The following is a 286,032-nucleotide window of genomic DNA, read 5'->3' as shown; positions in this document are numbered from 1 at the left end:
CTGTTGGGCAGGACCTCTCATTGGCGGTATTTCCCTTGTTACTTCCAGCAGGAGTTTGAGCACTTTATGGAGAGTCCCACGACTAGGATTTGGCCATGGCGCTAGTGGTGAAGACCCCGCCTGCCAGTGCAGGAGACATGAGAGACGTGGGTTAGATCCCTGGGTCGGGAAGACCCCCTGGAGGAGGGCGTGGCAACCCACTCAGTCTTCTCGCCTGGAGAATCCCGGGGACAGAGGAGCCTGGCGGGCCACAGTCCATGGGGTCGCAGAGAGTCAGACCCGACTGGAGCAGTTTAGCACTGCTGCTGCTGCTGCTGCTAAGTCACTTCAGTCATGTCCGACTCTGTGCAGTCCCTTAGATGGCAGCCCACCAGGCTCCTCTGTCCCCGGGATTCTCCAGGCGAGAATACACAGCAACTTATCACAGCACAGCACAATTAGTGGGGGGTGATGAGGACCTCAGTGACATTCCGCAGCAGGAGGCTCACCAATTAGCGATCTCTGCTCAGCTAGTCTGTGTGGTCTGTGAGGTAAGACAGGTGTCTTCCTGCCATGCAAGCTTGCAGGGAGGAAAATTTCACAGGATATAAATATATGCAGGCTGGATACAGCCTGATAAGGGCTGGTCATGAATAACATTAGCCAATAATTCAGCTGGAGACTGATCCTCCACCCCCGTCACCTCGGAGATGATTACACAGATAGAGGGAATTTTTCACAATCTTTGAATAGTTCTACGTTAGTCTAAGCTTCCAACGGATGTGCCTCTCTTTTCCCATTGTGATTATTTACATTTGACTTTTTCTCCTTAAATCCAATACACCTTTTTCCTAAAATTACTTATTTTTTAGCAGGATGCCGTTTGAGCCTGAGATATCTTTGGCAAAGGCCTGGAATTTGAGGAAGACCGAAGTGAAGTTCCCCCATGCCCAGGTTTCAGGTGGCTCACCTCCAAGCCTTCAGAGCAGTGTAATTGCAGATTCTGGCTCTGAGCCTGGAAAAAGTGTAGGACACAAATAATTCCTGGTAGGAAGCAGGTTGCATTTGTTTTTTTGTGGTTAAAGTTTAAGGCCAGAGACTGTTCACTGTGGAAAGTTTATATAAAGGATCTAAACAAAGCCTGGGAGAGGTGGTAATTCTTGTGGATTTAAACATCTGCATCCCCACCTGCACACACACCCACACACACCCACACACCCACACACCGCGCTGCGTCACTTCCACTGACGGCCACATCAGTTGAAATGTGACCACCCCACCGGAGGCTGGGGGCAGAACAGGAGATCAGTAGCCAACAGCTTTGGACATGAGCCAGGCTTCCCTGGTGGCTCAGACAGTAAAGAATCCGTCTGCAATGCAGGAGACATGGGTTCAGCCCCTGGGTGGAGAAGAGCCCCTGGGGCTGGCAAAGGCTCCCCACTCCAGTATTCTTGCCTGAAGAATCCTATGGACAGCAGAGCCTGGCAGTCCACAGGGTCGCAGTCAGACATGACTGACTGCCTAACACTTAACACTGGGTGTGGGGTTTAAGTGTGAGCTTTGGGGCCAGAAAGGCCTGGGGCTGAGCCCAAGCTTTGCTGGGTTCCAGAGATGTGACCCCAAGCTTCAGGTTCCCCACTCCTGGGTTATCAGGGTGCTCCTAGGAGATGGGTGAGTAGTTGCGTTTGGCAAATCCATGCTCTCATGTTGCAGGGATTCAGAGCATCCTGTTAGGCTTCCTGGCAGCCTGGCTGTCTGCTGTGTGGAGGCACCTCATGTCTGAAGGCCTAGGTGAGCAATTGTACTGGTGTGCCACCAACCATCCCAGGAACCCCTCAAACAAACCAGGGTGATCAGTCATCCTGTCTCCCTGACCACCCTCCCAGCAAACCCAAACACACAATTCTCCTCACCCCTGGAATTTTACTGTAAGACTGTTAAAAACAGGGCTGGGAACAGAGGCTTTGGGAATTGTCTGGTCCATTTTGTTGATTAGCTTAAGACCAGGGATTATAATGGGTTATTCCCTATTAAACGTTTATGGCTGTTTAAAGCCTTTTAGATGCTAAGTAATCAAAGAGCTAATATACTGACATCAAAGATCTCAAGAAATGACGTCATCGCATCTCATACGGGATTTTTATTTATCTTTTTTTTCACGTATAGTAAAAAAAATCTTTAAAAATGACTGCACAAATATTTCCATTTATTTTCTTTCATTTAAAAAGGTTGCAAAAGAAATACTAAGCATTCTATCATCATATGCAAAAGGGTCGGGCCAGACTGAGCGGCTAAGCACACATACCATCGTATGTACGTGTCATTCTGTTGCTGCTTTCCAGCATCTACTGGCTGTGATAAGCAGACTACCCTCCCCCCGACAAACAGCGCCCAAAGATGCTCACATCCAAGCCCCCAAACCTGGGGGTATGTTAGCTTACCTGGCAGAGGGGGGATTAAAGCTACTAGTGAGCAGATCTTACAATACACGTGACGCTGGACCGTCCACATGTAATCAAAACGGTCCTTAAACGTGGGACATGGAGGCAGCAACGCAGAGCAGAGAGGAGGTGTGGCAGCCGGAGCGGGGTGAGGCTGCCCAGTGACATGGTTGGCCTTGAAGATGCAGGGAGGGGCCACGGCCAGAGGGTGCAGGTGCCTCTGGGAGGCGGAGAAGGTTAGGGGACAGAGTCTCCCCTGGACCGCGGATTTCAGCCCAGCCAGGCTGCACTGGACAGCTGACCAGCAGACGGTGAGACCGCAGCTCTGTGTTGTTTATGCTTCCATGTTTAAGGGCCTCTGTTGCAGCAGTGATAGAACATGGATACAGCGGTAGAAGGGATTTAACTTGGACTTTTTTTTTTTTTAAACCAGCAGTCATTCACTTTGGAGAGCAAGAAAAGGAGTTGGCCCCTGTGCTTTATCTGCTTCCAGGAAGTCCACAGAGAAAATGGACCGACACTGGATTATTGGGTTCTTGAGAGACGGTTCTTGCAGGCAGTGCTGGCTGAACGGCTGGCTTCTCCATGGTGATGCGGGGGCCCAGCTGTGTGTGTGGGGAGGTGTCTAGCTGGTCACCGAGCCAGCTGCTCCTGGAGGGTCCCTGGTGACCCTGCCTGTCACACGTGGCGCCCAGATCACGGGGAGAAAGTCCTTGTGGGGCCAGTTTACAGTGTAAGGAGGGGTAAGTGAGGGTGTGGAGTGGGCACTGGGGGTCTGTGGACTGCTGCCAAGGGTCCACTCAGGGCAGGGATGGGCCTTGGGACAAGTCAGAGGTGCAGCAGGTGGGTGAGTGATGGGGTGTGTGGACGGGGAGGCTGGTGTGGGAGTCTGAGGACCTAGATGGGGATTGGGGTGGACCTATGACCCCTCCTCAGATGGACACCCTGCTGGGACCACCAGGATCACCCCCACTTCCTCCCGGATGCAGCGCCCAGCAGCTGCCCAGCTGAACCAACTGGGAGTCACGTGTCATTTCCCTAAGCCACGTTTCCGTTGTGTCCGCTGTGCAGAGGGCACGCTCAGGTAGAGGCCACATGGACAGGGAAGGGCAGAGCCCAGCTCAGGTTCAAGTGCCTGGGTCCCAGAGCCTGCTCCTTCCCACCCAGACCAGCCCCGAGCAGTGAACCGAGGGCTGTCTGCACAGTGCCCAGCTCTGCAGGCATGTCCGCTCCTCCCGCGTCCCTCATCTGACCACCAGCCTCCCGGGGTCCCAGCTGCAGGGCCCCTGCCTTCCTGACACCCTTCTCTCTCCAGCATGGCGTGCTCCCTACCTCTGTAGACCACCCACAGGTGAAGCCCTCAGGTCTGCAGAGGGGAATGGCCCCCTGCTCAGGACCGCCTGCTCTCCGATGCCCAGAGCAGCTGCCACCGAGGCCCACCTCCGCGGGGCCCACGGCGACCGGCCTGGCGGCTGGTTGGTTAGCTGGGAAAAAGGTGAGAAGGAAAATGATGCTAAGTGTCACGCAGGGTAAATGTTTTAAGTGAGACAGAAGCATAGGACCACGGCGTGTCATTTGATAAACATCTTCCCTTCTCTATGAGGAAATGCCCACGCAGTCTCTGCATCAGCTCTGGCCACTCACTTAGGCCGCTGTCCTTTTCCTCACGAGGCATCTCTCATCAAGGTCAGAGTCTCTGTCACGGTCAACAGGTTGCCCTCTATGGAAATGAAAGTGCTAGTCACTCAGTCATGTCTGACTGTTTGTGACCCCATGGACTGTAGCCCACCAGGCTCTCCTGTCTATGGGATTCTCCAGGTAAGAATCCTGGAGTGAGTAGCCATTCCCTTCTCCAGGGGATCTTCCTGATCTAGGGATTGAACCCAGGTCTCCTGTAGTGCAGGCAGATTCTTTACCATCTGAGCCGCCAGGGAAGCCCCTGATGTCCTCTGCGAGGTGCGGTCAAGCGGTTCCTGTTCTACCTGCAGGGGGTGCTTGAAGCTGGGGGCTTCGTGAGGCTCTGAGGCCAGCTATGGACACCAGGTCCGATTTCACACACACACACACACACACACACACAGGGAAATAGTCGAGGTGTTCACAAACACTGTCAGTTCATTTGAGACCCTGTGGGTGCCATCTGCCCCAACTTGAGGGTCAAAGTCATAAACCATCCTCCTCCACCCAGCAGCTCCTCTGAGCTCACTGGACAGAACTGACGTTTCTCATGGACAATCACAAACATTCCAGTCCGACTTTTCAGTGTGTGAAGGAGGAGCAGTGCCTGTTTCTGCTCAGGAGAAGAGTAATCTCCCAGCCGTACTCGGGTGCTCGCGCAGGGGCCCCGTCCGGGAGAGGAAACAGAAAGGGGTGATTTGCTGGGCAGGACCCTCTGTGGGTGTCTGGACGTCTTCCACCAACGTTTCATCTGAGCCCACATGTCGGGATGTACAGTCTGCAACGGTCTTGGCGTTAAAATTGCAGAATAAAATTTAAGACTGCACACCGCATGGAATTCCGGTGCGGGGACTCACCAGGTGAGCAAGAACGGGAGATGCGCTTGAGCCTTCCCGGTGACAAGACGTGGCCTCCGGGCTGGAGGTCCCAGGACCCTGGGGTCCTGCCCCGGAGATCCAGGGTCGACCCCAAGGAAGCATAGCCCGGCTTCTGGCCTGAGAATGAGGAGAGCTTGTTCCCTGGAGCCCAGAGTGGGGAGTTCAGCAGCGTCTGCTGGGTAGGGAGGAGCCCTGGGCCAGTGGGGACGATGCGGTTGCCTTTGCCGTCTCCAGATTCATGAAAACACCAAGGAATTAAAATGAGGGTCAGAAGAGGAATGATCTCCTCCCCAGAGAGAGGAGGTGGAGCCATAGGCACAGTCCTGCTGATGCCCAGACCCTCTGGTCAGAAGCTGAGGCCATTGAGATCCGCCCGCTCCTGGAGCTCAAAAACTCCCCCAGGCCACAGGGGCCAGCGAGGGTAGAGTGCTCCCTGCAGACTGAGACGGGTCTCCTGGCTGCAGGTGTCTCCACTGCCGGATACTCTCTTCATCCCCCTCTGCGTGCCAAGCTCTCTGGAAGCAAGTCCAGCCCACGCTCTGGTTCAGACATAAGCCAACAGTGTGGGGAAGAGACATGCCCCCTCCTTGGGGAGGGTCCACATAGATTACTTAGAATTCTTGCTGCATGCTTCCATTTTTTTCTCTTCTCTCCTGTTTATTCATCCAGTGTTTTTATATTATCACAGACTCATGCGTGTTCATTTCATTCTTCGGATTTTGATCCAACACGACTGCGCGCAATTCCTCCTTTCTTCCCAGGCCTGGCTCCCAGGGGCTGTCTGGGTTGTCTGCTGTGCCCCTTGACTTAACCTCTTCAGTGTGAGTGTGTGTGTGTGTGTGTGCATGCGTGCATAGGTGTGCGTGCATGTGCCTGTGCATGCGTGCATGTGTGTGTGCACGCACGTGTGTGCTCTCCTGTGTGCATGCGTGTGTGCGTGTGCATGCATGCATGCGTGCACGTGTGTGCCTGTGTGTATGTGTGTATGTGCTTGCATGTGTGTGCACGCATGTGTGCCTGTATGTGCATGGGTGTGCATGCACATGCCTGTGTGTGTGTGCCTGTGTGTGCGTGCGTGTGTGTGTGTGCGCAGTGGAGGCAGTCACCATATCCTTACTTTCCGGCCCTGCAGGCAACCCAGCACATCTTGTATGCTTCCCTCAGTGCTAGGAGCAGCGGCTTCTCTGAAGAGTCTGGTCTTTTATTAGAAAATTGTGTTAGAAACCAAGATCTGAGAGTTGCGTGATCCTGCCGAAGGCATGGAGCATCTTTCCAGTGGGTTAGAGTAAGGGAAGTCCCATCACCAAAACTGTGTTTCAAATTAAAATACCCCGTAACTGTTTTCAGAGCCTGAAGTACAAGGATACCTGCCTGGGCAACGGCAGTGGCAGAAATGCAGGCTACAGCGGAAGGTTTCAAGGTCCCAAAGGTGCCTTTAGCTGCAGGGTCATCATTCCAGACCCTGAGTTCTGGATCGCCTCTGGGGGTGTGAGGAGAGCACGCTGCTGCCTGGGGTGCATGGAGTCCAACTAGGGGCAGCCTCTCCTGCTTCCAGCCCGAGATCCTCAACCCCCAAACCCCAGCCATTTACCTGGGAGCACGTCCACCACCGGCTCTGGGCCAGGCGGGCACAGCATGGGTTCAGCCTGGTGAAGGGACACAGCCCTGGCCTCTGGAGGTACAGCCCAGCAGGCAGACACACACAGGCTCCGTCCCCAGGCGCGCTGAGGCTTCAGTGTGTAAATGCTCACAGTGGAGGAGGCTGCGGGGTGGGGCGGGGGCGGGGGCTCAGCTGGGCGCCGAGGGCTGGGAGGGCCTCTCTGCGGGAGGAGGGCTTCGTGATGAGAGAGGACCGTAGACAGAAGGGTTCCCGGAGCAGAAACGCAGACAGAGCAGGTTGTGCAGAGGTGACGGGGAGGCTGGTGGGTTGGAGCCCAGGAGCCAGCCGGAGCTGGTGTGAGAGGACGCGGGGGCTGGGTGAGGGTTGCCCGTGTACGCTGAGCTAAGCCACTCAGTCGTGTCCGACTCTGTGCCACCCCATGGACTGTGGCCCGCCGGGCTCCTCTGTCCATGGGATTCTCTAGGCAAGAAGACTGCAGTGGGTTGCCATGCCCTCCTCCAGGGGACCTTCCCCAACCAGGGATCGAACCCACACCTCTTACGTCTCCTGCATTGTCAGGCGGGCTGTTTACCACTGAGCCACCAGGAAGTATAGAACCATGGCCATATCCCTCCATCTAGATTTCTAAACAAACAAATTGCACTTAAGGTCAGGTCACCAACAGAAAATTTGAAGTCAACCGTAGTTTTAAAAGGACTTTTGTTTTGCCTTCATACGCAGTGCTCTTGGTTGAGTTTAATCAAAATACAGAGGAATTCAATTATTTAAAAACCTCTGCATTTTGGGCTGCTCAAGGGATAGAAAATCTCATTTAAAATATCTAGCCTTAATAATATAAAATAAGACCATGCCAGTAATTACAAAAATCATATTTAGCAACTGGTTTAGTATATTTAAATTTTTTGTGATGAAACATTTTCTCCACTTATTGTACTTTGGGGAAGTGCTTGTCAGAGGCTAACAAAAAGACATTTCACTTCAAGACTGTAGCTGCCCTGATTTTGAAGGTTGCATTTCACTCAAAGAAAATAGCCTATGAATCAGAGGGTCCCCTTTTTTGAATCTGGGGACTGCTTGCTACCTGAGTGTTGGGAGACAGTTTTCAAGACAGGGCAATGAGGAAAGCCTGCTGAGAGAGCATCACACACACACACACACACACACACACTTACACACAGATACATATATAGCAGGCACATACACATACATAAACACACACATACATACATGGCAGGCATACACACACGCACAAGCACATGCCTCATGCATACACACGTATACAAACAATCATACATAAACACACAGGTGATCTCTAACTCTTTAGCAATATGCAAGTAATATTTAAAATGGTAAAGAAAAAATAAATTTATACACTCTCATTTCTTCCAAACTTACAAGGTTTAAGAGATTTGGATTCTGAACTTCGTATAGTGGAGGCAACCCCAGCCCAAGACCCAGAATACCAACCGAAGCCCTGCTGTTCTTCCAGCCCACCTGTGCGTGTCCCCCGCCCCCACGCCGGTTGCAGCCTCGTGCACGTCCTGGGCTGGGCGGGGAGCGGCTGACCCGGTGAGAGCCCGTCTTTAAGGCTGATTGATCAAGGCCATCCCAGAGGCATGCACAGGACGGCAGGGCCCCAGCCCTTCACTGAGGACAGAGGGCGCAGCGAGGGAGATTTCCGGGGGGAGAGTGGTTCTCGGCCTTGAAAGCCCAACAGCACCGCCTGGGAAGACGGGAGAACCTGGCGCCCGGTCACATGTGGGCCCGTCGGCTCAGAATCTCTGGGAAGGGACTCGGGCAGCAGCGTTTTATGGCTCCCGGCTGACTGCAAGTGCAGCCCACACGAGCCTGCTAATGGAGCAGAGGCTGGAGGGAACCTGATAGAGGCGGGGTGGGGTGGAAAGCGCTGGGTGGGGGCACGCTGGGGACGGGGAGGGAGGCGCAGGGAGCATGGAAGGTCGGCGAGGCGGCAGCCAGGGCTCTGGGAGGCCGCGGCGCCCCTCCCAGGAGTGCGGGGTCAGGAGCCCCCAGCCTCCCTGCGGGGAGGGGCTGCAGGAGTTCCGGGGGGCAGAGGGCCTTCCCGAGCCCGGGGGCCCACGTCCACTGCTCCTGGGCTCAGGCAGCCACCCGCCCGCAGGAGAGCCCGTCTCCCTGGAGCCCTTGCACGTGGTGGCATCAGTCGCAGCCACTGTCCTGAGTCCTGCCCCCCCCCGACTTCGGGGCCCCTCACTGGCCCACACAGCTCAGCCCCCTGGCGTCCAGCTCGGGCCGAACAAGCTCAGCTCCCAGACGGCCGTGGCAGGCCCTGCTGCACACGCACGCTTCCAGCTCTGAGGTTTCTTGGAATCTTACTGTGCTGAGGAGCGAAATACGAGCCTGAGACGCGGGGCCCGCGGCGCTTGGTGAAAACTCGGGTGGGTCAGCCACCTGGGCCAGCTGACGTGAAGCTGGAGGATGAAAGTCCTGGAGCAGAGAGAGTGTGATGAGAACAGTGGGAACCCAGTGTCTTCTCCGTGGGGGCAAGGCCCTTGCAGAGGGAGCGTGAGAGGGGGGGCCGCAACCATAGAGGCTGCGTGGAAATGGCAACCCACTCCAGTGTTCTTGCCTGGAGAATCCCAGGGACGCGGGAGCCTGGTGGGCTGCCGTCTATGGGGTCGCACAGAGTCGGACATGACTTAAGTGACTTAGCAGCAGCTGCTGAAGTTTTGGAAACACTGTGTGAAAAAATAAATCTATAGTTTTCTTTGTGGCAAAACTTTCTACAGCTAATAGGCATTTTAGATCCCTAAGAGAGAAATCCTATAAAGAACCTCCTAGATTTAGATGTCCACCACCCACAAACCTCTTTTTTCCCCCTTCAAGTCATCTCTTGTGGCCAGCTTGTAGAAAACAACACATTTTGGAAAATACAGTTGCATATCAATTTTAGCTCCAATGTAAAAAAAAAAAAAAAGAAAAATAGTAGACGATATTTTTTCCAAAGAACTGGAATTTATAAAGATGAATTAAATAGAGCTTTTAGGACTGAGAAAATATTAACTGAAATGAAGAATTTGTTGAGTGGGCATAACTGCAGATTTCAAAGTGCAGGAGTCAACAGGGCGTACTTAAACTGAAGCACAGCAACGAAGCTTCAGAGAAAATGCAGCAAAAATCAGCACGCTGGAAAGCTCTCGGATATCTACAACTGGAGCCCTGGGATGAGAAGATAGTGGACATGGGAAGAGACAAAATTCAGTGAGTGATGGTAAGAATTTTCCAAAACAGGAAAAGGGATCCTGGAGACTGAGGTGGCTGGAGTTCACAGGGCAGAGCCCTCCGGGGTGGGCATTTCTTTCTGGACAAAGAGCTCCAGAATGTGCTCTGGGGTTCTCCTGAGGACCTGACCATTAAGCTCAGAGCGTGCCAAGTCCGGTCTCTGAGGGTCCCTGTGGAACAGACCCTAAGCTCACAAGGCATCTCCCCCCCAACTACAGGACCCGGAAGCCCACACCGAACACTCACGGGTCTTACTGGAGACCGAGAAGAGCCGCCCGGCAGCAGCAGCGAAGAAAATAGAGGAGAAAGCCTCGGATTAGGCAAAGATTTCTTATTCATACTTAAGCGTAAGTGAAAGGAATTGATCAGTTGGTCTTGAAAAAAAAAGTTTCTACCCTTTGTCAATACAATGAAAACAAGAAAAAGGAAGCCACAGATTAAGAGAGAATGCTTACAATACATGTACTTGGGGGAAAACCTTGCTTTCAGCACATAGCAAGGGGCATCAGAAGATGAGGGCGGTGACCAATGCCCCAGTGGGCTCAGGCTTATGTAACAGTGGCACAGATGGGGCGGCTTAGACAACACACATCCATTCCCCACGGGCCTGGAGTCTGGAAGACAGAGGTCAGCTGCCAGCAGGCCTGGTTCTGGGAGAAGGACGTCTTCCTGGTTTACAGGTGGCATGGCCTCCTCCAGCCTCGCCTCACAGGTGCAGAGAGAGCTCTTGTCCTCCCCCCCCTTATAAAGGCACCAACCCTGCGTGAAGCCCCCACTCAAGACCCCTTCCTGTCCCTGAAGCTCCCCTCCAGACACTGTCACACTGGGATTTAGACTTCAGCACGCGAATTTGGGGGATGGGGGACAAATCCTCAGTCTATAGCAACCTAATTAAAAACCGGCAGATGCAGGTATTCCTCAGCAGAAGGTGCTTGGAGGAACAGTCACTACAGAGAAGACACATAACGTCAGAAATGAGAGTCGTCAGAAATGAGAATTTAAAGCACAACAAGCGCTTTCCATTCAATTTTTGCTGCGAATCTGAAACTGCTCTTTATACGTCCACCCAAAACAAAACCCACGATGAACTACCATCATCCACTACTAAAAAAGCTAATGCATGTTATTAATGATGACACCCAGTAAAGTGAAAACTTGGAAGAACAGGAAATCCATCCTTGGGAGGCTGGGCGTGTAAGAGCCGACAGCCTGCTAGGAAAACACTTCAGCAATTTCTGATGAAGTCAAACACACAGTCACCATATTACCCAGCAATCCCACTCCTGTGCATTTACTAAAGAGAAAAGAAAATCTGAGCTCAGGTAAGGTGTGTTCACTAATGTCCACGTCAGCTTCACTCAAAATAGTGTAAAACCAGAAATGGTCTCAACGTTCCCAACAGAACAAAACAGTTAAGCATTTTTTGTAGTGTTCATAATACAATGGAGTGATCCTCAGCAATAGAAGTGAATAAAGTATCAGTTCTCATGACAACATGAATGAACAGCAAAAACATGCTTCTCAGCAGAAAGAAGCCGGAGACAAACAGCACATGCTGCGTAACTGCCCTCGTTTGACTATGAAATCCAGGACAGTAAGACCACGCGGTAGAGAGAGGTGAGTCAGCCAGCGGCTGCCGCAACACAGGGGTGCGAGGCTTGACCACAGGGAGCGTCAGGGCCTTTTAAAGGTGACGAAAGTGTGTATTTGTCAAAACTCATCCAACTATTCACTTAGAAAAAGTATATTTTATAACACGTAAATTGTACTTCGATAAACTGAAGCCACGGTATTGTACCACTACACATGCTATAAAATTGTTGAGATTGAACCAGTAGATAACGCTGAGCGGGGAAACCTCTAGCTGCTCTAGCAACTGGGACCCTTCTGTGCTGCTAGGAGGACGGGAACCCGTAGCCACTCTTAGAATATTTGTGTGGTGTTTCTGCAACACTGGAAACCCCATATAACTGAGTGATTGCCTCCCCAGAAAAGGATCCGACAGAAATTTGTACACAGGTTCAGCAAAGGGCATGGGTGGTCATATTCATGGCGGTATTACTGGTTTCAGCACCAAACGGGAAGCAGTCTAGACGCCCATCCATGGTGACGAGCATCACAACAGGACGAACTGGGCTACATGGGTGGCATGAGCAAGTATCAGAAACCCTAATTACGGCTGCAAGGGAAACACAAGCGCACTGTGATTCCAGTCGTGCAGAGCCTCACGGAAGCAGGTGGACTCTGCTGTCGCAGGTCAGTTTTAGGTTCTCCTGCGGGAGGCAAATGTGGGGACAGGAAGTAGACTCTGGGATGCAGGGCAGCGAGGGGGCTTCTGTAAATGTGGTGATGACTGCTCCTTGATCTGGCTGAGGTTAAACAAACCATCCGTTTTGCGAAAGTTCCTCACTCCATACTTTTATGATGTGTGAATTATTCTGAATGCTTAATATATCCAATAAAATTTATGTAGAATGTCACCAAAAACCCTACAAAAATATATAAATGTACCGATAGAATAATGGTCAAACTATTTTACTGGAATTCAAGAAATACAAATGGGACTGAAAATGGATCAGCTTAGGTGGAGAGAGCGCTGTGGGTTGCAGGATCCCAGGGCTGTGACTGGAACTGCAGAAATGCCTGCGATCCTGATGGACCCTTGATAGATCTAATCAATGGTGCTTTTTTTTTTTTTTTTGGATAGAACAATCTGGCATTCTTGTTGCATGTGTGTGCTTGTATATGACGGAGAAGGCAATGGCACCCCACTCCAGTACTCTTGCCTGGAAAATCCCATGGATGGAGGAGCCTGGTGGGCTGCAGTCCATGGGGTCGCTAAGAGTCGGACACGACTGAGCGACTTCACTGTCACTTTTCACTTTCATGCATTGGAGAAGGAAATGGCAACCCACTCCAGTGTTCTTGCCTGGAGAATCCCAGGGATGGGGGAGCCTGGTGGGCTGCCGTCTATGGGGTCACACAGAGTTGGACATGACTGAAGTGACTTAACAGCAGCCGCAGCAGCTCGTATATGAAAAAAAAAGTCATGATTGATAATGAAAGCTTTGTAAGTACTCCAAAGACCCTGTGTGGGGAGAGATACCTTTTATTGTCTTTTCCGGTGCACATTAGGTATTATTAGCAGCAGTTTTATCTATTCATTTATAGTAAGCTAAATGAGTTTAGCAAAGGGAACGGACATGTCACCCCCCAAAATCAGAAGCTGTCCTTTCCATCGCTTAGAGAAGGCGGTAGAAACTCCTGGCCAGAACATAGTAAAGATGAGTCTCCGCAGACCTGAGCTGGGGGCGCAGCAGGCAGGTGAGTGGAGGGCCAGGGGAGGGGTTGCCTCACCTGCTTGCTGTCCCGTGGCGCGATGTTGCCGCCTGCTACATTATTTGATAGAATGTGCCCTGAAAGCTTACTCTATGCCTCACAAAGTGATGGGCTTTTAATTTTTCTTATCAGAAAGTTTATTTGAAAATAGCCCATGAAGAAAATGGATGATCTGGCGTGTCACTTGTCACTTTTTGCCACAGAATACCATTTATTCCAAATTAGTGATGTTGAATACTGTTGAAGAGAAAGAAGCACATCCCTGTCAACAGCGAGATAGAAGTAGGCTTGGAAACCCAAATGCCTGATAAGATTGTGCTGTGAAGGGAGGGACCGGGGTGGGGAGCGGGGGGCGGGTGGCACGCTCTCACCCCAGCAGGCTGCACAGCAGAGAAAGGTGCAGCCGGCCAGCACCCTGGACAGAGCTCTCCTCCTCAGCCTCACACATCCTTCCGTAGAGTTGATTTACAGCCTGTTTTAACCTCTGCTGTACAACAAAGGGATTTAAGTATATACATGTTTGTATACATGCGTGTATGCATGCATGCATATGCTTTTAAAACAGTCCTTTTCATTAGTTTATCCAAGGATATTGAATACAATTCCCTGTGCTATAAAGCAGGACCTTGTTCTTTGTCTGTGCAGAGGAGTTTGTATCTGCTGACCCCAAGCTCTCGACCCTTCCCTCCCCCAGCCCCCTCCCCGCTGGAGAACGCAAGGTTGGTCTCTGTCTCTGCGTCCGTTTCTGTTTTGAAGAAAGGTGCATTTGTGCCATGCTTCAGATTCCACATATAAGTGATATCACGTGGTATTTGTCCTCTTCTTATTATTTCACTTAGTGAGATAATGTCCAGGTCCATCCATGTGGGTGCAAATGGCATTGTTTTGATCTTTTTCATGGCTGAGTACTATTCCATTGTATATATGCACCCCATCTTCTTTTATCCACTCATCTGTCCATGGACATGGTGGCTGCTTCCATTTCTTAGCTATTGTGAGCAGAGTTGCTGTGAATACAGGGGTACTTGTGTCTTTCTGAATTATAGTTTCTGTATGGCGGTTTTTTAAACTAAGAGACTGGAGCTCACTCAAGTCACTCAGTTAAGTGAAGCAGCTTGGTGCAGACATCACTAACTCTGATTTCAAATGCTGAAACTCCGTGTTTCTGCCTCTGCTAAATTGCTAAGTTGCTTCAGTCGTGTCCAACTCTCTGTGACCCCTTAGAGAGTAGCTTGCCAAGTTCCTCTGTCCATGGGGTTTTCCAGGCAAAAATACTTGAATGGATCGCCATTTCCTTCTCCAGGGAGTCTTCCCAATCCAGGGATTGAACCCACGTCTCTTAAACCTCCTGCATCGGCTGCTGGGTTCCTAACCACTGCTGCCACCTGGGAAGCTCCTGGGGAGTGTCTGCCTCCAGTTCATGGTGTTTATTTTTAAAGACTTTTCATTTCTAGTTTTCAAATGTTACAATTACCTGGCGAAGCAGAAGACCTGATCTGCCTACTTAATTAAATGTTTTGCTTTTGTTAAGGTTTCTAAGTGTTTGATGGTGGTCTAATTACACTGCAACTTCCCTAGTTCACACTAAAGAGAAGGCTCTAGAACCCTCTCGTCGCAGATGTCAGGAGGGGTGCTCTTCACTCAGCCTCCCCCAAACACACACACACACACACACACACACACACACACACAGAGGCATCCCAGACAAGTGTCAGAAGCCCTCGATGTCCTGTTCTAAGTTACAAACGCAGCGCGGCACACGGCCGATTGCCCAGGAAGGGGAGAGATCCCGCAGTAAACGAGGCAGCGTACTTTGGAAAAATGATCGTTCCAATCATGAAGGAGTAAAATGTGAAAGACGTTTAAAATTCTTGTGTAGAACTAACTTTCACACAGCACTCGCTTTGCGAACCACACACAGAAAATTATCCGGAGCAGAAGCGATAATTTGATTTACATGTCAGAAACGCAGCCAAGAAAACATAGAACAGCTTGAGAATGCAGTTCTGCCAAGTAGCATGACTCAAAGATTCATTTCAACTCTGTAAAGAAAATATTTCCCCTTCCAATCCTGCAGAGCCCAGGAGGAAAAGCCTCGGGATGCCCGTGGGCTGGGGGGAAGGTGACAGTCAGCACGAGGTCCCTGACTTGCCCTCGGAAGGTGCAGGGGGTGGCGGTGCTGGGCTGTGAGCTGCCCCGGTGGCTGTGGTCCAGAGAGGGAGGGACACCAGGAGGGGCCACAAGCCATGCCCAGAGGGTAAGTGTCATCTGCCGCCTGAGCTCTGAAACTGCAGGAGCACTCTGCTTCCTCCACCAACAGACCAAGCGAGGCAGCTCCGCAGCTCAGAAAGCAGAGTCTGGCTCACAGACTCCACACCTACAAAAGCCAGTCTGCAGTCAGTTCTCAGGAGCAGGGCCATGTCTGGCTCACCTTCAGGTCCCTGGCACCTAATAGGTGCTGCCTGATGTCTCTGAGCTAAATACAGCTAACGATGCTGCCCACAGCAACAGGGCAAGGGCGTCCACCATGCATGCCCGTTAGAGGGATGCTCGGTCATTCTGAGAAGCATCAGGGGTGTTGGCTGCCCCTGTCTGGAGTGTTCAGACAGACACCACTAGAAAGGTGCGTCTGACCTGGATCTTGAAGGAGGCATGGGACTGCAGATGACAGAGAAAGGGTGCAGGCTGGCGGCAGAGAGGAGCTCCCGGGGGGACTCAGTACAGAGCAGGGGGCGGGGGAGGACCAGAAGGACCCCAGAGGGGCGTCGGGATAGGGAGTGGGCACACAGGCAACATCGAAGGTGCTGGGAAGGCATCCGACCCTGCCGAGCTGTGGCGTGGCCCCACACGTGAGGTGCTGTTTGGATCGAAATGACTCTAGTTTAGAGGTCATGCAGAAGGCGACGTGCAGGAAGAGGTCCACAGCACACACCTGGGAGAGTCCGGCTGTCGTCTCTAGCTTGGACTTACAGGCAGCCAGATGGAGGTGGTGGGTAAGACACTGACGGATGGTTCAGGATCCAGGGGTGAATTAGATGGGCGAGAGGTGGGTGACTTGGGCCACGTGTGTAAACCTGATGGTGTTGAAATGTCTGGAGGAGGCATTTGGGAAGTTGTGGGGTCTTGATCAAAGTAGGAATTTAGAAGGAAACATGTTTAGGGGTCTGGGAAGAAGACAATGGCTCTGGGCATGGTCTGAGGCGTCGGCTATGCAGCTGGGGCCCAGAAGAGCCTGGGGATCTGAGGGGGTCAAGAGGTTAGGACCAGAGCTGTTTGGGGGATAATGTGGGCAAGGTCACTAGGGAGAAGATATACCTCAAGGTGCATGGATTTGAGAACCACCCACTGGGAAAGGTCAGGCTGGGAGAGACCATGCAGGCTGTCCGGAGGTGTGGTTTGAGAAGAGTCTGGAAACCTGGGGCCCCAGGAGAGGAGAGGATCCAGGGAGAGGGGACTCAGTGAGGCTGATGGAGAGGTGAACAGGCAGAGAAAAGCCGTCAGCTGTCCTCACGCTGGGGACAACGTTTGCTAGGACCCCTCCAGACAAGGCAGATGCCAGAGGTGCAAAGTGTGGAATGGTCCTCCGTGTCTTCCCGTCTGGAATCAGAGCCCAGGGGCTCAAACTACCTTGAAAGAGTGAATATAGGAATGAACCTCACATCCCTGTAACACTGAGAAGCCACAGAATCTGTCAAAGGGCTTAAAATGATGCCCGGTGCAAATCTGCACCAATTTGAATGATATTCTGTTTCATTTGTCAGAAGAGTAATCCAGAACAAATATAACCATTAAAACTCTCGAGACCCCACCCCAGAGCTTTAACCATTTGGGAATCAGCAAAGACAAGGCCTCCCTACAAGGTGGCGCCCCAGCTGGTGAGCATCACGGGTTCAGCTGATCTTGAGTCTAGGGCCCTGGAGCCCCATCGTTCCTTGGGTCCTGAATGTAGTGATTACGTTTCTTGATGGGTGGCACCCCCTCTTCACCTACAACTGTTTGGGGCTCCACAGACAGGATAGCCGCCCTCCCCTGGAAAGAAGGAACCCAACAGTAACCATAGCTTTGAGTCCAAAGCTGGTTTACCTGATGGACTGCTTGGCTGCGAAGTGTCTCTGTTCAGAGCAGAGGCAGCTCAGGAGCTGAGCTGGTCTTCCTTCACCTGTGGGGGCTTGGAGGGGGCACTGCGAGGGGCGGTGATCCCGAAGTCTCTCTCTTCACAGGTAATTGTCTTTGGGCAACAGAGCCTCCTCCAAGCACCCCCTTCCTCACCCACAGGATTGTCTTTGAATCTGAACCGGATTTCCGTAAACCACTTCTTGTCTGACTATTACTGAACAGATAAAAATTGAGGTGGAAGAAGCCAGAATACTTCCTACATAAAATTGGCATGTTTTTTCCTTTCAAATGTTGATGAGCCTCAATTTCAGCAAAAGATACCTCCCATCGACCTCCAGAGCTGAGCACTGGTCAAGCCTCCCTGGGCACAGTGGGACTGTTCAGGCTGGTCCTGTTCCAATAATAGACTAGGGGTCCTTGACATGGCAAGCCAGAGCCCCTAGGAAGTGCTGAGTCCGCAGCCTCACACACAGCCGTGTGTCCCCAGCACAGCCCATCGCCCCTCGCAGGTCCTGGGCTCTGTCTGGCAGTTTCATGCCTCTGTGTTTCCTGCTATTATAGACATTCCTGCCCTTCACCAATGGCCAGTCCTATTCTCCTCCATAACAAGTGCTGAGTACCCTTCCAGTCCAGTTCAGTCATTCAGTTGCATCCAACTCTTTGTGACCCCGTGGACTATAACATTCCAGGCCTCCCTGTCCATCACCATCTCCTGGAGTTTGCTCACACTCGTGTCCATTGAGTCAGTGATGCCATCCAACCATCTCATCCTCTGTCGTCCCCTTCTCCTCCTGCCTTCAACCTTTCCCAGCATCAGGGTCTTTTCCAGTGAATCAGTTCTTCAAATCAGGTGGCCAAAGCACTGGAGTTTCAGCTTCAGCATCAGTCCTTCCAATGAACATTCAGGACTGATCTCCTTCCTGGAGAGCTCAAATTAGGTGGGGGCAGAATTGTTATGCGTCACCACCAGCCCAAGCTGGTCACCTTCACCATGAGGCATACTAACAGAGCGTTCAAGTGGTGCCGCTTCTAGGTCGGGCCTTTATCTCTCATTGCTGAGTCTCCAGCTTGAAGGAAAGCTGCCCTGGACAGTTCCCAGAACTACATCAGACTTTGCATGGGCAAGAAATCCAACTTTGCTTGCAAATGCCTGAGATGTGGCAGACATTTGTTGCTGCAGCGTAACCTCACCTATGCTGACAAATAACACCTGCCTTGAACACCTAGGGCTTCCTCTTCTGGGCACCACCCAGCATCTGTGCCTCTGTGAAGTGCTCTTTTGCTCCACACCCACCTTGCTGATCTTCCCCCGGGCCTCCGGCCTCCCGCTGTTACTGTGGGTCCAAAGCCACACTCACTGCTGAGCTCTCACAGGCCTCTCCGCCGCACTCTGTCACAGCTGCCTGTCCGCAGGTCTGCCTCCCACCCTCTGGCACAGGCTCCTTCAGGACAGGCGTTGTGTCTGTCTTATTTACTGTTATAGCCCCAGTGGGTGTTCAGGAATATTTGCTAAACGAATGAATGAATGAAGGCTTCACGACGACAAGAAAAATTGTGTGACGCAGACGCCTGCTCTGTAATTTGTTGTTTATGTGAATCAGGAGTATTTTCATGTTGGGTTTGTTTTAAATGGGACACACATATTTTACTGGTGCTGGAGCTTAGCTTTAATTCAGCAGACACTTCTGCCAAAGTTGCTTTTGGTTTAATCCTTTTGTATCTCACATTGTTCATGCACAATTCTGCCTGTTCCCTTCTTTCCAGCGGCGTGGGAGACTGGAAGGTGGCTTGACCTTCATGAACAGATCTCGGATTTTGATTCAAAATGTAGTTAGCTCAGAGGTGAGTGGGCACCTTCCTAGGTGGTGCACTCCTAAGGGTGCTGGTGGTGGTTCTCTTTCCAGGGTGTCGGACAGGCTGGGGGCTGGAGCTGCGGTGGAGAGGGGCGTCTCTCTCCAGATGAGAGGATGAGGCTGCGGTGCGGGGTCTTGTCTGGTTCTAGTAACTGCTGTCTCTCGTCCACACTCTCACCTATTTACTCACTTTGGACCTCACTGGGGGCAGTGCTCGGGGTCCACAGTGAGCAAGGCCCAGCTCTTGTCGTCAAGGTGCCTGGGAGCCCTCTCTCTGCCCCTCCGGGTGCTCAGATCATCGACATGCAGCCCTTCCCCACGGAACACGTGCACACACATATGCATGCACGCACACACACATACACACGTGTGCACAGAGACACACCGTGCAGGCACACATGTATACACAGGCACACGTGTGTGCATACATACAAGGGCACACTTGCACACACCTACCCACAGGCATGAACACACACACACAGATGCACACACAAGCACAGACATGTGCACGCGCACACACACACACATACCTGTAAGGGCACACTTGCACACACCTACCCACAGGCGTGAACACACATGCACACAGATGCACACACAAGCACACACACACGTGCACACCCCCCCTGCAGACTCGGCCGGGTGAGAACGTGGGGGTCCCTGTGGCCGCTCTGCTCAGGGAAGCTCATCCTGCGAGCTCCCCACCACCGCCTCCCGAGCAGCTCGTGCGCCATGGAGGGGTCTTCGGCCAGGCAGCGGCCCTGCCGTCACCGTGGCGTTGTCACTCCCCCTGAGCACCGATACTGCAATCAGGACTTAGCGGAAGGGACATTATCTGCTTGTGGAAATTTCACCAAGTGCTTTTTCTTCTCAACCTCAAAAGAAAATCCAGCTGGGCTGCAGACCATGTGAGGTGACAGTCAACTGCCTTCAAGAGGGAAAGCTGCTGAGACGTGGCGACTCGTGAGGAGAGCAGGTGAGGACAGGCCACCCTGGCCAGGCTCCTCGGCGGGCCGCCCTCTGCTCCCAGGAGTCTCTCTGGTTCAGAGAGGGTTAAAAACTGAGGGGCTGCCTGGTCATACGATCCAAACAGTCACACGTCTGCAGTTAAGGAGGGTGCTTCTCATTTCATTCGCTTGAAATTTTCCAGTGGGAACTGACTCAAACGACTCTATTAGGAGACTTCAAATCACAATTTTTGGAAAGGAAAATGCGAAAGGATGCAGAGAACCCTCAAATGTGGAGCCCCCTTGTGGTACCTGTGAAGGTTTGCCGCGTGTTTTGCTCTCTTCCTGCAGGGGACTGCGTCTTCACTGGTCAAACCCTCACTTTGGGCAGGAAGGTGTGACGCTGGTGCTGGGGGGATGCCGGGCTGGGTGGCAGAGAGGCACTGCTCATTCCTGCAGCCACAAGCAACTGATGACCAGGCAAGGGATCCACACTAACTGGAGCATGGACAGGGCCGCCGCGATCACCTCTGGGCCTCCCTTGTTCTGACCCTCCGCCAACATCCACAGCGTTTGAATGTTTTATGCTGGTGAAACAAAGTGATTGCCTGGGAGACAAAGCCTGTGATCCAGAGAACAGAATCTGAGCTCCAAGTGGAAGGGGCAGAAACAGCCTACCAACATTTCCCTCTAGGGGCAAACGAGACATTCCTCAGACCCGAGCATGCCTGACGGTGATCTTCAGGGCCAGAAATCAGCAGGGTATTCCTTGTTAATGTGGAAGATGAACATGATTGTGCTGAGTAGATGCATTTCCCCCTGAAAAGATGCAGTGACTGGTTTTTAAAGCTTCTGTAGAGAAGGCAGCTTTCCCGTTCTTTTCTCTGTTGTTGAACCATGGTTTCCTGTGAGCACATTCCTGATCCCACCCCGTCTCTCTCTGCAATAACTAATCATTTTGTCTGATTCTTTAGAATATGCCTTCACATTTCTTCACCTAACTTTCATTTGTAACTACAGGGCCTGCCTGAGCAGATCTGGAAATTAAAGATCAGAGACTATCTTTGCAAAATGATGGAGACATGATGTGAATGCTTGACTGATTCTCAAGTGCCTGACAAACAATTAGTAAAGAGGAGAGGTTCTGCTTACTCAATATTTCTTGGCAAAGTAAAATACGTTCCATCTCCTGAACCTGTGACAGTCATTTGGAAACCCAAATGCGGAACGACTTGACTGGCCTCAAGAGGTGTCAGGATGCCGCGTTAAACCATGATTATAATGAGCTGCACGCACGACTCAGGGTAACTCCGGGGCATTCCCTGATCAAGCCGTGAGCATCGCAGTTTGCCTAAAATCGTGTGTGTGGCAGCATCTTGCGCGCTGTCGTCCGTGCTAATCGCCATTTGCTCGGGGTCTGGCACCAAGCCGATGGTGAGGGCAGGGCCAGGATGACTGAGGTCCACGCGGAGCTTGGTGAGGGCTTGGATCCATCACTCAGAGCTTCAAGCCGGAAGAGAACTGATAACAAGCAGAGTCTATGAACACAGAGATGCAGGCGCATGAGAGCTGCGATTCTGCCAGTGGGAAAAGCGCCAGACGCCAGCCACGCACCTGGCTGGGCTCTCATGGTTTAGAAAGTGTCCTCGCTGAAGGAACGAAAAACCTGTCACGGTAATCCACTCTCGGTTTAAACTTTTTAATGGTGCCCAGTACATTCAGCCCTGCAGGATTTACAAGGTTAGTTTCCAGCCTTTAAGATCTGGTTGACCAGTGTCCCGGGAACCTGTGTGCCCTGAGATTGCCCTTCTGGGCTGACCTTTGTCAAATTCCCACTTGTCAAAATCTCGGTGTTAGGAAAATAGTTCAACAACAGTTCAGAGAGGGACTGTCTAAAGCTGCGGCTCAGTGACATAGCACATTTTCCACTTTTAAAAATATAAACCCACTTTTATTACATTTTTGCTTTTTTTATTGAAGTAGAGTTGATTTACTATGTGGTGTTAATTTCTGTTGTACAGAAAAGTGATTCAGTTTTACATATGTGTGTGTATATAAATATATATATATACACATTCTTTTAAATATTCTTTTTCATTATGGTTTATCATGGGATATTAATCACAGCTCCTCATGCCTCACAGTAGGACCTTGTTATTTATCCATTCCATATATAGCACTTTGCATCTGCCAACCCCAAGCTCCCAGTTTTGAGCTAGTAATTTTGAGGTTGAGAATACTGAACATTAGAAGGAAGAAATGGCTCGTCTGTGGCCCCAGAGCAAACCTGAACAGTCTGGATGGGAATGGAGAGGGGATTTCTGGTGATGCACCTTGTGTGGGAGCTTGAGTTCGGGGTGGAGCCCATCGATGCATCGAAGTGTCTCTTTCTGGCCTGTGGCCCCACATTTCACTACTACAGAGAGGTCGGGCGGGGGGAGAGGTGCATTTAGGGCCTTTTCTGGCTGTCATCCTCAATTCTATGCTGAAACACTTCCAAGGGAAGAGTTCTCACCCTGACACTTAGCTATAAGCTGCCGCGGACTGAGATAAGCCCATTTGGAAGGAGGACAGTTTTCCCCCTACATGGCAAAGGGGAGAAGAGAAAGTGTTGGCTCAGGCTGGGAAAAAAGCCTCAATAAATGGGAAGCTTGCCGTGTTTGGCATTGCTTCAAAGCACTTTCAGATTCTATTTTAATTAGGTGACTTTGAAAATAACCACAAATTTCTTTTTAAACTCAGAAAGTGAAAAATCTCTTCAGATATTCTCTGCCATAAAAATGTGTCCAAATGTTAGGTGAAGAGGTTCTAAACGATAATCTAGCTGGCTCCTGAGTTGCCCTATGACTTTCGGCCTCAAGTCGGAGCAGTGTCCGTGCTTATTATCTTCGGCTAAGCTCAGAAGAGCAGACGAGTGAGGCTCTAGTGCCGCAGATCCCTTTGACTTCTGTGTCAGTGAGTGACAGGTGGCAGAGGAAGCTGCTGCCCAAAGTTTAGAGAGGGTGCAAGAGTGGGCTGCAGCGGAAAGAAAACCCACGCGGCCGGTGGGTCTGAGCCAGGCTTCCTTCATTAACAAGTGGACTCCCCAAGCAGCTGCTGGCGCCCGGTGCTGTCCAAGGTGCTGGCGGTACATCCTGGAAGGAAAGACAATATAAACCCCTGTCTTCCAAGAGGGTCCTGAATGAACACAGCCAGAAGACTGGGCCAGGCCACAGGACCACTCGCCAACCTATGCAACTCTTGCAAAATAATACATACATAACGTGTTGAGACAAGAGTAATCCAGCGACAACTATGTCTGTTTCCTCCTAGAATGTACAGCTGACATCTCCATGCATAGAAACAGACAAGAAACAGAAAATACCCAAGGGCCGTGATACAGTCAATGGTAAGTGCTACGGGGAAAACCAGGCAGATGTGCAGGGGGAGAGTGACAAGGGCAAGGCGGTGGCTCCAGGTGAGTGGGCGCCTGGCAACACGGAGGGCCAGCGAGAGGCCATGCGGAAGCGGGCGTGGAGGGGGGGAGGAGGGACGGGGGAAGCATGAGAGGACTCTGACCAAGTAGTGCTGTGACCTGGCTGTGCCCGATGGGAAGACCCTCTCCTGGGAGCGCGGACGGGAGAGCGGAGGACCGAGGCGAAGGAAGCTGGGCTGGTGCAGGATGAGGCGAGAGCTGCAGGGGGCGCCAATGAGCTGGACCCGGCCGTCCCCGCAGGGGATGCAGCGCGCGCTGAGGAAGCGCCGGGGCTGGAGCGGAGCCCGGCGCCCCTGGGGCTGCAGCCCGAGCTTTGAAGGACGGGGAGCACGAGCGGGTGTAGGGTGGCTCCTGGTCGGCGGTCAGGCCACATGACGGCTGGGTCCTGGATCCGAAGCGAGAGCACTCCGCCTGGTGTGGCGTCTCGTCAGCCGCACTCAGGAAGAGGGGCAGCGAGCAGAGCACCTGGGTTGGGGCGAGTCCAGTGGGCAATTTGGCCCCAGAGAGGGCAGATGCAGGAGGGCACGTGCAGAGGAGCGGCTAGCGGCGATGCGGGGGAAGGCAGCTCGGCGGGGCTGCGGTGAGGACGCGGATGCAGGACCCGTGGGGGCCGGGGCAGGGGTGTCAGCAGCGTGGGCTGCAAGCAGCCGATGGTGGCTCTCGGCGATGACGAGGCCAAACGTGTGAGTGTGGAAGGGGCGGCCACAGTGGGGCAGGAGAGGAGGTTCTGGGGACGGGAAGCCCAGGAACCCGCGTGCTGGGTGGCTCACTTAGGTGGAAGCTGAAGTGACCACAGCCTCAGGCGGGATGGTGGGAGAGAGCAGCAGAGACCTTTGTCAGGTGTGAAGGTGGGTGTGGGGCTACCAGACTAGACCCTGGCAGCGGCTGCTCCGGAGGGGGCACACGGACTGCCAGTCCTCGGAGGCCAGGCTGCTTTGGGCTCCCGTGGGTAAGGGAAGGGCCGGTGCTCCCCAGCCAGGGGTGAACCCGGAGGCCTTGGCTGCTGGGCCATGGACGCTGCATGGACCAACTCCAGGGGCTGCATCAGAAGCGGTCGCTGTGCAGAGACCACCTTCCACACGCCCACTACCTGCAGCCTCGCTGACCCGCAGCAGAGGTGGGAGTGTGGCGGGTGGAAGCCCCAGCTGTGGGGCGCTGTGGCAGGGGGCAGAGAGTGTCCTACCACCAGGTACCATCACACCGCTGGGGGCAGAACCCACAGGGGTCAATGCACCTGTGTGCCCTCACCTGCCGGCAGGTCGGCTGGCTGTGCTGATCATGCGTTTAAGTGCAGGGAGCGATGCTGAGGGACTTTGCGCTGCAGCCAGGGCGCCAGCTCAGCGGGGCTGGGACAGTCCTGGCCTTCTCTGCTGCCTCTCGGGTTCTTCCGTGACGCCAGCGGGAGAGCATCTTGAGAAGTGGCTGCGGGTCCAGGACGGGGCCTGGCCGACCTGGGTGAAGGCAGGCGGGTCGGGAGGAGACAGCGCCCCCACCCCAGTCCCGGGACCGGCTCTGGCTGCACTCTGGGGGGGAAGCCCTCTGCGGTCAGTCGCTCCTGCCGCCCGGCTCCGCCCTCCTCCCAGCGTGAGGACCGCGCTCTGTGGGTCCCAGGGTCCCTCTCTCCAGCTCGTCCCCTTCCTCCTCCAGCATCTCCTCCGTGGCTGCAGGGCTGCTTCCTGCCGTCTGCTTAACAGGGGTCTGGCGGACACCCCTTGTCTGGCTCTGAGAACAGCTGGCAGTCTCTGGGCTGAGCCTGGGGCTCTGGATGCACGGCCCTGGGCAGCCCTTCCTGCTCCTCATGCCTCTGGATGGGTCCAGTCACGGCAGGGACGCCTTTAGCCTGTTTCTAACTCTGGAAAGGAGAGAAGAGGCGTGGCTCTGTCCTCATATTGGACCCTGAGCGTTCAAGGAGGGTGAGCGGCAGTGGGTGTGCCCTTGGGCAGGCACTCTGTGGACCCTGGGTAGCAGCTTCCCTTGTTGACTCTTCCTGGTGTTGAGCCTCCCTGGTGGTTCAGATGGTAAAGCGTCTGCCTGCCGTGCAGGAGACCAAGGTTCGATCCCTGGGTCGGGAAGATGCCCTGGAGGAGGAAATGGCAACCCACTCCAGTATTCTTGCCTGGAGAATCCCACGGACAGAGGAGCCTGGCGGGCTACAGTCCATAGGGTTGCAAGCAGTCGGACACGACTGGGCAACTTCCCTTGTTAACCCTAAGTGAGCAGATCATCTTCCGGAGCGTGTGTGGGCCTCGTCCAGTCAGGTGCAGGCCTTAGAGCAAAGGCTGAGGTTTTGCTGAGAAGGAATTCTGCATCAAGCCTGCAGCATCAGCTCCTCCTGCCTGAGTCTCCAGAGCGTAAGAGATTGAGGACTTTGCTGGTCCCACGACACCTTAACTCCCTAACAATCCATCCCTAGCACCTCTTTCTATAACATATCACCCTTAACTACGTCACCTATGTCTATATTTCTCTCTGCTTCTACACACACACACACGCACACGCACACACACACGCACACGCACACACACGCACACGCACACTCAGTTCTGGTGGTTTCTCAGAACATCTGACAGATACAATTAGTTATAACAAGACGTATAAATGCACATGGACTTTCTATTACTTTCTCCTGGCAAATATCAGAAGAACCTTAACCTTTCCCCTCAGACATCTGCCCAGATGTCAGACAAAATGGATCTAATTGGGGCCGTGGGCAAAGGGAGCTTGAGACATCTGTCACCTGCTTCGGAAAGGACCACGTCACCCAGAGTTGCTTCCCCATGTGGGAGAATTTTATGTGAAATTAACAACTCTGAAAGAGAAATTATAAATAGATTTTTTGAATGTTCTCGAGTCCAAGTCACTCACCACTTAATTTATTCCCTAGAAGCTGGCATGTTGTGTCAGAAATTGAAGCCTCAGTATCTGATGCGCTGATACACCCCACGTCTGACAAATGAGCCAAGAAAGAAAGAAACGATGAAACAACAGCAGCAATCATGCAATTCTTCAGTTGTTTGTCACAGGAGCTTATTTGGTTTGCTTTCTCAGGTTCAGGAGGAGATCAACACCAAGGAGAGTGATAGAGTTTAAAACTAAGGTGATGGTCAGAAGTGAAGATGAGCCAGGGACAGCTGTCTTGAGCCCCAGATCAGCCACGGTGCTTATTTCAGGGCCCGCAGGTGAGGTCAGGGATGGAGCCCTAGGAGAGGCAGGACTGAGCATCTTCAGGGTCAGGCTGGCACCGGGGACAAGGCGGCCACGACTGAGCGGGCCTTGTCTGTGTCCCTGGGCTGGAGGACGCAGCCCTGGTGATGCCGGCTCCTGACAGTCGTCTGCCTGTGAAGTGTGCTCTCTCCCCTTCCGGGCCCTGCTGACTCGCCCCCAGGGGGGCTCCTCTGACCCACCCTGCTCCGAGGCACCCTCTAACCTCCCCTTCACAGTGTCCTCCTGAGCCTTGCACTGCGCTCCCCGTGGATTCCGGCTCCTCACGGCCAGCAGCCTGCAGGGTCCAATGCCAGCCAAACTGCAAGGCCCAAGGACCAGCCTTGTCCCCAGGGAGGTCTGCTCTGATGGGATAGGAACCTGGCCTCGAACTAGACCATCCCCATCTGATGCTGAGCTTCCTGTCTGTTCAGCAAGGTTCTTATTTCTTCAGAAAGCTGGTTTCCACGAAGCTGGATTAACCCTGCTGCTGTGGGTGCAGCGTGACATTTAGGAATGGTTTTTGAGGTCCTTGGTGAACTAAACTCAGAGGGCACCAAGGTGAGCCACATGCAAGCCCAGAACTGCCACCCTGACTTCACGCAGTTTCCATGGCGCGTTTGGAGACTGTAGGGGGTAAAATCACAGACTCTGAGCCTGGTTTTCAACCCCATTCTGTTTCTTCCTCGCTGTGTGACCTTCTACAGCTTACCTGACCTCTCTGAGCCTCAGGCTCTTGGTAGATCTGCTGTGAAGATAGAAGGAGTTATGCCCGCAAAGAAGTCAGAGTCTGTTTGGCACCTTGAGCATCGTGTATGTTTGCTGATATTGCTTGAGATCCAACGGCCCCACTTACAATCAGCCTTGTTCCTCAGAGGACTCTCCGAAGTATCTGGAAACTATGGTGAAGATGGGCCTGTGGCTCAGGTCTCGGGGGAGCACGGAGCCAACATCTCAGGTTGCTGATGGAGGTGCCAGATGTCCTGAAAAGGCCACGGGGCTCCACATGGTCCATTTTCAATCGCAAGACTCTGTCACAGAAAAGGACCCACATTGATTAAAACAATAAAGAGAAATTCCAGTATTACAGGTGCTTTCCTCCTTAGATGATGGCAGGACACTGCGGGAGAGGAGAGGAGGGTGTGGAGACGATACACACACCCTGAGCGCTCAGCCACGGCACCTGTCTCTGGTACACAAGGTGTCCACCGCCGATAACTCAGTGCCGAGTCGTAATGAGCCCTCGGAAGTTCTTATCTGGGCCAGAGAGAAAGAAAGGAGGATTTGGATGAGGAAGGCAGGTCCCTGGCCTGCTGGGACAGAGACAGGGCTGGTGGCAAGTCAGCAGCTTTGGGCTCCTCCCAGGACCATCGGCCTCGCCAGAACCGACATTGGTCCTGGCGGGGCTGCTACTCACCTGGGGCCTGGAGGCTTTGTCCTGCCCCACTCCCCCCATGGAGGCCCGGGAGACAGAGGGCAGCCCTACCCCCTGGGACTCCCAGGGTTTCCAGCCCCCACCTGCTCCTGGGCGACGTGGGGGACCCCAGGACGGCCCCCTGCCACGAGAGAGGCAGCCCTCCCAGACTCCCGGTCCTGCCCCCCGGTGGCTCCTCCACTCCTGGGAGTAGCGGTCTCTTCTGAGGCTACGGGATTTCACAAGGAGATTCTTTCCTCCCAACAAGGACAACCACAGGTTGGCTCTTCAGGATTTATGGACAATAAAAAAGCCTGCCCCCATAAAGAAACGCTCCTGACAACCACATGATGCGTCCAGCAGCGGAATGCAGAGCAGAAGGAACGTGTCCAGGAGGGCGTTTTGTTATCCCTCTACCTTTTAACCTCTGGGTGTATTGTTTGCATTGATGGTGAGGAATGTAAATGCACCATGATTCAGCGGGTCGCAGGAGCTGAAGGACAGGCTGAGGGCTCCGCAGAGAAATGAGCTCGACAAAACCATAGCCCAGAGTCCTCGGATAAATATCCCAGCACACAGCTACCCTCTGGAGTGCAATGGACCCCTGGGTGATAAAGACGGGGCACGAAGGTTTCCCTCAAAGGTGACCTGCATGACTCACCCTTAAAGTTTGACCGGATTCCCCTCTGCAAACCACCAGATGAGGGGCCCAGCCCATGCCCCTGCATTTGCATGGGTCTGACCCAAAGTGATAGGATGCGGAGAGTTAAAGCAAGTCAAGCCTCTCCTGCCCGCTGCAGGCTGAGTCCCCACAGCTCTGTTGTCCTAAGAGCGTTCCTTCCCCTCCCGTTTGGTGGGAGGGGAGTGGGATGTTTTGAAAAGGAAATGAGAACCTGGAGTACTTCCGCTCATGTGGTAACATACGTGGCAGTTGCTCAGGGAGTTCAGGGAGCCTGGGACAGGACCCAGGAACCTGCATTCTAATGAATGACCAGGTAGGTGAATCAGACACAGCAGGCCACAGACCCTCCGTGAAAACGCTGCCTTGGAGGAGGTGGGGTGGGGGGCGGGGGGTGGCGAGGGGTGGCGAGGGGGGGAGCAGGGGGGCGCGGGGGGGGGGGGGCGGGGAAGCCTCCTTTGTCTGCTCTTCCAGGAGCCTAAGCTCTGCCTCCTAGGGAGGACTGAGGCCAAGGGGCCTGGCGTTCAAGCACTGGAAGGACCAGAGGGGCTGCTGCAAGCTAAGAATTACCTGATAAGGGCAGCTCCTTGGGATTGACCAGAAACTCGTGTCCATCAAGTCGGTGCTGCCATCCAACCATCTCATCCTCTCTCGTCCCCTTCTCCTCCTGCCTTCAGTCTTTCCCAGCATAAAGGTCTTTTCTAATGAGTCAGTGCTTCACAGCAAATGGCCAAAGTATTGGAGCCTCAGCTTCAGCATCAGTCCTTCCAAAGGATACTCAGGACTGATCTCCTTTAGGATGGACTGGTTGGATCTCCTTGCAGTCCAAGGGACTCTCAAGGGTCTTCTCCAACAGCACAGTTCAAAAGCATCAATTCTTTGGTGCTCAGCTTTCTTTATAGTCCAACCCTCACGTCCATACGTGACTACTGGAGAAACGGGATCACTGGTAATAATTTTCTTAGAGTGAGTGCAGTTCTGGGCCACGGATGGGGAGTTTGGTGGTCTGCCCCCTGCAGAGCCCGTGTGGGGAAGAACCCCAGGGTGACAGCAGGGTGCCACTCCGAGCAGGGGCTGTCAGGGCCAGCCTCGTGCATGAGGTCCAGCTGCAGCTGGATGGGGCAGCTCGGACCCCACCCTGGGTCCCTGCAGAGGCCTCGCTTGCTCTTGGAGGAGGAGCTGAAGCCAGCACAGGGGGTAGGCGGGTGATGCGGTCTGGGTTGGAGAAGGAGCTGAAGCCAGGACAGGGGGTAGGCGGGTGATGCGGTCTGGGCAGGTCGGAGGCCCAGGCCCTGTGTCCAGCTGCTGCTTTGCTTTTCTCGGAACCACCTGGCAACTTGGCAAGAGGAGCCTGACGGTGCACGAGAGCTCTGCCTGGTAAGTCTACTCTGCCTTCTCATCACTGGGACAAAGCTGGCCCGAGAGGACATCCGAACATCATTTTCCTGAGACCTGGCAGGTCTCTGCCAGGGTCCCTGGGGGAAAGGCTCCACCCAGGGTAGTCAGAGCAGCCAGCCAGGACCCACCTGCCTCCTCCTGACTGTCCCATCGCCCCAGTGTGCTGCTGAGGGCATCTCAGGTGATGACCACGCCCTGACCAGAGGCACTCATTCCCAAGTCTGTGTTGGAGGGCTGCCCAGGTGGGGAGCTGCAGGTGAGCCTCTATGGCTTAGAAAGTGGAGGCTTTCTAAGCCATCTGTCACCTGCTTCTCTTTGCCTCGGCAGCGTGGGGTCGTGAGCATCATGGGGCTCCCATTCTGCAAGGGGCTGGTCTCTTGAAGACCCCCTGGGATTGCTTTCCTGCTGGGAAATCCTGGAGGCTTGTGGACAAGAGCCGCAGGAAGACAGGGTTTGCCACGAACTTCATCTACCTTGATGCAAAGCATGTGATCACATTAGAAAGCCAGCCAGCCCATCAGGCTCACACCTGCACTAGTAATTCCTCTGAGTTATTATTGCACCTGTGCTTTTCAGATTTTTCAATGAAAGCAGTTTCATTTTTAGACCCTTGTGCTTTCTGACCTGCTACAGTGATCAGAAATTTTTCTATCATGTGATACCTGCTTTATATGTGGTAACTGATTTTAAGTAAAAGAAAAGAAAGCTGTTTTTTTTTCCCCAGTTGCATCATGAACAGCTGCCTGCTTGGTTGTCTTTGCTGTCTCTGTGACTCCTGAATGGAGAACGAGTCAGCTGGAATCTGGGCTGCAGGCCTTGGAAAGGGAAGAAGGAAGAGGGGGAAAAAGGAATGAAGGGAAGGAACTAAAATGGACTGGAATGGGTGAATTTAACTCAGATGACCATTATATCTACTACTGCGGGCAGGAATCCCTCAGAAGAAATGGAGTAGCCATCATGGTCAACAGAAGAGTCCGAAATGCAGTGCTTGGATGCAATCTCATAAACGACAGAATGATCTCTGTTCGTCTCCAAGGCAAACCATTCAATATCACGGTAATCCAAGTCTATGCCCCAACCAGTAACGCTGAAGAAACTGAAGTTGAACAGTTTTATTAAGACCTACAAGATCTTTTAGAACTAACACCCAAAAAAGATGTCCTTTTCATTATAGGGGACTGGAATGCAAAAGTAGGAAGTCAAGAAACACCTGGAGTAACAGGCAAATTTGGCCTTGAAATGCAGAATGAAGCAGGGCAAAGACTAATAGAGTTTTGCCAAGAAAATGCACTGGTCATAGCAAACACCCTCTTCTAACAACACAAGAGAAGACTCTACACATGGACATCACCAGATGGTCAACCCCGAAATCAGACTATATTCTTTGCAGCCAAAGATGGAGAAGCTCTATACAGTCAACAAAAACAAGACCGGGAGCTGACTGTGGCTCAGATCATGATCTCCTTATTACCAAATTCAGACTCAAATTGAGGAAAATAGGGAAAATCGCTAGACCATTCAGGTATGACCTAAATCAAATCCCCTATGATTATACAGTGGAAGTGAGAAATAGATTTAAGGGCCTAGATCTGATAGATAGAGTGCCTGATGAACTATGGAATGAGGTTCATGACATTGTACAGGAGACAGGGATCAAGACCATCCCCATGGAAAAGAAATGCATAAAAGCAAAATGGCTGCCTGAGGAGGCCTTACAAATAGCTGTGAAAAGAATAGAGGTGAAAAGCAAAGGAGAAAAGGAAAGATATAAGCATCTGAATGCAGGGTTCCAAAGAATAGCAAGAAGAGATAAGAAAGCCTTCCTCAGCAATCAATGCAAAGAAATAGAGGAAAAGAACAGAATGGGAAAGACTAGAGAACTCTTCAAGAAAATTAGACATACCAAGGGAACACTTCATGCAAAGATGGGCTCGATAAAGGACAGAAATGGTCTGGACTTAACAGAAGCAGAAGATATTAAGAAGAGGTGGCAAGAATACACAGAAGAACTGTACAAAAAAGATCTTCACGACCCAGATAATCATGATGATGTGATCACTCATCTAGAGCCAGACATCGTGGAATGTGAAGTCAAGTGGGCCTTAGAAAGCATCACTACAAACAAAGCTAGTGGAGGTGATGGAATTCCAGTTGAGCTGTTTCAAATCCTGAAAGATGATGCTGTGAAAGTGCTGCACTTAATATGCCAGCAAATTTGGAAAACTCAGCAGTGGCCACAGGACTGGAAAAGGTCAGTTTTCTTTCCAATTCCAAAGAAAGGCAATGCCAAAGAATGCTCAAACTACCGCACAATTGCACTCATCTCACATGCTAGTAAAGTAATGCTCAAAATTCTCCAAGCCAGGCTTCAGCAATACGTGAACCGTGAACTCCCTGATGTTCAAGCTGGTTTTAGAAAAGGCAGAGGAACCAGAGATCAAACTGCCAACATCCGCTGGATCATGGAAAAAGCAAGAGAGTTCCAGAAAAACATCTATTTCTGCTTTATTGACTATGTCAAAGCCTTTGACTGTGTGGATCACAACAAAATGTGGAAAATTCTGAAAGAGATGGGAATACCAGACCACCTGACCCGCCTTTTGAGAAACCTGTATGCAGGTCAGGAAGCAACAGTTAGAACTGGACATGGAACAACAAACTGGTTCCAAATAGGAAAAGGAGTACGTCAAGGCTGTATATTGTCACCCTGCTTATTTAACTTCTATGCAGAGTACATCATGAGAAATGTTGGACTGGAAGAAGCACAAGCTAGAATCAAGATTGCCGGGAGAAATATCAATCACCTCAGATATGCAGATGACACCACCCTTATGGCAGAAAGTGAAGAGGAGCTAAAAAGCCTCTTGATGAAAGTGAAAGAGGAGAGTGAAAAAGTTGGCTTAAAGCTCAACATTCAGAAAACGAAGATCATGACATCCAGTCCCATCACTTCATGGGAAACAGATGGGGAAACAGTAGAAACAGTGTCAGACTTTAGTTTTGGGGGCTCCAAAATCACTGCAGATGGTGATTGCAGCCATGAAATTCAAAGACGCTTACTCCTTGGAAGGAAAGTTATGACCAACCTAGACAGCATATTCAAAAGCAGAGACATTACTTTGCCGACTAAGGTCCGTCTAGTCAAGGCTATGGTTTTTCCTGTGGTCATGTATGGATGTGAGAGTTGGACTGTGAAGAAGGCTGAGTGCCAAAGAATTGATGCTTTTGAACTGTGGTGTTGAAGAAGACTCTTGAGAGTCCCTTGGACTGCCAGGAGATCCAACCAGTCCATTCTGAAGATCAGCCCTGGGATTTCTTTGGAAGGAATGATGCTAAAGCTGAAACTCCAGTACTTTGGCCACCTCATGCGAAGAGTTGACTCATTGGAAAAGACCCTGATGCTGGGAGGGATTGGGGGCAGGAGGAGAAGGGGACGACAGAGGATGAGATGGCTGGATGGCATCACTGACTCGATGGACGTGAGTCTGAGTGAACTCCGGGAGTTGGTGATGGACAGGGAGGCCTGGCGTGCTGTGATTCACAGGGGTCGCAAAGAGTTGGACACGACTGAGCGACTGAACTGAACTGAAGAGGAAGGAAGGGAGGAGGGTGGGAAGGAGGTAAGGAAGGGGTAGGGAGGGGAAGGTGGAAGAAGAAGGAGGAGGGAAGGGAAGGAGGAGTCAGGGAGACGGTGCAGAGGTTGCCGCCTGCTGTCATGCCCAATATTGGTGAGCTCTTCCAAGCCGCCTGGTGCGTCTCCACGCTCTAAGACTCCAACCCCTGTGACGCTGGCCCAGTGGTGTTTAATGAAGGTCTGTCGTTGAACAAACAAGTTGGATTGTTCAGCAAATACTTAACAGGTTTTTCTCCACTTAGCTCTGTGCCAGCTGCCGGCTGTGATGTGAACAAAACTGCCTTGTCTGATTGACCTGGTACCCAAATCGTCCACCCCAGGATCCCTTCAATACAAGCAGACCCCAGCTTTGTAGGCAGAGCCTCTGTCATCCTAGACCAATGGCTGGTGGGGCCCCAGCGATGTCCTGATGTTCCTCCAGAAGTGCTTGAGCTGAGCAGAACGAGCGTTCATGGTGAGGCTGATGCTCAGATACATGTGTCTTCCCTCTGAGCAGGTAGGTTTCCTTGGACCCTCTCTGGTCCCCATACTATTGAGCAACAGTAGCACAGAGGAAACACAAAGGCAGTCCCAATCCAGGAAACATGTTAATTCCCTGTGACTTGAAGATACTGTGATTTTGAAAGTTAACTAACATATGATTGATATTTCATTTGCTCTCTGCCAGATATATCTGTGTACGTATGTGTCTCTACACACACACACACACACACACACACACACACACACACAATCTCTGTCACTCACAATGATCCTGAAAAGAAGGACTTATCTGCCAGCTTGGACATGGAGTGAAAGAGCCACAGGCCTTCCTACAGAACTTAAGACCGCAAGACCAGTATTCCAGGAGCCAGTGTGCAAGGTGAGCAGCCGTTGGACCCAGAAGGAACTTTTCTTCACCACGACAGAAGCTGTGTCCCTGGGGGCACTGGTGTTCAAAGGAGGGACCCCTGGGCCTTATCCCCAGAGCCCTGCTGGTGGGGAGCCACCTTCACCGGGCAAGCAAGGGCCCGTCTTTGCCATCCCACTGGTGATGCTGCTTTTCAGGATCATCATGAGAAACAGGGATTATATGTGTGTGTGTGTGCATGCGTGTACAGACACACACACACAGATATATTTGGCAGAGAGAGATAGAATAGCAATCGCATGTCAGGTGGCTTTCAAAATCCCAGTGTCCTCGAATGGAGCCGAGGGAATCCTCCGATTCCTGTTCAGGGGCAGAGGGTCAGTCTCAGGCCCAGCACCGGGCACCCCAGGCTGTGTGAGAAGCCCCGGCCTACTGCACAGCTCCATCTCCCAACCCCCTCCCCACTCTCCCCTGGCGTCTCTGACTCCCACGACCCCTCAGGACTGATGACTGGAGTGCGCCAACACTGAGCCGAGGCTGGGCCTTTTTGTCCTTTGGACAGGCCACGGAGGGAAAGGACAGTTACTCTGGTCCACAGAAGCCACCAGAGTCCCAGGACCCTGTGTGAGCTGCGCCCTTCCCTCAGACCGACCCTGAGGTCGTGAGACCAAGCCCGCCCCATAACGGGGAGGCCACGGTCAGGATGAAGCCCGCCATCTGTTGGCCAGAAGCAGGTCCTGCCATGATGGATTTCTGTCGTCCGCCCCTGGTGGCACCTCCCCAGCTGACCCCGGGCCCCAGACCCAGAGCGGATGTGCATGGCGACAGACTGTCGGCCAGCATGCTGCCAGCAGAGCCTGGAGGGCTGCGCTTCCCAGCCTTCCTTCCCCCCTGCCTTTGTTACGTTCCTGCTGCCTCTGGAGGCGCTGGAGGGAGAGACGTGGATGGAAAGCAGGTCCCTCGGGGGTTTTTGACACCATCATAGACCCACGGTGCCACCCAAATTCCAGAAATGGTATCTGATCAGTCGGCCAAACCATGCACTCAGGGGTTAAATAAGCATTTATTGTTTTACACCACTGAGTATGGGGGATCTTTGTTACGCAGTAGGCCTGTGGCAGGAGATAACTGATACGCCTGCACTTCTGCACTGCCAGCTGAAAACCACGCCCAGGGTGCCTCTGCCAAAGCCAGAGGAGCTGGGCTGGGAGAGACCTGCCTGTGGGGGCACCTGAGGTGTCTCCCTGCCTCGGACAGAGCTCAGAGAACGCTGCTTATTACAGAAGGGGACAGGGCTGCCTGCCATAGCTGTCCGCTCCATGCTTCCTGGCGGCGACTAGAGAACTGCTCTTTCCCTTTTTGTGGTTTGAATGATCACACCAAGTACTTTATGGGGAAAGAACAGCCAGAGGGTGGACGTGCCTCCTCTCATGAAACGAGAGTGGGAGCAAACTGTACTTGCGGGGAAAGAATGAATCACAGTCGTGAGCACAGTGAAGGCAGAGCCTGGTTTTTCTTTCTGAAGCGGAGTGTCTAATCTCACCATAAATGCAGCTGCATGATTTGACAAGCTTCTCTAGCATGGTGATATAATAATCAATACTAAAAAGATAAAATGATGCATTTGGACAGTGATGAACCAAAGCAGGACAGGATTGGTGGAATTAAATTAAACAAAAATCTGAAGCAGAAGCAGGCACTAACTTCCCATTATTCGAGCTATAGGAAAATTCATTTCTGTAAACATTTTTTAAAAAGATTTCATCCTGGTTTTTTCAGGATCTCAATTACTCTTGAAAATGAGACAAGTCAGCAATTTAAAACGGCTTTCTTTTAACTATTTGGTGCCAAAGGAAAACATAAAGCTGACTCTATCTTAATGAGGAAAATTTGCATATACGATCGACCTTGTACAAAATCTCCCATTATGTGGAACATGCGCACCCCATGCCATCCAATACTCATTCATCTGACATGCAAGAGGACTTCTCAGAATTAAGAAAAACATCACAGTTACTCTTGCTTTTTCATAATTGAAATAGAGGGATGGAAAGAAAGTGCAAATGAACATGTCTCATGGACACGGGGGCACAAACTGGAATCCCATTCAGACAGCACCCTGGAGCATTTGGCTCCTTCAGGAGATTCATCAGGGGGAGAGGGGGGGGTGCCCCGCTGAACTTGAGATGAAGTTTTGGGGTGTCTGAATTCTCAGGGAGAACCTGGGCCCTGCTTCCTTGCAAACTTGCTCCCAGGCAGGCCTGTGAATGGGGCTCTGTGGGCTCCGGGCTGCAGCGCCTGCCCCGGACACGGCGTCTGCAGGGCCAGGACGGCGGGCGGGCCAGCGAGAGCCTCACTGTGGTCGCACCTCTGCCCCCGAGCCCGTCGGCCGCACTTGGCTGAGGCTGCTGAAGGAGCCCCGAGGCCTTCTGGCCGTGGTCAGCTCCCCAGTGCCCCTTGGATCTGAGATTCTCTGGGTCCCGGTCTTTGCCTCCATCCTTGCCTAAGTCCAGTCTCCCCGTTTTGTCTCAAATCTGCTGCAGGCGAACAATGGCCTGTGTCCTCAGCGTCTCTCTAGATGAAGAGCCAGGTATCCCTGCCCCTGCCCTGGACCTGTGGGCGCTGTCGGGAGCCGCGGTCCCGCCAGGCAGGGGGCTCAGACTCACCCGTTCATTTCTTCATTCCTTCATCCGGCGGCATCGCCTGGGGACCTGCTGTGTGCAGGCACATGAGATAGGACTTCGGTCCTCAAGCACAAGAGAGAGCACGCAGCTGCGCCACCAAGACACGCAGTGTGGGGGGACTGAGCGCGGGGGGACTGAGTGCGGGGGGACTGAGCGTGGGGGGACTGAGCGCGGGGGGACTGAGCGCGGGGGGACTGAGCGTGGGGGGACTGAGCGTGGGGGGACTGAGCGTGGGGGGACTGAGCGCGGGGCCAGGAACGCCACGGAGGCGGCAGAAGGCTTCACAGGCGAGGACGTCTGCCTCGGGCCTTGAAGCACGAGGAGGAGGGGAAAATGGTGGGGCAGCTTTCTCAGGCAGAGTTCACAGAAGGAAAGGACATTTGTTCTGTGGGAAAGTGAGCAAGGGCCAGTGATTCACGGCAGGGGACATATATACAGACACCAGCGAATAAACCTCTTTAAAAAATGACTCAGCTCCAGCAGGAATCCAATCTATGTAAATTAAAACCACAAAAAGAGGTGTTGTGTTGCCAGCCAGAGTCTAAGGATTTCGAAATGATAACATTCCATGAGAGCCTGAGATGAACTGACCACACTCTGACACCACGACTTCGCAACACGTGTCATGAATTTTAACGGAGCGTGTGCCCTTGGCATCTATAATCTGAAGACAATGACTTATACACAAGGGCAGTCATGCGGTACTGTACACATCGGGAAAATTGGGAAGCCTAAATATTCGAGCACAGGGATATGGAATACGCGTAACACGGATTATTGGGAGGCCATTTAAAGTCATGTTTGGAAGAAATGTTCAGGGACATGGAAGAATAATGATGGTATAAATAAAACTCATGTTACAGAATTGCATAGTGAATGCTATCATAGCCTCATAAAGCATGCATATCAGGGTGTGTGCTTTCAGGTGCAAGTAACAGTATGCGACCGAGAGTGTCTTCCATGGTAAATTTATTATCATCCATAACAAGACATGCGGACGTAGATGGCGCCAGGATTAGTGAGCTGCACTTTTAAGCTCCTGACACTCCCATCTTTCCAACCTGCCACGCTCACTGTCTTGGTCCCATCCTCAGGCTGGTCCCTCGTGCCGCCCACAAGGTGAATGCAAGCCACACAAAGTCGCAAACTCACACAGCCGTGTCGAGAGCGGCGGAAACAGCAGTCCCCTCTCTCTCCCTTCCTCTTTCTCTCCCTCACATGTCTCACATACCTGTAAAACATAAAATGCCTGTTTTCTCCTTTTTAGCTCTCCTCTTTTAACCAAGTGGCCATTAGACCAGCCCTTACAACCTTACATTTTATTGACTATGGTTCAAAGTGTCCACGCTGAAACTTAGTTCTGCTGATGGGAACGGACAAAACAAATCTAACATTCCCTTTCTGATGGGGAGAGGAGTCACGGCTCCTAAGCATATTGCCACCTAATATCTGAACAGGGTCAAGACTTTCGCCAGCAAAGGAGTAATGGTGGCTGGGTAGACAGCCAGCAACTTCCCACAATACACTTGGAGTAAAATAAGTAATAATAACCCTAACTTATCAGCAATTCACTCTAGGTTATTGTGGACTGAGAGTTGAATTTCATTTTCTTCTTTATGTGTCTGAATGCTTACAAATACTTTCCATCAGCATGTATTTATTTTAAAGACAGAGAACAAGTGACAGATAATTGTGAAAGAAGTCTTTATTTGAAGAAGTTTGAGTGCAATGTGAGATTTGGGTTGATTGTAATGAGTAATAATTAGAACACATATATTCACTGAAATTGGGTATTTCCGCAGCTGTGAGTAGATAAGGTGTATATCTGTTACATGTCTTAAATACTTAAGACAAAGCTTACCTTGTCTTGCTCCTTAAGGCTTTCCACAGGGTGGCAGAATGACAAGAGATGGTGAGGGCCGTGGACGTGAAGACTCGTTGCTTAAAAACATGAGCGCAGAGAACCAGGATGTAGAGACATTTTTTTGAACAAAAGGCAAGATTATATAAGTAAAACTTTGTGAAAGTCAATGTGCAAAAAAAGTGGAGGTCTAAGATTTTGACAATTGAATATATATAATGATTAGAAATGCTATCAGTTCAGTTCAGTTGCTCAGTCGTGTCCGACTGTTTGCAACCCCATGAATCGCAGCGCGCCAGGCCTCCCTGTCCATCACCAACTCCCGGAGTTCACTCAGACTCACGTCCACTGAGTCAGTGATGCCATCCAGCCATCTCATCCTCTGTCGTCCCCTTCTCCTCCTTCCCCCAATCCCTCCCATCATCAGGATCTTTTCCAATGAGTCAATTCTTCGCATGAGGTGGCCAAAGTACTGGAGCTTCAGCTTCAGCATCATTCCCTCCAAAGAAATCCCAGAGCAGATCTCCTTCAGAATGGACTGGTTGGATCTCCTTGCAGTCCAAGGGACTCTCAAGAGTCTTCTCCAACACCACAGGTCAAAAGCATCAATTCTTCGGTGCTCAGCCTTCTTCACAGTCCAACTCACATCCATATATGACCACAGGAAAAACCATAGCCTTGACTAGATGGACCTTTGTTGGCAAAGTAATGTCTCTGCTTTTGAATATGCTATCTAGGTTGGTCATAACTTTCCTTCCAAGGAGTAAGCGTCTTTTAATTTCATGGCTGCAATCACCATCTGCAGTGATTTTGGAGCCCCCAAAAAAGTCTGACACTGTTTCCACTGTTTCCCCATCTATTTCCCATGAAGTGATGGGACCAGATGCCATGATCTTCGTTTTCTGAATGTTGAGCTTTAAGCCAACTTTTTCGCTCTCCTCTTTCACTTTCATCAAGAGGCTTTTTAGCTCCTCTTCACTTTCTGCCATAAGGGTGGTGTCATCTGCATATCTGAGGTGATTGATATTTCTCCCGGTAATCTTGATTCCAGCTTGTGTTTCTTCCCGTCCAACGTTTCTCATGATGTACTCTGCATAGAAGTTAAATAAGCAGGGTGACAATATACAGCCTTGACATACTCCTTTTCCTATTTGGAACCAGTTTGTTGTTCCATGTCCAGTTCTAACTGTTGCTTCCTGACCTGCATACAGGTTTCTCAAAAGGCGGGTCAGGTGGTCTGGTATTCCCATCTCTTTCAGAATTTTCCACAGTTTATTGTGATCCACACAGGAAAGGCTTTGGCATAGTCAATAAAGCAGAAATAGACATTTTTCTGGAACTCTCCTCCTTTTTCCATGAAATACTACTAGATAATTGTTAATATAGATGCATTTAAATAAAACTAGAATGTGGAGAAGGAAACGGCAACCCACTCCAGTACTCTTGCCTGGAAAATCCCACAGACTGAGGAGCCTGGTAGGTACAGTCCATGGGGTCCCAAAGAGTCAGGCACGACTGAGTGACTTCACTTCACTTCACTTCAGAATGTGGTGAAGAAAAGCATAAATTAATATGATTCCTATTCCACTTCCATCTATGACAGACTAGCTTATATGGCCTCACCTTCACTCCATTAACTGGGAAACTTAACAAAATATGTAAAATACGATTTTGGAGTCTGTCACTAACTGGCAACCTGAGAGTGCAGTCCCTGAGGGACAGTGAACAGGTTAGCGAGCCCTGCGTTCCCCTCCCCTTCTCCCTGGAGTCATTTCCAGACTGTGACGCAGAGAGTGGAAACCCACGCGCTGCATGAAGCCCTCACTCAGCCGAGGAGCCGATCAGAGTTCAGCAAGGCTGTCGTGGCCGGAATTCACAGAGCAGCTCCCCAGACAGGAAGGTGCTGTACAGAGGAGCTCCAGAAATTTCCATGGGATCCCCACTGCATATCTGACTGAATATCAAGCTGCACAGACACCGTGCAGCACTCTGCAAAGTTAGAGGAAGGATACCCGCTGCATGAAAATAAAATGAACCATTCCCATGGCTTACACACAGTGGGACGATGTCTGACTGGCCAGTCAAAGGAGGGCGGCCTTGTTTAGCACCAGACCGTTTACCAGAGACAGAGGTGAAAACAACGGAATATGGTGGAGTTCATGCCAGGTAATGGAGGACAGTGAATGAGGTCAGCAGGAAGGGCAGAAGTGGAGGTCGGAATGCCCCCACCTAGGCTTCTTACTGAGGCATGACGCTGTACACTAGTGAGGGCTAGCTGCTGTATCTAATTGTACACGTTTGCTACAGTCCTGCTGGAACACAAACAAGGGAGTTTGCTAATAAGGTAGTGGGAGAGAGAAAAAAATACCAAAATTTCTCAATCAATCCAAAAGAAGGATGAAAAGAAAGCAAAATGGAAAAACATTAAAGAGGAACAGATAGAATGAATAGAAAATAAATAGCAAAATGGTGGCCTTAAACCCAACTATATAAATAAGGACACTAAATGTAAATGGTCTAAATTAAAATGAGAAGGCAGGGATCATTAGACCAGGAACAGATGCAACACAATTGTATGATGCTTTCATGTAAAATGCAGTTTAAGGGTAAAAAGCAAGAAATGTTAAAAAATAGAAAGATGATAAATTCTGCTACATTAATATTACAGATACTGAGTCATTGAGTGGTTTCATAAGTCACAGAGTGGCACTGTAGTTACTAGACAAAATTTTCAGAAAGAGGGTGCATTGTTGGAGACAAATGACATATTTTACAATGTTAAATGGGTTAATTCATCAGGAAGACTCACTAGTTCTAAATGTCCATGCACCCAGTAACACCCAGGGAATAAACACCAAGAATTTAGTGGAGAAATAGAGAAATCAATCATTATTTCTAGATCCCTCTTAGCAACTCTCTGCTATTTGAAAACAAGGAGGCATGAAATCAGTAAGGACATAGAAGTCTTGAACAATTCTTTCAGACAAATAAATCTTGTATTCATTGAACACTTGGCCCAAAATTTCTTTTAAAGTATATATGAAATATCAAGATTAAATATGGGGCCAAAACAAATCAAAATGCATTTAAAAGGATTGAAATAACACAAGTTATCTTCTCTGAGTAAACTAGAATTAAATTAGAAATAAATAATCTAGAAAATATCTAAGTATTTAAAAAACTGAAAATACTTAAAGTTCAATGTAAAAAACATGACTCAAAATTTGTGGGTTATAGGTAGAGCTGACATAGAGATTTAAATGCTTATATCAAAGAAGAAAAAATTTTTTATTAATTAAAAACTACATTAAGAAGCTGAGAAAAATAAAGATATTAATAACTCAAAGTATGTAGAAGAAATGATATAATCAAGATAAGAGAAAAATCAATGAAAGTTTTTAAATGGACAGAAAAGGCAAAAATAAATAGAAAGTGATAAAGTATCAATAAAACTGATGACCCTACTTAGACTTATTTTTTAAAAGAGAAGAAATACAAGCTATTGATATCAGGAGTGAAAGCAGTGATTTCACCTTAGATCCTATAGCTATTAATAGGATAATAAGGGGTTAGTAGGAACAACTGTATTTCAATAAACATGAAAATAAATGAAATGGCAAATTCCTTTAAAAGCAATATTGTACCAAGAATAATACAAAATAAATATCTCTTATCTAGTAATATAATTGAATTTATGTTTGAAATCTACTCACAGAGGGAACCACAAACCAGATGGCATTAATGGTGAATTTTCTCATGTTTAGGAAAGAGGTAATGCCAATATTACATCAGCTCCCTCAGAAAATAAAGCAGGGGGACACTTCCCAAGTCATTTATGAAAAAAAATTACAAGAAAAGGAAGCTACAAACCAATATTCCTCATGAATATAGATGTAAAAATCCTTAGCTAAATATTAGCAATTCAAATCAAGCAATATATAAAAGAATAATGTATTATTATCAAGTGGTGATTATTCTCAGAATGCAAGAGAGATTTTACATTAAAAATCAATCAATTTCATTCACCATATTATAGGAATAATAAAAGCGACCTCAATATATGTGAAAAATGCGTCTGACAGAACTCAGCATTCATCCCAGAGGAACAAGAAATAAATTCACAACAAACTGTGAATAGAAGGGAATTTCCTCACCCTGCTAGAGGGCATCTTGAATAAACTGTTGACCTTGTGTACTCCGGCCTGGCTGAATTCATCTCTAAGTTCTCTGATTTGGTTTCTTTTCGAAATTATTTTGGCTCTTCTGTTTATTTTTAATTGTCATGTGGTCATACCACCCAATTCGAGATTGTGTGTGCGTGTGTGTGTGTGCGTGTGCGTGTGTGTGTGTGTGTTTAGTCGCTCAGTCGTGTCTGACTCTTTGCGACCCCATGGGCTGTAGCCCACCAGGCTCCTCTGTCCATTGGTTTCCCAGGCAAGAATACTGGAGTAGGCTGCCATTTCCCTCTCCAGGGGATCCTCCTGATCCAGGGATTGAGCTGGTATCTTCAGTGGCTCCTGCCTTGCAGGCGGATTCTTTGCTGCTGAGCCACCATGCACTAAGTCTTACTCAAAACATGGTGCGGTTTGCATGAGGCTAGATCAATAGGGCCACTGAACAGAGTATAAGGTCAAGGTGACTCAGTGGAGAAGAGTCCTTTCAGAAACTGCTTCCAGCATAGGCAGGACCTCTGGGAATCCACTACTCCATGCAGGCAGGAAGAACACTAAAGAATCATCGACGTCAATTCTTTTCAGGGCTTTGTAAATGAACCATAGGCTTGCAACAGTCTAAGGAACATTTATTCAAGAAAAATGGCTGAATCTTAGACCCATATCCTGAACATAAATAACTCATACAACTCAATAAGAAGAAGATAAACACTCCAATAAAAAATGGGATGAAGATTTGGACACTTCAACAAGAAAGTATGGTTATACATATTGAGCTATACACTTTAAATGAGTGCACTTTATTCTATGTAAGTTAAATCTCAGTGGAATTGAGTTCAAATTTTATATTAAAAGCTCAGCAAAGCCAGTGGCCTAGGACAACCCAGAGGGATATGGTGGGGGATTCAGAACGTGAGGGCCCCACCCTGTGGCCTGCATACCTGTGGTCGATTCATGTTGATGTATGGCAAAAACCATCACAATATTGTAAAGGAATTATCCACCAATTAAAATACATAAATTAATTTTAAAAATCTTAGCAAAATATTTCAGGGAACGTTTGACAAAGCAATATATGTAAATGACCAATAAGCACCCGAAAAGATGCTCAACATCGTTAGTAAAGAGCAAAGGCAAGATAAAGCTCCAGTGGGAAAGGATTGCACACACAGCTGGCATGGATAAAATTTAAACACAATAATTTTAGGAGAAAACAAGTGAAATAAAAGTGAACGTCGCTCAGTTGTGTCCAACTCTTTGCGACCTCATGGACTATACAGTCCATGGAATTTTCTAGGCCAGAATACTGGAGTAGGTAGCCTTACCCTTCTCCAGGGGATCTTCCTAAACTCAGGGGTCAAACCCAGGCCTCCCACACTGCAGGTGGATTCTTTACCCACTGAGCCACAAGGGAAGCCCAAGAATACTGCAGTGGGTAGCCTATCCCTTCTCCAGCAGATCTTCCTGACCCAGGAATCGAACAGGAGTCTCCTGCATTGCAGGCGGATTCTTTACCAACTCGACTATGAGGGACGCCCCCAAGAGAAAACAAGAAGCAACTGAAACTTCCTAAATTTCTGGGGAGATTGAATAAGGTGCAACCATTTTGGAAACGTTTGGCAGTTCTTTAAAAAAATTAAACATATACTTTCACATAACCCAGAAATTCCACTCATGTATTACTGAAGAGGAATGAAAACACACATTGTACAATGTCTGTACCCAAGGGTTTAGAGCAATTTTACTCATTAAAATCCAAACTAGAAACAACCAAAATCTATCTCCAGGTGAATTGATAATGGAATCTGGGTATGTTTTAAAAAATACCAATCTTCACCCGCCCCCCCCCCAAAAAAACTGCATGAATCCTAAACCATTGTGCTAAGCAAAAAAGTGGAAGTGTAGTTAATTTACAGTGTTGCAATAGTTTCAGGTGTACAGCAAGATGATTCTGTTGATATATACATTTCATATTATTCTCTGTATCCCTGTGCTATACAGAAAATCCTTCCCATGTATCTATTTTATATATAGTAGTTTGCATCAACTCAGAAGACAGGAATTTAAGCAAACTCTGGGAGGCAGTAGAGGACAGAGGGGCCTGGCATGCTGCAGTCCGTGGGGTCGCAGAGTCAAACGCGACTTAGTGATGAACAGCAACAACAATTAGTCCCAAACTCCTAATTTATCCGTCTCCCTCCCTCTTTCCCCTTTTGTCACCATAGGTTTGTTTTCTGTATCTGTGGCTGCTTCTGTCTCAAAAATACGGTCATTTGTGTCATATTTTGGATTCCACATATAAGTGACATCACTCGGTATTTGTCTTTATCCGACTTTCTTCACTGCAGCGTGATCGTCTCTGGGTGCATCCATGTGGTTGCAAATGGCATTAATTCGTTCTTACTGATGTTGAGACAGGCAACCAACCAAAGCCCTGGGTGCTGGCGCTCCTACTGCCCCCCTGCCCCAGCACAAAGCAAGGTGTCCCCCTCTCAGCCCGTGTGCAAGACTAGCCAGGCGGCCTTCCCTGTGTCAGTTTCATCTGGCGTCACGGGACAAAGATATGGCCCCAATGGCGGTGTGTTTCTCACACTGAATGTGAGCGCCTGCAACGCGCCAGGCCCAGAGAGCCCACGGACGTTGCTCAAGCTCACAGAGAAGACGCCTCAGGATGCAGACCTTGGCAGCTGACCATGAAGCGTAGAGTGTGAGGTTTCCCAGAGGGACATTCTCGTGCCTCCTGTCCTCAGTCCACGTGAGTCTGCTCTGCAGCCGTGAGCACAGCTGACTGTAGATGTGTGTTTTTGCAAAGTGTAAATCCCCATTCAATGTTCTCCAAGGCTGAGATTATCAGTTGTTATCTAAAACCTCTCTTCATTCCTGCAGAGTAACAGGCTTTTAGCTGAGATGCCCTCCCCTCAGGTCTAAACATTGATTTTCCCAGAATCCCTTGCAGACAGCTATGGCAAAGTAACTAAATACTAAGCCATCAACTCTCAGTGGGTCCGCAGCGTGTACTTGTTGACTGGCCTCCTGTCCTTGCTCATGCTGCTTATCCTCTAGCTGGAGCTCTCTCCGGAATCATCTGGGACAAAGCAGGAGGACGCGTTCCCGACCTGGCCCTGGACAGCTGCACGCAGCTCTTCTACGTGTCCGAACGCCAGCCCCCAGCACCAGTGCACAAAACAGATGGGCAATCAGACAGATGTGTGTTTTTCTACTCGTTTTCTGAACCGTTGGCAGAAAAGTACTTGCGATTTTGTTCCTTGGGATTATCTTCACCTTGAAATAGTTCCATCAGGTGCACTTACAGAGATAATCACCTATTTCTTTTCTTCTGTGGACCCAGCTTTGTATACATGGAGCAGGGCCAGAGAGGAAAAGAAAGGAGGCCCTGCGGCCTCAGCAGGCTGGCACACGGGGCAGGGCAAGGATTCCCTGTTTACCCAGTGTCCACTGAACACCGCATTTCCGTGGGGCCCCAGTGACTATAAAGACCCAGCCTGTGTGCTCCTGGAAACGGGATTCAAAGGCCTCTGCCCAGAGGGAAAATTTACCCTGGCTTTGCATCGCCCTTACAATGCTCTAAGGTAAATGTTAGGATGTCTGTTCTGCTTCCCAGGGAAGACGGAGTTGCAGATGTTTACTGCCTTGCTTGGTGTCACTCAGAAAGCATTTGAACTAGGATTTCAACCCCAAGAGTCAGGCTACAAAGCACAGGCTGTCCAGAAATCCTGAGGCCTCCAGGAGCTCACCAGCTCACTGAGGGTGGAAGAGAGGGCGGCAGAGCAGAGAGAGCTATGGGGTTGCAAAAAGGAAGGGAAGCTGACACAGAAGAAAAACAGATCAACTGAGGACATTGAAACAAAATCATTTATGCATCAAAGGACAGACTCAATAGGGCGAAAAGGCAGCCAGAGAATGGGAGAAAACACTCGCCAGTCATGTGCTGATAAAGGGGTTAATATCCAGCACACAGAAGGAGCGCCTACAATTCAACAACAGAAAACAAAAAACCTAGTTAAAAAACGGACCGAGGGCTTGAATGAACATTTCTCCAAAGAAGATAACACAAATGGCCAGAAAGCACGGGAAAAGATGGTAAACATCAGTAATCGTTAGGGAAACACAAACCACAGCGAGGTACCATTTCACACCCTCTAGGCTAGCTACTACGAAAAGATGAAAGCAAGTAGGAGACAGGAAATGTGGGTGAAGATGTGAAGAAACTGGAATCCTTGTGCACTGTGGGGAATGCAAATCTGCGCAGCCACAACGGAAAACAACATGACGAGTCCTCCAAAGAATAAATTAAATTAAAAATTTTAATTTAACTAAAAATTAAAAGTAATTCCCCTTCTAGGTATATCGTCCAAAGAACTGAAAAGCGGGTTCTCATGTATCTATGTTTATAGCAACATTATTCACAATTAGCCCAAAGTGGAAGCAGTTCAAGTTCAACCATGGATGATGGATAAACAAAGTGTAGTCTTTACATGCATAGAACATTCAGCTCAGTTCAGTTCAGTTCAGTTCAGTCGCTCAGTCGTGTCCGACTCTTTGCGACCCCATGAACTGCAGCACGCCAGGCCTCCCTGTCCATCACCAACTCCTGGAGTTCACTCAGACTCACGTCCATAGAGTCAGTGATGCCATCCAGCCGCCTCATCCTCGATCGTCCCCTTCTCCTCCTGCTCCCAATCCCTCCCAGCATCAGGGTCTTTTCCAATGAGTCAGCTCTTTGCATGAGGCGGCCAAAGTACTGGAGTTTCGGCTTTAGCATCATTCCTTCCGAAGAACACCCAGGGCTGACCTCCTTCAGAATGGAGACATTATTTAGTGTTAAAAACATCAGAGATTCTGACACACACTGCAGTGTGGACTGACCTTGAAGGCATTACAGTGAGAGGAATAAGCTGGTCACAAAAGGACACACGCTTTAGGATTCCACTACTATGAGGGTCCCCGAGTATTCCGATTCAGAGAGACAGGAAGTAGATGGTGGTTTCCAGGGGCTGGGGGATGGGAAGCGGGGTTCGTCCTTTAAGAAGCAGAGTTTCAGTTCTGCAGACTGGAAGGAGTTCTAGATGGAACGTTGGTGACGGTTGCATGAAATGTGGGTGCACTAAACGCCACCAAAATTTACACTTAAAATATCTGAGATGATAAGGGGCTGTGTTTTGTGTATTTTGCCATAGCTTTTAAAAATTAAAATGAAAGACCAAAAGAACGTAAGTGGAAGTAAATGGACGCGTTGGACTGGGCATCTTCCCCTATGGAAAGGTGAAGAAAGGAAAGAGAAAAAGCTGGTTCAGACACGGAAGCATGAATGAGGGGGTGCAGGGAGTTGCTTTGGAAGCACTGAAGCTGGTGTGCATTTTGCCAGAGCGGAGATGGTCACTGGGTGGACAGAAGTAACTGTGAAACGATATGGAAAGTAAGTACATGTAACGTGTTTCAGCGTCTGCCTCCCACCATCCGCCCCCGAGAATATTCCAAATAACTTCCAACGATCCGCTTACCAAATGTCCTCTGAGCCTGAGGTTTCGCACAGCAACCCCTTCTTGGCAATTTGAGCGAAATGATGAAATAGTGTGTGGGCTGATGGTAATTAATGCCTCAGAAAAAGTCTGTCCTTGGCATGAAATACTATCCCCTCCCCATGAGCGGAGGGAGTGTGGGCTTGGCTTGGTGCGGGCAGTGCGGCTGGGTGGTGGGTCTCCAATCCTTCAAGCCTTTCCACCTGACACCTAGAGCAACCCAGAGGACCCCTTTTGGTTTTGAAATTGCCTGTCTGGATCCTTGAATTTGCTGCAACAAATTCAACTTATGTATGCTAGGAAGGGTTTCGTGCATAGACTGACAGATTAGAAGAGGAACAGCGCTGTTTTATTTGCTCGTTGAAGGTATTTATCTAGGTTTTTTAAAGAGGTTTTGCATTTTCTTGTTTGTTTGTTTATATGTAACAATGTTTGGAGGAGGCAAGGATGTGCACTTAACAAGTTGATTGCATCCCTACCCATGTATTTCTTAGATTGTGTTGACAGCATAAAGTCATTTAATTCATCATTCTCGTGTCCACCCATTAATCCATAAGGCATCGGTAGACCTGCTTGCTGTACATCGAGCTCTGCGCGGGTCTGGGGGCTCCAAGTTCTTCCCATTTGGGAAGGGATAATCAGCATTACAATGTTCCACGACCACTTGTGCTAACGCTACATGAGCATGGGAAAGACAGGGGCTAGTCCTGCCTCAATGTGCTAGGCCCACACAGAAGAGATTTTGAGGTGGACTTGCAGAGAGGGGAGTGTCCACGTGGAGGGGATAGCGTGTCCCAGGAGTGGAGAGCCTGGCCAGGCGGACTGGGTGGGACCCGCCCTTTGGGATTCTGCAGGTCTGCCCAGGCTCCGCTCCGTCTCTCCTCCCCTCCTCCTCTGAGCTCTGGGCCATATCACCGTCCTTCCTCTGCGTGCCTGTCATGTAGTTTCCTGGCTTCACTCACACAGCAGTGCATGCTTCTAGGGAGAAAGTCGTGTCCTGGGGAAGAAGTCTTTGGAAGAGGAGCATAAGAAGAAACTCTGGCCCTGGAAATCTCAGTGGAGTGTGTCAGTTAGTCAGTCAGTTCAGTCGCTCAGTCGTGTCCAACTCTTTGTGACCCCATGGACTGCAGGCCTCCTTGTCCATCACCAACTTCTGCAGCTTACTCAAACTCATGTCCATTGAGTCGGTGATGCCATCCAATCATCTCTGTCATCCCTTTCTCCTCCTGCCTTCAATCTTTCCCAGCATCAGGGGCTTTTCCAGTGAGTCAGTTCTTCGCATCAGGGGGCCAGAGCACTGGAGCTTCAGTTTCAGCATCAGTCCTTCCAATGAATATTCAGGACTGATTTCCTTTAGGATGGACTGGTTGGATCTCCTTGCAGTCCAAGGGACTCTCAAGAGTCTTCTCCAACATCACAGTTCAAAAGCATCAGTTCTTTGGTGCTCAGCTTTCTTTATGGTCCAACTCTCACATCATACATGACCATTGGATAAACCATAGCTGTGACTAGGCTGGCTCCAAACCCATTCTTCCTCTCTGTGACTTCCGAGGCAGGTTTGTCCCCTTGTGACTAGACCACATGCCCTGTGCTGAGGCCTCCAGAGAATGGTGCCATCCTACTTAGGATGCCCTGTCCTGTTGCCCCCTGCTCCTCCCTGGGCTGAGTCTTCTTGGAAGAATCTGCAGGACACCCCCATGCCCATCAGGAGGACTTGGCTGTGAAGCAAGCGTCCTTTCACAGCAAGAGGCTGCCCTGGCCATCTTCAGGGCAACGCATACCCCTCTGGGGCGGGACAGGTGGACGGCTGCACGCGGGCTCCCTGTGTGAGGCCCCAGCTCTGCCCCCGTGCCCCCGGCTTCTGCCAAGCACAGGAGGGGGGCCTGCTTTTGCATCTTTTATCCACGGGCCCTTCATGAATCAGGCTCCCAAGGGGCGTCCACAGCAGCATGAGTGATGCTATTTAAAACCATCTCGCCACTTGATAGTAAAAGTGGAATTATTCGTAGAGGGCAACTCATCAGTCTCTAAGCATGACTTTGCAATGCTTGTTCCTAAGGAAGGTCAAGTTCGAATGAAATAACAGGAGTGGCATCCTCGGTGCACTGTGGCAGCCTCACACTCTTCCTCAAGGTATCTGAACAAGGAAGTCTCCTTTCTGGATGTCTTTCAAGGGAGGGCCTTTCCTCTGCAGCAGGAAGGTCCGGGTGGTCCCTGAGAGTGAAGATGTTCTGTGAACAAACAGGATGGAAGAGGAAGAGGACAAGCCTGGACCCTCCTTCAGAGCAGGACGCGAGTCAGTCGGGGGAGGGCCTCACCGTGGCGAACGGAGCACCGCGGCCCGGGCCGCGCTGGTTAAAATGGGCTGGGAAAGGCAGCCTGACAGCCACTGGGGCGGTGCTGACTTAGGGCAGAGTGCCAGGGCATGCCCACCTTGTCATCAGAGTCAGCAGCAGGGAGGCTGTGGGTCCTCCACTTGCTGGACACAGAGAGATGGGGCTTCCGTCAGGGAGGGAGGAAGCCGATTTTAAGGGACGGTCACCAAGTGGCCCATGTTGCTCCAGGTTACACACGTGTTGACACATTGGAGTATGGGGTAACTCCTGGCCCCGTTCCAGAGTCTCCCCAGGATGGCTCTGCTGTGGTTGTCTTGACAGTGAGTCTATGGACACGGCTTCAACATTCTACTTTTTTTTTTTTTGCTATTTTCTTATTCTGTGACTTTGGATCTTGGTGTTGGGTGGAGGGATGTATCCTCTTAAGGGATATTTGTCAATGTCTGGGGGCATTTTTTGATGAATATGACTTGGAAGGTTGCTACTGATACCCACTGGGGAGAAGCTAGAGAGATTCCTAACCATCCTACAATGGCCAGACAGCAACTCAGGAGAGAACAGTCTATTTCAGGATTTTTTTAATTCATTGAGAGGCAGAATACGTCACCCGTTGGGAGTGTGCATTCCAGTGCTTTTTAGTGTATTCACAGAGGTGTGCAACGATCACTTCAGTTTTAGAACATTTTCATCACCTTAGAGAAGACCCCCAACTACTCAGCTATCCCTCCCGACCCTTACATCTCCTCCAGCCCTAACCAACGGCCAGTCTACCTTCTGTCCCGATAGACTTGGGTGGTTTGGACGTTTTGTGAGACCGAATGGTGGTGTGTGCGACCCCTCGTGAGGCTCCCTTCACTTAGCGGTCTGCTCTCACAGTCCACCCCTGTGGTAGCAGGAGTTACCACTCCCTTCCCCTTTACGGCTAAGCTCCCATCGTACAGATAGGCCACATTTTGTTTATCCATTCTTCAACTGCTGACATTCAACTTGTTTCTGTTTGCCTAGCTAATTTTTGACAAAGGCACAAAAGTGACTCAGGAAGGCAAGGTACCCTTTTCCATAAATGGTGCAGGAGTGGTTGAAACAACACAAGCAAAAGAAACAAATAAACATAAACCTTGATCAAAATCTCGAAGCTTATTCAAGCATTAATTCAAAGTGCATCATGGACTTACCATAAAATAATAACTATGAAACTTTAAGAAAGAAAGAAAAAAACAGACTAGAACTGGGCACAGAATGCCTAGACTTGACATGAAAAATATGACACAGAAGAGGGAAAAATAATAAAAGTGAACTTAACAAAACTGAAATATTTTGCTCTATGAGAGATCGTGTTTAGAGGATGAAAAGACAGGGGAAATGCTAAAAGAAAATGCTTGCTAATTTCAACAGTTCAACAAAGGGTTGTTATGTGAACCGTATAGAGAAGACTCATAACACAATCTTTAAAAATCCCATTAGAAAACGAGCCAAGATATGAGACATTTGAGGAAAGAGGATATATGATGGCAAACCAGCACGTGAAAGAAATTCAACAATATTATCACTTCAGAACATGAAAATTAAAACCACCAATTATACATCGATCAGGATGGGCAATTCCATTTTTAAAGTACCAGCACCAAACGCTGGTGGGGATGAAGAGAAATCTGATTTCTCCCACAGCAATATAAAAAACTGTATAGGCACTATGGAAAACAACTTGATGTTTTCTTAAAAAGTTAAACTATTGTATCACCCAGAAATTGAATTTCTGGATATTTATCTCAGGGAAATGCAAACATGTTTACACAGAAACATGTGCATGGATGCTTACAGATGCTTTATGCATAACAGGCAAGCATGTGGCAAAATCCAGATGGCCTTCCAAGGATAAACGGTTAAAGAAATTGTGATGTACCCCTACCATGAGATACCTATTGTTCAGCTGCTGAATCATGTCCAACTCTTTGCAACCCCGTGGACTGCAGCACACCAGGCTTCCCTGTCCTTCGCTATCTCCCAGAGTTTGCTCAAATGTCCATTGAGTCAGTGATGCCATCCAACCATCTCTTCCTCTGCCACTCCCTTCCCTCCTGCCCTCAGTCTTTCCCAGCCTCAGAATATTTTCCAATGAGTCAACTCTGCATCAAGTGGCCAAATTATTAGTGCTTCAGCTGCAGCATCAGTCCTTCCAATGACTATTCAGGGTTGATGTCCTTTAGGATTGACTGGTTTGATCTCCTTGCTGTCCAAGGGACTCTCAACATCTTCTCCAGCACCACAGTTTGGAAGCATCAATTCTTTAGCGCTCAGCTTTCTTTATGGTTCAATTCTCACATCTGTACATTACTACTGGGAAAACCATAGCTTTGACTAGATGGCCTATTGTCAGCAAAATGATGTCTCAGCTTTTTAATAAGCTATCTGGGTTTGTCATAGCTTTTTTCCCAAGGGGCAAGTATCTTTTAATTTCGTGGCTGCAGTCACTGTCCACAGTGATTCTGGAGCCCAGGAAAATGGAATCTGCTATTGTTTCCACTTTTTTCCCATCTATTTGCCATGATGGGACCAGATGCCATGATCTTAGTTTTTGGAATGTTGAGTTTTAAGTTGGCTTTTACTCTCCTCTTTCACCTTCATCAAGAGGCTCTTTAGCTCCTCTTAGCTTTCTGCCGTTAATGTGGTATCACCCACACATCTGAGGATGTTGATATTTCTCCCAGCAATCTTGATTCCAGCCTGTGCTTCATCCAGCCCTGTGTTTGGCATGATGTACTCTGCTTAGAAGTTAAATGAGCTGGGTGACAATATATAGCTTTGATGTACTCCTTTCCCAATTTTGAACCAGTCCATTGTTCCATGTTTAGTTTTAACTGTTGCTTCTTGACCTGCATACAGGTTTCCTAGGTGGCAGGTAAGGTGGTCTGGTATTTCTCCCTCTTTAAGAATTACCCACTGTCTGTTGTGATCCACACAGCCAAAGGCTTTAGTGTAGTCAACGAAGCGGATGTTTTTCTGCAATTCTCTTGCTTTTTCTATGATCCAATGGACGTTGGCAATTTGATCTCTTGTTCCTCTGCTTTTTCTAAACCCACCAAACACTATTTAACTGTAAAGAAGGATGAACTCCTGACATACACATCAACCTGGGCAAACCTCTAGAGAATCACATGGGCAAAGAGCAACCACAGGGGCCACAGGCCACATGATTCCACTCACATAACATTCCTAAAATTTTAGAGATGGAGAGCAGATTAGTGTTTGCCAGGAGATAAGGAAGAGTGGAGTAGCTCTGAAGTGGACGTGGCTGTAACCAGGTGGCATCAGGGGTCCTTGGGATGGTGGACACGCCTCTTGTCTTGACTGTCTCTCTGTCAATATCCTGGTTGTGATGAGGTTCTATAGTTTTGCAAACTGTTACCTTTGGAGGGAACTGGATGAAAGCACATAGAATCTCTTGGATTATGTCTTACAATTATGTGTAAACTGACAATTATCTCAAATTAAAAGCTTAATCTTTAAAAGCATGAAGCAAGTGGTTCTACCAAATAGAGCTTATCCTTCATAAGAGTCATTTGCTTACATTTTTAGGAGACACATTTGGATGGAAACACAGAGATCCTAAGAGTAAATTCTGATGAGTTTTAATGTATGTTCACACCCAGGTAACCTCACCTGCTCGAGATACAGGACGCCTCCATCATCCCAGAAGACTCCTCTGGGCCTGCCCAAATCAATCTCTGTCTCCATAGCAACCTGCATCCTAATTTCTGTCACTCTACATAATTTTTCCTGTTCTTGGAATTTGTAAAAAATGGACTTAAAAGTTTGTATTCTCTTATGTCTGATTTCTTTTACTCCATGTAACTTCTTTTTGGTATTAATCTTACAGGTATCAAAAATACACTATCTTATTGCTGAGTGGTAATCCATCATCTGAAAACGCTGCCATTCGTTTTCCCATTTCTCCTGTTGATGGACATTTGGGGTGTTTCCAATTTGGGATTGCATTGTGACAGAATCTGCTAAGACAGTTTGGGCAAGCCTATTACAGATGAGTGTTTCCACACAGTTCAGGTACATAGTTCAAAATAAGATTGTGGGTCACATGGTAAATAAACACCCAAAGTGGGGATGATCGGTAGAATTCTCCTCCGTAAAGCATGGATTCTGGTTACTCCACATCTTCGTGGTGCTTGGTGTGGTCAGCTGGTCAGTTTTGTTTCTTTCTGTGTTAATTTTAGCCATCCTGGAGAGGTGTGATATGGTATCTCCCTTGGGGGTTAATCCACACCGTCTCTGATAATTAACGACAGTCAGCAAATTTTCATGACCTTGACATTTAACTTGAATACCTGATTCTGTGAAATGACTACTCCGGTTTCTTACTAGACTGACTCTGGTTGTTGGTAATGTGTGTGTATAATGGGTATCCTCTCTCTGTTCTGGGTCCTCATAGAATACGTGTGTTATTATTATTTTTTTACTCGTTTGTGGACTGTGCTTTCATTTTCCTGATAGTGTCTCTTAAAGAGCAAAAGTTCTAAAATTTGGTGGAAACTAACCCACCTGTTGTTTCTTTTTTATTTCATGCTTCCTGTATCCTCTTATGTCAACTATGAGGTTGGGGATAATGTGTTTCTTTCTAAAAAGCCTAATATTTTTGGATTTTATTTTTAGTTCAATGATACATCTTGCATCAAGTTTTCTGTAAGAAAAGGCAGGGTTCTAATACTTGTTTTGTGGTATTGTGGCTTATATGTTTATCCAGTCATTTCAATGGCATTTGTTGAAAAGAATGTTGTAAAGTTCTCCCTATTCAAGAGTTCGTCATGCTTTGACTATTCTCGCCTTTTACATTTCTATAGGTATCTTAGAATTAGCATATCAAGTATATATAAAGTGTATATTATATATATATAAAATATATCTTCACTTTTGATTATTTTGTTTTCATTAAGATTGTACATCATTTTGGGAAGAATTGAGTCTTCCTATCCATATATATGGTCTATCCACATTTAAAGTTTTTTTTAAGATAAATATCTCAAGAAAGTGATACAATTTTAGCCATAAAGAAACTATACATTTTTTGTTGAATTACTCTTGGGAACCTCACCATTTTTGTTTCTATTTTAAATATTACATATTCCTAAATTATATGTTCCACTTGCATGTATTATGAAAATGCAAATAACTTTTATATATTGATTTTTCAAAACTTGCCAAACTCTATCTTTATTCTTTTAGTATTTGCTCTAGAAAGTCTACCATGCATATTTAACTTAACAAAGTTAAAATTTAATAAGTGTCTCTACTTCATCCCAGATTTACATGCCAGTCTTGCGCAGCACGTTGGTCCTAATTTAGTTTTCGCCTCCACAAGCGCCGTCCGGGGATGCAGGTCTGCATCCTGCCTGCACCTGCCCTGCCTCTCTGCTCACTCTTTCCGGTGGCCGTCCTTGACCTTCCTCCTGGTACCACGCATCTTCTTTCTCCAGAACCTCATCATGACTTCCTGCAGTGAGAGTCTGTGGAGTAAGCACTCCTGGTTTGTATCAGTTTTCACAAGTCTTGATTTTGCATTTGTTTTTGTATTCCCTAGATGTTGGGTACTGTGTTCCAAATTTATCGAAAAAGGTGAATTTTGTTATCACCTTTTAAATTTTTCCATACACTTGCTGATTTCTATATTTGTCAAGCTGTTCTATTGGTTACTAAAAGAGGTGTGTTAAATTTTGTCAGTGAGTTTACTAATTTTGTCTACTTAAAAAAATTCTTCCGTTAAATATTTTTTATATTTTGAGGTTATGTTGTTAGGTACATATACTTTCCCAGATGGCTTCAGTGTAAAGCCACTGAATGCAGGAAACTGGATTTGATTTCTGGGTCTGGAAGATCCCCTGGAGAAGGGAATGGCTACTTGTCCCCGCCCTCCCCCACCAGTATTCTTGCCTGGAGAATTCTGTGGACAGAGGAGCCTGGCGTGCTACAGTCCATGGGGTCCCAAAGAGTCAGACATAACTGAGGGACTAACACTTTATCTTCTTATATCATTATTTGCACTTCTCCTTAATCTCTGATAATGTTTCTTGTCTTAAAGTATCTCTTGATATCAGCGTACCAAAACCATCTTTCTTTTGGCTACTGCTTATACACAGGGCTAACCCTATTGTTGGTGGTGAGACCCTGGGCAAATATTTTATGTGGGGTAGTGCCTATAAAAATAACTTAAATTAAAAATATATTAGGGAAACATGGTCCTCTTGAGGTATCGTGATTTATCCATCAAGATTCAGAATGGGCAGAGAGGTAGGTTTATTCTCCAATCAGCATGCATGAAGATGCTTGGTCCTTTGGACACACCATCTCTTTTCTGCTCAGGTCCAGGAGTCTTATCTCTGTTACTTATTGCCAAGCGCACCATCCCTGGCCAATTCCTCATCTCTCAAAAGGAGGGAAAGGTGGCAATGCTGTTGTGCCTTGCAGTACGTGGCTCTGGGGACCTGTGTGTCTGGACCAGCCTGGGCCTCTTGATTCTGTGGTTTAACCGTGTGATGCTGCCCTTTGCACCATCACTCCAGAAACTGCTTCATCCGTCCTGGTGCTGTGAACACTGGCTTCCACGAGCCGCTCAGAGCTTGTCCCCGGGCTTTCACGATGGTGACCACACACACCAGTCTCCTTCTGAGCACACAGGGGACGTGCTGGGGCCTGCCACAAGTCCAGAAACTGGGGGCTCGTCCCTTCTGTACATTCAGGAAAATGTTTGGCCATCACCTCTGAACAGCCTCTCTCCGTTTTTCTTTTTTCCTTTCTTCACCTCTTGGAACTCTTCCTGGACGCACAGTAGCCATGTTGTTTCACTCTCCCTGCTTCCTCCCACTTTTCCCTCGGCCGGTGACTCCCCCCGAGGTGTTTCTGGGTGATGCTTCCTCTCTCTCATGCATTTATCTCTTCAGCTCTGTCTAATCTGCTTTTCAGTCCACAAATTGTGTTTTAAACCTCAAACACTATGTTTTTCATTCTCTAAAAGGTTTATTAAATCAACTTACAAATTCACCTACTTGCCTTTTATAATCTCTTACTTTTTTAGAGGCAATTTTAGTACATTGCTTTAAAATACTTTTAAAAGTGTACACTAAATATTTAAACGTCAACCACACCTATTTCATATTCCATGTCCTGTAATTCTAATACTCTCCTTCTTTGGGGGTGGGATGCTTCTATTTTGATCTTTTTTTCTGCAAACCTCTGTCCCTCTCTCCTCCTGTGTGTCTTGCTTTGCAACGTCCCTTTTAATCTTCTTCTATGTGTCTCTGGGCCTTCTTCAAGAGGGCTTGCGTTCCTTACTGCCTGGGGCCACCTCGCGTCAGGGACCGCTTTGACTGTGCTTTTCCCATGTAGGACAGTTGGTGGTTATAAATTACCCGAGGATGCGTTCCCCACCAGCCAGCTGGAGCCCGTTGCCCGACCAGCAAGTTTCTGACCGTCTCCTCTGCAGGAGAGTCCTCTTGGCTCCCAGCCCCGCCTGGCGTCGCGGGCAGTCTGTTCCCCGCAGCCGCAGCACGAGAAAGCAGAAGCGCTTGGTTCCATGGACGGCAAGTGTGCAGCTCAGCTGGTGTCTTCAGTTTTGCCGTGTTTCCATTTAGGGTTCCCTTGTTACCTCCAGCTTCTCGCAATCCCTCTGCCTTCTCTTCATTCCCAAATCAGCCCCGTTGTTTCTTTGCGTTTTGTTTTAAGCTGTGATCGTGTGCTCGTGCTAGCGTGGAGTCGCTTCATCGTGGCCGACTCTTTGCGACTCTGTGGACTGCAGCCGCCAGGCTCCTCTGTCCACGGGGTCCTCCAGGTAAGAGTACTGGAGGGGGTTGCACGCCCTCCTCCAGGGGGTCTTCCGCACCCAGGGACTGAACCCGCGTCTCTCATGTCTCCTGCTTTGGCGGGCGGGTTCTTTACCGCTAGAGCCACCTGGGAGGGCCTGCACTTTTGTCTAAGTGTTTCGTCCTAGAAACTGTGTTGGAAACACAAGTCATTTGGCCAGTGTGCGGAAGAGTGCCGTCCGTTATGTTCCCGCTTCCATGAGCGGCGCATGCTGTCTAGCGCCAGAGACTCTTTGGGCAGAGGGCAGGGGGTGTCCTCATGGCTGTGGACCCCCTGGAGTGCTCTGGGGCCTCCCCTCCCCCAGGGGTCTCCGTCACACCCTGGGGCACCTGAAGCTGCTCCACCTGAAGCAGGAGGACAAGGGAGGCTGGGGGTGGCCTTGGACAGGCCCTGAGGGCCACGGACCCAGGGGTGCCTTCCAGCGCCAGGTGGAGGAGTGGGACCGGAGCCAGGGCTGCGAGGAAGACTGTGTGGGAGGAGAAAGGGCAAGGGCGGGGAGGGAGGGGCTTCGACAGGCAGAGAGGCAGCTGGCGTCCCGGGGACAGGCCACCCGGGCTCAGGTCTGCTCCTAGTCTCAGAAGCTGGCGCTGAGCTGTACCCCCAGGCAGGCTAGTACCCTCGAGGGTCAGAGGAGCCCCACACCGAGGCAACACATGACTGCACTGTTACAACCAGAGGAGGCGATGAGACCCCATGTGGCCCCCCACACCTCATGAGACCCCGTGTGGCTCCACACACCCCATGAGACCCCGTGTGGCCCCACACCCCAGGTGGTACACGACTGTATTGTTACAACCAGAGAAGGCAATGAGACCCTGTGTGGCCCCACACACTCCATGAGACCCCGTGTGGCCTCCCAGACCCCATGAGACCCCGTGTGGCCCCCCACACCCCATGAGACCCCGTGTGGCCCCACACGCCCCATGAGACCCCGTGTGGTGCCACACGCCCCATGAGACCCCGTGTGGTGCCCCACACCTCATGAGACCCCGTGTGGCCCCCCACACCTCATGAGACCCCGTGTGGCCCCCCACACCCCATGAGACCCCGTGTGGCCCCACCCCATGAGACCCCGTGTGGCCCCCACACACTCCATGAGACCCCGTGTGGCCCCCCAGACCCCATGAGACCCCGTGTGGCCCCCCACACCCCATGAGACCCCCTGTGGTGCCCCACACACCCCATGAGACCCCGTGTGGCCCCCCACACCCCATGAGACCCCGTGTGGCCCCCCACACCCCATGAGACCCCGTGTGGCCCCCCAGACCCCATGAGACCCCGTGTGGCCCCCCACACCCCATGAGACCCCCTGTGGTGCCCCACACACCCCATGAGACCCCGTGTGGCCCCCCACACCCCATGAGACCCCGTGTGGCCCCCCACACCCCATGAGACCCCGTGTGGCCCCCCAGACCCCATGAGACCCCGTGTGGCCCCCCACACCCCATGAGACCCCGTGTGGCCCCCCACACCCCATGAGACCCCGTGTGGCCCCCCACACCCCATGAGACCCCGTGTGGCCCCCCACACCCCATGAGACCCCGTGTGATGCCCATGCACCCCAAGAGACCTCATGTCGCCCCCCACACCCCATGAGACCCCGTGTGGCCCCCCACATCCCAAGAGACCCCGTGTGGCCCCCCCACACCCCATGAGACCCCGTGTGGCGCCCCACACCCCATGAGACCCCGTGTGGCCCCCCAGACCCCTTGAGACCCCGTGTGGCCCCACACACCCCAAGAGACCCCATGTGGTGCCCCACACCCCATGAGACCCCGTGTGGCCCCACCCCATGAGACCCCGTGTGGCCCCCCAGACCCCATGAGACCCCGTGTGATGCCCATGCACCCCAAGAGAGCTCATGTCGCCCCCCACACCCCATGAGACCCCGTGTGGTGCCCCACACCCCATGAGACCCTGTGTGTTCCCACACACCCCACGAGACCCTGTGTGGTGCCCTACACACCCCATGAGACTCCATGTGGCCGCCCACACCCCATGAGACCCTGTGTGGCCCCACACACCCCATGAGACCCCGTGTGTTCCCACACACCCCATGAGACCCTGTGTGGTGCCCTACACACCCCATGAGACTCCATGTGGCCGCCCACACCCCATGAGACCCTGTGTGGTGCCCCACACCCCAAGAGACCCCATGTGGCCGCCCACACCCCATGAGACCCCGTGTGGCCCCACACACCCCATGAGACCCCCTGTGGTGCCCCACACCCCATGAGACCCCGTGTGTTCCCACACACCCCATGAGACCCTGTGTGGTGCCCTACACACCCCATGAGACTCCATGTGGCCGCCCACACCCCATGAGACCCTGTGTGGTGCCCCACACCCCATGAGACCCTGTGTGGCCGCCCACACCCCATGAGACTCCATGTGGCCGCCCACACCCCATGAGACCCTGTGTGGCCCCACACACCCCATGAGACCCCGTGTGTTCCCACACACCCCATGAGACCCCGTGTGGCCCCACACACCCCATGAGACCCCGTGTGGCCGCCCACACCCCATGAGACCCCGTGTGGCCCCACACACCCCATGAGACCCCGTGTGGCCACCCACACCCCATGAGACCCCGTGTGGCCCCACACACCCCGTGAGACCCCGTGTGGCCCCACACACCCCGTGAGACCCCGTGTGGCCCCACACACCCCATGAGACCCCGTGTGGCCCCACACACCCCATGAGACCCTGTGTGGCCCCACACACCCCATGAGACCCCGTGTGGCCCCGCACCCCAGGTGGTACACGACTGCACTGTTACAACCAGGGAAGGCGATGTTGCTGCAGGGCTGAGGGTTCTTCTGCCCGAGGGCTGGCAGACCGGACTCGCTCCCAAAGCTGGGTCTGCGTTGCACTGCTGACGCTGAGCGGGGTCACAGCATTGGCCCAGGGAGATGCCTGCTCAGCTCCTCCCAGCCCTGCCCATGCAGCCAGGCCCCACTTCAGGGGAATATTGACTTTCACAGATTCAGACAGTCACTCCGGTTAGAGAAAGAGAGAGCGGGAGCGGGGAAGGAGCATGGAAGAAGGGGCACCAGGCTCAGAACCACGCAACGGGCTGGCCCTGCAGGGCGGGGCACAGCAGGCTCAGGGTGGGTCTGGGTCCCACAGGACAGGACTTTTCGGGGTGGCAGCCCTGTGGGTACCCTCTCTCCTCCCCAAACTGGTCTGACCCTCTGTAATTTGTCTGGGTCTTGCTGATAGGACACAGAGCCCTGGGGTGTCCAGGGACCCGGAAGCCGGGCCCGCTGGAGGGCCCTTGGGCACCCGGGGCAGCGGGTGGTGTCCCTAAGAACTTGGTGTCCCCAAGTTCCTGGGCTGCTGCAGCCCCGCCGCTGCCTCTGTGAGGTGGGGTCTCCTCTCACACGGAGCCGAGGTGGCAGCAGCATCCAGACAGAGCCAGCCTCCCAGCCTGGGCTTGCTTCTGGAGCAGACATGCCTGTGCCTGGTGGGACAGACGGTGCTCTCCCCGGAAACAGAGCTTCGGGGCGGGGTGTTTGTCCCAGCCCTCCCTCAGGGCTGTTTTCTCTTAGCTCATGACCTTTGCCTTTTTCTCTGTGCCAAGCAAGGTGCCGCTTCTGAGGCATCTGAGGCTGCAGAGGGGAGGCCACGGCTGGCTGGCCTGGCACCTGGTCCAAGGGCCCCAGGCGGCGGGTAGGCCTTCCAGAGTTCAGGGGCCCAGAGCAGGGTGAGGTCTTGACCCAATTTCGCTGGCTGGGAGCACAGAGAGGCTGCCGTCCAATCAGCAAGTCACAGCAGGAAGGCCCCTCGACAGCGCAAACTCCTCGGGCTCTGGCATATTTTGATTTTGGAATGGAATTCAGAAACTTTTGCACATGAATGCAGGAAACATATGTGCCTCCCCAAGTCATAGGTTGAAAGCCAACCCCCAGTGTACGGGTACCTGGAGGTGGGGCCTCTGGGAGATGAGCGGATGATATGCTTGTGGAAATGGAGCCCTAGGAGGGATCAGTGTCCTTGGCAGAGCCCCAGGGACCTTGCTCTCCTTCTGCCCTTGGCTGAGAGCACACAGCAAGAAGATGGCCGTTCGCCAGCCGGGAAGCCCTTCCCCAGCAGGTGCAGGACCTACCCGTGTCTCCATCTTGGCTTCAGCAGCCTCCTGAACTGGCTTTACTTTGGCAAGTAGAGGCTTGTGCAAGCCGGGAACCTCTGACAGTCTGTCGCCCAGCTGACGGACTGTGACGTCTTTTCTCTCCTTGAGCTGCTGTGTTCAAGACGGTGGGGACATAGGCCTGACCAGGGGCTGAGGTCAGGGACACACTGTGGGACAAACACAGTGAACATGGGACACGGACGTGTGCCTCCTCGGCCTCTATCAGCCTCGGTGACATCCTACTCAGTGGGTTCTGCTGGCAAACGTCCCCAGAGAGTCTCTCCAACTTTGCCTCCATCAGATTCATCCTAAGTTGATGTGACCTACCTCTGGTTACCACTGGGGTATACCGAGCCTAGGAAGGTGGGTGGACTTGTCCAGAATCACGTGGCCACTCAGGATACACGGGCTCAGACTGAGCTCAGAGACCTCACACTGTGTGAAATGCTGACTTGATTCAAGCCCCTCTCACCTGTGGACAGATGAGGTCCAAGGATGTCAGGGAGTTGGCCAGAAGTGCCAGGTGCTAGAGGAGAGAGGGTCCTCCTGAGCTGGGCGCGGGGGCCCTGTCCCCAGCACTTACAGACACCCCGTGGAGCAGCCTAGTGCGGGGCACCGGCTGCCGTGTTGTCAAGCCAGCCCGCCCCGTCTGGTCCCCTGCTCAGCCCAGCAAGCTCACAGAGCAGGGCTGCTGAGCAGCACAGTGGCCCAGCTGTTCTATCAGTGTCCCCGCAGAAGCTTCACTCCTGGGACACCCTGGTTTCATGGAGGCACCTCTATCTTACTACTTAGCTCCTTCAATAATCAAAACTCCTGCCCTGTCTGATTCTGAACAGAGAAAAAGGTCAGAAGTTGGACACCCCAGAGACTGGTCCCAGAGCAAGTCTATTTCACTCTATTTATTAATGAGTTGGGAGAGTCAGAGAAAAGGTTAAGTGGCAAATTTGCTGAATTCACAGAATTATTTAAGCTAACAGTTCAGGGAAGAAAAAGCACAGACCATCTTCTGTGAACTTTTGTTTTCCTTACCCTAAGAATATGTTATCAAGGTGACAATTACAGAGAGCATTCTAAGCGGCTCCTCCTTTTTTCCTGCTGGGATATAACTCACTGTTGAGGTCACAGAATTGGGGTTTGAAGGTTGATGACCACTGTGTTCAGACTGTCACCTCTCTGGAAGACCGGCTGCTTGGTGAAATCAAGGACTTTGGAGAACAGCTGTTTCACACCCTGCCAACAGGAAGGGAAGCGGGATCAAGGCATGTATGAGGTCAAGGCCGGATGCATCATCCTGGCCTGAGCCCGGGTCTGTGAAGGACCCCACGTCCACCCCTCTCAGCACTCTGAGCCCCGGCACTTGGCTCCCACCACAGCCTGATCAGGAGGTGCTTGGCCCACTGGCGGCTGGCCCAGCGAGCCTGCAAGGGGGCTTGGCACCTGGGCACCAGGGTCGCTGCTCACAGACGGGGAGGGGCATCGTGATGCTTGGGATTCTGGCCAGCTCTGCTGCTGGGAACGCCATGGAGGATCCTCTGCCCAGGGATCTTGCTCTTCTGGAGCCTCTCGGGAAACAGCCCTGGCTGTGTGCTAGACGCAGGCCTGTGCTGTGGACTCACCGCTCATTTGAGCCTGGCTGGAACTGCCCAGCAAAGCCTCACATGGAAGAGGCTGATTAGCCTGTGGAGGAAGGTGAACGCCTTCCAGACGCTAACCGCTGGAGCCTCTGACCTGCCCTGGCCCAGGCCAGTCCAGCGGGGCTTACCTGATCCCCCATCACCTGGTGCTCTGGATAATGCCCCGAACAGTTAGACTGTATCAGGAACGCTCCTGATGCTCTACATTCTTCCCCAGTTCCCACCAAGCTGCTTCTCGCCCTGTACTGCCCCCGATTAGCCGGGCTGCTGTAACACGTCTCCCACTCCTGGCGCCTCTTACGAGCCAGCGAGCCAGCGTGCGGCCCGGCCACTGTGTCATCAAGCTGAAGGGCGGCCAGGGCGCTCCCCAAGGGGACACAGGTGATGGGACTTCCCTCGTTAGGAAAGCCGGGAGGAGCGTTCAGTGCCGGACAGGTTGGAGCGGGGTTAACACGCTGGCTTTGTCTGGTGTGGGGTCGGCAAGCTCTGACGGAACAAAACGCGACTAGACCTAAGCACAAACGTCTGTGTCCAAATAGGAAGTCTGGGCGTTTCCTGACTGGCGAAAGGCCCACTTAGCACGTATGATGATGGCTTTCCTAGTCGCCTGGCCTGTAGAGAAAACGCGGACGATTTCACGTCTCCAGACCCTGCAAACCACACCAGGCGATGTGAGCGCCAAGAAGAAGCCCATGCGTCGTGTGGCCTGTGAGACGGCACCGCGCCACTGCCGTCCGTCCCTCCTTGTCGAAGTGTCCGTAAATCATTTTCTGATAGGATGAAAGCCCCCGCCCCCAGCGGAGGTCAGCAGATGGCCGCGGACAGGAAGGGCACAGGAAGGGGCCGGGGGGCCGGGGCAGCAGGACCCTCACCGCCACTGGGAGCCTGTGAGCACCCAGCTGGTCCCTCGGTCTCTGGCTGCCCTCCCCTCTCGGGTGCACCCGGGGTTAAGGAGAAGCAAGGCCGGGCGGGGGCGGGGCCCGGGGAGGATGCTGGGCCGCCCCCTGGCCCCGTTGGCTCTCTGGCACGGGCACAGAGGATGAGCAGGGCCCACATGTCATTGTGGCTGCCTGTTTGGAGCCGTCATGTTGGCACCACCCCTTGGACTCTAAGCTTTGCGGAGGCCATCTCTCTCCCTCACGGTCACTCTCTAGAGCCCGGGGCCCAGGCTGCCGTGCCCTGGGTCCCAGGAAGTCGCCTCTCTGGCTGGACAACTCCTGGGGCCTGCCTGGCCCCTCGTCCCTCCACTCCGCCTGGCTGAGCGCCCTCAGGCAGGACCTGGACGCGTGACTGTTGGTTGGACGGAACAGGGTCACATCGCTGACCTGTCTGTGCACCCCCTGGGGGCTCAGCAGTGACCTGGGCTGGACTTCACTCCAGCATGAGAAATCCTCTGGTCTAGTCCCCGGACGCTGGGAGCTTCTTACTAGGTATGGTGGAGAGAGGGCAGGGCAGTGCTTGGTTCCTGCCGTCCAGGCCCCACTGAGCTGACCGGGGATCAGTGTGGACTTCAGAATGGCTGCAGAGGGTAGCAGCTGAGGGTACAGGAGAGGGGTGGGTGGGGGGGATCCACCTTGTCCTGGGCATCCTGGGAGTAAAACCTCAAATATTCACTGGGGAGGTGACTGATTTCAAGGGCTCCACACAGCATCTATGCACCCCAGTCTTTGGGTAGGAGGTTAGGTTGGTAGATGGGCGGTTCTTTATAACTGCAAAATGGACAGGCCGCTGAGTGGGGTGCACTGCTGACCCACCCGTGTCGGGCAGACTCCCTTCCCTTCCTGCTCGTCCTCCACGGGCTGCCTGCTCTGCTGTGGATAACGGGGTTCCTCTGGGGATTTTCAACAATGTGGGGAACCCCTCATGCTGCGATGCTGAGTGAAAAATAAGGTTTGAAACTATTTGTTATAAAATGCAATTTAACATAAAATGTAATAAGATGCACTGTGTATAACAGACATGATTACGACAGAGATGTGTAGGAAAAAATATGCTGTGGAGGGGTCAACAAAAGGGTCATTTTCCTTTTTCCCCACGTGGGTTTGCTTCATGATGCTTTTCCATATTCTCCAGGTAGTCTGCAGTACCACATTGATAACAAAAAGCAGTGACAAAACCCTTTAACAAGCAAGCTCATGCCCGTCCAGGTGGCTCTGCGCCCCCGCCGGCCTTCGCTCCCCCTCTGTGTTTCCCAGAGAGCACCATCTCCATCACTGGCCCCTGGCAGCCTCCTCTCCCGCTCTGTGCTCGCCTGGGGTGACCCCATCCACACGTCCCGTCTCAGAGGCCAAAGACAGCCGCCCCTCTCCACTCTTCTGCTAACTCAAGTTCTGTGTCTCCAGCCAAGGCTTTGTTTCTGACCCCAGATTGGAGCTTACAGTCACAACAGATCCTGGGTGGATCTTTCCAGGCAGAATGATTTATCTTCAAGTTAAAAAAAAAAATCTTTCTCTAAGTAAAATATAATAGACCTCCCCCCACTCCTCGCAAAAGAGAGAGAGAGAAGAATATGAAGGTGCTTTCTCCAGGCCTGCAGAGTTAAAAATAATCCTCAGAGGGAAGGGGTGGAGGGGAGGGTGGAGACCTGCGCTGTCGCCTTGGCAACACCCCGCCCCGCCCACCTGCTCACACTGCAGGGGTGAGCCTCCCAAGCCGTCCTGCCTAGAGCAGCCTCTCCTCTTGGATGCCCAAGTCAGACTCCCGCGTTGAGTAGAACGTAGGAAAAGTACTCTTCCACCAGCCCCTTCTCACCCGCACGGAGCCAGGTAGCACACCGCCAGTCGCCCTGAAGATGCCAGCCTCTGAGATGGTGGCTCGTGTTCACCGCTTCCATCCCGGGCCTCAACACATCACAGCTGGCGAGCCTTCATGGGGAAGGACCTGGCAGGATTAGCATTTGTTTGGGAAAGATGTTCTGGCAGTGTGAGCAGGTGGGTGGGGCAGGGTGCCGCCAAAGTGGCAACGCAGGTCTCCACCCTCCCCTCCACCCCTTCCCCCTGAGGATTATTTTTTTAACTCTGCAGGCCTGGAGAAAGCACCTTCATATTTCTCTCTCTCTCTCTTTTGCGAGGAGTGGGGGGAGGGCTATTATACTTTACTTAGAGCAAGATTTTTTAAAAACTTGAAGATAAATCATTCTACAAGCTGTAAAATCTTACTCCACTGATTTCTCCCTAACACTCAACTATTTTTTTCCCCTGCAAGGTAATAAGCAATTCAGAACTTATTAGCATATGAGGCTAATCCGCACGTTTCTCGGCGCGCGGATCTCCTTTCTTCAGTCTGCCACCGATTAGCTGGGAATTTCTGCTGGTCCTGCCTGAATAATACAGACAGACTGAAGCTTTTGCTTTTATTGGTTAGGAGGCCTGTAGACTAGGCTGTGTGTAAAGCCTTTACGAGCAGAATTTCTCAATGATTTTGACAGGGAGAAGCAGGGCCTGGGTTTATGGGGTGCTGGCCCAGGGCTGACCCCCTGGGTCACTGGCAGGTACATGCACCTGCCCGCCAGGTGCACAGGTCTACCTGGCGTCCACCTGAGCACCACCTGGCCGCTCAGATGGTAGAGAATCCTCCTGCAGTGCAGGACACCCTGGTTTGATCCCTGGATTGGGAAGATCCCCTTGAGAAGAAGGAGGCTACCCACTGCAGTAGTCTTGCCTGGAGAATCCCATGGACAGAGGAGGCTGGTGGGCTGCAGTCCATGGGGTCGCAAAGAGTCAGACACGGTGGGACAACTAACGCTTTCACTTTTTCACTTTTACCTGGCACGGGGCCTTCGCTCACAGACGGGTGGTGATTTCCAGGCCTGAAGGAGAACAGGGCTCCCTGCCTTACAAGAGTCCCCTTAAATACCCCTTAGAATGAGAGCATCGAGGAGGGGGCTTCTCCCGTCCACGAGGGTGTCTGGTTTTCCTGGGTTGAGTGGGGGGTGTGGGGAAAACGTTGAGACGAATGTGATTGAAACAGGAGCTGGAAGTAGGGGATGAGCCCATCTCCTGGCCCCCTGTCATTTCAATTAATTAACGAATCTGTGGAAATCGCTCTGCACCCACGTTGTCCTCTCCCGTGTCCCCAGAACCCAGCACACAGCATGCAGGGAAAGGGGCTCAAGCGCCGTGATAAATGAATACAGTCAAGCCCATGGCAGGAAGCAGCAGAGGAGTTTGGGCTACTTTGAGGTCCTTTGAGTGAACTTGTGATTTCACAGCTCTTGTTCAGAGCCGAGCAGCTGCCCAAGGCATCCTGTGCTCAGGGCACCAAACAGCCAGGGAGGGAATAAGTATCACCAGTTGACAAAAGCTGACTTTAGCAGAACCACTCCAAGGACAGGGCTGCCTGGGAAGGGGTGGCACTCCCCCCACAGGACCTGGGGAGGCACCCCCGGATCACGGCTAACGCCTGCTTCCCGGCAGTGTGGGGTCTGTGCAATGCTTTTTTCTTTTGCTGCGGGCAGCACAATCTGGGCACTGCCAGCCTCCAAACAGTGGAGAAAGGGTGGGTGACCCCTATTCACACAGGACCCTTCAAGGGGTCCGCACTGGTCTGCCTCAAGTCGCCAGCCCCAGTTCCTTAGGCTGGCTGTGGCCTCCAAGATCAAGACAGCTACCAGGGGTGTGCATGAATGAAAGGCTTACATTGAATAGTAACAGGCTCCTAATCTGCCGAGCTTTCTGATGGTAGGTGAGAAAAAACAAAATCTTGCCAGGCCTTTTGCATCAGAGAAAGAGATAAACTTGCTAATTGAAAAATGGTTCACATGGAGGAAAACGTGGAGATGCCAGCTATGTAAATTAGCATATGCCCTGATGGAAAAGGAACCATGCCAGGCCAGGAGGAAATTAAGCAGATTAGGAGAATGAGGAAACCACCCTGGAAGCAAATGGGAAGCGCTCTGCACGGTCAGCTTATCTCAGGAGGGAGGGCTGGGGACCCGCCTGAAGGTGAGGATTGCTGGTGTCTGGAGAGTCTCAGGTGTGTCCGCGGGTGTACCTGAGTAGGTGCATGCGCTCCTGCTCAGGTCAGGGTGGACCCTTCATGCCAGCTCTGAAAAGCACACCTCATAATACCTCCCTCTGCTTCAGGCGGCAGGAAGGCCCTTCACCAAATGCTCCTGAGAAGCACTGGGCTTGCGCTGTGGCTGCGCGCCCTAAGGAGTTCATTAGCACATGGAAGTCTCCATCCAGCTATCTGCGCGAGCTGCCCAGAGCTGGGCTGGGTCTCAGGGCCGGCATCCCAGGGAGAGACCGCGCGGGACTCGGTCTGCAGCAGGACGGAGGTCAGCAGGGGCGCGCGCCGCCTGGCGGCGACTGCGTGTGACCAGCGCTAAGCCAGGCTCCGCGCTGCAGGCCGAGCGAAGGTCCCCGCAGGAGGGGTGGTGGTCCTTGGCCCCAGGCAGAGCAGGGCTGCACTGCGGAGGCCGCGTGCGGTGGGGAAAGCAGACGCACAGTTCTGGACCCAGTACAGTCCAGGGCCCGCTCACAACGGGCAATCCCAGCGACCACCGGACGTCCTGTGCAAAGGCCCGGAGGCGACCTGCCCGGAGAGCGGCACCTGGGTGCTGAGGCGCGGGGTAGGGGCCGTTGGGCGGAGGGCCTGCGGAGGGCCTAGGAAAGTGTTTGGCCGATTCTCCAGAGAGGGAGTGTCATCCACCCGACCCCGGTGGCAATTGGTGCCCGCTCGGCGTCGGAGGCTGCAGCCAGCGTCCCCTCGGGGCCGTCCGCGGTTGACCCCGGTAAAGCCAGGCAGAGAGCGGTCCGCGTCAGCCCCCCCAGCCCCGCCCGGCGGCGGGACGTGCCAGGCTCCAGCGCCCCACCTTGGCCTCCGCTCGCCGCTGCTGGTGGATCCCGGCTCCGTGCCGGGCCGTGCGCGCCTTCCCCGCGTGCGGTCTGTCCGCGAGAGCCGGAGGCCTCGGGTGACCACATCTGAGCCCGGGGCGCGATCCGCGGGATCCTGGTCAGGCGCGCCCTCAGCGCCCCGCGCCCCCGCCCGCTCCCCGCCCCGTACCCCCCTCCCCGGCCGCCGGCCGCGGGGGTTCAGGGGCGCGCGCCGGCAGGAGCCCGGGATCCAGGGACGCCGCGGGCCCGGCCCGGGGCCTGGGGGCGGCGGCGGCGCGGGGCGGCCGCGCTCGGAGAGGAGGGCGGCGGGCAGGAGGAGGGGCTCCCCGCGCGGGGCAGGGGCGGAGCGAGCGGCCGCGTCGCGGAACCAAGTGAGTTGGCTCCGGAGCCCGCGCCGCCGCCGGCCCGCACCTCGGGCGCCCGCCGCCCCCGCCGCCGCCGCCCGCGCGGGGATGTAGGATGCTGGTGGACGCCAGGCTCCAGCGGCGGCGGCGGCGGCTGCAGCATCAGCCCCGCCGGCGGCAGCCTCTCCTCTGGCCGATGAATGCAGACCCGCCGCCGCCGCCGCCGCCCTGGGTTTGGATGGTGCCCGGCTCGGCCGGGCTGCTCCGGCTGGGCGCGGGGGTCGCGCTCCCGCCCGTGCTGCTCGCCTCGGCGCAGCCCCCGGCCGGCCCGCTGCTCCCGGGACTGCCCGCCTGGCAAGCCCCTGGCGAGCCCCTGCTGCCGCTGCTGCCGCTGCCCTCTGCGCCAGACCACGCCGCCGCCGCCGCCGCCGCGCACCGCTACCCCGTGCTCAACGGGCAGGTAACGCGTCCCCGGCCCCGGCCCCGGGCTCGGGGTGGCCGGCGTCCCCCTGGCCCTGGGCGCCGCCCTCGCCCCCACTCCCGCGGCCCCGGCCCCGTGGCGCGCACTCACCCCTCCCGCGGTGGTCCTCGGGCCCCCAGCCCACCAGGGCGCAGCCTGGCAGCCATGCGTGGACAACAAAGTTCACGCTCCGACGTCCCGTTCCGCCTCTGGCAGCTTTTGCAAGTCTTTCTTCCTGGTCTCTCGCTGGGCAGTTTGGAGACCCGCGCCCCAAAACCAGAGTCGGGACTGCCCGCCCCAACTTTGGCCCCGGCCGGGGTTGCTGTCCAGAGCGCGGTGCTGAAGTCGGCGCCTCGAAAGCCCAGCGCTGCCGCTGCGGACTGTGGCAGACTTAGCGGATAGAAGTTAATACTTTTACAAGCCTCTGCCAGGCTTGAAAAGCAAGCTGGGAATCAATAGCTATTTCTGATTCTGATCTAGTGTGTGTGTTTTTTTTCCATTTGAAAATAGACTCAGGACAATGCTTAAGAAAATTCAAACCAGTGGAAGCCTGCAGGAAAACCCTGGCTTTAATACTGAGAAACGCTACTGGGTGATTTCCACTCCCTCCCTAGGCTGCCCAGTCCACTGGATTAGCTGTTGTCGTACTGCACTTTAGAGGAGTTTGCCGTTGCAAACATGGAATTAAAAAGAGAAAGTGGCTGTACCTTTGGTTAATGCTGCAACGGAGTAGGACAAGCTGGTTTTGGGAAGATCCATTGTGTGCTGTCTAACTACGCAGGTGGATTTAGATCAGGGAAGAGCATGTATTTTATTCCAATGATTATCATCAATAGCATATTCAAATGAGTGGGTGACAGAATACACAGCATCATTAATTTAATTCCAATATATATTGTAGGATTTTCTGAAAGATGTGGTTAACTCTTCCTAGATTGGTCTTTGGATGTAATGGTACCTCACATATGTGGCAATGCATATGGTGTTTTGATGTGTTATGCAGTTCATGTTCATGATGTGTATATATATATATATATTTTTTAATAAGCATTGGTAGTTTTTCCTTTTCTTTTTTTTTTAAGCTATTTTGAAGGGGTTGTCATATCCAAGTACTACCACTAGAGGTATACAATGTCAAGGAACTACAATTTCTTTTTTTTTCTGTATAGAAAACTGCATTTTTTTTTCTTGTTTAAATTTAAAACACAAAACCTCTCCCAAACAACATTAACCTTTAAAATATTGTGTGTTGCGTATTTTCTGTTAAATAACATTATTTATCTTAGAAGAACATTTTCACATAACAGGACATTCAAAAATGCTTTTATGATTTTAAAATAAATGCATATTGAAGCATTCCATATCATTGAACAATGAACCTATTCTCCACTGATAAAGATTCAGTTAATTTAATTAGAGAGACTTTCTCCTAAACTGTCTACCACCTTTCAGGGTTTGCTGTCTTACTCTCTGCATTGGGATTTTTAGTTATGTGATAATCTCACTTACATTTTCTTTGCCTTGGAATCTATTTGCATTTGTGGACCTTGGAAAACTTTGAATCTTAACCTCTTATTTTGAAAATATTGCTAGTCCCTGTTTTTAAGGTGATGGGTATCATTAATATAAGATGTTGTATGGAAAAGAATATAATAAAATATAGCTCTCCACTTGCTTATGAAAAAATTCAAGAATTATAAAAGGAATACCCAGCATTTCACCTTTCCACTGTGGTTTGTCTTGTTCTCAGGGCAGAAATTCATTTCTTGCCATGTTCTCATGGTTTTGTGCTTTAGAAGTTCTTTCCTAATGTTAAAGAATGCGGTATTGTCAACGCCTTGTGATGATTGAGATATAGAAACTTTTATCAATGTTTAGAATCTTTGAATATTTGTAGGGTTTGGAGACTGGAAAGAGGCAATTTTTCTCATAGCCAAATACATGCATTTTAAAGTTCCCTTTTAAAGCAGCTACCCCAGCATCTTTCGGTACGAAGTAGAGTTGATTGCCCCAGGCTAATGAGCATGCCCTTCTCTTTCCTTGGGTTCCAGTGGCTGTTTGGTGGTCATTCCCCATCGATTGGACTGTCCCCCTCTTCCTCTGTGGAACTGGTGCCCATTTTCCCACATGTCTGCACATCCGCTCTTCCACTTCCTGTTGGGAAAAGCTGGCTAGACAAAAGGATCCCTAACTGTAAGGTAAAAATGCAGTTGGTTTGATTGGACAGCTGGGCTACTCGTTACTACGTTGTGGGTGTTCCCAGGACAGAAATCATGGTGTGTTTCTAGTTTCTTACTGCAGTAGGCCCACCATTAGGTCTAGAGAGAAACCTCTTCAGAATAAGACTGGCTTGTTCAAAAAGCACCAGGAGATGGTGATGGTGGGGGATTTTGTTTTAGCTAAAAATATTTGGATTCTACAGAAAAACAGAAAAGTTCTACTTCTGAATCAGAATCTACCTTTTGAATTTTTCAGTTTTTAAGTTTGTACCCATTGATCAGAATCTAGCCTTAAACATTATATAACTCAAAAATGCATTTAAAAAGCATTTTCCTTGCCACTATTGCTTTGAGTGTTCATCTTACTAATGGTTCATCTTGACTTTTGAATTCAAATATACTGGCCACACCTTGTTTGCTTGAAAACCAAGGGAAAGTAGTGTGTGGCTTGTTCCCCCACATGCTGCTTACCTCCGGGGGACAACTCACTCATCTGTTAACTGGCTGCTGGAGTGAACTAACCAAGTGAATAGCTGAAGACCAGGCCCAGAAAGTGATTGATACCAAAACCCCAAGCATCTAGAGTGCTTCTGAAGAGTCCCAACCATAGAATCTTCAGGATTCAGTATTAGACAGGATAAGTGGCCTTACCGTGTTATACTTGCTTTCTCTTTGGACAGATCTTTTTAAATAATTCCTTTGCTCTGGACTCAACGTGGATATATCCTGAGGAATCAAGATTATTTCATGGGCCCCCAAAGCCTCAGCTATTGACAAACCAAGTAGCCGTGTCTCTGTCCAGACCAGCTCCTGCCTCCAGGCCTCTGCCCACAGTGCTGATAGCGCCTCAGCCCCTACCAGGTTGGTGCCCAAATGGCAGTGATGATGTGCGGTTGGTTTTGTGTTTGTTTGCTTGGTTTAGCTACAGACTAGTTCTAGGTATGAAAACTGTCTTTGTCATTTTAATGACATAATTTTTCCATTAAAATATAATCCCTTTTCTGTGGTCAGGATTCCTTTTCATAAAGAAATTGAGTTTGGGTTTGATTATTCACTGTATTTTTGGAGAATGGAATCTGTTTTAAGGTGAAGAGATGGCTGAAACAATTTGCACAGAATCACATTTTTGGTGCTCTGTTTTAGAATGGGACCAAATCCTCTGCTGATAGCTCTTAGGAGGGGCCCTAATTGATCAGGCAACTCTTTTTAAAAGTGTTTCTTATGTAGGGAAAGGTTCACGGCTCTGTGGTCCACAGGATACAGACACATATAAGATTTGGGGAGGTGGGTGATACTGGCGACGGTCTATAAAAGTGTGCTGCTTGGGAGATGGATTCGGTTCTATCTTTGGAGTCTAGTGACCTGAGAGAACATTTGTCCTGGAACAGACCCCATGAAATAATCTCCGGTTGAAAGACGACATAATAACCCTGTATAGCAACAAGAGAATAAAGGCATCTTATGAATTTTTAAGTTGACTTTAAAAATCACCTTAACATATGATCATATTGCAAGAGCAAATGTTACCCATGCCACAATTATCTTGCAACACCTTCCATTACGGGTATTTTATGACTTCAGAATTTCATTATCTCCCTTGTAATTTCCTACCTACCAAGACTGTCTCAGTGTGTAGCTCTAAAATTTAGCAATAAGGACCTGTACCTGTGGGTAGCTCGTTGCTGGTTTGGGAGAAGTATTTGTTTTCCTCCCTCTTCTTCTGCCTTATAAGTCTAATTTGCTCTGGGCGCTATTTATCAATAAGCCAGAAAGAACACTCAACGCCAGTAAGTCCCCTACAGATGAGTCCGAGAGTGCATTCATAAGTCCAATTTGTTCTTAAGTCCAACAAATTTAGCCTAGGTACACTTCCCTGGTGGCCCAGAGGTTAAGGTGTCTGCCTGGAATGCAGGAGACCAGGGTTCGATCCCTGGGTCGGGACGATCCCCTGGAGAAGGAAATGGCAACCCACTCCAGTATTCTTGCCTGGAGAATCCCATGGAGGGAGGAGCCTGGTAGGCTACACTCCATGGGGTCGCAAAGAGTCGGACACGACTGAGCGGCTTCACTTTCACTTTCACCCCACTAACACGATGGGCTATATAGCACTGTGCTGTAATAGGTTTATGATATTTTCACACAAACCATACATTAAAAAAAAAAAAAACAAACAGAAAAAGTGGGGAAACCATCTTTAGCCTTGCAGGACAGTACCTTGAAAAGTACAGTCCTTCCTGTTGCCTCACCACTGCTTATATTTTGCTTCTGGACATCCGGGGCTTGAAAGAAAGACGCTGTGCCCCTGTCCGCTACCCAGCACGGTGCAGCAAAGTCCACAGAAGCGCGCCCACTTGCAGAGGATGCGCGCGTGTCAGCGCACGCCGCACACGGGCTGACTTACCTGATGACGCGTGAAGGCCCACGTCTGCATCTGTGGAGGTCGCCACTGAAGGGGCCTGTGTAGGGGCCTTACTGCATCTGTGTGTTCTCACCGGCTGAAGCTGTGATTCTTGACTGAGACGTGCCTCTGCCCTCGTCATCATCTATTGCTGCGTTACTAGGGTCTGAGCAAGCATCGTACGTGCGCACATTTACTTTACACTAAGGTGGTCACATTTCCTTTCTAATTGAATCATGGCAAGAGAGGGTCCGAGAGCGTGTAATATGCAAATATTCCAGGGCTTTGGCTGTCTCTTTGGGGCAGGGGAGTAAGATATTCTACCTTCCTAGTGCATTGTCACGGCTGTCACCCAAGTAATCAGCACACGGAGCTTAAAAAAGAGTGAAATTAGTTCATTGTTAGAACAAAACCCTTGAGTGACCTTTCCTCTTGTCAGCTCACTCTTGAATATCATACTGACATTTGCATTATACCTGAATTTTCTTAATGCTAAATATCTACTTAGCTGAAGAAGCTTCTGGCGAATTATCACAGCTTTTCTATCATGGGGTGTTTTTACTTGCCATTTTGTGGCACATAGCTCATACTTGAAGCGTATCTCTGTAAATTTTACCTTCTGACATTCTGTGCTGCATGCCCAGTCATGCAGTCATGTCCGACTCTCTGTCTCCCCGTGGACTTAGGGTGACATGGACTCACGTCACCCCGTGGAGCCCAGCAGGCTCCTCTGTCCATGGAATTCCCCGGCAATGATACTGCAGTGAGTTGCCGTTTCCTCCTCCAGGGGATCTTCCTGACCCAGGGATCAAGCCTGCGTCTCCTGCATCGGCAGGCGGATTCTTTACCACTGGTGCTACCTGGAAGCCGTTGACTTTTCTGACTAGGCTATATTAAAGGACGAAATAAGATAGTCACTTCTTACTAACATGGTAGATTGTAGAGTAACTCCACCTCATCTTCCGTTTGTCAGGCCTCTTCCTTGGATTCTCGGACTGTTTTATGGAATTATGAACCATAAGACTGCAATATGGCTTACATATCTTTTGGGGAAGAATGTATCTGTCATCAGAGCTATTTTACTAAGTCAAATGCTTTTGTTGTGAGATGGGAAGTTTCTGAAATGATATATGGAAGTTTTGATTTTTTGATACATTTCAAAATTCTTAGAAATTAGTAATCTGGAAAGTATGTGTTAAATGACCCTTAGTCCAAATAATGCATTTCTGTCCATGGGATTCTCCAGGCAAGAATATGAGAGTGGGTTGCCATGCCCTCCTCCAGGGGATCCTCCTGACCCAGGGATCAACCTTAGGTCCTTTGTACTGCAGGCAGATTCTTTACCATTTGAGTTACCCAGGAAGCCGGAAAGAATACATTTAGGGGACTGTTTATATGTTGCTGACTGCTCGACTGAGAACTTAGAAAGGGGAACAAGTAACATTGGAAGGTAGTTAAACCTTCCAATTTTACTATAATTTGTGAGAAAATAGCAGATAGCCTCATTAAAACATTTTACATGTAAATTTTCAGGTATGTTGTTGAAAGTTACTGTTTTAAATTTTGTACTTGATATAAATTGATAAATTTACTATTTTGTTTTACATTAGAGAAATTTATATGTTTATAAATATCAGTTCAGTTCAGTCATGTCCAACTCTTTACGACCCCAAGGACTGCAGCACGCCAGGCTTCCCTGTCCATCATCAACTCCCAGAGCTTGCTCAAACTCATGTCCATCAAGTAGGTGATGCCATCCAACCATCTCATCTTCTGTCATCCCCTTCTCCTCCTGCCTTTAATCTTTCCCAGCATCAGGGTCTTTTCCAATGAGTCAGTTCTTCACATCAGGTGGCCAAAGTATTAGAGTTTCAGCTTCAGCATCAGTCCTTCCAATGAATATTCAGGACTGATTTCCTTTAGGAGAGACTGGTTGGATTTCCTTGCAGCCCAAGAGATGCTCAAGAGTCTTCTCCAACACCACAGTTCAAAAGCATCAATTCTTCAGTGTTCAGCTTTCTTTATAGTCCAACTCTGACATCCATACATGCCTACTGGAAAAACCATAGCTTTGACTAGACAGACCTTTGTTGGCAAAGTAACGTCTCTGCTTTTTAATAGGCTGTCTAAGCTGGTCATAACTTTTCTTCCAAGGAACAAGTGTCTTTTAATGTCATGGCTGCAGTCACCATCTGCAGTGATTTTGGAGCCGCATAAAAGTCTCTCACTGTTTACACTGTGTACCATCTATTTGCCATGAAGTGATGGGACAGGATGCCATGATCCTAGTTTTCTGAATGTTGGGTTTTAACCCAACTTTTTCACTCTCCTCTTTCACTTTCATCAAGAGGCTCTTTAGTTTGTCTTCACTTTCTGCCATAAGGGTGGTGTCATCTGCATAGCTGAGGTTATTGATATTTCTCCAGACAATCCTGATTCTAGCTTGTGTTTCTTCCATCACAGTATTTCACATGATGTACTCTGCAGATGAGCAGGGGGACAATATACAGCCTTGACATGCTGCTTTCCCAATTTGGAACCAGTCTGTTGTTCCATGTCTGGTTCTAACTGTTGCTTCTTGACCTGCATACAGATTTCTCAGGGGGCAGGTATATCATATTATATATAGTATATTAATATGTAATCAACATATGAATATATTATATAAGTGATATCTTAAGTTGTCTGTCTTATAAATTATGTTCAGAGTAAATCGCCTTAGGATCATAGATATATTTTATTAATGCACTTTAAATTCTTCAAAGAAGTGCTATTAGAACTCCAGGAGAACCAGGAGAGAGTCAGACCTGCCTTGCTTTAAATGGGGCTAGCAGGCCCAACACCTTTTCGTTTCTTGGATGGAGAGTGCCTTTGTGTAATGATCAGTCTTGACCATGGTAGAATGTACCATGAGCTCAAATGCTGTGATACTCAGAAGTGGCTTTTTCTGAATGAGCATGTGGTTTGTTGAAGTGAGTTAGAGGTTGGGGTGGGTAGGGGTGTCGTGACCTCTGAGAATCCTGTTGATAGCACATTCTGCTGGTCTGTGGTTGGTTAAGCAGTAACTGTACCACAACAGGGTCTTATGTAATATTGGCACAACTTGAACGAATTGGGGTAAATCCTCTAAAATTGACTACGTGTTTTGAAGGAGTTCATTTTTATGTATATACTAGACTGATGTGTTGAGAATAAAGGTGGTGGTTTGCTGTTAGACACAGACCTGAAGAGAGCCTGTTGGCCCCTGAGAAGCATAGAGTGGAGGTCAGTCGTGTTCCCGTCGCGCTCATCAGAGGCGCCTCCTCTCCTGCTGGCGATGCAGGCATGGATGCTGCAAGATGCCCTCCTGGCTCACGCTCTCCCAGGGCGCGTGCAGTGGTAGATGACCACCCAGCGCTGCAGTCCTGGGGACTCTCTGCAGACATGCATGGAGGGTCTCAGGAGGTGATCAGGGAAGGTCTCTGCGGGAGGGGCGGGGTGGCGATGTGCCTGAAACCCACGGAGATCAGAGAACTTGACCGGGGCAGGAGAGCCAGCCCAGGAATGGAGCAGGCAGTCACGAAACCCCTAGACAATGTTTCATCGGGTGACAAGCCTCGGGAGGGGAGCGGCGGCGTGGGGGCAGCGGCGGCCCAGCTCGGGGCCTCTTCTTGCAAGAGGATCCTAGTATCGGGCGGGACCTGCTGAGTCCTGGGCCCTCCCCAGGGTGTCGGGATTTTCCATCCTTTCTTGGCTCTGGAGCCACGGTTTCTCAGGCAAGTGTGAACCCATCCTCAGGAAGCAGAGCAGATGAAGAGAAGACAGCAGTCCTCACTGAAACATGAGTGCCAGCACATGCAGTGCTCCAGCCGTACCGGAAACTAGTCTCCAGCGAATGACTTGGCGGCTTTCTAGGGGAGAATCCCTCATCACGGTGTGAATGGATTGCACTGGGAGGTACTCTGGGCCTCAGAGGTCGATGCAGGAGGGGTGAGGTTGCCCGGGGCTGGCACAGGCACGCCCTTCTCTTTGAAGGTCTCTGTGCTTGGGAGGCGGCCTCATCCCTTTGTCTCTGCTGCCAGCATCTCCCTTCTCCCAGCAGCACCGGGGCCCTCTTCATCCCAGAGAGAAATGGACTTGCATCACTTCTGAGGATGGGGGCTCATCACAGCTGGAGATGGGAGCAGGACCAGCATGGAAATCCTTTCCAAAGAATCTCTGCTCTTCACGTCTAAAAATAAGGACTTCAGAGTCTTTCGAGCCATTCAGAAATACACCAACTCAGACTCAGCGTGTCAAGCTGGAAAATGATAAACTCAGCTTCTGAGCAGGAAAGACGCATGACATTATGTTTTGCCGGAAACTGGAGATTTGTCTAAAAGTTGTCTATATCGCATTGCCCTTCGGCATGAGATCAAAGAGCCTGATTCTACCAATATCTTGCTGGGGAAGAAAAATACTGTGACTTTCAAAGAAGACTGGAGTGAGGGAGAGAAGATGGGGGATGTGGTGGAGCCCCGGAAACTACTCTGCTTCATGAAAGATGCCTTTACTCAAAACATACAGAAGGAAGACAGATCTGGGAAAAGGCTTGTGCACAGGACCTCGTAAGCATTTTGTGTAAATCAGTGCTTGGTTTAGCACTTTTCTTAATAAGAAGAAAAGAACAGTAGAGCGAAGCAATAAAGAAAAATCAACAGGGAGCTGGCGGGGGCATGAAGTCGCATGGAAAGATGGTTTGGATCAGGTGACAGAAGATGATATGAAAGGATCCTTCAGCCCGCTTAGCTCTGACAGTAACCAGAGGTGGGATCACGACGAGGTGATGTGTGAGACAGAAGGCAAACGGCGCATCAGTATTGATTTGAACTCCTTTAAAAGCAAGTCCGATGCAGCAGATGTGCTGGTGTGGCCAAACCGGGAACCTGGCTCACTGTGCCTCGCTGCAGCTCGTGAGTGGAGAGCCACTCCCTACAGGACACAGCTTCAGACCAGGGTGCAGCGTGAGATGTGATCCCCTGGTGGGGAAAACCTTAGAGAGTTAGGAGGGGAAAAAGTTTGTGATCAAAGAAGTAAACGCCTAACAAGAAGTCACCATACGTGTCAGCAAGGAAGATACATCCTGGAACCGCTGACGGAGCGCCTTCTTCTCTTCCAACGTTCCCGCCTCGAGCTCTACTTCGTCTCACGCTAATGTTGCCGTCATTCCACATTTCTATGTTCTCTTGCTCATCAGTGTTTTCCTTATCTTTTTAATCTGTTTTTTATTGGAGGAAAGGTGCTGTAGAATATCGTGCTGTTTTCTGCCGCACAGCAATTCGAATCAGTTGCAATTGTTTTAAGTTTAGCTTGTTGCTTAAAGGTACAGCTTCTGCTTTTGCTTTTTAAAGGTGGATACTTATACTTCAGCTGCTGCTAAGTCGCTTCAGTCGTGCCTGACACTGTGCGACCCCATGGACTGCAGCCCACCAGGCTCCTCCGTCCATGGGATTTTCCCGGCAAGAGTACTGGAGTGGGTGCCATCGCCTTCTCCGCTATCATGCTTCAGCATATTGTATTTGACGTCTTATTTTTGTGTTTTTTCTGTCATGTTTCTATTCCTGTTTCTCATGGTATCTTGTTATTCTTTTACTCTAGTCTGTTTTTATTCTTTTGCTGTGCCTTGTAGGTTTTGTTTGATTTTATTTGTGTTTTATGTGGTGATTTGGAATCTGTTCCTACTGATTCTATTTTGTCAAGTGATTAACAGTAAGATTTAGGGGGACAAAAAAAACAGGTTAACTCTGTTTCCTCTAATTTTCAAATCATGACAACACTATCCCTTTATAATTTTTTATAGAGTATGAAAAATTTGGGAAAACTTTATATCATAAAAATTTATTTTTTTCTCTTAAGTTTCCTCTGACAAATTAACCTAAAGCAGCAGCTAAAAATGGGGTGATGACAGGTTCCAAAATATCTGCAATTGTCAACATTTTTTTCAATCATTTAGAATATACGTAAATATTTGTTAATTTGGTTAAGAAGTGAGTGAAAACTTCTGAGAAGTTTTTTCTCCCCAAACTAAAGCTGAGAAAAATAACGGTAATCTGGATACATAACCTCAAATTATGCTGGTAAAATTGGGAAGAGGAGAAGTGAGACATGTGAGGATACAAAGTATTTCAAAAGCCCTCAAATAGAATAAAAGAAGCTGAAACACTAGGGAACTCTCTGCACTGGAAGCCAGATAACAAGGTTATCCAAGACTGACACAGGGCAAGGACTCCTGCCCTATAGCCAACCTTACAAATATAAGTAAAAGCAACAGCCGTCTGCCACTGGTGCAGGGTGGGCATGGAGAGTGACCTTCCTCTGTGCTGCAGGAATATGGGGATCGTGAAAGTTGAGGAGGCACGAATATTAAGACTTAGACACCCCAGAACTTACTCTAAGAAAAAGACGTTGTTAAAGGGCCTGTGGGGCATGGCAGGCAATTGTGGCAAAAACATTCAAACCAGGTCAACACCCAGTGACACCTTAGCAGAGGGAAAGGTGCACCCATTCCAGGGGTCAATCCTGTTGCTTCATCCTCTGCTGTCTCCTCATGACATCTGCGTGCTCACTTGGTCATGTCCAGTTCTTCACGACCCCATGGACTGTGGCCCCCCAGGCTTCTCTGTCCACGGGATTCTCCAGGCAAGAGTACTGGAGTGGGCTCCCATGTCCTCCTCCAGGGGATCTTTCCAATCCAGGGATCAAACCCATGTCTCTCCTGTATTGCTGGCAGGTTCTTCACCACTAGTGCCACCTGTGAAAATATGTGACGTCTGGCTTTGAACAAAACCTCACAAGACACACAAAGCAGGAAATGAAAACAATGGTCAACAGACAAGATAAACAGTAGAACCAGATCCTAAGATGACATAGTTTGAAACTATCAGTCAGGGACTTTGAAATAACTATGATTCATATATTTATGAGTCTAACAGAAAAGGATGGCAACATGGATGAAAAATAGATAATTTCATCATAGTAATGGAAAATATTAAAAAAGCAAAATGAAAATACTTGACAAAATAAAACCTGGTGTCATAAATGAAGAATTATTTTGGTGGACTCATGAGCAGAGAGTAGCAAGGAGAGATGAGAAGCCTTCTTAAGTAGACAATGCAAGGAAATAGAAAAAAAAATAGAATGGGAAGCACTAGAGATCTCTTCAGGAAAATTGGAGGTACTAAGGGAACGTTTCCGGAGAAGGCAATGGCACCCCACTCCAGTGCTGTTTCCTGGAGAATCCCATGGATGGAGGAGCCTGGTGGGCTGCAGTCCATGGGGTTGCTAAGAGTCAGACACGACTGAGCGACTTCACTTTCACTTTTCACTTTCTTGCATTGGAGAAGGAAATGGCAACCCACTCCAGTGTTCTTACCTGGAGAATCCCAGGGACGGGGGAGCCTGGTGGGCTGCCGTCTATGGGGTCACACAGTGTCGGACACGACTGAAGCGACTTAGCAGCAGCAAGAGAACATTTCATGCAAAGATGGGCACAATAAAGGACAGAAATGGTATGGACCTAACAGAAGCTGAAGAGATTAAGAAGATCAGGCAAAAATACACAGAAGAACTGTACAGGAAGTCTTAATGACCTGGGTAAGCCTCGTGCCCACTTTGTGTCTTAACATTTGTGCCCCTTCAACTTTCAGTGATGGTCACTCACCTAGTGCCAGACATCCTGAAGTGTGAAGTCAAGTGGGCCTTAGGAGGCATTGCTACAATTCTAGCTCAGCTATTTCAAATCCTAAAAGTTGATGCTGTTAAAGTGCTGCACTCAATATGCCAACAAACTTGGAAAACTCAGCAGTGGCCACAGGCCTGGAAAAGGTCAGTTTTCATTCCAATCCCAAAGAAAGGCAATGCCAAAGGATGTTCAAATTACCGCACAATTGCACTCATTTCACATGCTAGCAAAATTATACTCACAATCCTGCAAGCTAGACTTTAACAGTATGTGAAGCGAGAACTTCCATATGTTCAAGCTGGATTTGGAAGAGGCAGAGAAACCAGAGATCAAATTGCCAACATCCATTGGATCATAGAAAAAGCAAGGGAATTTCAGAAAAAAATATCTGCTTCTGCTTCATTGACTATGCTATAGCCTTTGACTGTATGGATCACAGGAAACAATGGAAAATTCCTAAAGAGATGGGAATACCAGACTACATTACCTGTCTCCTGAGAAACCTGTATGCAGGTCAAGAAGCAACAGTCGGAACTGGACATGGAACAATGGACTAGTTCAAAATTGGGAAAGGAGTACGTCAAGGTTGCAAACTGTCACCCTGCTTATTTAACTTAAATGCAGAGTACATCATGCGAAATGCCAAGCTGGACTGGATGAAGCACAAGCTGGAATCAAGATTACTGGGAGAAATAGCAACACCCTCAGATATGCAGATGACACCACCCTTATGGCAGAAAGCAGAGAGGAACTAAAGAGCCTCTTGATAAAGGTGAAAGAAGAGACTGAAACGTTGGTTTAAAACTCAACATTCGAAAAACTAAGATCATGGTGTCTGGTCCCACCACTTCATGGCAAATACATGGGGAAAGCGTGGAAACAGTGACAGATCATTTTCTTGGGTTCCAAAATCACCGAAGATGGTGACTGCAGCCACAATATTAGAGGTCACTTGCTCCTTGGAAGAAAAGCTAAGACAAGCCTAGACAGCATATTAAAAAGCAGAGGCATTACTTTACCAACAAAGGTCCATCTGGTCAAAGCCATGGTTTCTCCAGTGGTCACGTATGGACGTGAGAGCTGGACCGTAAAGAAGGGTGAGCACCAAGAAATTGATGTTTTTAAAGTGTGGTGCTGGAGAAGACTCTCGAGAGTCTCTTTGACAACAAGAAGATCAAACCAGTCAATCCTAAAAGAAATCAGTCCTGAATACTCATTGGAAGGACAGATGCTGAAATTGAAACTCCAATACTTTGGCCACCTGATGCAAAGAATTGACTCATTGGAAAAGACCCTGATGCTGGGAAAGATTGAAGGCAAGAGGAGAAGGGGACAACAGAGGAAGAGATGGTTGGATGGCATCACCGACTCAGTGGGCATGAATGTGAGGAAGCTGCAGGAAATGGTGAAGGACAGGGAAGCCTGGCGTGATGCAGTTCATGGGTTTGCAGATATTCGGGCATGACTTAGGGCTGGACAACCGCAAAATTCCAGGACTTGGTTTCACAAGTGAATTCTACCAGACATTCAGAGAAGAGTTAACACCTGTCTTTCTGAAACTATCCCAGAAATCTGCACAGGAAGGAGCATTTCCAAACTCATTCTATGGGGCCATTATCACCCTGACACTGAACCAAACAAAGATATCACACACACACAGATTACAGGCCAGCATCACTGCTGAACATAGATGCAAAAATCCTCAACAAAATACTAGCAAACCAGCTCCAAACATACAGTAGAAGGATCATACACCACGATCTATTCGTTGGAAGGACTGAGGCTGGAGAAGCTCCAGTCCTTTGGCCCCCTGATGTGAAGAGCTGACTCATTGGAAACGACCCTGATGCTGGGAAAGATTGAAGGCAGAAGGGGACAACAGAGAATGAGATGGTTGGATGGCATCACCAACTTGATGGACATGAGTTTGAGCAAGCTCCAGGAGTTGGTGATTCAGGGGGCCTGGTGTGCTGCAGTCCATGGGGTCACAGAGAGTCGGACACGACTGAGTGACTGAGTTAAGAAGAGGAGAAGACCGTACTCCACAAGCTGTGAGATGCTGATGAAAGAGGCTGAAGACGCCACAGGCAGGTGGAGCGGTGTGCCGTGCTCTTGGCTGGAAGAACCAACGTTGTGCACGTGACCATCCCACCCATGGGAACCTACAGGCTCAGTGCAGTCTCTGTCAAATCACCAGTGGCATTCTTCATAGAACTAAAACAAGAAATTTTAAAATTTGTACAGAAATGCCAAAGACTCCACAGAGCCAAAACAACCTTGAGAAAGAAGAGCAGGGCCTCCTCAGGCAGGTTTATTCTGAGGCATTTTATTCTTTTTGTTGCGACGGTTAAGCAGGATTGTTTCCTTGATTGCTCTTTCTGATTAAGTATTTAAACGTACGTTTGGACGCTCTAAAATCCTTAGTTTAAAACATAGGCAGAACACTCTTGGACACAAATCACAGCAACATCTTTTCTGATACACTTCCTAGAGTAATGAAAATAAAAACACATCTAAATAAATGGAATCTAATTAAACTGAAGAACTTTTGCACAGCAAAGGAAACCATAAATCAAGCAAAAAGACAGCCCTCAGAATGGGAGTAAATATTTGCAAACAAAACAACCGGCATGGGATTAGTCTCTAAAATATACAAATAGGTCATGCATTTCAATATAAAAAATAACCGCATCAAAACTCGGCAGAAGATGTAAATAAACATTTTTCTAAAGAAGACCTACAGATCGCCAAAAAGCACATGAAAAGATGCTCGACACCACTAATTATTAGGGAAATGCAAATCAGAATTATGGTTACCAGGGGGTAAGGGGGAGAGAGATAAATCTGGAGATTGGGATTTTTATAAAATAAATAATTAGTGAGGACCTATTGTATAGTATAGGGGGCCTCCCAGGTGGCGGTAGTGATAAAGAACACACTTGCCAGTGTAGGAGACATGAGACAGGGGTTCGATCCCTGGGTCGGAAGATCCCCTAGAGGAGGCCATGGCGACCCACTCCAGTATTCTTGCCTGGACAATCCCATGGACAGAGGAGCCTGGTAGGCTATAATCCACAGGGTCACAAAAAGTCAGACACGACTGAAGCAACTTAACACACACGCATGCATGTGCGCATAGAACAGGGAGCTCTACTCAGCACTTTATAACAACCTACTGGGGAAAGAATCTGAAAGACAGAGTGGATATTGTTGCTGTTTAGTGGCTAAACAGTGTCCGACTCTTTTGTGACCCCGTTGACTATACAGACCATAGAATTCTCCAGGCCAGAATTCTGGAATGAGTTGTATTTTCCTTCTCTGTGGGATCTTCCCAGCCCAGGGACTGAGCCCATGTCTCCTGCTTAGCAGGCAGATTCTCTACCACTGAGCAACCTGGGAAGCCCAGAATAGGTCCATATACGTCTATAACTGACGCCCTTTACTGCAGGTGCATGCCGAGTCACTTCAGTCGTGGCCGACTGTCTGTGACCCTGTGGAGTGCAGCCCGCCAGTCTCCTCTATTCATGGGATTCTCCAGGCAAGATTACTGGAGTGAGTTGCCATGCCCTCCTCCAGGGAATCTTCCCGACTGCACCAGAAACCCAACATTGTAAATCAGCTGTACTCCAAGAAAGTTTTTTTTTTTTTTAATTAATATAATTTCACTCAGTGATTCTCCTATGGCAAGTTAAATAAAGAACAAATATGTAGTCAATTTATAACAACAGAAGGAAAAAAAAAACCCCACAACTGCCCATGACTAAATAACTGGTTAAGTCAGTTACCATTTATCAATAAAAGTGAGCACTCTTCAACCATTAGTAGAAGTGATTTGGAAGATTAATCAGACAAAAGAAAAAGTTTTTGTTTTGCTTTAATTTTTAGAAGCAGATTGCAACCCCTATGAGCCAGATGATGCCAGTTTTGAGAGCGGTGCACACGCGTACTCATTCATACACAAACATGAAACGTATCATTTACACATGTGATGAAAGATGGAAGGAAACATCAGAAAATGTAATGGTTATTTCTGGATGTTGGGATGAGGGGCCACTTTTATTTCCAGCGATGTAGTTTCTTTCATTTCCCATTTGCAACGAGCATGTATTACTTATGTAATACAGAATGCCATAAAATGCATGAAAATGCACCTTTCTTCTTTGTGCTGTTGAAAACAAGAAGATTACATGCTTCTTGAGCTTCCCATTGGCTGCATCGCTCTGATGGACTCACAATGGAGTCACATCCATCTGTTCCACAAAGAAATAGCCCGATACCAACGCAAAGCTTGATTGGTTTTTAACCGCTCATCATATCTGGGGACTCTGATGCTGGGAAAGCATGAAAGCAAAAGGAGAAGGGGGCGACAGAGGATGAGATGGTTGGATGGCGTCACCGACCCAATTGACATGAGTGCAAGCAAACTCCGGGAGATGGTGGAGGACAGGGAAGCCGGGTGGGCTACAGTCCACGGGGTCACAAAGAGTTGGACATGCCTGAGAGACGAACAGCAACAACAGCGTGTCTGGGGAAGGAGGGGTTCTCCGTCTTGAGCCACAGGGTCAGACGTCCGGAAGAACCTCAGGAACAGCTCTTTTGTTTCCTCCTTGGAGCTGCCCCGGGGAGCCTCAGGGTCCAGCGCAGGCGAGCACTGACTTTCCCTGGCCACTGTGTCCACACAGAGCAGCTGTCCTGGACCGTCTGCTCTGCCTGCACCTAAGACTGTGCGTCCGGATGCCGGTGATGGGCGGACGTGGAGGAATAAACGGAAATGGACTGGCCGGGCCTCCTCAAGAATCAGCTTGACTTACTAGGAAGTCAAACTATGATGTCGCTGCTGTCCCTCTGCCTCAGCGCTCAAACTGGGGGGCACCCCGAGCCCAGCGATTTCTGGAGGAAAAGAGATAAACAGATCATCTTTCAGGTTCCCAATTTTACTTAGAAAGTTGGGGGAGACACACTGCTTTCCTATCATGGAAATCAGATACTTCAGTAGAAGATCAGCAGGCTTAGAGGTAACAGGAAGCCCTCACGGACGCCTCAGGCCTGCTCCTCCCAGTTTGGGATCTGTCCTCCAGCCAGCCTATGTATTCACACCTTCCTCCGGCTGCTGAGAAATCGATGGGAGAGAATGCAAGAAGTACTATAGGTGATGCCGTCTGGGAGAAATCAGAATACTTGCACGTGAGAAACATCAATCCAAAGCCAGCTTTTAATAGGTCCTTCTGCTGTTTTTGTTTAATCTCTCGGTCGCGTCTGACTCTTTGCAACCCCCTGGATTGCAGCCCACCAGGCTCCTCTGTCCGTGGGATTCTCCAGGCAAGAGTGCTGGAGTGGGTTGCCATGGCCTTCTCCGCTCTTCTTGCTGGAAGCTCTCCGCAGCTGTGTGACCTCGGGAGGGTTGTTTAACCTCTCTGTGCCTCAGCTTTCTCACCTGTAAAGTGCGGCTATTTCAGGAGTCCGCTGCATTATGGTTGCAATGTTAGTGATCCACACAAGTGGCTGACGTCCTCAGCACATCTCTGATGCCAGCTCCACCCCCACTGCTCTGCAGAGATGTTCCCGACGTGATGCACCTACAGGTGCCTTCTTGGCAGTAATCAAGCGTGGTCACTTTATCTTTTCTACACTGTACCTCAAGGCCCCATTGCTATGAAAATTGGCTGTGCCCCCAGATCAAGTGGTAAATTATTCAGACATCAACTAAAGTTGAGAGATGGCCAAGATAATGAAAAAACTAAATGAGATTTGTGCTCATCAACGTGACTCATATCATTTTAAAGAACTAGGAGTTTATGTCCTGGTGATTATTTTTTCCCTTGAATCTAAGGGTGACATTTCACACAGTAATGAGTCAGTTTGTCGAGACCTGAGCATGTAAGTAACAGATCTGATACTGAGTCGTGGTATCAGTGCTGAAATGCCACTGACAAATGACGAAGCAGATGCCAGGTTGCATGTTAACTGTGTGTTTCTAAATGAAGCTTGATGATAACCTTACCTTCCTGTCACTGGAAGCTTCTAGATGCCAGTACCCATTCTAAAGCAGTATTCTCCACTGGAAATGCAGTGAGAATCACAGATGGAAACTAAAAATTTCTGATACTCATATTTTAAAAAGTGTCAGTTCAGTTCAGTCACTCAGTCATGTCCGCTGACTCTTTGTGACCCTACGGACTGCAGCTCGCCAGGCTTCTCTTTCCATCAACAGCTCCTGGCGCTTACTCAAACTCATGTCCAGAGTCGGTGGTGCCTTCCAACCACCTCATCCTCTGCTGTCCCCTTCAATTCCTGCCTTCAATCTTTCCCAGCATCAGGGTCATTTCCAATGAGTCAGTTCTTTGCATCAGGTGGCCAAAGTATTGGCGTTTTAGCATCAGTCCTTCCAAAGAATATTCAGGACCATTTTCCTTTAGGATTGACTGGTTGGATCTCCTTGCAGTCCAAGGGACTCTTGAGTCTTCTCCAACACCCCAGTTCAAAAGCAGCAATTCTTTAGCTCTCATTTTTCTTTAAAAAGTATAACAAGATGTAAAATTCAGTCAGTTCAGTTCAGTTGCTCAGTTGTATCCAACTCTTTGTGACCCAGTGGACTGTAGCACGCCAGGCCTCCCTGTCCATCACCAACTCCCACAGCTTGCTCACACTCATATCCATAGCGTCAGTGATGCTATCCAACCATCTCATCCTCTGTTGTCCCCTTCTCCTCCTGCCTTCCATCTTTCCCAGCATCAGGGTCTTTTCAAATGAGTCAGTTCTTTGCATCAGGTGGCCAAAGTATTGGAGTTTCAGCTTCAGCATGAGTCCTTCCAGTGAATATTCAGGACTGATTTCCTTTAGGGTGGACTGGTTGGATCTCCTTGCAGCCCAAGAGACTCTCAAGAGTCTTCTCTAACACCACAGTTCAAAAGCATCAATTCTTTGACACTCAGTTTTCTTAATAGTCCAACTCTCACATCCATACATGACTACTGGAAAACCATAGCTTTGACTAGATGGACCTTTGTTGACAAAGTAATGTCTGCTTTTTAACATGGTGTCTAGGTTTGTCTTAGCTTCTCTTCCAGGGAGCAAGTGCCCTTTAATACTGTGGCTGCAGTCACCACCCTCAGTTATTTTGAAGCCCAAGAAAATGAAATCTGTTGCTGTTTTCACTTTTCCCCACATATTTGCCGTGAAGTGGTGGGCCAGATGCTATGACTTTAGTTTTATGAATGTTGAGTTTTAAGCCAACGTTTCACTCTCCTCTCTCTCTCACCTTCATCGAGAGGCTCTTTAGTTCCTCTTTTGTTTCCGCCGTAACGGTGGTGTCATCTGCACGCCTGAAGTTTTTGATACTTCTCCCAGCAATCTAGGTTCCGGCTTGTGAGTCATCAAGCCTGCATCTCACATGATGTACTCTGCATTTAAGTTAAATAACCATGGTGACAATATGCAGCCTTGACCTACACCTTTCCCAATTTTGAACCAGTCTGTTGTTCCATGTTCAGTTCTAACTGTTGCTTCCTGACCTGCATACAGATTTCTCAAGAGGCAGGTCAGGTGTTCTGGTATTCCCATCTCTTTAGGAATTTTTCACATTTTGTTGTGATCCACACAGTCAAAGGCTTTGGCATAGTCAATAAAGCAGAAGTAGATGTTTTTCTAGAACTGTCTTGCTCTTTTGATGACCCAACAGATGTTGGCAATTTGATCTCTGGTTCCTCTGGCTTTTCTAAATCCAGCTTGAACATCAGGAAGTTCATGGTTCACGTATTGCTAAAGCCTGGCTTGGAGAATTTTGAGCATTACTTTACTAGCGTGTGAGATGAGTGCAATTATGTGGTAGTGTGAGCATTCTTTGGCTTTTCCCTTCTTTGGGATTGGAGTGAAAACTGACCTTTTCCAGTCCTGTGGCCACTGCTGAGTTTTCCAAATTTGCTGGCATATTGAGTGCAGCATTTTCATAACATCATCTTTTAGGATCTGAAATAGCTCAACTGGAATTCCATCATCTCCACTAGCTTTGTTTGTAGTGATGCTTCCTAAGGCCCACTTGACTTCGTATTCCAGGATGTCTGGCTCTAGGTGAGTGACCACACCATCGTGATTATCTGGGTCATGAAGATCTTTTTTTGTGTAGTTCTTTTGTGTATTCTTGCCACCTCTTCTTAATATCTTCTGCTTCTGTTAGGTCCATACCATTTCTGTCCTTTATTGAGCCCATCTTTGCATGAAATGTTCCCTTGGTATCTCTAATTTTCTTGAAGAGATCTCTCGTCTTTCCCATCTTATTGTTTTCCTCTATTTATTTGCATTGATCACTGAGGAAGGCTTTCTTATCTTTTCTTGCTGTTCTTTGAAACTCTGCATACTGATGGGAATATCTTTCCTTTTCTCCTTTGCTTTTAGCCTCTATTCTTTTCACAGCTATTTGTAAGCCCTCCTGAAACAACTATTTTGCCTTTTTGCATTTCTTTTTCTTGGGGATGGTCTTGATCCCTCCCTCCTGCACAATGTCACAAATCTCCTTCCATAGTTCATCAGGTACTCTGTCTATTAGATCTAATCCCTTGAATCTACTGGTCACTTCTACTGTATATTCGTAAGGGATTTGATTTAGGTCACACCTGAATGGTCTAGCGGTTTTCCCTACTTTCTTCAATTTAAGTCTGAATTTGGCAATAAGGAGTTCATGGTCTGAGCCACAGTCAGCTCCTGGTCTTGTTTTTGTTGACTGTATAGAGCTTCTCCATCTTTGGCTGCAAAGAATATAATCAATCTGATTTTGATGTTGACCATCTGGTGATGTCCATGTGTAGAGTCTTCTTTTGTGTTGTTGGAAGAGGGTCTTTGCTATGACCAGAGCGTTCTCTTGGCAAAACTCTATTAGCCTTTGCCCTGCTTCATTCTGTACTCCAAGGCCAAATTTGCCTGTTACTTCAGGTGTTTCTTGACTTCCTACTTTTGCATTCCAGTCCCTTATAAGGAAGAGGACATCTTTTTTTTTGGTGTTAGTTCTAGAAGGTCTTGTAGGTCTTCATAGAACCGTTCAACTTCAGCTTCTTCAGCGTTACTGGTTGGGGCATAGACTTGGATTACTGTGATATTGAATGGTTTGCCTTGGAGACGAACAGAGATCATTCTGTCGTTTTTGAGATTGCATCCAAGTACTGCATTTTGGACTCTTTTGTTGACCATGATGGCTACTCCATTTCTTCTGAGGGATTCCTGCCCACAGTAGTAGATATAATAGTCATCTGAGTTAAATTCACCCATTCCAGTCCATTTTAGTTCACTGATTCCTAGAATGTCGATGTTCACTCTTGCCATCTCCTGTTTGACTACTTCCAATTTGCCTTGATTCATGGACCTAACATTCACAGCATCGGAGTTTACTTCCATCACCCGTCACATCCACAGCTGGGTGTTGTTTTTGCTTTGGCTCCATCCCTTCGTTCTTTCTGGGGTTAGTTCTCCACTGATCTCCAGTAGCATGTGTGAAATGTTAGATTAACTTTAGTAATTAATGTAAAATTAGTTTTGGTACTATTTTATCTGTCCCGGTGTATTTATAACACTGTCATTTCAGCATGCAATCAACAATCAATATAAAAGTATTAACGAGATAGTCACATTAATTTGTTTCATGTTGTCTTTGAAATCCAGTGTGTCTTTTACACTCAGCCCATCTCAAGTGCTCAGTTGCTGTGTAACTGGAATCCCCGAGTGGGACAGGGCAGCATGGGAAGGTTTATTTACTTATTTATTGTTTATTTGTGACAATCTTAAAGATCTCTTTGTGAGTATATTTTAGCACGACCACTCAATAAGGTGTCAAGGTATTATTTCAAAGAAATTTAATTAATGCTCATGAATCTGTGACCTTATAAAAATAGTTAAAGCATCCATTTTTCCTATAACTAAAATATTTAAAAGGTGTAAGCATATGGTGTTTATATGCAAAAGTGGCCTATTTGAATACATTTCATTTTCCCCAGCTTAAGAATACTTCATATTTGTTAGGTGTAGAAAAATTGGAAACTACCAAAATATAGACGGAAGCAAAAAGTCCCCCACAGCTGCAGTACATATATGCTTGCAGACATTGCTCATGTATCGAAGCTTCGCCACACTTGACACACGATTGTAGCATAGTTTTGTGCTCTCCTGAGACAATATTTTAATACAGATTTCTTCATCACAGTATAAACTAGCAACTGTCACCTTTAATGAATTTTTAAAAATCTGACTGATGAGTCAGTTTCAAGTTTTCGCTGTCCATGAATACTCTGTAGGCAATTGAGCATCATTTCTTCGTAATAACTTCTGAGACTTCTTATAGAAGTCTCAATCTAAGTCATCGAAGGTTTTCACCTGCTCTAAAGCATGCAGGACTGCCTTGTAGAACTGCAGACGTGTTGATCAGGAAGAGGACCTGCTTCTCCCTTTCCATCCTCGAGCGCGTTGATTTTACTTTTAAAATTCTGTTCTTACCGTCACTGTCTCGAGCTTTCTGTGCAGCTCCTAACGGAGGAGTGGCAGCAGGTGCTCTCGGTTCTCGCTCCGGCGGATGCTCCTAAATCCTTCCCCTCTAACGTTGGCAGGGATTGTGGATTCTGTTAGCTGTCCATCACAGAGCTTGGAAAAGCATGTTCCATTCCCGGTTTGCTAATGAGGATGTTTCGTTATCAGAATTTGGAGACTCCTGAGAAGGCTGGTCAGCCCAGTGGCCAGAACCACTTATCTCTTGGGCTGTAGAATAAGAAACGCCCATTAGAATAGCTTTCTCAGATCACATACTCTTGTGGCCTGAAAGCCAAGAGAAGAGCTGGACCTGACCTGTCTCCTGAGAAACCTGCGTGCAGGTCAGGAAGCAACAGTTGGAATCGGACATGGAATGATGGACTGGTTCAAAATTGGGAAAGGAGTACGTCAAGGCTATATATTGTCACTCTGCTTGTTTAACTTATATGCAGAGTACATCATGTGAAAGGCTGGGCTGGATGAATCACATGTTGGGATCAAGATTGCTGGGAAAAATATCCACAACCTAATATATACACACAACACCACTCTAATTGCAGAAGCAAAGAGGAACTAAAGAGCCTCTCAATGAGGGTGAGAGAGGAGAGTGAAAAAGTTGGCTTAAAGCTCAACATTCAAAAAACTAAGGTCATGGCACCTTGTCCCATTACTTCATGTCAAATAGATGGGGAAAAAGTAGAAACAGTTAATTGATTTTATATTGGAGGGCTCCAAGATCACTGTGGACAGTGACTGCAGCCATGAAATTAAAAGATACTTGCTCCTTGGGAGGAAAGCTATGACAAGGAGGAAAGCTATGATAAACAAAGACAGTATATTAAAAAGCGGAGACATCACTTTGCCAACAAAGGTCCGTCTAGTCAAAGCTAAGGTTTTTCCGGTAGTCTTGTAAGGATGTGAGAGTTGGACAATTAAGAATGCTGAGCATAGAAGAATTGATGCTTTCAAATAGCAGTGCTAGAGAAAACTCTTAAGAGTGCCTTGGACAACAAGGAGATCAAACCAGTCAATCCTAAAGGAAATCAACCCTGAATATTCATTGGAAGGACTGATGCTGCAACTGAAGCTCCAGTACTTTGGCCACCTAAGCAAAGAGCCAACTCCTTGGAAACGATTCCCTGATGTTGGAAACGACTGAGAGCAGGAGGAGAAGAGGTGACAGAGGCTGAGGTGGTTGGTTGGCATCACCGACTCGATGGACATGAGTTTGAGCAAACTCCGAGAGATAGTGAAGGACAGGGAAACTTGGCTTGCTGTCATCCATGGGACACAAAATCGGACACGACTTAGCAACCGAACAACAACAATGTCTTCAAAAACACTGCATCAGGAATCTCAAAATATTGTATGTGTCTCTAAAACTCCCTGTAGTTCAAGGCCACAGTTTTTACAATCATATTTGTTGAATGCATGTAAATGTGCTTTCAGTTAGAATTCTGAGAAACTTGAAAGCTTAAGGTCTGAATTTCTCATTATTAGGTGCAGTTTAGGTGATGTAGATTTGGGTGAAATCTTTGTAAGTGGCTTTGTAAAAGGGTGGTTTTTCTTTCTTTTTTGTGGGGGGGCAACATTTACCTTTTGGTATTGAAGGTGGCAAGCAGGGGCAGACCAGGTGTTTTGTACAAACTTAGTGTGTGCTTTGGAGAAGGCAATGGCAACCCACTCCAGCACTCCTGCCTGGAAAATCCCATGGACGGAGGAGCCTGGTGGGCTGCAGTCCATGGGGTCACAAAGAGTCAGACACAACTGAGCGACTTCACTTTCACTTTTCACTTTCATGCGTTGGAGAAGGAAATGGCAACCCACTCTAGTATTCTTGCCTGGAGAATCCCGGGGACGGTGGAGCCTGGTAGGCTGCCGTCTCTGGGGTGGCACAGAGTCAGACACGACTGAAGCAACTTAGCAGCAGCAGCAGCAGCAGTGTATGCTTTAAGGAAAAGAATACAAAGTCACCAGTAGGAATTAGGGCTGGAGCCTCAGGAGAGTTTGTTGAGCAAAGGCCCTGGAACTCTAGCCTCTTCAGCCCAGGCAGCCCTGCCCTCGGGAAGAAGAGAAATGTGAGTGCTTCCCTGAGAATCAAGTCTTGAATTTTTCCTTGTGATAATAACCTGCTGGTCTTGAGTTTTCCTTGTAGCTTCCTTGTTCCTCTGGCATCAACAGAAATGCCTTTTATAGAAACAACATATTATTCACTCTTTTAAGGAAAATAAGTATTCATTTCAGGCCGCATTATCCTCAGTAGAGGGGATTTTTTTTTTGATTGGAAATGAACCTTGACTCTCTCCTGATCTAATTGGCCTATTTGCATTCATTCCCCACGATAGACAAACCTGCTTGTAGATTTCCTGTGCCTTTTGGGCGACTTGGGGGAATGCATCAGAGACGTTGCTGCAAGACCTCGCCCGTGATGGGCACTCAGAAAGGTCTCTTGATTCAGGAAAAGGAAGACTGGATGCACCTTGGGAAGCAGAGATGGGGTTCTACCATTTATCACAGAAGGAGGAAGGCAGATGACTGTGGGCAGAGTGTTGCCCTTGAGATCCTGAGAAAGAGGCACATGGACATTGACGGATGAGAGAGAAGGCGTCCTCGGAGGACCGTGCCACCTTGTAAATGCAGCATTGTTTTGGACGCTGAAGGTCAGGACATGGATGTCGAGACAGGAGGGGAAGGGCAGGGGCCACAGCATCCGTTTGGATTCCGTGGATGACAAACTGTCCCTTTTGGATGGGAGCCCTGACCCCGGTGCCTCTGGCTGCAGAGCCTCCAGTGACAGGTCCCAGCACTGCTGTCCTGGGCTGGCCACAGGTGCCTCTGCAAAAGGCTACGCAGGTGGATGTGTGACTGTGTCCACACGGAGAGAATGGGTGTGTGTGTATGCGTGTGTGTGTGTGTGTGTGTGTGTGTGTGTGTGTTTGTGTGCGTGGGCACCTTCCTGCAGGCATGGTGTCACGCGTAGCTTAGTGTTTAAGGCTGCAAGCTGCCTCTGCTCTGCCTGGGGACCAAGGGAGGCTGTCTCATCCGGGGATTCCCAGTGGAAACTCCGGATGGAAGGATGAGCTGCCCCCTAAGCGAGTGGCTTCCCCAGGCGATGAGCAGCAGAGGAGTGATCGGAAGTGGGTTTGGCTGCGCTTGCTTTGAGGGTCATGGCTGCCTGAGACCCACAGCCCTGAACACATCCGTGTTTGATGCTTTCAGACCATGTAAGGCCAGCTTCCCTCATGCAGTTGGGCGGGTCTGTTGGAGCCCGATCATCCTCGGGGACACAGGATGACCCGCCTTCCTCTTGGGTTCATCTTGACTTTCCATATGTTTTGTTTGGGGTTTTCATGGATTCCAGGCTCACGCAGCTGTGGTCTTCTCTTTGCATCGGGCACAGTAAACCTGCAGCCATCTCACCAAGTGTCACTTCTCCCAGGAACCCTTCACTTCGCTTTTGGCCCTGACACTACAGGTCTTCTCTGGCCTTTCCTGGGGCTGCTGTAGGCCGCGAGCAGTCTGGGTGAGGCGACCGGCTCCCTGGAACTGCCTGGCAGGAATGACGGTTACGGGTGAATACCCTGCACCAAGCATCCTGTGCTCCTGCCCCTGCCTCCTTCCTTCCCCGCCCCGCCCCCCGGCTCCTTCTGCTCCATCACAGGGCTGGTCAGAGGGTCTCATGGACCCTCGCTGGATGGGGCTTTCATAGGTCACCTCCACACTGATCGCGCCACTGCTCAGAATCCCAGCACCCCCAGGAGACAGCCCCTGGACCAGGGCTCCATCCGTACCCCCAGTGGAGACGCACGGTGTTTGAGGACAGGAGCCTCCGAGATAGGAACCGTCATAGACATGTCCTCGCCATCTGTAGCTGCTGCTGAAATGTGCTGCGTGGATCCACGGTCCAGCAAGTGGGGGCCAGCACCTGTGCAGATGCCCTAAAATCGTGAGGAAGTTGATAGGCTTTTATTTGACCGGGGACTGCGTACGGACACCTTATAGGGCCCTTATGCCGTGGACGGGCCTGAGCTCCCCGAACCCTCACGGCCTCTGTGACTCAGGGACGGCATCTTCCCCGCCCTGGGGGACCCTTGTTTCCTGGGGAGGCTGGGCTGGCTTCCAGGGAGGCAGTGTTGAACCAGACCACGTGGGCTGCCGGACTCCCTGGGCCGGTCTGCGTGTGAGAAGGGCTGCTCCCTACTGCTCCTGCATCAGCGAGGATGTCAGCCCCCAACCCCGATGGACACTTTGATTCTGCAAACTCACGTTTTCATCTCACCAGGGTATCAGTTCTACAAGGACCCCTATTTGCTGAACCGTGGTTCCGGACAGCACATTTCAGCAGTAGCTACAGATGGCGAGGACATGTCTATGACAGTTCCTGTCTCGGAGCCTCCTGTCCTCAAACACCGTACGTCTTCACTGGGGGTACGGATGGAGCCCTGGTCCAGAGGCTGTCTCCTGGGAGTGCTGGGATCCTGAGCAGTGGCGCGATCAGTGTGGACGTGACCTATGAAAGCCCTGTCCAGCGAGGGTCCATGAGACCCTCCGACCAGCCCTGTGACGGCCTCACACCATCCCCTGGGGACTCAGGACAGCACCCACTGCTGGCCGGGGCTGAAGGGAAAGGTGGGAAGGTCTCCATTACGAGGCAGTCAGTCATCTTAATTTCATAACGAAGAGACACACGAGCAAGCAGGAAAATCCCTGAAAACCGTCAGCTCGTCGATGGCGTCACTGTCTAAGTGCATCTCTGTAGAGAGAGATGGGGCTGGGCATCATCCCTGGGCTTCACAGCTGCCGTGGGAGGTGACGAGACCCGTGAGGGGAGCCTGTAAGTCCTGCGTGCCGAACATAATGAAGCAGCTGGACAGCAGCTGCTGGGTGATGGGAAGGTTGTGTCGGTAAACGTCGCAGCAAAGTCCTCCCCACGCCTTTTGTTGCTGTGCAGACACACAGGCCGTGTCCTTTCCAAGGTCACCGAAACCTCGGGCTGCCTGGGAGGAATGGAATCCACACGCTGTGACTTTCACAGGGAAATGCCTTTGTTTCCATGTAAAAAGTTGTGTTTTTGCCACGGCCACCACATTACGTAGAAAAAAACAGTCTTTTCAGGGACAGCTGTGTGCACCCTGGATGCTGCGGGGGGGCAAGCGTGGCCTGCTGCCTCTCAGGTGGCCCCTCTAGGGGTAAACCCCGAGGCTGGAGAATTTGCTTGGACACACTGAGATTGCTCAACCGCTTCTGGAATGAATCCGTCTGGAGACGAATGTTGCCTGGGAGCCACAGGGTTGACGTGCATTTGTTCCGCACCTGGTGTACCCACCAGACCTGGACATGTCCTGAGAACACCGTCTCACCCTCAAGGAGGTGGTTAATGTGCGAGGTCTCGAGTGTTTCCATGGAAAGTGAGGCTGGTGGGGGTCGTTGCTCTGCTGAGCCTGCCCTGGGGTCCAGCTCAGCCGGTGGTCAGGGGTGGGGGTGGGCGTGGACTCGTCACAGTCCCTCCCCACGCTGCCCCCCCTACCCCCTGCAGTCGCACACCCCACGCCTTCCCCCGAGGGTGCTGGGAGTCGGAGGGGGAGGCTGGGCTGTCAGCCCCTTAGGTGTTACCGTCCCCCTCGGTCCATTGTTTGCTAATGAAGACGGTTGTTGCCCCTTCTCCCCTTTTCTTCACTGGCTGTTCATTCCTTCAGGATGTTTAGATCACCCAGTATTAGCAGCTATTTGCTCTTCGGGGCTGTGTGATTAATCTCTGACTTTAATAGTGAGATTCAAACTTGCACACCAAGTCACATGAAATCACAGAAAGAGCAATAAAGCAGGGTGTCCACCCGGAGCACAAAGGCAGTGAACCTGCCCCCTCTTCTGTGTTCAGTTCAGTCCAGTCGCTCAGTCGTGTCCGACTCTTTGCGGCCCCTTTCAGCGCGAGCTAACTCACACGTGCTCGCCTGTGCCGTCTGTGGCGGGGGCGGGGGCTGGTCACCCTCGCCCCCATCTCGGGCTGTGATGTGGCTCCAAGGGTGTCTCAGGTGTGTGGGCCTGGGCCTGGGGCGGGCAGGTCCTGGGTCACCGACCAGCTGGGCCCAGGGCACCATGGGAGCCCGTGTCTGCAGTGTCCCGGACAGAGACATGTGTCAAAGCCACACCTGCTCCTCTCCGTGTGGGAGGGGAAGGGGCCGGACTACTCCTGCCTGGGGCTCAGTGCCCGTGTCAGCACGGGGAGTGCCTTTCATCCCCCGGTCGGGGATGAGGAGCTGGAGGGGTCCTCAGTCACCCTGGGGCAGGGGGTCTCTGACACCGCTGCGGCATCTTCAGGGTCTGTGCCCACAGCCTGCGTGTATCAGGGGCCAACAGGGCATCCCAGCGCTGCGATGCAAGTGGAAACGTGCACGGATTTGTAGACGAAGGTGGAGTAAGACGAGCCAGGCAGCAGAGCCTGCTTGGGAAGGGCTGGCTCCTAAAGTTTTAAGTGAGACAAGTGGGCGGCAATCCTCCCTTTGCAGAGCAGGTCTGCACCAGACATGCCAGCCAAGACTGGGTTCTGTGGTAGACGGAGGGGACTTGATGGGAAAGTCATCTTCCGAGTGTCCGAAATGAGGGGAGGCAGAGATGCGCACGGCTGAGGTGGGCTTAGCAGAAGTGAGCACGCGCACTTGGGAGCCAGGCTTGTGTTAATAGAATTAAGTCGGATGGACCCCTAACCCAGCCGAGACCCTCTGTCCCAGGGAAAAATGTTCTTTTACACTTTGGGTTCATGTGGCCAAATAACAAAACTGAAATTGAAATCTTCCCAGGTGGTGTTAGTGGTAAAGAACCTGCCTGCCGATACAGAAAACATAGAGACATGGGTTCAGTCCCTGGGCTGGGAAGATCCCCTGGAGAAGGAACAGCAGTCGACTCCCGTATTCTTGCCTGAGAAATCCCACGGTCAGAGGAGCCTGGCAGGCTACAGTAAACGGGGCTGCAAAGCGTCAGGCACGACTGGAACGTCTTAGCACATGCATGCGCGGAGCATGAGCTTTATTCGGCGGCCACAGAATGGAGAAGCAGGACTTGGTTCATAGGCGGACTTCTCGTCCACATGGTGAGGGGTTTGACTTTAAGAGTAAAGATGGGGGCAGCTTGAGGCTCACAGGGCCCCCTGGGAAAGGCGGGGTCTCCAAGGGAGGGGGGGCCTTCCCTGCTCATCTGGTTTTGCTTCTGTGATTTCTGGTCCAGGCCACTGGCGCCTGACATTGAGCTGTTAATGTAGTAACCTGCAGAGAATGAGGTCAGGTTCATTCCCATCTGGGTTCTGTCTGGTGTTTGCTTTTCTCTCTGAAAGAGAAGCTTCCTCTCTTGGTCTCCAGACCTGGACTTAGAGGTTCACCGTGGTTGCCGTTGACTTCCCTCGTGGCTCAGACGGTAAAGCGTCTTGCTTACAGTGCGGGAGACCTGGGTTCCATTCCTGGGTCGGGAAGATACTCTGGAGAAGGGAATGGCAACCCACTCCAGTACTCTTGCCCGGAAAATCCCTTGGACAGAGGAGCCTGGTAGGCTACAGTTCTTGGGGTCGCAGAGTCAGACACGACCGAGCGACTTCACTCCTGCTTTCTTTAGTTCCTACTGGGGGGCAGGGGCAAGGTTCTGATGGAGGATCCAGAACACTGGTGCGCCCCCCACGAGCAGACGTTGCCCTGCTCCCTGGGCCCAGAGGCTGGACTCTGCACTGAGAGTCCTTTTAGGAATGGAGTGACCCTTTAGAATACGGGGATGGACGTCCTTCCAGACATGCTGGTTCCCAGCCCTACCTCTCCGGGGCCTCCGGGCCTCGGACCTCGGGGCTGGTGCACTGGCAGCCCGCCAGGGCAGTGAGGGGGCGAGACTCCGAGGACGGTCACTCCTGCACGAGACGCCAGACAACATGCTGTTGCTCTTGACACCAGAAGGTAGGAAATGAGACATTTGAACGGAGAGTGTTCCTTCTCCTGGGGCGTTCCTCACAGCAGACTGTCATCTGGGTTCTGGGAGCCCTCTGACCGCTGACTGTTGCTTGGGGGCAAATCTCGACATTATTCTCTTCTTTCCAGGAAAGATGGAGCAGAGAGCTTTCTGAGAACCTCCCCACCTTGTGCGCCCTCCCATCGTGGTTGGGCTGGACCTGAGCACTGCGTCTCTGGGACCCCTGGGGAGGCAGACACACACATCAGAGGTTGTGTCTAAAGTGGGCACAGAAGGGGGTGCGTGGGTCAAGGGAAGGGTCAGAGCCCCCCTCCGTGGCAGGAGGCGGTGTGCATGAGACCCTGTTCCTTGTGGGTCTGCGTGTAACCGGGGGCTGCAGGGAGCCGGGAAGAGCTGCCTCAGGAAGGGGTGGCGCTCACTCCACGGTGGTGGGCGGCCGGCAGTCCTACCAAGGGGCGCAGAGACCCCTCTGCGCTCAGGTTACTAGGACGCGTGGGCCACAGTCTGGAGGAGGGAGCAGGGTGATGTCAATGGCTGGACTGCAGGGTCACCCACTCACCACCCCTGTGGGGTTCTGGCAAACAGACTTTGTCAGCACAGGGGTGCTGCCCAGGTGCTGGGGCACAGAGAAGACAAACGTGGTGGGTGTCCTGGGCAGCTCACACACAGCCAGAGCTGGTCCAGAGACAGACACTTTGAGGGCAGCGTGAGAGCATCCTGGGAGCTTGGTGATGAACCAGCCCAGCTCCTGGGTTTGCTTCCTCAGCATGTGGAAAACTTGACCAAAACCAGGAATTGGACGTCTCCTTCAGAAAACCGCCAGGACAAATACCAAGAAAGGCAAACAGAGTCAAACACACGGGCGGGAGCTGGGCGCTGGCTTGTCCTGTAGGCACCAAGACCCATCGCTGCTCTTTCTAGAAGCAGCCGGGTCAATGCTGACGGATTTCCTTATTCCCCACAGCTAGAGGTCAGGGCGCAGGGACACCCGCCCTCAGCAGACAGGGCAGGAAGGGAGAGCCTGAGTTCTGACTCTGTCCCCTTGTCCTTCCCTCTGCTCGCGTGTCAAAGCCACAGGTGTCACCGAAGACCCCAGGCCCGCCTTCCATGTGTGAACACAGGCAAAGCCCCGCATGTGGACAGATGCATGAAGTCTCCTCTTGACCACGCACCTGTGTTTGCAGAAATAATTACCAGTTGGCAGATACCTCGCCTGGAGGATTCTGCAGCAGCTGAATCATATGCTAAACAAAGAAAGAAACTGGTGACAGTCTGTCCTTTGGGGACGTGGCTGAGCAGAGGCGCAGCATCTCCTGTGCATCAGGCGAGCGTCCTCTTCGTCAGAAGACCGCCTCGGCCTGCTGTTTCTGCCACACCCTGTGCAGGCCGAGATGAGGGTCGTCCTCTCCAGGGTCTTCAGCATCTGATGTTCCAGGCGAGGGCTTCACCCTGCTCTTCTGGATGGATATGGGAGTGAGATCTCTAGTGGCTTACTACCCTGCAGCCCACTGGTGGCCAAAATTCCGAGGGCCCTCCAGTGCCAGGGCAGGCCCTCCACAGCAGGGTCACGGCGGGGGTCTTCTCCAGCACTGCCGCTCCCCTTTACCCCGCTGAACGCGGCCGCTGACAGAGACCCCGGGGCTGAGAGTCCCGGGCAGGCCTGAGAGAAGAGAAAACCCAGGAGACCAGAACAGACTGGGTCACCCAGCCCGCGTGGACACCCCGGAGCGCACGGCGCCTGACGGGCAGCTCAGCCTGGATGGTTCCAGAGCCCCTGCCTGTCCCACCACCCCAGGGCCACCGGCCTTTCTCTTCCTTTTTTTTTTTTTCTGTTGAATCCTGGGAAAAGCAGACTCCAGCTGCCGGCTGGGCTCTGGGTTTGGAGGGGAGAGGCCGGTGGTCCACACAGAGCCCAGGCTCCGGCCAGTGGTCCACACAGAGCCCAGGCTCCGTGTCCTACGAGGATTCCCTCAGTCTGTCAGTGACCTGAGGCCCCTGTGCAGACAGGGTGGGCTCTGGCGGCTCAAAGGAGAACCCGTCCCGACGCTGCAGCCCACCCAGGGGGAGGGAGGGGTGTGCTAAGCCAGACGGCCCCAGCGCCCGCCCTGCCCGGGGCAGACACGCCTGGCCCGGGGGTCAGTGCGGACTTTGTCCAGGGCCCCTGTGAGTCCCCCGAATCTCGGTGAGTCCCACGTTCTGGCTGCAAACAAGGACCGTGGAGGTTCTCCTGCGCGTGGCTCCCCTGGGGTCACTCAGTAGCGCAAGCAGGGCTCCTTTGCATGTTTGGCTATCAGAGGGGGAGCTAGGGGGTGGCAGCCGTGACGGAAGCGGCAGAATGAGCCCGTGAGCCCGACCAGTGGAGGCTGCTGGCTGCCTCCAAGGGAAGCACACGGTTAATTACTGTTTTGCTTAAAACATTGATTTTTATAAGTAATCCTTATGGGAGAGCATTTCTGGCTTATCTCTTAGCTGGCTTAGCAGGTTTTTTTTCTTATTTTTTTGGCTGGACCTCTTATCTCAGTTTATTTACTCAACTAAGGGATTCTCTGCAGTCCTTTGGGGAACGCAAGTTATGATAATGACTTATCAGTTGACGCAATTTATTGAGTGCCTGCTCGTCTTCCAAGGCTCGGCTCAGAGGCCTCTCCTGGGGAGCAGCTGGCTTCCCAGGGCCCGTCCTCCCCGCGCACCTCCTGGCTGGGGTCCACAGGCAGCGTGTCCCTGTGGGCGATTATCTTTTGCATCAATGCCTCCTGTGGCCTCATCTTTCCTGCCCCAGGCTGCGTGCAGTCTGACAGGTGGAGACCCTCCATAAACACCTGGCCTCGGGGGACCGGGGGATGGAGAGGGGAGGGACGCTGCCGGTGGCTCCCGCCCACGCTGGACTCCAGACTGGGGGTTGCGGGGGCTCCTGAGCCGCCCCCCTCCCAGCGCGTGCTGCCTCTTCCAGCTGCCCCCCGGGCTGCGCTCACCTGTGCTCGGTGTCTTGGAGGCCAGGAACCAGCTCTTCCTCCCACGCCCAGTACCTGGCTCTAGCAAGACACACGATGCGCCTGAGCAAGGCTGGAGCTGGTGGGAGCCTGGCGGTGACAGGATCCCTTCTTTCCGTCTCATCTCGTCCACCAATTTCGACAGTAATTTTGGCAGCACTGATAATTAACTTTCTATTTTCACTGATATTATGCAGTCGATGTTGTGCTCTAGCTAGTGAGTAGCGCATTTTTATATGTACCCAAATGGATGCAAAGCAGGTTAAAAGCTATCTTTCTGAGTTTTTGTTTTTTTTAAAAGAGGCAGATAAGGTTTACTTTTTTTCCTCTTTTGGTTGAATCATCATTTTTGACAGCAAAATCACTCGAAGATGGAACTGTTCCCACAGCCCATCTGTAACATGCCCTTGCCTTGGCACCTGTTTAAGTCACTGATAGTTACTTTCCCATCCTTTGCTTCAAGACCATCTTCATTTTGAAACGAAGACCCACTTATTGGCTTCGAGGATCGCAGTTCTGTGAAGCCCTGGGTCACAGCGGCAGACCTGACTCTGAACAGGGCCAGGGAGTCAAATTCCAGTGCCAGCACCAGTGGTGGTGGGATGATAGACGGGAGTCCCGGAGGAGGGAAGCTGAATTTACAAAGACATTTTTGTGTGAAGCCTCACCGTGTGTGGGCTTCCTCAGAATTAGCTTATTAAACTGACCCTGCGTACCCTAGAATGCTCTCCCTGCTTTGACCCTGAACGTCCATCCTGGACTGGGCACTAAATGCAAAAAGTAACTTTTTTTACACAGTTGTGCAAGTCACGCTTATTTATTCTGTGCGCTGAGTCGCTCAGACACGTCTGACTCTGTGCGACTGTTTGGACTGTAGCCCACTAGGCTCCTCGGTCCGTAGGCTTTTTTTTTTCAGGCAAGAATACTGTAGTCAGTTGCCATCTCCTTCTCCAGGGGGTCTCCTTGACCCAGGGGTCTCCTTGCATCTCCCGTGTCTGCAGGATTGCCGGTGGAATCTTTACCCACAGAGCCACTGACCAGGCAGCCCCGCTGTGATGGTGGCTGGTTAAGTGAATAGGCAAGCTTTCGCGGTGGGTCCGCTGCTGGGAACACTAGGCTCTGGTTAATACCTGGACTTGGGAGGGCCATTTAATGATGGGGGACGTGTTTATTCTAATGCCTCGTGGAAGAGCCGTGTGTGCAGTGTGCTGGCAGTCCAGACCTTGCCTCTGGAAACTTCTGGTTGGCTGCATGGCAGAAGGTCCCCAGTGTTCAGCTGGGGGAGGGGGCTGTGCGGATGTTTTTAGACATTTATTTTCTCCATTTTATACCTTTTTTATAATGAGTTTTTATTAACTAAGACAATATATGTTGAACAGTGGGTTTTTCCCTGACTTTAAATCTGTGAGCAACAGTAAGACGCCACTGCGCCCCTGCTGGAATGTCTGAAACCCAGAACACTGACGCCAAGTGCAGACAGGGGTGTGGGGCAACATGAGCTCGTCCTCACGGCTGGTGGGGATGCGAAATGGTGCAGCCGCTTTGCGCGACAGTCTGGCAGTTTCTTATAAAGCAAAACGTAGTCTTACTGTGTGACCCAGCAGTCACGTTCCTTGCTATTTACCCAAATGAGCTGAGAACTCATGTCCAAACAAACACATGCACACAAATGTTTGCAACAATTTTTTTCGTAATTTTAGATACTTGAAAACAACCCGAAAGCATTCAATAGGTGAATGGGTGAGCTGTGGTACATCCATACAGTGGAATATTACTCAGTAATAAAAAGAAATGAGCTCTCTAGCCATGAAAGGACACAGGGGACTTTCAGGACGAACAGACACACTTGGGAGATATAGCAGGTTTGGTTCCAGGCCACTGCAATGAAAGACATATGGTAATAAAGCAATGTTTTGGCTTCCAAATGCATATAAACATTATCTCTGCCTTACCCTACAGCCCATTAAGTGTGCAATAGCATTATGTGTAAAACAGCGTACATTTCTTAATTAAAAAATCCCTTATTGCTAATAACTGCCAACTATCATCTGAGCCTTCAGTGGGTTGTAGTCTTTTTGCTGGAGGAACTCGCGTGATGTTGACGGCTGCTGACTGATCGGGGTGATGTTGCTAAAGCTTGGGGTGGCTGCAGCAATTCCTTAAAATAATGCAGCAATGGATTTGCGCATAAGTTTATTTCTTCTCAAGAATGATCTCTCTTTTGCCTGCAGTGCCATTTGGTAGCATTTCACTCGCAGTAGATCTTCTTTCCAGCCTGGAGTCTGTGCTCTCGGCCCCTCACGCTTCCTCAGCTGCATTTGTGTGAAATAGGCAACACATTTTGCTGTCGTTTCGACAGCTCCTACAGCACCTGGGCCAGGTGTAGAGTCCATCTCCAGCAGCCGCTTTCTTTGCTCATCCTTAACAGGCAGCTCCTCGCTCATCCATTAAAATGTCGGCACAAACTCGCAGCAGCTCACTCACAGCCTCAGGCGCCACATCTCACCCAGTTCTGCTATTTCCACAGCATCTGCAGTTACCTTCCCCACTGCCCTCAAAGTCACCCATGAAGCTTGGAACCAGCTTCATCTGAACTCCTGCTCAGGTTGATGTTTCGATCTCTTCCCAGGAATCTGAGATGTGCTTAATGACAGTTTGAATGGTGAGTCCTTTGCAGAACACGTTCAGGTGACTTTTCCCAGATCCACCAGAGAAATCATCTGTGGCAGCCAAGACTTCTGAGGGGCTTTAAGAATTTACCTCTCGATGCAGAAGACGGGTTCAATCCCGGGGTCAGCAAGATCCTCTATAAGATGAAATGGCAACCCACTCGAGTATTCTTGCCTGGGAAATCCCATGGATAGAGGAGCCTGCTGGCTACAGTCCGTGGGGTTGCAAAGAATCAGACACATGAGCATGCAGCAGCAGCTTTATGAAATGGAACTCTCAAATAATAAGACTTAGAAGTCAAGTGACTCCTGTGTCCATGGGCTGTAGGACGGAGGCTGCATCGGCAGACATGGGAACATTAATGCACTGTCTGTCTCCATCCAGTTTCCTGGGTGACCAGGTGCTTGTCAAGGAGCAGTAATATTTTGAAACAAATCCATTTTTTTTTTTTTTTCCTGAGAAGTAGGCCTCAGCAGTGGGCGTCACGTGTTCCTGAGAAGTAGGCCTCAGCAGTGGGCGTCACGTGTTTAGTGAGCCTGTTGTAAAGAGATGCGCTTTTGCTATCCTGTTTGTAGAGTGCAGGAGGGTAGACTTAGCATACTGCTCAAGGGCCCTGGGAGTTTGGGATGGCGAATGTATTGGCTTCAACTTAAGCTCAGGGGCTAGCTGCGGTAGCCCCTAACAAGAGCGTCAGCCTGCCCTTTGAAGCTCTGAAGCGTTGGCTTCTCCTCTCCAGCTAAGAAAGTCCTAGATGCCATCTTCTTCCAACAGAAGGCTGTTTTGTCTACATTGAAAATGCATTAGTTAGTATTGTCATCTTCATGACTTATCTTAGCTAGATCTTCTGAATAACTTGCCGCAGCTTCACTTTTAATTGCCTTCAAGAACGTTTCCTTTGCCGTCACACCTTGACTAATGGTGTCAGAGGCCTTGCTTTCAGCCAGTCTCAGCTTCCCACACGTCTTCCTCATTGTGTCCAGTCATTTCTGGCTTGCAGAGGTGAACAGGCAGAGCACACAGGGTTTTCAGTTCTGCATTTGACGAAACTTGCAGAATGAGCAACACAAGCGGTGGACGGTAACGGAAGATACAGACTTGGGCTCGTAATGTGCCAGCGTTGGTTCATGAACGTAGCCCCCAGTCCTAGTGGGTGATGGAGGGAAGTATGTGGGGATTCTCTGTACTTGCTGCTCAAGTCGTCTGTAGTGCTAAACCTGCTCTATAAAAAAATTAAATTTAAAAAGTCTGTGGATGCCATCGTAGCACGTTTGGAAAATACGGAAAGACAGGAATGAAGAGAAACGCAGGACTCTGGCACCAAGCGTGCCCTTTGGTATTTTAAGTGTGACGTGCAGCTCTGTTCCTGAGGCCCAGAACACACTTGGCAGCTACTCAGCCGAGTGAAGACCGGTTGAGCCAGCGGCTGCACAGAAACGGAGGTGACCGTGTAAGAGGCTTTGTTTAATGAGCTTCGTGCTGTGAGCGGCGGTGAGGTGCCTCCTCTCTAAGGCAGGCTTGTCCTCTGGAGACTGTGACCCTGATGCACACAGCTCTGTGCACGGGTGACATCTGGACAGGTTGGGAGCTCATCACACTTATTTCAGGGACAGTGGCCAGGCTTCAAGAAAGGGGATCACCACACTCTTGTTTCCTTGGTGCTCAAATGCTCCAGAATGAAATGGCATTGTCTGCAGTGGACGCTGGGCAACCCATGCTGACCTCCCTGTCCCCCTCTGCAGGTGGTTGTCACAGCAGCCTTAAACCCATGGGCAGCGGCCCCACCGTGGCCATCGCAGCCGCCGCCACAGCCGTGGTCTCCGTGGACTCCGCGGGGCTCGGGGGCCCGTCCCCCTCCAGGGTGCAGCCCTGCCGCTTGCTGACCCTGGCGCCCATCAGAATGCCCTTGCGGACCGCACCCTTCCCCGGTAAGTACCCAGCCCGGTCTCTCAGAGCTGTGGGCTGGCGAGAGTCCGCAGCACGGCAGCCCAGGAGGGGCCCTGCTGGCCTCCAGGTCCATGGTTTCCTGGGTTCTGGTGCTGGGAGCACTGGGGAGGGGTTCCGGGTGCGCTCATCCTCAGACCACACTCGTGGACCTCAGTCCCGCTGACCAAGGCCATGTGGGTCAGTGGGTCAACCTGGGCATTTCCTGCTGTGACACAAAGTGTCAAGTTTCCTTTTGAAGAAACGAGGCGCGCCTTTACTTAACTCTTCACAGGGAATGATGCGCATAACAGAGAAATATCTAATTGTCTGAGGCAGAACTTGGAAGAAAGCGTAGGCAATGTGCTGGAAAAGAACTATGCATCCGAGTTAATGAAATAGAAAAGTACACAGGGCAGACACGCCTGGGACTCTCACTGAGCTGTCCCTCCTGGGCTGGCCCAGGCCTGTTTTGAGCACAAGGTGTGGGTCTCCCCATCACGGCAGGGCCTGTGCAGGGGCCCACCAAAGCCTGTGGCTGAGCGCCAAGGGGCCACCAAGGCTCTGGTTCCCCTCGTGCAGCGGGCCTGCTGTTCAAAGTTCTCGGGGCTGAGGCAGGGCTGGCGGACACTGGTGTTGTGAGCTGAGGTGCAGGATGAGGGTCACAGGAAGGAGAGGGATGAGGATGAGGATGAGGGAGCTGGAGGGCCTGTTCCTGGACTGGTTGTCCTCAGCTTGCACACGTGTGCCTGCTCACTGTCACCAGAAGACATGTGCCCCGGCCATCCTGGTGAGTGCATCTTTGGGTCCATCTGTCCTTAAATGTCACGAAAGCAGGATTGATTTAGAGGGCATTTAGTAAGTGTTGGAGTCTTGTGAGCTAGTACTATTTATTGGAGTTCTAGTTTTTCACATGATACAGTGAGACTTGGATAGAAATTCTATGCGGTTATTAATTCTATACCAGAGTTAATCCTAGAATTGTATACTAGTACGGTATCGTTGTTTGCTTAATTGCTAAGTCGTGCTCAACTCTTTGCGAGCTCGTGGACTGTAGCCTGCCAGGCTCCTCTGTCCGTGGGGTTTCCCAGGCAAGAGCACTGGAGCGGGCTGCCGTTTCCTCCTGCAGGGTTATATCACTGGTGGCTCTATTATCAGGGACAGAGACGCCACTGGATTGTGGCACACACACACACACACACATGCACGCACACACGCACGCGCGCACACACACACACTCACACACACACACACACAAATGCGTCTTTGTGGGAGAACTAGAGATAACCTGATTTCATTACTTTCCAGGCTGGGGAGAGTTACTGGCTTTCTGGGCTTGTTCCTAGTGTGAGTGTTGTGGTCTTCTTAACCCTGGGCCTGGGCGTGCGTGTTTCTATGTTAACTTGGTAAATTAGTTGGTCAATAGAAAGTTGTATTCTCAAGAACAGACTGTTATCTCTATTTCAGCATGTCAGTGAACATGCACTTAGGGTGTGACGGGGGAAATAAATGAAGCGCATGGATAATCTCTTGTGTGGAACATAATTTACAGCTGCGTCAAGATTTTGGTTAAAATCCCTCAGGTCCATTGGCATTTATTAAGGATGACTCACTATTTTCTGAGCAAATTAATCTTAGAAAGAACCCCAAACCTGTGTACCCCAGAGGCGGCTTCACTCTTCGCGTCTCCTGTGGTTTATAAAGCGACATGATCCTCAGGCGTCTTTCCGTGTTGGTGTTTCATAAGGCTCTATAATCAAATTCGCCATCGTGTGCATTCAGTTAGGCAAAGGCAGAATCATGGATCTATCTTGAAGACTGCCGAAGTGGCTCTCGGAGCGTGAAGGGGCCGCAGTCACCAGGTGGCTGCTGAGATAGCCTCTGTGGTGTGGCCACCGGTCCCTCTCTCCTGGAAGCCCTGATGGTTGCAGGGCTGGGCCCGGGGCTGTGCATCTGGGCCGATGGCCCCAGCCTGGCAGGCGCCCTCTGGGCTCTTTGGCCAGCCCCAGGCATCAGTGGTGCACGTGGTTCCGCCAGGGCTGCCCCTGGAAGTGGTTCTCGGGGAGGCAGGACCTCCTGCCTTCCTAGTCCGGCTGCCCCGGCTCACTCCTCTTGACGTCAGCAGGAGGCATTTGAGAGGGACTGCCCGTGCCCACGGTGAAACCCTTCCCTGCATTTCCCTGGGATGCTTTCTGGAAACCAAGACTTGAAAGAGACCGAGGGCAGATAGTGGGTCTGTCGGCGTGGGTTTTTAACCACTGTCAGCAGCCCACGGAATGAGATCCGGTGAGGCTGAAGAGTGGGCGGTCCCGACTCTCAGTGGAGGTCCGTGCTTTCTGCTAGGAGACCCCTAACCCACGTGAGGCAGGTGGGGAGGAGGAGGGAGGGCAACCGAGGGGACTGAGCGGCATCGCCAGCAATGGTTTCAGAGCCTCAGAGTATCGCCTCCCGTGAAGACTGCTCTGTGTCCAAATCGACTTTTATGTTGATCCGTTTGGCTGTGTCGGGTCTCGGTTGTAGCACGTGGGCTCCTTCTCTGCGGCTCCTGTGCTGACTTTTGAATTGGTGCTTTTGAACTGTGATGTTGGAGAAGACTCTTGAGGGTCCCTTGGACTGCAAGGAGATCCAATCAGTCCATCCTAAAGGAGCTCAGTCCTGAATATTCATTGGAAGGACTGATGCTGAAGCGGAAACTCCAGTACTTCAGCCACGTGATGTGAAGCGCTGCCTCATTTGAAAAGACCCTGATGCTGGGTAAGATTAGGGGCAGGAGGAGAAGGGGATGACAGATGAGATGGTTGGATGGCATCACCGATTCAATGGACATAAGTTTGAGCAAGCTCTGGCAGTTGGTGATGGGTGGGGAGGCCTGGCGTGCTGTGGTTCATGGGGTCACAGAGAGCTGGACACGACTGAGCGACTGAGGTGACCCGAACTGGGGCGTCTAGCTGTGGCTCTTGGGCTCCAGGGCACAGGGGCTCAGTACTTGCAGGGCGTGGGCTTGGTTGCTCTACGTCATGTGAGATCTTAGTTCCCCAACCAGGGGTCGATCCTGTTTACCTCGCATTGGAAGTTGGATTCATAACCACTGGCCCTCCAGGAAAGTCACAAAAGCGTGCAAACTTCAAAGTGTCTACAGTTGAGTCATCCTGTTTCAGTTTAGAAGATAATTCCATTTTAGATAAATGATTTAGACTTTTATTTATGCCCTTGGTTTGGTAATAAAAGCCTGATAACCCCAGGAGCCCTGTGTGGTTTAGCTGTGTGATTCTCAATGGAGGGAAGCTTGCTCCCAGGGACCCTCACCCACAGCCAGAGGTACTCTTTGTTGAGACCTGGTGGTTGTTGCTGGTGTAGAGACCAGGGATTCAGCTACACACGTGGCAGCCTGAGATAGCCCCCGTGGGAAAGATAATCTGGCCCCAGATGTTAGAGGTGCCTCCATGGAGAAGCCCTAGTTCATGGTCCAGACGTCCACCTGCCTGGTGGAGACCACGATTACTGTGTGAAGAAGCTCCCTGGAGAGTTCTGATCCAGTAACTGAAGGACCCAAAGGAAGGCTTGGTGCTGGAAGGAAGATCAGCCATGAGCACCGCTGAATGATGGCCTTGATTGTGGCTTTGGATTTCGAATAAGATGCTCTATTTACAGAGCCCCTTGACCCATTCCACATTCAGTTCAGAAGCGAGTTTCCTCTCCCAGAGCACTGCTGGCACTCACAGCCAAGTTAGTCCTTGCCACAGCTCCTCTGGACGGCCCCGCGCGCCCCGGGCTCTCCCGCTGGCTCACGTCGGCCTGTGTGGGCGCCACCCCCCTGCCCAGCCTGGGAGTCACCCGCTGGCAGGACGTGTTGTCCCCTCCCTGCCCGGCCTGAAGCACCATCCGAGACTAACCCTCCAGCAGCTGTCCGGACCTCAGCGTGCATTCCCCATGGGATGAATACAGAGCTTCCACTTGTTCACGTGATGGCTGTAACTTCTGACGCCATCTCTCTCATGCTTGCTCCTGAACCAGGGGCGAGGTCGGGGGAAGGGTGGGAAGAGGAGGGAAGAGGAGGGCTCACCTGGAGAGACCTCACCGGAGGGCACTCAGACGTGGGCGGGCAGCTGGTTAAAGAGCGTCAGCAGACGGGGAGGGCTGCCCTTCTTTTTGCTTCCTTCCAGCGGGTCTCAGCTAATGCGCTTTGCCTTATTTCCAACTGTCCCTGAAGCCTTGGAATTTTCAGGTCAAGGAAGGAACGTGTTCAGGGGAAGAGCATACCTTGTATCCTATTTTTTAGTTTTTAAGGAGAAGGTGGAGTTTGTCAGGGGAGAACTGAAGCCGTGCCAAAGGATCCGCCGGAAGGACCTGCTTCCTGCCCTCTTCAGGGGGAGCCCTCTCCGGGGGGCCTTCTGACCTGCACCCCTCAGCGGACCCCTCGATGTTACAGGGGAGTGTGAAGTGGGCACCCACCTTAGGGAGGGTAAAAGCACCACGCCACACCAGCGTCTGCTCCTGTCTGATGAAACAAACAAAGTGATCCTTTTTAAGAATAACGGCAGCAATTTTTAAGACTTCACCCCCCGTTTCATAAGCGTTCAAGTGAAAATGGCTGAGCGTGAGTGACCGCCATGGTCTCCGGTTCAGCAAGTGACTGGTGGACACAGCCATTAAAAGTGCCATCTGCCTTGGAAGCCATTTACCACCTGTTCCTTTGCTTCCAGAGCCATTTCACGGTCTAAATCTAACATTTTGTCCTGCCACAGAACAGCTGGGAAGTGACTCTTCTTTTCTCTATCAGGAACTTACCAGCCAGGCTGCACGGCAAGGCAGCAAAGTCGCCAAGCCAGACAGTCCTCGTGGCCTCTGCGGAGCCGTCCGCTTGTCCCATCAGCGGAATCCGCGGCTGCCGAACCAGGCTGTGTAACCACAGTCACCCAGCCGTCCGGGCGTGCAGCCTCTTCTCTTTCTACCCTGGAGCTGTTTCCTCCTCCGCTCTGATCAGACATGCCATGATACGTGGTAACATTTTAGAGGTTTGTAGAGACAGATACCCTCTGCAGTATAGTTACTCACTCCCCAGAGTGCCGGAGACTCAGCCGGCTTCCGTGAGAAAGACATATGTGTTTCTAATGGGGAGAATGAGCCGCTTTTAGGAGAAAACTTACTGCATTTACACAGACAAGAGAGGACTTTGTCTAGTTTTTTATCCACACGTGAACTCATGTTATGGATGCAACATGAAACTCGTCAAGCAGGTGTTAAGACGTTTGGGCCACATCGAGTGCAGAATTTTCTCAGTGGAGATCCAGCTGCGAACCCTTCCTATGAACAAGCTGGCCTGTTTTAGGTCATCCATCTAGAAAATTCCCCGGGAACCTACCTGGTGCCACCTTCCCTGAGGAACTCCCTTCACTCGAGATGCGCTTGCCATCTACACTGTTAGCTCCAGCTCATTCTTCCTTTGAAAAGAACTGGCAATCCGGCCTGCACACATAAGCTTGTCTGCGTTTATGCCAAGTATAAAGAATGCTGATACAATAGACCCCCTCCAGTACCTCCCTCTGAGCCCAAGAAATAGCTGTTTCCGTATCCCAGCACCCCTGGGAGCCGCGACCCTCCCCGGGAATAATGATCTCCTGAATAGGTGCCAGCCACTGCTGTGCTGCTTTTCAGAAGCATGTCTACACAGAAGCACTATTTCTAAACAATGTATTTCAGAGTTTAGGCGCTCTCTGAATTTTACACCAATGTAATCATAGTTTGTGCATTCTTCCGTGATTGCCTTTTCTGCTCAAAATGATGTGTTTTTTTTTTTTTTCCTGTAAATTCCCTGCTGGTGCTGGGAGCTCTAATGCAGTCACGTTCACTGTGGTGTCGTGTTTCTTGGTCTGTGTGGATCCACACGAATTCTTTCCGCTGTAGGAGGTGTCGGGCACAGCTGACCCCTTTCCTCTGGAAGCCTTTACCTCTCCTTCTGAGAGTCCTTCCAGGTTGGGAGGGGTGTCTTTGCGCAGATCTGTAGAGCCCAGGAGTGCAGGACCCTTGCTCTTTGCCGTGTCCCAAGTGCGCTTATCCTGTCCTTGCTGTTCAGCCGCTAAGTCATCCTGGACCCTGTGACCCCATGGACTGCAGCATGCCAAGCTCCTCTGTCCTTCACTGTCTCCAGGAGTTTGCTCAGATTCATGACCGCTGAATCAGTCGGTGACACTATCCAGTCATCTCATCCTCTGTTGTCCCCTTCTGCTCCCGCCTTCAATCTTTCCCAGCATCAGGGCCTTTTCTAGTGAGTCAGTTCTTTGCATCAGGTGGCCAAAGTATTGGAGCTTCAGCTTCAACATTAGTCCTTCCAATGAATATTTCAGGGTTGATCTCCTTCAGGATTGACTGGTTGGATCTGCTTGCAGTCCAAGGGACTCTCAAGAGTCTTTTCCAATTTGAAAGCACCAGTTCTTCAGTGCTCAGCTTTCTTTATGGTCCAACTCTCACATCCATACATGACTTCTTGAAAAACCGTAGCTTTGACTCTATGGACCTTGTGGGCAGAGTGATGTCTCTGCTTTTTAATGTGCTGTCTACTAGTTCTCCCTAATTCGTAAATTCTGCCCAACTTGCCCGTTTTCTGTGCCTGGACCCCAGACTCATCCTTGGCCCTCCTTCTGCCTGAGGCCTCACATCCACCCACTGGCGCCATAGTCCCTCCCAACCTGCGCCCCCTGTCTGACTTCCTCGTCCAAACCAGCACGACCTCCCAGCTGAGCCTGCTGCCCCGATCTCTCTGCTTCCACACGTCCCTGTCAGACTCTCTCCCCACAGGCACCAGCGTTCAGGTCTCAAAATGTGCATGAGACCAAGGCTTGCCCTGCTCAGGACCCCGATGACTCTCTCCCATGGAACTCAGTACAAGCCCCAGGCTTCTCCCCGGACTCTCTGGAGCCCCCATTGTGACCACAGCCTGTGCTTTGGCTGATGCTCCTCCCAACCTCTGCTTTCCTGCTGAGCCTCAGACACCTCAAGCCTGGCTGCCTCGGGGCCTTTGCACCGACTGTGGCCCTGCTCGAGGCTCTCCTCCACCGTTCAGGCTCAGCTGAGATGCGACCCTGCCCTCTCATCCTGAAGGACCCTCAGGAATCAACTCCTTCTTGACTCACCTGTTCACTTCCCCTGTAGCATTTCTCATCATCTGGAATCAGCTCTGTCTCTGTTTCCTGCTTCTTTCTCTCTGCTGCCCTCCGCCCACTGGATGGGAGACCCAGGACAACAGACAAGTGAGCCTGGAACTCAACCCCCTTTCTGAGGGCCTGCCCTTTCTTTTGTAGGCATCAGCGTCCATGACTCCCGCCACTGGTCCCACCCACCTGCCACAGTTCACATTCAGCCGTAGAGCCATTGAGCTGGAACGCGTGGCCTGATGACCAGGGCTGTGGCCAGGCTCCTGGGGCTGCAGGGACGTTGACCAGCCCAGGCAGACAGGGCAGTACTCACACGCGTGATGCATGTTGTTGAATTCCCGGGGCAAGGAGTTGGGTGGGTGAGCTCTTCGGGACCAGGGGGAGGGCATTTTTAGAAGAGAGCCCGGGAGGACTAAGAAGATTAGCTTGGTCTACAGAAGGAAGAAGGAGCCTGATGGTTGCGGCTTTAATGGAGACCACCCTTAAGAGGCTCGGTTGCTGTGTTAGGTCCTGTTGCCACAGTCACAGATAAGACAAGAGCCTTGTCTTGGGAAGTTTACTGTAACAAGAGCAGCAGCCCCCTCCCGGGCTGGGCCGTCTCTTCCGACCTGTGATGAGATCGCCTTGGAAACAGTATCCCGGCAAGTGGCGGAGGATGTGGGAGGGGACGCGGTGGCTGGATGTGCACTCGCTGAAGACCGTGGGACAGGAAGCCCCTGGGAGCATCTTCAGGCCCAAACAGACTCCTCTGTTGGGTCAGCAAGATGAAGGCCACGCAGAGACTGTGCCTGGTTGGAGGGTGGGCCTGTGCTTATCTGCTGGCCCGAGTCAGGGAGGGAGCTGGCCTTCTGCCCCTGGTGCAGAAACTTCGGCAGCCCGTGGGGAGGTGGTTGAACAAGCATCTTCGAGGCGCCTGGTCCTCTGGCCACTCCAGCTGTGGAGAAGAGCTCAGGAAGGGCAAGGACACCTCAAAGGCCAGTGTCCACAAAGCCCGAGATGTTGGCTCACGTGAACAAGAAGTGAGCCTAGAGGAAAACATATGCAAAACACTCTGACGTAAATCACAGCAGGATCCTCTATGACTCACCTCTAAGAGTAATGGAAATGAAAGCAAAAATAAACAAATGGGACCGAAAAAAAAAGGGACCTAATTAAACTTAAAAGCTTTTGCACAACGAAGGAAACTATAAGCAAGGTGAAAAGACAGCATTCAGAATGGGAGAAAATAATAGCAAATGAAGCAACTGACAAAGAATTAATCTCAAAAACATACAAGCAGCTCATGCAGCTCAATACCAGAAAAATAAATGACCCAATCAAAAAATGGGCCAAAGAACTAAACAGACATTTCTCCAAAGAAGATGTACAGATGGCTAACAAACACAAGAAAAGATACTCATTATCACTTATTATCAGAGAAATGCAAATCAAAACCACAATGAGGTACCATCTCATGCCAGTCACAATGGCTGCTATCCAAAAGTCTACAAAAATAAATGCTGGAGAGGGTGTGGAGAAAAGGGACCCCTCTTACACTGTTGTGGGAATGCAAACTAGTCCAGCCACTATGGATCTGATAGACAGAGTGCCTGATGAACTATGGACGGAGGTTCCTGACATTGTACAGGAGACAGGGAGCAAGACCATCCCCAAGAAAAAGAAATGCAAAATGGCTGCCTGAGGAGACCTTACAAATAACTGTGAAAAGAAGAGAAGTGAAAAGCAAAGGAGAAAAGGAAAGATATACCCATTTGAATGCAGAGTTCCAAAGAACAGCAAGAAGAGATAAGAAAGCCTTCCTCAGTGATCAATGCAAAGAAATAGAGGAAAACAATAGAGTGGGAAAGACGAGAGATCCTTTAAGAAAATTAAAGATACCAGGGGAACATTTCCTGCAAAGACGGGCTCAATAAAGGACAGAAATGGTATGGACCTAACAGAAGCAGAAGATATTAAGAAGAGGTGGCAAGAATACACAGAACTGTACAAAAAAGATCTTCATGACCCAGATAATCACGATGGTGTGATCACTCACCTAGAGCCAGACATCCTGGAATGTGAAGTCAAGAGGACCTTACGAAGCATCACTATGAACAAAGCTAGTGGAGGTGATGGAATTCCAGTTGAGCTGTTTCAAATCCTGAAAGATGATGCTGTGAAAGTGCTGCACTCAATATGCCAGCAAATTAACTCAGCAGTGTGGCCACAGGACTGGAACAGGTCAGTTTTCATTCCAATCCCAAAAAGGCAATGCCAAAGAATGCTCAAACTACCGCACAATTGCACTCATCTCATACGCTAGTAAAGTAATGCTCAAAATTCTCCAAGCCAGGCTTCTGCAGTACATGAACCGTGAACTTCCTGATGTTCAAGCTGGTTTTAGAAAAGGCAGAAGAACCAGAGATCACATTGCCAACATCTGCTGGATCATGGGAAAAGCAAGAGAGTTCCAGAAAAATATCTATTTTTGCTTTATCGACTATGCCAAATAGTCAATATTGACTTTGACTGTGTGGATCACAATAAAACTGTAGAAAATTCTGAAAGAGATGAGAATACCAGACCACCTGACCTGCCTCTTGAGGAATCTGTATGCAGGTCAGGAAGCAACAGTTAGAACTGGACATGGAACAACAGACTGGTTCCAAATAGGAAAAGGAGTGAGTCAAGGCTGTATATTGTCAATCTGCTTATTTAAGTTATATGCAGAATACATCATGAGAAATGCTGGGCTGGAATAAGCCCAAGCTGAAATCAAGTTTGCCGGGAGAAATAACAATAACCTCAGATATGCAGATGACACCACCCTTATGGCAGAAAGTGAAGAAGAACTAAAGAGCCTCTTGATGAAAGTGAAAGAAGAGAGTGAAAAAGTTGGCTTAAAGCTCAACATTCAGAAAACGAAGATCATGGCATCTGGTCCCATCACTTCATGGGAAATAGATGGGGAAACAGTGGAAACAGTGTCAGACTTTATTTTGGGGGGCTCCAAAATCACTGCAGATGGTGATTGCAGCCATGAAATTAAAAGATGCTTACTCTTTGGAAGAAAAGTTATGACCAACCTAGAGAGCCTATTAAAAAGCAGAGACATTACTTTGGCAACAAAGGTCTAGTCAAGGCTATGGTTTTTCCAGTGGTCACGTATGGATGTGAGAGTTGGACTATAAAGAAAGCTGAACATCAAAGAATTGATACTTTTGAACTGTGGTGTTAGAGAAGACTCTTGAGAGTCCCTTGGACTGCAAGGAGATCCAAGCAGTCAATCCTGAAGGAAATCAACCCGGAATATTCATTGGCAGGACTAATCTTGAAGCTGAAGCTCCAATACTTTGACCACCTGATGCAAAAAGCTGACTCATTTGAAAAGACCCTTATGCTGGGAAAGATTGAGGGCAGGAGGAGAAGGGGACAACAGAGGATGAGATGGTTGGATGGCATCATTGACTCAATGGACATGAGTTTAAGTAAACTCCAGGAGTTGGTGATGGACAGGGAGGCCTGGTGTGCTGCAGTTCATGGGGTCACAAAGAGTCGGACACGACTGAGCGACTGAACTGAGCTGAACACCACTATGGAGATGAGTGTGGAGATTCCTTACAAAACCGGAAATAGAACTGCCATATGACCCCACAATCCCACTGCTGGGTATATACACCCAGGAAACCAGAAGTAAAAGAGACGCGGGTACTCAAGTGTTCATTGCACCATTGTTTACAATAGCCAGGACATGGAAGCAACCTAGATGTCCATCGCCAGACGAATAGATAAGAAAGCTGTGGTACATATACACAATGGAGTATTACTCAGCTATTAAAAAGAATGCATTTGAATCAGTTCTAATGTGGTGGATGAAACTGGAGCCTATTATACAGTGTGAAGTAAGCCAGAAAGAAACATACGAACATAGTATATTAATGCATATATATGGAATTTAGAAAAATGGTAACGATGACCCTGTATGCAAGACAGCAAGAGAGACACAGATGTAAAGAACAGAGTTTTGGACTCTGTGGGAGAAGGCGAGGGTGGGATGATTTGAAAGAATAGCATTGAAACATGTATATTATCATATGCGAAACAGATCGCCAGTCCAGGTTCAATGCATGAGACAGGGCGCTCAGGGCTGGTGCCCTGGGACGACCCTGAGGGATGGGGTGGGGAGGGATGTGGGAGGGGGTTTCAGGGTGGGGGACCCATGTACACCCATGGCAAAAACTACTACAGTATTGTAAAGTAATTAGCCTCCAATTAAAATAAATTAATTAAAAATAAAAATTTTAATAAACTCCAAAAAAAGAAGAACTGAGCACTTAGGAACCTTTAGCTAAGGGTAGTACGGGCCGTTGAAGCGTTGCGTTGGTCGTTGGCAGCTTATGGACGCTGAAGTTGAGGGCCACCTTCCTTAGCGAGCTGCGTGTGAGCACCTCGTTTCCTTGGGAGCTCAGGTCACAGCTGAGCGGGCGCTGCACGGAGCATGAGGGGCTGGCACCGCTGGGAAGCAGCCCCTGGCAGCGCAGCTCCTACTGCTGGCCTCCCATCCCCTGAGGTGCCCGGGAGCGGCTGAGCTGGACCCTGGGTTATGAGTCGCGTCTGAGGCGCGCTCGCCACCCTGGTGTCTCCCAGGTCCTTGAGATGAGCTGCACAGGGCATCTTTCCTGTCGGGGATGGGGGGCTGGTGGGGGTGGCCAGCAGCCGGGCGGGGCCCCGCTGTGCGCTGGGTCCAGGCTCCCCAGGCACCCGTCTCGGTGCAGGCTGGGCCCACCCAGGGAAGGGCCGCAGGGCCACCTTCATGAGAAGAGGGAGGGTGCTCCGAAAGGATAGGGGCTGGATGTCGGAGCCGCCTCCTGCAGCCTCCCTGCTGGGCTCCCCCCAGCCGGTCCCACGGCCTCTCCTCTCGCTCTGTCTGCATCCCAGACCTCACTGGAAGCCACGCTGACAGCCGAGCTCGTCCACGGCGCCCGCTTTGACCGCTCGGTCCACCGCAGCGGGTGCAGCCTTCACACTCCCGTCCTGTCCTTGTCTCACCCGCCGCTTAGCTGACTGTGAGCCGTGCAGTTTATGGTTCGTCTCCCCAGGCTGAGCACCCACGGCGCTGTCTCTCCCTGATCGGCACTGATAGCGGCCCTGTGGGTGTTTCCTGAAGAGGAGGCTCGGCGGCTAGAAGACAGGTGGGAACGTCCATCGGTCAGGTGAGGCTGGACAGTCAAGATTAAATCACTCTGTAGAATCGCCCCCTTCCTTGCCTATACAGCTTGCAGAGAACACAGTCCTTTCCTGTTCTCCCCGATGTAAATACAGTCCTACTGACTGAAGAGAGGAGTGGTCCTCCTGGGTTCACTTCCTCCTGAAGCTGTTCTGTCTCCCGGACACAGCTGCTGAGCTCACTCGGGGGACGTGGGTGCCTGTGATCCCCCCTGCAGCCACAGAAGGTGGCATCGGTTGCGTCCCGTGTGCTTTCTGCTGGAGACAGAGCAGCTCTTTGCGTCGCTCTTGGATGTTCAGCTGCTCCTGGAGCTCAGCATCATGGAGCATCGAAGGCAGAGGCCGTGAGGAGGACCGTGCCTGGGGGCTCACCTTGAGGGGGGCTGGGAGGTCACCCTGGATCACCCATCACCATGCACCCAGGTGTGGGCTGGGGAGGGGCCTGGGCCAGCCAGGTGCCAGGTGTTAACATCCCCCTGGCCCCACGGGGGTAAGGGGTTCAGGGAGTGCTGGGTGGGTGAGGTGGGGGCTGAGACCAGGGATGCCAGCGGGTGAGGGGACGGGAAGCCATCACTTCAGGACAGAGAAACAGCTTCTGATTATCTGGAAAAGAGCCGACACAATGGCCTGGACCCTGCCTGGTGCCGCCCAGCCTGCCTGGGCCTCCTGCTCTCTCCTCTGGCCAGGTCAGCGGGTGGCCCTCGTGGTCAAGCGTGAGGCTAAACCGCAGGCCCAGGGGCAGGGCTTGTGCGCAGGGTCCAGTCCAGTGGCTTGAGCAGGTGTGAGCTGCTTTCTGCAGGCAAAGCTCTCCTCAGAGAGGAGGGCTGTGTTTGAATTAGGAGCAGCCGGACAGGACTGCCCTGCACCTGGGTTCCCAGCTGCTGCCCTGACGGCCTGTGCTGTCCTGCAAAGATCAGAAAGGGAGGAGGGATTGTGGCTTTTGCGGCCCCCTAGACCAGCTGCTGGTGTGTGCAGGCGGATGCAGGGTCAGGGACACCGGGGCAGCCAACAAGGACTTGTGCGTCCGTGTTCTGACAGGGGATTGGGTATGTATTAGAGTTTACTAATCAGAGAAGACCCTGGTGCTGGGAAAGATTGAAGGCAGGAGGAGAAGGGGATGACAGAGATGGTTGGATGGCATCACCGACTACTCAATGGGCATGGGTTTGAGCAAACTCCGGGAGATGGTGATGGACAGGGAGGCCTGGCGTGCTGCAGCCCATGGGGTCTCAGAGAGTCTGACACGACTGAGCAACTGAACAGCAGCGATAGGTTACTAATGTGCACACATGGAAGGGACACTCACGTACATCCGAGGCTTCTCAAGAAAGAGCTGAAATGGTGATGGTAACCGGATGGATAGAGGATGCTGCTTCTTCTGACAAGGACCCTAGTGCTCACCTTCCCTGGAGAGGATGACTCTCGTCTGGGACCTGCAGGCGCTGGGCTTTAAACAGCCCTGTGGAGCTGGCTGTCAGCATCCCTGACATTTAAATGCTGCACAGGCCTGGAGGATGGCTTTTCCCAGCCAGCTGTCTTCCTTTGTTCTTCTGCTTTTTAATTGGGATGTTACATTGCTGAGGTGGCAGGGATGACCCACCAGATCCATTCCTGGTAATGGTCTCTGCAGGGCTGGAGCATGTAGGGAACATCTGAATTTTCTGGTTTTAACGTTTTATTGGGGTGTAATTGATGCGCAATGCTGTGGGAGCACCAGGTGTGTGGCCAAGTGAGGAGTCGGTTATGAAAGTGAGTCGGTTATAACATATGCAGGTTTCCACTCTTTCAGATTCTCTTCCTACAGAGGTCAGGCCATTACCGAGCATTGAGTAGAGCTCCCTGGGCTACCCAACAGGTCCCTGTTGCTTATCTGTCTTATATACAGTAGTGGGTATGTGTTAATCTCAGTCTCCCAATTTATCCGTTCCCCTCTTCACCCCTGGCAGCCATAAGCTTATTTTCTACATTTATTTCTATGTTGTAGCTAAGCTCATTTGAAGTTATGTAAGTCCCTTTTTTTGGAGTTCATACATAAGTGATACCATCTGAAATTTGCCTTTCTCTGTCTGACTTACTCCAGTCGGTATGACAATCTCTAGGTCCATCCACGTTATGGCAAAGCAGCCCTATTTCTCTCTTCCTGTCTTCTTTTGCGCTCAGTCCAAGTGGATCTTGCTTTTCCACTCTGCAGGATTTGCTCTCATTGAGGTCACAACCTGGACTTTCCTAAATCCACGTGCGTGTTTCCCAGCCTCAGTTACTGACCTTTTATGGCGTTTGACGAAGTTGATCATCTTCACCTCCCGACACATCCTTGTTCCCTTCGCCTCCCTGTCACCACGAGCCTGCGTATCCTGACTCCCCAGGTGCCGCCCTGCCCCGTGCCCATGCCGTGTGCCTCTGGTCACCCCCAACCCCCAACCCCCAAGGGCTTGCCCTTGGTCCTCCCTTCTCTGTCTACACTGGGTTTCTCCAGCGTCGTCGTCCGAGCTGATGGCTACAACTTCCAATAAAACCACCTGCTCTTGTGGCTAAATTGCCACCTCCACAGTGTTACCCCCAATTTCTGCCTTCCATGTTCCCCCAATTCCAGGCATGTTCGTCCAGATGTCTACAGGAGGAGGGGCTGTGGGTCTTCTGGGTAGTGTGGTGGGGGAGGCGAGAGGACTTGGGGCAGTGGGCATCAGGCCTCTTGGTGGGAAGAGGGTGCTGCCCTTGGTGCCAGTGTCTGCTCCCGGGCAGGGAAGACCAGGAGGCGCTGTGGCCAGGCCTCTCGGGCCCTTCCCCTGGAATAAGTCATTACCTGTCACAGGAGAGGCTGAGGGGACCGAAAACCAGAGCGTCTGGATCCAGGTCAGACGTGCATGCCCCGTCCACATGACCAGGTCCTCAGCTGCCGTTTAAGTACCTGGCAAACCTGTGACTCTGCGTGCATGTGAACTTGGGGATTCTTTGGGCCCAGGCTCCTGGGTGGTTGGTGTCAAGGGTGTTGGGAAGGGTCTCTGAATGCACGTTTGGACCCAGAGTCCTGGTGATCCTGTCCCTGGAGCCTGTAACTCCGGGTGCCAGCCAGTGGCTCCCAGCCTGAGGTGCTCAGAGCAGGACGAAGCCTGAGCGGGTCTCCTCCCTGCAGACGTCCTGCCTGCGGGGCCGAAGGTGACCCTGGACTTCTCTGGACCGAGTCCCTTCCCTCTGCTCAAGTTCTGCCAAGCCCCTGGTGGTTCTGGTGCACGCCGGTGGTCCCGGGGTTCTGAACAGGTGGGCACAGGCAGCCACATGGAGGAGCGCTCTGCAGGGAGACAACGGAGGCAGGTGAGGAGGGGCTTCACGGACCCCCAGCTTTCCGTCTGTCGCTGGTATAGCCTCTGGGCTCCCTCTGCCCAGCTGGCCCACTCTTCTTATACCCAGGCATAGACTGTGGCCTATAGCACTGCCCCATGCCATGTGGTCCCCACCCCATACGCCCCCACCCCAGGCTCAGCATCAGGTCCTGGCCAGCATCTCCCCAGTGGCCTCTGCACTTGCCTCCAGCCCCACCACACCCAACCTTCCTTGCCTCTCTCGGGAAGCCCAGGCTTCTCTCCACGGTGGTTCTGGCCGACACCTGCTCATCCTTGAACACTCAGCTGGCATCACCCCCAGAAAGCCTCCCTGAGTGCACGTGGGGGGATGGGTGTCCTGCTCAGGGACTGTCCACTGTCACTGGACTGTGCGCCCGCTGTGTGACCCTCCCTCCTGCCCGGCCCAGCTCAGTGCCTAGGGGGTCAACAGTGCTGTGGCCGGAATGAGCCTCCCGCACTGTGGTCGAAGCGCCCCCTCCCTGCAGTGATCCTGGGGCAAAGACTTCAGAGCCTGGAGGAGTGCAATGCTCATGGGATGCTGAGGACCAGTGCCCTCTGCCCGCACACCAGGCCCCACGGGCACCTCTGCCACTAGGCCAGCTTTCTAGTCCAGCCTTCCAGCTGCCCCCTTCGGCCCCTGGCACACGGGTCCCTCAGCACATGGAAGCTTTCAGTGCACGTGTGTGCCCGCGCCCGCTGCCTCCCTGGCACCAGTGCAGACCATGGGCCAGCTCCGTGTTAGGACATGATGCTATTAACAGGATTCACCACTCCAGCCACGTCAGGTGGCCCCACCTCTGGTGTGGACACTGGAGAACCGGGTTGCAGAGGGTCCTGGTGTTCTGGGAGGCTGGTGAGCGCTGACTTTTCGTGCCTGCGGTGCCTGCCCTGGGAGAGCCGTGCCTCCATGGGGAGAAGACGCAGACAGAGAAGCCTCCTTGGACGGAGGGCACGCGCTTTATAAGCGGCGTTACTGCAGGCACTTCGGAAGCCAAAGCTGATGTAAACCTCTCATGGTTTTTTAAAAAATTTATTATTTTAAACCCATTAGCCAACTATGATGTTGGCTCTTATTTCCAAAAAGACTTATCATAGACAAACTCAAAGAATCCCGAAGAGGTTAGGCAGGCGGCACTGCCTAACGGGTTAAATGCTGTTAGCTAACATCGCTCCCACAGCCTCCTTTCACTCTCCTCTGTAATTGCGTCTCATCGACACTTTTTCCAGTGTGTGTTGGTCACGGCGTCCTGCTCTGCACGCCGGTGGCAGAAGCACCAGGGAGGCCCCTTCAAGAAAGCGGGAGGTCCTGCCGCTCTTTCATCAGGGCAGATCCATCACCGAGGGTTTCCGATTTCTCTGGCGGGGCGGGTGGGGCTGAAGTCAGGCTCATTTCCGGGGCTGGCCTGGGCTCCGGGTGCGGCGGATGTTGCCAGCGTGTCCTTGTCTCTGAGGCTGGAGCCTGACTTTCTCCAGGTGCCTCCGCAACAGCCCTGAGCCGGGTCTCTTTATCCTGGGTCCCCTGCAGGACCTGCCCTTCCCGTAACCACCGCAGCTCCCCTTGGCCCCAGCCTGCTGCCCCAAGGCTAGGTGTCCTGGGCAGGGAGACAGTGTACCTCAGCTGTGCTCCTGAGACTGGAGATGCTCCAGGTCTTTCCTGGCTCCCCTGCCCGCCAGGAGAGCAGCTCTGACCTGCCCCACTGTAAATCCCGATGGCACCACACTGTCGCGTTTACCCCATCACCGCTTAGATAATCCTTGCAGGCTGCCTCCCCCAGGTACCCCGACACCCAGCTTCACGTGGTTCACTCGTGGGGCTCCCTGTCCCCTGGGCACGCACCCTGACCCTGCTAAAGCCCGTGCCTGCTACACATCATGGTGCCCCCGGCGCTTCCGACCTGCGGCATTTCCCGGGGCTCTCGTCCCGCGGGTTTTCAGGTGTTTTCACTCACGCGTCTGTGCACGTGGGGACAGAAGACCAGGACAAAGACTGAGGGCCCTCCTGCCCCAGGGCCTGGAGTCCCCACTCCAGAGGTGGTCTCTTTCCATGACTGCTACTTCTCAATTCTGTGATTTTGTTGGTTAGCTCTTCCATTGGAACTAGACTGTTGATATTTTATTTCTTGGTCTATTTTAGAAAGTGGCTATTCACATCAAATGGAAGGTGAAGAATTTTATTAGCTGCATAATGGAAAAGTGATGCTTTGCTGACTAACCAACCAGTCCGTGTAGTGGCGTACAAGAATGACCACTTGTTTAACTCACGATATTGTAGGTCAGTCATTTGGACTAGGTCCAGGCAGCTTGTCCTTCCGCTGGTACAACATTCTTAAAATTTTTGTGAGTTTTCAGATTCCACAAAAGCTACACCCACATGTCTTGTTGAGAGAGACCTGCCAATAATTGTAGGGTTAGGCTTCTAACCCTATAATTGGATTGCACCAATCCTATATAGGATTGCACATTTCAGGTTTCCTGGAAGCCTCTTTATCTAGCTGCGAGGCACCATCCTGGGCTTCTTCAGTGGCTCAAGGGTAAAGAATCTGCCTGCAAGGTAGGGGGCTTGCAGAAGAGGCTTAGAGCCCCGGGTCAGGAAGGTATCTGGAGCAGGAAATGGCAACCCACTCCAGTATTCTTACCTGGAAAATCCCATGGACAGAGGGGCCCGGCGGGCTACAGTCCATGGGGTTGTAAACAAGTTGGCCGCAGCTGAGTGAGTAAACACAAGAACTAGGCACACACACCCCCCAGATGGTTCAGAAGTCTAACTGCCAAAGTGCTTCACAGTAACTTCTTTCATTTGGTTTTGGTGGAGGTTCCACTTCACTGTGAGGCTGACTTACCAGCTGGGGGCCTGGAAGTGAGAAGCGGTTTGCTTTTGCAGCTCAGCCAGCCTCGCTCCCTCTCAGTCCCACCTGCAGACCGCACAGCTCTCCCCTCAGCTTGTCTTGCTCTTCTCACATCTCCAGCAGACAAGGGGCTGATTGACAGTTGCAGCCTTTTGCCTGGAAATCATCCTCCGAGGCCAGTGACTCGGGTCGCCGAGTGTATTTTCCATCTTCCGAGTGACCGAAGGCCATGGCCTTGCTGATTGTTTCGATGCTATCTAACAGGCTCCAGCATCCACTTTCCAACCAGGCCTGACGGAAGTGCCACGCTTTCATGTTTTTGCTTTGGAGCCTCTTTCTGTACTGCTTTCTGTAACAGCCACCTGCCACTACATAACCCACCACCCCAACACTTAGTGACTGGAAGCAACTACCGTTTGTCCAGCTTGCGGTGCCCTGGGTCTGCAGCTGGGCCCGTGCTCAGCTGGGTGACTCTTCCGTTTCTCCCGGCTGTGCCTCGGGCGTCACTGTCAGCTGCCAGTGTGTCCCCTGGTGGCTGACTGAGGGTGGTGTTCCCCACACACCTGTCTGTTGGCTTAAGCAGGGAGGAGGGGGAGGACAGGCCCCGTGCCCCTCCTCCGTGAGGCCGCGTATTCCGCGTGGAGGCTGACCGATGCTAGGGTGGCGGGAGAGGGCAAAGCTCACCCACAGGCAGTTTTCAAGCCTCTGCTAGTGACACACTTGTTCCTGTGCCACTGGGGACGCAGGGCTAGTGGTCAAGGCCAGGGCTGGTGCGGGTGGGTGTCCGAGGGGCTTGGACAGAGGGAGGGATGAGCAAACAGGGGTCCACTGTTTACAGCCACTCCCTTCTCTGAGTCCACACACACTGTCCCACACGATGATGTTTGTATTGTCTTAGGCATTCCAAGCTAGATACTCTTTCAATGAATTACAGGGAAACGAAGCACTCAGACTTGACTAATTCTTCTTCCATAAGATGGCACGTCTCTTCCCTAATGCGACGACTCTCTTTTTTTGTACAACACGGGGGTCTCGGCGTCTCCATCTCCTTGTCGGCCTCCCCAGTGCTAACTGGGCAGCTACACTTTCACACGGTCAATGGCAGTCGCGGCTACATTCCACAGGCACCAGGGAGGTTTTCCACATCATTCACAGACTGGTTCTACAAGGTACTAAGTAAACAGGTGAATGAGTAGATTTTCCGTGTGACGATTCAGTAGATGCTGTTAGGAGAGAGTTCCCCCACGCCACTCAGGACTACATGGCACCCGCAGAGCCAGACAGAGATGCGGGGCCTCTCTAATTGCAGAAAACCATGCCAGATAAAGCGGTGGCTCATGCTGCACCTTTGCTTGATTTCTTCCCATTTCTCTGTTTTTCCCTCTGACGTGCTGCCAGGATCTTTCTCAGACTCCTCACTATACTTTTCCCTTCCATTCCGCTTCTTTCTCCCGGAAGCGCCCCCATCCTCAGAGCCTCTGTCTTTCTGATTCACTTCCTCCCAGTGGCTCCCTCCAGGCTGGGATGCTGGAGCTCCGTGTCGCCGCGCCGCTGGCCCTGAGCCACTGTCTCTTGAATTTAGAGTCTTCCCTGCTCTCCTCGTCCGTGGCCATACTTTACTGGAGAACATCCTGAAATTATGTCCCAATACAAAATGCTTCAGGTGTCTTTGATGCTTAAAATTCTCATTTGCCTTCAAACTTGACTGATAGGTTGTTATGTGAAGTCACATTTGCTTGGATTGTTTTTCCCTCAAAATTTTGAAGACGCTGCTGTAACATCACCTAAAATCTAAACTCTCGGAGGGAAAGGCACAGTCCAGTTGGTGTTACTTTATGGGTGTGTTGTCTTTTCTTTGTGGAAAGATACTACGGAGCTAGCATCACATTTATCTCTGACGTGCAGTAAATCTCTAATTTTAAAAACATTATGTTTTAAAAATGTTAATTTTGTGGAAAATTCTATCATCTTTTTCAATACAAAGATTCATGCTCTTCTTTACCTCTGGGAAGTTCTCTTTGGTTTATACAAACAAATACATGTGCTTTCAATGTATATTAAATGTTATATCTTCATGCTATATTTCTAGCTTATATATTATACAGAGTACACCATGGCCTTCCCTGGTGGCTCAGATGGTAAAGAATCTGCCTGCAATGCAGGACACCTGGGTTTGATCCCTGGGTCAGGAAGATTTCCCTGGAGAAGGGAATGGCTACCCACTCCAGTACTCTTGCCTGGAGAATTCCACGGTCAGAGGAGCCTGGCAGGCTATACAGTCCATGGGGTCGCAAAAAGGCGGACACGACTGAGTGAATTTCATTCACTCACTTTCAGTATAACATAGTACCCTGCATAATACATGGTGTGGTGACGGCGTTTAGTTGCTAAGTTGTGTCATGGACTATATAGCCCACTAGGCTCCTCTGTCCATAGGATTTTCCAGGCATGAATAGTGGAGTGGGTTGTCATTTCCTTCTCCAGGGAATCTTCCCAACCCAGGGAAGGAACCCATGTCTCCTGCTTGGTGGGTGGATTCTTTACCACTAAGCCACCTGGAAAGCCAGCATAACACACAGTGAATATAAGCGGACGTCACATGCAGTGTGACGGGAACGGTCCGCCCCATGTGGTCTCCCCCTGCGTGCTTCGCTTCTGAGCCTGTCACTGCTCTGCCAGGCTGTCCCTCCAGTCTTCTTCTCTCCCAGGTTTTCTGCTTCCTTGACCTCTTTCCACATTTTGGGAGACTTTCTCATCTTTCTTTTCCAAGTCTATGGATTTTTTAAAACCTCTGTCTGCACATCAGAGCATGCTTTTGCATCCTCTGGGCACGTCTTCCTGCCCCGTTGGCCCACGCAGCATCTTCCCCACCCTCCTTGGACGTGATCACGCGTCCTGCCTCGCTGTCAGCTCAGCTCAGCTCCCCGCCTCATCCTCCCTGAGCATCCTAGTCCATCTTTTCCTTGCTGCCGGCTCGCCACGTGTCCCCCTCTCGCCCCACTACTCTTTCCCAGTTGAGGCTGCAGGTCTCGTCTGTGCTGGAGCAGCCGTGGCCGGAGCCTCTCCAGTCTCAGCCACAGGACCCGACGCCACAGCTCCTCCCTGGGGCCTCCAGGCTGCCCCTGCCCCTCACCTCCCTGAAACCGTGGACTCTCCCTGGTGGAGACCCCAGTCCCCTCCTCTCGTCCCCTCCTCCTCCTGGCGCTTCTGCATCTGCGTCTCGAGGGGTTGGGCAGCAGCACGGCCGCCTTCTCCGTAACCACAAGCGTCAGGCTGTGCGGTCGTCCTTGAGACATTTGATTCACGTCCTCCCACGAGCCTCAGCTCCACCCAGGTGGGGGCTGGGTTTATGTCATTGTCACCTGCCTGCACCTGGCCATGGGAAAGACCTCCATTCATTCGTTCATTCATTCGGCAGATATTCTTCGAGTTCTTACTGCACCCAGTTCAGTTCCTTCAGTTGCTCAGTCATGTCTGACTGTGACCCCATGGGCCGCAGCACACCAGGCTTTCCCATCCATCACCAACTCCTGGAGCTTGCTCAAGCTCACGTCCATCGAGTCGGTGATGCCATCCAACCATCTCATCCTCTGTCAACCCCTTTTCCTCCTGCCTTCAATCTTTCCCAGCATCAGGTCTTTTCCAAAGAGTCAGTTCTTCACATCAGGTGGCCAAAGTATTAGAGTTGCAGCTTCAGCAACAGTGCTTCCAATGAATATTCAGGACTGAGTTCCTGTAGGATGGACTGGTTGTATTTCCTTGCAGTCCAAGGGACTCTCAAGAGTCTTCTCCAACACCACAGTTCAAAAGCATCAATTCTTCAGTGCTCAGCTTTCTTCACAGTCCAACTCTCACATCCATACATGCCTACTGGAAAAACCATAGCTTTGACTAGACAGACCTTTGTTGGCAAAGTAATGTCTCTGCTTTTTAATATGTTGTCTAGGTTGGACATAGCTTTTCTTCCAAGGAGCAAGGCTGCAATCACCATCTGCGTTGATTTTGGAGCCCCCAAAAATAAAGTCTCTCACTGTTTCCATTGTTTCCCCATCTGTTTGTCATGCAGTGATGGGACCAGATGCCATGATCTTCGTTTTTTGAATGTTGAATTTTAAGCCAACTTTTTTACTCCCTTCTTTCACTTTCATCAAGAGGCTCTTTAGCTCTTCTTCACTTTCTGCCATAAGAGTGGTGTCATCTGCGTATCTCAGGTTATTGATATTTCTCCCGGCAATCTAGATTCCAGCTAGTGCTTCATCAAGCCTGGGATTTTGCATGATGTACTCTGCATAGAAGTTAAATAAGCAGGGTGACAATATACAGCCTTGACGTACTCCTTTTCCTATTTGAAACCAGTCTGTTGTTCCATGTCCAGTTCTAACTGTCACTTCTTGACCTGCATACAGATTCCTCAGGAGGACCATAAGGTGGTCTGGTATTCCCATCTCTAAGAATTTTCCACAGTTTGTTGTGATCCACACGATCTAAGGCTTTGGCATCTTCAATAAAGCAGAAGTAGATGTTTTTCTGGAACTCTCTTGCTTTTTCTATGATCCAATGGATATTGGCAATTTGATCTCTGGTTCCTCTGGAACCAATTTCTAAATCCAGCTTGAAGAACTGGAAGTTCACAGTTCACATACTGTGAAGCCTGGCTTGGAGAATTTTGAGCATTACTTGCATAAAAGTGAAAGTGAAGTCGCTCAGTCGTGTCTCATTCTTTGAGACCCCATGGACTGTAACTTACCACGCTCCTCTGTCCATGGGATTTTCCAGGCAATAGTACTGGAGTGGATTGCCATTTCTCTCTCCAGGGGACCTTCCCAACCCAGAGATCGAACCCGGGTCTCCTGTATTGTAGACAGATGCTTTACCGTCTGAGCCACCAGGGAAGTCCTGTCATTACTTGCAGAAGGAAATGGCAACCCACTCCAGTATTCTTGCCTGGAAAATCCCATGGATGGAGGAACCTGGTAGGCTACAGTCCATGGGGTCGCAAAGAGTCGGACACGACTGAGCGACTTCACTTCACTTCACTTCACTTTGCTAGCATGTGAGATGAATACAATTGTGTGGTAGTTTGAGTATTCTTTGGCATTGCCTTTCTTTGGGATTGGAATAAAAACTGATATTTTCCAGTCCTGTGGCCACTGCTGAGTTTTCCAAATTTGCTGGCATATTGTGTAAGAATTTGAAATAGCTTAGCTGGGATTCCATCACCTCCACTAGCTTTGTTCATAGTGATGCTTCCTAAGGCCCTCTTGACTTCACATTCCAGGATGTCTGGCTCTAGGTGAGTGATCATACCATTGTGGTTATTTGGGTCATTAAGATCTTTTTTGTATAGTTCTTCTGTGTGTTCTTGCCACCTCTTCTTAATATCTTCTGCTTCTATTAGGTCCATACCATTTCTGTCCTTTATCGAGCCCATCTTTGCGTGAAATGTTCCCTTGGCATCTCTAATTTTCTTGAAGAGATCTCTAGCCTTTCCCATTCTATTGTTTCCTCTGTTTCTTTGCATTGATCGCTGAGGAAGGCTTCCTTGTCTCTCCTTCCTATTCTTTGGAACTCTGCATTCAAATGGGTGTATCTCTCCTTTCCTCCCTTGCCTTTAGCGTCTCTTTTCTCAGCTTTTCGTAAGGCTTCCTCAGAGAGCTATTTTGTCTTTTTGCATTTCTTTTTCTTGCAGATGGTCTTGATCCCTGCCTCCTGTACAGTGTCACACCTCCGTCCATAGTTCTTCAGGCACTCTGTCTATCAGCTCTAATCCCTTGAATCTATTTCTCACTTGCACTGTATAATTATAAAGGATTTGATTTAGGTCATACCTGAATGGTCTAGTGGTTTTCCCTACTTTCTTCAATATAAGTCTGAATTTGGCAATAAGGAGTTCATGATCTGAGCCACAGTCAGCTGCCGGTCTTGTTTTTGCTGACTGTTCAGAGTTTCTCCATCTTTGGCTGGAAACATAATCAATCTGATTTTGGTATTGACCATCTGGTGATGTCCATGTTGTAGAGTCTTCTTCTGTGTTGTTGGAAGAGGGTGTTTGCTATGACCAGTGCATTCTTTTGGCAAAACTCTGTTAGCCTTTTCCCTGTTTCATTTTGTACTCATAGACTAAATTTTCCTGTTACTACAAATATTTCTTGACTTCCTATTTTTTCACAACAGTCCCCTATAATGAAAAAGACATCTTTTTTGGGGTGTTGGTTCTAGAAGGTCTTGGAGGTCTTCATAGAACCATTCAACTTCAGCTTCTTCAGCATTACAAGTTGGGGCATAGACTTGGATTACTGTGATATTGAATGGTTTGCCTTGGAAACGAATAGAGCTAATTCTTTCATTTTTGAGACTGCATCCAAGTACTGCATTTCAGACTCTTTTGTTGACTATGAGGGCTACTCCATTTCTTCTAAAGGATTCTTGCCCACAGTAGTAGATATAATGGTCATCTGAGTTAAATTCACCCATCCCTGTCCATTTTAGTTCATTGATTCCTAAAATGTCTATGTTCAGTCTTGCCATCTCCTGTTTGACTACTTCCAATTTGCCTTGATTTGGGGACCTAACATTCCAGGTTCTTATGCAATATTGCTCTTTACAGCACTGGACTTTACTTCCATCACCAGTCACATCCACAACTGGGGATTGTTTTTGCTTTGGCTCCGTCTCTTCATTCTTTCTGGAGTTATTTCTCCACTGATTTCCAGTAGCATATTGGGCACCTTTCGACCTGGGGAGTTCATCTTTCAGTGTCCTATCTTTCTGCCTTTTCATACTGTTCATGGGGTTCTGAAGGCAAGAATGCTGAAGTGGTTTGCCATTCCCTTCTCCAGTGGACCATGTTTTGTCAAAGCTCTCCACCAAGACCCGTCCATCTTTGGTGGCCCTACACGGCATGGCTCATAGTTTCATTGAGTTAGAAAAGGCTGTGGTCCATGTTTTCAGCTTGGTTAGTTTTCTGTGATTGTGGTTTTCATTCTGTCTACCCTCTGAGGGCTAAGGATAAGAGTGATGGAAGCTTCCTGAGGGAGAGACTGACTGTGGGGGAAACTGGATCTTGTTCTGATGGGCAGGACCATGCTCAGTAAGTCTTTAATCCAGTTTTCTGTTGGTGGGCGGAGCTGTTTTCCCTCTCTGTTTTTTGACCTGAGACCAAAGTATGGTGGAGGTGATGAAGATAAGGTGACCTCCTTCAAAAGGTCCTGTGGGTGCAGTGCCCCCGGACCTGCAGCAGGCCACCGCTGACCCACGCCTCTGCCAGAGACTCCTGGACACTCACAGGCAAGTCTGGGTCTGTACCCAGGGATGATGTCAATGCATGAGGTTGTTTGCAAAAACTCTTCTCAGGAAGCTTCCGGGTTAGGAAGAGGAGGTGGAGAGAAAACAATAAACCAGCCCCTCAATGTGTTTAGTAAATGAATGAAGGGGGACCATGCGGTGGTGGGGGGACATTCCTAGCTCCTGTGCAGATGACAAAGAGGCCCTGCAGCCAGAGGGTGGATGCAGGTGGGGGCCACGTGACAAGCACCTGCCCCCACCCCGGCTCCCTGCATGTTCTGAGTCAGAACTGGCATGGCAGGGGACTGTGTCCTCCACCCAAACAAGGCCACGTCTCTGCACAGAATTGAAGTCAACACGGAGGAGAGTAACGTGGTGCTGCTGGGCTCCTTGGGGGACCATGTTCTGAGGTTGAGGGTCACCTCCCATCACAGGGACTGACAGCAGGAGTAGTGCGGGGGAAGGACCCTTTCCCCGCCCCAGGGTCCCATTTCCTGACCCCACGTGGCCTCTGTGCAACAGGCTGGCATGGCCGGTCTCTGTGTTCAGGACACTTTATAACCGCCCCCGCTAACTTTGTAGGGACCCTGCAGGGTCCCTGCAGATTAGGACATGGCCGCAACCCTGTTTAGGCAGGCTCCTGGGAGAAAGTCAAGCGACAGAATTTCCGCAGCGCAGGAGGCAATTTTCGCCGGTGTGCACGGCGTCGAGGGCTTCGGGGTCAACCCCATAAAGAGCCCTGTGCTCCCGCTGCTCTGCTGACCTCTCATTACTCTGGCTCAGCAGCTGGGCTCTGAGCAGTGGGGGCATCTGGCAGTCTCTGCAAACATAAATTGTTGACTGCGGTGTTTGGGAAAGATGTCTGATTATTAACAAAGTTGTTTCCACTGTTTGACCACTTGTCAAAATCTGCAAAAGCTTTCTTTCGAGGTAATAAACAAACAGATAAGAAGGGAACATGTTCTTTGCTCGACGTGGCTCTACTTTGGGGAGATAAGACGTGTGTTGACATTTAATTCGCGTTTTTCTTCTGGCTGCCCGTATGTGTCTTCTGTGGCTGTCCCTCGGCCTGTCTGCCTATCTCTGGTGTCTGTATCAGCAAACAATTCAGGGATGGTTATTTATTTTTCATGTCTGATATAGGCTGCATTCCAGTGAAGGTGTGGGACTGTGTTTCAGTAGAGGGACTGCAGACATGGCTTGTGTCTCTGGGGAGAGTGTGAGTGTGTCCCTGCTCCGCTCTGAGGTGCATTGTGCTCTAGCCGTGGGTTCCCCCATGGACTGCCCTTTGGGCAGAGGGAGGGGCACTTGCTCCTCGGGGCCTTTGCTTTTGTGTTCTCAGAGCCCATGTGTGTGGTGGGCAAGGGCACCCGGGGCTCCAGGCACATGTGCTGGTGTGCGGTGTTGGCCAGGGATGCCCTCGTGACCAGGAAAGACAGCTAACCCCCTGAGCCACCGCCCCAGGGTGCAGTGTTTATGGGAAGAGGGGCTCTGGGCCTGCAGTGCTGGACCCAGGCTGAAGCCAGCCTTCCAGCCTTTCTGCTCAGCCTTCATGATGGTGAGAGGACTGGGCCATCTGGGGCCTGTTTCCAGCCCAAGGCCCCAGCTTTTCTGGAGCAGCCTCCATCAGACTCCCGGGCGTGAGCTTCTGGTCCAGCTCTGGTTCTCCCTGCTCGAGCCGATGCTGCAGCTGTTAAGTGCAGCATTTCCTGTTTCCCATGGAGTCTTGGGACCCTCGAGCCAGCAGCAGTGATCAACACAGCGCAAGGCTTGGCGTGCACACGTGTGCAGCTCCCGGGAAGCCTCTCTCTGGATGCGGCTCCTTCCCAGTGTTTCCTGGGGGCCCTGCTCACTGGCCTTGCCTTCCCATCCCCAGCAGTGATGCCGCCCTGTTGGTGAGTTTCTGCACGTGCTGGATTTGGGCGGTGTTGGAGGAGGGCCCACTTTGCCACAGAGCACTGACTTGCTCCATTAGACTTTCTTTTGGGATGAAAGCTTGTACCTTTTGCAGAAATGTTTCAAAATATCAGATCCAGGGAGCAACCAGTTCAAGCTGGACTGAAAGTGGAACTGCATACCCAGGTCCCAATGTGGGGTGGCTGGACTGAGGGGCAAGTCTGACCCAGGCCCAGGTTGGGGTGGCTGCCGTGGCAAGGCTGGAAGGATGGGCAGGATGGGCAGATTCTAATGTCACTAATGGTTCCGTGATTTTCCAAAACACAAAGATGTATTTTGATGAAGATAAACTCATATATTTCACCACTCTTGAGTTAGGAATGCTCTGAAATAGGACTTCAGGGGTGGGGGCGCGGTACCTAATACTCTGAATCGAAAATGGATAAAGTACGCAATCAAAGAACACATGAATATAAGCAAATACAGCTCAGTTCTCACTAATGTGATGAAAGGGCCCTGGGACGTGCAAACCACTAGTGTCACTGGGTGCAGCCGCGTCCCACCTGCAGGAGAACATGGAGGAGAGAAGAGACTGGGCCGGTGCAACCGTGGGGTTGACGTTCTTCTGCTGCGCTGACCCCTTGACCCGCTGCTCAAGCAAAGAGCGTGGGCAGCTCCCCAGTCACTGCGGGCGTGAGCAAAGGTCTGGCCATTAGGGATCCACCACGCTCTCCAGACCGAAGTCTGTGGACGTTGGCTTGTTTCCATGTCTCAGAGTAAACTGTGAAACTGCCCGACGCGCTGTCTGTGCTGGGAGCCCCACAGTCTCCACTCGAATGTGGGCTCAGCTTTCAATCCTCTGTTCATCCAGCAGAGATTTGTTTACTGCCCATCTGCCTCAAGTCAGTACAGAGGACGTGGAGTTCAGTGGTGTGGCCCCCGGCCTTGCCAAGAACAGTTCTGCCAGTGACAACCAGCGCCCACCACCACAAACCAGCAGAAGCCCCCGCGTCAGGTACACCTGGGAGATGTGACTACTTCTATCAGAAAACATCACAGCCTCCCAAAGTACTCTGGGGGATGGTGGGATTTCATGTGTGTACCTCAGACGCTCTGTCTGCACTTTCACTTCAGCGGGTATAATGCAACTAGATATTAAGTTAGTGGGTGCATTAAGTCATCTTCCTTTATTTATTCATTCGCTCACATCAATAACTGCTCATGAAGCACCTCTCTGCACTGTTTCTGGTGTCTAGAAGAGGGTCAGGAAGATCCCTTGGGAAAGGAGATGGCAGCCCACTCCAGTATGCTTACTTGGAAAATTCTAAGGACAGAGGATCCTGGCAGACTACAGTCCATGGGGTCACAAGAGCTGGACATGACTTAGTGACTAAACCACCACCAAACCTTGAGAAACAAAATAAAAACTCGAGAGATGTAACCGCAGCTGCCACTGCTGCTAAGTCACTTCAGTTGCGTCCGACTCTGTGTGACCCCATAGACAGCAGCCTGCCAGGCTCCCCCGTCCCTGGGACTCTCCAGGCAAGAACACTGGAGTGGGTTGCCATGTCCTTCTCCAATGCATGAAAGGGAAAAGTGAAAGTGAAATTGCTCAGTCGTGTCCGACTAGTAGCGACCCCATGGACTGCAGTCCACCAGGCGTCCCCCACGGAATTTTCCAGACAAGAGTACTGGAGTGGGTTGCCATTGCCGTCTCTGTAACCACAGCGGGTGAGGCAAACAACAAAAGATAAGGTGTGATGGGGGTTACCTGGGACGTTGGAAAGTGACACCTTTACAGAAACCAAGCTGGCAGATGAGAAGAAATGCAGGTGCAGAGGGCCTATCGCAGTGAAATGGGGGCAGGTGGGCTTCCTGAAGAGGGGGCCTTTTGGGCAAAGCTGGAAGGAGGTGAGGGGTTCAGCTGTGTGACTCTCTGGGGGAAGACCATTCCAGCAGAGGGGACAGCCACAGGGAGACCTGAGTCAGGAGTGAGTCTGATGCACTCAAGGACCACCAAGGAGGCTAAGAGAAGTGTGGTGGGAGATGGGGATGGGCGGATGGCAGGGAGCTGGGACACAGAGGAGTTTTGATATTTTTAGTGAATTCAGACTTGCACTGTTCCCTGCACAATGGGCCAATAAATCGAGAGGCATTTGTTCCAAGAGCTGGCAGACGGAGAAGATAATGGACTAATGTCCCTGTGAGCCATGCTCCCCAAGTGAGAATTCAGGCTTCTTTTATACTAAAGGAGGAGCGGGTGTGGTTGGCTGTTGTAAATTTCTTGGTGTTGGAATCCCTTGTTCTTGCAGCTCTTCAGGAAGGTCGGGTCACGATGTTCCTGTAAAGCCTCAACAAGACACATGTTATTCTCTGTTCAGCAACTTCTTACCTCTATTAATGGGGAGTGTTCCTCCTTTAAGAGGCGGAGCCTTGAGAACAAACATTTCAGGCTGTCGGCAATGCTCTTAACTTGCAGCAAAAGGGACAGAACGCAAAGGTTAAAGGAAAAGAAACAGATCCAGTCTGCAGCCAGGTTTGCTCTTCCTGTTACGTGTCCAAGGCTTCCCACGTGGCCCAGGGGTTAGGAATCTGCCAGCCAGTGCGGGAGATGCAGGTCCAACTCCCGGGTTAGGAAGATCCCCTGGAGAGGGAAACAGCAACCCGCTCCCATGTTCATGCCTGGAAACTGCTATGGACAGCGGAGCCTGGCGGGCTATAGTCCATGGAGTTCCAAAGAGCTGGACGTGACTGAGCCTGCACATACACGCTGTGTTTTCGAGACTGGCTTTTACTGCAAGTGAAGGTGCCTCTGCCGGGCGGGACAAAGGCCTGACACCACACTTCACAGCTAGGAAGTGGCACTCTGGCTCCTGAGAGCAGACAGTGCGGGGCAAAGGGCAAGGCCCAGGTGCACCTGGTCACACGTCTTAGATCAGTGCACCGCCCGCTCACACCACACTGTGATCCATGGAAAACAGGAGGGGCAGCCGGAGGCTCTGCCTGAACCAAGCTGCAGGCTCCTAGAGGCGCTTTCACTCATCTGCTCTAGCGTCTTTCTTCTCGGAGTCTGGGCTCCTGGTGGATTCTCCTCACAGACACGGTTGCTTCTATGCAGTGTCCTTATCCTGGGTCATCCACCGCTGGGATCCGATGCAGGGAGAGGGCTGATTAAAAGATTCACAGCTCTTCCACCCAGTGGGGGTGGCCGTGATTGAATAGATGTCACGTTTAAGCTACAAACACGCTGAAAGCTCTGCTGCTGTGATAGGGGGATGCAAACGTCTCCTTCAGAGCTGCTCCCGGGGTCAGCAGCTAACCCCTGATCCCCGTCAGTCCTGTCTACGGGCCAGGAAGCCCTTGTCCCCTCCAAACTTCCACATTAGAGCTTGTAATGATTTTGCTCCATAGGCTTCATATTTCATTCCACAATTTCAGCAATTTGGTGTGCTTAACAGCTAGTGATAAATTGCAAAAGTATTATTTATCATTGCAGTCATTCAAGAAATTGCATTAGTGAAATTAGCTTATTTTACTATGAAATCTATTTCCAACAGTGAACTTGCAAGGTACATTGGATCTTTGGGATTCAGTGGATTAGGATTGATTGGAGCAGGAAATAATCAAAATAAAAATACCTGATGATCTGCTTCCAAGAATTTTTAAAGAATTAAATAATCTTGTATAAGTTTAATAGGAAGTACAGATTCTTTTTTTTTACTGCAATATATATGTATTTGATAGTTTCACATTTTATGTTTTAATGTACTATTAAAAATGGATGTAAATGACATAGAAAAATAGTGCTAACTGGGGAAAACATCTGGAGAGAAAAGAATTTAGTGAAGTGTAGAAATGAGAGAGAGAAGTCACAAAAAGCCAGAAAAACTTGAATGCTTAATCTAAATTTTGTATGTACATGCACTGTGGTAAAGAACCCGCCTGCCAACGCAAGAGATGTAAGAGACGAGGGTTCCATCCCTGAGTCGGGACGATCCCCTGGAGGAGGAAGTGGCAACCCACTCCAGTATTCTTGCCTGGAAAGTCCCATGGACAGAGGAGCCTGGCAGGCTACATTCCACAGGGTCGCAAAGAGTTGGACACAGCTGAAGTGATTTAGCACTCAACATAAATAGTATCTCTTATTGATAAAAAAAATATAGTGTTATGAATACAGGGATCAAAAGTTGAAATGCATAAGTTAATGAAAGTATAGAATAATCAAAATAATACTCAAATAATAAAAAATAATCTAATAATCAAAAAGGGAAAATTTTAACGTGATCTCAGTATTTCATTCACTCTGTGGCTGCTGCCTTCCCTTCTGCGTTGTATTACCTGCTGCAGGAGAGGGTGGTGGGAACAGAGGCTGCTGTCAGCAGAGTAAGGTACCTTCCAGAAAACATTTTGGGAAATTGTATCACTTCCTTAAAAGACATGGGTATCCTGTGACCGACCCTTTCCCTTGGGGGAGTTAGTAGTCTCAGGACATAGGAAATTGACTCTCAGCAGAGCTGTGATTTTTGTAAGTTTTAAATCTGGCAGTAATTTATAACTCCAATGGTTTTCTGTATATATATATATATATATATAATTCTTTGAAATGACTCTTTCATGTAACCTTTTGAAAAAGCTGCCTACCAGTACTGCAGAGTGACCTGAAGTGCCAAGCACACACAGTGCTTTTCAGATGCAGAGACTGGAGGCTGGCGGGGAATTTCATGAAGCCAGCCTCCATCCTCAGACTCCTGTCTTGTGAGCTCGAGGCGGCCACTTGTGTGAGGGAGCTGAGACGGAAGGGTTTCCAGGCACTGTTGATTGAGCAGCTCCCGGCAGACAGCGTTCTGTGCACGTGCTCCTAGAGGAGTCAGCTCTGTTAGAACACAACGGCTCTTCCTTGGCAATTCTCTGCACGCTGAAATTTAAAAGAGAAAGAACAGAACCATTTAAAAACTTTTCTTCACGATTCATCAAGCAAAATGAGCTGTGCCCCAAAGCGCAGGAGACGGACTCAGCTGCCCAGGCTTTCTCAGACCCTCCTCTGGGAGGCGCATGTGTGCCTGTGCGGGCTTTAGGTACTTGAGGTGTATCAGCTAGCTAACCTCCCAGTGATGCTGTGTAACAAATAGCAAAATTCTGGCATTGGGCAGCAGTAAGCATCAGCTGGGCAGCTGCTCAGCAAGTTGAGAGGTTACCTGGCAGTCACAGGACCGGAGGGTCCTAGTAGCATAACAGGTGCTCCCCGTCATGAGGACGCAGATGCGTGAGAGGGAGAAAGCCTGCTGGCACAGGAGCTCAAGCCTGACTTGTTCATTTGCCAACCACGGTTGTATCACCACAGAGAGGGACCCCCAGGGAGCAGCTGGGTGACCTGGTCACCTTCTCCTGTAGGAGAGGCTCAGCGTCACCCACCCTAAAATCAAGGCTGCCTTTCCCAGGCCTGCTGTGGCGTTGTGACTCCGGTGGAGGGCCACCTCCCCTCGGGATGCACACAGTGGCCGAGTCCTCCTGGCCTGGCAGAAGCCAAGCTCCAGATCCGATGGTCACGCCAGCCATGGCCCCTGGACACGGCCATGGACTGGCCACGCCTGCTGACTCTGCTTGCATACTTTCAGTGGCTCCTAGGGTCTGTTTCCTGCACCCCAAGCAGACACAAGTGCTGGATTTTAACCCAGACCATGTCTCCCCGCCGGAATCCCCTCTGTGCTGGCGTGGGGCACACTGTTCCTCTCGGTCCCTGACACTGACCGCCATGTGCCAGTCAGCCTTCTCGGGGCTGCAGGCCAGCCTCTCTCTGTGGCCAGGGAGCCCGGCCCTGAGCTGCTCCGGGGGCCCTCTGAGCTAACCCTGGGGGGGCTGGGAGCGGCTGCCATCCAGCAGGCCTGCTGACGACCAGTCCAGCCTGGGCTCTGTGGCCCGTGGAGCCGAATGGCTTTGCTGAGCCGATAGTCAGTGTGCCCTCCCTCCAGTGGGGACCACCAGTCTCACCACCTGGCAGAATCTTTGTCTCTTTTGCAAAACAGTTGTTTCACTCGGTGCCTCGCCACCTGCTCAAGATTTGCTGCAGGTGAAAACTGCCCAGACTCTGCTTCTTCAGTTGGTTCCCTCTGCGGAGCCATGGTGGGGCTGGTGGCCCGGGAAGAGGTGGGTGGGCAGAAGAGGGGCACAGTGGCCATCAGGGTTGAGGACAAAAGTCACGTGTGCTTGGGAGGTAGTCCAAACACACGGTGCGCATGAAAACGCGTGGTTCCTGTCTGACCTCACTCCCTGGGAACACGGCCGGTCCTCGTGGAAGTGTGGTGGGCAGCCTTCTGGGCTTCCCTATAAACACACACTATGCACACATGTGCCCTCTGTCTCACACATGTCTTTCTGTCGGTACAAAAGCGAGAACCTGGTCTTAGTGTGTTTGGTGTCTGCTGCTCATGGAGGCGGTCAGCCACATTTCTAGTCTCCTGTGATTCCCTTGGGGCTCTAACGAGCAGGTTTGTTACTGTTTATTGCTGTGTTACCTGTTCGTCAGGCGCGTTCGGGAGGGTGGCCCTGGGGGACAGGGGACAGTGAGTGGGTGAGGACATGCTCCTGGGGAGTCTCAGGCCCTGCCAGCTGCAGGCGGGAGCCTGCTGGGCCCCAGCGAGGACCTGAGGTGTCAGGGTGAGCTGGGGTGGGGCCGCGAACGTCCTGCCAGCTGAGCCCCAGATTGGAGTTTTCTCAGGTCAAAGAGAAGGTTCTCAATTCGACTTTGAAGATGCATGCTCAGATGAATACTCCAGGGCCAGACAGACACCACGAGCACAGTTTCCCTTTCCTGTGAAAAAGTGAGGAAAAGGAACATCAATGTTTTAGCGAGTATGACTAGAATCTTTTTGCGATAATCACATTGCCCCTCCTAGGCCGTGTGCTCATGTCTGTGACACACCCATCTATTCAGTCCTAAATGGCCAATTCAGAGACAGTCAGCCTGATGGATTCTCACATGCTGGCCAGGCTGGTTGTTTGGCTGAGCAGAGAGATCTGTTCAGAAAACCACAGGTTATCTGTGATCGCGGACGTGTTGGTCCTTGGTGTCACCATCTCAGGCAGGTCTGGGTCAGGTGCGTGTGGAGGTGGGGCAGGCACCCCCCTGGCCCCAGCCCTGACACTGGGGGCCACAGCCCACCTGGGAGGGGGCATAACCTGAGACTACGGGTGGGGTCAGCTAAGCCCACCTGCGCCCACACCTCTTGACCCCAAGTGCGTTCTGCTTGTTGGTTTCACAGTTCCGAGCCCCACCTGGGAGGATGAGACATGGGGATGGTCTTTCCTAGACCGTTCTGCCTGGGGTACAGAGGTGGGTGCCCCCCAAGGGGACAGGGGCCCCATTTCCATTCCGGGTGGTGACTCCTGGTTGAAGGAAATCTCCCTGCCAGAGACCCGTGGCCACACCCATGGAAAGTTCTGGAAGCAGCCCTTTGAGGCAGTTGACTCTCTCCTGGGGTCTCCAGCCTGGCCGTGGTGAGGAGGCCAAAGGCAGGGGACCACCTGGAGAAGCAGGTGAACCCCCGGGAGGGGAAGGGGCACTTCCTCCCTGCCCGAGCCCTCCTGGGAGCTGACACAGAGGCCAGCAGGGGTACGAACACCCACATTCCGGCCTTTGTTTGGTTTCTGTGCTTTTATTTTGAAGCTGAAAATCGCAATTCCTTCCAAATTTTGCACAAACATTAAAAAACAGCATTTTCTCTGTCCATATGCCCCTAGGCAAAAACAAGATTCCTCTTTGTTCAAAATGAACCGAGTTTTCACTGCCTGGGCTTTTAAACTTATAAACTATAATTATTTTTGATTACATGTATTTACTATGTGGCTAATTTACCTTGAATGCCTTGAAATTGAATTTGCGGATGTATTTTTCTCTTTCACAGCAGCTGTTGCATTGATTATTTCTCACTCCCTCTAGTTGTCTGCTTAATAAGCCCACACTTCAGTTCCTTAGCCGAGGAGCAGAAAACCTGCCCCTTCTGAATGCAGATTTCCGAGCCGTGCGCTTAAGTTTTACGGCCCTGAAGGAAAACTTGAAAGCCCGATCCTTTTCTGCATTCTTCTCTCTTCTTTGAAAGGTGGTCCCCTGTCTGGGACTGACTAGAATTCTGCTGAGTGGAAAAGTATCAGACAAGTTAGCTGCTAAGGGACATTCGTGTTTGGAGTCTAGAGTATGTGATTCTGAGGGGGGTCATTCAGGTCATTTAGTCTCATTGTTGTCATTCAGTTGCTCACTTGTGTCCGACTCTTTGAGACCCGATGGACTGCAGCGCGCCAGGCATCCCTGCCCATCACCAACTCCCAGAGCTCGCTCAAACTCATGTCCATTGAGTTTGTCTCATCAGGATGATCTAAACCCAAGTCATAGATTTTGAATCTGCACAAGTGAGGCTGAGAACACTAATTTTCTCTAACTTTGAGTGTTGTTACACACCCATGGATCATAGCATTACCCACGTGAGGGTTGCTGGGGGGTGTGCAGGGCTGTGCGGTGATGGGGGTCCTTATTCCGGTTTGTTGAAGGAATCTCTTCCCTGGTGGCTCAGATGATAAAGAATCCACCTGCATAATCCCTGGGTCAGGAAGATCCCCTGGAGAAGGGAACTGCAGCCCACCCCAGGATTCTTGCCCTGAGAATCCCAGGGAGAGAGGTGCTTCTGTACAAGCAGCGAGATTTTAGGGTTTCCTTCTGACGTGTTGCTTTGGTTGCCACCATTAAATGGGGAGTAGGTCTTGAAATTAATCGAAAGATGCCCTTGTCTGGAATGAGAACAAATGTGAGTGTCAAGAAGGCTGTACTCTGAACTGGAATCGTTGGAGCCATGATGTGAAGAACACGAGGGAAAAGAGGACAGCCTGTGTTCTCCCTGCGCCGTTCCGACTGTTCCCGTGAGGGTGACGCGGGCTCTCCTGGGTTCTCCCTGCGCCGTTCCGACTGTTCCCGTGAGGGTGACGCGGGCTCTCCTGGGTTCTCCCCACCCCTGTTCCGACTGTTCCCGTGAGGTGACGCGGGCTCTCCTGGGTTCTCCCTGCGCCGTTCCGACTGTTCCCGTGAGGGTGACGCGGGCTCTCCTGGGTTCTCCCCACCCCTGTTCCGACTGTTCCCGTGAGGGTGACGCAGGCTCTCCTGGGTTCTCCCCACCCCTGTTCCGACTGTTCCCGTGAGGGTGACGCGGGCTCTCCTGGGTTCTCCCCACCCCTGTTCCGACTGTTCCCGTGAGGGTGACGCGGGCTCTCCTGGGTTCTCCCCACCCCTCTTCCGACTGTTCCCGTGAGGGTGACACAGGCTGTCCTGGGTTCTCCCCACCCCTGTTCCGACTGTTCCCGTGAGGGTGACGCGGGCTCTCCTGGGTTCTCCCCACCCCCTGTTCCGACTGTTCCCATGAGGGTGACACAGGCTCTCCTGGGTTCTCCCCACCCCTGTTCCGACTGTTCCCGTGAGGTGACGCGGGCTCTCCTGGGTTCTCCCTGCGCCGTTCCGACTGTTCCCGTGAGGGTGATGCGGGCTCTCCTGGGTTCTCCCCACCCCTGTTCCGACTGTTCCCGTGAGGGTGACGCAGGCTCTCCTGGGTTCTCCCCACCCCTGTTCCGACTGTTCCCGTGAGGGTGACGCGGGCTCTCCTGGGTTCTCCCCACCCCTGTTCCGACTGTTCCCGTGAGGGTGACGCGGGCTCTCCTGGGTTCTCCCTGCGCCGTTCCGACTGTTCCCGTGAGGGTGACACAGGCTCTCCTGGGTTCTCCCCACCCCTGTTCCGACTGTTCCCGTGAGGGTGACGCGGGCTCTCCTGGGTTCTCCCCACCCCTGTTCCGACTGTTCCCGTGAGGGTGACGCGGGCTCTCCTGGGTTCTCCCCACCCCTGTTCCGACTGTTCCCGTGAGGGTGACGCGGGCTCTCCTGGGTTCTCCCTGTGCCGTTCCGACTGTTCCCGTGAGGGTGACGCGGGCTCTCCTGGGTTCTCCCCACCCCTGTTCCGACTGTTCCCGTGAGGGTGACGCGGGCTCTCCTGGGTTCTCCCCACCCCTGTTCCGACTGTTCCCGTGAGGGTGACGCGGGCTCTCCTGGGTTCTCCCTGCGCCGTTCCGACTGTTCCCGTGAGGGTGACGCGGGCTCTCCTGGGTTCTCCCCACCCCTGTTCCGACTGTTCCCGTGAGGGTGACGCGGGCTCTCCTGGGTTCTCCCCACCCCTGTTCCGACTGTTCCCGTGAGGGTGACGCGGGCTCTCCTGGGTTCTCCCCACCCCTGTTCCGACTGTTCCCGTGAGGGTGACGCGGGCTCTCCTGGGTTCTCCCCACCCCTGTTCCGACTGTTCCCGTGAGGGTGACGCGGGCTCTCCTGGGTTCTCCCCACCCCTGTTCCGACTGTTCCCGTGAGGGTGACGCGGGCTCTCCTGGGTTCTCCCCACCCCTGTTCCGACTGTTCCCGTGAGGGTGACGCGGGCTCTCCTGGGTTCTCCCCACCCCTGTTCCGACTGTTCCCGTGAGGGTGACACAGGCTCTCCTGGGTTCTCCCCACCCCTGTTCCGACTGTTCCCGTGAGGGTGATGCGGGCTCTCCTGGGTTCTCCCCACCCCCTGTTCCGACTGTTCCCGTGAGGGTGACACAGGCTCTCCTGGGTTCTCCCCACCCCTGTTCCGACTGTTCCCGTGAGGGTGACGCGGGCTCTCCTGGGTTCTCCCCACCCCCTGTTCCGACTGTTCCTGTGAGGGTGACACAGGCTCTCCTGGGTTCTCCCCACCCCCTGTTCCGACTGTTCCTGTGAGGGTAGACGTGGGGTCCCCTGTGTTCTCCTCTACCCCTCGTTCCGACTGTTCCTTTGAGGGTAGACGTGGGGTCCCTTGTGTTCTCCCCCTGTTCTGACTGTACCTGTGTGGGTAGATGCGGGGTCTCCCATGTTCTCCCCCATTCTGACTGTTCCTGTGAAGGTGACATGGGGTCTCCTGGGTTCTCCCCACCCCTCGTTCCAACTGTTCCTGTGAGGGTGACGTGGGGTCTCCTGGGTTCTCCCCAACCCTTGTTCCAACTGTTCCTGTGAGGGTGATGTGGGGTCTCCTGGGTTCTCCCCACCCCTCGTTCCAACTGTTCCTGTGAGGGTGACGTGGGGTCTCCTGGGTTCTCCCCAACCCTTGTTCCAACTGTTCCTATGAGGGTGATGTGGGGTCTCCTTGTTCTCCCCACCCCCTGTTCTGACTGTTCCTGTGAGGGTGACGTGGGGTCTCCTGGGTTCTCCCCGCCCCCTGTTCCGACTGTTCCTGTGAGGGTGACGTGGGCTCTCCTGTATTCTCCCCCACCCCTCGTTCCAGCTGTACCTGTGAGGGTAGACACGGGGTCCCCCATGTTCTCCCCCTGTTCTGACTGTACCTGTGAGGATAGATGCGGGGTCTCCTGTGTTCTCATCTCCGTTCTGACTGTACCTGTGACGGTAGACGCGGGGTCTCCCATGTTCTCCCCACCCCCCATTCTGACTGTACCTGTGTGGGTAGACACAGGGTCTCCTGTGTTCTCCCTCATCCCCTGATCTGACTGTACCTGTGTGGGTAGATGCGGGGTCTCCCGTGTTCTCCCCCACCCCCTGTCTGACTGTACCTGTGTGGGTAGATGCAGGGTCTCCTGTGTTCTCCCCCACCCCCTGTCTGACTGTACCTGTGTGGGTAGACGCAGGGTCTCCCGTGTTCTCCCTCACCCCTGATCTGACTGTACCTGTGTGGGTAGATGCAGGGTCTCCTAGGAGCCAGTCCTCTTGACCCTCACTGACGATTCAACCTGAGCAGCGCGGCCAGGCCACCGTCTGGGCTTTGCTGTTGGACCTTCATGTCTGGGGCACGTGGTCCTGCACACAAGCTCCATCCCCCAGTATCAGTTCTGCTGTCCCTGTGGTCTTTGTCCTCAGATAAGATATTAATAATACCAGGCACCTGATATTTAATCAGAAAGTAATAACATTCTGTACCAGGCAGAAGCATGCCTGAGCTCTGGTGTCTGAGGGGAGCACGCTGGAATTCTGGTGCTACCAGCTTGGGTGCTGAGCAGGGGCTGTGCTCCCAGCACCTTTGTGTATCCATCTGTGAAATGGGATCCCAGGTTCCTGCTCGATGACACACTGATGGCTTAATGAACAACAGTGCTTGGTGCAGACAGACTGCAGAGAGGGGTGGGTTAGTGTCATTACAAACCATGTTGCCATCTCTTCAAGTCAGGATTACTGTATCCAGCAGTCGTAAAGCCCGTTCTGCTTATCACTGTCTCTGAATTCCTAAAGCAGAGGTGCCCTGATTAGGGTAGAAACTGTGATTTTATCAAGATTGGAACTTGCCAGATTTGCTTTTTCTGTTTGGTTATTTGCAGAGATTTGCAGTGTTTTCTGACTTTTTACCCGGGAGAGCTGGGAGAGGGACTTGGGCCAGGGAGGCCAGGAGGAAATCCCCGTTTTGTTTCCCGCCTGACGTGGTGCACGGGCGGGCTCCTGGTTTGGGCTGTTCCAGGATGTGGATGACTCCCAGGTTTTGAGGGGAAGGGTGTCTTTCTGTGCCCTCTGAGGATTAGGACCTGGGAGGGCACAGGTAGCAAGCAGGGAGCACCCCATGCCCAAGGTCAGGCCGTCACCCTGCAGGTTGGGGTCCCAGGGGATGGGGTGGCCACACAGTGAAGCAGGGCAAGCCTTCTGCAGAGGGACCCCCGCTGCTTCCCAGAGGATGTGAAGGCCACAGGTGAGCAGCCACGTAGCCTCTCGTCTGGGGTAATGCGTCCCGGAGTCTGCGTGGAGTGTCTGCCTGGGGACATGGTCAGCTGTGGAAAAATGGTGCGTTTTGAATCTGTTTTTAATAGATGGTGATACTACCTATAAGTTTTAGCCTATTTGGAAAAGTTTACGAGTTTATTGCTTGTGGATGCTGAGTGTGTGTTATACACCATTTAGAAATCTCCGGCTTGGGGACTTGGCTGGAAGACCCCTCTTTCTCAGGCTGCCTTCTGCTGTGCAGGGGGGTTTCTGGGGACACTGTTCTTTCTTCCTTGGCAGGGTCTCTCTCTGTGGCCTTCCTTGCCCTCTCCCTGGAGGACTCCTCCCCAGGGCATGCCTTGGAGGTCTCTGCAGAGGATGACATTGAGAGAAGAGCCCCGCGGTTCTGAGTCCTGGTGTTGTCATCTTGGAACTCAGTCTCCTTGCCACCTGTCTCCTCCTTAACCAGCAACAGCTTCTCAGAATAGAAAATGCCTTTGTATGTACACAGTTAGACTAGTGTAACATAAAAGGAGAAACATGGTGAAATTTTTTAATTCACAGAAAGTATGTCCTTTGGGAATCCTTATAAATGCATAGAAATACAAAGTTGGCCTTCCCCGTGCAATCTGCTGCTAAAAAAGAGATGATTTACTTGATAAAATTTTAAGATGCATTCTGCTCAAAATGTCTCTGAAAAGCATAGGTTTGAAAATTCTGAGTGTGTGCTTTCTCGGAAACCAGTTGTTGAATGTTGGAATGATCATTGTTTCCTTGGGCTGAATGCTTTCTAGAGGATTGAGTGGGATGCTGAGTCTCAGTCACAGGGAAAAAACCACGGTCTAATTCACTGTCTTCTTCCTGGGAGACCAGGGACCCCATCCTCACCTGCTACCTGAAGACGGAAGCTGCTGCTCTGCAACTGGGGTGACCTGCCCACCACCCTCAGGTCCTGGAGTCGGTTTTCTGATGTCTGCAGAGAGGAGGCTGCTAGTCAAATGTCCTCTCTGTTCACCCTCTGACCATCCAGGCCCATGGGAACAGCCTCCCTGGTTGGTCCATGCTCGGGCGGTTGATCCAGTCAAATGTCCTCTCTGTTCACCCTCTGACCATCCAGGCCCACGGGAACAGCCTCCCCGGTCGGTCCATGCTCGGCGGTTGATCCAGTCTCGGGCATCAGCCAGTACTGCGGTGCCAGGGTTACCAAGCAACTATTCCGCACTCGCTTCACTGAGTGTTCATTCAGCAAGTATTAAGCACTTACTTAGTGACGTGTACTCTTTATGCGTCGGGCCTCCTGTGGCCTCAGAACAAGCCCAGGGAAAGGCGCTGGTCCTGTCTCCAGTTCACAGATGAAGCCATGGCCCAGGCAGCTTCTGGAGGAACTAACTTCCAGGGGGTGAGTCCCACACTGAGATCCAGGCTGTGCGGGTCCGTGCTCCTGACCCTGAAGCAGAACATGAAGAATGGGCCTGGGAGCCGGGGGTGGAGAGTGGAAAGGATGGGGGCTCCGAGGGGGTCGTTGGCACTGCCGGCTTCTGTTCTGTGTTGTTTGTGTTTTGCCAGCAGCTCAGTGGAGTGAGAACACGACATGTTTCCCAGGTCACAGAGGCAGGGTGGCAGCATCCAGGCAGTGTGTGTGCGTGTGTATGTGTGTGAGGGTGTGTGTGCATGTGTGTGTGTGTGAGTGAGAGTGAGGGTGTATGCATGTGTGTGTGTGCCTACATGGGGTGTGTGTGTGTGTGAGGGTGAGGGTGTGTGTGCGTGTGTGTGAGGGTGTGTGTGTGAGGGTGAGGGTGTGTGGGAGGGTGTGTGGGAGGGTGTGTGAGGGTGAGGGTGTGTGCGTGTGTGTGAGGGTGTGTGGGCATGTGTGTGTGTGTGAGGGTGAGGGTGTGTGCGTGTGTGTGAGGGTGTGTGGGCATGTGTGTGTGTGTGTGTGAGGGTGAGGGTGTGTGCATGTGTGTGTGTGTGCCTACATGGGATGTGTGTGTGTGAGGGTGTGTGAGGGTGTGTGAGTGTGTGTGAGGGTGAGGGTGTGTGCGTGTGTGTGAGGGTGTGTGGGCATGTGTGTGTGTGTGTGAGGGTGAGGGTGTGTGTGCGTGTGTGTGAGGGTGTGTGGGCATGTGTGTGTGTGTGTGAGGGTGAGGGTGTGTGCATGTGTGTGTGTGTGCCTACATGGGATGTGTGTGTGTGAGGGTGTGTGTGTGAGGGTGAGGGTGTGTGCGTGTGTGTGAGGGTGTGTGGGCATGTGTGTGTGTGTGAGGGTGTGTGGGCATATGTGTGTGTGTGTGAGGGTGAGGGTGTGTGCATGTGTATGTGTGTGCCTACATGGGATGTGTGTGTGTGAGGGTGTGTGTGTGTGTGTGTGTGTGAGGGTGTGTCCTGTGCGCTACTCAGCCAGGATCCACCCAGCAGGCAGAGCTCCACCAGGGCTGCGGTTCAGCCTACCCCCCAGGAGGGCCCCAGGGCAGCAGAGGGCGGTCTTTCAGCCACAGCATAAAGGTAACTGTTGTCTTTAATTTTGCCTTCCACTTGTGATGTGGCGCTGTCTTATAGTGACAAGTCTGGTTTAAATTGCTTAGTATGGCATGAATAGGAGATTCCTGACTCCCGGGGCTGTGGCCTTGGGAAGCCATCCGTCAGAGGACTCTTCCCTGGAGGTGCCTGAGGGGTGGGGCTGGCTGGGAAAACCTTCCTGGGAAAAGTGGGGACATGGGCAGGGCAGTGAGGGAGCCACCCCGGGGCCCGAGCGCCACACCCCGTGTTGCTTAGGGTCAGGGGCCACGGCTGCAGGGTGGTCTTGAGCCAAGAGTCCCTCACCCCCCAGCATATATTTTCTGAGCACCCACTCTGTGCCAGGCTCTGAGACCAGGCACAGGCAATCCCTGGGAGACAGCAAAATGTCCAGGCAGCCTGGTGCTGGTGGGGACCACTCAGACCTGAAATCTACCGACCGGCCACCCTGTGTGCTGTCTGTGGGAGGAGGGCTGAGGATGGCCAGGGCCCCCAGAGTGTGGCAAGCGGGAGGGTCAGGGTCTGAGGATGAGCAGGCAGGAGGATTCAGGTTCCAAGGATGGACAGAAGGGAGGAGTCAGGGTCTGAGGATGGGCTGGCGGGAGCAGTCAGGGTCTGAGGATGGATGGGAGGAGTCAGGGTCTGAGGATGGGCTGGCGGGAGCAGTCAGGGTCTGAGGATGAGCAGGCAGGAGGAGTCGGGGTCTGAGGATGGACGGAAGGGAGGAGTCAGGGTCCTAGGGTGGGCGGGACCCCCTCTCTCAGGGACAAGGGCTACCAGGGCAGCAGGGTCTGGTCTCTCCGTAGGTGTTCAGTGAGGCTGTAACTCACCTGGGCCACCAGGAGTGTGCGTGTGTCTGCGGAGGACAGCCTGGTGTCTTAGAAGTGATCTGAGTCCATCTGAGACAGCAGAGCCCCTCCAATAATCCACTTGGCTTTGCCCAAATGTCCCTTTATACTGATGGTCCCCCCAGCCCAGGGGCTCCTGGGGACCCCCCCGCCCCCATATTCCTGATGCCACTCGATCATCTCATTTATAGACTGAAGATAGAATGTTTCTCCAAGAGCTGCTGTGGGGCAGATGGTGTCTCCACGATGCTTGGAGTGGAACTGGCTCTCGGTGTGCGTGTGACGGCAAGGTGGCCGACGGCCCTATGAGAGGCATAGACAAACGGGCTCCAGGTTTCACAGGAGTCATCTGGCAGATTTAAAAGGAGAGTCCCATCGTGACGTGCAGGATGGCTAAGAGATAGACATTCTTGGAATCTACCTGAGAAATTTCACTGACATTTGTAAACCAATGTAAAAAAATAGAAGGAATACAATGGGAGATGCGTGGATTGAATGATAAGCTCTCTTCCCTTGGGTCAAAATTCTTGGAAGCTGTCCTACAGCTCTGTCCCCCCAGGGTTGGGGTGCTTCTCCCCAAAATCCTGTGCTTAGGAGGCAACGCAAGCAGGAGCTTCCCTGTGAATCAGGGTCTCGTTTCCCGACTGTGGGCCTCCTAACCTGAGCCATCAGGGGCGGGGGACACAGTGGGCCCGGTGGCTGGTCGCAGGCTCAGGTGCGTTGCGGGGGGCCGCGCGAGTGCGGGGTCTCTCCCAGGGGGCCGTCTGTGAGCCAGCAGCCCTCACAATCTCTCCGACCTCTCCCTTCCCACCTTGTTTGATGGCAGCTGGTCTTTGTGCTTTTGCGATGGGCTTCCAGACGAGAAGAGGTCCAGGTGATGGGCTGGCTCATTTCTAAACCACTGATGCTTCAACTTCCTACATTCAGTGCACGAAATCAACAGGTTGAAATGGAGAGACAGTTCCAAAAGAGGATTCAAGTCTGGCCAAGTCTGAACTTTCTCGAGTTCTCATATGAGAACTTTGTCAACATGAAGTGTCGTGACAACTCTCAAGCCAGAAACTGCCAGGGTCACTGCAGAAAGAGTGACTGGCAGCTTTAATCCCAGTGTGACAGCAGGCAGCCAACAGGGTGACCGGCTCTTCTCCTGGGTGCTGTAGAAACAGTATCTCTAGCAATTTCATTTCTCTTAGATGTATTGGAAGTCAAAGTGAAAATCCCTCACTCATATCCGGCTCTTTGCAACCCCATGGACTATGCAGTCCGTGGAGGTCTCCAGGCCAGAATACTGGAGTGGGTAGCCTTCTCCTTTTCCAGGGGATCTTCCCAACCCAGAATTCAAACCCAGGTCTCCCACATTGCGGGTGGATTCTTTACCAGCTGAGCCACCAGGGAAGCAATGTATTGGCACTTTCTAATACGGCACTCACAGAACTTCGCGGAGAGATACAACAAGAGGCGTGTATGGTCCAGCAATGCAAGTCAGTGGGCCAGGGAGCACACTCAGGGAGACAGGAAGGCTGAGAGCCAGGAGGGCGACGCACGGAGAAGAGTCTGCTTCTGATTGTCCCAGCATCACGGCCACCGGCTCTGCCTGTGGCTCATGCCCTGGGGATGGGCTGTTTAATCCTTGATTAGGAAGCCAGCACCGCCTGGGGTCAGATCAGAGCTGTCCGCTTTCCTCCTGGCTTCGCCATGTGGCCACCTTCCTGGCTCCCAGGCGCACTAGCGCCCTCCCTGTCCGCGGGAAGGTTACACGCGGGGACGCTCTGCAGGTGGCGGGACACCAGCCAGGCCTGTGTCTCAGATCCAGACCTGCTTCCATCCTGCCCCCTTGCCCCCTCCCCCATCTCCTTTGCCACCAGCCAGGGTCTCTGGACCACAGCGTCTTCCCCTTGCAGCCATGGGCAAAGGCACAAGCCTTCTAGGAGAATGCAAGTGGCACACCTCCCACGGCTGACTCGAGGTTGGCACAAAGTGTGCCTTTTCATAAACGCCGCCAGTAGGTATTGCCCACCACTGTCAGTGGAGCTGGAATCTCCTGCCCTGGGCCGACTGGCGGTTTGTTTTCTTAGGAATGTTTTCTACTGATCTTCATGCCTTTGCTCTCTCAGTTCAGTTCAGTTCACTTCACTTCACTTCAGCTGCTCTGTCGTGTCCAACTCTTTGCGACCCTGTGGACTGCAGCACGCCAGGCCTCCCTGTCCATCACCAACTCCCGGAGTTTACTCAAACTCATGTCCATTGAGTCGGTGATGCCATCCAACCACCTCATCTTCTGTCGTCCCCTTCTCCTCCCGCCTTCAATCTTTCCCAGCATCAGGGTCTTTTCCAATGAGTCAGTTCTTCACATCAGGTGGCCAAAGTATTGGAGTTTCAGCTTCAGCATCAGTCCTTCCAACAAATATTCAGGACTGATTTCCTTTAGGATGGACTGGTTAGATCTCCTTGCAGTCGAAGGGAGTCTGCTCTCTGAGCCCCAGTAAAATAAAAGAGAAGGTGAGAGTCAGAGAAGCCAGCTCTCTGCCTGGAGGAGACTGTTTCCTTCTCTGTGAGCCATGAGAAAGATGTGATAAAACCTACCTCAGAGTTTCCAAAGAGGCTCATGCCCACTCTATCCCAGTGTTCTCAAAGCAAACGCTTGGAAGAGGCAAACTGCTGTCCAGACAAGGCCTTACCCTGTGACAAGGGCAGGCAGCTGCGGTCTGTGATAAGAGGCAGTGCAGAGCCTCCGAAGGCCAAGGCTTGGTGCTGCCCCACGGCGGCGCCTGCGGCCTCCGGGAGCCCCGCTCCGCCCAGTCTTGCGCCTCCCTCGTCCCGCGCCTGACCGCCTCTGACGCTGTGCACCCTTTGGGCTTTGTTTGCACGGTTGGGGTGGGTTTTCTGCTTCTGCTCCTTAATCAAGGGCAGGGGGACGGGGAACTGACTCACTGATGACTGTGGAACTGATCTTATGAAAAATAAAGCCGTTGCCTTCCAGCCCAGCTCTGCCTTCAAGGCTGTTGCCGGCACAGAGCCGGCAGCCTGGCCTCCGCGGTGACCGGAGGTTTGCTCAGCCCCGGGCGTCGCACCAACGGCACACAGCCTCCTCTCTGCGCTTGGCTTGGTCCATCTTCTCCTGGGTCATGCAGGTTTGCTGTGGGAAACGTGTGCACGCCTCTCTACAACTCACTTGGTCCTTTTCTTTGCAGAAGTTCTGGTTTCTGATCTTACCCTGGGCTTTGCGTGGTTGGGACGGTTTTTCTATCTCTGCCTCTTGATCAAGGGCAGAGTGGCCAGGAACTGCCTCACTGCAGAGGTCAGCTTCCCCGGTCCTCAGTGACTTCCTCTGAAGCACTGGGGGGCCCACTTCCTCTCCTCCTCTGCACCCCTCTGTCTGGCCGTAGCCAGCACCCCGCGCCCTCTCAGGGCTGGACCGGTGCCCTCAGACCCTGCATCTCCCTCCCGTGCTCCTCACAGGAGGCCCTCGTCCTGGCCAGGGTCTGCTCTCCCCTTCCCTCCAGGTTACACCCCTTATCTCCTCAGTTAACAGTCTCTGCAGAGCAGAAGGCTTGGCCTTTCACCAATTGTGTTTATTCCATTTCAATCAAACTGGATTGGAATTAACATTTGCATTTATGTGTAAATATACATTGTAAGGTAATTTTCTCTCAGCAGGTAGTATGTTTATCTAGCAGCAACTTAAAAATAATCGTGTCTGATGACCTCTTCATCTCTGGCTCGAGGGGTGATGTGGACCCCACACAGGGATCGTGGGACCACAGATGGCAAAGCCCCTGGGGCGGCTTAGGGCCTGGAGGTCTCCTCACGCCCAGAAATCATTGACGGGCCCACAGCAGCATTGTTTCCAGCCAGCGCTGAGCAGGTCCCATCCCTGTGAGGCAGTGTCACACCCAGGAGGACCCGGGAGGAACTGGGAGTGCGGCCTGGCTGACCCAAACCCCCAAACCTGCTCTGCGTCATCTGGAGAAGCTGACAGACCCAGCTCTGAGCCCTGGCTTCCATGTGAGTGTGCCCCCACTAGGGCTGCTGCCAAAATTCAGGGAGGTTTTTGCCAGGACTCGGGCAGTGCAGGGCACAGAAGGGGCACCCCTGTGCTGTCTTCAGACGGCCTTGGTGTTGGAGTCCTTCCTTAGCTGGACACAGCTCCCCTGCCAACCCCCCACCCCTGAAACTGGTGTCGGGCACTCGTGGAGAGCCGAAGGCAGAGCTGGGCTCTGTGGGGACCCGCGTCTTTGCCCTCCTGACGCTCCACGCTCAGTGAAGATGGGCGATGTGGACCGTGAGCGCGGCCCTGTATGAAACAGCTCCATGCAGGCTCCATCCGAGTCCAGGCTACAGAAACATCCATTTCCTAAAACAGGCCCTAATCTGGGAGCAGGGCTCGCCGCCCCACCCACAGGCAGAGACCCGGGCGAAGGTGCTAGAGACTCGCCCTGGGAGGAGCTCAGGGAGGACAGAGGGGAGCCGTGAGCCTTGCGCCATGGAGGGCTCCCGGAGCACTGGCTGACGGCACCTTGGGCTCAGGGAGGGGTGTCTGAAGACAGAAAGGGGCTCTGGGCTTGAGGAGTTGGCTCTGTGAGGGAAGCTCAGGACCAGCCAAGCTGTGTTGCCTGTGAGCCAGACCCTGGGAACCCCACCTCTCGCTTGGCAGGGCCTTGGAGCCACGTTCAGGGAAGACCACAAAACCTGTCTGTTTCTGCAAAAAAAAAAAAAAAATCTGGGAACACACACCAAAAAAGCCCAGTTCTTCAGTCAACAGGGTCGCTGGGTTTTGTTTTGTTAGTTTTGCATTAAAGCACATCCCCATGGCACCCCACTCCAGTGCTCTTGGCTGGAAAATCCATGGATGGAGGAGCCTGGTGGGCTGCAGTCCATGGAGTCGCCAAGAGTCGGACATGACTGAGCGACTTCGCTTTCACTTTTCACTTTCCTGCATTGGAGAAGGAAATGGCAACCCACTCCAGTGTTCTTGCCTGGAGAATCCCAGGGACGGGGGAGCCTGGCGGGCTGCCTTCTACGGGGTCACACAGAGTCGGACACGACTGACGCGACTTGGTGGCAGCAGCAGCAGCCGTCCTTACACACAGGGAAGCTCTGCTGGGTTTGAGGTTCACAGCATCCTCGATGCAGGACAGACTGATGCCCAGGAGGGCTTCTCAGGACCGAGGGAACTGGTCCTCCTGCTGTGCATCATGGCCTCCCATGGGGCAGATATCCCGTTTTCCTCCCTTTCATCCCCAGAGCACAGCACACCAGCAGCCCTAAGCTTCTGCTGACCTAAGTTCTCACGTTCTTGTGTAAATTGCTCCTTGAATCAGGCATTTGTTCAGCAAACAGAGCAGAGAGCAGAATACAGCGATTGCGTTTGTTCAGGGCTTCCCTGGAGCCAGGTGCCCTTCTAAGTGCTTTCCTTAAGTGAGTTCATCGAAACTTCCCAGCTGCCCTGGTCACGGCTCTGGGGTTTGTCTAGATCTGCAGGAAGGGACCAGATGCAGCCCGGCCAGACAGACAGAGGGGAGCTCAGCCAGAGCCTGACTGAGGCTGCAGAGCTCCTGGAGTCTGAGCTCTTAGCTGCTCTCTGATATTTCACCAGGAATTTGAGGAACAGAATCTTGTGTTATTCCTGTTCACTTGCTCAGTTGTGTTCGACTTTGTGACCCCATGGACTGCAGCATGCCAGGCTTCCCTGTCCATTACCAACTCCCGGAGCTTACTCAAACTCATGTCCATTAGGTCGGTGATGCCATCCAACCATCTTATCCTCTGTCGTCCCCTTCTCCTCCAGCCCTCAATCTTTCCCAGCGTCAGGGTCTTTCCCAATGAGTCAGCTCTTTGCATCTGGTGGCCAAAGGATTGGAGTTCCAGCTTCAGCATCAGTCCTTCCAATGACTATTCAGGACTGATTTCCTTTAGGATGGACTGGTTTGATCTGTGTAAGGGCCTTATGATGTTAGTTCCTCAGCTGTGTCCAACTCTTTGCAACCCCATGGACTCTAGCCCATCAGGCTTCTCTGTCCATGGGATTCTCTAGGCGAGAATACTGGAGTGGGTAGCCATTCCCTTCTCTAGGGGATCTTCCTAGACCCAGGGATCAAACCTGGGTTTCCCACATTGCAGGAAAATTCTTTACTACCTGTCACCAGGGAAGCCCAAATACTTTATAGAATGGGAGCAAATGGCTGGTCCCAGTGGAGAATTATTTTATAACATGAGCCAGAACTCTGATTATATTTGTTGCGGTGTTTGAGTTTCTGTAGAAATGTCCAGATCTCCAGCCTCCCAGCACCTCAGGAAAGTCTACATGCCAGTGCTGATTCTGCAGAGTCTGGGTGATCCTTCTTCCCACCATGAAATCTGACACATTCCAGGTGTTGGGGCTGTGCTGGCCACAGGCAGGTGGTCCTACCTGACCTCTGGGAGGGGGTGCTGCAGCCACTCCTCAGCACCCCCATTGCTGATGCCACTTCTGATGGAGGCTGATTAGGAAACGGTTTTCTGGGCTGCCCATCTCACAGGAATACAAAAGAGCACTGGGGGCTCATTGGTGACTGAAATGAACTTCCCAGGTGGCTGAGTGGTAAGGAAACTGCCTGCCATGCAGGAGACAAGGCTTCAGTCCCTGGGTCAGAAAGATCCCCTGGAGAGAGAAATGGCAACACACTCCAGTGTTCTTGCCTGGAGAATTCCATGGACAGAGGGGCCTGGTGGGCTGGAGCCCGTGGGGTTGCAAAGAGTCTGAAGCGACTGAAGCAGCTGAGCACGCGTGCACATAGTGCCTGAAGTCTGCAGGTGCGTGAAGAGCTGAAGGTCGAGCAGCGGGGTCAGGGAGGATGGATGGGGAGCCTTTCTGTAGCGAGCACTCCAGGGACGTGGCCCCACGTGGGGCACCTTGTCACTTGTCATAGCACGTGCCACCCAGGCTTGCACCAACCGTCTCCTCTTAAACCATCCTAGCTATTCACGTCTTAGCAATTTTCACCTTATTGTAAAATGAGCTTTTATTTGCATCTGTGCTTACTCACAGCCTTCACAAGTTAATTAGTTGTTTTTTACTCACAGCCTTCACAAGTTAATTAGTTGTTTTATTAGCCATCAGTAAACAACAGGCCTAATTTAGTAGTTTCAGGTATAATTAAGAATCTTGGAATAGCAGACTTGTGTGTGTGTGCAAATTAGAGGGACCCAGAGACACTTCAAAGAATTCTCTATAATACACACTTGTCAAATTTGGAAACTTGCCTCTTTTATTTTCCATTCCTTTTTGGAGGCTAAATTTAATTATAGGTTCATTAGGTGAGGTCTAGTAATTTTCATGTTACAGGTGGCATTTCTAAATGAATGAAAGTTCCCATCATGCATTTGGCTGAATGAATGAGTTTCCCATCATGCATCTGAGATACTCTTAATGTCAGGTCATGAATGTGGACACTGAGAAGGATTTTCAAGATCTTTTCTTTAAGACCTTGCAAGATAAACGGTGCCATATGTCTGAGAGCAATGCAGAGAGGGGACTGCTTTCTTGCCCAGTCTCTGTCTGAGTTAAGATGCTGTCAGCAGGCAGAGAGAGGGAACCAGGAAGCAGACGCACCTTGGCCGGCCTTGCTTGCACCTCAGTGCATCACCCGGGGGTGCGACAGTCTCTTGTCCACCTGAGAAATGAGGATGGCGTGACTGCACTACACCTTGAGCCTCAAAGCCTTTGGGCATCGTGGTTTTGAGTTTTGCTAGACTGAGGTCCAAACCAAGAATTAAATTCAGCTGAGAGATTTTCAGCAGCGGGTAGAAATGTAAGCTTCCAGTCTGGAAATGTAATTCTCTGTAAGCCAACTCTGGGTGCTACCATGCTCCCTAAAGTAATCTAGGCTTCCCTGGGGAAGCTTTGTGATAATCCCATGAGAATGGCAGTCACAGTGACAGTGTTTATCCCACGTGCCCACAGGGAGGGCACTGGCAGGTGTTGCTGGGGTTGTCTCTCCAGATGAAGGCGCCGAGGCACAGAGAGGTTGTGCCTCTCCCTGGGGCCACACAGCCAGAGGGGCAGAGCTGCTTCTCTGTGGAGTTCCCTCCCTGTGCTTCCCCAGGCAGCCCCGGCTCCCACAGAAGGGACGCAGGCCCCTAAGTGTGTTTGTGTGTGTCTGCATAGGGCCTTGGTGTTACGTGTGTCTTGTCATCTGTCACGGTTTCATAACCTGGGAAAGAAACAAGAAGGGCTATGAGGGTCGTATACAGCACGAACACGAAGATGGCTTTGCCCGGGACTAATGCCGTGGACTTTTTGGTCTATTTGATGACAGATGTTTTATAGTTCTGGCCTAATCCTCTCAGAGAAATGGGTGCTGCCAGCCACTGGGTGTCCAGGCAGTAGCAGCGGTTGAGTGGTCAGGTGGCCTGGCCCTTCCTGCAGCAGGGCCCACCTTCAGGCCTGAGTCCACGTCCAGAGGCATCTTCCTCAGACTGTGTACTTCCTGCCCTGTGGCTGAGCAGCTGGAAGCTCTGAGTGCTGTAACGTAGGCTGCATGCATGAAGGAAGTCATTCATCGTCTTTCTTGCAGGCTCCTTCCGTTGGCTGAGACTTGGGCTGCAGCCTGGCATGCCTTCCCTGGGTCAGGGAGGTGGATGAAGGTGTCAGTGTGTCTCAAGGTGTAACAATTTACGTCATGGCAATTTGTGAGGCTCTAGCAAGTCTAGGCCCCAGTCCTGGGCCCTGCCACATTCCACCACCCAGGGGTCTCCCATCATGCTGAACTTGCCCACACTGTGGGTCTTTGTCTTAAAGGGCTTTGCCTGCAAAATAAACTGCATCAAAATCCTAGCTCCTTTTCCAGTTTAAATTAGGCACTAAAGGTTGTAATCTGAACCAGCATCTTTCTACCTGCCTGCTGGCCATCTCTGTGTCTTCTTTGGAAAATGTTTATTCAGGTCTTCTGTTCATTTTTTATCCAGGTTGTCCTTTCTGAGATGTTGAGTCGTATGAGCTGTTACGTTTATTTTGAATATTAAGCCCCTCCCAGTCATGTCATTTGCAAATATTTTCTCCCAGCCCATAGATTGTCCTTTTGTTTATTGATGGTTTCTTTTGCTGTGCAAGCTTGTAAGTTTAATTAGGTCCAGTTTGTTTATTTTTGCTACTATTTCCTTTAACTTAGGCGACAGATTAAAAAAAAAAACTATTGCTGCATTTTATGTCAGTGTTCTGCCTATGTTTTCCTCTCCAAGTTTCATAGTGGTAAGATTTATGTTTAAGTCTTTAATCCATTTTGAGTTTATTTTTGTACATAGTGTTAAGAATGTTCTCATCTCGTTCATTTACATATAGCTGTTCAATTTTCCCAGCACCACTTATTGAAAAGACTGTATTTTCCCCATTATATATTCTTGCCTCCTTTGTTTTAGACCAGTTGATCAAAAGTGTGTGAGTTTATTTCTGGGCTGTCTATCGTGTTCCACGGAGGTGTATGTCTGTTTTTGCGCCGGTGCCACGCCATTTCGATGACTGTGGCTTTGTAGTCTGAGATCGGTCTGGAATCAGTCTGTAGTCCAAAATAGTCTGAAATCAGGAAGCTTGATTCCTCCAGCTCTGTTCTTTCTTCAAGCTGTCTGAGCTATTTGGGGTCTTTTGTGTTTCCATACAAATTTTACTTTTTATTTATTTATTTTTTCCATACAAATCTTAAAATTATTTGTTCTAATTCTTAAAAAAATGGGTACTTTGACAGGGAATGCAGTCAGTCTATAGATTTTCCTGGGTTACTATGATCATTTTACCAATGTCAGCTCTTCCCGTCAAAGGACCTGGCGTGTCTTCTCGCGTCCGTGCGTCTGCAGTTCCTCACATCAGCCTCGCAGCTTCTGAGTCCAGGTTCTCTAGCTCACGGCTCAGAGCTCAGTCAGTCCTGTCTGCCTCTTTACGACCCTTGTGGCCCGCCAGGCTCCGCCGTCCGTGGGATTTTTCAGGCAAGGACACTGGAGTGGCTGCGGTTTCCCCCTCCATTACCTCGTTTACGTAGGCTCATTCTTGGGCGTTCTATTCTTTTTGAAGTAACTGGAATGGGATTGTCCCCTTGGTCCCTCTTTATGGGAACTCTCCACCATCGCCTCTCGAGCTGCTTTATTTCACTGCGACACTGCCACGCCAAGATCTTCCTGGGTGAGGGCCGCGCTCTCTGCAACGTGGGAGACAGTCCAGGGAGCCCTCCCCTCCCCTCCAGGCCTGGGGCTCTGTTCCTGCAGCGGAGAGCCCCTGCTCTCCAGCTTCTACCTTCAGAATCTGGGAGGATCTCACTGGGGCCCTGAGCCAAAAGGGGAGGGGGGCTTTCCCAGAACACCCTGGGATGTTGGATTGATGGACACTTGAAACATCGTATGCACGCAGGCTCTCCTCCAAGAGTGGACTTTAATTCATCTGCATGTCAACAATTCCTGTGAATCTCTGTCAGTTTGCATGTAGGTTGATTTCCTTATAAAATGTCTCATTTTGCGGATGGACTGTGGCAGGTTGGGGTGGGGGTAACTGTCTCCCAGACTTCTGCTTCTGTGTGTGTGTGGGTCTGTAGATGAGCAGATGGGGCAGAGAGAGAGAAGAGGCCGGCTGGGCACAGAGGAGGCTCCCTCGGGACCTGTCTTATGTGCCCATCGGGGCTCTTCTCCTGGGACCCCCTTCCCTGTGGGCCTTGGTGGGGAGTGGGCTCTCTCCCCTGGGCACCCTGACTCCCTGGTGGGCAACTGCCTGTGTCAGCATCCCAGGCACTCCCTTCTTTCTCCCTGACCCCTCTGTGACCCTGCGACTCTGCTGAGTCTCTGGCCATGGGTCACTGCACAGGAACTGTGTTGAGTGACAGTCAAATGTGCAAGGCAGCGCTCAGGGGGACTCGGAAGGCTCCAAGGAGGAGAGGCACGAGGTCAAGTGGGTGTTTAGAACCGGCTTTGCTGGTTCTGCTCTCCCCGCAGGGAAGCCGGCCACTGTCCAGAGGATCAGAACAGCTCTAACTCAGTTCCAGGACACAGCAACATGAGCAAGAGTTGAGGGATGCCCCAGAGAGGGACCTGGCTGGGAGTCCAGGCCGTGGGCCAAAGGGGAATGAAGAATGGCCTTCCAGCGTTCCCGGAAATCATGGTCTGGTGCTAGAGAAGAGATGTCAGGCTGAGACGAGGAGAATGGAACTGGTTACCATGGGCCCAGGCCCTACCGCGTGGTTTAGGGGTTAGACACCATGGTCCTAGAGTCAAAGGTCTGGGGCTCAGGATTAGGCTTTACCATGGAAAAGTTGTATGACCCTAGGCAGGTCTCTTCAACTGTCCCTTCCTTGGTTTCTTTTCTATAAAATGTGGATATTTATAGTGTAGAAGGTGGAAGGAAGAATTAAATGCTATCTGTGAGGGCGATTAGTGCAGGGTCTTGTGCACAGTAGGGCTGCGGAAATGTTAGGAGTTACAGTGAAGATGGAGACAGAAGCTGTCATGGTGGTGACCGTGGTGATGGTGACAGTGGTGATGGTGGTGACGGTGGTGATGGTGACAGTGGTGATGGTGATGGTGGTTATTTTGATGGTGATGGTGATGGTGATGGTGATTGTGATGGTGATGGTGGTGGTGGTGATAGTGATGATGCTGGTGGTGGTGATGGTGATGATGCTGGTGGTGGTGATGGTGGTGATGGCGGTGGTGGTGATGGTGGTGGTGGTGGTGGTGATGGTGGTGATGGTGACGGTGGTGATGGTGATGATGCTGGTGGTGGTGATGGTGATAATGGTGGTGATGGTGGTGGTGGTGGTGATGGTGATGATGGTTATAGTAGTTATGGTGGTGGTGGTGATGCTGGTGGTGGTGGTGGTGGTGGTGGTGAAGGTGGTGATGGTGGTGATGGTGGTGATTGTGATGGTGATGATGATGGTGGTGACGGTGGTGATGGTGATGATGGTGATGGTGATGGTGGTGATGGTGGTGATGGTGGTGGTGGTGATGGTGATGGTGGTGATGGTGGTGATGGTGGTGATGGTGATGGTGATGATGGTGGTGATGGTGGTGGTGGTGGTGATGGTGATGATGGTGATAGTAGTTATGGTGATGGTGGTGGTGGTGATTGTGGTGATGGTGATGGTGGTGATGGTGGTGATGGTGGTGGTGGTGGTGGTGGTGATGGTGATGATGGTGATAGTAGTTATGGTGATGGTGATGGTGGTGTTGGTGACGATGGTTGTGGTGGTGGTGGTGGTGGTGATGGTGATGATGCTGGTGGTGGTGATGGTGATGATGGTGGTGGTGATGGTGGTGATGGTGATAGTAGTTATGGTGATGGTGGTGGTGGTGATTGTGGTGATGGTGGTGGTGGTGATGGTGATGGTGGTGATGGAGGTGATGATGGTAGTGATGATGATGGTGGTGGTGGTGATGGTGATGGTGGTGGTGATGGTGATGGTGGTGATGGTGGTGATGGTGATAGTAGTTATGGTGATGGTGGTGGTGGTGATTGTGGTGATGGTGGTGGTGGTGATGGTGGTGATGGTGGTGGTGGTGATGGTGATGATGCTGGTGGTGGTGATGGTGATGGTGATGGTGGTGATGGTGGTGATGGTGATGGTGATGGTGGTGATGGAGGTGATGATGGTAGTGATGATGATGGTGGTGGTGGTGATGGTGGTGGTGGTGATGGTGGTGATGGTGATAGTAGTTATGGTGATGGTGGTGGTGGTGATTGTGGTGATGGTGGTGGTGGTGATGGTGGTGATGGTGGTGGTGGTGATGGTGATGATGCTGGTGGTGGTGATGGTGATGGTGATGGTGGTGATGGTGGTGATGGTGATGGTGATGGTGGTGATGGAGGTGATGATGGTAGTGATGATGATGGTGGTGGTGGTGATGGTGGTGGTGGTGATGGTGGTGGTGGTGATGGTGGTGATGGTGATGGTGGTGATGATGCTGGTGGTGGTGATGGTGATGGTGGTGTTGGTGACGATGGTTGTGGTGGTGGTGGTGGTGGTGATGGTGATGATGCTGGTGGTGGTGATGGTGATGATGGTGGTGGTGATGGTGGTGATGGTGATAGTAGTTATGGTGATGGTGGTGGTGGTGATTGTGGTGATGGTGGTGATGGTGATGGTGGTGATGGTGGTGGTGATGGTGGTGATGGTGATGATGCTGGTAGTGGTGATGGTGGTGATGGTGATGGTGGTGATGATGCTGGTGGTGGTGATGGTGGTGATGGAGGTGATGATGGTAGTGATGATGATGGTGGTGGTGGTGATGGTGGTGATGGTGGTGGTAGTGGTGGTGATGGTGATGATGCTGGTGGTGGTGATGGTGATGGTGGTGGTGGTGATGATGGTGGTGATGGTGGTGATGATGCTGGTGGTGGTGATGGTGATGGTGGTGGTGATGGTGGTGATGGTGGTGGTGGTGATGCTGGTGGTGGTGATGGTGATGGTGATGGTGGTGATGGTGATGATGCTGGTAGTGGTGATGGTGGTGATGGTGATGGTGGTGATGATGCTGGTGGTGGTGATGGTGATGGTGGTGGTGATGGTGGTGGTGGTGATGATGGTGATGATCCTGATGGTGGTGGTGGTGGATGTGATGGAGGTGGAGCTGGTAGCAAAGGTATCAGTGAATGATGAATGTCAGTTTAGCTAGAAGTGCTGTGTTTAAGAGAGAGATCCCCATAACAGTTTGGGTCCAGAACACCAGAAAGGGAATTGCATCCCAGGAAGCCCTCCATGGGGCCTTATGGCATAGTAAGACAGAGCTGTGGGTACCTGCAGGTCAGGTGACAACTCTGTCCTTATGTGGGGCAGCTGGTCTAATGCTAGTCCTACCTGCTGGAGGCCTGAGGGCCCATGATGGCCCAGGACAGTCCTTGGCCCCTCCAGGCTGGCCTAGTTCTTTTACTTGCAGCTGGAGGGCTGTAGTGCCTTTGGCATTGAGTGCTAAGCCACCCTGACCTGACGGCCCGCACTGCCCACTCAGTGTCCCTGGGGGCCTTGCTGGCCTGACTGCACTGCACTGCCCACAAAGTACCCCTTGCCAGGCTCCCCTGCCCCTCTGCGGACCCTTTGCTGGCATCCTCAGAGCATGGATGCGAACCCTGCAGGCAGAGTCCGGAAACAAGCATCAGAGAGTCCCCTAGTGGGACTGAATCAGAAGAGGAGATTGAATGCAACCTCTCCAGACATTTTATTTTGATTAAAACATTAAAGTGCATGGCAGCTCTTCATGGAAATGGTAAATCTTTACTGGAGGAAAATGAGAAACTCAGGAAGGACGTGGAATAATGGCTTGGGGTTGCCCAGGCTTTGATGCCTACTTGATTTTACTTGGGGAGCTGGGTATTGCTGTTCCCAAATTAATTTTTGGAAAATGAATTATTGACTGCAGATTTAATTTATTCCTAATAAGTGGAATACGTGTGTAACCTGGGCCTGACAGAGGGGTTAGCAAAGCCAGAAGAAGGACTAGGCAGTGGGTGTGTTGAGGGGTCCCCAGAGCGGAGGAGTCAGAGACCCCGGCCCCAGGACAGATCTGCTGGGCTCCTCCTGGCCTGGAATTTCATCCTGTGATGTTCCCAGGACTAAGCGTGTTCTTAGTGACCTCAGTGTCAGAGTCGGCAGGTTTGAATGACTTGGCAAAGTTGGGATGCCCACTGCCTGGCTTCTCTTTCTGCTGTGTCCCCCTTGGCTTTGACCGTTTTGCTGTCTCTGTGCTGGAGGGTGCTTTGCAGGGAGGGTCCTTCCAGAGGTGGCCCTGGGCAGGGACTAAAGTGAGGGGTGGGGTCGGGGGCTCTGCTGAGGGGTGGGGTCGGGGGCGGGGGTGGCAAGGAGTCAGGACGCACGGGTGTGAACACTCCCCGTGAAGCCAGAGCCCCGGGTGGGGGGAGCACGTCCCTCAGCATCAGTGCCCACATCTGCATGGGCACAGGAAGGGCTCTCAGTGTCCTCGAAGTGAGGGCCAAAAGGAGGCAGAGGGTGTCAGGATGCCTGGGAGCGTGTTACCCTGAATTTCAGATCAGCCCTTTTATTTTTCTCCTGCTAATCTTTATCCCATTGATGCTCCTTACAAAAATACATGTCTGGTATCTAGGAAAAGAAAAATATTTATCTAGATTTCAAAATTCTCCCTTTTGTTAGTCTGGCCAGCCCAGTGAAATCATGGCAGTTTCATTATACAGCCTGACACATGAATGCTGAATTTCCAGGCACACTATGTGTTTGGGATACAGCTATCTGAGGTGTTGTATTGCTGACTATGATATATCACAGAGTGGTATCTATAAAGCATGTATCTGAAAATTAATATTAAAACATAAAATATTCTTTCAGCTTAAAATGAATTCACTACTTACATTCGTTTAGATTAATTTATGTAGATTAAAATATTTTATTTCACAACTTCTTTTAATAAGTATTCAAATAATGATAGCATACAATAATGGTCGTAATGCCATCCACAGTGCCAGTCCTTGTGATGCGGGGACAGATGGGGTGATTGGCTGCCAGAACATGCAGAGTTTGGGTGATTATTCAGAGAAGGCTGGCAGGCCTTGCAAATGGTAGGGATTATTTATTTTTCTAAGGACATTTTTCTGGAACATTTGCATCTGTGATAATAGAATTGTTTCATTCATCATGCCGCGTGCATCAAAAATGTCTGTTCCTCCAGGTCCTCACGGTGATTTCTTAATGATTTTTACACAAAACTCCTGCTTTGGAATAGAATTAGAGTATGCAGCTATGCACTTTCCCTTACTGTTGCACTAGAAGTCATCAGTAAATTTGGTTTTCGTTTGTGTGTGAATGGTCCGTGGCTTCCCACGTTTCCTCATGTTTGGTAAGATCGGGCTGAGACGGTGGGTTTGCTGACGCCAGAATGTCTCCCCTCCTCCCAAGCAGCGGTCGGGCAGGGACAGGTGACCCAGCACCCAGATGTCAGCGCTGTTTTTGTTTTGACTCCGACGACGGAGCTCTGTCTGCTGTGATGTCACTTCCACAGAGGTGGGCTCAGAGCTGGGGTCGGAACCCATGGTCTCTGCTGAGCTCATGGATGTGGACACGGCTGGAGCCAGGGGGCCTCGCTGGGGCAGGCCAGCCCCGCAGACCCTCCCAAGAATGGTGCCCGGGCGACTCAGGCGATGGCGCTGTCACAGCCCGGCTCGGGCAGAAAGCTTTGCCAATTGCAGTAAGCTGGGGGTCCCCCTGCAGAAGGGGCACTGGCTTAAGGGGTCCTTTGTGGAGGAGCGTTGTCGGATGGGGCCTCAGAGGAGGGTGGTGGAGGAAGGCCAGGCTTGCTGACCTGCATGGCACGAGGTGACTCAGATGACAGGACTCAGGGCGGCTGGTGCGGTCCAGCCCTGCCTTCTTGCAGCCTCCAGGGTCCTGGGGGCTTAGGTAAGGCTGGTCCAGGTCTTACTTCGTAGCGGTGGCTTCGTGGCCATGTGGGGAGGCCAGCACCACTGGAGGACTTGTCGAGCCCAGCACCTTCACGGTGGCCCCCGCGAGAGAGTCGGCGGGCCAAGGAGATGGGTCAGGACCGCGGGTTGACTGGTCCTGGTGGGCTTGGGTGAGGGTGCTCCCCACCGTCTGGCCCTGGCCCTGGGATGACGGCAGCAGGGGAGACAGGGTCCCTGGAGGCAGACGGGAGGTGGCTGTGGGCTGTAGACTCCGGATCAGCTGTGCACACAGAAAGGCATGGTCCAGACCCAGTGACTCTGGCAGGTTGCTAGGTCGGCCCTGTGATCCGGGGGTGCGGATCGTGGAGCCCAGTGGTGCAGGGCGGGGCTGTGCAGGCACGGGAGTGGGGCTGGCCTGTGGGGGATCAGGCCCCGGCGGGGGTTGCAGCGCCTCTCCCCCCGCCCCAGCCCCAGAGCTGCTGGCAAGGCGTTTGGAGGCAGAGGCTGATGCTGGTGCCCTTTTTCCTCCATCCACGGCTCCCTGCTGAGACCCGCTCAGGGGTTCTGGACGCCTTGGTTGTTCACAGCTGACCCGCTGCTGAGCTTGCAGAGTCTGTGTCGGAGGACCGTCACAGGGAGCCCACACGGGGGCAGAGCCCACCTCCAGGACAGGACGCCCTGCCCTCCTCCGCGTGGCCCTCTGCTGTGCCTTTACTTTTTGCCCATCTGTGTCCTCAAACCCCCAGCAGCCAGGGCAGGGCAGAGTGGATGCTGCAGAGGGGAGATGGCTGGGGCCTAAGCAGGTGGGTCCTCTGCGACCGTGTCCGGGTGGAGGAACCGAGGTGAACCCTAGTCCAGGGCCCTGCACCGCCTGCAGGTGGATTTAAGCCAGTTTGGGATGCTCAGGGGACGTCACTCCACAGGGGAAGCTGGCACCATTGCCTGGGGCAGAGTTTGAAGCAGGGCCCCATGTGTTGGGTTCAGAGGGTGGGAACCTCCCCACGAATAACCAGGTGGTGCTTTCCGGGGTCTGCTGACAGCCAGCCAGGGTGGGGGGCCTGCTGCTGCGGTCCCATACCAGGACGGAGCATCCCTTGATGGGTCTTGGACCAGATCTGGAGATGGGCACTGAGGAAGCTGCCAGCCATGGGTGCCACCCAGAGCTCTCTGGACTTAGGAGCGGGAGAGGGTTGGGGAGACCATTTGCTCCCCGGCCCTTCCCAGCCCCCAGGGAGTGAAGAGACATCCCAGGCCCTGCCGTGCGCCCCCTCCCTGAAGCCGCCCAGCATCCCCCCAAGTTCCTAGTCCTCTGTGTGGTGAAGCTGGGCCCTGAGCTGCCTCTGGAGAGGTCTGTGCCCGGGGCTGCCCCAGGGTCCCCTCCGCCCCTTGCTGGCCTCAGCCCCACTTCCAGGCCGCACGAGCAGCAGGCGCTTTCCCACGACGCCCCGGTCCCCACCGCGGTCACTGGTCGGGGGTGCAGCTGCCTCCGCACGCCTGGCCACTGGCCGTGACCGCAGGTGCGCCGGGCCCCTCTGTGTGTGGACTGAGCGCCCCACCGCCTGCTCCACAGTCCGCCTTCCAGATCCTGGTACCTGTCCGAAGGGTCACTGCTCCGCCCTTCGTTCTGCTCTCCCACCAGGGCCTGCCTGTCCCAGGCTGACAGAGCACCCGGGAGGCCGGGTCAGAGCCCCCCGAGACTGTGGTCGGTCACTCCTGTGTCTGTGCCCCTGGAGGCCCACGCTGCTCCTCGTCCCCTCAATCCACTGGGCAACCGCACCTGGCCCGCAAACCAGCCGTTCTGGTGGGGACCCCTCAGCCTTCCCGGTGAGAACCCCCTCTCAGGGTTGGTGCCCGAGGCACCGTTTAAGCACTGTCTGTGCTTTGTTTCTAGAATGCAGAACTGCCAGCTGGTTCCCCAGAGCGGGAATCTTGAGGCTGGGTCCAGGGCTCTGCAGCACGCCCCCAGCTCTGTGTCTGCAGAGATCCCTGGGGCCCTGCAGGCCCTGCAGGTGGGAGGAGACCCGGCGCCAGGCCCTGCCCAGAGCCGCGTGCTGTCTGCCACCCTGGACCTGGCTCTGCCTCTGCCCCGCCACGCGCTGTGCGTCAGGAGAGCCAGGCTGGGCCTGCGGGACCCACGTCCCCGGCAAGGACCCTGGGTGGGGGGGAGCGGTGCTGCGTTCCCAGGAAGCAGCGTCCCCTGCAGCTGAGGCCACTGATGAGGAGTCTTCATTTTTTTCCAAACGGAAGTTCAGCCTCTGAAAGCGTCTCAGTGCACGAGGGGCGGGAGGAGGCAATTCCGCAGAGAAAGGCGTCTCAGGCAGTAAGTCGCACCTGATATAGTTTCGGGGCGGACGCCGCTCCCGAGCCTCTCTCCTTCTCCCTTTCTTTTCCGTTTTGATTTTATTGCCATTTTCTGACATTAGGAGAAATTGAAAACCTGCTAAGATTTCCTAGCTCTACATCTGAGAGGTAAGTGACACAGCCGGTCGCCAGGATGGGTTTAATTTATGCCGCACAAGGAGATCTTCCTTCCCTTTCTAATGACGCCGCTTCCCACGAAAGAGATCTGCGGGGATGAAAGGATAAAGTGTTAAGAGGAACATTTTCTTTCCCTTTTTAAGGGAACCACTTATCAGGCGCAGAAGGCAATCAAACCAGGTGTGCTGAGATTGGATGGAGGGAGGAGGGGTCTGATTTTGAAACAACTCAGTGGATGTGACTCGACTGGTTCTCAGAGCGGCCGCAGGAGGAGTGAAGGGGCAGGGCTGGGGGTCAGTCCCAGAGGGAGAGACCGGGTCCTGAATGTGGACAGGCTGAGGCCTGGGCTCATGGACCTGACCCTGGAATCCGGGAATCCCCAGCCTCCAGGAGAACCTCCCCCTGCACCTGCGGATGAAACCAGGAGGTGGGCAGCTTTAGGCCCCAGGTTCCTTCTCAGTTCGGAGGACGAAGCAGCGGACACACCTTTGCCTGTCTCAGCGTTTTCCTTCCTGACCGTTCTCCTGTGCAAACCCCTTGGTGGTTTCAGTCTGTTCCGAATTAGAAACAGGAGCCATCCTTGTAGCCTCGTCTAGGAAGAAATCTATTTCAGGAGTATCGCGCGGTGAATGTTGTTGCTCAGTCGCGTTGGACCGTCTGTGACCCCATGGACAGCAGCATGCCAGGCTTCCCTGTCCTTCACTATATCCAGGAGTCTGCTCAAACTCACGTCCATCGAGTCTGAGACGCCACCAACCATCTCATCCTGTCGTCCCCTTCTCCCTCCTTCAATCTTTCCCAGCATCAGGGTCTTTTCAAACGAGTCAGCTCTCCACATCAGGTGGCCAAAGTATTGGAGTTTCAGCTTCAGCATCAGTCCTTCCAATAAACACCCAGGACTGATTTCCTTTAGGATGGACTGGTTGGATCTCCTGGCAGTCCAAGGGACTCTCAGGAGTCTTCTCCAACACCACAGTTCAAAAGCATCAATTCTTTGGCACTCAGCTTTCTTTATAGTCCAACTCTCACATCCATACATGACTACTAGAGCCCTCTGGACTGTATAAAAAGATGGAAGTGAATACCGTTCCCCCCAAATTTTTGTCTACCAGGAACCTCAGAATGTGACTTAACTGGGAAAGCAGGTTTCCGTAGATATCATTAGTGCAGGATTTGAAATGGGATCATCTTGGATTGGGATGAACTGTAAGCCCAGTGACTGGTGTCCTTATGAGAGAAGGAGGGATGCACAGAAGCCTAGGAAACGAGGCCCCGTGAAGACAGAGGCAGAGGCTGGAGCGATGCAGTCATGCACCACAGAGGCCTGGAGCCACCAGGAGCCAGAAGAGGCAGGAAGGAGCATCCCCTAGAACTCGGCAGGAACTTGGCTGACACCTTGACTTGGACTTTTGGCCTCCAGACTGTGAGATAATGAATTTCTGGTGCTTAAACCAGTTCATGACAAACCTAGGCAATGTATTAAAAAGCAAAGACATCACTTTGCTGACAAAGGTCCATACAGTCAAGGCTATGGTCTTTCCAGGAGTCACGTACAGATTATGAGAGATGGACCATAAAGAAGACAGAGCTCTTGAAAGTTCCCTGGACTGCAAGGAGGTCAAACCAGTCCATCCTAAAGGAAATCAACCCTGAGTATTCATTAGAAGGACTGATGCTGAAGCTGAAGCTCCAATACTTTGGCTACCTGATGCGAAGTACTGACTCATTTGAAAAGACCCTGATGCTGGGAAAGATTGAAGGCAGGAGGAGAAGGGGATGACAGAGGATGAGATGTTTGGATGGCATCACTGATTCAACGGACACGAACTTGGGCAGATTCTGGGAGATGGCAAGGGACGGGAGGCCTGGCGTGCTGCAGTCCATGGGGCTGCAAAGAGTTGGACACGCCTTGGCGACTGAACAATACCAAGTCAGTTCGTGGTAATTAATCTTGGCAGCCCCAGAAGACTAAAATGTCCTCGACAATGTGACTTTTTTTTTTAATTGGGGGGATGTGTGATGCCTGTGACACAGCATTGGCTTCGTGGCCACCCCTCCTCAGACGTCCGCCCCTCCCGCCTTTCCCTGCCGCCTCTCCCCGGCTGTGCTGCTCTGTCTATTTAGGGATTCTTCGAGTCCAGGCTCTTAGAGGTCTACTCCCCAGTCTGCTCACTGACCCTGCAGGCCAGTTGAGAAAGGCAGATCGAAAATATCCCCCACCAAGAGGGGCCTCTCTATGAAGGCCTCTGCTCTGAAGACAGAATTCCCCTTGTCACACTGCAGGCCTATGGTAGCCTCCAGAGGAAGAATGTTCCAGCACTGTTCTTCAGCTTGAGGCCATAGGCATCTGGTTTACACCAGCCCAGAGCTAAAGGGATGCTCAGCTCTGAGCTCTGCCGGCGATGTGGACAAGCTGGCATTTGACAGACAGGACTCCCCACTTTAGAAAGGGCTGGACAGGTGCTTGCTAGTCTGTAGGGGAGGGCCTGACCCTCTTAGCCCATTTCTCACCCTTGCATATGAAGGTTAAGAGGACAAGTCGCTTGACTGGGATTTCAGAGCCTGCTGGTGGTGGCTCTGGGTCATGATCAATGTTCCCTTCTTAGATCATACCTGGGCCACCCCCTTCACGTCCACCTAGGACACACTGAAGCTTGCTCAGGCCACAGACATGAGAGAGCTTGTCATCAGTGCTCGGAAACAGACCCCTGGAGGCAGGCTGACCCTGCTCCCCTGCCAGGGCCCAGTGGCGCCTTCTTACTGCACAGAGGGTGGTGCCCACCCTGCAGACCAAGTGGCTTCTGCCGTCAGAAGCTTGGCAACAGCATCAGCAGCCGATAATGGTGCCATGACGTTGGAAATGAATGAAATTCCACAGGGAAGCCCAGTAGGGCTGGACATCCTTAGCTACATGCCCATGGCCAACGTCATCAAAACATCCCACTTATTTCTACGGTGGGCTGGGACCCACTTTGGGTGTATCACACCCAAAGATCAAATGACCCAATTAAAATTGCAGTGACTAGAGCGAATTTTACAGTTTATCACCTCCTACAAAAATAGCCCCTGCATCCCTGAGCCAGCGTTTCAGGGCTGTGAGCCTGCAACCGCATCGCCCTGAGGCCACTGGGTGAGCTGAGGGCGTGGTGTTGATGCCCAGGGCCCCCATTCTGGACATTCACAGGGAGGACCCGAATCGGGGAGCCCCAAAGGGTAATGAGAGATGCCGAGGCCTAGGAGCCCTGATGACCTGTGGGCACCGTGCAGGTGGGCTGGTGATGCCAGCCCCCTTCTTGGTCTGACACCTATTGCGCCCCCGCCTCGCCCTTGGCTGTGCTGTGTGTACACATTAGCCGTCCACTCAAGGTTGCTGCCACCCCTGCCAGGGCAGAGTTGTAGCAGGATCGTGGCTGCTGGCTCAGGACTGTCTTTCCCTGGTGTCCTGAGTCAAAGGGGCCAGCGGTGGTCTGCAGACTGGTTCTGACCAGCTGGCTGGCAGAGCAGTGAGGTCAGCTCCCTGGCACTGTGACCAAGAAGAGAGCCTGCCTTCTCCGCTCTCACCCCCCGACCTGCCTTTCACTCTAACTCCTCTGAGATGCTGAGGATTGCAGGGAGGGACCACGTCCCTGAGTCACTGGTTCTTACACGGGATGACTAATCTCCAGCCCGAATGGGTGGACATCAGGGGTGTGTTCATGGCCTTTTCTAGAGTTCACAAGGCCTTTTCTTAAGGTGCAAACACCTACAGTGCCTGGGGTCAGCTGGGGTTTTCCAATGGAGAGTTTGTCATATGACAAAAGGGCAGCCTTGGAGACTTCTGAGTCATCAGCCTCATCAAACATGCCATCCTTCACCGAGATGAGCCAGTCTGCAGTGCTGAGATGCCCCGTGGGTGTCACGGTGGACTACATTGAGAGTTATGGAGCAGATCCTCCTCCCACACGGCTGCTCTGGGAGGGGGTGCAGGGAATCGAGTGCATGCGTCTCTGAGGCTAGAGACGAGGCGCGAGCATCGGTCATAGATGCCGCTCGGGCTCCTTGAGAGGCCGCCACAGTCATTCACGCTCTTCGAGGGCTGTTCTCGGGGGTTCTTGAGTTGAGAAGCGGCACTCCCAGCGGCGTCATGATAAACCAAGCAGACGTACATCCGGGAGGTCTCTGCCCCCTCCCTCCATCGGCAGGGAACCTGAAGAACCTCTCCACCCCAAATTGGCGCTGAGGAGGGTGGTTAATTGATTAATACAAGTTGTCAGACTATCTTAAGCAGAGCTGTGTGTCTCTGTAGACTAGAAACTTAATTATTTAAATGTTTACTGTTTTTCCTAATTAAAGAGTAGATCTAATCAAATTCTATTTATGAATAGATTCTATTTAAAAAACAGAAGCAGTTTAGACGCGTATAGATCCTGCTCCTCTCAGCCTTCCTCTTTTCCTAAAGGAGACCTTCTATTAGCATTTTGGTGTGATAATCAAATGCTTCCTACTCCTTTTGGCATTCATTTGTTTTCATAAAAATATGAAGGTGTTTTAAAACTAGCATAGGGTGGTGTAGTGCAAATATTTCTGACTTTTTACTTAGTGATGTGCCTTGAAGATCAAAATACAGTGACATAGAAAGAATTTCCAGTCTTCACTGCTCCTGTAGAGGGTATCCCATGGTTTGAGCATCAACATATTTACTTGCTGGGACATTAGGCTGTTTCTAATGTGGGACGTTTACCAATAGCTCTTAGTGAGTGTTTTCCACACACTTCTTCATACAGATGGTAAAGCAGCGTGTGTAGCTGGTGATAATGTAATTTGCTGCAGTGTTTCTGAAAAGAAAAGGCGGTTGCTAAAAATGGAGACTCAGTGTTTCCAAACCAGCGAGCCCCGTGGTTCCACTGCTGGAACTCTGTCTTAAGACACCCCGTCATCAGAAACCTGAGGACGGCTGCAGCCTGTGGGAGTGGGCGAGCCCGCCAGCCCTGCACAGCCGCGGGGCTTGGGAGGGGTCTGGGACCTGCTTCCTTCGTCTGGAAAGAAGGCTGCTGCGGCACTGCCGGCAGAGGCCGCCCCAGGCCGGGGGCGAGCTAGGCTGAGGCTCCGCGGCAAGCTGAGCGGTAGAGCCTAAGCGTGTGTGTGCGTTTAGTCCTCAGGCATGTCCGGCCTTTGCAACAGCATAGACTGTAGCCCGCCAGTCTCCTCAGTCCATGGGATTCTCCAGGCAAGAATCCTGCAGTGGGTAGCGTTTCCCTCCTCCAAGGGATCTCCCCAACCCAGGGATCGAACCGGGGTCTCCCACGTTGCAGGTGGACTCTTTACCAGCTGAGCCACCAGTTAAGCATCATCCAGGCCCCCAGCGAAGGGGGCATCAGGACCCCCACAGAACACGGCTGGCAACAGGGGAGTTGAGAATGAAGCCTCAGTGCCCACCAGTGGGTGCTGAGAACGCGGTCATCTGTCTTTCTGCTGAAAGATGAAGCAGCCCTTAAAGCCGTGCTCGCCAGGAGCTCTGGGTAGCAGGGGGGACACGGGTGATAGCATGCTAAGTAGAGCATGCATTTCCAGAGTTTCTGGGACCGTTTGCAGAGACAAGAAGGAAGCCGCAGCTCCAGGGTCCCCCCTTCCAGGATCTGTCCAAGGCCCCGGGGGCTCCTGGCGCCGCGTCCGTGTGACCACGTGTTCTCCGTGTGGAATCTGCCAAGGTGCCGGCCTCTGCCACTCCCCGCTGCTGTCTGCCCCTCTCTCCCCGCTCCACCACCACCCATCCCTCCCGCAGGGAAGGAGCTTGGGGCTCATGCAGCCCCTGAGTGCAGGAGGTAGCTTTCTGAGAACCTCCGCCTGCTTCCAGCAAAGCGGTGCCAGCTGCACCTGGTGGGCATGACTCTGGAGGATGTGCTGCATCTTGCCCCCCTCAGCCTGTGTCATGAAATGAGGGTGCAGGACAGGGGAGGGTGCAGGACAGGGAATGTCTGCTGGCGCTTGATGCCGCCAGGACACGTGAGGACCAGGCTGGGAACGTGCGGAGCTGGTCAGGGGAAAATGCGTCCAGTCACTGCATGTGTAAAACAGTGAGATAAGAGTTCATTTCTCAAGAACAGCGAGTCAAATCCGAATCCTCCCTGGTCTAATTATACTTTATAACAGAGCACGTAAATACAATGATGATAATGCTGCAAAGCAGAATTGACCTGAACGGTTGCACCCCTGGGCAGGGACACTGCCCCCGGCCAGCCTGGCTGGAGGCGCAGAAACAGCTTCAGGTGTGGTGGCTGTTATCAATATTACAGCAAAATGCGTTTACATTCCTATTTTTCTACAGAGCAATGCGATGATGTTACAAAATTATCATACGAAGAAGTGTCTGAGAGGGATACAGCTCAAAAATGTAAGATCGAAGAGAATTTGGGAAGTATGAAAGGCTGTCGATATAAATATCACATAATTTTTCTTGATTTGGTGAGATACACATACATATACTTTTAAATGTTCAGGATGTGTTTTCTTTCCTTATCTGGAGTAAAGGTCCATGTTGAATCTAGCTGGCCTCTGCAATTCTGCGCTGTGTCTCTTAGAGGGCCCGGCACTCTGCACGGGCTTGCTGCCCTTGGTCATCTCGCCTGGCTAGATGTGTCCATCAGTGAAGACTGGAAAGTAAACAGAACACTCGGGACGGTTTTGTTTTGGTTCCTAACACTGGGTGACGCATGCTTTTATTTTTTGCTTTTTTTTGCATTTTGTTCCTTGACAGACTTTTGGTGGTTTGTGTCAGAAAAAATAGCGGGGAGAAGGGAACCCCTGTGTGATTCTCGGGAAGAGGGGACCGGGTGAGTGCCCACGGGAAGCTGTGATGAGACTTCCAGTCCCTGATACTGAAGGACCATGAAGGAAGCGCCGAGTGCAGAGAGGCAGGAGGTGGGGACGGGCTGTGCCCCGGTCGGCAGCTTCTCACTGCGTCTCCGCTTCTCAGGAGCAGCCCCCTGCTCTTTTACTGTCCTGTTGCCCAGTTCTTTCATTCTCCCTCCCTTTGGGGGGCCGGTTAGGGCTCTGCCTAAGTGCCCCCTTCTCTAGAAAGTCCTTTCTCTTCTCCTGATGTCCTTGGGATCAACAGTCCAGACTTCCCCGCTTCTGCTAAGAGGTCAATGGCTGCTACGATGGTGGCAGAGACACCTGCTGCTTGTCTCGAGTTCTGATAAATTGCTTGGTGGTGGTGCCCCAGGCAAAGCGAATCCATTCAGGCTGCAGAAAAGCTGAGACTCTGGGTGGTGACCCTGAGGTGTGAGGAGGTGGCCTCCTGCTCCCACGACCCTCCTGCTCTGTCTCGGAGTCTGCGCTGGGCGGGGTGGGGGGATCAGGCTGTGTTCACAGACTTTCAGGATGGTAGAGACTGACCCTTCTGAGCCGAGAGAGAGGAGGCATCCCAGGCGCATCCAGGCTGTTGGCAGAAAATGCTGCAGCCTTGGGCGTGGGCGCGGAGAAGGCGATGGCGCCCACCCCAGTGCTCACCTGGAAAGTCCCAGGGGCGGAGGAGCCTGGGGGGCTGCAGTCCATGGGGTCGCGAAGAGTCGGACACGACTGAGCGACTTCACTTTCACTTTTCACTTTCATGCATTGGAGAAGGAAATGGCAACCCACTCCAGTGTTCTTGCCTGGAGAATCCCAGGGACGGGGGAGCCTGGCGGGCTGCCGTCTATGGGGTCGCACAGAGTCGGACACGACTGAAGCGACTTAGCAGCAGCAGTAGCAGGCGTGGGTGTGCCAGCCACACCGGGGCCCTTGACCCAGACCCCAGCATCCTGCCTCCTCTTCTCCTCGGTACAGGATAGGGAGGGGGCACATGTCCGTCTCTGAAGACATGGGCGGTGCCTGCCCAGAGGCCACGTGCATGCGCCTCCGTCTTGGGTTCAAGGACGTCAGTGGTCATTGAGCTTTGAAGGGTGGTGACCAGGTATTTAGATGATGCTGAGCCTCCAAACGCCCCATCTCCAGGGCAGAGGTCACAGCTCCATCGGTCACAGCAGGTGGAGGCTCACTTTACAGGGAGGGGAAGTTACTTCCACTCTAAGACAGAGCATCCTCTTCCCACTGTTGCTGGAGAGAGAGGTTATCCCCAGACTGGAGCGTCCGGTGGGTGGGCGATCGGGAGGCTGCAGCCCCTACACGCAGCCTCCACCCAGGGCCTGGTAACGGGCTTGCTCTATTATTGATTTATACTGTATTCAGAACATCTTATTCCTTTCATTCATCTGTTAACTTCTTATCCTTTAATTTTCCTGTGGTATTTTGTCCCCTACTGTGTGAGTTTCATGAATGTTGGACTCTTTGCCCACCAGCACACCAGAGGGGTTAGCAGAAGTGGGCGCCCCCCTGTGATCGGGGTGGCTGACCATCCCTCTCCTGGTTTAGTGTGTCCACTGCGTACCAGCCCTGGGCTAGGCCCTGAGGATGTACCCTTGTGACATGGTTTTCAAGGACTGACCGCCCCCCTCGCCCAGGTCTAGTTAAGACTAGGTTACAGGTGACTACTCAATCCCTGGGCACCGCTGGAGAGATGAGAGGCGTCCACAGACAGGGCTGACCACCCTGGCGTTCGGGGGTCTACAGAAGGCGATGCCTGAGCCAGCATCCCACCCAGGGTGCATCCACAGGAGGACAGGACAGGCTGGGGAGGAGGGTGGACCACCCCAGGCCAGGGGAGGAGCCGGGCCCACAGGAAGGGCCACTCGGGGGGCCACCTCCCACTGCTGATGGGAGCTTCTGGCACCCAGTGTGGGCGGGACTCGGTCTGGTTCTGTGGGCCCCTCCCCAGATGCTCTCGGGATGGGGAGGGGGAAGGCCGTCCAGGAGAGACTGTCTACGGATAAGGCAGCCTTCGTTTGGCCCACTTCGGAGAGGGATTCCCAACGCTAATAACCCTGCAATTCGGGGAGTTCCTTGCTTCCATTTCAGCTAGATTCCATCGGCTGGTCCGGTTAAACTCACCAGGTTCTAAGCCTGAGGTGCCCTTCAGTCATCCACCTGGTCCCTCGTTTCTGGGCTGAGCTGTGCACCCCACCAGCCAGAGGAGGACAAACAAGCTGCGATTCGGGCACGTTGATCACAGCTCCAGCCTCCTGTGGGGATTAGCCACCCACCCAGTCCCGGGTGGGTGGCTAATCCCCACGTCACCCCTGTGCCCTGTGCTTGTCAGAGCAAGTCCCAAGCCCTTGACCCTGAAACACAGCTTGGGGTGTCATGTCGAAGGCAGATTTTCTGCAGACGCCAGAAGGGCTGGCTCTCCGGGGCTGTCTGCCTGTCAGGGACCTCAGGAAATGGAACAGGAAAAACCTTGGTGGGTTGGACTTACTAATGTGTATGCTGCTGCTGCTGCTAAGTCGCTTCAGTCGTGTCCGACTCTGTGCCACCCCATAGACGGCAGCCCGCCAGGCTCCCCCATCCCTGGGATTCTCCAGGCAAGAACACTGGAGTGGGTTGCCATTTCCTTCTCCAATGCATTAAAGTGAAAAGGGAAAGTGAAGTTGCTCAGTCGTGCCCGACTCTTAGCGACCCCATGGTCTGCAGCCCACCAGGCTCCTCCGTCCATGGGATTTTCCAGCCAAGAGTACTGGGGTGGGTTGCCATTGCCTTCTCCGACTAATGTGTATATCATCAGATAAATTTTTCCATCTTAAAATAGCACGTGTGTGTGCATATGTGTGTACGCAAAAATATACGATCAGTACAGGCTCACCTCAGAGATACTGCGAGTTTGGTTCTAGACCATCGGAATAAAGCAAACGCCACGAAAAAGCCAGCCACAGGAATGTTTGGGCTTCTCAGTGCAGATAAAAGTCATGCTCACACCACCTGCAGCTTACTAAGTGTGCAACTGTAATACGTCAAAAAAAAAAAATCAGTGGGCATTTACCTTAATTTAGAAATACGTCACTGCCAAAAATGTGACTATTGTCTTGACAATGCAAAGTCGCCACCAACCCGCCATTTGTAAAAAAAAATGCAACATTTTCAAAGCACCATAAAGCAAAGTGCAATGGAAAGAGGTCTGCTCATATCTATTAACAAACAGGTGCATGTCGGCCCAGGGATGGACTCAGATTCCCACAGGCACTCAGTGTCCAACAGGAAAGAATTTCAGATCAAAGGGTGACATGGATGGTCCAGGTGATGGTGTTGAGGGAGCGGAGAAGCCACCTGGTGAATTACACAGATGTATCCACGTCTCACACCTTCACCTGATTAAAGTCCACATGGAGCCATCCGTGGCATGCAAAATGAAACTGTGAAACTCCTAGGGAACATCATGGGGGAAGTATGACCAGGTTTTGGAGTAAAATGAGTCTTTCAAGACAGCAAGAACCCAGGAGCCCTGAAAGAAGAGAACAGTGAATCTGATCCTTAAAACCTGGGCATGGAAACTATTTTTCTTGTTGTTTGTTGTTTAGTCCCTAAGCCATGCCTGGCTCTTTTCAGTCCCATGGACCGTATCATCCCAGGCTTCTCTGTCCTTTACTATCCCCCAGAGTTTGCTCAGATTCATGTCCATTGCGTCGGTGATGCCATCCAACCACCTCATCCTCTGTTGCCCCCTTCTCCTCCTGTCCTCAATCTTTCCCAGCATCAGGGTCTTTTCTTTTCCAGCGAGTCAGCTCTTTGCCTCAGGTAGCCAAATTATTGGAGCTTCAGCCTCAGCATCAGTCTTTCCAATGAATATTTAGAGTCGATTTTCTTTAGGACTAACTGATATGATCTCCGTGCATTCCCAGGGACTCTCAAGAGTCTTCTCCAGCACCACAGTTCAAAAGCACCAATTCTTTGGCGCTCACAGACTTCTTTATGGTCCAACTCTCACATCCCTACATGACTACTGGAAAAACCACAGCTTTGACTCTGTGGACCTTTGTCTGCAAACTGACGTCTCTGCTCTTAGATACGCTGCCTGGGTTTGTCATAGAGACCACAGTCACAAGGAAAGTCAGAAGGAAAATGGTATTTCACCATTCTTATCCTAGACACGCACACGCATCCTAGACAGAAGGGCCCTTAATCTATCAGACGAATGAGCCACAGCCCCAAAGGGGAGAGAGCAGCCCCCGTGGACACACAGTTTACCCAGAGGAAGCACGGCTCGGCGACCGCGTCAACCCCGCGCTGATGTTCAGACACGACCCTAATGACCCCTGTCCCCAGTCTTCAGGAGATAAGCTCCAAGGGGCAGGGGACTCCACGTTTCATTCTGTTCTGTGCTCTCTCAGGCCAGGACGGTGCCGGGGACACAGGAAGTTCTCAAAAAATATTTGTGGAATGGAGGAGTGAAAATTAGGCGAGTCTCTATGAAGACCTGCTTTTTCACTTCTCAGATTGGCATGGGTCTCGCAGGCCCCGTTGTGAGGCCAGGACTCAGGGAGCCGGGGCCACCCTCCAGGTGGGAGGCTCAGCCACGCATTACAGTGCAAGATGAGGCGCATTATCAAAGTCACAAAACCACGTGGCCTCTGACCCAGCGGCTCTCCCATGGGGACTGACCCTCAGTAAACCCCCCGCATGCCAGCCAGGTGTGTGCAGGGCTGAGTGTGACAGCAAGACCTGTTACCGCCACAGAGGAGACGGCGCACACACTGGAACAGCCGCACGGGACCCCGCGAGCCGCTGGAAAGGTCAAAGTGGTCTTCACTGCCCTGGGTCCCAGATACGGTATTACCTCTGCGACAATTTAAATTGATTTTAAAAGATATGACAGGGTCCCATCCCACTGACACTTGCAAAAAATCCAAAGTCAAACTATTGAGACATTTGCGTGAGACAGCCTTTGAAGTTTTCTGTAGTAATTGTCCTGAATTCATGCTAATTATGAGTCCATTACTGAATATAGGAGTAATTGAAATGTAAAAATTCAGCTATTTCTGCAATACTAATTAGATGTTGGGGCTGCCTACCAGTAAAATTGTTTTCATATACATTTGCCTCTTATTTCAGAGGTTCAATTCTCCCCGACTGTGGCCTATGTATTTCCAAAGTGGATAGAGTAATTGTGCAGGCAAGAGGGAGCTTTTATCTCCCTGTGAAACTTTGCAGCCCATTTTCTGGGTGCTCTGCGTGGCAATCAGCAGAGCCTGCTTATTCTTATTGTGTCCTATGGTATCAGGCGCGGCGCTCTGGTTCTCACTCTTTCAGCTCATAAACCTGGCCATCAATGGAACTAATTGCATCAGAAACAGCCAGGGGACGTCACAAGCATTCCAAACACATAAATAACACCGCCAATTAACCGCCATGACAGCCAGGCCCTCCATCTTCTTGTCAAAAGCCGTGTGCTCCTGGCTCTAAATGCGCCAAGGCGGGCGGTGCAGGGGCTCCCAGGGCGGAGCGTGCTGGGGGCTGACTGGCACAGGCTGCCAGTCTGGAGGGCAGGGCAGAGGCTGTCATTCAGGAGGGGAGGAGCATCTGGGATACAGGGCCCGTGTCTACCTCACCCCCAGGTCAATGCCCGGCCATCCGTCAGGCGGGCGGCTGGCTGGGAGGGCCTTGGGCTCGTGTGGACCACGTGGGCGGCATAGGTCGAGCATGCCCTTTGCGAGGGACAGTGTGATGTGTCTCTTATTTCGACCTGTACTGCACACCCCGAGTCCTCCGGCGCGTGGGGCAGTGGGCTGCAGAGGCCCGCATGGCCCAAACACCAGCTTTCAGGGCAGCTTTGTGAGTGAGGGGCAGTAAAGGGGCAGCGGGAAGTCGGGAACTTGCAGACCGCAGGGAGGCCGTGGAGACCCCAGCTGTGGGAGCACACACCTCAGCCTCCGGTTTTCCATCTCAAGTTAAGCAGGCAGCGCAGGGCAGACGGGCACCTCCCTGGGGACCCGCCCTCCTTACGAGCACAGGGAGGGATGGGGCGGGGGCGGGTCAGTCCTGCGACCATCGGCTGAGCGGAGCACCGGGTGGGATGCTCCGTGCTGGGACTCCGGGATCCGTCATCACGTCCCGGATGACGGGAGGGTCCGGGGCAGCTGTGGGTTGGCGTGGACCCTGGCTCTGATGTCACACAGCCCTCGCCAACACCTGCTGCTCTGTGTGAGTCGTGCCTTCCTTCAGCAGATGCTCCTGCCCGTGGCAGGGGTGGCAGACTCGACCCAGGTGCTCTGCGGTCACCGAGGCCACCAACTGTGGCATCTCAAGCCTCTGTCCCCCGCCCCGCTTTCAGCCGGGCTTCTCCATCACCCTTAGCCAAGTCTAGTGGACTTGCCTCTGGTTACAAGGGCCAGAGCCGTGTGCTAGAAGGTGAGGCGGGGGCTGGGAGGGAAGGGACCTGCATGGGGTGAAGGGGCACTGACTTACGGCTGGCTGTGTGGACTAGCGATCAGGTAGGCGGTGATGGCTCCCCCGGACACCTCTCCAGTCTCCAGATTCTGACTCTTCAAAGCTTTTGCATAAGTATTTTCTTGCATTAGGCTGGCAACTGTTCTTGTGGTAAACAGAGCATTATCTTTATCTCAGTGAGACTGGAATATTAATATATACATGTATTTGTATGTGTGTCACAGGTCAATATAAACATATTTGGTAAATGTAAGTACCTATAAATACTGTTGTTCAGTCACTAAATCGTGTCCAGCTCTTTGTGACTCCGTGGGATGTAGCACACCAGGCTTCCCTGTCCCTCACTATCTCCCGGAGTTTGCTCAAACTCATCTCCATTGAGTCAGTGATGTCATCCAGCCATCTCATCCTCTGTCGTCCCCTTTTCCTCCTGCCCTCAATCTTTCCCAGTGTCAGGGTCTTTTTCAGAGTTGGCTCTTCACATCATGTGGCCTAGATATTGGAGCGTCAGCTTCATCATCAATCTTTCCAATGAAGATTCAGAATTGATTTCCTTTAAAATTGACTGGTTTGATCTCCAAGGCTTCCTGGTGGCTCAGCTATAAAGAATCCAACCTAGGTTCGATCCCTGAGTCAGGAAGATCCCCTGGAGGAGGGCTTGGCAACCCACTCCAGTATTCTTGCCTGGAGAATCCCAGGAACAGAGGAGCCTGGCGGGCTACAGTGCATGGGGTCACAGAGACGACTGAGGCGACTTAGCACACACGGTTTGATCTCCTGCAGTCCAGGGGACTCTAAAGAGCCTTCCCCAACACCACAGCTCAAAAACATCAGTTCTTTGGCCCTCGACCTTCACTAAGGTCCAACTCTCACAACCGTACACGACCACTGGAAAAGCCATAGCTTTAACTGGACAGACCTTTGTTGGCAAAGGATGTCTCTGCTTCTAACACACTGTCTAGCTTGTCACAGCTCTCCTTCCAAGGATCACGTGTCTTTTAGATAGGATAATCTATACATATATAGGTTATATGATATGTATAGTTCCCAAGGAGATGGCAATCCACTCCAGTACTCTTGCCTGGAAAATCCCATGGACAGAGGAGCCTGGTGGGCTACAGTCCATGGGGTTGCAAAGCACTGGACACGACTGAGTGACTTCACTTAGAGCTTATTTATGTTTTCTGTTAATTTTTGATAGCGTACAGTTCTTGCTCCATGAATGAAGTACCTTCTCCAGTCCCTTTAAGGACACTATATGAAATGAACAGACCCTAGATGGGACGTCTGGCCTTTTCCCTCTCCACTCTGTGAGACCCACGATTGCTCTTTGTCTTGTGTCTACAGCTGACCTTGTTCTTTATCACTGCAGACTGGCTCAGGTGTCCGCGATCCTGGGCTACCCACTCACCCTGTAGAATCAGCCAGTGGAAGGCTGAGTCCTGGCTGTGATCTCCTGTCTTCCCGCACAGACCATGCTTGCACTCAAAATTGAGTGCAGCTGTCCCGGGAGGCCTCCCAGGCCTCCTTGAACGGCTGCTGTGGAGGACTTTGCTCTGGGATGGAAACCCCCACAGCAATTGCCTCGGCTCTTGCCAAATATAATGTCCACTTCCTTGTTTATCTGCTGATTTGTTTCTCTTTGGTTTGATTGCTCTGCCCATGGAAGGGGACAGATTGACAAACCCACTTATCTCCTCCCACGGATCGGTGTTCATTCATCTGTGTGGACATTTAGTCAGCCCTTCAACACTTTCTAAGTGTCTATTTTGTGCCAATCACACAGTTGGTTGAAAGTAGGTTTAAAGATTAAAAGGCGTGGCTTCTGTTTTCAGGGAGCTCACAACTATGAAATGAGTCATTTAAAAGTGACTTTCGGGGATAGAAATAAGCATCCTGTATTTTAAAACCAGGAGGACATGAGGTCTTTTCTCTGGCTGGCACTCTGCATGCAGTCTTGGCAGAAGGGAGCAGTCGTGCTCACCACTGTGGAAGAGGGAAGAACTTTTTCAGGCAGAAAGGGACGTGGGTTCCAGCAAACAGAAGTCCTCACTGCAGAGGCACAAGCACAGGGGACATGGTGAGCTGGGGACCCATAGCCCAGCCAGGGGCAGAGAGAAGGGACAGTCCAAGTGGGGAGGTGACTTGGACCAAAGGGGCCAGGTGACGCCCGCTGAGCACCAGCCTGCATGTGGGTACATGGCTCTCACCTCACGGGGTTCATCTGCCAAGAAGGAGAGTTGCATTGGCCAATGATTTTAGTAAAGAGATTGGGAATGGACAAAGCGCAGGGCAGAGCAGGGATGTCCCGCTCGATGCGGAGAGTCACGGACAGCACCGGAGAGGACGAGCCCCGAGCCCCCGTGCCACCGCAGACGCAGCAGAGACGTGGGACTGCGCCCTGCGCTCGTCAGGGCAGGAGGAGTCCCGGAGAACAAGACACAGCCAGGGAGGAGCGGATTGGGTTCTGTCCTGCGGAGAAGAGGGTGCCGTTGAAGGGCATGGTGTCCAAGCTCGGATTTACAGCACACATGCTGGCTTCTGGACCAATAATTCCAATTCTCGCTGATCAGGTCACCACTCAGGTGGTGACCGGCCCCTTAGACCTGGGGAAGGGTAACCTAAGATGAGAATCCTCCGTCTGAGTGTTTTCGAAACCAAGGGTCTCTTTCCAGCAGACGCTTCACGGCAAGTGTAGGATTGACTGGTTTGTTTTTTTTTTAATAAATTTTTAATACCTTTCAAAGAGAGAGTCATTAAAAATGCAAGGCCCTTGGAAAACGTCTACCCTGCCCTCAGCCAGAGCCAGCCCCGTCTTGGGTGGTACCCAGCAGAATAGGCAGGGCGCGGATGCGATGGACCGCCTCCTTCTCACCATTTTTCCACGCACCTGCCCTTGTCATAGAATACGTTTGTGTGCAGGGACGAGCTGGCTTTTTGATGGCCTCAGCAGAGGAATTACTCTTTTAGGTGGTGAGTGGTTTGCTCTGATGCTGAACAAAATCGGATTGCACAGCTGCCGTGACAAATCAACTCTCGAGCGCAGTGCTGTTTTCTTCCCCAGTAGCACACAGACCAGCGGTCCCCAGCCTGTATTTTTGTTAAAGGTTATGTTTGCCTTAAACTAATTAAACCCATTTGTATCAAATGACTGGAATAACTTCCCTTTTGAAAATAAAGAAAATAACTGAAAGGAGTTGGTTCCAAAAAAAAAAAAGTCCGAGTTAATTTCATCCACTGACATAGCGCTGCACTATTAATTTTATTACCCCTAAATGTGAAAATAAATCAGCTTGGTGAAGACAGCATGCTCATGTAGATTCGTCTGCAGAAGTCAGGCCGCCTCACCAGGAAGCTCTTCAGAGGCTAGCCGGCCCACACATGCTGGAGCGGCGGGCGTGTAAATCCAAGGCTACCACAGACTGTGCAGTCTGCGCAGTCCTCTCAAAACCCGCTTTGGCGTTAGACCTGCAGAGTGATCAGACACCTAAGGACACCTCTGTGCATCGGGCATGCACCTTGTAAATATCTGTCTGTTTCAATCACACCAGTGGGTTAGGTTAGGATGGATTTATCACACACCGTGAGAATTTTTTAAAATAGATGTCAATTCCTTTTAAACGATACACTTAATGAGGTGTTCCTGGTGCCAGGCCCCCAGCTAGATGCAGGGGACAGAAGCCACTCAGCAAGGCTCACTGTCTTTACGGTGATAGACCCTTGTGCGTGCTCCCCTCACTTCTGTACGAGAACAGTGAAAGGTGAACTTTTTAAAGAGGTGTTTGGCAGTTCTTCAGGCCTCTTTTCCTATATCCACTCGCCCTGGAGACTCAGGGACTGTAAAAGGGTCTAGAATGTTCAGCAGCATGACTTGGTTTAAAGCCTAGAAATGTGCATGCACCCACACACACACACACACACACATACACATACACACGCACACACACACTGCACACATACACACACGTGCGCACGCACACGTGCACGCATGCACACGCACACACCAGACACACACACGCACACATACATGCACATACTTACACACACTGCACACACACGCACATGCACGCACACACGCACACACACTGGACACACACGTGCACGCACACACATGCACACACACCTCACACACGCACACACATACACACACTGCACACATGCACACACATGCACACACACACCAGACACACACGTGTGCACATGTGTGCACACAGACACACACACTGGACACACATGCACACACTTGCACACGTGTGCACATGCATGCACACATGCACGCACACGCACGCACACACACACACGCACGCACACCGCAGATGCACTTAGACTCACTGCTGCATCAGAACAGTCTTGGCGCCTGCGCCCCGATCTGCAGCTCCATCTCAATGTGAGCCATGACGCTTGGGGAGGAATGAATGGTCTTTCCTGCTGCATTTGCAAACGCTGTCGAATGTTTCACTCATAAGGTTCATTATAGAATAATTTCTACAAGTTTTCATAGGATCCAGCAAGAAGAACAGGCACGTAAGACACTTGGACCTGGGGCTGAGTTTGCACATGTGGGAAGCAGGGACGCAGGGAGACCCCTGCTCCTGACTCGTGGGGTCCTTCCCGGTCTCCGTCTAGGCTGGGGTCCTTTCTGCTTGCTCAACGGCAGACCCTATGCAGTAGAGGAGGCTGGTTTGGGAGGATTTTGCCCCAGTAATCCCTTGGATCCTGTTGCATGAGCACCTGCCTTGCAGACACTGTGCTCAGCATATTCAGTATCTCTGTCCACAGCCAGAAGCTTGCATGGGGTGCTTCTACGGACTGAACATTCCTACCCTCCACTTCCCAAATTCATATGCTGAAGCCCTAACCTTCAATGCGGTCAGATCTGGAGGTGGAGCATTTGGGAGGTCACTGGGTTCAGATGAGGTCATGTGGGTGAGGCCCTGATGGTGAGGCTAGTGCCCCGATAGAGACACAGGGCAGTCTCTGCCATAGAAGGACACTCGGAGAAGGCGGCGTCCACGGGCCAGAAGTAGACCGCGCGTCAAAACCCCCCAGTGCTGGCACCTGACCCTGGGCTTCCCACCTCCAGAACGGCGTCTGTGCATTTTGTTATGGCAGTCTGAGCCAACTAAGATATTTGTTTTCCCGTCTGTTGGAAAAGTTGAGACTCAAAGGAGGTGAGAGATTGTCCCCATATTTCAGGCCTAGTAAGCGACTCAGCTGGGTTTCTATTCCCAGGCCGGTCTGATTCCTGTCCCCACCCCTGTGCTGAGCCCAGCCCCAGCCTGGCACCCCCAGGATGCATTGGCAGCTGCCCCTCCTCTCTGATTCCTGAGCTCTCCAGATCAGGAGAAAGGAGAGGGTGCTCCCTACCTGAGCCCCGCTACAGCTGCCTCTTCCCAGGTTGAGGCTTCATTGCCAGGGCGGGCCCGGCCTTGGCCAGAAATCTGGAAGGTCTGTCCCGACCACACGGACCAGGGAGATTCTTGGGAAGAGGAGGCTGGTTCAGTTCCACAGTGGCCGTGTGCTTGGGGAGGCCATGCCCCTCCTCTCCTGAACCCCAAAATTCCCCGCAGTGAGTATCCCCACGACAGCTGCGTCGGCCCAGAGGCCCAGACACACACCCTCTTTGGCGGGATGGACATTGCTAACAATAAAATAGGCTTGGTGATCATAAATCCTATTCCAGAAAGGGAGGCCTTGCAAATCTCCCTTTTATATTACAACTGCTTTCATATTGAATTTTTCTAGGAGTGTTCCTATTTGATACAAGTGAATGATGTCGTTTAGAATATGAATATATTTAATCATGCGTTTCTCTTCCACATGTAACTAAAGGTTATATAAAAATGTACTTTGAGAATGGTTTAAAATCTGAAGCCATGAATAGTCATGTCAAGATAACCAAGGTGTTAAATATGATATTTGAACTCTAAGACTCTTAACTTTTAATTTTACCATTGTCAAAATGCTCTTAAGAGAACTGCAGGTCTCTCTTGAGATTCTTTTTTTATGAAATCATAGTAGCAGGAGCTAGTCGCCTTGGAAAAAACTTGAGTGTGAAAATAAAGTGTAACCATTTTGCTACGTGTGAAGCACTCCGCAACATACCCCACACAGTGCAGTCCCAGTAGCATTATTTACACTGACAGTTCCAAGCGTCGCTGTCCTCATGTTCTCACCGCTGCCTGCTCCCTCTCTTGACCCCCGCTGGGTCAGCTGGCCTCACGCCGGCCTGAGTGGCCTCGCTCCCCCGAGGGCCCTGCCCCTGGTCTCCTGCCCTGGCACCTGGGCCCATGTCGGGTCCTGGATGTGGCTGCCTCAGCTCTGCGACTTGCTGTCCCTCGTCTCCATCAGCCGTTCCCACCCCCCTGCATCCACCTCTGGAGTCACCTGCCAGCCCCAGAGGGGCCTGCCCTGTCCTGTCCTCGCCCAGGCACCCCGGCCGCGGGGCTGGGTGGTGCCTGCCGCCCGCAGCTCGCCTGGCTTTGCCGGCCTCTTTTTCCCCTCTAACCCCCTCCTGCCTCCTGCTGCCTTGGAGCAGGGCCTTGCTTGCCACGCGCTCTTGGCCAAAAAATGAAGAAATGGCTGTGAGCCGTGGGGAGCTCTGCCGTCACCTGGCGCAGAAACAAGAGTGTGAGGATGTCTGAGTTGCCAGCCGTCGCCTCTCTGTGGTCAGAACAAAACCGTCTGCTGGGGAATCGGGGTTTCCGGGCACTCGCCACAGAAGCACCTCCCCTGATCAACAGCGTGACGACTCTACCGCCATATGAGGACTGTTCCCGTCACCGGGAGGTGCTGGTGAGGTTCTACTCAGCTGCGGTGGATTAGCGATCAGCAACCTTTCCATTAACCCCCAAACCCAAATCAAGCCAAAATCTGTGGTCCTTGTTGAATGACCCTGGATTGGAAGACATTGCTGGGAGGTCCTGCCTCCCAGCCCTCCATGGCGGTCGTGTTACTGGCGGCGGCAGGTGGGGTGGGGGGCCTTTGCGCGAACCTCCCAGGTTCCTGGGGCTGGACTGGCTCGGACTCCTGGCTGCTGTGAGGTTGGAGATTCCCGGGTTGGGGGGCGCCCGGGGGACCTGGGGGACAGTGGCCTGTGGGGCAGGGCAGACCTAACTCCTCCCCAGTCACTCTGAACAGCAGAGTCTGAAGGCCTCTGCTCGGTCCATTCCCGAGCACAGAGGAAAGTTTACAGCAAAATGGTGCCAGTTTCGACGTTTCGGTAACTGGAGCCGGTCCTGCCCCTAAGTGCAGCGCGTCCCCAGGACCCGGGAGAGGAAGCAGAGAGCCTCCTTCCAGGGCTGCACGCAGGGGCAGCTTCTGCCCAGGTGGCCCCGGGACCTTGCCCCCCTGATGGGGCCTGGCTCAGCCTGCCCCTGCCGCACCATGGGGGAGGGCAGGAGGGATAGTGACCAGAGCCACCCCAGTCCCCCAGGGTGGGATGTTTGCCTGGTGTCCCCGTGAGACGGAACCACAGAGCCCCCTTGCTGAGGACCACGCGGGAGTGCGTCCCTGGGGGGACCGAAGCCGGCGGCAGGGAGCCCGCATAGCTGATCACTGCTCCAGTCTCTGCAGCAGGGAGCCCCACACCCTTGGGGAGGCTGCTTTCTCATTAACCAGTTACCTGCGGCTCTTTGGAGGGGGCACTGGAGTCCCGTGTCTTGATTCTGCTCTTTAACTTGACAGAAGAAAGTGAGTGAGTGCGGAAACCACACAGTCCACAGCGGTTGCACGTGGCAGATGCTGGTCCCCAGGGGCCCAGAGCCACCGAGGGGGTGGGAGGCTGCCCGAGCCCTGTGCTTCCCTGGGCCCCAGGTGGTGGAGACCGCAGGTCTGGGGGGGCAGGCAGGCTCCCCGAGCCACGTGCTTCCCGGGGGCCCCCGGTGGTGGCCCAGAGCCACCGGGTGGGGGGTGGGGAGGCTGCCCGAGCTGCATGCTTCCCGGGGCCCCCGGTGGCAGAGACCACAGGTCTGGGGGGGCCACCCCCAGGTTCTCAACCAAGGCCAGTCCCCCGACGGCAAGGGGTCCAGTCCCGCAGGGTGGGGGCCCCCGCCTGGAACCACACTCCGCCCTGAGGGGCTGCTAGAGGAGCCCCCGGGAGTCCTGAGACGCTCCTCATTGGGTCTGTCGAAGCTCAGCTGACGCAACGAGAGCCAGTCACCCTCAGACCTCGTCGTCCTCGTCTGAGCCCATGTTGAGGACCTCAGCCAGGGGGCTTTCTCGTTTCCTGCACCTGCGTGGGAGACGCGCCCTGAGCTCCTGGGAGCATCACCCGGGCCACTGTCTAGTCTGAAATTCATCCTCCCATTAAAACAGGAAGGCTCAGTGTGCAGAGGCAGGAGGCAGCGTTCTCAGGGGCCCAGAGATGACCGAGGTCGACACCGGCCGGGGGGAGGCCTGGGGGGCGTCCTGTTCAGCCATTTTGACTCCACTATTTAGACCCCCACCCCTGTGACCTCAGGCCCCTGTGGGAGCCGCGGCTGTTAAAGCTCACGGAACACGCGAGGCAGCTAGGAAACGCCTCGGGACGAACGAGCGGGAGGAGACTTAACAGCTGCCCGGGAAGGTAGGGCCTGCTTAAGTAAAACACGGCGGCGTGCCCGGTCGTGTTGTCGGAGGCACAGAGGAGTGGGAACAGCGTGAACGGCCGCAGAGGGGCTCGGGGGCCGCGAGGCGCGCCAGCCTCATTAGAGACGGGAAGGACCGGAGTGTGCCTCGGGACGCCAGACCTCAGTGCAGGCGGGAGATGTCTGGGAGCGGGGCGTACAGGGGCGTTGTGGGGAGTGCTGTCCCAGGACCCCTCCCTCCCGCCTTTCGCCTGCCCACCCGCTGACCCTGGTCCCAAGGCCGTTGCTCAGCGCCAGCCCCAGAGTGGCTGCCAGCGGCGGCCTCGGGAGGCTTGCTGGATGTGGGGCCCAGCACACGCCTGCCCCTGGCCTGCCCACAGGTGTCCGTGCCCAAGCAGGAGAGGATCCAGTGTCCTTGCAGTCGGAAGGGGAAATGATACACCTTAGCTCACTTTCCAAAGATGCACCCACGTTTTTCTTTTTAATTAATTAATTTAATTGGAGGCTAATTGCTTGACAATGTTGTGGCGGTTTTTGAAAGCGATGCGTAGGATGAACAGTTTTCATAGCACAGATAACTTATTTTTGATGTTGGCTTTAGAAAAAGTCATCTCACTTTCTGCACGTGTGTTTTTTTTTTTTTTTTCGCATTCCCTCCTGGCACGTGTAGACCAGAGAGTAAGCTAACTAAGCAGAGGGTTTCTGTGTAATGCATTTAACTTCTGTGACGGCTGAAAGATCATCAAAGCAGTCGTCTGTCCCATGTGCGTGTCTGTGTGTGAGTGTGCGCCTGTGTGTGCGCTGGGGGCACACCGCTGCCTCTTGGGTGGGTGGTGCCTGAGCCCTGCGCTGGCTGGAGTCCCGGGGTGCCCGCAGGGCCAGCCCCCCGTGATACCTGTGACGCCCACGTGGGGGGCGCACTCACTGCCGGGCGGGCGCTCCCCAGCCTCCCCAGGGCGAGGGGCAGGGGTGGGCGGATGCTTTCTGTCTCTCAGCGCTTGTAATTCCCCTGCTGCCTTGAAAGGCGGGCGTTGCTGAAGCAACTCAGCCTGGGACTGTGAAATGGATTTACGCTTTTCGGAAAAGGGTGAATGCTGCCCTTTGGCCACACACTCTACCTGGGCTGGAGAGGCATGTTCTGAGGGACGGTGGGTGTGCAACCTGCAGGGACATCTCTCACTTTCCCTCCACGATTCCCCCTCCTGCCCCACCTCCGCCTCTACCCAACCGTCTCCTCTTCTCCTGGGCCACGTCTGCGGGGAGGCTGTAGCTGGCTCACCACACATCTGACGAAGTGCACAGAAGATTTTTCATCTCGCAGAGAAATGGTCGCATTTCATGCGTCTGTTTTGCCTCTGATATTCCTACTTAGGAATGATGGTGATCAGAACTTTGAGCATGTGTTTGGAATGGCGCCTGTCCTTGGAGTCCCTGCAGCTCTGTCATCCATTCATCCAGTGAACACACAACCGAGGTCAGGGGGCAGGCTGGGTGGCCAGCCCTCTAAGGCATCCCTGGACCACACTGTCCCGGGTGCCAACTTCCTCTGGGCCTGCTCCCTGGGGTTGGCACTGCCTGGGGACCTTGGGCGCATGTCTCTGGGCTGGCACAGCATGGAGCCAGCCTCCATCCCAGCCCTGACGTTCCCCCAGTGCCAGGAGACCCATGTCCCGGTGAAGTAGATGCTGCGCCCTTAAACGGGGCAGGAGTGCACTGGCCATCAACGTCCAGCAGCTCATCTCCGTTCTAACGTGGCTAAGTCAGTCAGTTCAGTCGCTCAGTCGTGTCCGACTCCTTGTGACCCCATGGACTGCAGCACGCCAGGCCTCCCTGTCCATCACCAACTCCCGGAGTTTGCTCAAACTCATGACCATCAAGTCGGTGATGCCATCATGTAATGTGGCTGCTGCTGCTCCTGCTGCTAAGTCGCTTCAGTCGTGTCCGACACTGTGTGACCCCATAGATGGCAGCCCACCAGGCTCCTCCATCCCTGGGATTCTCCAGGCAAGACCACTGGAGTGGGTTGCCATTTCCTTCTCCAATGCGTGAAAGTGAAAAGTGAAATGGAAGTCGCTCAGTCATGTCCGACTCCTTGCGACCCCACAGACTGCAGCCTACCAGGCTCCTCCGACCATGGGATTTTCCAGGCAAGAGTACTGGAGTGGGGTGCCATCGCCTTCTCCGTGTAACGTGGCTGCCCATGGTCTAAGGCGGCCTGTCTTCACAAGAGCGCCCGGTGCCTCAGGCTCTAGGAGTCTGCTGAGAACGGCCTGTCCTGTCCACGCCCTTCTGTCCACTGGTGACATCAGACCCCTGGTAAATCAGCCAGGTCAGTGACAGGATCCAGAAGCGCTGGTCTGGGGTCCTGGATGGGGCCCGGGGGATGGAGACAGGCTCCGTATGGCCGCTTTGCGGGAGAGGAAAGTCGGGTTACGGGGGTGGGGCCACGTGGCAGTGCTGTGACCCTTTCTGTGGAGGAAGCTAAGTTCTCCTGAGTGTTTTAAAACCCGTTGTTCCTGCAAAGGGAAACCCAGGGTGTTACTAACGGGTTAGAAAATGAGTTCTCTCTGCAGCTTGTCAACTCTGAGAAATCGCCGCCTGTGACAAATGCGGGAGGACTCAGAAATGATTTGCCACTTACCTGAAAATGATCTTCAGTCACAGCAGAGGTGGGGAGGCCCTGGCCAGCCTTCGCTGCGGGGCGGAGCGTTTGTGAGCCTGAAGTGGGTTCCCGTAGCCGCAGGCCGCATCCACTGGCCTTTGCGGCCTCGGCTCTCTCCAGAGCCTGGGGTTCTGGCCTCAGCCCACCCTGCTGGCCCCTGAGCGGGCTTGAGCGCATCACTCAGGGGCGCCTCTGCTGGCCCGTGTCTGTCCTTTACCCCCAGTTTGCTCTGGGCTCTTGGAGAAAACTGACAACCGCAGCCCCTGCCGGGACCCTTGTCACGGGCACGTGGCCCGTGGTTTGCTCAATTGCTGTGTCCTCAGTGAGGCGGTGAGACGCCCTCCTGTCCGCTGACCGTGTTGGTGGTGGACCTCCCCAGCTAGGCTCCCAGGGCCCCTGGGATTTGACTCGCAGCCTCAGGTCTCCGGCTGTGTTGGCCTCTCTGTGGTGACCCCAATACGCGGGCCTGAGAAAAGGAACAGGAGGACAGGATCCCCGGGATCCTGGCCTTGGCCAGGTCTGCGCCTCACCACGCTGACCGGCAGCCCGGAAGTCTACCCTGGAAGACAGGGTTCCAGGAGTTCAGCCTTCACCTCCTCCTTCCAGGGTCCGAGCCAGGAAACCCTCAGGGATCCCAAGGGGGCAGCTTGGAGGAACAAGGGGGCTGGAGGAACGTGCTCCCCCTGCCCGCCTGCAGCCCCCACCCTCGCACTGGCCAGCCCAGCACCCTGCCCGCCCCCCACGGCGCTCCTGTTGGCCGGCTCTCCGTCCCTGGGACCTCTCTGTGTCTCTCCTGCCTCTGCGGGTCCCCCAGGGCCTGCAGCTCTTGCTAAGGTGCCACCTGGGGGGCAGTACAGCTGGGCTTCGGCCAGGTTCCCAGGGGCCGTGGTTTTTATGGAGGGGGAGATCTGAGGGTCAGTGCCCCCTCCAGCCTCTTCCAGGGGCCGTGGTTTTTATGGAGGGGAGATCTGAGGGTCGGTGCCCCCTCCAGCCTCTTCCAGGGGCCGTGGTTTTTATGGAGGGGAGATCTGAGGGTCAGTGCCCCCTCTAGCCTCTTCCAGGGGCCGTGGTTTTTATGGAGGGGGAGATCTGAGGGTCAGTGCCCCCTCAAGCCTCTTTCAAGACCACACACAGCAGACCTGAGTGCGTCCATTTTAGCTTCTTCAGCACGAGTCACATCTCTTTATTTTATTATCACATTCTTCAAAGGAGTCCAATACCTCTAAAACTGGCAAATAATTTTGGCCCTCCCCAGTGGTTTATTTTGCAACCTGGAAAACAGCTTCTCTTGTTCTGAGTTACTTTGGTATAAAATGAGGTGATTGTTTCCACTCTGCTCAAGCATTGCAGAAATTATTTTTAAAATGATGGTTACAGGGAGACAGGATTCAAGATTAGAACTCCACTCATTATGCTCCTTAAGACGTTTCCCTGAGCAGGTGATGTTCTGTTGGTGCTCGGAGGTGAGAACACTAGTTTATGGAAGTGGCATCTCTAGATTGTGGCAAACACAAAAGCTGGGGCCCCGTGATGCCGGGATTGCCGTCTGGCACCCCACGTCCTGCAGAGGCTTCTCCAGGAGTGGTGGTCGCCTCTGTTTCCATGCACAGCCCCCGCTGCAGGGACCGGTCTATCGCTTACAACGTCTGCAGGCGGAGGCCAGTGTGCACGTGGGGTTTAGTGGTGTGGACAGGCTTTGTCAGCCTTCCCACCAAGGCCCGTTTCTGCAACAACCAGGGAACTCAAGCCATCCTGGTGCCCCTGCAACTTCACGGGCACCCCCAGGAAGTCACTGCCAGGGTCATGCAGTGCAGACCATCTGTAGATCAGGGGCCCCCTCGGTCTAAGGGAGATTCCCCACTGATTGCAAATGGGTCAGAGGAGGCCGGTTCCCAGGGAACAACCCATCAGAAGTCACTCTTGGTTTTCAGGACAGAAAAGGTCAATTGTCTCCTTTGTTTTCCTCCTTGGGGTTAATCCACTTCCTTTCTCCCCAGCAGGAAACCAAGTTCCCAGTTGGCATCTTCTGTTTCTTGTGATATTCTGCAGACAGTTCCAGACGTCCTGTTCAGAATCCCAGAATGTGGCAGCAATGCAGGAGACCTGGGTTCCCTCCCTGGGTCAGGAAGACTCTCTGGAGGAGGAAATGGCAACCCACTCCAGTATTCTTGCCTGGAGAATCCCATGGACAGAGGAGCCTGGTGGGCTATAGTCCATGGGGTCACAAAGAGTCAGACATGGCTGAGTGAGTCACACACACACACACACACACACACACACACACATTTGAGGAAACAGACCAAGAGAGGACAAAATGTGTTGGATTAAAATGAGGTTCAAGTTCAGAATCACCTTTTGAATTAGAAGAGGCTGACATACTTTCATATATTTTTGGTAAATTAGACAATTTTGACTTGTCTGCAGTGTTTCTTCATTTCAGAAATTAAAAGAGCAATCTTTAAATGTTTGAAAGAATCCTTGTGCTTTATCCAGTAGAAGGAGCCTCGGCTGAAGTGCCAGCTACATCACTGCCCGGTTGCTGACATCAGTCAGCTGTCTCTGGTCTGAGACCTGACACTAGGCAGACACCTCTGAGTCCTTACGTCTCTGGTCCTAAGGGAACAGGTGGCTTCGAGGGGACGCCTGAGCAACAGGTGACGTGCTGGCGGCCCCCGAGCTCAGGTCCACCTGGTTCTTCTTTCAGGGAGGCGAGGTTGATTGACTGCTGAGCTGTCTTGCCCACGAGAAGGAACGGACACGCTACTGCCACTGTCCCCCTGCCCAGGGCTATTGTGTATCCCCTGCCGTCACCCTCATCAACTCCCACAGCATTATTTCTTTTGGTTTCATTCTGTTTTAAAAAGGTCTTTTTTTTTTTTTTTTTTCTGATCTTTGGGCCTAGCCATGTGTGTAAGATCTTAAGTCCCCAGGCAGGGATCAGACTGGAGTCCCCTGCATTGGAAGCACAGAGTCTCAGCCACTGGACCGCCAGGGAAGTCCCCCTGCAGCATGCTGGGGGCGGCTCACTTCTCTCCCTTCTCCCCCGGCTTGTGCCCGTGTGCAGCCAGGGCTGCGCTGGGTTCCGTACAAGGACAGAATGTGTGTGTGCATCTCACGGCGGTTCTCAAACAAACACCCTTCCTCCTTCCTGGCTTCCGTGCAACCTGCCCGGGCCTTCTCGTTGCTCAGCCCTGCTGGGAGGAAAAGCAAACTGCAGCCCGTCTGAGAGCTCTTCAAACCTCAGAGCTGAGCTGGATCAATAGACCACCCTGCCTCCCTCACAGCATGAAAATGTACCGTGGGCACCCCTAAGCTCATCAGGGTCTTATGACTTGTACATTTCCCTCCATAAACTAGTTTTCTTTGACACCCGAGGGGGTGTTTGATGGCGACACCATAGGGTTTGTGCAGAGGTCGAAGTTCAAGGGGGTGAAGCAGGTCAGAGAGCCCGGAGTGGCCCTTGGGGAGCCGTCACATCAGCCCTTCCAGGATGAATGGGGAGATGCAGGCTTTACAGGGGGCTCTGGGCCCTGGCCCAGCCATGCAGCAAGAGGGCTTTAGAGTGACGATCAGGACCGTCTTCTTGAAGAAGCCGTCCTGTGACCAACGCCAGGCATGCAGCCGAAATGCTGGACTTGATGAACCAATTTTTTTACGGGATCAAGTGTTTTCAATAAATGAAAAAAAGAATGTTTTCTCAGGTAATGAGGGAACTCACATAAGCAAGACTGCTGTCATTGAGAATGATGTTGTGACGAGCGCGGATGCTATCAGCTTCCTTGCACGTTTTTTACAGCGTGCATTATTGGCCAGAGACAAGAATCTGCTCCTCACATTTCAGGGATACCTGATCGCTTTGTTTTCTCTCTGGGGCACCCCCCCAACCCCTCTCCCCCCGTGTCAGCACACACCCCCATCCTGGAACGACCCCTGTAGTCTGGGAAGGAGCCCAGACCACGTGCTTAGGTGGTGAACAGCCATCTGCTCATCGCTGTTCATGCCTCAGGCCCCTGGAAGCTGCCCGGCCCTGCAATTAGAAATCGGAGCCTAGGCTTGTAACCAGACCGTTCCACCTCCTTGCAAGTCCAAGCTCTCCTCTTCCTTCCTGGGGCCTTGCTGGGGGGCCTTGGGGGGCATTCAGCTGCTTCCTGTTCTCTGACCTCCTTTGCAGAGCAGGGGTCTAGGGCCCCAGGTCCTTCGGGAGGCTCTGGGGAGGTTCTCCAGCCGAGATCTCTAGGGCAAGGCAGGGCGCCACGTTCCCAGCTCCTTTCCTCAGGAGAGCTGCTCTGGTGGGGTCTCCGATGCTGCTTTCCACAGCTGTCTCCTCGGTGGACCCCCCAGCACAGGCGCTTGCACATTTCTGCCTGGTGCAGATGTCTTTCCGAGGTCACCTGCATCCAGACGTCATTGCAACCCCCGTCCGCCCACCCTGGGCTCCAGCTCCCCACTCTGTTCCTCAGTTGCAGCAGCGAGAACCGCTGGGTTCCGGGGCTGCTCCCTGAATGCCTCCTGCAAACCAGCCCCCACCTTGCGCAGAGCCTGTGGCCGGCGGGATCGGGGCCTGAGCCGAAGCTGAGGCTCCCTGACTCTTGACTGCGTTATCTGTCAGCGCCTGTGGGAGGCCTGGGGCCAGGGCGCTGAGAATCTACTCCTGAAACAGTGGGACTTCATGCTTTTTTCCACCTGCAGAGGAGCATCTTGCTGCTGGGAGCTGCCAGGGGGTAGAGCTCTCGGGTCTGCGGCCCTGAGGGGTCCCCACGTGGAGGAGAGGAGTAAGCAGCCACGGGAGGCGGTATGGGCCGAGTGGCCCTGCCGTGGGCATTGATGAGGCCTACGTTAACTCGGGCACGTGGCCCCCTGACAGCGTAACCCGCGGGGGCACAGCCGTGGGGCTTCACATAACCCGTGGGGGACACAGCCGTGGGGCTTCACGTAACCCGTGGGGGACACAGCCGTGGGGCTTCACGACGACACCCTCCCCGTGGGACTCTGCTCTCTGGGCCGCTCTCGTCTCTCCCTCTGATGTTTCAAGCAGAGCTCCGGTGTCGCCCAGCTAGGGGCCATCTTCCTGCATCGCCCTCCTCTATCGGCTCCTCTGTCTTTTGTGGGCGGCGTGATCTGTTTTGCAGACACAGGAAGTGGGTGGTCAGGACTGTCCCATCTGGAGCCAGCCTCCTGGCCCCATATAGCCCTTCGTGTCTCGACAAGAAGCGGGCTTTGGCAGAGGGGCTTATTCTCGCAGGTTCTGGAAGCTGCCCGGGGGGCTCTGCTCATCACCATGAAGGACAATGAAGTAAAGCCCCACTGCCCTCCAGGGCGGAGCATGGTGTGAAATGTGGTCTATTGACTCAGATTGGGTTTACGGTTCAGTGAAGGGCTGGGAGCTCGTTCCCCCAGTCTAGGGGTGAAATGGCCCCGTAGGTGGTGTCTCCGGGCCCGAGGCAGGCCTCTGGGTGGTGGTCCCAGCGGCCTGGGAGGTGAATGGTCGGCACTGGCCGCCCTTGTGCGAATGGAAAGTGCGGTCTAGGCTCCAGACACTTAGTGTGGAGACGTGAGGGGAGCAGGAGGCCCACGAGGTCCGGGGTCCACACTTGGTCTGTTTGCCCCCAGCCTGAGCTCAGGGCTCCCAAGCAGCCAGGACCAGCCAGCTGGCCTTGGGGCAGAGCCCACAGGCCTGGCTTCCCTTCAGAGCGACATCACGAACAAGGGGCCTGGCTGCGCTCAGGGGCACCTCTGTCTATCCAGCCCTGCCTGTGACAGACGGAGGCCAGGCCTCGTGGCTGGCTCCCGCCTGCTTTTGTCTTGTCCACATGAAGCTCCTCTGTGTGGACTGGATGTTTGGTCCCCGTCCAGAGCTGACCTGAGGGCCCAGAGGCAGCTCTGAGATCAGCTGTTAGTGTCCGCAGGGAGGTTCTTCCTCACCCAGGGCTCTGGAGAGGCTGCCCTGGAGCCCGGACCCAGCTCTGCAGCCACTAGGGGCGGGTATTGATGCCACTGTGGCCACCACGGCCGGGCTCCACATGGGAGCCAAGCCCAAGCACGCTCACACACGCACGTGCATATATATATGCACACATGCACACACACACGCACGCACACACATGCACACACGCACACATATGCACGCACTCACACATATACACACATATGCACACACGCGCGCACATGCATGCACACACACACATATGCACCCACTCACACCTATGCACACACACACACACATTGATCCCCTGTGTCCTTCCTTCCTCCATCCTACTGGGCAGAAACCACCCCGGGATCCTCCCAGACGTGTTGCACAGGCGGGGTTCCAGGTCACGCAACCCCTTCTGGATCCTTCCAGGGTCTCCTCGGTGGAGGTATCTCTTTGTGAGGCTGGTTTGTGGTTGGGTGGCTTGGAGTTTCCACTCATCCTTGGCCCTAACTGCGTGGTTAACCTTGCCGCCTGTCACTGCCTACAGACATCTGAGGCTGCACAGTGTCTTAGAATAAGAGGGAGCCTGACTGTTTTCATCTCCAGCCTCAGGCTTCTGGCACTTTCCACCTCCTCCGTCGGGCAGTTACTGTCTGCACAGTGGAAGCTCTGAGAGGGCTGCCCATGGAGCCAGAGCCTGCATTAGTGACCGACGAACAGTGTTCGCCAGGGTGTGGCTAGCGTGGACCCCCGTTCCTGCTCAGGACTGGGGGCCAGTGTGGCCCATCACAGCCGCTGATACAGCCTGCTGGCTCAGCCGCCACAGTGGCCCCTGGTCCTTGTGCGAGAGGCCTGGGTCCTGTCCATCGTGGCCCACGTGGCCCGGCCCAGCGTGCGTGGCCAACTGCTTCATGGCCAGTGGACACCAAGCCCCGGTGGAGGCTCTGTCAGCAGCACGGATGGCACAGCCTCCTGCGAGACGCAATGTGTGCGCCACCACTTGGCATTCCCGAGCCTGCTCTTTGTCCCTTTCTGGGTTTACAAACTGATGTGATGCTAACGATGGTTGTTTTGGTCCCACAGATAAAAGCAGAGAGCGCAGCCGGGCGCCTTGCCCACCGGCCCTGGTGCTGCACGCAGAGAGGAAGAGCCCGGCGGGGGATGGTGAGGACAAGGTTGGTGGCTGCAAGACGCAAACCCCCCGGCTGGGGGCCCTGGGGGCCCGCACACCCTTCTCCCCATTTCCCACCTGATGCTCAGCAGCGGCACTTGGCAGTCCCCTCTGTGGTACCAGGCTGCTGCCAGCTGGGCCTCTGCCAGCTGGTCCGCTGCAGAAACCAGCAGAAGGAAGGGGCGTCTGGGAGCCAAGCAGGAGCAGCCTGGCCTTCCCGTCTGTGTCCAGTCCAGAGCTCACTGGCAGGCTCTGCTCGGAGGGGCTTGGGTGGTGACCCTGGGTTCTCACGCGTGCTGCCCCCCGTCTCAGAAGGCGAGTGCACACAGGCGGCCGGTCTCTGCAGTTGGCCACCCCTTGGGTGAAGCTGCAATCTGCACTTGGTTTCACTGTTACAGGAAAACCAATGCACGCCTGTGTTTCCTGAGCACAGAATCTCAGGCCCTTCCTGATAAAGCGGCATTTTATAGACTGACCGAGAACGTGTTGAGTGCGTTTCCTTTCCCACGAATAACCAAGAAATCAACCTTTACTGCTGCCTTTGAAAGTCACAAATGGCACATAACATGCTCTGACCGTCAGACACCCTGCGGCCTCCGGACTGAGCCGTCGGACACCCTGGTGGCCTCTGGCCTGAGCCGTCGGACACCCTGGCAGCCTCTGGTCTGAGCCGTCGGACACCCTGGCGGCCTCTGGTCTGATCCGTCGGTTGGCCTCTGGTCTGAGCCGTCGGACACCCTGGCGGCCTCTGGTCTGCCGCAGTATTGTGTGAACATTCTCTCTTCCTGTGTTGCTATCAGCCTTGTCTCTACCTCGGCCTGTTAGGTCCCCCGTTCCTGTGGTTGTCCTGTTCCTTCCCCATTAACGACATCCCTGGGCACCCTCACCTGTGGTCCCCACCATCCTCTCCATCACTAATGCTGGGGCTAGATGGTGTAAATGAGTCGAGAACAATAGAGCAAATTAATCTCTTGCTTCCCGATGAAGGATTTCCCTCTACGAGGTGACCATCCGTGCCAGAATTACGTGTTTATTGAACAGATAGTCTTTCTTCTGCTTCAACTACTGTCTTCATCTCTGCACTCGGTGCGTCTAACTCACTTTTATTACTTCAGCGCGGAGGGGAATTCTATGCCATGATTAGCCATCTTTATCACCAACAAGAAATCATAGCCAGTGTGCGGCACCAGAAGACGACCTTGGTAATTAGCTGGAGAATCCCAGCATCGCCGAATTTAAGTGTTAGTCTCTATCACAAATCATGTCCCACCGTATTTCCCTGAAAAAATTATCAAGGGGAATCTTCTACTCAGAGGCCCCTCATTGGGTTCCATTGTTCAGTTAGCTTCGTAATGAAAATCTCCCCTCGTTTTCCTAATTGGATTAGGAATATAAACTCTGGTCTCAACATACCCTTATATTTTTAACACGACTGTTTCTGAATACACCCTGTTATGTTCATTATTTACCCTGAACTTATTTTCTCATAGGAAACTAAGACATTTTCTACTACCCCAAAATTCTAAAAAAAGAAAAGTTGTTCGTGAATTTAGGAATAATCATATAAATTACAAACCGTTTATTCCGTGTAATTACCTGTCACAACGAATGAAGGGCACCGGGCAGACCCCAGTAAGATACCAGGATGGTCGAGTGCGAAAGAGACCACCCCTCAAGTCCTGGCTCTTACTTGTCTAGCGTTTAATGAATGCGATTCCCAGGGGCCACTCTGGACCTGGTCCTCTGACCTTTGCACCCCAGGCCTCCCTGCTCGTCCTCTGGCCCGCTCTGCTGACACTGGCCGTTCACTCCCGGTGATGTGGGCCCTGCTAGGAGGAGGTCTCACGTCACTGCCTGTGATTTCACTGCAGCTTTAAGCGACTTCTTTGGGGTTTATAGCCCCTGGTGATCTTTTAACTTTATGTTTGAATCTTACGTTTCAGTGCTGTCAGAACCCAGCACTTTGCTCGCTAACAACCTTTCGAGAGGAAGCTGGGAGGTGGGAATGAGCTGTGGTCCCAGGGTGGCCCTTGGGGGCCCCTGGGCAAGCATCTGGGCCTTTGGTGCAACGGCCCTGTCCTTGCACGGCCACCCACCAGCAGTGCCCCACAAGGCGGGGAGCTTCGGCGTCCTGGGTGTTCGATCGTTCCGACAACCGGCTCACCATGTCCTTACCTACACTACCTCATAGAGCGCTGACATGGATGGTGGTAGAAAAAGTCTCAGCTTTCAGGATGACATTTAGTTTTTTCTAAATGAATCTAGAGCTTTAGTTGCCCAACAGACATGGGTTTGTGTGGACCAGGAGATGGTGACGGACAAGGGAGCCTGGTGTGCTGCGGTTCATGGGGCCGCAAAGAGTCGGACACGACTGAGTGACTGAACTGAACTGAACTGAACTGAAATATCTCAGCTCGGAAACTGGTTGCTGTTTGGAATAATGCACTAGGACCTTGTAATCTTATCGATTTTTCGAGAGAAAGAATATGTGGTCCTTATTATATTATTCTAAATTTGAGATTAAAATAATGAAAACAGGCAGTAGAAGGAAAGAAATGTTTCCTTGCCACTAGAATTTATTGTGCTCACCGTGGTTTCATTTTTCTCTTGCTGCTGCTGCTGCTAAGTTGCTTCAGCGGTGTCCGACTCTTCACGACCCCATGGACTGCAGCCCCCCAGGCTCCTCCGCCCATGGGGTTTTCCAGGCAAGAGTACTGGAGTGGGCTGCCATTGCTTTCTCCCATTTTTCCTCTTAGAACTGCTCAAACTTTGAGACAGCACTGACTTCTTAAAACAATTTTCTCGTGGTAATTTTTCAGTTCTACCTTTAGGAGTTTGCTTCTGTTTCCTTTTGTTCAAGGGCCTCCCTGGTGGCTCAGATGGTAAAGCGTCTGCCTGCAACGCAGGAGACCTGGGTTCAATCTGTGGGTGGGGTATATCCCCTGGAGAAGGGGATGACTACCCACTCCAGTATTCTTGCCTGGAGAATCCCATGGACAGATGAGCCTGGTGGGCTGCCATCCATGGGGTCACAAAGAGCTGGACACAACTGAGTGACTAACACTTTCGCTTTTCATGTTCCCTTTGTTTAACAAAATCCAATGTCTCTTGTATATCCGCGCAGGTAAGAAGTCAATCTGAATCTTGGATTCACGTTTATGTTGGTGTTATAATTGCCTATGTTTTCTGATCTCAGAAAAACATTTAATTCTGTCCAGATTCTATCCATAATAAGCAATGGGTCAGGTGTCCTAGCTGTAGTTTTTTGTTTTTTAACTTTAGAAAATAAATCTTCATTTTCTTCTTGGGGATATCACGTTCAGACATTCTTTTCTACATGAAGACAGAGGCCCCACTGTGTATCAGTCAGCGGCACCCTGTGAAACGGGCCGTGAACTCTGCCCCAGGTGGACACGCCAGAAATGGGGGGCATCCTTGGAGTGACGGGACGCTGCAAGGACACGCGCTTGTTGCTTCCCCTGCCTGCCAGGGACAGGCCGGGCCAGCCCAGCCTCCCGGGGTCCTCGCTGCTCGGAGGGTTTCCGCCACTGGAGGCTGGGCTCGGTGGCCCCGTGAGCCTGTTTCCGGAGACGCTTCCAGGGGGCTTTCTGCCCCCGGACGCTGGGGCGTTCAGAAGCGATCTCTCAGCTGCTCTGCCTGTGTCTGTCTCTGCAGAAGCCAATTTGGGATAATCACAGGGAGGCCCTAGTCTAGGTTGCTCAGCACTGTCAGCTGTGCCATGAAGTCTAAAGGCTCACGTGGCCCCCAGGCCCGCGCGCTGGCCCTGCTGAGCCGGCCACTGCCTAACAGCCGCTGTGGGCAGGTCTGTCTGCAGGAGACTAGTTGCTCTCTACTCGGTTGCCTCTAATTGAAGAGGAGTGTTTCAATTTGTTTTAAAGAGCTTTCCTGCTCTCTATTCACAGGAGCCTCCGTCGATCCTGGTGACCAGCGAGGATAGCACGCCCAAAGGCACGAGGCCCGTGGCCTCCGCCCCGGTGCCGGGATCCCCCTGGTAAGACAGCCTGCGCCTGGGGGTTGGGGAGACAGCCCCGGCTGACCCAGCGCTTGTTGTCTCCACCAAAGAGAAATGCGTATCCTGTGGGTAATGCTGTTTTACACAAAGCAATTTGCTGCTCCTGGCGGGTAGAGTTCCACACCGTTGTCACCATCTGCTGAAAGAAAAATAGCATTTAAGTGATAAGTTATCCTGCTCCAATATATTTGCAAATATGCATTAAAGTAGGAAGGCCGTTGTGTATTGATCTGTGCAAGGCCGTATCTGTAGAGGCGGTGGCACGCCTTGCACTTCAAAGGCCTTTCCGTGGACTCCAGGAAAAGCATAACCAAGGAGCTGTTAATTAAAGACATGCCTGCTCTTTGTGGCTGCCCTGTGAGGATTCCCGTTCTCTGCGCCTCCACACTCCAAGCGCCCTCCGCGAGGGAGCCGCCGACTCTGGTTTTCAAAAACGTCCTTTTATAATGGAGTAATTTAGAATCAGAAAAAAAAAGGTTATTATAGTAAAATTAGTTTTAAAGCCTGCAGATCAGACTGCAGGATACGGCTGGGAGGAACAGCTAATTTAGAGAACTGGAACAGAGCCACTTAAGGTGCCGTCAAGGCAGCAGCGGCAGCCGCCCGCGGTCCCCGGGTCTGCCCTGTGTGCTGTCCTGAGTGGATCCCTGCATCTGTCCTGCCCTGGCCACCTGCTTACCACGGGAAGCCCTGCTCTTAACTGGACAGACGGGGCCGCCTCTCCTTCCCTGCTCAGAGGTCGGTGTCACGGGCACCCAAGGGCCTCCCACCCTTCAGCTCTAGTGCTCGGTGAGCTGGGGGCGCCTCACAGGTCCGGGCCCCCATGGTGACACCTAATGATACAGTGTTTCCAGGGCTGAGACTGTCCTGCCCTTCAAGTTGGGTCTGATGCCAGCTCCTGGGTTAGTGCACATCCCGTGGGCCGAGGGCTGAGTCCCAGCCCCCTGCCCCGCGCGTCTCCCCGGCTGATTGCGAGTCCCGGGCTCCCACAACCTCCTATCAGGTGTGAAAATTTGCTAAAACAACTCACAGGACTTACGAGAGTGATTCACTTGTGATGACATCTGTATTATACAGGGCGCAGCCCAGGACAGCTGGATGGCCGAGAGGCAAGGGCAGGCCACAGGGCGGGGATCTCCGGGCCTCACGCCCTCCTGGGGCTGCCACCCCCCTAGGACGTCAGCGAGGTCAGCACACTGCAGCCCTCTGAACCCAAAGGAAGCTTTCTGAATGCTTCATTACTAGGCCTGTCCCCCCGGCTCTTGGGGTGGGGCCAGGAAACCAACCCTCTGATCACGCGGTCGGCCTTCCTGGGACCAGCCCCCACCTCCACGGTCACACATGGAGGCACACCAGTCACCGTGTCGTCAGCCTGAACTCACGTGAGGTCGGGGGCGCTCCTCAGGAGTAAAAACGACGCCCCAGTGGCTCAGCTAATTAAAAGGGTTTTAGGAGCTTGGTGCCAGGAACTGAAGGGGGCACAACACAGACTTAAACTATTACTTTTTTTATGATGCCAGAGATGCTGTCTGGGGTCTTCTGGAACCAGACTCATGTGTGTTTCTAAGGCAAGCACAGCTGACTGCAAATCACGTGAGGGGTTGCAGTAAATTCAGCGAGGTGTGACCCTGTCACACTGTGTACTCGATGCTGTCCCGGGGGTTATAATTGGGCAGGAGACCTGACCTTGAGCCCTAGAGATGTCTAGGGCTGCAGTTTCAACTTCTCAGTGACGCTGTGTTCGAGGGCAGAATGCTCCGTGGGATTCTGGGGTCCTTGGTCAGGGTGAATCACTGATGAGCCTTCCAGCCCGAGTGTCGGCCGTGTGGGGAGCTGTCCTCTCTCAGGGAAGGGGGCGGCAGGGCTGCAGGAGGCACCATGCCTGCAGCTTTCTGAGCGGCATTGGGCCCGCCGGCTGAGCCCGGGCATTTTTCTCGCCTCTGCTCGCCTCTCTCCAAGCCTCCCTGACTCAGTGCTGCCTGAGGGAGGCTGCCTGGCCTCCCCAAGCATTCCGGGGTAAAGGGTACCAGCGTTCAAACACCCCCACACCTGGGAGGTTGGGTCCGTGAGCACCCTGAAAAGTGCCAGAGGAACCAGGATCTTGCAGGGGGTGGGGAGCCGGGGCACGGGGGCAGTGCCAGCCTCGGCTTCTGTGGCCTCCCCGCTTCCCAGCTGGGAGCGGCCGCGTGCGGCGTGGTCTGATGTGTGCTTAACCTTAGTGTCACACCCACAGAACCTCGGGGACAGCACACCCTGGGAGGCAGTCTGCCTCCAGGCAGGGCTCCTCTGGCCTGGGGGCCACACCTGCTGCACCAAGTGAGCTCAAAGCACCCACGAGCCTCCTGTCCACCGGCTGGGCCAGTCGTCAGCCCGAGCCGCCCAGGTTCTCGGAAAGCAAAGAGATCCTCCAGGGGCAGGGGCGGTCGGTTCCTCCATGCGCGTCCCCTCCGGCCAGTCCCCTACAGGCCAGGACGCCCGAGGTCCCCCACGCGTGTGAGAGCTCACCCAGACAGAGAATGCATGGCCGCCTGCGGCCGTTAGCTCTCAAAGGAGGAACCTGCGGGGGTGGGGGGAGGGGTGCAGGGAGACAGGGGCAGGCGACTGGGTGTGAGACGTGAGCCCCAGGACCCCGCAGGCCCCCGGGTGCTGTCAGAAGCTGGGGTGACCTGAGGTGCGGGCAAGGCTGCCAAGGAGCTGGGAGGCGTGCACGGCACAAGCGTCCACATGTCACGGCGGGTGCTGAGCCCCTTTCATGTCTCAGATCTGCCTGTTCGCCCCCGTACGGGTGGCCTCTCCGCAGAGGCCCCCGCTGGCCCAGCTCCAGGCCTGCTCCTGCAGGGCCACCCGCTCTGGCCCTCATAAGGCCAGGCAGGGCAGCTGGTGCTCGGGGTTCCCTGCGGTCAGAAGCCCTTGCCGTGAGGAAGCTGGACTCTGGTGGAGGTCACAGCAGAGTAGGTGGCACCGTGACTGTCCGAGAAGGCAAGTGCCCCCGGACACCCCGGCCCGTGGTCCAGACGGAGTTGCCCAGAAGGTGTTTGCTTCGCTTCCTGCCCACGGGAGGCTTGCTCTCACATCAGAGGTTGCTCGGAAGCCCAGGAGCTCCGTGCAGAATGAGGTCATAACCAGATATGCATTTCTGAGCATAAACCACCATGTCCCAGGAGGAAGAGGGGAGAGCCGTTTCCACCCTCTTTTCCCTAAATCTTCGCGTCTGTGGGACCCACAGTGCCTCACCTGACCTGCCCCGTGGGGCCGGGCCTGCTCAGTCCTCCCAGGTCAGCCCCTTCCCAGGAACAAAGGTGGGCGGAATGGGAAAGGGGGCAGAGCACAAAGGACACAGAGGTGCTGCCTTCTGGGGTCAGAGACTTCAGTCCTGTGGCTGTGGCCTAGGGCACACGGGTCCACCCTGCAGATAGGACTCAGCTCCTGGGACAGCGCACTTGGGGACAAGTGCCCGGAGGAGAGAGGGACCCGGGTGTGTCTTCCCGAGTGCGGGAGAGGGGGTGAGGCTCGGAGCCCTCCCCCGCTGGGCTGAGCTGGACGCTTGGAGGGAGAAGCGGAAACATCTTCCCCCTTGCAGAGCCGTGGACGCTGGGCTGTGCTTTGTGAAGGCTGTGGGGGGATCATTTTGTGCGCCAAGCCGGCAGTCCCCGTGTCCATTTGCTGAAACGGGACTTTGTGCTCTAGGGCTGCTGTCTAGATGTTTTGCACCAGACTTAACTAACTCTGGCACGCTAATTGTACCCTCTGGGATTTGGGGACAGTTAAAGAGGAGAGGGAACATGGCAGCCATCCAGAAATTATACATTGTGATTAAGCCAGAGGAATGTATACGTATTGCTTAAAATGTGCATAAACGATACATGAAATTAAATCTGCATCGTACAGCTGGCTTGGTCTGGTGGAGACCAGGCGTGACCAGTGGGCGGCTTTCTCCTGGGGGATCACGTTTGCTTACCTGCTGCCGGTTCTTTGCCTCAGGTCCGCGGGCGTCCCTGTGGCACAGAAAGTGGGCTCTTTGCATTCTGGACAGGAGCGTGTGCGTGTTAACTGTTGTCACGCCTCTGTCTCCAGGGTAATAATCCTCCATTAAGGCTCTAATTGGCTCCGCTCTCCCGTCACTGGAGAGGCTGGTGGTGGTGTCAGTGGGGGTTGGGGCTGCTCTCCACATGGCGGTCCAGACACTGGGTCTCTCCGAGAGGAGGGCGTGGTGTGACCATCTGTCCACACGGCTCTCGGTGCTGATGGAATCAGCGCATCCCAGGGGCAGCAAACCTACAGCAGAGACCCACCCGCATCTGGGGAGAGCCAAGTCAATTCCGGTCGATGCGAAGCTTCTTTCTTAACAGCCGGACTTGGAGCCCAGGAGCTCAGTGGGATGATGACCTGAGTCCGACTGGGCCTCCCGTCAGGGGGAACTTTTGGAGCCCACGTGTCTTTGCGTCTGAGTGTATCCACTTCTCGGGAAGGATACTTGCCCAGGTGTGCGGTCTGCCCTCAGCCAGCATCCGGGGAGGTGACGGCTGTCAGCAGCTACCAGGGCTGGAGGCTGAAACCCTTCCACTGTTCACCCACCAGGAGCACGGCTCAGGGCCCCGCACTCCACCAGGGGCTGCGACAGCATCACTCACCTGCTTCCAGCTGCTTCTTATTCCCCAGGCCCCCCACTTCACGTGTTAACCAGAACTTTCTCAGGCCAGGCAGAATCCCGGCTCCAGGACCCCAGGACACCTCCCAGAGCCAGTGGGGAGACTGGGTTTGGCCGAGGCTGGCCTCACACGGCCTTTTGGGTGCTGCAGGGGGCTACCTCTGCACACCCACTCTGTGCCCACGGGAACGTGAGCCCCTCTGGGCCTCTGTGATCGAGGCTGCTGGCCACTCGGTAATTCGGGCTGAAGTATTCTATCCCCTGGGGGTGGATGCACACGCCCCAGACTTTCCCACATGGGCAGATCCTCGCTGACCCGCTTTCTCAGTGAACTCATCACTCCCCGGGCCCTTCAGTCGCTGTAGCCGTGATGGTGCCGAGTTTGGTGGGACCAGGTCCCGTCTTTGAGAACCCCAAAGTGAGGTCTTTAGGGAGGACGTGAGGGTGCGCGTCCTGCACAGACACCGCCTGCCTCTCGCTGTCAGAAACGCTCCTGGGAGTGTGGATGCTGCTCCATCCTTCCTCCCCTTTCGGCTCTGTCCTGGGTCAGGGTCCCCAGACGGAGCACTTCGGACAGTGCTCCCAGTGCCCAGACATACTGAGGAGTGGTTTCAAGGGAAGGAGCAGAGGAAGGCGGGCGGGGGGCGGGGATGTGGTGGTTGGGGGAAGGGCTGGGCTACAAGGATGTGGTCTCAGCAGAAGACCAATCACCGTGGATTTGCCCCATGCCCTAGACCCCACTGGGCTGCTAGGGGAAGCTATCCCGGGGCAGGCAAGGTCTCCAGGTACAGCAGTGAGCCTCTGAGCGCAGCCCCCAGAGCCCAGGGCGGACTAGCTCAGGAGCCAGGGACGGTGTCCCTGCCCGTAAGGTGGATCCACACTGAAGGGCATCAGTGTGACCGTGCCTGGGGTCCTGGACCAAAGTGGAGAATTAACAGGAAAGGACAGAAGGTGGGACAGGAGTTGGAAGGGGCTTAAGAAATCATCTGGGACTAGGCCTGCGTCCACCAGTCTGCTTTGATAAACGAGAACGCTGAGTCCACAGCAGTGGGATCACTGCTTGGGGTGCTGAGGCACGCAGAGGCAGAGCCCTCCTGGAAGGCAGGGCTCCAGGCCCCTGGGCTCCTGAGTGCCCCCCCGAGTGCCCCCCCCAGTGACTCTGGAGGAAGGAACAGACCAGTCAGCCATGACGCTGAGGCCACTGGGGGTGGTGCTGAGATGCCCAGTCACTGGTGTGCTTGTGTGCACATGCACACGTGTATGTGCACGTGTGTGAATGCATGTGTGCACACATGTGTGTGCTGCATTTATGCACAAGTGTGTACTCATGTGTGTGCACACACGTGTATATGCTGTGTCAATGCATGTGTGTGCATGCATGTGTGTGCGTGCACAAGTGTGCATGCATGTGTGTGCGCACACAGGTGTGTATGCATGTGTGTGAATGAATGTATGCGCACACACAACTGTACATGCCGTGTCAATGCATGTGTGCGCATGCATGTGTCTTTATGCACAAGTGTGTATGCATGTGTGTGAATGAATGTGCACACACAAGTGTGTGTGTGCATGTGTGTGTGCACACAGGTGTGTATGCATGTGTGCATGCACACGTGTGGATGCATGTGTGTGCACACAAGTGTGTGTGCCTGTGTGTCGATGCATGTGTGTGCACACGTGTGCGTGTGCCTTTATGCACAAGTGTGTGTGCGTGTGTGAATGAATGTGCACACACACGTGTGTATGCATGTGTGTGAATGAATGTATGTGCACACACAAGTGTGTGCATGTGTGCGTGCACACACGTGTGCATGCATGTGTGCACACAAGTGTGTGTCGATACATGTGTGTGCACACGTGTGCATGTGCGTGTGCCTTTATGCACAAGTGTGTGTGCGTGTGTGAATGAATGTGCACACACACGTGTGTGTGCATGTGTGTGAATGAATGTATGTGCACACACACGTGTGTGTGCGTGTTTGTGTCGATGCATGTGTGTGTGTGCACATGTGCGAGTGTGTGTGTGTGCATGTGTGGGTGGAGGGGTGCTGGGCACAGGATGACTCTCGGCCGGAACAGCTGAACCTGTCAGGTGTATCTGCTCTCGAGGTTCATTGTACTGCAGGTGCCGTCAGGGGCCCCAGGGGCCACACAGCAGCTCCTAGATTTTTGAATAGATAGACAGGGATGCAGCAAGTCAAAGATACATCTAGACTTTCCCACTCAGGCCAAGTGCCGTCAAACAGTGAAAAGGTATCATCCTGACTGTCACAAACCAACTTACTTGCTGCCAGGAGCTTTGGTCTTGGAGATATTTTTCCAGCTGCAGCCTGGCCAAAGAAGGCTTTAGAAGCCTGTGTGTGGGCAGTGACCAGCCGCCTGTGTGCACCAGACAAGTCTGATGGATGCCCTCTGTGTGAGAGGGTGCCCAGGACTGGGCTTCACCCTCTGCCCTGCTGAGCGTCTGCTGGCTTCTTACTTCACATCGCCTGCATTCTGGTCTAGCTGAAGCTACAAGCAGCCTGCATCACACCAGGCAGACCTCCCCTCACCCCACCCTGTGGTGCTCAGATAACTCAGGTGGGCTACTCGTGGTGCTAAGAACACGTGCTGAGTGTTGCCAGGAGTGCAGCCCCCACACCCAGCAGGAGGCACTCCGTCACCCTCCAGAGCATCTGAGAGGGAAGGGGCTGTGCTCCCGGCAGGGTTTATGGTCCCTGCTGGCCCAGAATTCTGTGTGAGAACTCACGCAGTGGCAGAATTGTACATAATGTATAGAACAGCATAATTACCTGCAGCTTTATACACAGTAAAAGCTTCTTAAGCCAGACGACTTCTGCACCAGCAGGCAGGCAGCTTCCTCCAGGCGAGAGGTCACCTGTGCCCTGTCAGGGCCCGCTGGGGGCAGCAGGCAGACCCGTCCATCGGGCAGGTCCGTGTCCGGCTTGCCAGTCCCGCCCCTCGGGTCTAGCCCTTGTTGGCCTCTCATCCAGTCTCTGTAAAGGCGGACCCTCGTGTTTGCCTCAATTTTCCCACAGTGGTGGGCATGTTAGAATAACACAGATGTCCATCGCAGGCCCCACCTACACAGATGATGGAATGGAGGTCACTGAGGGTGAGGGCAGCTCTCAAGGTCACCTGAAGGTCAAGGGCATGCCTAGAGCTGGGGGGTGCATCCACCGAGAAGGCAGGTCATGGCTGTCTGCCCGGAAAACCAGGGCAGCAGGGGCCTAAACAGGCTGGGGGTCTAGGTTACTGCTGGCTGGATGCAGACCCTGGTGCTGGCACCCAGGGTGGGGAGGGGTCAAGGGTGAGGACTGCTGGTCGTCAACCTGTGGAAACTCACATCTCACAGCTCTGGAGGTCAGAATCCACCCCCACGGGGCTGAATCCAGGTGGGGAGGAGGGGGCTGATTCCCTCCCAAGGCTCAGGGGAGGCTCTGCTCTAGACTTTCCAGCTTCTAGAGACATCGGCATCCACAGCCCCTTCCTCCCACATCAAGGCCCGAGTGGCGCATCCCCTCATCTCTGCCTCCACCCACCCACCCCGTGTGTGTGTCTGTCTGTCTGTCTTCTGCTTCCATCCTCTCATCCCCTTCTCTGATTCTGACTCCCCAGCCTCCCTCTTCCCTTATGAGGACCCTTCTGATGACACTGAGCCTGCCTGGACAGTCCAGCCTACTCCTTCCATCTCAAGACAGGAACTTAATCACACCTGAAAGGTCCCTTTTGCCCTGTAAGGTAACATTCATAGGTTCTTGGGAGTAGGATGTAGACCTCTTTGGGGTCGTTATTTGGCTCCCACTCCCATGAACCTGGCCTGGCTGTGGAGTAGATCAGACAGACCACCTAAAGGTCATTTCCATGTAGGGATCTGGTCCGCACAGAGTTTCAGATCGTGAGGCTCAGCCCCTGAGCTGAGCCTTCTGTCTGGCCCATGGGAAGTGGTCGGCTGGTCTGAGCACAGAGGCTCAAGGGTGCGAGTGATTTTCTCTGTGGGAAGCAGACTGAGGTGTGCTGCCTGGATCCAGAGAGGGAGCAGGCAACCAGGTGTGTCTGATGGTGAGGCAGGAGCTGGTGGCCGGGAGGCCAGGCAGTGCCCAGAAGCTCCCCAATCCCTCAAGAAATCAATGACCAGGGGGTTTCAGTCGACGAGGACTAGTCCTGCCCATTCCTGCAGCTTCTGAGGAGCCTGGGGAGAGTGCTGGAGCTTCCCGGGCCCTCAGGTCACTGTAGGACGCTGAGGTCCCTGGAGGGGAGAGGCCTAACCCAAGAAGAATCTTCTGGAAGGGCCAGACCAGAGGCAGGACAGAGCTCATTTCTCTGCACCACCACGAGACGCACAGGATACAACCTGAGGCCGCTCGGGTGACCTCGACCGGCTGTGCTGCTGGGACGCGCGGAGGCCAGGTCTGAATTCCTGTGTGCGTTCCCACATTGCAGACTCACTCCGCGGAAAGGGAGCTCGTCCTTCCTTTGTTTTCCTTTTCTTCACTATTTCTCCTTTGCAATCTTTCCTTCTCTCTGAACCTTTCACAGAGATGAAGTCTTAAAATTGCGTATCATTCCTTCTGGAGATTTTAGTTTCCTCCATGTGAAAATGCAAAGCTAATTCTTTGCTCTTCTGAAAACAAAGCAAGACACCTCAGCGGGGCTGAGGTTGCTGATTCCAGCAGCCGGGTTGCTGGTTCTCAGCTGGACACGGATGAGCTGTGGCCTCCGTGTGGCTCCATGAACCCTGCTGCTCAGTCAATGTCCAATCAGGGAACTTTACCGGGAACCAAGGTCTGTGTTACCTGGTCCTTGGACCCAGGGCCAGAGTGGGAATCCAACTGAAAGGAGAGCTGGCCTTGGGGAAGAGCTCAGACCTCCTGGGACCCAGTTAAGCCTCGCACTTCTCTGAATTTTGCTGTCCTTACCAGTAAAAGGAAGGTCAGGTCGCTGTCTGCCTGTGAATCAAATGAGAGAATGTATGAGAAACATCTAAGAATGACCCTGAAAAGCTGGACATCATTATTATTATTCACACTTTGTAAAATATTACTTTTGTGCATGTGTGGATTTCAGCCCCAAAGGGCATTTTGGGGTTGGACGCATGCCTGCACTAACCTGTCTGTGAATGCAGGAAACGTAAGAGGCTCGGGTTTGATCCCTGGGTCAGGAAGCTCCCCTGGAGGAGGGCATGGCAACCCACTCCAGCATTCCTGCCAGGAGAATCCCACGGACAGAGGAGCCTGGCGGGCTACAGGCCATAGGACCGCAGAGAATCAGACACGACGGATCGACTTAGGACACACACTATGGTCTTTTGACGCATGCCTTTGAGGGAGACTGAGAGCGGGTTCTTGATTTGCACAGGTGTGTGGTCTGGACGGGCGATGACCGAGTTTTCTTCTTCAACCCGACGATGCAGTTGTCTGTCTGGGAGAAGCCGATGGACTTGAGGAACCGCGGGGACCTCAACAGGATCATCGAAGACCCTCCTCACAAGCGCAAGCTGGAGGCGACAGCAAGTAACTAAGACGGGTGGGCCCTGGGCACCCACCTATAGGAGAGTCTAGACTATACATCCCTGAGCGTGGGAGGAGAGCACAGTTCTCCCGGTTATGCTGGCAGTTGATTTTGAAGGTCTTGGGGTCCCTGTTTCAGAATTTAGTCATTGAGTTTTTATGGCGCTTTCTGCAGAATCTTTGATCCTTCCACGGGATTGGGTCTGGCTTTTCTTTGCGTCACGTAAAGTTACGAACCCAGAGAAGGTTATCCTTCAGCCACTGGGAGCTTCCTTTCCAGTTCAGATATTAGCCTGCATCTAACCTTTTCTCTTACTTTTAAAAAGTTGTTTTCTATTATCGAATTAATGGGTGTTGGTTAAGCATTCTAGAAAATGCAAAGCAGTCTCCCCATGTGAACTCATCCATGGTGATCACTTTGATGTGCTAGTTTTGTTGCTGGCCAAAATCTTGGCCTTCTCTTCCCATCGAAGCCAAATGAAAAATACAGAGAGTTTGGAGGAAATACAAACGTGGCTTTAATTCTCACCTGGCTGAGAGGGGAAGACAGCAGGCTCATGCCTCCAGAACTGCGTCCCCCCTCCACAGGGAATCCTGTTCAGTCTCTCAGCCGTGTCCAGCTCTCTGTGAGCCCATGGACTGCAGCGAGCCAGGCTTCCCTGTCTTTCACTATCTCCCGGAGTTTGCTCAAACTCACGTCCATTGAGTTGATGATGCCACCCACCTATCTCATCCTCTGTCACCTGCTTCTCCTGCTCTCAATCTTTCCCAGGATCAGTCTTTTCCAATGAATCAGCCCTGTGCATCCTGAGGAGTCTAGGGGCTTCTATAAGATGAGGGCTCACAGTCAGGAGTCAGTGATGACGAACAAAGCTGTTAGGGTCTTGATTACTTCCTCTTGTATTATCTCAGAGACAGTCACAGGCTGGTGCCAGCAACCCGGCAACCGTGCCTGTCAGTTCCGTGGCACTCCAGCCTTCTTTCTGACAAGTAACTGCACGGGGAAGGGTGTCGTGAGGGTAAACGCCAGATACAGAACGTGTTTAGCATGGAGTCAAAGGAAATAGGGGTGAAGTGTAGTTCCTGCAGAGTTAAGGGGCAGAAGAGCAAACTTAGTCATAGACATGCAGAGTTAGAAGCAGTTAGAGTAAAAAAAATAATAATAACTAGTGATGTTCAGGCTTACTCACTGTTCTCTTTATCTTCTTTATTCTCAGGAAAAGTGAAAGTCTTTAAGTCCTGTCTAACTATTTGCAACCCCATGGACTGTATGTAGCCTGTCAGGCTCCTCTGTCCATGAAATTCTCCAGGCCAGAATACTGGAGTAGGTGCCCATTCTCTTCTCCAGGGGACCTTCCCAACCCAGGATCGAGCCCAGGTCTCCCACATTGCAGCCGATTCTTTAGTCTGAGTCACAAGGGAAGTTAAAGAAAAAAACTCGTGCCCTTTTTTCCTTTTTTACTGCAACAGTTTGCTCTTTTTTCCCATCATTTGGTTTTTGCTCCAGATGTTATATGACTGCCCCTTGAGACTACATGTCATACCAGCCCTGGGATTTCTTTGGAAGGAATGATGCTGAGGCTGAAACTCCACTACTTTGGCCACCTCATGCGAAGAGTTGACTCATTGGAAAAGACTCTGATGCTGGGAGGGATTGGGGGCAGGAGGAGAAGGGGACAACTGAGGATGAGATGGCTGGATGGCATCACTGACTCGATGGACGCGAGTCTGAGTGAACTTAGGGAGTTGGTGATGGACAGGGAGACCTGGTGTGCTGTGATTCATGGGGTCGCAAAGAGTCGGACACGACTGAGCGACTGAACTGAACTGAACTGAACTGAACCTTCTCCATCACGCACCCATTCCAGAGCTTTGTAGGAAGTCCATCCACTCTTTGTTTGAAGGGTGCTTGAATTCACCTAAATTGCATGTGGAGAAGGGAAAAGATCCTTCCCAGCTGCAGCGGAATCCAATGCGTGGCAGAGAGACTGCTGTTCGGAAGCTGCCCCAGCAAATCCCTTTTTCCCGAGAGCCAGAGCAGAACACTTTCATGTCTTCAGAAAGGATCCGCCGATTAGGTCTTATTCATTTTTCATCAGCTGTGTTGGGAAAGGTGCACTCCCTGAGCATGTGGGTTGAAACAGTCTTGGCTTCACTGAGATCTTGAGATCAGGGTTTTCCCTGACTGACCCTCAGAGCTGGGCTGAAAGGCCAGGAAATGGAATCTCGACCCCTGGAGTGTTGGCTTTAGCTTTGGAGTGGTTTTTTAGTATTTTTGAGTCCGTCTCAAGTGACGCTAACACAGATAACAGAGGTCAGCCTTCACTTTTAGCTGGATCCCGAAGCATTTGAAAGGAGCTTTAGGAGAAAGTGACTTAAAAGCTTCCTCAGCATTTTGATCAGTGCTAAGGGACATGGGCAGATGGCTCCTGCGAAGCTGGCAGCAGTCTGCTAAGACGGAGCGATTGAGAACGAGAACACTGTCAACTGAAAAAGTACACCCCACCTACAAGTTGAGAGTTAAGTCTTATTCGGCAGAAACTTTTAGGACTTCAAGCCCAGGAGACAGCATCTCAAGTGACCTTGAGAGAACTGTTCTGAGCAAGCCAGGGGAGGAGCCAGGTTGCATAGACGTTTTACAGCAAAAAGGTCAGGTAGTCTGAACACCCAAAGATTATTGTTAGCTAAAGAAAACCAGATATCCCAAAGTAAGGAATTTAGTGCCTTTCCATGTGTGGGAAAGTGCAAGAGTGTGGGCTCGATGAAATTGTTCCTTCCCTATGCACCTCAGCTTGTCTGGGGCCAGAGCCCTGCGTTTTCACACCTTGAGTCCCCCCGGGGCTTACCATGGGCAGCGGCTATAGTCTGACGGCTGCTAGGTCCTGGGTGTTCTCCCTCCTGGGTGTCCTCAGGGCTCACCGGCTCACACTGGAGGGCTGTGGTCCCTGGTGACTGTGACGTCCTTGTTTACTGGTGTGTCAGGGAGTGTTCCGTTTCTCAGTACACTCCCCTCTCTTAAGATGATAAGCGCACCCCTCCAGAGCATCAGCTCGAGCCAGCTGATTCTGAGAAGGGAATGTTCTAGGTGGAGACCTCAGTCTGTAACACAAGCTGTTCTCAGGGACAGCGAGAACTGGGCTGTGATTTCGCTCCCTCCTTTGACTGAGGCATCCGTTTTCTGAAAAGATGCTTTGCGTGCTGAATGAAGGCTTGAACCAAAACCCCCCACACACAGACACCCGGCGTCCAGCGTCCTCACTCGGCGACAGGAGAGACCTCACCACCTGTGGGGCTAGTGTCCCGAGACCTGCCAACCCCTGGAGGACATTCAGGTGCAGATTGTCACGAAGATACTTATTTGCAAACAATATAGGCAGTCTCCTCGCTCCTTCCTGAAGCTTGCATTCTCAGAGATAATTGGGTGCTGTTTCTTTTTTTCCCCAAGGCCTGGCAGGGATGAGAAAGGATGGAACTCATTAGCAGTCTGGACACAGTTGGTCACCTGTTTTTCTGCTCTGGACCAAGTTGAGCTAGGGCTACGAGAGCAGAGAGGGGTGAGCAGGGTCCTCCCCGACCCCGAGTCCTCTGCCCTTTCCAGGCTTCTGAGGTGGAGAACAGTGTTAGAAGATTAACAAGCATGTTAGCAAAGTGAAAGGTTTATTTGAGCAAAAATCAATTTCGATCCCGAAACCCCAAACTGGAAGTGGTTGGAGCCTGGGAAGGCTGGCCGGGTGAAGGCACAGAGGCAGAGCGAGGGAATCAGCCGCTGGGCACCAGGAGGCCTACCTCCTGCCCAGCTGGCCCTCCTCAGCGTCCCCACTGACCGGTAACCCTGAGGCTTTTACTGGCTCAGATGTCTGTCCAACGGCCTCCTTGTATAATTAAGTACAACAAGGACCTGAATTATCTGGGTCATAGATCAGGGCTCCATTTCACTCTGCTGGCCTGAATCTCATTTTGCACTTAAAAGGTGGAGAATGGAGCCTTAAGTCTGACAAACACAACTGGAAATGCCCGATTCTTGCAGGCGCAACACGTCAAGGCGTTCTGTCTGCCACCATTGTGATGGTGGCCCCTGAACCACTCTATCCAGATAGATGTGTGATCATAAATTTACAAGCAGCTACAGAATGATCTTTAACCTTACTTACTCTTAATTAATAGAGGAAGAGCTGCCTTAAGCAGTCTTAAAGTCTTTGCATCTTAAAGACATGCAAATGACCTCAATTCTCAACTTCCGGTTGCAGAGCAGGAATTGACATTTAAATGGATAACCTCTAATTTCCTAAGATCTACTCACTGAAATTATTCTGTTTGTAGCAAAACAGGACAGGGAGTATTTCTGGAAGACTAATTAGTAATGAGCAGGCAGAGTTGCTGACCTCAGGCCACGAGCAAGGTGAGTTTTTCCCTGGCTGATCACCTGTCACGACTCATCTAATGTTCTGACCCTAATTATTGTAAGAATCACCTCTAGGGAAGATTGTTCTTGGTATAGAATTTTGTTTTTCACATTGTGTTGGACTATGAGTCGTTATAGATTTAAATATTAAAACCTGTTTCTTGTCTGAAATGGAGCCATTAAGCATTCCAATTGATATTCATTATTTTTCGAGAGGCAAGTAGAATTTGAAAAAATACTTCCCTGGTGGCTCAGCTGGTAAAGAATCCACCTGCAGTGTCGGAGACCTGGGTTCAATCCCTGGGTTGGGAAGATCCCCTGGAGAACGGAACAGCCACCTACTCCAGCATTCTGGCCTGGAGAATTCCATGGACTGTATAGTCCATAGGATCGCAAAGAGTCAGACACGACTGAGCAACTTTCACTTTCACACTTTCACTTTCTGCCACATTTAACTGCAGTAGGTTTGGAGGGGTGTGTGTGTGGGGGTGTGTTTTGTGTGCATACTAGGAATATCAGCGTGGAAGGAGGAGTTAATATTGTCAGGCAACTATGGGAAAAGGGTGCAGAACTGCCAGAAGGGCTAAGCCCTTCAACAGATAGGAAAAGGCCACCTTTTCTCCATTCTGTTTTCCTTGCTGAGAGGTTTAGCTGAAGGCCTGAATTATTTCCTAATCATCCCACAGTGCATCCAGGCTTTACAGCTCTAGCAGACAGGCTGTTAGTTGGGAGTAATGCCTGCTGAACTGTGAAGTGAGAAGCGACAGCCTTCACCCCATGTCCACTCCATGTCCTGATGTCCGGGGCTGCCGCACGCTCTTCCTCGGTGAGGATGCCCCACTCGCGTTTGTTTTCCCACCAGCTTCAGCATTTCTCAAATCTCTTAGAGGCTCAGTTCTGCCACCTGTGTTTACCTGCAGCACCAAAGACCTCTCTTCAGGGCAGTGGGTAGTGGAGGCTGAAGTGAAATGAAAAGTCATGAGATGCGTTTTATTCGGGGACCTCACTGAGGACTGTAGCCAGGGAGAGAGGCTCTCAGGTCACTCTGAGGAGCTGCTCCAAAAGGTGTTGACTTAAAAAAGATTTTTAAAAAAAGCGCAATGTGAGAGTTGTGAGTCAAGTTTTATTTGGGGTGAAATGAAGACTGCAGCCTGGGAGACAGCATCTTGGATAGCTAGCTCTGAGAGACAGCTCCAAAGAGTCAGGGGGCAGGTCAGTATATATGCGATTTTGGTGAAGGGGGAGTCCATACAATCAGGCACAGATTTTTGCAGAAGATTTCTACTAGTCTCATGAGGGTTACTGCTAGTCACGAGGGGCAGTCATCACCAAGACAGATTTTAGTGCTTATATAGCTATGAGGAGGTACAAGAACTGGGCTCATAAAATCAGCTCCTGAAAATATCTAGCTACCCGAACACCTGTCCAGCCAGTTTCTCCAGAGCACAGAGGGCCTTGCTCCTGCTCTCCACCCTGAGCTCCTTCCAGGGGGTGTTGAAGGTCGGCAGCTGCAGCAGCGCCTGATGCAAGCCTTGTAGAGGTGGACGGCAGGTGCCAGTTTGTGGGTGACCGAGGTAAGGGAGGAGGTGGTGGTGGTTTAGTCGCTAAGTCGTGTCCACTCTTGCAACCCCAGGGACTAGCCAACCAGGCTCCTCTGTCCACGGGATTCTTCAGGCAAGAATACTGGAGTGGGCTGCCATTTCCTTCTCCAGAGATAAGGGAGGAGCCAGGATATACAGGGGTTTTTGCTGAGAAAAAAAAATTTTTTTTAATTGAACCCAAAAGACTATAGCTAATCACAAAACCAGACATCTCAAGTAAACGATTGGAGTGCTTGTCTGTGTGCGGGAAGGTGCAAGAGTCGGACTCAGTGACATCACTCCTGAGGCGCGCACCTTCTCTGTCTAGGTGCAATGCCCACTTTTCTCTGTCCTGAAGTCCCCCCAAGGCTCAGCGTCAGGGCTGCGACTGATGGCTTGCTAGCAGGCAACGTTCTTTGTGTACTGGAATGGCAGGTGACCTCTTTTGGTCCACAGTAGAAATTTTCCTGCCTTCTGGCCCCTGCTGCTTCATCACCTGCCCCATTCAGGATGGGGATCTGGTTCCTTCTGCCGGGGGTTTGGTGCAGTCTGGTAGGATGTACCAGGGGGTGATCAGATAAAACACCTGTGAGTCTGTCCTCTAGGGTGGGGAGGCAGACAAGGCGGAGGATGATCTCCCAGCCTCTCTCCCCTGCCTTCTGTCTCCCGCGGGTACCTCCCAGAGGCTAAGGAGGACAGGGTGCTGCTGTGGGCTGGGCCTGGGGGTCTGCCTAGGCAGGAGGGGGAGGTGCCCTGGGGGGAAAGGGACCTCGTGGTTCCTCCATGCCTGCCACCGCCCCAGGAGCTGGGCGCCGTCCGTATCGGCCCCCTGTTGCAGTTGTAACAGATGATCGCAAGTTTAGTAACTTAAACCAACACCAACTTGCTGCTTTCCAGTCCCGGAGGTCAGAAGCCCAACTGAAGTCTCCCTGGTGGGTCTGAGCCGCTTCTTTCTGGGAGCTCGAGGGCAGAACTCACTTCCTGTGTCTTCCGGTCCAAGAGGCATCTGGTTTCTGGGGCCCCAGGGCTGGTTAGGAGCCTTCACCACTGCCATGCAACCTAAGACATTCACAGTGGCTCAGCTGGTAAAGAAGCCGCCTGCAATGCGGGAGACCTGGGTTCGAGTCCTGGGTCGGGAAGACCCGCTGGAGAAGGGAAAGGCTACCTACTCCAGTATTCTTGAGCTTCCCTTGTGACTCAGCTGGTAAAGAATCCACCTGCTATGTGGGAGACCTGGGTTTGATCCCTGGATTGGGAAGATCCCCTGGAGAAGGGAAAGGCTACCCACTCCAGTATTCGGGCCTGGAGGATTCCATGGACTGTATAGTCCACGGGGTCACAAAGAGTCGGACATGACTGAGCGACTTTCACTTTCACTTTCTTTTCCAGGGTTTGGGTGTGGACCTCTTTGGAGGCCATTGGTCTGCAATTCTCTGTCTTTATACCTATTTTGACAGTAGAGGGATTTAAAGAAAGCAGATCAATTGGCCAGCTCAAGGTCACACTCCTATCGAGTGGGGGACCAGGGATTTGTACCTTGGAGGCTCTGGCTTCAGATCCAAGGAGGGCCAGCCTGGCCAGACATCTTATGAGCATTAGATTAAAAGGGGCTCTGGAAAGCATTTTGCTTCCTGCTTGACACAGAAAGGCTGGGTGCGAGAAGCCAGGCACTTCCGCCCTGCTTTGTCCTGACCCATGGTAGACTTGGCAGGATGTCACTTGGCTTCAATTGCTCTGTAAACGTTTCAGCCGTTTATATTCAAGGCAGATGTACACCGATGATGACTTTCATTTCACCAAGAAGGGCATGAAACCATGCCTGTGAGTAAAGACAGCTGTGACCTGTGAAAGGGTCGCTTCCCCTAGCACTGTTTGCCCAGGAACAATGCATCGCTCTCCATGCCACAGGGGGCCAGGTGGCTGGCCGGTGCTTGGCCAGACCCAGGACCACTGACAACGCAGATGCTGGTTATTCCCGAGTCAAGGATGAGCATCACCGTTCGTCCACAAGGACTCTAGCGGGTGAGAGTGGCTCTCCTCACGCAGGTCACCTGGCCCCTCTTTGGGAGGAACCCCAGCCATCACCTGCCCCGTGTTCCATCCACCCCTTGACACCAGCTGGCAGGCCTGCCTGTGCCTCCTCTGCACAAAGAATGAACCAGGCTTCTTGTTTTGTTAACGCCATTATCAGACTGGCACCCACTCTGATCAGTCCTTGTAACAGGACCCAGCGTAAAGCAGGTAAGTGTAGACAGGTCATCCCTGCAGAGAATCCCTCACAGACAAAATTCACCAGGTACCCTGTGATGCAAAGATGGGCACAATAAAGGGCAGGAATGGAATGGACCCTGGTGGGTCTGAGCTGCTTCTTTCTGGGAGCTCTAGGACAGAACTACAGAAGCAGAAGACATTAAGAAGAGGTGGCAAGAGCACACAGGAGAACTGTACAAAATAGATCTTCACGACCCAGATAACCACGATGGTGTGATCACTCACCTAGAGCCAGACATCCTGGAATGTGAAGTCAAGTAGGCCTTAGGAAACATCACTATGAACAAAGCTAGTGGAGGTGATGGAATTCCAGTTGAGCTATTTCAAATTCTGAAAGATGATGCTGTGAAAGTGCTTCACTCAATATGCCAACAAATTTGGAAAACTCAGTAGTGGCTAAAAGACTGGAAAAGGTCAGTTTTCATTCCAATCCCAAAGAAAGGCAATGCCAAAGAATGCTCAAACTACTGCACAATTGCACTCATTTCACACGCTAGCAAAGTAATGCTCAAAATTCTCTAAGTCAGACTTCAACAGTATGTGAACTGTGAACATCCAGATGTTCAAGATGGATTTAGAAAAGGCAGAGAAACCAGAATTCAAATTGCCAACATCTGTTCGATCATTGCAAAAGCAAGAGGGTTCCAGAAAAACATCTATTTCTGCTTTATTGACTGTGCCAAAGCCTTTAACTGTATGGATCACAATAAACTGTGGAAAATTCTTCAAGAGATGGAAATACCAGACCACCTGACATGCCTCCTGAGAAATCTGTGTGCAGTTCAGGAAGCAACAGTTAGAACTGGACATGGAAAAACAGACTGGTTCCAAATAAGAAAAGGAGTACATTAAGGCTGTATATTGTCACCCTGCTTATTTAACTTCTATGCAGAGTACATCATGAGAAATGCTGGACTAGACGAAGCACAAGCTGGAATCAAGATTGCCGGGAGAAATATCAATAACCTCAGATATGCAGATGACACCACCCTCATGGCAGAAAGTGAAGAACCAAAGAGCCTCTTGATGAAAGTGAAGGAGGAGAGTGAAAAAGTTGGCTTAAAGCTCAACATTCAGAAAACTAAGACCATGGCATTCGGTCCCATTACTTCATGGCAAATAGATGGAGAAATAGTGGAAACAGTGACAGACTTTATTTTTGCGGGCTCCAAAATCACTGCAGATTGTGACTGCAGCCATGAAATTAAAAGATGCTTGTTCCTTGTAAGAAAAGTTATGACCAACCTAAACAGCTTATTAAAAAGCAGAGATATTACTTTGCCAAGAAAGGTCCATCTAGTCAAAGCTACGGCTTTTCCAGTAGTCATGTATGGATGTGAGAGGTGGACTATAAAGAAAGCTGAGCACCGAAGAATTGATGTTTCTGGACTGTGGTGTTGGAGAAGACTCTTGAAAGTCCCTTGGACTGCAAAGAGATCCAACCAGTCAATCTTAAAGGAAATCAACTGCCGGGGTCCAGCCCTGGTGGATCCAGGGTGATTTGAAGGGGAGACGGATAGGCGAGGAAAACATGTATTTAGAGATATAAGATTAGATTAGGAAGAAATAGGATAGTAGGAAATTTAGGTGGAGAAAAAGAGGCTGAATAACTTGGTTTACAGGGAAAACCAATAAAACCTCGAGACAAGAGGTTTGCACCATCTACATTAGGCCACCGGCGCCCACTTGAATATCGAAGGGTGCCCCGCCTTAGGCTCTCTTTCGCGTGGGTCTTAGCAGCCAGGGCAAGTAAGTAGACGTGGTGAGCCTCCCCGCTTCAGATGGGAATTCAGCCAAAAAAGGGGAGAAAAGAATGACATGGGGAAGCCCAGCGTCGGTGCAAGACTCCAAAAACTATTTTTCAAAATCAGCTTATATACCCCAAGTTGTACATAAAGAAATAGCGGAACATGCAGAGTTATGCAGGGGCAGCAGTCCTGACCCTCAGTGAGACAAACCAGGCTTTCTTTTTGCGTACCCTCCCGTATACAAAAGGTCTCAGGTGGTTTACATCATGTTCTGGCCAAGAGGCCTGTTAACATTTTTATGGCTCTCTTCCTGGATAATTGTCCAGAAAACTCCTTTTCCCTAGAAGTGTTTTTTCTTTACTCTGCATCACCCTCAAAGTACTAAATAAAGTTACATTCCTGCAGAACAAAGGTGCAGCGGGTTATAACAGAGAAGGTACTGAACTCAAAGATCTGACGTTGCCAATGCCAGGGCTACTGCCTGTTCTTCTATCCAACCATCTCTACAAATAAAAGATGTGAAAATCTGGCAGCAAGTATTGGCTCAACAAATGAAACCTTTAATCAGTCCTGTTCTAATGGTTTGGACTCCTCGGAAGCCCCAACATTCCTAGGATGTTCTAAGCTTCCCGTGCCTCCTGCGGTCAGGAGGCCTCAAACAATCACACCCGCAGCTGTACGAGTCCTGCAGGCAGGTGAGAAGGCCATCAGAGGGGTTTTTGGATCGAAACACTCGTATTATGCCCAGGAGATTTATTATCTAAAAGCTCTAATTTTTTCCAGACAACGGTGGTGGGGGGACAGCCCCCTGTAAATGACAGAAGAGTAGGTGGAAAGCGTAACACAGAAAGCAGGCAGACTCTGGTCTTGGGGGGTGGATGCTCAGGAAATTCCAGGGGGAACCCCTGAAGCCAAACACGTCCTTGCGTTTTGTCAGGCTTCCTTCCGCATGACCTTGTCACGGGTGGGATTCCTCACGCCGGCCCCCGGCAATCAACCCTCAATATTCATTGGAAGGACTGATGCTGAAGCTGAAGTTGCAACACTTTGTCTACCTGATGTGAAGAACTGACTCATTTGAAAAGACCCTGATGCTGGGAAAGATTGAGGGCAGGAGGAGAAGGGGACGGCAGAGGATGAGATGGTTGGATGGCATCACTGACTCAATGGACATGAGTTTGAGTAAACTCTGGGAGTTGGTGATGGACAGGGAGGCCTGGAGTGCTGCAGTCCATGGGGTTGCAAAGAGTCGGACACGCTAAGTGACTGAACTGAGCTGAACTGTGATGCGAAGGAAGGTTCCAGAGCCTGGTGTGCAGGCCCCACGGGGATCCGTAATGTTCTGTCATGATGCTTTGTAAGCCATCGCCTTCAGTTTGCTGTATGGGCACGGTCAAGGCTTGCTGAGGTTTCTAGATGCCCCGAATCAGTGCAGATAAAGGGTTATGTCCTGTCTCTGCCTTCAAGGCCCAGGACGCAGAAGAGATCGGAATGGCACTTCTCAAAGCAGTTTTGCCTCAGAAACCAGTGCTTCACACTTCCCTGCTCACCTGGCCCTGGATGAGGGCAGCTGTTGTAAAGGAATGGGAGACGTGTTTCTCACAGGCTGAGAGGACCTCTGACTACCTGCTTCAACTATCCCGTACACGTACACCTTTTCAAAACTGGATGTATCCTTCCTTGCCCGTCAACTGCACAAAACAATGTATTGTGAAGATAGGTAATGTTTGTGGGGATGCATGTTTTTAATAGAATGGCTGAGGGGTTGACCTACTCCACTTTCTGCTTCTCATCACTATGGGTATCTTTTTGGCAACCCCTGGTATTCTGAGGGCATCCCAGTTTGCAGCAGTGGTAAAGAAATCTGCCTGTAATGCAAGAGATCCTGGTTCACTCCCTGGGTCGAGAAGATCCCTGAAGGAGGGCAAGGCAACCCACTCCAGTACTCTTGCCCAGAGAACCCCATGGACAGAGGAGCCTGGTGGGCTACAGCCCATGGGGTCGCAGAGTCAGACACGACTAAAGCAACTGAGCGCATGTGCACACACGTGTTCTGAGCCCTTCCCTTCGCACCCGTGCCCACCTTGACTAGACTCCGGCATCCCCACCAGGCCTTTCCAGCGGGTGGACTTCCGGGTCACTGGTTTTTCATGCACACACAGAATACTGATGAGAATACCTTCGTACACATATCTTTATCTTAGGAGCATTTGTGAGTACTTCCACTGCATAAATTCATATTACTGGAGTTACCAGTGCGAAAGATGCATGCATTTCACATTGTGACAGGTATTGTTAAATCTTCCTCCAAAAAGATGGACGAGTTCACACGCCCGCGAACAGATTCTGCTACTCCCGTGAGCACTGTAGCTCATCCAGCCTTAAGCTTTTAAAGCCATTGATCGTGTCCACTGGCATTTCCGTAATCATGAGAGAAATCCAACCTTCTGACTGGCTGATTGGCCGTTTGTTTTGCTGTGCATTCTTATGGAGTGCGTGTCGCCTTTGTCATTGAGTCATGTGACTGGGGGGCCACAGACGGATGTGTGGGGAGAGAGCGCGGGGGAGAAGGAGCCAGCCCCTCCCCTCCTGTTAGCTTTGCTCTCGCGAAGGTCTTTCTCTAGACCCCTGGTTCTCAACAGGGCCGGGGGATGGGGCGCTCTGTCCCCTGGGGGGAGTTTGGGTGGTTTCTGGAGACTTGTGGTTGTCAGTACTGGCAGGGACACCAGGCATCCGGGGGTGGAGACCAGGGATGCCACTCAGCATCCTGCGGTGCACAGGACTCCCTGTCATCCAGCCCATGTGTCCCTGGTGCCAGGGCTTGGGGGGTCCTGCTTTGGGCTCAGGCTCCCACCAGGGGAGTCTCCTGGGTCCCCTGACTGTGTTATGCTGGGTAGGTCAGGGTCTGGCGTGGACAGGCCATTGGCAGGAAGAGGCCGCCAGAACCCAGAGGCTGGGTGGACTGGGCTCGCTGGGCACCTCTAGGGCGTGACCCACGTCTCTTCTCGTCTTGCTTCAGCCCCGCGCCAGGCACTGAGAGCCAGCTGGAGAATAGATGGGGCCGGAGCTGGAGGCATTATTGGGATTGCAGTCAGTGCGCATGGAGAACTGTCGGGTTTTATGAGAAGAAAAGGAGTGGAGGGCTTCTCCGCCAAGGATATTCATATTTCCCCCGTAAACGTCACATTCATTACGAGCTCGTTACAGAGCCTCCTCAGGAAGGACGTGGGTTTAAGCCTCGAGGTGGGGGTGGTGGCCCAGCCCTGCCCCTGGGCCCACTGGGGATGAGCTTCTGAGAAAGCCACTTCCTGGGATGACAGATGCAGAATGAAAATCAGGCGAGCAGGCAGTTGTGATGCCAGGGAGCATCTGGGCATCGTTCAGCCTGTCAGGACCGAAATAATAACGCTCTGGAACCATCTTTATACTCATTTTTTCTCTTTCCTTTCAGAGACAAATATGAAACACCCAAGCACCTTTTTACTTTTTCATTCCGAAAGCTCATCAAACATTTACAGGGCCAGCCTCTTCAAGGTGTAACGAGGGGACCTGACTTCAAAATCAATCTGGCTCTTAGAAGGTAGACACATAGACAGCAGCGGTCCGCAGGCTGTGTGCAGAGAACGCAGGTCCTCCACTGCAGGAGTCAGAGGGGGAGCCTGGGTCTGCGGTTCAAACCCAGGGATGCGGAGGCAGCTTAGACAGAAGGGCCGGTGCAGGCCCGCATCCTGCGAGGGGTGGGGTCAGGTGGTCACACCCCCTCACCCACCCTTCTGGAGGGTCTGACAGCCTCTCCATGGCCAGCAGCTAGAGATGACTTTTCCGTTCACAAAAGCAGCACCGATTTCTCTCCTGCTGAAGTATGGAAGGAGTGCGCCCACTAGTAGTTATAGGATGGAGGCCAGCTTTAAGGGAAACCCCCTAGTATAGTTATTATAGTTACAGGACTGAGGTCTGGCTTTAAGGGAAACCCCCTAGCATAGTTATTATAGTTACACGACGGAGGTCCAGCTTTAGGAGAAACCTGCTAGCATAGCTATGGGACTGAGGTCCATCTTTAACGGAAATCTGTTTTCCTAATTTCAAGCTGAGCCTGCTGGAAGTGGTGCTTCCCGGTAGCTTGCTAAAGCCATGAGCTCTGTATTGACCGTATGAACCTGATTTTCTTTCAGCCGAGCCCAGCGATGGATCGAGCTCTGAAGATGGCAGGGAAGACCCAGATGTGAAAACCAAGAGGAATCGGTAGGTGACCACGTCCTTCCCTGTGTGTCTTTCCTTGAGAAAGAAAAGGATCATTTTGACTCTGTTGACTGAGTCAGGAATGGGTCCAACCCCAAACAGAGGGTGGGGGATCCCAGCCACTCTGGGGTCCCTGGGTCTACACTGGACGGCGCCTCACTCCGCGGCCTCCCTGGGCCCATGCTCATCCCTGGCCTTGCTTCTGGGGCCCTGAGAAGTGGACAGAGCAATCTAGGTGCTGTGTGGGGCCGTGTGCTGGGTGAGGGGTGGGCCAGGGGTCCTGCAGCTCTGGGTCAGAGGTCCGGCTCTGTGGCTTGCCGGCTTCGAGACTTTGGGCAAAGTAACGCCACCAGGTCTCCATTCAGTAACTCCATTCAGGCTGATTCTCAAATCAGACGTGTCATCAGTGAAGCGGTTGATGCCTGGGTGAGGACGGATGACTTGCAGTGGCGCCCGGAGAACACGTTCTCCACCCAAGTTTGCTTGTTACTACCTGCTGCAGGCACAGCACAGAAGGGAGGAGGTCGGCCTCCCCTCAAGCCGGGGGTGGCTGTTCCCCCTTTGGCCCTCCTGGAAAGCCAGTCCATGGCCCTTCCTTACTCACTTCCAGGCAAAGGGGTAAAATTCCAGGTCTGTGAGTCCGAGTTCCTGGAAGGGCAGGTGGATGAAAGGCACGGGGCAGGGAGGATGATGGGGGTCGAAAGGGACCTGCAAGACCACTAACTGAGCAGACGTGGTGCCGATGGCCCTGCGGAATGGTCCGCATCCTGTCCAGTGGCACGTCCAGTGCTGTTCCGGGGGTTCAAGCACCCGCTCCCGCTGGGGACACCCCAGGCCAGCGGCAAGAATCCCAGAGCAGCTGCCAGGGTGTTTGCACTGTGTGTCTTCTCCTTTAAAATGTGCCCTAGTTGAGGTAAGACTTTTGCAGCAACATGCGTGCACAGCAATGAAGGGAGATGCGATGTCAACCCGGAGGCGATGCCTGTTCTCAGCTCTCTGTCCTTGCCCTGCGGTTTCCTGGGGAAGGACGGTGGGAGAGGGGGGCAGAGAGGACACCCCTGTTGGGGAGGAGGGCTGGCAGCCTGGGGTCAGAGCTAGACGCTGATGGCAGCCTGGGTAGCCACAAACCTACGCAACTGGGGCTTCCCTGGGAGCTCAGCGGAAAGAAGCTGCCTGTCAGAGATAGATGCGGGTTCAATCCCTGGGTCAGGAAGATCCCCTGGAGAAGGAAGTGGCAGCCTGCCCCAGTCTTCTTCCCTGGAGAACCCTCTGGGCAGAGGAGCCTGGGGGGGTTACAGTCCATGGGGTCGTAGAGCTGGACACGACGGGCTGGCTAAATAACAAAGGGCCTTGCAATATCTGTGGCCTTTTCCCACTAGCACCCCTCATAAAATGATTCTGCTGACCGAATGCAGGTTTAGGGTCACTCTAACTGATGCCAAGCAGACGCCACAGAAGTTTCTGAGAGCAGTCCAGGGCAGGGTAAGCAGTGTCCTACCCCTGTCCGGGGGGCAGCCCGGGTGGGAGGCAGGGCCTCCTTCTCCAGCTGACGGCGGAGATCGGGGGCTGCAGCTTGGCCGGACTCTCTGCGGCGCTGGGGCAGGGTTGACCCCAGCGTCCCCACAGGCCTCTGTGTTCTCGCACTCCTAGGCCTTGTCCTTACACAGTCACTTTAGGGGTGACAGAGGCCGCGGAGGATGGACTCCGAGCGCCTTCGCTGGCTCCGGGGCAGGAATCAAGCTGTGATCGCTTTATTGCTGTGCTCAGACCCTGCGGCAGCTGCGTCTGTCTCTGCGATCTTGAATAAATGTGTATAATTTTAAAAACAAGACAAGCTTCCTGAGGCACAAGAGAAACAGCAATCTAGCCATTACGGGATGTTTTTAAACGTTTGCAGGAGGGAGGGCTCACTGAGCCCCAGGGGACCGGGCAGTCCGCCCACATTGCCCAGGCCCCAGATTCTGCACACTTGGCTTTCAAGTAGCGTCAAAGCGTTCATCTCAGTTTTCATCTTCTCAGTGACTTCTTCCATGGCTGAGCGCTGACTCTGACCATCACAGGTATCTTCGTGGAGTTTTGGCCACCGTGAGTCTCCAAGCCTGCTGGGCCCACAGGTTCTGTGTGTGAGGGCAGCGCCCAGACACCCAGCTCCCTCGGCAATTCAGGGCTCACACCCCAGGTCACTCTGCTCTGTTCTGCCTCTGAGATTCGGGAGGAAAAGGCTTCAGTGGATGTTTGGAGCTGGACTCAGGATCTGGATGTTCTGAGAGTTCTGATCCTTCACTTCTGGGCCGCTTTACATAAACTGCGCTCACTCTGGGGGAAGTCTCGCCCTTGTGGGGCTTTTCCCGAGGCTCCCTCCCCACCGGTCCTGCTCCCTGGCTCAGAGATCTTGTCACCCTGCGGGCTGACACCGGCATCATCTTAGCCTCTTTGTCCCTTTGGGGAAGGTCATTGCCAGTATGCCCAAGGACTCCTCAAGCGTCTATCTGCTTTTGTGCATTTTTATTTAGGAGATGCTAGCCTAACTAGTAAGAAGCGAGGCTCCAGAGAACGTGCTGGGATCAGTCCATTTGACCTTCCCTTTGTGTGTGTGATGTAATTGCTCTCATCTAAGAGCACGTAAGTGCTCCTGCCGAGTGCGGCTCCACCTGCCACATCCTGCCATCCAAAGTAGAGGCAGGTCCTGCCACATCCTGCCATCCAAAGTAGAGGCAGGTCCTGCCACATCCTGCCATCCAAAGTAGAGGCAGGTCCTGCCACATCCTGCCATCCAAAGTAGAGGCAGGTTTCGAACACTGCTGCTTGCTCCCTGCATTCTTTGTACGTCCTGGCCTCGTTCATATACATTTTGGACATTCTTATGCAAATAGGATTAAATCCGCTGTGTCTATAATTCAGATCCAAATGATACTTTCCCTAACATTCCCTGGGAAGAGAAATATGTCACAGTGACAAGCTTTCAAATTACCCAAATATTTTCAGCTGCCGGTGAGTGCCGTTTCAGACGGCTTGTTATTTACTGTTTAATGGGATGTGTTTGTGATGCACAATTGTGCGCCTTCCCTGGGACCGGAAAATTGATTGTTTGCGTCTCCCCTTTGTGTGCAGTGCCCCGGAGGTTCTGCTGGTTTCCCACGTGAAGGTTTTTTTATAGTTCAGACCTGCTTTTCAAATGCACTATTTAAAGAACTTAGAATTTATTTCAAATAATTGAGTTGAATTATTTGAAGGATTCCACAAAAGATGTCATTTGGTTTAAAAACTAGAGTGAGATTATCCACAAATTATGTTAGAGAAGAAATTGCCAGCGGCACGCGTGTCTTCCAGCCCCTTTTCCAGGTGCCAGGTTTTGCCAGTTGCAGAGCCAAGGGATTCCTGCTAAATTAATGGTTTTCCATAGCAGGAGAGGGTGAAATTGCTCTTGTGAGTTTTCAAATATCATTGGCCCCACAGCTTTGGAAACTTATTTATGTTTTTATGCCATTTGTTATAGAAGTGTTTTACTATAAGTGACCCAAAGAAATCTCAACTGGAAAGATTGCTCTTTTTTTTTTTTTAATTTATCTACTTATTTCTTGGTGGCTGTGCTGGGTCTTCGCTGCTGCTCACAGGCTGTTTCTGCTTGCAGCTAGTGGGGCTCCTCTCTAGCTGTGGTGTGGGCTTCCCATTGCAGCGGCTTCTCTTGTTGTGGAGCACAGGCTCTAGGCACGTGGGCTGCAGCTCCCAGACTCTAGCACACAGGTTCAGGGACTGGCGCACAGGCTTAGTTGTTCCCCTGCATGAGGGATTTTCCCGGACCAGGCGTTGAACCCGAGCCTTCTGCACTGGCAGACAAATTCTTAACCTCTGGACCACCAGGGAATCCCAGAACATTGTTTATTGCGGTAGTTTGTAAACTTTGAGGACACCCAGTTGATGGCCTTGGAGGTAAGAAGTTGACCTTGTCGAGTAAAACCTGAACAGCAACAGCTGCTTCCATGGGACCATCTACAGCCATATCTGGAGACTGAAGACGTGAAATTAGCAAGAAGTTCTCTTGGGGGCATTTTTCTGTTTCCCCCAAATATACCCTCCATTACGCTCCTCTTCACAAACCAAGATGTCCAAGGCACACCCAAAGCATGTCCCCTGGACTGAGCTGCAGTTCTGCACCCTACTCTGGGTCAGCGAGCCTCCGTCTAGGATGAAAGAAGCAAGACCGTCACCCAAAAGACAGGACAAGGCAAAACGATATACTGTCTGGACGGTTCGCAGCCACTGTCCCTGAGTCTGTCCCCAGACCACGCCCACACCTAGAGAGAGTCAGCTGTGTGAAAGAAAAGGAAACACTCTTTCTATTCTCCGACAGCTGCTGCCCTCACCCCACCCCAGGGCAAGGCCTATGGTCAGCGAGTGTGGGCAGCGAGGAGGGGCCAGTGTGCTGAGCCCTGTCTTCATACAAACCATGAGTTGAGCCCTTTCACTTCCACATACATGGGTTTCCAGAATCTCCAAAATATTAGCTACTGAGAACGTGCGAGCACGGCTTCTCTGCGTGCCAGAAGGTAGTGCTAGAAAATACGTGACTCCAAATTGAGATCTCTGTAAAACTATATTTTTAAAGCATCCAAGAAAACAAGAGGATGAGCTGCACTCCAGTGCGAGTGTGGAGTCTGGTTTTCTTCAGAAGGTGGGACACTGTGCATCTCTTTGTGGCCTCAGACTTGCACGCAAAATGAATTAATATCCACTTACCTACGCTGACCTACCTGTAATACAGGAGACTCAGCTTCGATCCCAGGATCTGGAAGATCCCCTGAAGAAGGGCATAGCTACCCACTCCAGTGTTCTTGCCTGAAGAGTCCCAAGGACAGAGGAGCCTGGCGGTCTACAGTCCATGGGGTCGCAGACAGTCAGACACGACTGCACACACATGCATTTCAAGCTCCTGCCTTGTACCCAGGTCATGAGTTTAGTCAACCAGCTGTTTCTCTATAGAGCCCTGCAGTGTTGTGAATAGTCTGTGCCCTGAGTCTTTAGGGCCTCCTACCTGGGCCGACAGACACTCGATGGGTGCCTGGCTATGAGAAGATGGTGGGGACACAGCTCATTTGTAGTGAGATTCTAGTTTGTCCTTTCAGCTTGAAGCATCAAGATTCCTTGGCATTAATTTCCTTCCCAAAAAGGATTATGAAACTCGTGGATTTCTGAGAGAGAGACCAGACGTCGGCATAAATCCGGAGACCCATACGTCACCCCCTCGCTTAATAGAGCAGGTGTCGTTTCTTGGAGTTTGGGTGAATGGGTCGAGCTCTGCTCCCGGTTTCTATGAAGCTCTTCACCCACATGGAGGTAAAGCTGAAGTCTGACTGCCCGGAGACCACTCTGGAATCAGTTCTAGTAGAGCTCTTGACCTGGGGGCTCCTTCGCTGGTCCTTTATCAGATCTCCCAGCCTGCCTCTCACTCCCTTTGACCCCGGTGTTCCAGAAGCACTTGGCCTTCGGCGGTTGTCATGAACTCCCCTGGAGCAGGCACGACAGGAGCAGCGGGACCTCCCCAGGGCCCTTGCTTGCTGGCAGCAGACGTGTGGCTCTGAGATGGAGTCAGAGTCTGTCTCCCCTTGCCAGACGGCAGTGCGGGGGGCGGGGAGTGCTGTGGCAGAATCTTCTTCTTCGGGGGCTCCGTTCAGCAGTCGAGAGCACACCAAGATGCTCCTGGAGTAGTAAGTGTGCAGTCATCTAGGAGAGTCTCTCCTCTCGTCTCCCATGGGAAAGAATGTATTTCCCCTCTTTATGGTAATTCATGGTTTGAAAAAAAAGAAAGTGAAGTCGCTCAGTCGTGTCTGACTCTTTGCAACCCCATGTTCTGTAGCCCACCAGGCTCCTCCGTCCATGGGATTCTCCAGGCAAGAATACAAGAGTGGGTCGCCATTTCCTTCTCCAGGGGATCTTCCCAACCCAGGGATTGAACCCGGGTCTCCCGCATTGTAGGCACACACTTGACTGTCTGAGCCACCAGGGAAGTCCCTTAAACTATAAATTCATAGTTCGGTTCTGTTCAAGCCTGTGATGCCTCCTGCTGGAACGTGCGCTCAGCTTCACGAGGCAGGTAGAGGAGGTGGCCTTTGCTGCTGCAGTGATGGGAAGGAGGCAGGGTTTCTGGACCTAAAGAGGCTGGAGTGCAATGGGAGACGTACTGTCAGTGCCGGGAGGGACTGGAGAGACCTGGGAGCGTAGGGGAAAGGCAGCCTGCACAGCCAACAGGCCCGACTGCCACGATTCCTACTAAAGCAAACAGCCTCAGATGATGGGCAGGGCCGGTCTGTGGCTCTGAGTCCATCTAGCTGTTAGACACGCACTGGGAAAGGCCCAGCACAGAGCAAATGGCCCCAAATGCCCAATGGACAAGACAGTTTATTTGCTCATTTTTAACTTTTTACTATGGAAAAGTTCTATGTAACAATGGAACAGGATATTTAACCCTCCCATGTACACATTTCCCAGTTTCAACAACTATCTCAAGGTCAATATTGTTCATCATTCATTCTCATTACCCCTCAACTCGGAATATTTTGAAGCAAACCCCAGCTGTTGTATAAATTTTATTTGTAAATATATCAGGACACATGACTAAATGATAAGGACGTTTTAAAGGCAATCATAGTCACAGCTAAAAAATAAATGACAAGTATTACCAAGCAACCTACTGTTATCAAGTAGCTTCTCAGACTCGCTCAGATTTCCTGGACTGTTTAACCTTTAAACTTTAAACTTTGAAGTTTTAAACTTTAATTTTCAAGTCAAGTCAAGACTGTTTGTACGTAGCCCTCCGTGACTCTCTTCTAAATTTATTTTAGTCTGTAGGTCTGTTCCCTTTTGCTCCAGCTTTTTTTTTTCCATCTGTTTTTAAAAACATCAGAATTTCTTCTTAACTGTGGACTCTCCCATAGTCTGGACCGTGGCTCATGGATACCACTGGATCTGAAGGTGTGCTTTTCCTGGTTCTTCTGACCTGGTAGGTTCTGCAACTCTATAGCAGATCTGGAGGCTGTATCGGTTCGAGTTTGATGAGTATCTGGGCAAGAATCCTTCAGGGTCGTGTTGAGTTCCTTCTGTCAAGAGGCATCTGACGTCTGATCCTCTGTCTCCTGTCGTGTGGGCAGGTGACTTGCCCTCATCCTTTCTTTCTAAAAGGACTTTTTCATGCTGATGTTTCGATTATATTCTCTCATCTGCATTTAGCACCTTGACAACTTTTATAAAGAAAAACAGACCTTCATAAACCATTTTGTTCCCTTGAGGTGTACTTCAAATAGGAAACTCAAAGTAAGGTATTGATTCCTTCCCCTTAATTGTTGGAGAACAAAACGGCGGCCCACTGCAGTATTCTTGCCTGGAGAATTCCATGGACGGAAGAGCCTGACGGGCTACAGTCCACGGGGTCGCAAAGCGTCAGACACGACTGAGCGACTTCCACTCATCGCTCACTCCCTTTATCACTGACTCTCAGAAATCTGTGTCATTTCTCTGGCGCCATCCTCCAACGATGACAGCTTCGTTATCAGTTCCTAGATCTGCACGTAGTTGGTATGTTTCAATCCATCTTCGTTCTTAATTTTAGCCTTTGAGAGACAGAGTATGTCTCTGTCTTGGTGATTCTTGGGTGGCTATCACGTAGGATGTGTACTTTTTCAAAATGTAGGCGTTCATCCTTTCTACGTAAAGGTATTTTCGTTGAATTATTTTTTAACGTTTGTTCTATTTCATTGCTTTGAGTTTCCATATTGGTGACGCCAAGTACACTGCTTGGCTCTCAAAGTGTTTCCTCCCCTTTTATTTCCAATTTCTTGGATCTCTGGGATGTCTTTCCTCTCTTTCTTTGATCCAACATCCCTTTTCCCACTGAATTTGTCTGTTCTGATATGTGCCGCTATTGCATAGCATCCATCATCTTCTTTGAAAACTTTAGCTCCTGTTCAAAGAATCAGTTAAGGTTTCATCGGAGCGTGGCGCTGTCTTCCCACTTCTGCCTGTGTGCACGTCTAGGCTGCGCTCTTCTGCTGCTCTCTCGCTGACCTGATGTGGGGCAAGACAGTGACCCAGGACGGCCTTGCTGGTTCTGGGCCCTGGCGCCTGCTCTGGTGCCGTCACGTGCCCTCTGCTTCCTCACGTTCCCCAGGCCGCCTCTTCCCTTTCCTTGGTATCTTGTCTAAAAATTGCTAAGATTATGCTCGTGTCTGTTTCTCCAAGTTCATCCCTGGCTTTATCCTGCAAGGGGCACCCTGCTCGCTGACCCCCGTGGGTCACCTTGGCCCCTTCGCAGTCAGTAGCCCAGAGGCCCCTCCAGCTTCAGTGTCCCCGCTCTCAGAGGCCACAGCCAGCAGCTGCTCCTCCGTCCATGGCGTCACAGGGTCCTGGGGGTCGGGGCCCTGGGACGGGCCTCTGGCTCCTCCCGGCTTCCCCGGGCGGCCGCAGATGCCCTGAGGGTCCTTGGTGCCACGGTCAGGCACCGCCCGCTCACAGTGTGAGTTCTGGGGACCCCTCACCCCGTAATTTATGAGGACACTGTCTGCAGGCTTCTTGTTCTGACAGCTCTGCCTACTTTTGTGTGAGGACCTGGATAGATTAAAGAGCATCCTTTGCGGCATTTCACATCAGGAGGTCTATTTGGTCTTAAGCCTCAGGACAGGCACCCCTAAGCATCCTGTGACATATGATGGATGCGATCAGGCCATCACGTTTCCTCCAGGGCCCCCAAAGGTGATTCCGGCTGCAGCCGGTGGGGGCAGGAGGGTGGTATGGGTTTCGCTGTTTTGTGAGAGAAGTGACCCAGCAGCCTCTGTGAGATGCACCGCACACCCTCAGCCTGAGGGCACCCGGCTGCTTCTCAGGGCTGAGAGTGTGGCGACCTCACGGATGCAGCTGGAAACTGCCTGCGAAAGGCACGGTGGGACCTGCGCGCTGTGGGGCCTGGCATTGCCTCTTGTCACCTGCTGGGTGACACTGCTGGTGCTCTGAGGCTGCCAGTGTGGGTCCCCAGATGAGGGAGGTGGCCACACAGGGCCCAGGACCTGCCTGAGGACCTCTAATCTCCAGGGTCCTCTCAGCTTTACCTGACGAGCCCTTAAGACGACCACGTAGCTCCCGCAGAGTCGGGCTGGGGGCAGACGTGGGGTCGGGCCTTCTCCAGCAGCACGGTCGCCTGTCACTGGACCTGGGGAGCCTGCTCTTGGTGCTCACAGGGGCTCCTCCCCATCCCACAGGGGCCACCTGCCGGCACAGAGACATGCCTTCCCAGGCGGCCTCCCCAGGAAGTAACACTGGCCTCCGAGACCAAGTGCGCCTGCAGCTGGCACCCCTCCACCCCTCCAAAGGCCCATGCTGACTGGGCTTCAGGGAGGTGGGGGTCGGACGGGGGTCTGCTCACTTCCTCATCCCCTCCCTCCACCCGCCTGACTCCTGGTTCACAGTGCTCTGAGCACGTGGACAGAAAGGCTGGGTGAGTGAGGTCAGCCCCATGGAAGGGCTGCTTGGCCTCCAGAGAGCAAAGAGCAGCTCTGTGACCCCCAGAGCCCCTCCCGGGCAGGTGTCACCACATCGGGGGTCAAGGGGTGGGGCCAGGGCAGGACGAGCAGGGCTGAGGGGAGCAGGGCAGGGGCAGGCATGAGGGGGTTGGCCAGGCGGTCAGCAGTCAGCGGGCAGACAGAGCAGAGGGCAGTGAACTCCAGCTGGAGACGGAGTCCCTGAGGTCTGAAACAGCCCAGGCTGCAGCCTGGAGGCCTCAGCCTGCTCCTCCAGGGGGTTCTGTGTCCCTGCCCACATCAGGGCCTTGTCTCTGCCCATCTGAGAGCCCCATCTCTGCCCACATCACGGCCCCATCTCTGCCCACGTCAGGGCCCCGTCTCTCCCACGTCAGGGCCCCATCTCTCCCACGTCACGGCCCCGTCTCTGCCCACGTCAGGGCCCGTCTCTCCCACGTTGGAGACCTGTCCCTGCACACTGGGGGGCAGGGCTGCTCTACGGGGCTGGGGACAGCGCTCCCTGCTCGGCTCCCATGGCCCCCTGACTGGGGTGAGAACCCGGATGTGCCGTTGGCCATGACTCCGTCCTGGGGAGACATCCTCCTCGATGCCACTGTGGGCTTTGAGTCTGGACCTCCACGTAGGTGAGTAGTGCCGGCTGAGCTGGTGCCCTGCACACCAGCCCAGCCGGGGGCCTGGAGACCACCTGGCTGATGACCCGGTCTTCTGACAGCAGCCAAAGGCACCCTCCCACGCTACACCGGTGAGGCTGAAAAGTAGAGAACACAGATCTTTCCAAGCTGGCCTCATCCGAAGACCATTTGTTACAAGCCACATGACAGTGTCTGAGGCCCCACAAGGCAGAGATTCACAGAAGCTTTGATTCCTGCAGAATTTTATATCATGTCTCACACCAGAGTTACAGCCTGGCAGCATTTTGATGATAAATTCCTAGCCCTCTTTGCCAGAGGAAAGAACAGATTCTCTCCATCGATTAAATTAAATAAAAGATGAGATGTCATCCGGCTGAACAGAAAGCTGGAACCCAGCCTGGGGAAGGGTTGGTGGGGATCGTCAGAAGCGTCAGAGACAGGGAAGGGGAAGTATCATCACGACTGTCACCACCATGATTATCACTGTTGTGTCACCCCCATCCTTACCATCACCACCACCATCACCACCATCACCGCCACCATCACCACCATCATCATCATCACCACCATCGTCACCACCATCACCGTCGCCATCACCACCACCACCATCAACGCCATCATCATCAAGACCATCACCATTCTCACCATCACCATCGACACCATCACCACCACCATCATCACCACCACCACCACCACCATCACCACCACCAGCATCATCACCATCACCACCACCATCATCACCACCATCATTGACACCATCTTCACCACCATCATCATCACCATCATCACCATCACCATCACTGTTTTCAGACCTGTCATTGTGCTGTGGAATTTACATGCCTCCTCTGAGTTCTCCCAGCTGTAAAATGAGCCTCGTAGGGTTGTGAGAAGGATTAAATGAGATGGTGCAAGTAAAGTGGGAGGAGAGGGTTTGACCGTGTTTTCAGCAAATGTCAGGCATTCTCTGATGGGGCCGCAGGGTCTCTGGGCTGCGCTGTGCTCCTTATTTCCGTCCTTCACTTCAGGCGGCATCTGGCATCTGGCGCCCCACCTGGAATAATGAATAATCATAAAAAGCACGCCAAGGAAATAGGCATTCAGGAGTTGTTTTAAGTCCAAGAGTCATTTAGGAAGACGCGAGCCTGTGGATCTCAGCTCTTCGGGATCTTGAGGATAAATAACCACATGCCCCGTTTCCGCGCCCTGGCAGGGAACTCATGTCAGCTGCCGGAGACCTGGACCCCACCCCGGCGGACCCGCTGGCCAGGCACGAGGAGGGGCAGCGGAGCGAGTCAGGGATTTGGGCAGCAGGAGCCGCAGGACACGCCACCCTTAACCTTTGGGTCTCGGAGCAACAAGCCCTAGATGACGGCTGTGGTAGCAGTAGACACAGATCCTGCCGGCCAGGGCTTTCCAGACCTCTTGGTGGGCACGGTGGGCATCCTGCCCCTGCTCATCAGCAGCAGGAAAGGGAGGTCATCACCTGCAGGGAGAGGCCGGTGGGACCCGCCAGAGGCATCTGCTTTTGGCATTTCCTGCTGCACATTTTCAGGAACAAATTAGCCAGAGGTGAAGGAGGCCGGCTTATCACATCAATGGGGACTGTAAAATTGGGAGACAGAGCTAATCTCTGTCAGAATTGAGAGGTTTAAATATTTCAACAGGACTGAAAAACAGGCTCACATTAGCATCACAGATGGAGGCGTGTTGGGATCTTCCTGTTCAAACTGTTTTTCCAAAGACGCGGTCCATCGTACTCCCATCACCTGCCCCGGCGTTGCAGGAAGTGTGCCTGCTGAGTCAGCGGGCGGGGCCTTAGACCTGGAGAAGCGCACCCCTCCCCTGTGCGCCTGCAGCGAAGAACACCGCCTTCTGAGTCAACCTCTCCCGCCCTCTCTCCTTCCCTCCGTCCTTCTTTCCTTCCTTCTCTCTCCCCTCCCCTCCCCTTGTAACCTGGACAGTAAAAAAGCAAGAGCAAAAATCCCTTTCCTTTGAATGTAACAGGCAGCTGGTCGGTGGCCCTAGTTTCTTCGCCAAAGAGACCATTCTGACCCCAGGATGGCTGCACTGAACCTTCAGGAGGCGGAAGAGGCGAGTCTGGGTCCAAGCACTGGCCTCCAGGCAGGGGCAGAAGTGCCAAGGCCAGTGGCCTGAGTCCCTCAGCCCCAGATAAACACAGGAAAGTCCGTCGTTTGCAAAAGAACTTGCTGCCTCTGGAATCCTGCTGTACCGCGTCTGGTCTCAAGCATCTGCCGGAAGCATGTGCTGCCCTGGGCTCATGGGCAGGGTCAGAATGCCCTGGCACACGTCTCATGAGCGGCTCAGCTGCTGGAGCTCAGAGGCGGTTCTGGGGGAGGGGCGGGATGGGAGCAGGAGTGGGGCAGAGCTCAGGGCGGGGCTCGGGCCCCCTGATGTCTCCGAAGAGGGTGCAGGAGGCAGGTGACATGCCCCTCCCCTCACAGCAAGGAGACCCCAGCCCTGCAGTGGTCCCCACCCCCACAACCACCCCAGGGCTCGGGTACCCAGCTGGGCCCCTGGGGACAACGCCTCTCACCCTCCGTATGATGTTGACTTTACTCTATTTTTCAGTGTTAGGATTTACTTTTAGTACTAAGTTTTTCAGACTTAGGATGAAAATATTTTTAGCTAAGTTTGCCTTTGCTTTTGATTGACTCTAATTGAACGATTGCTTTGCAGTCTGGAAAGCGTCCAGTGGTTCCGAACAAAATATTTTGTGGAAAAAGCTGTAATCCGCGATCATCACATGTTCCTGTTAATCTTGTTTCAAGTTACGACAATGCGAGACTTGTTTCCGCACTTCTATTTTTAACTAATGAACATTTATTACAAAGAGATCCTAATTATACCCTCTGCAGTGTGCTACGATGGCAAATCCACTGGCAATTTTCTGTTTTCAAAATTCCACATCATGGCATAAGAAGCGAAGAATGCAAGTTCTCCTGAAGTCGTTGGGCTATAAATAAGATCCCCGAATGGGCTGAGCAAGCAGGTTGTTTTTCTTTGCACGTTCTGAGTGAGGGTGGATTAATCTGCATTCTAGCCCCGATGCACGGCAGCCCCTGTTAGACATAGCACATGGTATACAGATTCTACATTCCTAGCATGTCCCAAACCGCTAACCTGCATGTCTTCATGGCACCCTGGCCAGAGCTGGAGGAACTGCAGGCCTGGTGAGGCTGCCCTGGCTGGGCAGTTAAATGACGCTGACCTTAACGGGAGCTTCCCAGGTGGTGCCAGCGGGAAAGAACCCACCTGCCAATGCAGGCGATGGAAGACTCGAGTTCGATTCCTGGGTGGGGAAGATCCCCTGAAGGAGGGCCTGGTCACCCACTCCAGTATTCTTGCCTGGAGAACCCCACAGACAGAGGAGCCTGCTGGGCTATGGGCCATAGGGTCACAAAGAGTTGGGTATGATTGAAGCGACTTAGCACGCAGCACCCATGACCTGGATGGTTGTCTCCTCCTCCCCAGATGCGGGGATAGAGACATGCCCAGACCATCCTGTGCATTGCCCTGGCCTCCGTTCCTACATGCTGGGAGCACCTTCCGAGTGGTGGCAACCACAAATGTCTGCAGATGCTGCCACAGGCCCCCCCAGCAACAGATCACCTGGGGAGCCCTGATCGTGACTTCCATCAGGAAACCCGGACAGGCATGGTGTGCCTTTATCCCCGCAATTCCTGGGGTGCAGCAGGCTTTGGAAATGCACATGCCCTGCTGTTCCGGACTTGTGAGCACCCAGGATGCAGTCCTGTGTGCAGGAGGCAGGAAGTCATGGTGCTTCCCAGCGGACTTCTCTTTAGAACTCCCGGGAACGGTGGCCTGTGATCAGGTTTGCACTGGCCTGTTGATGTCACTGCCTGCAGTCAGTGGAGGCCGTGGTCCTGGAGGGTGGGAGAGTCGTTGTTGTTCAGTCACTAGGTCGTCCAACTCTGTGTGACCCCATGGACTGCCGGACACCAGGCTTCCCTGTCCTTCACCATCTCCTGGAGCTTGCTCAAACTCATGTCCTTTGAGTCAGTGATGCCACCCAACCATCTCATCCTCTGTCGCCCCCTTCTCCCGCTTTCAATCTTTCCCAGCATCTGAGTCTTTTCCAGTGAGTCAGCTCTTTGCATCAGGTGGCCAAAGTATTGGAGTTTCAGCTTCAGCATCAGTCCTTCTGATGGATATTCAGGACTGATTTCCTTTAGGATGGACTGGTTGGATCTCCTTGCAGTCCAAGGGACTCTCAAGAGTCTTCTCCAACACCACAGTTCAAAAGCATCAATTCTTCAGCATTCAGCCTTTTGTATGGACCACCTCTCACATCCATTCATAACTACTGGAAAAAGCATATCTTTGACTATGCAGACCTTTGTCAATAACTTGGTGTCTCTGCTCTTTAATATGTTGTCTGGGTTTGTCATAGATTACCTTGCAAGGAGCATCTTTTAATTTGGTGTCTGTACCCACAGAGGGGTCTGGGTGTCAGAGCAAGTGTGCCTTTTGGGCACCAGGGGTCCAGTTGGCGCCTTAGGAGATGGAGAGAGGTTGGTTGAGAGCGAGGTGCTGGGGGGACCAGTCCCAGGCAGGGCCGTGTCAGGGAGCAGGAGGGAAGGAGGTGGGAGCAACAGTGTGTGTTTGGTCAGATGCTTTCTCCCAGCAGCGAGCATCAAGGTGCGGTAGAGGGAGGTTTCCAGCTGCTTCCAATACGAGGAGTAAAACCACGAGGACCTCCATCAGATGGGCCGTTAAACAAATGATGCGAGCTATCGAGCGGCTGATTCATAAAGGGGGGCTCTCTCTCCTTCCTCTGGGCCGCTCCACCTGGCCCCTCGCCATGCCCACGCTGGGTCCTGCTTCCTCCCTGTGGCCACCCCTGGGCTCACGGTCACCTAGCTCTCCCTGTCCTTTGCAGAGTCCCCAGGGTGTGGTTCTGTCTCACTGCCGTCACTACATCCTCCCTTTGGGGCTAAACCCCCAGACAATGCTTTCTGCCCTCTGGGTGTAGATAGAATAATTTCCCCATGACTGTCTTCTGTGCCTTTGTCCACTGTCGAGTCATCTCTAAAAGCCAAAGTGGAACCAGGTTCAAGACCCAGTGACTGGTTCAAGCGGCAGATTTGCTCCGTTCGCTCCGGTGACAGTGGCCTCGGGCGGGGAAGCTTCGGGGCCGCTTGGCCTCCTTCCCAGGCTGTTCTGAGTGCTCTCGACCCTCAGGCCCCACCGAGGTCTCCCTCCGGCCGTGCTATCCTGTCGGGGCTTCTGTCTCCACTTTCTGCCCCAAACGCAGCAAAGCAGTTTGCATCCCAAGAGCCAAGTCTCACCTGAGCTGGGCTTTGCAAAGTGTTCAAAGACTCTGCTCCTTCCAGGGGCCTGGAGGGCTTTGAAAGGTTGTAGTGAGAATTAGGTGGGTCTCCAAGGTCTTGGTTGACTCTCTGTATCTTGTGCCCCAAAGGACGGAAGGCCACGTGAGTCCTAGGCCCGAGGAGGCGGAGAGACAGGACGTGGGCGGCAAGTCACCCCTGCCCCAGATCCTTCTGCCGCTGGAGGAGCGAGCGGCCCACTTCCGAGACATGCTTCTGGAGAGAGGGGTAAGGGGGCCCCCCGGTGGCTGCCTCTGCGGGGGTGGGGGGCGAACTGGCCGTCGCCCCCTCAGGACCACGTCCCCTTCCTCATCGAGCTGTGGGCAGGCTGCGTGCAGAACATTCAGGGGCCAGAAGACGCGCAAGGGGACCAGTCCCAGGAGGGAGCTAGGCTTTGGAGGGTGCAATGCGTCGCGGGGTGGTTCTTGCCACCTGTCCACGGACGCGGCTGAGAGGTGAGCAGATGCGGGTCTCCCAGAAGGGATGGTCCCCAGGATGCAGCGCTGGTTTGTGTCGATGGCCTTCCTGCAGGAGCCCAGCCAGCTTCTGACGTCCAACCCTCCACGAGACACGCCCTGAGGTGATCTCACTCAGGGAGGGGCTCGCACCCCTCTGGGTCAGCCCAGTGGGTTTCATGCAGGTGGGATGTCTTCACGGTTGTTGACTTCTGAATCACCTTTGAATTGAAGGGGGAGACGCATTTTATAACGGAATCTCCTTCCAATGACTTTTATTTCCTGTTTTGGCTTTTGGGTATAAAATGAGCCTGATACAGTAGTTCAGCCCAGTTGGATTTCTTCGTAAGATGAGCCCAAACACAGAAGGCAGTGATAGGGGCTGGTGTGTAATGATGATTATAATGAACACTGTAAGTGGCCTTGGGAATGCAAAAGCGAATTCCCTCTGCAGTCAGCACCCAGGACAGGCTGCCTCCTGTGAGGCCCCTCCAAGAGCAGGTGCAGCTGTGAACTGAGGGGAGGATGGTCTGTGGAGACCCCGACTTCCCCGGGGAGAGTCTGAGAAGGGCTGGCACCTGGGCAGGCGGGGCCCGAGGGCTCCCTGGAGCTGAGCCAGTGTGAGCTCTTGAAGAATTAGGAGAAGGAGATTATCTCAGCCGCACTCCGAGGGGCCCCTCGTCTCCTCCGCACCATGAATTTTAATGCACGCGTCGTTTTATCTGTCTGGAGACACACTCAAAAGGAAAATACAGCCCTCGGCGCGAGGACCTGGAGGAGAAGCAGGCTTGTGGTCTCAGAGTGGCAATGCCATGTGTCCAGTGTGAAGTCACGAGGACGCTGAGGGACGTGTGAGCTCACACGTGCAGGACCCATCCCCGGTGTGGACAGAGGGCAGGTTGTTTTAAAAAACATGATTTTAAGCGTTATATTTACTAGGCTAAAATGCTGTTTTAAGATAACCCCTCCCCATACAACTTTCTTCTATCTTTCAAGACGTAGAGGCGACTTCATCACAAAACCCTGTAGGAAGGGATGGCCTTGGAAGCAGCTGATGTTCTTGTGAGGGATGCATCTGTGTGTGTGTGTGCGCGTGTGTGTGTGCGCGCTGTGTGTAGAGGTGCGGGTGTGTGTGTGTGCGCGCTGTGTGTAGAGGTGCGCGTGTATGTGTGTGTGTGCTGTGAGTGTACACACGTGTGTGTGTATCTCTCTGTGTGTTCTGTGAGTGTATATGTGTGTGCTGTGTCTACACATGTGTGTGCTATGAGTGTATACACGTGTATCTGTGTGTCGTGAGTGTATGTGAATGTCTCTCTTGTGTGTTCTGTGAGTGTATATGTGTGTGTATATGTGCTCTGAGTGTACACACGTGTGTGTCTGTGTGCCATGAGTGTGTGTCCCGCTGTGTGTTCTGTGAGCGTATATGTATGTGTCTGTGTGTGTGTGTGCTGTGAGTGTGTACACGTGTGTCTGTGTGCCGTGAGTGTATATGCATGTCTCTCTGTGTGTTCTGGGAGTGTATATGTGTGTGTGTGTGTGTGTGTGTGTGTGTGTGTGCGTGCGCTGTGTGTAGAGGTGCGCGTGTATGTGTGTGTGTGTGCTGTGAGTGTACACACATGTGTGTGTATCTCTCTGTGTGTTCTGTGAGTGTATATATGTGTGCTGTGAGTGTATACACATGTATCTGTGTGTTGTGAGTGTATGTGAATGTCTCTCTTGTGTGTTCTGTGAGTGTATATGTGTGTGTATATGTGCTCTGAGTGTATACACGTGTGTGTCTGTGGGTGTTTGTGTGTGTACTGTGAGTGTATACGTGTGTGTGTCTTTGTGCCATGAATGTGTGTGTCCCGCTGTGTGTTCTGTGAGCATATATGTATGTCTCTGTGTGTGTGTGTGTGTGCTGTGTGTACATGTGTGTGTCTGTGTGCCATGAGTGTATATGCACATCTCTCTGTGTGTTCTGGGAGTGTATATGCATGTGTGCCTGTGTGTGTGTGCTGTGTGTACACATGTGTGTCTGTGTGGTGTGAGTGTATATGTGCATCTCTCTGTGTGCTGTGAGTGTGTGTCTCTGTGTGTTCTGAGTGTGTACATGTGTGTGTCTCAGTGTGTGTGCTGTGAGTGTGTACACGTGTGTGTCTCTGTGTGTGTGTGCTGTGAGTGTACACGCATGTGTGTCTGTTGGGCGTGTACTCCCTACCGGTCCCACCGCAGACCCCACGTGGCCGATGTGCAGGGCTTCCCTGAGCTTTCCGCTCACTCCCTGCTTGGCCCTCACTGCCCCACTCTCAGCCTCCCCACGTCAACAGCAAAGACGTGACCTCTCCCCCTGGCTAAGGAGAGGGGATCAGGAACACAGGCCAGAGTGCCAGCCTCTGGCCGCCCCGGCCCACTGCTCCCACACTGGAGAAGTGGGTCCGCCATCAAGTCCCAGGTGCCCCAGGAGGATGGAGGCGGCTGGGTTTAGAAGCCGTCACTGCCACCCGAAGGGGCTGCTTGTTCCGTGGCCATTGGGCCAGCTTCAGGGTCCTGGGGGCTTGTGCCCAGTGTCACCGCTGGTCTGGGCCCTGAGCTGTCTCATTCGCCTGCCCTACTTGCACTCTTGGCATGAGGTCTCTTTCCCGGGAGGCCCTCCGAGCCCTGCCTCCCCGGCTCCCTGGCTGACCCGTGGAGCCTCATGGCTGCTCTGTGCGCCTTCCTCGTTGCCAAGTCGTCATGCTGGGTCCTGGAGGCAGGGGACGCTCTGATGCCCCCACTGGGCTCCTCGAGCCTGGCTCCAGGCACTGGCTCCCAGAGGCACTCAGGGACCTCCTGGGATTCCCTTCATGTCCAGACCCTCGTCTTGCTGCATGTGCCCTAGGCCGGCCCAGCGCTGATCAGAGAGTGGGCCCGTGGAGCCTGGATGAGGGGTGTATCTCCTGGAGCAGCTGTTCTTTCTGTTTCCTTCTCCTCCACTCGTGTGGCCTCGAAGCATTTGCAGGATAAAACATCACTCACGATAAAGCAGGCTTCTCTCCCCACAAAGTCGCCAAGAAGAGGATTCTTCTCTGCAGACCACGGGGTGGAAGCACCTGAGTCTTGCCGCCATGCCTCTTCTGATGGCAAGGACAGTGCAGAAATAGTCACAATTCTGAGGTCTGAATGAACCCAGCCAGTCAGCCCCAGTGGAATTAACTGAGAATTCCCAGAGAAGTGATAGCACCGTGAGCATTTGAGAAATATATGCAGCATTCATCTCATCAATGTCTGGATTTCCACCTCTTTGTTTTGGAAACCAACCACGTCCAGCTTACCCGCACAGCATGATATTAAGCCACTTGGAGGGTGAGGACTGCTGGAGACCCCACCCCACCCTCCCAAGGACACTGAGTCTACGTGGTCTCTGACGCACCCCAGAGCCCTCAGCTGAGCCATTTTACTAAGGGTGTGTTCAGTGCATTCTTGCCTCATTGAGCTGATTCCATCCAGCCTTGGTCCTTAGATATATTCATGTATGAGAATCAGCAAAAACAATGTGGAAATGGGAGGTACCAGCCCCAGTACTCTGGGTTTTCCCAGGAGACAGAGACGGGGGTGAAGCTGAGACCCTCATCTTACAAGGATTTCAGAAGAAGCTCACATACCCCTCAGGAATAGAGAAGACCAATCTGAATGTACTGCTGATGTTATAAAGCAATGCCCACATTTATGACTCTTAACTTTATAAAGTATGTCGGCAGATTTTATGAGTTACTCATGCTCAAGAGGCTTTGATGGCTAAGCCCATCAGATTTCTAGCTGCTTAAAAATGAGGCTGAAAAAGGTCACCTTTTTCATAGACTGAGTGATTAATAAGATTTTTTATTGCATTTGTTCAATCCTTCAGCTCAGAGATTCATGTGCTTATAGAAAGAGGGAGCTAGGTGTATGGATTTCCAGTAGTTTAAAAAGGGCATGGTTTGGGGTATGCCATAGGGATTTTGGCTTGGGGAAAGGCCTTCAGTTTTGTGGTTTTGTAATATGTAAGTGGAAGACTTTGTTTTTATATTCTTTCACCAGTATAAACCACAACAGAGCTGTCTTTAAACTTCAGTCTATAAAGGGCAGGATTAATTGAGTAGCAGCTGATTAATTTAACCCTGTCTATTTAGATAAATACATTAGAGACATTTTATCGAGGGGCTCTTCCTTCTGCAAAATAGCCCTTGGGAAGTGGCTTTCCCAGAGGCCAGGGAAGAAAGACTGTTCCATAACCTTGACTCTTGATTCAGACACTGCCGGGTCCCTCTGCAGGGGAACCGCGGCCAGCTTCGCAGCTGCGGCAGCCTTGGGGAGACTGACTGGCACAGTGGCCAGCCCTGCAGCCGAGACCCCTGGACTTTGGATCTGAGTCTGTGTTGGAAAAAGGAATTCACAGTCCGCACACCCGCCCTGGCTGAGCCACAGGGCTCTCTCTCTGCGCTAAGGAGTTGTTGGTGCAAGGGCAGTCCAGATGAAGGAGAGGCTCTTCCCTTGGTGCCCTCCTGCCATCGCAGCAGCTGTGCCTTCTCCCTTCTGCCAGGTGGGGGGCAGGAGCACCTCCCCTGTGGCTGGCGTCTAGTGCCCCCTTGCCCAGATGCGTAGGTGGTGTTGCCTGAAGCTGTAGTGGCTGCTGGGCCAGGACGCTGGGGGAAGAGCTTGGTCCCCCTCGTGGGCAGGTATACGTCCGTGAGATGGCCCTGGAGGCTAAGCCCCTGAGTCCTGGAGGCTGTCAGGAGCTTCTCCAAGAGACGCATCCTTGCTCCTTAGGAAGTTTATCTGCTTCGTGTTCCTATGGCAACTCTTCAAAGTCTCACCAGACACATGCCACTAATAAAATAAGATTGTGCCATTGAAGGAGTGCATGCTCTTTATAGGAAAGAAGCAAAATTCAAAGAACAGAAATAAAAATCGCCTGAAGTCCTAAGACACAATTGTTGCCATCAACAGATACCTTTCCTTCTAGTCTTTTTTTCCTAAAAGCAGATTTTAAGGCAATAGCAAAATCAAACATTCGTATTATATAGTGCAATACATATCATACACTATAGTTATATAGTATAAGCAGGACTGAGCCGTGGTTAAGCGTGGCTGAGCCAATTTTTTATTTTAATTGTCTATTAACTCGGGCTGTGCTGGGCCGCCACTGCTTCCTGCAGGCTTTCTCTAGCTGCGGTGCGAGGCTCCTTATTGCAGCGGCTCCTCTCGTTGCAGAACACAGCTCTAGAGTGCCGTGGGCCACAGTAGTTGAGGCACGTGGGCTCAGCAGTTGCAGTTTGAGGGCTCTAGAGCTCAGGCTGAGTAGCTGTGGCACCATGGAGCTTCGCTGCTCCTCGGCATGTGGCATCTTCCCTGGCCAGGGATCAAACCCGTGTGCCCTGCATTGGCAGGCAGGTTCTTAACCACTGGACCACCAGGGATGTCCCATTTGTTTTTAAAAGATAGGTAATTTGATAAGGTTCAACCTAATGTATACATTTGTATACTGCTTTCTCCTTTGAAGCAGTTTTAAAATATTATAAACCTTTGGAAACGTTTTTGATGAGGATATAATTGTCAGTTCATTGTCCATTCAAAGCGCCCTCATTTTCATTCATTTAGCCTGCTGCCCAATTTTGCTAGTTTAAACAGTATTCCAATGACCGTACTGATGCATGAATGTTGGTTTATGTGTGTATGGGATTGCTTCCTGTGTGCCGGCAACATCTGACCTGTATTAGCAAATGGTTTTGGAAAAAGTTGTTTTCACACAATGTATTCTCCCAGCAGTGCTTGAAAGTTCCTGAAAATTTGTTTTCTCAGCACGCTCCACCACCACTGAATAGTAAGGAGCATAGATATTTACTACTTATTATTTTTTGAATCTCACGGTTCCTTCCCTTTGATTTGTGTTTTCTCTCGGCTTTTGCGCTGTGGTTCTTCTTTCCTGAATTAACTGCCACAGCTTTTGGTGATTCCACTCTGCAGATATTACTGTGGCCACCTCTCTGTTGGTGATTAGACAGCGGTCTAACAAGATGACCCGAGGGGCGGGGCACGTGGACCACCCACTCTAAGCTTAAGATGGGAGTATAACTAGCCATAGTGTGAAAACTAAGTTAGGTGAGATATTGTGGGATAACAGTGCAAGATTTTATTTACTGATCAAAATACACACACACACACACACATGCACACACACACGCACACACACACACAACACAGGAAGCGGTAGAACACGCTGAGCACTGGGAGATGGGGTAGAAGTCAGCAAGCCCCAGAGTCTGTGGGGGGCACCCAACCCCTCTGTCATTTCGGGATTCACCTGGGGGTCACCTGGCTCACGAGACCTCTCCACATGCTGACCATTCCCTCTAAATTTAAGGTTGGAGCGTCGCCAGGGGCAATACTGCACCAGGGAGGGGTGGGACCAGGAGGAAACCCTCCACTTCCTGCCCCACGACTGGATGAATCGCAGGCGGGTTCCAACAGGTTCTACATGGTGGCTCCCTGGAGGGACCTCCTCTCTCTTGCATCACCCTCAGCCCTTCTCCTTCCCTGCATCGGTGGCCTGTATGCCTGGAATTCCCTCCCAAACATCAAGACGACCCTGCGTTCCGGGCAGGCTGAGCCCGGAGCGCGGCCTGCTCACTGCGTCCTGAGTTCTGCCCGCCTCAAGCTGCCTTGAATTGTCAGGAACTCCAGAGCCAGAAATAGAAGACACAGCTGTGTGTTCCAGGAAATTGGATAAAGAGGGTAATGGTGTGAGTGCTAATTGCAAGGAACACGCCGTCTGTCATCCGCAGAGCCGCAGGCAGCGAGGAGGACGGAACAGAGACCCAGAGGAAGGGAGGGCGGGCGGACGGGGTGTGTGTTCACACCCAACCTTCAGGGTCAGGGCTGGGTTGGGGGGTGGGGGGCAGCCCTGCAGGGAGGGGAGGCGTGGAGTGCGCCGCTGACGGAGGCGGTGGTGTTGGGACCAGGCTGGGGGCTGGAGGTGGAGAGCCAGGAGGGCACCCTTGCCAGGCAGGCAGGCGGTAGCCCCTGACCCGTGATGGGGGTAGACCCTGTCCCACGATGTGGCAGCAGCAGTCTGAGCTTGGGGGCTGCGCCCCGGCCAGGGTCCACACGGTTGCTCCTTCCCTGTGCCTGTTCTGAACGACAAGCTCTGGTGTCGGCCCTTGTAGAAATGGCAGGGAGCGCAGTTCAGACACTAAGGATGAGTCGGGCCGGGAGAGAGTCTGCCGGCAGGAGGCAGGGAGGAAGGAAGGGCCTGGCCACCAGCCCAGCCCAGGGGACCACTGCCCAAGCTCTCCTGGTTCCCAAACGATGGTGATACTCCAGGATGGGGCTCCAGGGGGAGGTCAAATAAAGATGTGTGTGAGCGCTAGCCAGAGCCCTAACCTGGCGGCATGGGCCATGCCCACACGCATTTGCACCAGGACGGAGCACCGACCTTTGCCTGTGGCAGGGTGTCACCCAGCGTCAGCACCCTGAGGTGTTCAGATGCTTCTGGGAATATGTTGCCAACTGTCAGGAGATGACGCGAACCTCACAGGACACAGCCCAGGAGAAGAGACGGAACCACTCCAGACCCAGCCAGGCTGCAGGGAAGTACTGACTTCCACAGGAGAGGGTCTCAAATGGGCTGAAGAATCCCACTATCCAGGACCAAACCACATGTAAAATGCCATAGTATCAAAGGAAGGTCTGTTACGCAGATGAGGGATGAAGACCAAGGTGGAGAATGAAGGCCACGTTGGAGGCAAGAGGGTGCATTCGTCTCAGGGACCTGCTGCATGGGGACATCCCGACAGCGGTCTCAGGACTCCAACCCCGGGACACCCATCCCAAATGACCCCTTCCCTTGAGGCGGGCTGGCCTGCGAATAGGATGGAGGTGTTCCCCTGTGATGGTGTGGTAGTATGTTATGTAACATGAGGCCTCACATATAGAGATTCTCCCACTGGTTTTCAGGAAGCTGCCCTGTTGCAGAAGGGGCCACGACAGGGAATGTGGGGACCCCTGGGAGCAGAGAATGGCTCCCCACTGGCCTCCAGCAAGAAAGAGGAGGCCTTGGCCCTGTCCCACAGAATGAGCCTACCAGGACGTGCCCGCAGAGACGCAGGCCTGGGGAGGGTGGTCCTCCATTAGGACTGAGTCTCACGGTTGAGGCAGCAACAGTCATCAGGGTCCTTTGGGAAGAGTTGGCCTGGTGGACGAGGCCGTGCCCCCCTGCAGGCACTGCCAGGCCCCGTTTCACTTGGCTGTCCAGCCTGCCCGTGGGCTCCAGCTTCGGTCTCGGGCCCCGTGCCCGGGCTGCCCCTCCCCCAGCACGGCGCCCTCCCCCGCACGTCAGAGCACGCGTTGGCACGGCTGTCAGGTTACGTGACACCGTCTGTCTTCTCGTCACAAGTTAGTCTTTGTGGAAAGGACTCTTCCTGCCTCGTATGTTGTCCAGTTGCTCAGGAGTATCTGACTAAGTCGCGTCCGACTCTGTGACCCCATGGACTGCAGCATGCCAGGCCTCCCTGTCCTCACTATCTCCCAGAGTTTGCCCAAGTTTGTGTCCTTTGAGTCGGTGATGCCATCCAACCATCTCATCCACTATTGCCCCCTTCTCCTTTCACCCTCAATCTTTCCCAGCATCAGGGGCTTTTCCAAAGAGTTGACTCTTCACATCAGGTGACCAAGGTATTGGAGCTTCAGCTTCAGCATCAGTCCTTCCTATGAAATTCAAGGTTGATTTCCTTTAGGAATGACTGGTTTGACCTCCTTGCCTTGTATACAGATTGTAATTTCCTTTGGAGCCAAGGATGATATCTTTTTTTTTGTTTGTTTAGTTTGTTATCCATCTAGAGCTCCTGAAATTCTCATCGCAGTGGTGGAGTCAGTTGTGTGACATCAGTTCTTAATAATCACCGGCCTTTCGTGCAGAGCTGGAAGCTTGAAGGGGTTTCCAGGGCTCTCCGTGATGGACTGACCCTATCTGATTGGGCTGAATTGAAGTTGCCCATCCCTTCTCTCCATGTCCACCCTAATGCTCACGTGGTCAAGAATCAGCTCTGGCTGAGCAGAGGGACCATTCTGCCCTGATGTTCTTCCAGAGCACCCCCCCACCCCCTCACCCCGCCATGACATGTCAACACTTCGCCATGTTCTTAATCAATTGAGAAAGATCCCTGGGTGGAGCTTGGTTCACCCTGCCCATAAAAGAGCTCATGAGTTTTAAAAAGAATTTTGATTTTTATTATTGAATATGGAAACTGTCAATTTAGAAAATCCTTATAATGTTCCAAGCAAGTGAAAGTTGCTCAGCCATGTCTGACTCTTTGCGACCCCATGGACTATACAGTCCATGGACTTCTCCAGACCAGAATACTGGAGTAGATAGCCTTTCCCTTCTCCAGGGGATCTTCCCAACCCAGGGATCAAACTCAGATCTCCTGCATCGCAGGATTCTTTACCAGCTGAGCCACAAGAGAAGCCTGTTCCAAGCAAAGCCCATGTCTATTGAAATAGTGTCTCTACCAGCCATACTGTAACTGCTCAGAAGTAGGAGCGAGTGGGCCTTGTTTGTGAAACCTGCCCACCAGCTTCTCCTCTCCACTGCACTGAGTCCGTCCCCCGCCTGGGCCCCTGGGTGCACATCGCATCCGGCTCTTCCCGTTGCTCTCAGGACAAGCCCCTGGTTCCTGAGGAGGCCAGCGAGTGTCCCCACATCCGCTCAGGCCGTCTCTCCCACTTCTTCCCAGCTCCGCACAGCCTCCTACATCCCCCTGAGACCCCCACATTCCCCCAGTTCCCAGAGCTCAGCCTCGGCACCACGAACAGCCCATGCTGCACACCCTCCCAGGCCCCTCCATGGGCCAGGTCCCGGCACCATCCACCCTGGAGACAGCTCCCCCTAGGCCGATAGGGGCCCTTCTCTGTGCCCTTGGCTCCTGGGCACATCTCTTTTTGCCCAGAAGGACACTCATGCCCCCGGGAGATCCTGAATTCACTTTCTGTCTTGCCCCCCGCCAACCTCTCAAGGTCAGTGGCCTTGATTTATTTTCTCTGAACCCATAGCGCCCAGCAAGGGGCCCAAGACATAGCCAATATTTAGTCAATGTTTTTAAGTGAATAAATTATTTTTGGATGACTTAAAAGTTTCGCTGCCTCATCAGCTGAGAATCTGGAAGTCTCAATCTCCCAGCAGCAATGAGTTGCTCACCTGGATCTCAGGTCCCAACACCTTCTCCAATAAGAGGGACCAGGGCTTCTCAGAGAATGCTGATTCTAGGGCCAACGCAGTAGAGACAGGAGCTGATGCTGGAGCATCTTCAAGGGCCCAGAAAACAGAACAGTGGGGATACGCTCCCGGGACGCAGAAGGCAACCACAACAGCCAACCTGGAGCAATCTGGGCACAAACCAGCAGTCAGATTAGATTACAAGTGCAAGTATGAAACAAACATCCATGAGTTTAAACCGACATAAACAGATTGAGCTAGTAAGTAAATGTGGGAGAATGGATATATACCCCATCCAGAAGGAGTCCAAGGAACTTGTACAGATTCTTCCAAATCACGAGATGGGTCAGGCCCCTCAAGTGGCGTCATCGACTCAATGGACACGAGTTTGAGCAAACTCTGGGAGACAGGGAAGGCCAGGGAAACCTGGAGTGCTGCAGTCCACGGGGTCACAAAGGGTCAGACACGACTGAGCAACTGAGCAACAACAGAACAGGCACACAGAGAGAGACTGCACATGGAGCAGGCACACGGAGCAGGCACACAGAGAGAGACTGCACACGGAGCAGGCACACGGAGCAGGCACACGGAGCAGGCACACAGAGCAGGCACACGGAGCAGGCACACGGAGCAGGCACACAGAGAGAGACTGCACACGGAGCAGGCACACGGAGCAGGCACACAGAGCAGGCACACGGAGCAGGCACACGGAGCAGGCACACAGAGAGAGACTGCACACGGAGCAGGCACACGGAGCAGGCACACAGAGCAGGCACACAGGGCAGGCACACAGAGCAGGCACACGGAGAGAGACTGCACACGGAGCAGGCACACGGAGCAGGCACACAGAGCAGGCACACGGAGCAGGCACACAGAGAGAGACTGCACACGGAGCAGGCACACAGAGCAGGCACACAGGGCAGGCACACGGAGAGAGACTGCACACAGAGAGAGACTGCACACGGAGCAGGCACATGGAGCAGGCACATGGAGCAGGCACACAGGGCAGGCACACGGAGAGAGACTGCACACAGAGCAGGCACACGGAGAGAGACTGCACACGGAGCAGGCACACGGAGCAGGCACACAGGGCAGGCACACAGAGCAGGCACACAGAGAGAGACTGCACACAGAGCAGGCACACGGAGACTGCACACAGAGCAGGCACACGGAGCAGGCACACGGAGACTGCCCTCCCAAGAGGACAACACGACTTAGGGCAAAAGAAGAAATGCAGAGAAGAGAGGCCTCGGCCAGACGATCAAGGTCAGCACCGGCTGTGATACGTCACATTGACAGTACGGACCTTGATAGGAAGCGCACGTTACTCTGGGGTCTTCCTCCCCAAACCCACAGACCCAGTGGAACCGTGAGAAAAAGTGGGACAAAACTCAGCAGAGGGGCATCTCACGGAACACCTGACTGGCTCCCCTCAGAGCTGCCAAGGTCATCCAGACCAAGGAGAGTGAGAAGCTGTATCACCCCTAAGAGCCCGAGGAGATGTGAGTGCATGTGGTGTCTGTCCTGGTGGGATCCCAGGACAGAAAAACATTAGGCAAAGACTAAAGAAACTGAGTCAGGCGCAGACCCCTGCTAACAGCCGTGCGGTCCATCCAGCACACCAGCGTTGCGATGTTAGCGATACAGTGAACCGGGGGTAGGCTGGACGGCAATTTCACAGTATTCTCGAGAGTTTTGTGTTGATCCAAACTACTATAAAATAAGGCAGCTTGGTTAAAAAGTTACCTACCTGAAAAAGGTTTAAATGTTGATTAAAAATCAATTAAAATTGTGCCAAATTCTGACTAAGTACAAGACGCTGCCCTCTGTTAAGGCCTGTGCCATCCTGAAAACTGTTACAAGTATAATTTCTCCTCTCAAGATATGACATTTGAGAATGTCTCAGACTCACAGAGACAATCAGGGCTTTGGATCAGGGCACTTGGCCCTGGAAGATATCCAGGGAAGACATAGTGTCATGAGTCTAGAAATTAAATTTTCTTATGCTCGAAAAATTGATTTTCTTAAAAGTTTGACAAGTCAAACACTTTTAAATGCCGCTGCGTCCCCAAGCCCGTGGTTCCTTAGGGCTGTTTCTCACCATCGACCAGTTCATTGTGACGCAGGCTCAGCATTAGATGTTAAAAGCAACCCTATTGAATATCTTTCTTCAGGTGTCAGCGTTTTCCACCTGGGAGAAAGAACTACACAAAATCGTGTTTGATCCACGCTATCTCCTGCTGAACTCGGAGGAGCGGAAACAGGTAAGGTGGTGGGAGGCACGCTGACAGGCTCGAGAGACGAGGCTTTAAACTGATGCTCCGTCCAGAGGTTTCTGTGGATGAGCGGGTGCCTGGTGTCTTTGCTGTGTCTGTGGGGAAGCTGTGAGGTGGAGTGCTAGCCCGTGAGCTGTGGAGGGAAAGTGCCCTGGGTGCAGATGGGGGTTACCCTTGTTCCTGCTCTTGGCGAAACGTTTGGTCAGGACCCCTAGAGACAATGCTCATATTTGAAGGGAAAAACTCAGTGTGGGGGCACGTTAACCATATCCTAGATGACTGGATTAAAGAACTTAAGATCCAGTATAAGAACAGTGACATAGGAGAGGTCCAGGGAACATAGGAGCAGAAGTAACGAGTGGACGTTTCTAGAAAGCAGATCCCCAGAAAGGCAAGAATGGGTTGCAGGTAGCTGGCCTGGAGGTCATTTTAAATGGGTACCTGGTAGAAGTCTACCCTGGCGTGTTGACCAGTCCCATCAGGGAGCCAGAACCGCTTCCAGGATTAGACAGACAGACGCGGTGCGGACCGGTGGGGAGGCCTGAGATCTCACAGCCCTGCTGACGTCTGTGGCTCCGGGACCGCGCACACCCAAGAAGGGCCCTGAGAGAAGTTCCAGAAGGATTCCGGCTCTGCTTCTGCATCTCTGGTTCCATCCCAACCGCGCTTCTCCCCCCGACTTCCGAGTGCAGAGCGGATGCGTGTGCAACGTGGGTGACCGGGAGCCACCCCCGGAAGCAGAAGCCCCTCGAGGGCCCTCTCAGGGGAGGGCCGTCAGAAGCGTCCGTCTGATTTCAGACGGCAGGGTCGGGGAAAGCTGGAGCTGGGAGGACAGAAGGTGCGGCTTTGTTTTCAATTCTGTCATCAGCCTGTGAAGTTCCCTTAGGGTGCAGACCAGGGCCTCAAGAGAAGACACTCGGCCAGGGCCTTACTTGGAGTCTGGACGTTTTATATCCATTTTCCCCTCAGCTGAGGAAACCAGGCGACTTGAATCATTGGTAACATCACCCCCTTTTGTTGCAGTATTAGAAATCAGAAAGCTCACTCTCCAACCATGACCACATGTGGTGAGAAGCTCGTTTAATTTGGTGACAGGGTCACTTTAAGCCACAACTGGTGACACTCAGCACAGCTGCCAGTGGCGTCTCACTGACCTTCGAGGTCAACGCTGTTGCCTTCAGTCCGTGGATGTTTTCAGAGGCCATCAGCCCCTTAAAGGAAGCTGGAGAAGCAAGACTCTCCTCCGCTGATGGTTTCATGTTTAGGCCCCGTCTCTCAGAAGGCAGGGTGCTCAGGGCCTGTTTGCTTGCTGGACAGACTGGGCTCCCGGGCGGAATGGGGACTCTTGCCTACCGTCTTGAGTCAGGAGGGTGGTCATGATATGAGGAGCACCCTCAGGAGCAGCCGGGCTGGACTCCCGCGGCCCCGGTCAGAGAGGCAGGCTCCAACGGAAGGGGCTGGGGTGCCAGGAAGCACCGGGGGCAGACAGACCAGACTAGATGGACGGTCAGCTCACGCCGAGTCCACCCTTTGCGTGGAGCTTGCAGGCATCCTTATGAAATGACCAGGGGACACATCAGGCCCTCCGACGTTTACAGTGCACACAGGAGGTGCTCATCCCGCAGTGTGGTCCCTGAGCCCCATGAGGAGGAGGAGGCCAGCTCCCCGTAGCTGACATCCTTCAGCACCAGACAGCCTCAGAGGGAACCCGGCACCATCAGAGAGACCCACCTCCAGGCAAAGCGGCAATGTTGTCATATCTCAGAGGTGCAGAGCTGAAGCTGAGCTGTGAAGGAGACAGTATTTGCGCCCCATTCAGAAAACACGGTCCTATTTATGAATGGGTCTGGCTGGCAAGCGGCAGTCATGGACTCGGGGGGACCCACTGTCCCTTAGTGTTCGGTGGGAAAAGCGAAGGCTCACAGTGTGTTCGTTACGTCCATCCCTCTACGGGGGGCTGCAGAGGAGTGGTGAATGAGCCTGAACAGGGAGCAGGGGTCTGGGGAGCGTGTGTCAGACCGGTTTCTATGGCAACAAATGGCAATCCACCTTATTTCACCGAAACACACCGTGATAAGATAATGGCCAGTGGTCTGTCTTTTAAAAAGTCATGCCCCACTTTGAATAAGACTGATGTAATTTGTTAAACAGGAGGAAAAAAAAAAAAAACCAGTTACATTAAATTATAGCGGCATAAATAAAGCACCAGAGCAGAGGCAGCACAGAGCGGAATCTGATTAGAGGGATAAATGGTTCCAGACAGACCGAGAAGCAGGTCTTTCTCACAGCTCTGACCACTGCCAGCCAGGCGGTCTATCCAGATTCAAAATTAATAGGGCAAAGCTCTGACTAATGATGGAGCCCCATGCTTTTATTTGGATAATAACCCTGCATTCACCTTTTATATTAGGTGAAATTATAAGAGAACTGGAGAGCTTACGTTACCATTTGCCTTGAAGGTGAAATAAGCCCATTGTGCTCTTACTTAAATACATATATGCACGGTCTCCGTCTAAGTCCTGTTCGTGAATGTTTAATTTCGCTGATGATTCTTCTGGAGTTGAGAAGCATTTTGGATTTGTAGTCCCACAAAGGCTGCCAGGACTGTAGTGGAATCTGAAACCATCAGGCAGAGCCAAGGAGACCCACTCTGTCGGGAGCCATGGGCTCTGTGTCCTCAGGAGGGTCCTTGGGAGGAGCACAGGAGACTCCCTGAACTCTTGGCTCAAATTCCAGGATCTGCAAAGGCCACTGATTGTGTTGGCACAGAATTGCTATTTATTGGCCTAATAGGACCCCATGTGGGCTTTTACTGATCTTTTTAATTTATGTCCACATACACATCTAAACTTGCCATGAAGTGATGGGACCAGATGCCATGATCTTCGTTTCTGAATGCTGAGCTTTAAGCCACCTTTTTCACTCTCCTCTTTCACTTTCATCAAGAGGCTCTTTAGTCCTTCTTCACTTTCTGCCATAAGGGTGGTGTCATCTGCATATCTGAGGTTATTGATATTTCTCCCAGCAATCTTGATTCCAGCTTGTGCTTCATCCAGCCCAGCGTTTCTCATGATGTACTCTGCATAGAAGTTAAATAAGCAGGGTGACAATATATAGCCTTGATGTACTCCTTTTCCTATTTGGAACCAGTCTGTTGTTCCATGTCCAGTTCTAACTATTGCTTCTTGGTTTCTCAAGAGGCAGGTCAGGTGGTCTGGGATTCCCATCTCTTTCAGAATTTTCCACAGTTTGCTGTGATCCACACAGTCAAACACTTTGGCATGGTCAATAAAGCAGAAGTAGATGTTTTTCTGGAACTCTCTTGCTTTTTTGATGATCCAGCGGATGTTGGCAATTTGACCTCTGATTCCTCTGCCTTTTCCAAATCCAACTTGAACATCTGGAATTTCATGGCGAATAGATGGGGAAACAATAAAAATAGTGAGAAACTTTATTTTGGGGGGCTCCAAAATCATTGCATATGGTGACTACAGCCATGAAATTAAAAGACGCTTACTCCTTGAAAGAAAAGCTATGACGAACCTAGATAGCATATTCAGAAGCAGAGACCTTACTTTGCCAACAAAGTCCGTCTAGTCAAAGCTATGGTTTTTTCCCCAGTAGTCTTGTATGGATGTGAGAGTTGGACTAATAAGAAAGCTGAGTGCCGAAGAATTGGTGCTTTTGAACTGTGGTGTTGGAGAAGACTCTTGAGAGTCCCTTGGACTGCAAGGAGATCCAACCAGTCCATTCTAAAGGAAATCAGTCCTGAATATTCATTGGAAGAACTGATGCTGAAGCTGAAACTCCAGTACTTTGGCCACCTGATATGAAGAACTGACTCATTGGAAAAGACCCTGATGCTGGGAAAGATTGAAGGCAGGAGAAGGGGCCAACAGAGGATGAGATGGTTGGATGACATCACCGACTCAATGGACATGAGTTTGAGCAAGCTCCCGGAGCTGGTGATGGACAGGGAGGCCTGGCGTGCTGCAGTCCATGGCGTCGCAAAGAGTCAGACACGACTGAGCAACTGAACTGAACTGAACAACACGTCTGAATGACCTCTAGTATATCCTCCTTTCAATGATCTTGAAGCGCTGGGAATGACGCAGCTCCCCACCTCCTTCGGCCCTCGTCTGCAACTGACAACTTTCTGATATTACGACAGGGAGCGGCCTTAATCCAAGCAAGCGGGGCTCAAAGTAGGCACTGCTGCAAAGGGGGATTCCCTGGTGGTGGTGTGTAATGTCAGCTGCTGGTTCCTGAGGGAAACCTCCCCAAGGTTGTGGGTGGATTTGCCTACCAGATGGTGTCCACGGCCTTTTGGGTGAAGGGGCAGGTTTTCTTCTCATCACGCTGGGGGTGGGAGTGCAGCGCCGAGGGTCAGGGCTTCTCACTGCATGTTTCCATGACACTCAGAAGAGGCCCACGGCATCTGGGGAACCACACCCTCCTCCACAAGGGGCTTCTGGGAGCCTCGAGGTGGGGAAGTGAGAGATGCTGGGTTGACTTTCTTTTCACAAGTTCGAAGTCATTTTGGAGACTCAAATACCAGTTGCGTTGCCCTGGGGATTGCTAGAACAAATTGCATACTCTCGTGTGTCGTGGTGCTGCTGGCTGGGATGTGAGAGTCAGTGAGAAAACTCACACGGTAAGGGAAGCTCCAGGCATTCCGAAGACAAATACCGAGGCCCTAGAATTGGGTTTCTAAACTGCCCTCTGCCCCCACTGCCTCTAGAGAGCACCCCTGCCTCATTCCAGGGATTTCTAAGCAAGCTGACTCAGTGTCTGACCGCAGATCACACCTGCAGACGGGGCGCACGGGTCTCTGGGAGAGCAGGTGTGACTGTGGAGACACTCGGTGTCACGGAGAGACCATGATGGAAGGCTCTGGCTTGTGGCTCCAGCAGCTGTGAAAAAGACAGGCTTAGCTCAGATTCTCGCTGTTTTCCTGTTGTGTGCAAAGCACAAGATTTCATTTCTGATTTGCACTCTGGTAATAGTTCTCTTTTGTGTGTGTCTTAAGATATTTGAACAGTTTGTCAAGACAAGAATAAAAGAAGAATACAAGGAAAAGAAAAGCAAATTGCTGCTAGCCAAAGAAGAATTCAAAAAGCTTCTAGAGGAATCTAAACTGTCACCCAGGTATGGAGAGAGAGCTAACATCAGGGAATTTCTGGGGCTGGAAGTTTACCACATTCTGTAAGAGGATTTTTTAAAGTCAGTGTGGGTTACGTCCGGTGACCTATGCTCCGTTGAGCATGTAATTTTGGAGAAGGAAGCCCTTCTCCCTGCGCTGTTCATGAATGGACCTCCCAGCCCGGCCTCCCTGTCCCCCCAGCAATGGGGGTGCTATCTGCTAACCAAAGGTACCCTGGCCTTTCTGTCCACCCTACATGGTGGTTTTCAACCTGTCAGCAGCCCTGACTCCAAGGCTCATCAACAGGTCAGCCCTCATTAGATTGGTCTAAGTCCGGATCAAATGATATGAGAGTGAAATTCCAAAGCAACACACAACAGCAAAGTCAACCCCACCAGCACCCTGGGTTCCACACACCTGGGGAGCTGTCCAGAGTGTAATATGAAGATGCTCCTACACGGGCGAAAGGCAGGCATGAACTTGTCATCAAATTCACCTAAGATAGTCAGGCATTATGCCCGAGAAATAAAACAAGCCGATATGAAAATGGTGTCAGAAATAAAAGAATGCATAAACTTAACTCTCCTCAAAATTAACTTTAATTGACTGACATTTAAAAATTAATGTGCATGTACTACTTTTAACTATAAAACTATAAACTTATGAGTGAAAAATGTTTAATTTTGATGTATTTTTGTTTTCAATTCAGACATTATTTTTTAATGAACATTTGTGCATTTTTATGTTTAATAATAATGCTGACAGTGTGTATTTTTAATAACAGTGCTTAAGGAGAAGGCAATGGCAACCCACTCCAGTGTTCTTGCCTGGATAATCCCAGGGATGGGGGAGCCTGGTGGGCTGCCGTCTATGGGGTCGCACAGAGTCGGACACGACTGAAGCGACTCAGCAGCAGCAGCGGCAGCAGGTCATATTTAATTGGGCCTTAACTGACATTTGCTTTCTGTGTAGATGTGGGCATCTACATTTTGACCAGTAATTGGCTAACTCACTTGGTCAATAATTGAATAATGTGATTTTGTATTGGTTATATAGCCCTCCCTTGGTGCCTCAGATGGTGAAGAATCTGCCTGCATTGCAGGAGACCCGGTTCAACTTCCTGGGTTGGGAAGATCCCCTGGAGAAGGAAAGGGCTACCTACTCCAGTATTCTTGCCTGGCAAATTCCATGGACAGAGGAACCTGGTGGGTTACAGTCAATGGGGTCACAAAGAGTCAGACATGACTGAGTGACTAACATTTTCACTTCACTATGGGTCCTCAGAAAACTTCTCCAACTGTTTAGAGGATAGGTACTTCCTGAATGGGAAGAAAATTTGCATGAATAAGCCCCATCACCAAATGCTAACCTCAAAGAGTAAATGTGGGTCTGCTGCTGCTGCTGCTGAGTCGCTTCAGTCGTGTCCGACTCTGTGCGACCCCATAGACAGCAGGCCACCAGGCTCCCCCATCCCTGGGATTCTCCTGGCAATAACACTGGAGTGGGTTGCCATTTCTTCCTCCAATGCATGAAAGTGAAAAGGGAAAGTGAAGTCGCTCAGTTGTGTCCGACTCTTCGTGACCCTGTGGACTGCAGCCCACCAGGCGTGATTTGTAAATTTCGGTTTTCTACGGGAACGCTGGGTTCAGGCCATGGATTTGCCCTATCACCCTAGTCAGTGACCCTGGCTCGGGGCTTGGTTCTGGAGCTTCCACGTCAGTGCAGAGCAGCCTTGCCCATCCTTGGTCCTGGCCCTGGGTCAGGCCCTGGACCTTCACAGCTCATGTGTCTCCATCTGAGGGGATGAGTCGCCCTGCTTCACCGGCCTCTAGCAGGATGGCATGTGGGGCAGACAAGGCAAGACGCGCGGCACGCGGCAGGTCCTGAAGACTCTCATCCTTACCACTGCGCTGGCCTCCGGGCCAGTTAGCTCATGACCTGTCCATCCACTGCTAAGATGCTAACCATAAGCCAACGTGTCTCCCCATCCCGTGAACATATCATGAGTGCAAAGAAGAAACATTCAGGCTGTATTTGACAATTAAGAAGATTACACACACACAGAGAAGGAAAATCAGTGCTATAAATGAATATACTCTTCATTGAAATTAGATCTAATTGCCTGCCACTTTTTAGAAGTGTACACTGGGCATATAATACTTTTGTAATTACAAAGCTGGCTTGCGTTTCAAAGGCAGCCAATTCCAGGACGTTTTGAACCCTTTCCAGATCCTCTTCACCTTCTCTTCCTGCCGTTTGCAGGTGTCCTAGTGACAGCGGGCAGGTCTTGCTGCTGCCCTCTGGCCCGGCGCAGGCATCCCGAGGACCCTTGGTGACACCTCCCATCACCCTGGCTCCCATCCTGACCACAGGGATAGTCCAGGGCCTGCTCCCAGCCCTGCTCAGCTCTCAGGGTCTTGGGACAGGGAGAGGAGCCTCGGGGGGACCTCCCTGTGGGCTGTGGGACCAACACTCTGGCCTGATCAGCCACCTCCTTCAACTGTGGGCAGCCAAGTCCCTGGGGAAAGGAAGCTGCAGAGCTAGTTACTCAGAGAACTTCCCCAGGCTCACTGGACGGTCCACCAGGGTCAGCAGTAAGGCAGGCTGCCCCCTCGAGACGGCTAACAGCTCACAGAGTTTTGATACATTTTTCTTTTCGGGGATGCTTCTTTTCAGAGGTGCCCGGAATAAGATCTCTCTAGAAGGGTCTCTGCCCAGCCCCCTGTTGAAAATGCTCAGGCTCCCTCTAGACACCCCCAAGATGACAAGCACCCCGTGACTCAGTGCCTCACTTTTCTCATGCAGACGGGTGATGGAAGTGCAAATAAGTGTGTGTTAGTCCAGTACAAGGCCATTGTGAAATCATGGAAGGAATGGAGGGCGAGAGGGAGGGGAGTGAAAGAAAGAAGGGAGAATGTTGGCAACCAGAGAGAAGTGCTTTCTGTCCAGGCCTGGGAGCAAGCGGGGTTCTGGAACATGCCCTGAGAACAGGGGTGCTTGAGGAAGGTGTGAGACAGCTTGTTTAGTGACAACACGGTCACAGTTGTTGCAGCTTAGTCATGTCTGACTCCTTGCCACCCCGTGCAATGTAGCCCGTCTCTGCCCACGGGATTTTCCAGGCAAGAGTACTGGCACAGGCTGCCATTTCCTTCTCTAGGGGGTCTTCCTGACCCGCGCCTCCAGTGTCTCCTGCGTCGCAGCAGATTCTTTACCTGCTGAATCACTGAGGAAGCCAACAAGGGTCTACTAATTATTGGTCTTGTCTCCTAACAGCCGTGTCAATATAATCTTGTTATTCATGTCTTAAAGGTAAGGAATCTGCCTGCAATGCGGGAGACCTGGGTTCGATTCCTAGGTTGGGAAGATCGCTTGGTGGAGGGCTGGGCAACCCATTCCAGTATTCTTGCCTAGAGCATCCCCATGGACAGAGGAGCCTGGTGGGCTACAGAGGCCAAGGGGTCGCAAAGAGTCGGACACGACTGATAGGCTAAGCACAGCACATTAAGTTATAATAATTCAATACAGCAATGAAATCTCTGCAACAAAAAATGAAATTGTCCGCAAAGAGGAACCGGAGGACGAGGTCCCCCCGGGCACAGGGTGCGTGGGTTTCTCACGCACTCTGGGCCCCTCCTGCAGCTCCGGCTACAGCTCTTGCAGGAGCCCCAGGCAGGAGGCAGATGGGCAATGTCCAGGCACCCAGCTACCCAGGGCCCCTGCCCCGGAGCTGTCACAGCCCTTGGCTTCCAGCTCGCAGCCGGGAGGAGAGGCAGCTCTAGGGGCCAGGGCCTGGCCGAGGTTCCACTTGTCCCTGCGAGGCTGCATCCACTCCCGCCCTGTGAGCTGCCCCGGCCCCTCGGGCCTGGCCTGGCTGGGATCTCTGAGCTCCTTACAGGTGCCTGCCTGGCCTGGCGATCACGGGTTCAGTCAGTCACTATTCGGGTGCTAAGCACATGCCACTGGGCTTAGACTGTCAAGAGGCTCCATAGAAACAAAACAGGTAACGTGCTTCCACGGGGCCAGGGAGAGGCGAGCTGAGTTGCACGACTGAGGCTCTTCAGGGTGACATCCGTGGTGAGGGTCGTGAGAGGGTGCCTCTCTGTGCATGGGAAGATGCTAGATTCTGGGTTCCCGGAAGCCGTTCCTTTGATCTGCACCTCGGCTGTCTGGGGCCAGCGTCCTGTGTTTGCACATCCCGAGCTTCTGGGGACCTGCCGTGGGGAGTGGCTGCCAGCTGGCAGGGGTTCCTTCCTTCCTGAGCTCATTGTCCATGGGGGCTGCAATCGCTGGTGCCTGTGATATCTTTGTTTGCTGATGTGGCAGGAAATGTTCCGCTTCTCACTTCTAGTGAGTAGGGCTAAAGGATGAGTGCGGAAAGGAGGGAAGGGTGTGCCAGGCGGGGGGAACAGCATATGCAAAGCCCAAGGCAAGCAGGAGCGCGGTGAGAGCAGAGGGAGCAAGAAGGCCTGTGTGGCCGGAGCAGGGACGGTGGGCGCTGGGCCTTGGAGCGACGAGGCCCTGGAGGGAGGCGAGGCCAGGCTCGTGTCCAGAGGGCAGCCGGGTGCAGCGACGGGCAGCTGTGCGAGTTAACGTGGCTCAGGCTTCGGCCGGGCCTGTGGGAAGTGACGCCCAGTACGGGGAGCAGGCAGGTGGTGTCGGAAGCCCAGTGGCCATTCCCTCTGCCCATCCACCTGCCGAGGGTCCTGCTCCTGGGACCCTGGGCTCAGGAAGGAGGTGCTCAGAGCCCCAGGAGCCTCTCTCCTCCAGGAAGGCCCTCAGGATGCCTTTTGTCTTCCAGGACCACATTTAAGGAGTTTGCTGAGAAGTACGGCCGGGATCAGAGGTTTCGACTCGTCCAAAAGCGGAAGGACCAGGAGCATTTTTTCAACCAGTTCATCCTTATTCTTAAGAAGCGGGACAAGGAAAACAGACTCAGGCTCCGGAAAATGAGATGAGAGTGTGAGGACGTAATCAGGATCAGGCTGAGCATCCGAGCGTCAGGGCGGAGGTAGAGGAGGCGTGGGGGCAGCCCCGCCCGGTCGGGTCGGGAGCCCGCGGGGCCGTGGGCTTCGTTCTCCCAGGATTACTGTTTCATATTGAAGCTCCCTTCGGTACAGCCTTCCGAGCTTGATGCGTTTCTTATTGCCGTGATATGTCGCTCCCTTCAGCGTCTTACTTATACAGATCACTTGTAATATACACAGATTCTAAGTCTGCCGCAGGTTTGCGCCTCAGCGGAAAGAGGCACCAACTCTAACCCCCTCAAGGCGTTTTCATCAGTCGAACCAATTACCCGAAACTTTTCTGGAAACCTTTGTGAGTTCCTTCCATCCCTCAGGAGTTCCATGGTGTTGGGATGTCCCGACTCGGGTCCCGGTCTCAGTCTAGTTTCCTGAGTAGTAGCTTACGTTGTTCATCATCGCAGTGACACCTGTGACTGTCGGACACGTGGACCACGCACCACCTGCAGGCTGAAGGCCGGTCGCCCACCCTCTCCCAGGGGGTGTTGGGCTGGAGAAGGGGGCTGCGCTGTCTGTGGGAGGTCCTCCTTAAAAAGAATTATTTTGTACAAAATCATCTTACGAATATTTGAGTTATTTTTCTTGTATGCCCAGAGTTTGCATGAGATTTTTCTCACCATCTTTGTATAAAAAAATTTTAAATTTTTTTGAATTAATAAATATTTTAAACCAGTGTATCTTGTGGCTTAGACTTCCAATCTTAAGCAACAAAACCTGTGGCTTCCCTGGTAGCTCAGATGGTAGCTCAGATGCAGTGCAGGACACCCAGGTTCCATCCCTGGGTCAGGAAGATCTGGAGGAGGAAATGGCAACCCACTCCAGTATTCTTGCCTGGAGAATCCCATGGACAGAGGAGCCTGGTGGGCTATAGTCCATGGGGTCACAAAGAGTCAGGCAGGACTGAGCGACTAACACTTTTACTTAAAGATACTCTGTTTCAAAAAATTCATAAAAGCATCTGTGACTGCCTGTAAGGGCTGTGAAAGTACTACTCAAAAAGAAGTCTTGCTTTTCAAGCCACCAGTCCCAGGTGGAATCATATTTGATAAAACCTGCTAATTAATCGCATTCTGTGAATTATTGAGCATCTGTTTATTGATCTCAGGTTTATGAGGTATCTATTCAGATAGCCTGTCTTTGTCCCCAGCACAACCCTGGCAACGTCTCCCACATAACTTCTTTCTCATCAGACAATTCCTGAGAAAGAACACTTTGCCGAATGTATTAGGAGGGAACTGGGAAATGTAGGAGCTCCCGGGGAACCCCAGGGATTTCCAGGAAGCTGGAGCCTTCTCCTGCCATCAGCAGCGAGGATCCATCTGCCAAGCCAGCTGCTTGCTTCTGGCTCTGGGGAGGGGCTGGGGGCAACCACCTGAGCACCAGCCCCTGAGAGCTGGGCAGCCGGAGCGTCCCCAGCGCTCCATCTCTGGGTGGGTTTGAGCAGAGTGCATCTCAGGAGACATGGCCACAGGGACCGCCCGGCACTCTCGGGGGTGGCTGTCCAGCCGCCTCCGTTGGCTTCTCTGGCGTTTGCTCAGCCCGCTGTGCCCTGTCCGGCAGGGTCTGCGTCCCTGTACTCGTGAAAGGCACGTTCCAAAGATGCTTCTCTGAGCCTGGGGTGTGGGGTGTGGGGGATGGCTGCTCCTGACTCCTGCTATCTCCACGTTCTTCACACAAACGTCTGCAGCCTGATTGCCCTCTGAAGCTGTCCTCTAATCCCGCAGCGCGACACTGGATGTGCCTGGCAATGTTTCATTTAAAATGGACGACTGCTGCCAAGCTGGGGCCTGAGCCGGTCTGGAGGTGGGAGGGAACCCACGCCCCTTCTGGACCTTCTCTGCCCGCGGTCTGCCTCTCACCACCCTGCTCACCACCTAGAAGGTGCAGCTGCTGGCTCTGGACACGAGCAGCCCCTGGCCCATCACAGCCCGGGTCAGGAGAGACCCCCGAAAGCCCCAGAGGAGGGAGGGTCTCTCTGTGGGGGAGCTTGAGGCTGCTCAGAACGGCAGTTCTAGAACCTGTCTTTCCAGCCCAAGGCAGGAACCACGCGGCTCTGCGGGCTGGGGTTGATGTGGCGTCAGCAGGCGTGACAGGTGATGGAGAGGTCACCGAACAGCCTGCAGGCACTGATGCCCCGTGAGCTTTACAAAGAGCTTGCAAGCCCAGCCGGGCCAGGCGGGTGGTCCTGCGCCGTCAGCCCTGTCCTTCCCCAGATCCTCACTCAGCGGCCCCGCCTGCAGAGAGACCGTGATGCGAGGGTGGGACTCATGTACGTTCAGCAACATGCGGGTCCGCGTGGAGCAGCTGCTGCCGTGAGAGGGGGCTCTGTCCCCACTGCAGCACCTCTCCAGGCTGAACACGGGGATCCTCTCCGTTACTGGGGCAGCACTTTCTCCTCTTGACTATATGAGTCCCTCAGATATCAATCCCCCTGCCTGCCCAAAGCGCCTCCACCATCATCACCGTCCACGCTCTCGCAGAAGGACTTGTCGTCCTGGCCTCCCATAGAACGTTCTCTTGACCAAGGGACACTTTTACCGGGAGAGTAGTTGCAGCAATGGGTTTCACACCCACCAGATTCCCTGGAGCAACCAGGAGCCTCACACCCCAGGAGCAGCTGGCCTGATGAAGCGCTGGACGGCTCTGACACGGTGCCACCAGAGGGACAGGGTCCTGAGAGGCTGGGCTGTGGGGTTGTCTTCTTAGGCTGACTCTCCCATCACCACGAAGGGGAGGCGAGGGGGCCCCCTCATTACTGCGCTCAGTGACCCACGCAGGGAATCCTCACTCCCACCCCCCAGCTTCTGAGTCTGGACAACCTGGTAGAATCCAGCATTTTGGTTCTGCTTTTTTGCACATTCTATTGACAGATTAATCACTAAAGGGATATTGATAAAAGCTTAAATTATACATAAGTTAGTGCTTATACATAAATTATACATAACCGAGTGCTTAGAAAGACACAGGTTCCCCAACACCCTGCAGAAAAATCTTTAGACATTTTTGCTTTTCACCCAAGAATTTGAGAACTTACCTTTTAGTTCATGTAATCGTGATTTTTGAATCTAAGAAAATTAAATGATTCATAGTTGAAGATAGATAGATGATCTCTGATTATGTCTACATGTAGAGCCACGTCTGTCATTTATCAATCAGTTTGTCATAGGAGGGGCAAGGCACCCAGGGTCTAATCAGACAAGGCCTCAGGAGAAACACAAGTTTGAGAAAAGCTAGTTTATCTTTGTACATGGACTGCATTTCAAATCCGGGCTGTAGAAACCATCAGTATTTTTTAGACGGCTGCATATATGGATGCTGTAAAAATATAATAGGCTAAGATTTCTTTTAAACAATAGCTTCCTTTAATTTTTGCGCATTTCACTTTCGTTTTCAATGCCACTAGCATCGCGGAGGTTAACTCAGTGGGACTTCTAAGCTGCGAAACATTAGCAGGAAACTAACCACCGAATGGCGGTCGCCAGAGGCAGGGGTGCAGGCGGGAGAAATGGGCGAGGAGTAGAGGAAAAGGAGCAAGCCTCTCCTGCACCTGCTCTTAAAAGAGCTCACCTGGAGACTGCAAGCATGTCACTCAGTCAAAGGACAAAGAGGAGTTGGAAGAAAACGGGGGCTCTTTCTGTCCCCAGTCCTTTGATTAAACCCCTTCTCGTGTCCCTGAGTTTCAGAGCTCTGGGCCTGGACCCCATCACCCCACACCTCCCCTTGCTTTTGCCCCCATGTGTCACCCAGTTGAGAACCCGTCCTCCGGAACCCCTTCCCCTGCTACCCTGCTACACGGCACCTACAGGTGGGTGCTGCCTGTGACCCCCGGGCCATCAGTGACCCTTCTTCCTCTCCACTTGGTGGTCTTCAAGTCCTTCTTGGTAATGCCACGGCCCCCATTTCCTCAGCCTTTTAGAACCTCTCACCCAGGGCAGACGTCCCCGGGAGAACTCTGCCCCTTTGATCTCCCACCTTGGGCCCCCCGGCTCTGCAAGAGGGTCCTCGTAAGACAGGCAGGGAGCCTGGACCCCGGAGCAGTGAGACAGCGTGGAGCTGTGGACCGCCTTCTGACATGAGCCAGGAGGACAAGCCCGAGCGGCTTCGCTCCCGGCTGCTCTTATGTGTAAGTGATGGCAGATTTCTCGCCCGGATCCGCTGAGCACTCACTCACTTTGCTAAATGCCTTTGTCTTCATGATGCTCCATTTGGACAACCTGCTGCAGTTCATCAGCAATAGTGAGAGAAATTCGTTCATGTGTGCTTTTTTTTTTTTTTAGCCAAATATGTGAACTTTGTTTATATTTTCCTGATAAAGTTTCTGAAGTGTCAACCAGGTTAAAGTCTCCTGATGACTCATGAAATGTCTGCCAAGATAATGAAGTAACGATTTCAAAGGGGGTCGTTTCTGTGAAGGGCTTCCCTGGTGGTTCAGAGGGTGAAGAACCGCTTGCAATGCAGGAGACGCAGGTTCCATCCCTGGGTCGGGAAGATCCCCTGGAGGAGGAAACGACAACCCGCTCCAGCATTCTTGCCTGGGAAATCCCACGGACAGAGGAGCCTGGGCTACAGTCCGTGGGGTCGAAAAGAGTCGGACGTGACTGAAGTGACCTGGCCCGCACGCACATAGGAGTTTTTACAGCAAATGACTGGGCAGTTGGAACTTCGGAAGACTGCTGCTGACTCGAGAGAGGTGTGTGGGAAGACGCGGGAGTCTGTGCTGCTGATTCGAGAGAGGTGCGTGGGAAGACGCCGGAGTCTGTGCTGCTGATTTGAGAGAGGTGTGTGGGAAGACGCGAGAGTCTGAGCTCACTGAACTCGCCCCTCTGACCCTGCCTGGGCTCCCTGGGGCTGGCATCCTATGTTTCCTGCCCTGAGTGTCCTCAGGGTGCCCAGGGTGGAGGTGGGTGGGTGGCTGCAGGGGCTGATGGCTGGACGGCAGGCACCATGCTTCTGTCCTGGGTTCTCGCCGGGCTCCCCGTCCAGGTGGCAGTTTCGCAGGGGCTGAAGCGTCCTTTGTTCACCGGTCCAGCACGGGGCAGGTTTAGTCCCCGTCTTTACTCCGGTGTGGTTTTGTGGCAAATCATGTTTCCCAAAAATGACCCTTCCCTCCCCCCGACACACACACACACACACACACACACACACACACACACCCCTCGTGCTCAGCTCACCTGACACTCTGCACCGGGTGGGGTTTGGGCAGGGGCTTGCGCCCGCCTCCAGCAGCAGAGCCTGACGGACTCCCTTCTGTGACTGGCCGGGCCAGGACGGGACGGGATGGGGCCTCTCGTGGCTCCTCCAGGCTTGGAAGCCCTCCCTGGGAGCCACCGGGCTGTTTGGAAGCCCTGTCGATGTGGAAAAGCCGGGTGCAGGCGTCCCAGTCGTGGGCCCTGTGAGGTGGAGACGACCAGGACACCAAAAGAGTGTCGAACGGGCTTTTTACCGGCGAAGCGCTCCCGGGCGCGGCTCCCGGCCCGAACGGGGCAGGTCGAGGGAGTCCGCGCCCGGACCGTGATGGGGGTGGTTCTCATGCGTTCCTTGCGAGGGATGGTCAGGCTAGATGGACGGGGGTTCGGAGAGGTCGCCGGGCCGAGGCTGACAGGTCCTCCTGCGTGGCTGGGGTGGGGCGGCTTTAGCTGGCGAAGTGTGCTGCCACTGGTCCCCGGGGTCTGGGAGGCGCCTTCCGTTAGGGACCTCCCCGCCGGCGGGAGGGAGAGGACGGGCGGCCCATCGTGGCCCCGGTCCGGCCTCACAGGCCCCACCTGGGGCCGTGCTTCTGGCTCCCAGCCTTGTGGAGGCAGCAGCCGACCCCCAAGGAGAGCAGACCCCAGCCCGCCCACGTCGCAGTCTGTGAGCAGAGCAGGACATGCCCTTGTTCCGAGCCGCCACGGCTCAGAGTGACTCGGTACCAGGAACGGGCTCCTCAGTCCAAGCAACCAGGGCACTTGATGGGCAGATAACAGACACGCCGATCCTGGTGGCTGACATCACGGACGCCGCTCCCTGCCGGCTGCCAGCGGGGGCCTCACGGGACCTCTCGGCAGCCTCTGGGCTGGGTTCTGCTATCATCCGTTCATTGGGAACCTCAGCTCTGGAGGGGTGAGCAACCTGCCCAAAGGCGCCCAGACTGACGCAGGCGGGACTTGCCCAGATGTCCTTCTGACTCCAGAACCTTGCTCCAAACCACCCCTCCCTGGCCCCCAGCCCCCAGGGCACGTACAGTCTGGCTGCCATGGCTGAAAGCAGCCAGCCTTGCTTCACTCATGGACTTTCGCCGTCTTCTCTGTATCTTCAGACGGGGCCCTGCGGGTAGGAAACTCCAGCAGCAGCTCTCAGGTCGGTAGGAGGGTCAGCCCACGAAGGAGAAGTTAACGCAGAGCCAGGAGCTGCAGGAGAGGGCGAGGGGGGGCGGGGAGTGAGGGAGGAGGGAGAGGAAGGGGGGAGGGGGGAAGGATGGAGAGGCGGGGAGGAGGGAGAGGCGGGGAGGTCGGGGGGAGGAGGGAGAGGGTTGGGGGAGGAGGGGCCAGCTCAGCAGAGGCTCAGAGGGCAGGGATGGGGTGGGGGGGCGAGGTTGGCCTGGGGAACTGCCCGCAGGGTCCCGCCCCAGCATCTGTGGTCCTCAAGGGTATGTCTGATGCATCGGGACTGGGCCTCACCTTGGACACATGGGGCACAAACACACTGAAAGCCGGAATCAGTGAGTGGACCCAGGAGGCTTCTCCAAAGCCTGTTTTGCGCGGGTCCCTGGAGAGTCGGGCCGTACTGTCAGATGGTTGCACTGTTGCACTTGACCACAGATCTCTGCATGTCTTAGAGTTTCCAGGCAGGAAACGGAGGGACGTGGCCCTGCCCTCTGGGAACTTGATGCTGGAGCAGAGAAGGCAGAGGCCCCGGAAGGGACAAGGAATGACCCGGTCAGTGTGTGGGGTCACGAGTGGGCAGAGCTGGGACGGAGGTCCAGGAGGGTGCGCCTGTGAGAGCAGGGGGCAGTGGGGCCGGGGGGGGGGGGGGGCGGCCACAGGGTGGGCAGATCCAGGAGCAAGGGCTCGGTGGAACCAACACCCCAGGGTGGCTGGAGGTGAGGGACCTGCAGGGTTGAGGTTCCTGGGGGGACAAGGCAGGACTGGGGAGCAGAGGGCACCTCTGTAGGGCAGCCACGGGGGGAGAGCCGCACGTTTACCCTGTGAGGGGCAGCCACCCCCAGGCGCCGTGGACCTCAAGGTCATCCGGCCCAGCTGGACAGCCCTGGACGGCAGCTGACTCAGCATCGTCACATGCGCCCCGTTTTCTCACGTCCTCACATCCTCCGTCCTCACACCCCCTTGTTTAGGTAGGAGCACAAAGCCCTCCATCCGATTGGAATCAGATCTAGTTGGTCACTGGCCAGGCTCCCGTCTCATCTCTGAGGCGTTACCCTGAGTCCAGCTCATGTCTGACGCGGGTCCAGCCACGGGGACATTCCCATCAGGTCTGGACCCTGCCTCCCATCCTGAGGCTCAGGCCCGGACGGCTGGGATGTCAGTGACTTCTTATCAGGATAGGGAAGGGGAGACTTGAAACAGACTGAGTCCCTGGCCTGGGAGAAGCCAGCTGGCAGCTCCCCAGTCCCCTCCACCTCCCCATGGATCATTCGGGAAACTGGAAGCCAATTAGCTGTGCGTGTTTCCCTGTTCACTCAGCACGCAGGCTCTGGGTTTTTGGATGTGGTTTGTGTCAGCTAGGTGTGAATTTGCAGTGCTGGCCAGACCATCCAGAGATGACCGATTCCTTCCAGCCCAGGCACCTCACCCAGATGCTCTCAACCTGGGGACCTCAGCCTGCAAAGGGCAGATGAAGACAGCCGCTGCTCTGCTCTGAGACATCTTCCGCAACACAGACAAGTTCACAATCAGATGACTTTACAACTCCTGCTCTTCAACGCCCAGCACAGACACTTTGCTCTGGGCGCAGAGAGGATAGCCCGGAACCTGGGCGCGCGCAGAAACGGAGCCCTCTGGGAATGACGGCTCCTCCTCCATCATGCCCAGGGCTTCAGGACGCAGCCCAAACACCAGGGGTGAGCAACCCTCCCAGGAGCTGCTCTCAAACCAGAGCCTCCCTCGTGGGAGGGAGTGGGGATGCGGGGTGATATAGGTACACCAGCATTAGCAGGTGGGTCTAACCCAGAGGGGCCTTATTTTTCCATTTCGCCTTAGGATCCTGGATTTCCTCCAGGCTGGTGTGATCTGGGAAATCCTTGTTGCCCTAAGGACGGCAGAGGGTCTCATACACAGGTTAGCCCTAGTAGGGACCACTCTCCCGGTTACCCTAGCCACCTTCCGGCCGAGTTCCTGCCACTGCTTGTGAAGAATTTTCATGGGGGCTGCTGTCCCCTTGTTCCAAACTCCCTCCTCCAAGTGCTCAGGAATACTGCCCACGACAGGGAGGGCCTCACGCTGGCGGTGCTGGGCTCTCACTGAAGTCATTAGCCAGGTATGTGCCCACCTTGCAGGCCGGTCCTCCTCCCGCCCCATCCTGCCCCTGGGCAGCCTTTGGGGGACTCCACATGGGGACATCATCAGTCCTCCAGGAGCTCTGGATGCTCAGGTCAGAGACCCCTGCGCACCTGTTGGCGGCCAAGTAGACGCCGGCCCCAGAAGGACAAAGGTGGTGGGATGGCTCTGGGTACCAGCTGCCCTGGTCAGAGGGAGCCCCACAGTAGCTCACGTTCATGGCCACTAAATTTTGGCTAAATCACAGGACCAGGGCAGTAATGGGAAGACATAAAAGGCCCACAAAACGCTCAGGAGTTTTAGGTTTTATTTAGGAAATAAAAGGAATATTTACGATGGTCCTGCACGTAATAAATATTTCTTGCCACATGCATCATCACTTGGCAACTTACACCCTACTTTAGAAATGGGAATGGCCTATACAGGCACCTGCGAGGCCTCTGTGACTGCGTCCGCATTGCCTGGGGCCCAGGAGGCAGAGGGACCTGGGCTGCTCATGGTGAAGCCGTCTAGTGCTGATTCCTGAGACCGTGAGCTCTGGCGGCTGAGACAGCTCTTGAGAGGTCAGGACAGCGATCCCGGGGTCACCGGCTTGGGAGAGCCTTGTCCGGGGTCTCTGGCTGCCCCAAATCTGCCACCTCCCTTGTCTCTAGCTGAGGACGGTGGAAAACTGGGTCCCACACGTCATTTGTCCGAGAAGATGCTGCGTCCCCACCAAGTGCCAGGGCCTGTTACATTCTGGGGATGAAGGGGCAGGGCCAGCCCTGTGTCCAGAACCCGCAGTGGATGGAATGCAGGAGTGAGACAGGGGCCCGGCTGATAGGGCGCGGCAGGGCCCAGAGGGTCAAGGAGCTGGAGGTGGCAATGATCCTGGGCGTCCTCAGCCAGGACCCCTGCCCCAGGCATCTCTCTTCTTCACGCGGGGCACTCGTGTGAGCCTCACATGCACCAGGAGCCGGTCAAGGTTATCGTTCCATTTTATAGACAGACAGACTGAGTCAGCGAGGGCGCTGGGGCGGGGACCAGAGCACAGCCTCTGCCTGGAGGACCTGGGCATCCAGCTGTGTTTCCATGCAGCCCCCACGGCCGGAATGGCAGTGGCTGCCAGGGAGAGAGAGCTTCCCGTGACCACGCTGGGCCCGGAGCCCGACGCTCCTGTATCTCAGCCCCTTCCCCTGAACCTCCTTCTCTATACCCCCTCCTCCACCCTCCTCCCCCACTGGGCAGCCCACAAGGCTCTCAGAATCCTGCTCTTACACGTTCTGGGGCTCAGAGAGAAGGCACTTGCCCAGGGCCGCAGACCCAGGCCACCCCCAACCTCACGGGCCCCCCAGACTTCACTGATGTTCAGACTTGTTTGAAACAGAGCTGGAGGCCAGAGATGGCTGGCGGGCAGTCAGCGAGCTGGGGCTGGCCCCGTAAACTCTTGGGAGGCCTGATTCAGTCCTTCTGCCACCTCATCTCAGTTCCCGTCTCCCAGGGGGCTGCCGGGTAAGGGGTCACACGTGCAGACAGCAGGCCGATGCCACAGGCACGAGGTCTTATGCCCCCAGGAAGTCCTTCTCAGGGGGCATGGCCTCTGGAGTCTGGGCTGCACTGGGCCTGGCTGGGGCCCCGGGCCTCTGCAGGTGGTGGACAGAGCGATGCATCACGTTCGCTGCGTTTAATCGCCCCTGCAGAGGTATTAGTATAATCCCATTTTCTTATTATTCAGGCAAAGTTAGGCTAGAGAATATATAACCTGATTATGCACCATATAATGTATGAAGCCAGGAAGGTCTTAAAATTAAAACACTTAAAAAGAACTGTCTGGGGAGGTAGTTAAGATCCATTTAAATCCTTATCAAATAATGAAAATATCTCCAGAAAAAAAAAAATAAATAAACCAGCCTCTCAGCTATGTGTTCATTTCCATGACCATTTGGGCTTTTAGTATTAAGTCTAAAGACAAATTCACATGAAAATATTTGGGATTTAAATGTTCCTTTCGGTCACAGGCTGAGATAACCATCCAGGGGCAGGGGTGCTTTTTAAAGGGTCTCTGAGCGTGTAAGGTCGGTGGCAGCGGGGAGGTGGTTGTCCCTGTCTGTCCCCCGCCCCACACACCCCACAGCACCACCTTCTCCACCCAGCTTGGCCTGGTAGGCGGTGGTGGGCAGCACCAGCCGGTCAGTCTAGCCTCCTCTGTGGGTCTCCGATTCTCCACCCGCGGGTGAGGGTTAGGATTCCATTTCCTCGCCTCCTTCTCTGGGGGCCGTGCTGTTCCCAGCCTCTGGCAGAATGCCCAGGGTGTGAATACGGTGGCTGCAGAGGCCTTGTTGAATGCTCTGAGCCTGGCATAGCCTCTTGGCACCGTGACACATATTTCAAGGAGCAGTCGCCTTCTCAGCAGTCCTGGCACTTAACAGAGAGCTGCTGTTTGGGAGCAAAGACAGCAGGGCAGGGGTCATGGCCAGATCGGGTCATGCTGGTGACCACGGGGCTCAGGCCTGGACTGAACCGCATTTACCACGCGCTCTGGCTTCATCTTGGTTGCCCAGCCGGAGGAGCTGATGGAACCAGGGAAGGAGCCAGGCTGTGGCCACACGGTGAGTCGCACATAGCCTCTTGGCAGCAGGGATGGGCTGAACTAGATGGAGGGACAGCTGGGGACCGGGATGGGGAGCCTCAGGTCCCGGGAGGGGGTGAGGACTGACTCCCCAACAGAAGAAGCAAAGGCGAAGCCCTTACACGTCCTCACTTTTACCCTTCCTTGTTGCTGAGCAACAGAGCGCAGATGAGCTTCGGTGAGATGGTGCCCTGGAATGAATTAAGGTCTTTAAAACACGTGAAGATGGACATTTTCAAACATATGGAAGAGTGGAGACAGGAGAATGACCCCCAAGCACCCAGGCCTCATGTCAGGAGCCCCAGACACTACAGTGGGCCCCTTGGGTGCCCCCTCCCCATCCAGACCAGACTTCAGGCTGCCCGTGAGTTAGCACCAAGGGTCAGGAGGTGCCCGGTGCTTCCGGGCACTAGCTGGGCCCCGGCTCCCGCTCAGCCTGGCCCAGAGCAGGGAGGCCCTGCCCTGTGACTGTGACGTAAGACAGGGATGCCCACCAAGCCCCCGCCCTGGCCTCCTGCAGCCGGGCGATGGCCAGCCCCCGGCCACCCCCACCCAGGCGCCTCTCCCCTGCAGGCCGGCGGGAAGCCAGCCGCTCAGCTCGCTGGGCCTCTGGCTGGTGCCATGCTCCTTTTCATTTTACTCTGCCTTTGTTGCTTGGGCTGTGTGGCGCTGTGTCACCATGGAGGTGACAGCTGGGCGTGGCCCCAGCCTGGTTCCCCCTAGTGCTTGTCTCTGGGATGACACACTACAGAAGGGACAGAAACCGCTTGTATTCACGTGCGTCCAGCCTCCTGGGTCCAGCCGGGGCCCCTCGGTCTGCAAGGGCCTAGCCCCCCACCACCACTCAAGGTCAGCCAACCATCCTGCTGTTTCTTGAGCTCAGAATCAGTTGCTCACCGTATACATTTGTGATGAAGGCCCAATAATGAGATCAGGACACAATTTACATCTTCAGAAGTTTATTGATAGTCTCAGCAGAGCTGTTGGACAAAACATTGATTAACTGGAAGACGGGTGTATTTTTTATGAGAAGCATTTAGAACTTCCTTGTTCAGGCTCAAGACAGAAACGCAGGGCAAGCATGTGGCCCCAAACCAGGGCCTAGAGCCTGTGTTCCGAGGGGCAGGGGGCAGGCCCTCTGCAGCCCGCCCTTGCTGGCTCCCCCAGAGGGACCCGGCCCTGCTCTGAGCACAGCCCATCCACCCATCCCCAGGTCCAGCCCCAGGGCTGGAGGGGCTGCTGGGGGCATGCGGTCGGGCTCCAGGGCCCTTCGTGGACGTGACTCGAGGGCTCCTTCTCTATGACAAGGGACGCGGTGAGGAAGTGCTTGGGTACCCCAGGGTCAGTGGGACCGACGTGGGCTGTGGAAACCTGAGGAGGGGAGCTGGGGGTCGGCTCGAGCAGGCAGTGATGCCCGGGTGGGCAGGGGAGTGACCTGAAGGCAGGGCTCCTGTGCAGGAGCAAGCTCGGGCCCCAGTCCTGCAGAGCCGCCTGGGTTCTGGCTGGAAAAGTCTGTGTCTCTGGGCTCTCCCCTCCCATGTGGATGGCCTGGAGCCAGCCCTGGAGGGGTCACAGCAGCCCCTTTAGTAGGGACACCTGCCACGCCTGCCCGCCACGAGGGCCCCTGGGGGCTGAGACCTGGGCCAAGCGCACGTCCAGCAGGGTCTAAGGCCCTTCCCTGGAATGTCACAGGCAGGGTCTCTCCTGCGGGCCAGGGCCATCCTGCACAGCTGGCTCCTCGCTCTCAGGGACCCGTGCCTGTGGCCACAAGCCCCACCAGTGAGTTCACTCCACTTCTCTCAGTTACCTGGACCACAGTTTCCCAGGTGCAGCCTCACGAGGAGGGCAGCCATGGAGACTAGGGCAGGGTGGGCAGAGGGTGCTTGGGGAAGGGGCGGCGAGAGCTGTGTGGGCCCCTTCCGGCCGCGGGGACCACTGTCCCCAGAACTGTGGGGCTGAGGTCTCACACCCTGGAAGCACGGACGGGGCAGGGACGCTGCGTGGTCTGAGCTACGTGGGCTAAACATGCAACATAAGAGGAAGAGCACTCTGGGGCTCATGTGTGTGCACACGTGTGTGCGAGGAAAGGGGCGGAGAGGAGCGCCACGTGTGGGCCTTCCGTCCACCCCCGGACTTCGGGAAGAGACGGCAGTCGGCCCCAGGACAATGCCCGTGTTCTGTGAACCATGGGGGTCGGGGAGGACGGAGGCCCAGATGGGGGTTCTCGCAACTCGAGACCCAGCGCGCCTGGTGTCCACACGCCCACATGTGCTGGGAGACGCAAGTGTGAGATAATTTGGGCACAGAAATTATTAAAGGCATTGCTTCCTTTCAACACATGAATTTTATTTTGCTATGAAAACATTTTGTACTGAGCATATAAACATCAGACGTCATGTAGCTGTTGTATAAATGCAATCGTGGGCTTTCAGATTTCGAGCTGAACAATTTTACAAGCCTGATTTGAGGATACAGCTTAGGGAAGGGTGTTGTTTTTGATGAATCAATGGATAAGGAAGACAAATCACACAGGCAGGATGGAGGACACGGCTGGCCACCCCGTGCCCAGAGCCCCTCTGACTTCAGGTCCCCAAGGGCCCAGGAGCACTTCCAGTCCCTGCACAGTCGTGGGCGGAGACACTTGCTTTTCTGAGAGATTCTTTTCCAACCAGAATCAGCTCTGACTCACCTTTCATATTAGTCACTAAAGAAATCAGCTAGCTTTGAGCACATAGAATTATTCTGTTACCCAGCTTCTATTTTTAAACTTTGAAACCTTCAAAAAAAGTTAAAAAATTGTAAAACAAACACTCTTACATTTTTCAAATTCATAGATTTTAGCGGCTTGTCATATCTGTGCTCTCTCTATACGTGTATGCACATACAGTCACGTACACAGCTATACACACACAGTTTTTATTCTATTAATAAATTATGTAAAAGTGAGTCTGAGACATCCTGACATTTTATCCCTAAATTCTTCAGCTGCTGCTGCCGCTGCTGCTAAGTCACTTCAGTCGTGTCCGACTCTGTGCGACCCCATAGATGACAGCCCAACAGGCTCCTCTGTCCCTGGGATTATCCAGGCAAGAACACTGGAGTGGGTTGCCATTTCCTTCTCCAATCGTGAAAGTGAAAAGTGAAAGTGAAGTTGCTCAGTCATGTCTGACTCTTAGCGACCCCATGGACTGCAGCCTACCGGGCTCCTCCATCCGTGGGATTTTCCAGGCAAGAGTACTGGAGTGGGTTGCCATTGCCTTCTCCGAAATTCTTCATTCAGCATGAGTCTCCAAAGAGTAAGGACTCTTGCCCACCTAACCAAAACACCACTGTCACACCTAAAGCTCTTTGACATTAACTCAACAATAGCTCGCAGTTGTCAGCTCACGTCCATATTTGAGTTTCCTCTATTTATAAAAATGTGTTACACATTTTCTCCCCCAGGATGCAGTCTGTTTCACTCACTAGTTCGCTCGGGGCCCTCTGGACATTTAGAAATCCAGAGCTGCCCTCCGTCCGCTTCCCCGCATTGTCTTTGTTTTCCAGGACTGTGGTTCATTGGAAGACCCGCGCCGGCCCTTCGGGTTATAGGACTGCGCCAAGCGGCTAACCGTCGGATGGCATTTC

General features: G+C 52.4%; 1 protein-coding gene across 1 annotated transcript; it reads left to right on the top strand.

The window, feature by feature from the left end:
• The first annotated feature begins 71,278 nt into the window (after positions 1-71,278).
• Positions 71,279-271,239, top strand: TCERG1L (transcription elongation regulator 1 like). Its single transcript, XM_052661172.1, has 12 exons — positions 71,279-71,623; positions 73,675-73,821; positions 74,523-74,703; positions 109,789-109,974; positions 204,157-204,248; positions 208,168-208,256; positions 218,284-218,438; positions 232,609-232,678; positions 248,293-248,428; positions 261,040-261,129; positions 266,171-266,289; positions 271,083-271,239. Exons 1-12 carry the CDS (start codon positions 71,279-71,281, stop codon positions 271,237-271,239), a joined length of 1,767 nt encoding a protein of 588 aa, XP_052517132.1.
• The last annotated feature ends 14,793 nt before the right edge of the window (positions 271,240-286,032 follow it).

The sequence above is a fragment of the Budorcas taxicolor genome, chromosome 23 (assembly GCF_023091745.1).
Source record: "Budorcas taxicolor isolate Tak-1 chromosome 23, Takin1.1, whole genome shotgun sequence".
In the NCBI taxonomy this organism is placed as follows: Eukaryota; Metazoa; Chordata; class Mammalia; order Artiodactyla; family Bovidae; genus Budorcas; species Budorcas taxicolor.
The sequence above is the reverse complement of the archived record's forward strand: the minus strand, read 5'-3'. Positions and strand labels throughout refer to the sequence as shown.

Excerpts from the sequence above, each read along its gene's own strand:
- TCERG1L (XM_052661172.1), top strand. The coding sequence starts at position 71,279 with ATGCTGGTGGACGCCAGGCTCCAGCGGCGGCGGCGGCGGCTGCAGCAT. Across the intron at positions 73,822-74,522 it reads AAAGGATCCCTAACTGTAAG|ATCTTTTTAAATAATTCCTT; the intron begins GTAAAAATGCAG and ends CTCTTTGGACAG. Across the intron at positions 248,429-261,039 it reads ACATGCTTCTGGAGAGAGGG|GTGTCAGCGTTTTCCACCTG; the intron begins GTAAGGGGGCCC and ends ATCTTTCTTCAG.